Source organism: Molothrus aeneus, chromosome 9, assembly GCF_037042795.1.
Source record: "Molothrus aeneus isolate 106 chromosome 9, BPBGC_Maene_1.0, whole genome shotgun sequence".
Lineage (NCBI taxonomy): Eukaryota > Metazoa > Chordata > Aves > Passeriformes > Icteridae > Molothrus > Molothrus aeneus.
The window spans coordinates 27,414,556-27,663,206 of record NC_089654.1 but is presented as its reverse complement, the minus strand read 5'-3'; the positions used below and the strand labels follow the sequence as shown (position 1 = coordinate 27,663,206).

At 42.6% G+C, this 248,651-nt stretch overlaps 5 protein-coding genes and 1 long non-coding RNA gene across 10 annotated transcripts; 2 read left to right on the top strand and 4 right to left on the bottom strand.

The window, feature by feature from the left end:
• The first annotated feature begins 14,699 nt into the window (after nucleotides 1-14,699).
• ABL2 (ABL proto-oncogene 2, non-receptor tyrosine kinase) lies at nucleotides 14,700-60,016 on the top strand. The gene is made up of 11 exons (XM_066556130.1): nucleotides 14,700-14,874; nucleotides 44,330-44,500; nucleotides 45,264-45,559; nucleotides 46,811-47,083; nucleotides 47,800-47,884; nucleotides 49,479-49,656; nucleotides 50,243-50,427; nucleotides 50,717-50,869; nucleotides 51,690-51,779; nucleotides 52,968-53,141; nucleotides 53,677-60,016. Exons 1-11 carry the CDS (start codon nucleotides 14,700-14,702, stop codon nucleotides 55,371-55,373), a joined length of 3,477 nt encoding a protein of 1,158 aa, XP_066412227.1. The 3' UTR covers nucleotides 55,374-60,016.
• A 126-nt stretch (nucleotides 60,017-60,142) lies between these two features.
• On the bottom strand, nucleotides 60,143-68,405 carry TOR3A (torsin family 3 member A). The gene is made up of 6 exons (XM_066556131.1): nucleotides 66,776-68,405; nucleotides 66,327-66,440; nucleotides 65,427-65,692; nucleotides 64,716-64,885; nucleotides 62,690-62,814; nucleotides 60,143-62,282 (listed from the first exon to the last, which is right to left on the bottom strand). The coding sequence occupies exons 1-6, from the start codon at nucleotides 67,074-67,076 to the stop codon at nucleotides 62,032-62,034; spliced, it is 1,227 nt and encodes a 408-aa protein (XP_066412228.1). The 5' UTR covers nucleotides 67,077-68,405; the 3' UTR covers nucleotides 60,143-62,031.
• Nucleotides 68,406-70,558: 2,153 nt separating this feature from the next.
• Nucleotides 70,559-96,879, bottom strand: FAM20B (FAM20B glycosaminoglycan xylosylkinase). Of its 2 annotated transcripts, none has more exons than XM_066555804.1 (8): nucleotides 96,822-96,879; nucleotides 89,907-90,336; nucleotides 86,529-86,615; nucleotides 84,546-84,655; nucleotides 82,289-82,460; nucleotides 78,481-78,672; nucleotides 76,081-76,140; nucleotides 70,559-74,011 (listed from the first exon to the last, which is right to left on the bottom strand). In XM_066555804.1, exons 2-8 carry the CDS (start codon nucleotides 90,281-90,283, stop codon nucleotides 73,780-73,782), a joined length of 1,230 nt encoding a protein of 409 aa, XP_066411901.1. In that variant the 5' UTR covers nucleotides 90,284-90,336; nucleotides 96,822-96,879; the 3' UTR covers nucleotides 70,559-73,779. The 2 variants fall into 2 exon arrangements, with proteins under 2 accessions (XP_066411901.1, XP_066411900.1); XM_066555803.1 differs by having other exon boundaries at nucleotides 89,907-90,437; nucleotides 96,822-96,869.
• Nucleotides 96,880-121,924: 25,045 nt separating this feature from the next.
• RALGPS2 (Ral GEF with PH domain and SH3 binding motif 2) lies at nucleotides 121,925-238,712 on the bottom strand. Of its 4 annotated transcripts, XM_066556151.1 has the most exons (20): nucleotides 238,547-238,712; nucleotides 215,163-215,294; nucleotides 212,501-212,608; nucleotides 203,430-203,480; nucleotides 197,498-197,581; nucleotides 191,638-191,727; nucleotides 188,399-188,491; nucleotides 184,328-184,454; nucleotides 159,705-159,842; nucleotides 158,815-158,905; nucleotides 156,395-156,462; nucleotides 155,607-155,742; nucleotides 154,562-154,713; nucleotides 144,807-144,861; nucleotides 141,506-141,583; nucleotides 139,841-139,946; nucleotides 139,022-139,114; nucleotides 131,782-131,887; nucleotides 130,527-130,618; nucleotides 121,925-128,650 (listed from the first exon to the last, which is right to left on the bottom strand). In XM_066556151.1, the coding sequence occupies exons 2-20, from the start codon at nucleotides 215,217-215,219 to the stop codon at nucleotides 128,621-128,623; spliced, it is 1,755 nt and encodes a 584-aa protein (XP_066412248.1). In that variant the 5' UTR covers nucleotides 215,220-215,294; nucleotides 238,547-238,712; the 3' UTR covers nucleotides 121,925-128,620. The 4 variants fall into 4 exon arrangements, with proteins under 4 accessions (XP_066412248.1, XP_066412249.1, XP_066412251.1 ...); XM_066556152.1 differs by lacking the exon at nucleotides 141,506-141,583 and having other exon boundaries at nucleotides 238,547-238,710; XM_066556154.1 differs by lacking the exons at nucleotides 212,501-212,608; nucleotides 215,163-215,294; nucleotides 238,547-238,712 and adding an exon at nucleotides 203,811-203,829.
• On the top strand, nucleotides 162,083-178,949 carry ANGPTL1 (angiopoietin like 1). Its single transcript, XM_066555865.1, has 5 exons — nucleotides 162,083-162,476; nucleotides 168,955-169,810; nucleotides 175,771-175,964; nucleotides 177,447-177,717; nucleotides 178,678-178,949. Exons 2-5 carry the CDS (start codon nucleotides 168,985-168,987, stop codon nucleotides 178,863-178,865), a joined length of 1,479 nt encoding a protein of 492 aa, XP_066411962.1. The 5' UTR covers nucleotides 162,083-162,476; nucleotides 168,955-168,984; the 3' UTR covers nucleotides 178,866-178,949.
• LOC136560304 (uncharacterized) lies at nucleotides 235,379-237,377 on the bottom strand. Its single transcript, XR_010784113.1, has 2 exons — nucleotides 237,021-237,377; nucleotides 235,379-236,172 (listed from the first exon to the last, which is right to left on the bottom strand). It is a non-coding gene; the product is annotated as an uncharacterized lncRNA (long non-coding RNA).
• Nucleotides 238,713-248,651: the final 9,939 nt, after the last annotated feature.

Genomic DNA, 248,651 nt, shown 5'->3' with positions numbered 1-248,651 from the left:
CCCCCAGGTGCACCTTAAAAGGTCACCTCAAAACAAGGTACAAAGTTACAATGGGGTAAGAAAACATTTCTGTCACTTTTGACAGAAAGTGTGTCAGACCTGTTACTAAAATTTATTTTGATTAACACACACCTCAGACACACATTTTAATTGTAGCTGCTGGAACTTTCAGAAATTGTTTTAAATATTTGTGGGGACTCTTGAGCAGAGCCACTGAGTGAAAAAGTCTGAAACTGATTTATTTTGCAATGTGTGTTCACACTATTATCCCATCACTCATCTTTCATGCTGCTTAATAAGAAAACTTGTAAAACTGAAAAGAAAAAACTAAAAGCCTTATCATTGCTTAAATGCAGTGGGTGAGAGTAGCAGGAATTTTCACATAAACTCATCCCTGTTCGTAAGAAGTCGACTTTAACACAGTGGTGCTTAGAGATACTTTCAGGTCAGGCTGTATGTGATCTGTGGTGCCCTCACTCCAAAAATGCTGTGCCAGCTATTTACAATGAAGTTGTGGGCCAGCATTGGCTGGGCAAGCAAGTGTAAACAAAATAAAAATCAAAACCCAACAAAATACTCAATGCACAATGTACAAAAATATCCTAAGGTTCAACAACTTCTTGTTGAAACTGTTTCATCCAATTAGTAAAAGCCTGACTCTGGGTGGTAGGAAAAGGAGGTTACTTTAATAGAAAGAAAAGTGCAGCTAACCTTCAGAATAAATTAGCTTTGCTTATTTTGCCCTAAAGAGGCTGTACAGAGGTGCCACCAGATTTTATTGGCACTCTTGACAAATCTCTCAGGCCAAAGCAGTGCAGTGTGACAAGCACTGAGCTCCCTCCCCAGTCTCTGGGTTTTTCCCTGGAAAAGCTTTTTCACAGCCTTCCTTCCCTTCTCTTCAGAGGCTATTTACCTGCAGCTCACCGAAAAACAAAGTGGCTGCTGTCCTTACCTTCCTTCCCACTATTTACAAGCAGCTGGGAGAAAGCTCTGCCTCCTCTGCTTCCTGCCACTCACACCCATCATCTCCTATTGTCTTTCCCACTCTAAATTGCTGCATTGTTTCATCAGCAGCATCATTTACCCCGCTTGTCACCACGGTGCTTGTAATCCTGATTTTCTGGAGTGTTGTACATTAATCCTCTGCTTGCATTGCTCAATGATTGCCCAAGCACGGCTCTTCTGAGCACTCCTGCCTGAATCACCGCGTGGTCGTTCCCATTGTTGACACGGGAACCTTGACCCTGATACCCCAATTTCCTCCCTCAGCTCCACTGGCTTTCACCTTCCCAGCTCCAGGCAGCAACTTGACTTTAGCAGCACTGCTTGTTTCCTTCTTTTTCTTCTCTTTTATCTTTTCTCTTTTCTTTCCTCCTTCCTTTCCTTCCTTTCCTTCTTTCCTTCCTTTCCTCAATGCTCTCATGCACAAGGTGTGATTTTTGGGGATCTCCTGTGCAGGGCCAGGAGATGGACTCAATGATGCTTGAGGGTCCCTTCTAACTCAGGACATTCTCTTTCCTTCTCTTTATTTCTGTCCTGGGTCCTCCTGTCATTTTTTGGCACTACTGTAACATAGATGTGATTAATACTGCCTACTTTTAATTCTGAGTCACTCTAATTTATTTTCTATTTTAAGAATTTTGGTATCAGTCAGCCTAGGGAGTGAGCAGCTGTGGCTCTTTCTGATGCCCACATTTATTGACCAGGATGATGAATTCCTTTAAAACTTCTATCTTAGCTTTAAAGTCAGTCACTTGAGATCCTCAATGGCTTTCACATATGTCAGCAGATCCTACAATGAACTGTTGCAAAGTGTGGTTTAAAATTTCCCCATGTGCAGAGGCAATGGGAACATCCTGATAGATAAATGACGGAGCTCCCTCAAGTGGTGAAAAATATTGTTACCTGTTCCACTTAAATGTTTTCCTTTTAAAAACATTAAGAAAAAGACAGCAATGTCAGATTTAGAATGCAAAGCCAGTTATAAATGAGGCATTGAATGAGCTTCCATTTTTACATAACCAGAAATAATGGTGTGCATGTAAGACTGAGGCCAGAACTCAGTCAGGCAAGTGCTACAGTTAAAAAGGAAATAATTCAAGAACCTGTAGAGGACTTCAGCCTGATCTGATAATGCATGACTGAATTTTGGCAGGAAAGCCAAAAAGTAGCTCCAGCAGATATCACATTTTTGAGGATGCCTGAAGTGTTTATAAATCATAAAGTTTGCTTTTTAAAAACTCCGGCTCAAGCTTTCACAGTTTCTGCTATCATGTCAAGATTTTGTGCATAAATAGCCTTGCTCCTTTTTACTCTGTGCGAGTCATGGAGTTTTCAAAATATTTGGTGGGAGAGATTTAGAGCAGTAAACTTTGGAGAAAAGGCAGAAGCAGCAGCAGTAGTTACACTCACTTTCCAAGCCACAAAGGTGCTGATTTTGCTGGCAGACGAGTTAGAAAGAAATGCCCCCATCTCTCTCAGCAGAGGGCAGTGGTAACCTTACTCAGGATCACATTGCTTTTTGCTACTGAACTGAAATCATCCTTGGGAAAAAAAAAAAAAAAAGAAAAGAAAAAAAAAGTGAAGCCCTACTGCAAACCCTCGTGGCTTCCTCTCCCAGCTCAGAAATTCAAGTGGTGAACTTGCCATGACCAAACAGGAGGTGCAACAGCCAATTTAATTGCTGCAATTCCATTGCTGAAAGGGAAACCTGCATTGTTTTTTTGAGGAGTAATTAATTTTGCCTTTCCCTACCATTTTAGGTAATAGAATGAATCTTGCCAGCTGGGATGGTGTAATAGCTGGGGTTATATTTGTTTAAGTTGAGGAGGTTATTTCTCCAGTATGTTTAGAAAGGAGGTGATCCTTCTAGTCTGGCTAAACATCAAACTAGGAGAGGCATTGAACCTGTATAAATAATGTCTCACCCCACTAAGCTGAACTGTGTTCTCTGAAGCTGTTCTTTACCCTCTCTGCCACACCAGCTGGGCTCAGAAACAACTTCACCTGGGTCCCAACCACATTATATAAAACCATTGTTCTCCTTGTGTCACCAGCTCAAACCAACCTCAGATTTATTCTGCAGCATACTCTGCTGCTTATTAAAAATGCATGAAAATATTGAACTGCTTCAATGAGAGGGTCTCTGAAGTTGTTTCAGCAGGAATACATGGAATTAAATGTGGAGTCAACCCTGGAAGGGTGACTTCAGAGAGATGCATTCCAGAACAAACAGATCTAGTTACCAGTACTGACTCTCCTGCATATAATGACTTTCTAAATCTTTTTGTGGAAACAGGGCACTGAACTTGGCCAGCATCTCCTTCCCACTCCTACAGCAGCAACTGTACTGTTCCTTGTGACCCCACAGACTGCCAGCTGTGTTACACACCTGGGACCCTTCCTTCCTTGTGAAGGCCAGACATTTTATACCTAATGTAATGATGGCTTACTGCTCTTGTGATAATCTCTGCCTCTCCATTTTTCATAAGCATGTGCATCCTTTCTCTTTTTCCTAAATAAATACAAACCAGTTTGCTATTGCTCTCCCCACAGCTGCTGAGGTGGAGAAAACAGTGTATGCCAGTATTTTGTATCAATTCCTTGTCTCCCATTTATTTGCTACAGTACAAATGTGCTGACTGCTGATGGACATGGAAGAGAATCCTTATGGAATGAGAGATCCAGGATGATTCCCAAGACAGCTCTTTGCAGGTAATCATGCAGTTCTAGCTGTTCTGTACTTTGCAAAGTGCAGATTCTGGGGACAAATAAGTTTCTGTTTGCAGTAATCAAGTGGGAAAGATGTGAGACAAAAACCACTGATTTGCTATGGTGAGACTGCATCAGCCTTTTTGGGTATGAGATCCTCGGGGTCATCAAGGAGAGACCTTGCAGAGAAATGTCAAGTAGGGAATGTCACATGGGGAACACCATTCCAAGAGCATTGAAATGGCAGGTAGAATCAGAATGCCAAAAGTGATTGATGAAAAAAGTATAAGGACAGGGGGAAAAAAATAATCCCCATCAAAACCATGATATATTTCTCAGAGGAGGACAAATATCTCCATTAAGCCACAAAAGATTGACTCTCTGCTGTAAACTACGAAAGAAAACAGGTTTTTACTCTCAGTGTCAGACATTTCCTCTTATCCACTTTGTTTTAATCTCTGCAAAAATAGATGACATGTACCAAAAGTTGTCCCAAGCAGGACACATTTCTAAATCTGCCCAGCCAGCTCTTTGGTTGTCTCCATGGCAATGAGGCAGCACATCCTGCTGCTCTCCCTTCTGTGAGTGCCTTTCCCAAGTTTGACACGGACTGACAACACTGTGCCATTGTAGCTCCCCTGCCAAAAACCTCCCTTTTCTCTGCTCAAGGCCTGTCCCATCTGTTCCTTTCTGCTTCTCCCTGATTTTAGAAACACCTGGCTAAAGGGGGAACCCATCCATTGCTTCTCTGTTGCAATGATTCAGGCCAAGGAGGGACTGGAGAGGGCAGTGCTTTTCCTGCTTGGGAAGAAGTTTTGGATGATGGTAAGGGAGAGCACTGCAGGGGCCAGGAGCATAAACAAAGCAGAAGGAAGGAAAATCCAGAATAGTCTCCCAAAAGAATCTCACTGAAACTTGGCACCACAGGCCATAGCAACAAATAGAGCAGTAAAGAATGTACAGACTTGGTACAAGGCAGTGCTTATTGAAGGAGATGACAAGCGTGAAGGAACACTTCCAAACCTCTGAATTCAGATAGATCTGTGTCACAGCTGAGTCTCTGGCAACTCTCAACAGCATTTTGCTGAAAGTGGAGAAAATAGGAGTTACAAAGCTGAAAGAGGCATTTTTGCTATCAGCTGAGGACTGGCAGATATGGGAGGTTCTAACAGAACTATACCAGGAGGTGAAGCAATCTGCAGGGTTTGCTGCAGTTGATCTGCCTTGGGCTGAGTTGATGTGGTTACAAAAACATCTTTGTGCTCAGCACTATTCCGTTGTTGGCCTAGTGCCTTGAGGCTTACAAGCTTTGGAAATATGGATGAGGAGATGAAAACTTGAGCTTGTTTAAAGGATTTAAATCTGAAGATGGCAGGCCCAGGAGAGGGATTCTGAGTTCAGGCATGTAGGTCATGCAAGAGAGGTCTTGTCTTCACCAGAAAGTTAATGTGAAATATAGTAAAAGTGTTCCTGTTAGTTCAACCCTTGCCCACACAAAAAAATCCCTCATTGCAAAAAGTGGCTGGAGAGACATAAATTGACAAAGCAACCAGAGAACAAGGTAAACCCTGAGTGAATTCACTTTGTCCTTTACCACTGCTGTTTCTCTACAGTAGGGACCCACACTAAGGACCACCATCAAAACATCCAGCAGTGCTCACTCCCCACAGTTTTTCCACTTGTGCTTTCCTTAGGAGCTGCTGACTCTGCTTTCTATTTGTGAGGTGCAAAAGGCTTCCAGTGTCCCCAGTACAAGTCACCCATCTTCAGCACAGAAATCTTGGGTTTATTATTCTGCAACTGTGTCTAGCAAGACCTCAGTTTCCTGTTGCCTGCTGATCAGACAGCAAGTTATGGAAGAATCTCTGGCATGATGCTACTGTAGTCTATGATTTTCAGAGCAAGGATCCAGGCTGAAAGCTTTCTGGTGACATTCCAAGTAAGCTGTCATGAGAAGAGAATCCAACACCCAAGACCTCAGTGCTTAGGGAAAATCAGAGGGTTTCATCTACTCTGAAGAAAAGATTAGAACTATAAATGCTAACTCAGTAACTCCCCAGGAATGAGCATGTGCCATGCTGAGACTGAGTGCATCATTAGCAATTCCCTGGGGCCGGATGTCTATTTCAGACTGCACAGTATAACAGCTCCAGGGAACATACAACCAGAGGATGCTGATAATTTCACAGTTTCTGCTTCCCTGTGAGGCAGAAAATAGAAGTGCTCTGAAGCTCTTTCCCAGGAACACAGAAGTAACGATTTCCAAAGCCATCAAAAGCAGAGGAAGATAGGTGTGTTCTCTGCAATCTGGGAGAGAGGGAAACAGAATAATCTGCTGCTCTGGCTGCTAAAGGAGGCTCTTGGCTGATCAAGCTGTGTGGACTGAAGCTATGGAACCTGGCCCTTGCAGAAAAGATTTTGGGGAGGCATGTAATGTTGGCTCCAGTAGATGGATATCTCAGAAGCACATAAGGTCCACAGTGGATTCACACCACACCAGTGCCTCCCCTCACAGCACAGATTAAAATGCTTCTAGGACATTCATTTCAGGATGACAGTGGAGGCACAACCAACACCAAAAAAGGCTTCAAGCATCTGCAACTCTTAATTGTTCTACAGTACAACCTTTTACACTCTGCATCTTACATGCATTACACCTGTGTGCCTCTGTACACCTGGCACTCCATGTCTCATTACCTGTAATGCTGTTCACCTGTCTGGCACAGCTGTAGCCCATCAGGGATGAGGCTCAGCCACAGCCCCACTCCCAGTTACCACAAACTGTGTACCTACAGCATATTCACACTTTATCACGAGCAACCCATGGGAAAAACTTCCAGGACAGTTGACTCAAGGTAATTTGGTAGTGTGACTGCATCCTCAGAAAGAGCAGACAAAAAGGGAAAGGCAGACAGCCAGGCGGTCTCTGCATGCTGAGGTCAAATTCCCCTTTCTGTCACTCTCGGCTATGGGAAAGCTGAGGACAACTGAGAGGTACCAGACACACTCTGGTGTCTGCTGGCAGAGATGGGCGAGGCCCCAGGCAGACTGAAACACAGCTCCTGTGAGCACAGCCATGCAATCTCTGCCATCAGAAAGATGATGCCCTGCTTTTAGGGATGCTCCTGAATGTCTCAACTTCTCTGCATAGTTTGGATTGCACAGTAAATGCCTCGGCTGCATGAGATGTGCTGTTGGCTCTGGGGAGGCATTATTTCAGGTTGGCTGCAGCTGGGAGTATGTAGCATGACTTCAGGCCTCATTAGATGCACACTTGACAAGTTTTCTGCACTAACATAAAGGGAAGAAAGGTTTCCTTAACAAAACAAGGCTTGTACAGTTGTCCTATGTGTATGAGGAAGGGTGTGTCTTTCTCTCTGCCCCAGCTGTCTTTTTTCTCCCAGTAACTTTTGAACTTCTTGGCCAGTTTTATGCAAATTGGATGGAGAGATGGAGGTTCAAGAAATATTCAGTTCCAATGGCTTTTGTAAAGAATCCAGCCTAGTTAGAGGACAGTCTTAATTAATGCCCCGAATGGAGGAAACTTTTTTTGGAACAGGAATTTCAGTTGGCAGCAATCACTAGTCCAGTCTCATGCTGAAAGCACAGCCAGCTTCAAAGTCAGATGAGGCTGCTCAGGACATCCTTTTGAAAACCTCTGAGGTGTCAGGAATCTACTCTGGACCTCAGCTTCACAAAACAAATATACTGAGAGCAACACCTTTGGCTCTGCCAATCAGAGAATTCATTTCCCCCGCTTTTAAAGGAGGTATAGAAGTGGCAGCCCATGGTAAAGCCTGTGACAATCCCCACACCAGGCAGTCCATAAGGCTCTGCTTATGTTAAATATATTTAAGCAGCAGCTACTTACTTTATTTTGGCATTCTGTGGTAGTTAATGATTCCAAGTACAAAGGTCAGACTCAGAGACACAAGGCTTTGTGTATCCCATTGTTTGATTTACCAGAAGCTACAAGGGAAGGAGTGCTGCTCTGTATGAGTGGGAACTGCAAGCTACACATCCAGCCTGACAAGCTAATGAGAACAAGTCATTCATTAACAGGAGACTTGCTGCTAGGCAAACACACACAGCTGGTATGGGAGAAGAATTTGGATGTGAAATGAGACAGTGTAGTTGGTTTTTTTATAAGACATTTCCTATTTCAGCAAGTTTACAGTCTAAATAAAGACCACACAGAACACATTAAGAGCCTGATCAGAGGAAAATTTGGGCTTATGCCTTTTCTGAAAGGTTTGGTAATGAGCAGAGAGGAAGAATTTGCAAGGAAAATGGAAATATTTGCATGTTTAACAGAAGGAATAAGTTTTAGATTTAAGTGAGATTTGATTATAAATGTAAATCCTGCTCTCTTGAGTACCAGTCTATTCTGTACACACACACACAAATGCATTCACAGAAACATCTTACAAAACTCTGGTGCTTTCTCCTGCTTCAGTGGCTACTATTATTATTTTTAGAGCTTCACACTAGTAAGCATTTTTTACAGGATTAACATTAAAGTTGGAAGCTGCAAAGCATGGCTATGTAATAACTGTTTGAGGAAGGAACACAGTGTCATTTGAAAGATAAAGTAAGCATTTACAATTCTTGCATGATCAAATGAAAAAGCCTGTCAAGGAAGAATCTCTCCAGACTTTGGAATGGAACAATAACAATATTTTAAAACATACTCTAACTCTCAATGTGATTTAACTGGTTAGGAACATTGCACAGAGCATGACACCATCCACGGCCAGGGCACAAGTGGTCCAGAGCAAGGCTGGATCCATACCATCCTAAATGTGTAACACAGAGCAGCAATCCTGCAAAAAGCTGTATCCTCAGGCTTCCTTATGAGATCAAAGGTTATATTCACGAGTGTCTACAACTGAAAACAATACCAGGAGTGCAGTCACTGTGGGATTCCTTATTGTAACAAAGGCATCTTCTGAAGATGTGGTTTTCAGCACAACTTAGAAAAGGGAAGTGAAGGTGCTGGGCAAGATGAAGAGGAAGGACATATTAAGGGAGACACAAGAAGCAAAGAACATGGAGAGGAAGCACTGCTGACTCCAGAGTCTAAGGATCTTTTCCAGCCTAAATGGCTCTATGTTTCTAATTCCATCTTATTTTAGCTTCACATCTTGTTTTTAATGTTTATTTTGTTTTGGACTGCCACAGAGGTTATGCTAATTGAAACCCAGCACAGCAGTCATCAGAGGAATCTATGCTGGGACAAGGCTGCTCTCCAAGGCACTGGTGGAGGAACTGCAGTACAGCACTGTGCTCTGAAGCATTTGCTATCACTTAACTAAATGTCAGCTCTCTGGATACAAACCTCTCAGTGAGAGGAAACACAAAACACATGAAGGAAAGCTTTCATCTGCAGATCGAGAGAACCCCCCCACTGTCCAATGAGCTACTAAGATTTTAAATTAGGAATCATAAAAAAATTGGCTCCTAAACATAAATTAAGGCAGCGCTAGAACTCTGGTGGCAAAACATTCCTATTGACCCACCTGCAGCTGAATGCCTAAAAGCCTGAATCATCATCAGCACAGTTGAGGGACCTCACATTACCTCAGCAAATGTACTTTATCAGTGATCATTGTGCAAGCTTAGTACTAATTTGCAATTCCCAGCAGATGCAGAGACTTGTCATCATTTTTGTTTGGTAGAGGCAACATGTTCCACAGAAAAAGGCAAACAAACAACATTCTTAATGTTCTTATTAGCATACTCTTCTACAGCCTTTGGTGCCTGGAACAGATGTTTGGGAAGGGTGGTGCAGCTGTAGTACTTAGAAAAATATATTGGACAGGAAAGAAATTCCCAAAGAAGTCTCATAATCTCCTTAATTCCATCTCTCCCCACCTCTGGCTCCACTCTGCTGGAGGCTGTGTGAGGTTATGTGTTATACCCTGATGGGTACAGCTCCTGCAAAACCTCAGCAGGGGTAATGTGCTGCTGTTGACAGCTGACAGATACATGCACAAGCCACACAGTTCTGATCCGTGAGGGTGCTTAGTTACCCAGCATACCTAACCCCAAAACACAGGGCCAAATAAAAGAAGAATGGGGATGCCTGAGATGCTGTGGTGAGCTGGCTGTCTCAACACACTCATCTTTTCCACTACAACACTGTGTGCCCAGTCCCTTTCCCCCCTATGCATGGAGCCCCTCCTTTGTTGGCTCTCCTGGCTGGCATCAATGTTTAGACTTGTGGCAGTGTCAGAAGAATGGTTTGAATGAAGACAATGCTGAAGCAGCAGAAAAGACAGAACAAAAGGCTGCTTCCACAGAGGAGGAAGATGATTTGGGTGGTGGGATACACATTTGTGGGAGTGTGTATGTGTAGGTTTTTTTATCTAGGGTGGAAGAGGGTTATTGACAGAGGAAATTTCAGCTGCCAAGGGCTGCATGTGAACCCTTCTGTACTGTTGGGCAAAAACTGCTACTTCCCCAGAAAGCTTTTATCTTCATAGACTCACTGAACAGGCATGAGAGTACCCCAAGCTATCCTGCATGCACTGTACATAAATGCTAATTTAAATCATAGTGGTGATTCAAAATAACTTTAAAGACAACACTGAAACACTACCTATTGTGCCAGGACAGATCTGTGCAGACATTTTAAGAGCTGTCAGTCAGAGATGAAAGGGTGAGTGTTTGAACAAGTTACACCAAGAAACAACATCCTCCTTTGATACAACTCAGCACTTACAAGCTTTCAACATTTACTGCAGAGTAACTAACCTTGTGTCACAGAGCCTTTATCAGATTCTTAAATGTCTCTTTTTAAAGCCTTTCCCCAGAACCCCATGGTGGCTGAACCCCAGAAGCCAGGAGGCTGCCTGGAGTCAGGTGGGTGCAGCCTGGAGTGGTAGAGGGACACAGAGCAGCACTGCCCTGGGCTGTGTGGTGGGCAGTACCCATTGCCTTGCAGACACCCCAGGGGAGCTGCAGCTGTCCTGAGCTCCACAACTTGTTCTGGCACTGAATAAAGGCACAAAAATCTCGACATGCTGTACACAGGTATCCCTCAATCAGGCCTCTGCTGTTCTACTCACTTAGCAAATACCTTAACTAATACATCTGCATCCTAAATACCAGTCCAATATTTCACACACATCTGTACAGCTTTGGTATACAGAAGGTATATGATCTGGAAGAAGAACAAAGATTACTGCTAGAATTAAATTTTAAGCTGCCACCAGCATCCTTCTATCTAATTTTTCCTAAGTTCCAAGTAGAAGCTGCCCAGTTAATTCAACGCTCAGGCTCAGGAGTCTCCAGTTTGTTCACAGGCTCCTTCTGGCACAGAACCCACACTTCAGGCAGATGACAGCTAGACTGTCATGCACAGTATGATGTAAGACTGCTCAGCCAGCAATTTTTTTGAGTGTGTGATTTTTGGAGCACGCTGTGGATGAGGAGCAAATGCATCATCAGTGCTTATAAGAAGCTTTAAGAAATGGATATACCATTAATATTTAAAGTCAGTTCAGAAGCGTTTCTAGAAATACCACATTTCTTGTCAGGCACATGACTATAACCTCAGTGCTGTCTTGGTCCTTTTTACCCCTTACTTGAACAGCTCATGAATGGCAGATTGACTGGAAACCCAAAATCACCAGGACAGTAACTGTTACTGATGCCTCATTAACACATGGTGCCAGACCTCTTCACAAGAAATTACCCTTGAAAAACAACCTGTTCCTGATGCTTCATGAGGCTGATAACATCACAGCTGATAAAAATAGATAGCATTGGTGCAGGTTTTACCTCTTGGCTTTGTATGCTTAATAACCATGACACTCTGTGAAGTAAATACTTATTTTAGCCTCCATTTTAACAACGAGGAATGGTGTGGCTCAGTGTCATCAGTAACTCAGCAGCACAGAGTCCTTTTCAGTTTGGGGAGTTTCTTGTTTATATCCCCACTGCTCTTCTAGCAGGGACCAGAAGAGCTGTCACCAACCAGGGCATCCCCTGTTTATATGACACCATAAAAACAAAGTTGATGAGGGGATCAGTGGACCAAGGGGACCAAGTGGGGCACAGTCTGAGGGTCTAGCTTGTTTAGCACACATCAAAAATTGGCTGGAGCTCTGGGTTTGCTCTTTCTACAGGGTAGAGCATGATCTTTAAAAACTATTATACAACAGCAAAACCCCCATGCTGCTGCCCTATTCTCCTTGCAACAGGCCTTCTTAAAAAGGCCCTGCCTGACCCCATCCCCAGGGAAGATGGTTTTGTGTGTCAGACAAGTTTCCTGCAGCTGGACATTAATGTAACCCACAGCAAGCTGTTCTATGGGCAGAAGGTGCTGGGAGAGAAAATGAGAGATTTCATGAGATCTGAGGAATAAGAACACTGCTTAAATCCAATTCTCCTTGGCGCACTTGCATATAACAGTCTCTTGACACTTGTATCTTCTTTTAAAATACTAATAGCCTTCCTCTGGATAGTTCTTCATGATCAGCAAGTAAAAAGCATTAAGAAAGAAAAACAGTATTTCTGTTGATTTTTAAAGAGTGGCTCTATGCTACGTGGCAACTGCAAATGGCACGAGGGAGTTCTGTGTTTGTTGTCTCTACAGTCTCCAGAGAACATATATTTTGTTTACAAGGCAAACCATTTATAAATGCCAAATCCTGCAAATTCTAGCTGGAATGAGACCAGGAAATAGCTCCACTGCAGAGTTTACCATGGGCTGGTTGTGCCCGAGACTGCCCATTCTGTAGGAACACCCTCTGCTCACATCCACATAACTATGTCTGTACAAGGTCCTGGACTTGGCACCATGTGCCCCATGCTGCACCCTGGATGTTCCCAGCACTATTTTAAGAACTGTTTTGTTGTGTGTTATTAGCAGGTCTGTTTGGAAGTCCTGATCTCCCAAATGTTCTTAGTCCATTAATTTAGTGAGTTAAGGCATTTCTGGCTCCTCGTGCTCCTCATTCCCATTTACTCCATCCAGCCTGTCAGAGTACACATCAATCCAGTGGAATGAGCCACCCCTATTTTAGGCAGAATTATTATTGCAGCAGGGCTCAGTTTGAGTACATACACCAGTATGAACTCCCTGGAAGGTAGAACATGAGTTTAGATTCCTGTCACTGAAAGCTGGCTTTCACAAAGCTCTGAGAGAAATGTCTCCTCGCCTTCCCACCATAGGACAGCGACAGAGGTTGGAAGCTGGTTGGCTCTGAGTGTTACCAAGCCAATTTGGCACTGTCACATCAGTTCTCAGCAGTAAAGGCATCTGAGGGGAGCGGCACTGTGGCTCATCCAGGATGAAGCAACATTACCAAGACATTGCTGAAATAGTTGCTAGCATGGAGAGAGAAATACTTCCAACTGCCCAGCTCCTCTGAACTGTGACGAGCACCATTATCTTTCAGTACAAAACCTCCTGCCTTCTGCTTTGATTGGAGCACCTCCTGCTAATATTACAGAAGGTGAAAGAAGTTGGTTTACTAATTAGTTACAGAATTGTATGTTCACTCAACAACAAGATGCTGCTGCTGCCAACCACTCCAGATGTTACTCACACAGCAGTGTGTGAATAACATCACATCTCCTCCTTCTCCATGCCCTTGGCCAGGACAAGTCTAGATGGGAGCCCAAGGAATCAACCCGGAGCCTGGCAACCCATGGAGATTACAGAATCAATTAGGTGGAAAAAGACCCCTGAGCTCATCGAGTTCGACCTGTGACCTGACAACACCACGTCAACCAGTGAGTGGTGAGTGCCACATCCAGTCTTTCCATAAACACCTCCTGACACTGACTCCACCACCTCCTTGGGCAGTCCATTCCAATGTCTAATCATCCTTTCTGTCAAGAAATTCATCCTAATGTCCAACCTGACCTCCCCTGGCACAGCTTAAATTCTTGCCCTGTCCCTGGTTGCTGGGGAGAAGAGGCTGACCCTCACTTGGCTACAAAAACCTCCTTGTGCACAAGGATGACAAGCCCATCGTGGCTCCCTTCCACAGCTGGGCACACAGCCCTGGCTTTACCCTCACGCCTGCTCAGTTTTGTAGGCAAACCAGCCTGGCTGTAGCCTAAAGGGACAGTGTTGCTCGGGCTGGGGCAGCCTTAAGGCCGCAGCCATTGCTTGACAAATCAAGAAGTATTTTGGACAACAGTGTCAGGTTTTGGTTCCTGGGGCAGTCCTGTGCAGGACCAAGAGAGGGACTTGATGGGTCCCTTCCATCTCAGGAGATTCCGTGATTCTCCTGGTCTGCCCTCACGGCCGAGATAGGGGGCCTCTCCTGAGGTGTGACCTGGCGAGTCACCCGGGTGGCTCTTGCCCCTCAGCCCGTGCCCATCTGCATTCCCTCGTGTGCCCGTCCCCACTGATGTGCCTGCCCGTGGCAGTGCCAAGAGGATGGTGCCAGACTCTTCAGTGGTGCCCAGAGACAGGAGAAGGAGCAATGGCCATAAACTAAAGCACAAGAAATTCCACCTCAGCATGAGTAAGAACTCCTTTACGTTGAGGGTGGCAGAGCATTGGAACAGACTACCCAGGGAGAGCATGGAGTCTCTCTGCGGAGAAATTCAAAACCCTCCTGGACGCCTTCCTGTCACCTGCTCCAGGTGACCCTGCCTTGGGCCTGGGTGATCCGCAGAGGTCCCTTCCAACCCAAACAATCCTGGGATTCTGCGTGCCACGGGAGGGCGGTCTGGGCTGGGGGGGGGCAGCCGCCCTCCCTCTATCCCAGCTTCCCTTCCTCCCTCCCTCCTTTCCTCCCTCGCTCCCTCCCCTCCCTGGGCGGACCGGAGGCGGCTGTGGGAGCCGCTCTGTCCCCGCTCCGCCGGCGCTCTGTGGTTTAAGATGGCGGCGGGGGCTGCGGGGGCGAGCCCGTGAGCCCCAGCCCGGAGCTCCGCGGGAGCCGCCGGGACCGGCCTCGGGAGAACCGGGACGCGCCTGCCGGGCCGGCAGCGGCGGGAGCGGCGGGATGTGAGCGCGGCCCGCCATGGGGCAGCAGGTGGGCCGCGTCGGGGAGCCGGGCGCGGGGCTCCAGCACCAGCCGCCGCCGCAGCAGCAGCCGCGGGGTCTGCGGGGGAGCAGCGCGGCCAGGCCGGCGGGCCGCCGGCGGGAGGCGGCCGGGCGCTCCGCAGAGGGAGGATTCAATGTCTTCACCCAGCACGGTGAGCGGCCGGGGCGAGGGGGAAAGGGGCGCGATCGGCCTTCCTCCCCTCCCTCTTTTGTTGTGGTGGGTTTACTGGGGGAGGGGAGAGGCAGGCGGGGGGAGCGGGGCAGCCACGTCCCGGGGGATGCTCGCCCCGGCCGCCACGTCCCGGGGGATGCTCGCCTTCGGAGGAGCTTCCCCCCCAGCCGCTGGAGTTGGGGATCGGGACTGCCCGCCAGCCCCAGCGGGAGTGAGGTGGCGCCGCCGGGAATCGGGACCTGCGGGGTTCCGTCGCTGTCACCGCGGCGATTCCGAGCTCTGGTTTTGTTTACAAAGGTAAAGGTAACATGTGCCTTGTCCGACTGTTTGCCGAGGCGTTTGTGACTTGCCGTTGTAGATGTGTGCGACTGTCTCGGTCCTGACAGAGCGAACAATTTCGTTTTGACTGGGGTATTACAGCTGCCATCTGATTCTAGGTTGAAGTTTTTGCCTGTCCACTTCTATTCTTATTGCTGTAAATCGAGACCGGAAATGTTTCATGTATACGTCTCTGTAACCTCTCCTAGACGGACCCGCACACCTTCAAATCTCCTTTGTAACCATGTTTCTTTTTTTTTTTTTTTAATATATACTTATTTGTGCATTATGTTAAGATGTTGCCAAGTTTTGGAATGTAAGATAACTGAAACCTGTCTGCCTTGACAAGCATATTGAGAGTAGATATGTGGATGCATCTCAAATTTTAAAGACCTGAATCAGCTCTGGAGAGCTTGGCTGGCTTGGCTTTAAGTGGAGAGAGAGTTGTCAGTGTTTATAAAGCAAGGCTGCTTCTGACAATACACGTTTTCTTTTGCTCAATAGAATGAGCTCAAGCAAAAAGATTAAGGAACGTGCAACCAGCAGTCTAAAAGTAAATATCATCTTCTGTGACTGCTGACATGTAAGTATCTATCAAAACAAGAGCACTGCACTAAATCTGGTTCTTAAAAATCTCAGTGTTATCACAGCTTTTGAGTTCAGGGAGCAGTATCAGCTTTAAAACCAAAACAGCACATGCTTGCTGAGTGCCTGACCCACAGTTAAACTAAGAGTTGTTATTTTATTGCTACTTCACGTTTTACTCTTTGTAAAAGAGACCTGTTTTAGTACGTTAAAAGGCACTTTGGCTAAAACATTGCAGTCACAGACTGCACACTCACAGTGTTAAGGACATCTCAGAAGTTATGCACGTACCCCACTTCTTTCAGTGGGGTGTGTCTAAGTTTTTAGTAGTAGGGCAAGAATGCTGTAGAGACTGCTGTGTACACTCCTGCTGATGTCAAACTGTCTCCCCATGCTTTGGTACCAGGATGACTCTTTGGTTCCCGCTCTTACAAGGCAAGGACAGAAAGGGCGTTTGGGGAAGTGCATTACAGCATATGGGGATGTGTAGTGACTTCCCAATAACACATTTGACACTGACTCAAGCACTTCTTTTTGTTATTGCTGCATGTTTTAGTAGAAATTTACTTCAGCGTCCTGAACAATTCCTTCTAACTCCTCCCCACACCCTACTAAATTTCAAAGGTAGATGGTAGGGAGAATTACTTACATGTAGTGGCAGGGAAATGGAGAGGAAAAGCTTTCTGAAGCATGCATGCACACCAAGAAGACAAATTATGTGCCCTGCCAGCCCTTCTGCTCTGTCTTCCATAGAATGAGAAACAAGAATGAGCCTGGAAGGCCAACAGACTGAATAAAACTGTTCAGTACCACATGAAAAGAACATTGCTCTTGGATAAGAATGATGGTATCTATCAAAATAATTTCTCTACTATTTATATTGCTTTGGTTATCTGCTTCAGTGGTAAGGTAATGGATGTAGTTTTACTTATGGTCTTTACTTAGGATTGTTTTTGTTATTTTCCTTGTAGACTGTAAAGGAAGGTGTGCCTTAAAAACAAGAAACAGCTTTTTATTCTGTTAGATTATGAAGAAGGGGTGGGACTTTTTGGCAACCCAGCTTTTGAGAGTTTCAGAGCAGGTTTCAAACTTCTCTTCCATCTTGGTGAATGCCTCAGCTATGTTAAATTGTTCCCTGATTCCATTCACATTTTACTAGGAATGAGTTAACAAGTCAGTATTAATAATCTGTAGCAAATGCTAGTAAAGTTGGGTACCTTTCTAAATACTTGTCTTGGGCAAAACCTAAAATGCATGTAGTGTTCCTAAATCTGGAGTTCACTTCCTTTGTCAGAGAAACTCTTTCCTGTGATCCTGACTCTCCTTGTCCAAGGGAATTTTTTATCATCAACTTGTGTTCTTATTTTTCATTTAATGACCTTGCTCTCCGTTTTTACTTAGCCAGCAGCAAGCCAGGTTTTCTTTAAGTGAGTCATATGCTTCTGCTGCTGAGATGCTCTGGTTGCTGGTGGTGTTACTTGATCCAGATGCCTCTATTCTAGTAATTTCCTTCTGAACTCCACCTTCCATCCTGTTTCTGGGACATGTATTCACAGGGTGTGGAAAGTGATGGCAAAAGCACAGGATTGTGGGTTAGCGCTCTTGGACCAGTGGCTAAAGCAGCCAGTCCCAGGATGGGGCTGGATTATCTCCCTTCCTTGGCTTTCCTTGATGCAGTCATGGATGTGAAAAAGACAACCTGTTTGTAAATCCCTACCTGGTGTTGGCAGCTTTCTTACCACATTGTGCCAGCAGCAAACCTTGCTGAGTACTCCTGCCAAGGTTCATTTTGAGGGGTTGCTTCTTCTGGATTGTTTATGAAAAGAGTGGAAATGAACAATGTTTTCAGCCTCAGACTTGTTTTGCTACAGGATTTTGAAGAGCAGTTTGACTCAAATGAATGAAGTGTAAAACCCTTTTTGCTAAGCTACTGGAAATCTGAGATAAACATTTTCACCCAGCTGACTTGAACCATAGATGTCCTTGAAAATCAAGAGATTGAGTAGAGCCAGTCTGTCCCATGATTATTTGCTGGGTTATAGTTTGTGTGGCACAAGCTCTACAGGAGAGGCACTTGGAACAAAGAATTTGAAGATGTTTTATGGAAAGAGCAAGGGATCTGCAATGTTGCACCCCACTATTCCATCATGAGAACACACACCTGGACTGCTGGGGCTTTCAGCTCACTGTGGTATTGAGTTCTGTGTGTGACATTGAGCAGAAAAGTCCTAAACAAGCTGATACCCTCGTGTGATTCCATTAGTTATGGAGCAGAGTTCTCCAGGATGCAAGGAGATAATAATGAATTTGCAGCCTTCTGCAATTAGCCCTTCAGAGCACCCCTTTGGGAGCGTTGCTGCCATGTTGTCAGTGACTAACAGAGGCAGGCTATGGATTGTTAGCAGGCTGGTTGCTCTTGGTGTAGTAGAAAGGACGAGTGTGAACATGAGGACTGTTCAAACAGTGGTGTTCCCACGTGCACTCCACTGGAATTCATGAGTACCACAGCTCAAGAGGGAAGAGCTGCACTGAGCAGTACTTACAACCAAATTCTTACAGATCACTGCTACCAGCAAAGACAAGAAGTGCTTGCATTACAGGATGAGCTTTCCCTTCCAGAGAAGGAACAGGAGAGTGAGGAGGGAAGTCAGTTATCTCCTTATCCTTTCAGAAATTTGTCTGAGGAAAGGGGAACAAGCAACAACAACCAACAACTTCCAAGCTGCACGGACTCTACTGAGCTGGTTTGACCTTTGAACAGTGACACTTGTAATTTTCTTTCAGAAGAGCACTGATAACAGCCTACTGTACCAAGATACTCTTTGGAATGGTGTTAGCATGCTTTTCATCTCCAAAAAGACTTGCTGAGTGTTGTAGAGCACATACTGCAGGAAAATCAGATTATTTAAATCCTGGCTGGGAAGCCTTTGCAATACCTGTTTGCAATACTGCCACAGTTGCCTTGGTGATATATTTTGGGGTAGTGGAAGGCTCTGCCACACTTGAGCTTTTGATCCAGCAGGCACAGGACATTTGTTCCCTGTTTTGTTTTCTAGAGGAGGAGTTTAGCAACCTTTTATTATGTGCATCAAGGTCAGGCTAGATAAGCCTATACTTTTAAAAATAAAATTATCATTAAAGCTCCCCTAAGGCAGTCAGAGTGCTATGACACATGATAAAAACATTCTAAAATAGGAAGAAGCATAAATAACACTGTCCCTTTGAAATTCTGAAACTGAAAAGCTGGATGCAGGAAAATGGAAAGAAGGAGAGAAAATAGGGTCAGTTTAACAACTGCACTTTGTGGGCTGCCTAAAATGTTCTTTATTCTTCATCCCAGTGAAATGCAGCAAGCTCAGGCCAGAGCTACTTGCCCACAGACTTTCCTGTCAGTAAATGCCCTGTGCAGATGGAATATAATCACTGTATTCAGTGCCTGGCTTTTTGTACTGTAAATCAGAAATCTTGTGGGACCACAATATATAAATAACTCATAACTAATTATTTGGGGAATAAAGGACTGTTCAGCTGAGTGTCTAGGGGAACATCCCTTGTAGAACATGAATTTGTAGGCGTGTTCTCTATTGCATCCTTCTCCATGATATCTAAATTATTCCTGCAGATCCATTGCATTAAATATTGATTTTTATACCTTGTGTTAAGAGGGGATTTTTGTATAATGAATTTTGCAAAAGAGAGGAGGCTACCAACTCTATGGAAGGGACAATATAATACTGACTACTGATCTAATTCTTTTCACATAGATAGTGAACACAGTCTGAAGAAGGTAAGACTGAAATGAAGTTACCTCAAAAGGTTTTTACTCAGAACCAACTTAAAAATCAAATTTCAAAGCCCAGACATATCTCTAACTTCTCAGTTCTCCCCATGTAGCAGATGGTGTGGTACAAGTTGTTCTAGCAATATTTCACAAACTTGCTATTGCTTGCAAGTGAAATGTTTTGCAAAAAAAATTTGTGGGATTTTTTTTGGAATTGAGGACATGGCCAAGTGAACAAATCGATAGGAAATGAACAGGGACACTACAAGCAAATTACTGCAAGTGTCTTAAACCATCCTTTTTTAATCTAGTGGCATCACCAGCTCACATAATGAGGGTGGGGAGAGTTGGACTGTCTCCTGGAGATGCTCTAGCAGGCTTGGCTTCAGGAATATTTCATGGCTGGTACTTATTACAGATTCTGGCACAGTAAGCCTGAAACCATGTTTTCTCTGGTGTTCAGGAGGAGTGACCTGCTCTGTGACCCACTTCAGCATAGATCATGTTTGTTTGTTCCTAAAGCAGGCCAGTCCTCGCCCAAGTCAAACTGTACTTCGTAGATCTTTGTTTTACAGCTAAAGCCAGAGGATCCTTAGCATGATTTATTCTAGCTCATTTCTCTTAGTTGTCACAACTTAATGTTTCCAGGATACTTACTATCCATAAACTGCCTTCTAAGTACTGCTGACAGCTGGCTAATTTACAGCCATAAGCAACTATCACAATCCAGCTAATACAAACGAGGAACCAGCACTTTGTACTCACTCCAGTAGGGAGGAGTGGGGAAGTTGTTAAAAGTAACACAGCTGGGTGGTGGCTTTGTGTGGTGGCTTGCAGAGCTCGTTTTCACCTGGTTGTGTTTCAGAAAGCCAGGGAGGGATGGATGGATGGGTGACCACAGGCCAAAGCCTCAGGTACATCCTGTTTTCAGCCTGATCTCCCAAATCCCCAATCCGTTAGCAGTGCTTTCAGCAGCCTGTAATTACAGGTGACACAAGGCTTGCAGGGCAAATGGCCCCAGGACTGGCTCTGCAGGTGAATCTGCAATGTAGGCATGAGTTTCCTCCTTAACAGCCTTCAGCACAGTATGGACTGGTAAAGAAATACTTCTCTCAGTTGTTTGGGCCACTGGCAGCCTCTTTCCCTCCCCACAGCAGGAAAGAAAACTTGTACTGAGGGGCAGCAGCATTGACTTGCTGGGTCTGAGGTCGTGGTTTTCTCACCTTACTGCATCATCCTTCACATTTCTCTGGCTTTGTGGTTATGAAATACTTTATTTTAAAGTATTTCTTGGTATTACCCATAGAGATTGTTCTCTCTGGAGTAAGTGACACTTACAAAACCATTGAGGCTTCCTGTTGGTAATGCTGCAAACCACAACAACAAAGCTTTTTTCTATTACCCATATCTGCTTAGGAAGTTGCCTGTGCTTTGTGGGCTCTCTATAGAGACATGAGCATCTCTCACTATGATTACTTGTCTGCAGCTGGGTGTAAATTAACTTCTTAATAGGTGGCTTTCAGTACCAGTTAATTCACCAGAACAATTAAAAAAAAAAAACAGCCCTGAAATAACTTTGCCTTTTTTGCAGAGGAGGCAAAGATATACAGAAGTATTTCACAAAAAAATTAAATTAGTTTTGTTTCAATCTTCTGGTGCTCTTTAGAGGTCTGTTAAACATACTTCTTTACTTCTTTTTCAAGAATTTCCCTTCCTCTTCTACCATTAACCTTATAATCTTAATCTTACTAAGAGACTTCAATTAAAAATAACTACACCTATTAATAAACTTGGAGCTCCACTTATATTAATTTGAAAGTTTTCTGTGACAATAGTGATGCAAGAATTGGGACTACAGTTATGTAAGAAAAGTAGCTCTTAAATGAAGGAACACTCATTTTTCTATAGGACAGCATGCCTCATCCTTTAATTTATAATGCTGCTGGGGTTGGATCTTGGCCTCTTTCCTGGTTTATTTGATGTTTTCTTGGTTTTATTATTTATTATAAGTGAAATGGAAGTAGCTGCTTCTTGTTATAAGCTATAAATGGCAAAGGCATAGGAACCATCTCCTGCTGCTTTTGGGTCAAGTTAGCAATTGAATTATAGGATAAGAGGATGAGAACATTCTGGATTTGTGACCCTGTGCACCTCCGTGTCCATTTCTCCTTTGTTTCTCTAGTGATAATCCCAACAACAAAGCATCAAGCATGTCTTGGCTATTCCTATTTGTTGTCATCTCAGCTGAGATCAGCAACGTGGCTAATTTTGAAACAGGTTTCAGGCTTGCCTCTGGTTGAAAGAAATTGTGGGAATATTGGCTAAATTATATGAATATTATACATTTTGGAGCATGTAGCATAGATCATGAAGTGCTCCTGTTTTTCAGATTGTGTTTTCAGTTGGACTAATTTGTTTTCAGAAAGTTAACTGCAGAGAGTGGTGTTCCTCAGCAAACACACCAAAACCTACAGGAACTGCAAAGTGAAGGGACATTCCCCATCCAAAATCTGTGTACACTCCAGCATGGCCTGGGGCAGGAGCTTGTTTAAATATTACCATATCCAAGTAGATTGGTATTACCTCCTATATTAACCCTAAATATCAGAGATCTAAAAGGTGTTTACAGAGCACAGATCTGTTTTCTAGACAAAACCCCAAAATATTTGTACATTTGAATTTCATATCCCCTGGACTGTGAAGATAACCCTTCAAACCCAAGCTGGAGTGTAAATTAATATAATGAGGCCTTCCTTAGCCTGCAAGGTCAGCTCAGTTTCTCAAGCTGATTTGCAAGCCTTTGCTGCTCAGGGTTGGTTTTGCTAACCAGCAGTGTCACAGAGTTAACAGGACTGTTCAGTTTTACTGCTGCTATTCAAAAACCCGTGGGAGGCTGCACGACTGATGAGAATATCAATTTTGGGCTGCTGCTTAGGAAAGCCAAGAGCAGAAGTTGAGCTAAGGTACAGCTGTAATGGTATTTCTGAAAATTGCTTAATAATAGAAGGAAACCGGAGAGATTATTTAGATTACCCTTAAAGGGTTTTTTAAAAAAAGAAATTTTCAAGTGTTATTTCCCACCCAGCAATCTGTCAAAACTGGCCAATTAATGAAAGTGTACTGCTGTTTAGCAGTAAAAAAAGCCTTTTTACACCAGTCTTTTAAAAATTGGTACAAATTGGGTCATCTAGGAAGAAGGAAATGCACTCTAAGAAATCTGAATGACCTTGAAGATGTTTTGAATAGTGACCTAGCTTCCTTCTTCCATTAGGTCACTGGGTGCAGCAGAACTCAAGGTTATACAGGCCTGACTGATGTGCATAAACATGGACTTAATGCTTGTGTTTAATGCAATTTTTTGTTAAAAGACAAGTTTGAATTACAAGGCTTTTTCTATGTTCACCATTCCCTTCAGTACAAGTGAAAAAGAAACAGCATCCATTGTCTGACAGCTGATTTGTGGTTCATTTTCTCTTGTAAATTTAGTTTTTTCATCTATAAACTGACAAATAAAAATTTCAGTCTAATAAGTGGCAGCTCTCAGGCTCAGTTCCTAGATACTAAAGTTAAAATAGGGAGTTTTTACAACTTGAACTGTGAATTGCTGAGTGTCCTTTGTGTGCTCTTTGGAATATTGTTGTTTTTAATAAGCAGAGTGTTGGTAAAGTTGCTCTCCCAGTGGCACCTTGATCAAGGCAGAAAGGCTGGGGTGGAGGTGGGACCTTGAACAGGTGCTCTGAAAGTGCTTTCTTTGATCATTTTGTGATGATATCACTCAATTCTGGTTTGTTTTCAAACCTGCTTTTCACTGACATGGATGGCATCAAGCAAGCCTGATGAGCTTTATCATTTGTGGCAGTAAATTATAAATTAAAAATAAAATAGCGAGAGCCACCTCTCTGCAGGCTTCCTGTGCTCTCCTCTCCTGCCTGGGAAGATGAGTAGGGTTTGGGGAGGTTTTGGCATCTCTTTCTGAGGCAGGGAGATGAGCAGAGCTTGTGTGATCAATACACTGTGAAACCTGTGCTCTGGCCTGGTTACTCACTGAAGCACAGCAAAATACTTTTTCACTGGTCATCAATTGTACGCTCATTATTCAGGGTTATGTTTGTTGGCTTTACATAATTTTATGTTAAATAAATAGAGAAAGCAGAGGTACTTCATGAGATTAAAAAGGCTTTATCTACAGAAGATCTTAGAATAAATAGGAAAATGGTAAGGTTTTGTAGTGTTAGTGTTTCGAGTTGTATTTAGCCTTTTTTTTAAATTCAGGATCTTAACCCTGTGGATATAAGGTTTGCAACATAGATGTTGGGAAGAAGCTGGTTTTTCATGTTAGAAGAAAACTATAATTAATTTTTTTTTTACTAATCTAATAAAATTGAGTCTGATATGAACTACAGAAGAACAACAAGCCCATTTTTCATATTTTTTTTTTCTTCCAGAGGTGCTGTAGATGCCTTAGGATTGCTTTGCTTACTCAGTAGGTGCCCAAATGCTGATTGGAGTGGCTTGGCCTGCCATAGCTATCCTAGGAGATAAAAGTCCAGCAGGTTGAACCCTTACTACATCTGCTTTCTTAGAAAATGTTTTCACTTTTAGGTCATCATAAAGAAATATATTTGAGTTTTTTAGGGGTAAAATGTACTTAAGGAAGGCACTGTCCTGTCAGACTAATTGTTTATGTGGTAATTATTGCACTTAGTTAGAAATATAATAGAAATATAGATGTGCTTAAAAAAAATGGAATTAGACCACAGGGCTTATGTCTGTCAAAGCTGAGGTTGGCTGTAGTTTTGTGCAGAAATTCAAATTCTTATTTTGAATATGCCTGTATAGCTTCCATCCACTTTGTTGTCAAAGGGTTGAGCTAAATTTGGATCAGACACTTGGCATGTGTCTTGCTTTCCATCCACACACAAGCTTGCACTGTGACAGCAGCACAGGGACATTTTCTGTGTGCCATGGCAGCATTTCTGCCCAATAAAACACCTTGGTTCTCATTTCCTGCTCGATGGCAAAGCCTGGAACTGCTCCTAGGTGCAGCCTGACTCTGGAATAAAGCTCAGCTGGGCTCCCAGTGCCTGCTCTGCCCCAGGTGGGGACTCAGTTTCAGCTTGGAAATTTTCAACTTACATGGGAAAAGGATTGATCACAGCTGCTCATGCCAAACGCTATTTCCAGCCTGCCACGAGAGGGTGCTCCAATGCCTTCATTTATCCTTTACTAAACGGTCTTTTCCAGTAAGAAAAGTAGGGTGTGTTATTTAACATGACTGTGTTACAGTGCAGTGCTTTAAGTAAGTGTTGGGTTATGAAAGCAGGCAGGATCCCCACGGCAAAAGGCAGATGTGGCCGTATTAAGATGTAACAATACATGTTTATTTTGGTTTTGCCATTAAGAGCTGGGCTGTTTCCCTTTCAGTTGTTTTTGTTTCTGTTGGGCTTTATCCTAAGTTAACTTCATCTGCCAGCAAGGGAAGTTTCCCAACTTGTTTATGTGCAAGTATGCAGACAGCATTTTGTGCATGGAAGGACATTAAATCTGATACTTTTGCTAGGTAATCTGAGCACTCAAATTAAGAATCACTTCTCATTGCTTCTGTGCACTTCTCATCTGTAAAATCACAATTATGCTTGCTTGGTTTATGGAGCTGTTTAGACTTAATTTTGGCACAAACAAACCCAGGAAAGCTGTCTGCAGGCTAAATTAAATGTTCAGTCATACACTCTTGTCTCATCCTGTAGGCTTTGGAGAAATGTGTTTGTTGTGGCTCTAGCCTGTATTTCAAAACATTTGTGGCGTGGTAATAGGTCCAAGGGAAGGGTAATGTTTGTGTTAATTGTTGGACTTGAAAAGGAATCCCAAAGCACTGCACTTTGCTCAATGTTATCTCTCAAATATCCATAAAGAAACTGAAGCTCCAGTGAATTAAAACAGAGACAGAACTGTAGAGTAATGGCTTAGGCTGCCCAGCAGTAGGGAAATGCAAAGGGAATTGCAGTAAAGCATTCATGCACTTGGGCTGGTGTGGGAAACAGGATCTCTGCAAGGACATCCCAAACCTGGTGCTAAGGGCAGGTAATTACCAAAAATTAAAATCTCCTGACACAGCCGTGGTGTTAGCATAGCTAACACCATTGACTGCTGTGTTGTTACACTAAACTGGGATGCATTTGTGTTTTTCTAAAAGTCATGTATTAATAGAAGCCAGTGAAAGGCCGTGCTGAAAGAAACACATTAATGAGTCCTAAACCAACTCCTACCAAGGAGATATGAAAACCTGTTTAAAATACAACCAAGGGAGACTTCCTGTCTGCATACTGTCATGCAAAGGCATGACTTCTGGCATGCTGGAGATGCCCTTTTATTCTCCCACAAACTCTCCTAATTTGCTACTAAGTTGAGATCTTAGGTGCATTTCAGGCCTTGGCATCTGGTTTGTTGCTTCCTCCCATCAATTCTTCCTCTCACAGAAAAATACTCTTCATCACACAGTTACCCCCTGAGCTTCAGGGAGGTGGGCTTGTAATTTTTGAAACCCAATTAAAGCCATTAGGCAAAGAACAGCTCTGTTCACAGTTAGTAGAGAAGTAGACTTTAGTACATAGAATTTACTGTTTTCATACAGCAAAGTGAAGGCTGCGACTCCAAGGATTGCTCTTGTGCTTTTAGAAATGAGATGGTGGCCCTGTGTTGGGAACAAGTGTCATTCCATGGACAATACTGTGTGAAATGAGGATGTTTGAGGTTTAAGGGGAAACAGAATTGAATGTCCAGGAATTGATGCTGGTGACTAAGTAGGAAGAAAAATTCCCTTTCCTCAGAGCATTTAGCATTCTTACTCAGCTGGTGTCTTATTTGGAGCCATATCTATTCTGAAAATGAGACAGGTGATGCACAGTGTCTTTCTCTCTGACTCTGTGCTCCTAGTTTGTTCCCAAATTCTTTGGCTTTGCTGACAAAGGATGTCAGCTCTAGAACCAGGAATACAGATGTGCAGGAGCTGGAGAAAATAGCTTCTCCCTATGAAGGTACCATCTCTCTCTCTCCCTCTCTGTATATATATATATATAAAATATACATATATAAAGATACTAGCATGAGTAAAAATCTCTGCAGTTAGGAAAACTATTTTTTCCATAGTAGTTATTTAATTTTTTTTTTTCTGCTCTGACAGGGTAGTCAGTTTATAAAAGGAAGACTGTTTTGTCACACAGATAAAGTGAGGCATGAGCACACAAGATGGTTTATGCAGCACATCTCTAGCAAGACTATGGATGCAATACCCTTTCCACAAGCCTTTTTTCCAAGTTTGACTGTAGAGGTTTTCTATTATGCTTTGCCCCATGGCAGGTTTTTTAACCTTTTTTGATGCTTGAACTCAAAGCTGTTTATTTTAATCCTACTTCATGAGTGTAAGAGTAGGAGTTTTTGTTTAGACAACATCAGGAGTTGGGACAGTAACTGTTTTCAGAGTCTTTTATGACTTTGAAAGTGTTAGTTATTAATTACATAGTGTGAAGGTTTTGTAATAAAAACTCTGAGTATTGCACTTTAGGAAGGATCACTGATCAACACCAACTTGAGTCCTGCTCTGCCACAGCTTCCAGATATTTAGGAAATTACTTGTGCTTTGCTTTAGACCTCCTTCATAGTATAAATTTATCCTACTACTCTGTAGGGCTGTCAAAAGAATAAAATACCAAAACTGCAAGACACTCGATATATCGAGTGCTACAAAAATATCCTGTATAGTATCAAGCCACAATATTAGCATGCCCTGACTGAGAATGTTGTGTAGGCTGTGAATTTAATGTGTCTGAGAATAGGCATTTACTGCTGGGTAGAGCATGGTTAGCAGCAGTGAGAGGAGTCACCCACAAAGCAGGTACAGCCCCAGCAGAAGTCTGGGATTTAATACATCCTCTTGCTCTTCCATCCTTTAACTGCTCATAAAACATTTCAGCAACAATTGTGGATCTTACTGTTTAGTTACCTGAGCAGGGGAGATGGTTACCTACTAGGAGGTTTAGAAATAAATCTTACTAGAATTCATATCCTCAGTGGAAAAACATCATTGCCTCTTGTGACAAATCTAGAAAGCAATGATCCAGATTTAGAAAAACCTCACAGTTTGGGATGAAATACTCATGCTGCTGTTTCCTGACTGCCTCTTGACTAAAAGAAAATCAGTGGGTGGCAGGTGAGCCCTCTCACCTTAACTTTGTATGGTAGCCCTTATGCAACTTTAAATCTGAAAAAAATGTGCCTGCACACCTCATTGCAAGGAGGAATGCCTGGTCCTTGCTTCCAGAGACAGCTGCACAGCTAGCACATGTGTCTACATCATGATCCCCACCCCAAAGCTCCAGACAAAACCAGGAGAAGAATCTCAACAGCTGCAGAAGGTTCGGTTTATGAATCTTAATTAGGCTTAGGAGTTGGTGGAGGTGTTTCTTTTCATAATTGTCTAGTGATGGTTGGAAGGGCTCCATATCCCAGTTCAGGTTGTCTGGGTAATGCTGTGTCTTCACAGGGGAGGGAGGAGTTCTGAGCCTGTGTGAGTGCCACATCCCTCTAAAAATACAGAATGCTTTTATGGACCATAGGGTTTTCCTGTGCCCTACCAGGGTGCTCTTAGTTCTCCTTCCTCTTTTCCCCTGCCCAAGTTACACATGTTTTTTGCACAGCCTCATTTTTCCAGTTGTGTTTTTTCTTTGAGAGGAGGGTACCACCCTTGCAGCTCTTATGACATTGGCAAAGCTCCCACAAAAACTGGTTTGAGTCCTCCACACCCAGAGATGGTTATTTTTTCTCATCAGTTTAAAGGAAAAACCTGTACTTTATGTATTTGTCTTAGATTACAGCAGCCACCTTCATGCACTAAAAACAAAGCAAAGACTGGCAGTTTCCCTGTTTTTCTATTTTACCTGTTATCATGGAGGATGCCCTACCCTTGCTTTAGAAACAGAATCATTAGACTCCATATATTTTGAGTAACTTAGTTTCAACCTGCTTCTACAGCATGTATGTCTTGTATGAAGTCTGTTATAAATAATCTGCCTGTAATATTCACCACATATAATTTCTAAAAGATTGACTAGGAATTTTCAAAATAAGAGGAGTAGTTTGGGGTTTTTTGAGATTTTTTTTTTGGTTGGTTGGTTAGGTTTTTTTCCCCTGTGATAGGGAGGAGTTATAAGTTGATCTAGGGAGTACCTAATCTCAAAGTAAAGTTTTACAGGATATAGCCTACTTGTATCCTGGTCATCTGAATGACAATGTGATAAGGCTGAATGGGTGGAAACTTGTCAGAAGAGACCAATATTTGTGCCCAAAGAGTCTGGTTCTGCCAAGGAATCTGTTAGTCTAGTTTTGTAGTAATTAGGAATGAAGTTCTTACCCTGGTAATCTTTCACTGCATTTTCATCAGACCCAATTCAGATGTGGAAGTTTTACTGAGCAGGCACGTTTGATGATGTGGCTGGGAAGAGGAGACACCATCCCAGATTAGTCAGTCCTTCTGAGGGCTGATTCCACTTGCTGGATTTGCTCACAACTATTTGATGTTTGCCATTACTCAGTCTCTGGCGTCAGAGCACAAGGTGTGACCCTGTGTGTTTAAGTCACTGATCTTTCTAGAGGAAAAAAAAATTCAAATCTTGCTCTATGCAGGTCCCTGCTGGATATTCTCCAGGCTCTCATTTTTTGTCTATCAGTCATTGATTTGGGTGCTGTTCAGAGGCTTTCCCTTTTTGGGGCACCATTCATGATGAAAGCATGACCTTAAGGGGTGTTGGTGCCACAGCCTCTGCTGATGCATCGTGCTGGAACTTCAGCATCCTTCTTGGAGGAACTTAGTGTGCTGGGTGCTTCCAATTTACAGCTCTTGGCTCAGTTTTTCAGGGACTGATCATACAGGCTTTTAAAGAATTTAACATGGTTCTGCATGTGTGGTTTATTTTAGACTTAGAGACTTCACTCCCAAAGCAATAGTAAGTCCATATTTCCTTGCCTCACTGTTTTTGACAGTTTTGGCACTTGCTCAGCTCTATTACCTATCCAGATTACTTCTAAGCAGCAGCAGCAGCTCTGTTATATTGACTTTTAAGTGCTTCAAGTAGCTTGAAAATAGTGAGAAGACAGTTTCTGGCAGTGATGTAGATGAACAGGAAACATGTCATTAATTCTAAAGACCCTTCAAATAACTTTCAGATATTAATTAGCTCCTGATTCTTCTAAGCAAAGTCCTTCTAAGCTGAAAACCCATTTTAAACCTGAAGCACCCCAGCTTTCAGTCAGGAGTTAATGGGATCTGCCTCTGGATACCCCATGGCTTGCCAAGGAGCAGCTCCTGGGCTGAGGCATGACTTGGAGTTTGCCTCAAGGGTACTTTTTCCAAAGAAATTTGCAAATTAAGTAACAGTCACAGCAGCTTGGAATTGCAAAAGAGAGCGGCCCTGAAGGGCAGGTTTAGTGGCATCTCCAGAAGCTGGCAGTGACTGACTGGCTTGTAGTAAATAAGGGGTGTCCATAAGGGTGGGGTAGAGAAGCCCTTGGCTGCAAACAGGATCTGCATGGGATGGTAAATGTTCTGCTTCCTAACTACTGTACTGAGGAGAGCTGTGGTCATTTAAATAGCTTCAAAATCCAGCATTGTCATAGGTAACTGCTGTAAACAGTAGAAACGAAACTGAAAGATCTCCCAAGCTGCCAAAAGCTTTGGAGTGGCTTTAATTTCCAGTACCTGGACAAAAGACGGAAGACAGGATCCCTTTGCTCTAAGAGGCTGAGTCAGAGTGAGTACAAGTTCACCATGAGTTTTGGTAGCTTGAGTAGCTGATTTGGAGTAGGTTTGTACTTGGAGAGGCTCAAGAGAGAATGCTTTGAGAGGAGCATATGGAGGACTGCCTGTTGTCTTGGGATTTCCAACTTCAAGACAGCACCTGGTGTGCTGGTAGAGCCCAGCAGTGAGCCCTGATCCCACTTTGTGTGGCTGGGTCCTGCAGGGATACAATACAGCCCTGTGTAATCCAAGCAGTCAGCTGTCTGACAGCCAATACAGGCCAGCAACAACTGGGAATGTTTTTCTGTGGAGTGGGAGGAAGAAGGAATGAGGTGGAACTCTGTCGAATTAGAAAAAAGAAAATATCTCAATTGAGCAAGAGAAAGGGACTGACCTTGGCCTTTCAGACCAGAAGATGTGGGGATGCTGCAAGTTAGCACAGCCAGACTTTGGTCTCAATTTCAGTTTTAAATGGACATTTCATAAAACAACCATCCCAAATGAAGCAGCTCCCTGGAGCCAGCTGTATGGCACAACTGGCAAAAGTCTGGGCATGAATTATGTCCTTCTGTCAGAGCCTTTTATTGGCTCTGTGGAAAAGCATCTTGCTATGCCCAGTAAAATCCACCCAAGCTGCTGTTGTGGATGGATGCAGTTTAGGAGCTAACCAGTGCTTTCCAGAGCAAGAGGAAACCAACTGCTGAGTGAGCCACCATGTTACACCTCCCACTGGGAATTTCCAGCCCTTTCCCTCTTCCTTCCTCCCTCAGAATATATATAGTAAATACACTAAATGAAGCACTGGGGGAGGTGGCACCCAAAGGCAGGAGCTGTAGCAGAGGCTGAGTGGCCCCAGTTAAAAGTAGCTGACAATACCATGGCCAATCCTGAGAGCATCCCAGTCATACCACCCGCCCTGGCAGCAGGGGAGATGTCTCAGACAGCTATGCTGGTATTGAGTGGGAGGAAAGCTCCTTAAATAACCACCAGTGGCTCCTGTTCCCTCAGTGTGTCAACACTAAGTTGTTGTTTTATTCTCTGAACAGGAAAAATTAGTCAAGTCATTGTGTGGCAAGCAAGTGACAGAAATGAAATCATGGTTTTTTTTGCTTTTTTCTAGCTGCTGGATCTGTTTTAGCACACAGCAGATACTTTCCTTGTCATTTTGCATTTCTATTCAAAACCCTCCAAACAGTGGATGAAAACCAGAACAGAAGAGGAATAGATTTGGGTAAAATCAGGAGAGTAGCATTCTATTGGACCTTATCACTGACTGCTCCAAAAGAACACTTATCTAGGTTTTGGGTTTGGAATGTTTGCATTTTGAGGGGGTAAGGCAGCATTGGTGCATTCCCCATCATTGTTCATCTTTGCACGTGGTTAGATTACAGTTCAAAATCCATTTTTGAAAAGCCTTACTCTTAATATACCTTACACTGTCTGCTGCTTCTTATTCCAGGTGAATAGCAAGTGTTGTTGTGGTGCCAAATCAATAAAATAGGATTTCATTTAATTAGTATTGTCTCACAGCCCGTTACAATCCTAGATAATGCCAAACAACTCTTTTCCTCTTTCATATTTGCCCAGCACCAGGAGGGGATGTTGGCAGAGGTATAGAAAAACAAACCATTAGTATTCAGGTTAGCATTGTAAATTGGCAACAGATCTCAGCTCTTTAGGGGATTTGTCTTTTGACAAATTGTTAGATAAATCTGAAATTGTAACTAGCTCCCTTGTGATGTTTGTTTGTCTGTAGACCAGATTCTGTCCTTGCTAGCCAAATTGAAGGTTAATCTAAGCATTTGCCATGCAATTTCTGCTTTTTGAAATGGCAGTCATGAACCCAGGCAAAAGATGTGGCTAATGTGTCTGGGGAATTAAGTCACTCATTTCCACACTGTTGTACTTTGTTTGCTTTTCTTTACTGCTCTGAAAACAAATTAATAGAAAAAACATCATCTGCAGGATGGTTTTGCTCTGTTGGCATCTAGGGACAGCCAAGTTTTCCTCCTCCTGGGTTATTTCTCCCTAGAGTAAATCATGCTTTCTTTGACCAGTCTTCTAGTTCAGCAGTCTTCTAGTTTCCTCTGCAAGGTAATTTTTATCTTTTTTTTAAAGTGCTCCTCACCTTAGGATAGCAATATCTGCTGACTTAACCAGACCATACACTACTAACCACTGCTTGGAGTATATTACTTGTTAGAAGACCTCAATTTTTTTTAGTGAATAGGGTCTAGAAACGAAGAAACTCTCAAACAGAAATAAAGTCTTTTACTCAGCTTTCTAACTTCCCTTAAAATCAACTCTTTGTTGGGCTTTTTTAATTAAAAGCAGACAAATGATGTGAAGAAGAAAGCAAATGGCAAGTGCTAAACTTATTTGCAGGAGGTTGAAGAAGCAGAACAAGATTCAGTGTGATCATGTAGAAGGTGGGACCCAGAGGAAAATGATTCTGCCTTTGCATGTGAGGTGTTAAGTGCTGAGCTGCCCCTGTAACAACAGGCATCCCTTTCTGAGCTGTAATTACACATATCATGACAACATTTATAGGCTGTCTTCAGCCTGGAGGAGAGGTGGCTGAGGTAGAATGAGATAAGGGCTTTTAAAAATCATGAGTAGCAGAGAAAGTACCTATGGGTACTGTTATTTGGGATTTGCCTTGTAGAGACTGAGGATCATCAAATGAAATGAGATGTCCTGAACAGTCAGAGCCTGTTCTTTGTTCTACACGGTGCTGTGAGCTCTTGCTACTGTGGCAGCAGAATTTTGTTTATGTGTGAGGTTAGTTTGCAATACTTCAGACAGCAACTGGACAAAATAAGGCCTGTCAGGAAGTTGAACTGCAACAACACAAACTCTGGCTCAGAAACACCTCGAGTACAACATGTTGGAGGCTTGGAAAGTATTCTGGAATAATATGATTACCCTTTTGCCAGGCAGGATGCTGGGCTGTAAGTGACCCAGGACAGTGGTTGTTGTGTGCTTGAAGAATCCCAGTTGTCAGCTGGCTGACTTGCTTTTGACATTTTTAAGTGTTCTGCTAAAAATGAGGGGCAGGACTTGTTTTTCCTATCATAACTTCCTTTAAATGTTTGATAGTTTTGATGTTAACAGTCAAGAAGTGCTGTACTCCCTAAAAGATAATCCACAACTTATAAAGCATCTTTAGTAGCAGACAGATAAAATGTGTTTGTATCTTAACTGAATAAAATTCCATCAAGTTTAATACATTGGCTAGTCTTACCTCTCTTGAATTAATTTTAAAAAAATATTGTTTCTTCCATTATTCTGTCTTAAAATATCTGACCTACTTTATAATATCCATTACAAACATACTAAATTATATCAACATTTTCAACCCAGCTCCACTTAACTTACACACAATTTTGTCTATTCACTTGCTGTTATCTTTCTTTGTAATAAAACTTTCATTTTTATGAACTTTCACTTTCATGATTTCATTTCTACATCAGCAAGTCAAACCTTTTGTAGTTTTAAATACTTTTAGGAGTACTGAACCTGCTCAGTCTTACAGTGACTTCTTTTCCTTCAAAGCTGTAATAATTCTTCCATAACCCAGGAAAGATTTTCCAAAGACATTATTTCAGTGAGTACATTCTTGACTTAATACTGAATTCAGATACATGGGGGTCAAACACTGCAGTTAGAGTTGGAAAAGCAAATGTGGGGACATAGTCTGAAACTACAAAGCTGTGGCAGCGCTGGGCTCGGAATTCTCCCTCTGGAGAGGCTGGGGCTCGTGTTACCCTGGTCCCTGAGCAGCTGCTGGGCTGGTGCTGGTCAATGGAGCCCCTTGTCTCCTTGGTGGAGCCAATGACAAGTGTCTGGCTTTCACCAAGGGGAAGCGGTTCCGCAGCCTGAGCTAAGTTTAGTGCCATGGATTTGTTCCTCTGACTTCACATTCCCGCTGCTCCCCCCTCAAAGGAAGTCAGCCCAGAGGGCTGAGGAGGAGCAGGACACCTAAACCTCCCTCAGCCAGGGCTCAGCTGGATGTCAGGGGCTTTCCAACTTAGGAGTTTTCCCTGGTTCTGAAGTTCACAACACGGCATGCAATTTTTGGGCAAGTATTCACGCTAAAGCTCAGCTTTTCTGGGAGGAAAGGAAACACTTGTCTGTTTTCTAAAATGTATTTCAAAGGAAGCAAGATCACAAGGGTATTTTAGTCAAATGAAGTAAATATTCTAAAAAGGAACCCCCTTCTTTGTTGAAGAGAAGAAAATGGCTATGGACGATGGTTTGAACAGCATATTGGTTGCTGACAAATGAGGTTGAGAGTTCTGTGATTTATTTTTAGCTGGAGAATTTTTTTTTAAAACAGAAGCACTGTGTAGCCTTGGCAGTTGCTGCATATTCGGTGTGGGTGGATGGAACTGAGAGATCGCATCTGTGCTAAACAAGCGTTTTGGGATTCCATTAAAATATTAAACTCATGTACTGGAAACTGAAGCTGTACCAGCTCACCTGGGGAGCTCTGCCCTCCGAATATCCTCCACAAGGTAAGCAGTGCTGCCTGCCCAAGGCACTTGCAAAAATACTTGGGCCTCAAGATGTGACATCAACTCAGATTTGGGCTATTAGATTGACATTTTCTTTCTCTCCTGAGATTTCAGGTCAATGAGTTAATCTCTACCCTTTCCTTCCAAGTTTTCCTTCTAACTAAAAAGGCTAAAAATAAATTTCAAAAAGGCAGCTGAGAAACAGTTTAAAGTGGTTGTTGATCCAAGTGCTGAGTCTAAGGAGAGTACCTAATACTGTAAGGTATCTAATAAGATGTAATTATGTCACTGGGAAAGCAGCTTGGACATTTATATCATGTTAGCTCCAAGGTCTGATCAGTTAGTGCTTTACAGCTGCAAAATAAACCTCTCTCCAGCTAGACTTTGTGAGTGTGGGTATTTCTGGTTTATTCAGGGATCAGCTGAACTGTGATTTCTCAAGTAGCCTTTTTGCAGAAGAGCTCCTACTTAAAGTGTTTGTGTTACACTGCGAGTAAATAAGTACCCATTTGATTTGCTTAGAAGTAGATAATATCTGGCTTTGATGTGGCCAGTAGTAGCAACTCCCCAGGAATTCTGTTGCAGTGAAGTATAATCCCCATTAAGCAACTTCTCTCTCAAGGTAGTGATTTAAAGGAGTGCTAATGACTTGCTGTAAACTGTCGTGTATTTGGCCATCCCACCTTTCCTGGAGCAGGACTGGGTGACCTAATCCTCCTCACCCTTCACACTGGAGAGGTTTACTGGAACTTGCCAGGACAGAGGAAGAATGTCAGACACACTTTTGATCTACAATTTCCCAGTTACCTTTGAAATCTGCGTCCCTTCATAGCACTCCTTTCCCTAAATCTGACATTGTGGCAGTAGTTGCTGTCTGCTGTGGGCAGCATTGAGAGGAAGAGAGACTGGAGCTTCAGTACTCAATGGAAGGAGGTATGTGATACAGAGCATTTGCACTGGCTGCTCTCTGCTTGTTTCTAGACTCTTGCAGTAGCAAAGCTGACTGCCTCTATAGAAGCTGAGCAAATCCTTGGGAGTTAAGGGAACAAACACTTGGATACAGTATTCACAATTTTGCAAAAGGGTTACATTTGTAGTTTATTGTTCTAAGAACCTCTTTAGATTTCATTTTAATTACATTAAAATATCTCTTCAGGAAAGGAAAAAGTTCTTTCCTTATCTGCTGTGCTGTTGGGTTTTGATTCCTCACCCAGAGACCCATTTAAAGAAGTCAGGCTTGAACTGTGTCTGGTCTGGTGCTTCTGACCATTCCCAGTACCTCTGCCAAGATACATCTGTTCTACCTTCTAACATCTGTTAGGTCCAGCTCTCTTGTGCTCACATGGGTACCTCACCCTAAAGTGCTTTGTAAATGCTTCTAAACCCCTGCATCATTTTGCTGGCTACACCTACCAGAATTGCTTTCCTGACAGAGTTCTGTGAAAATCTTAGAGGTGATGAGAGCCAGACTATTTGGTTAACAGTATTGTACTGAACATGATCAATACTTCATCTACTTCAAAATTCTCTCTTAAAACAGCAGAGCTACCAAATGCTGCTGTAGATGGTTCAGTCACAGCCTTTACTTGGATCTATGAAGAAATTGATGCATCTTGGTTTCAAGGAATAAAGATTTTCAACTGAAGGCTTGGGAGTTTAAGCTTGATTTATTTCATACTGGATTCTGCAACAAAAAGCTACTTCACCAGAAATTAGCTGGGGAAGAAATTGGGAAGCACTGCATTATGTTGGCAATGGGAGAAATGTGTCACTGACATCTAAGCAAAGAAATGGGCTGAGGGACACCTCTGATTGCATTAATAACAAAGGGAGGGGATAACTAGGACCAGGGAAACAAAAGACAGGCAGTTTTTCTAAAATCTTAACACAGCTAACCCCTTGTAATGTTCAGGTAGACAATGTCTTGAATTCTTCATACATTGGTGGAACTAAATCAATTGAGATCAATATCTCTCCTTTTACTAATTAGATTCAGTAACACCAAATGCCAAAACCTTGTCTTCCCTTGGATTTTTGTATTAAGCCAAGCAGCCCCTCTCCTAGGCTAAGACCCACCACTTTAACCCCTGTTTCATATCAGCACTTCATCATGTTGCAAAATTAATCTGTTTGCAAGGGATGAAGCATATAGAGAACTCTTTCTCCATGTATTTTTCACCTGAAACCAAAGATCACTTTTATCCATGTCAGATATATTTTGATAATTGAGGCATGACAGTGTTGCCAACTTGAAATATTTCCTTTTATATGATGTGAGCTGTTCATGATGCAATTTTGTCACTGATTCTAAATTCTCCTCCCTTTCTGTCTCTCCCAGCCTGGTACCATAAATAGAAACCTACTCCTTGCCCATCCCAAGTTCTTGGCTTGGAGCTGTATTTCTTGGCTTTCCTCAGTGGGTTGTTTACAACACTTAAACCTTGGCCCACTCTGTGGGAGGCCCAAGGACTAACTATGGGTCTGTGCTTGGCTCTAGCAAACCACATTATTAAGAGTCTGGTTGCTTGCAGGAGAGGAACACCTAGGAATGGCATTTAGGTAGTGCCTGCATTTTACCAAGGCCATATGTGAGCTGTCTGACCCCTTCAAACCAGTGTTTTGCCTGGCCACATGGATGTCAGCAGAAAGTCTAGGTGGTCCATTTAGGTAAAGGCTGCAGTCTGTTACAGGGTAAAGGAAGTTCACAGGTCTGCTTCAATAGTACCACATTATTAGACAGCAGAAACTTGGCCTGTTCAGCACTGGTTGCTTTTCAGTGTGTAACTTGTCTTGAGTATTTTTGGTTAGCAGGAAGCACTGAGACTTGGCTTCAGAAACAAAGCTGCTGTAGAACTTGATACTGTTCCAATCATGTCAGCAAAATAGGAAACCCACTTGCTGCTGTGTTATCAGTTTTGTTTCCTTGTATTCATTAAGGCAGAAATCCTCCCACTAAGAAGCCAGTTAAAGATCTGAAGGTCCAGTGGTGCAATGTTTTGTATGTGATGTATGTTTTGAAGGTGCAGTGGAAAATAACAATTATACCAGCCCTTATTAGGTACTTGATGGTCTACTTTCCATGAGTTGATGACCAGTGCCTGTTCTTTGGTGGTCTTAAAAGCAAGCAAATAAAATGAGTCTGTCTGTAAAACTGCATCCTACATAATTTATCGGTGTTTAGTTTAAGGACTCAAGAGTGAAAATAAAATGAGATATGTGGCATATGCAGGGATCTTGGTGGCTTTGTGTTTGAGTTGTCCCTGAGTGGAGAAATACAAGTCTACACCCTGTGGGTTTTGTTGGATAGTATATCAGATTAAGACTGTATGCAATAACCAGTATTTACCCTATAAACCTTGTCTCTTTCCTTCCATTGACAAACCAGTCACTTTGGCCTATGGCAAACAACACCAAATCAAGTTTGGGGCTGTATTTTCATTAACACATTCTTTTCTTTGATTAAGAGACGATGAAATTCAGAGTATAGCAGGTTTTTTAGAAGCTCCCTGAACTATACATTACCAAGTAGCATAGTCAGCAAGATTTCCTTTTATTCAACTTTTCCCCACTGCTGGAAGAACTAGAAAAATGCTTTAAATGGATGACTTAAGTTGTACAGGAAGGGTAACCACTCTCAGGAAACAGCTTTGAAGGGCACCACAGGGAATAGGGTAAAGAGCTGGGAGGAACTGCTGTGCCTGAAAGGTGGATTCTTCCACTGAGGAAGTTGAGTGTACCAGAATTAAGATTTTATGTCATGCACTTACTGTGAAGAGCACAGGAAAAGGATGCAGATGTGGTGGATGCAGGTGTCAAAGTGATGGCCTGTTGTGTAAAATATCTATCTAGGAAAATCAGTTTTAAGAGAGAGAGAATGCCCATCTAGAAGCCAGAAAGATGCTTGATTTTATTCTGTCTGGGTTCATTTGACAGGACCTTATGAACTGCTGTGTACTCTGTGTCCTTTCTACTGGAAAGCACCTTCAGGAGGGTGCCTGGAAAGAGTGTAGGCTCAAAATTACTCTGCTGCAGGAGACTTACAGGCAAAATGTTTCTCACCAATAATGCCACTGCTGGCAACTACATGGTTCCCATCAGGAGCTCTTAACACACCAGCCAGCCATTAGGCTTTGGCTCCAGCCTCTTCTGACAGGGGCTAAAATTGATGGGGTAAGTAGGGATATGTGCAAAATACATTATTAATCCAATTTAACTTCCTGCTAATCCTCCTTTGTTTGAAATACCAATTACTCATCCCTTGTACTTTAACTAAGAAGTAAATGTGTTATTTTAGCTAAGGCTAGCAACTGCTACAGCTGAGGCTAATCTAGCCACAAATCCATACATAGCTTGCCCTTTCCTGGTACCATTTTAGGTAAGGGCGATTGTCACAAAGCTCATCCATGTCTTTCTGAAACTCTGCTGGCTTTCTCCACAAATTCTGATTATTCTTTGTGTGTTAACAGATATGCTAAGCTTAGTATAAATGCCAGTGTAATTCAGAGTACTTAGAGCAAATGCAAACTGAGAAAACAATAAACTGCAAGAAGCAAAACAAAGAGGAAAAGAGAGAAAGCCTAGTAGCTCTCAAGTAAAGGTGTCTCAACCTCTGACCACTGGGTAGAACGCTGCAGGATTCACTGAGCTTGGTTTTGGAAGAGGAAGAAAAGAGCTCAACCCTTCCTAAAGTCAGAACTTTAGGAACAGCAGTATTCAGGTGTCCTAAGTTAATTCTTTGCCTAGTAAGTTTCCCACAAATGTCAGGTATTGGTTGCAGGGGAAATGACTCTTGTCAGAAGCAATATGGGAAAGGCACCTCCTCATCATCACAGCATCTCCACAGTTCTATATACACCTTTTCTACATTCACAGCCTTACAGAACACAGACATTTGGAATAAGCCTGTTTGCTTACCTTTAGTCTGGTTTGAATCATCATCACACGGTGCAGCTGCCCCATCACAGAAGGTGAAGCTCACAGATCACAGAAGTGCTGCTTTCTTGCCTCTGGACTGCAGTAACTCCTCTCCCCCTACCAAAGCCCAAAGCACAGACTGCCCTCTCCCTGCTCCCTTTTATACCCCTCTGCAGGCCCACCACCCTCCCAGGTGTGAGGCTGCCATGGTGAGTGCTGGTTTGTTAACCCTTCCATGACCAGGAAGGAGCCTGTTGTGCCACAAGGCAGCTCTACTGGAAAACCAGGGCTTTTAAAGAATTTATCAACAAATCTGGGGGTTTTGAGAGGTAATTTGATGGAGCCCTTGTGGAAACTGTCCCATATTATTAAATCAGCAAATGTGCAGCTCAGACTGGATGCACTGTGCTGGCCTTGCTTTCTGTATCTTTCTGAATTCCTGACACGTCCAAAAGCATTCATGTGCTCAGTGTTTGTACCTCTCCAAGATGTGGATTTTCACCAACATCCTTTGCTGTTGATTCCTGTAAGTAGTGCTCCAGCAGCGGTATGTGGAGTGGAAAAGTGAATCAATCTGGGCGGTCCCCTTAATGGGTGATCTGTTTTGTAATTTGTGCAAAGGAATTTCTCCAAGGAAACTGTTTGCTTTCTTCCCAAACACTTTGTTACCTAACTCGTAGTGGAACAAAACTGTCTCTCCAGCTCATCTCAAAGTTGTTTCAACTTGCAGTCCATTCCCCACATCCTCTGTGTGTTCAGCAGTCCCTGGAAAGCTCCACCCTCCCATCCAGTTAATAACCAGTTAGCCCAGGGTCTGATATTTCCAGTCTCTGCTCTGCCTGCCCGGCAGCGCTTCCTTTCCCCTTGGCCCCCAGCCTCACAGGCAGTGACTGCTGTGTGTGGAGCCCCTGTGCTCAGCCTCGTGGTGCCAAGCAGCCTCTTTGCTCTCTGGGAAGCACAGCAAATGAGTGTGGGGACAGTCCTCTTCCAGTCCAGCAGCTATGGCAAGGAGGGCAGGCTGCTCTGCTGCCTCAGCGAGGGCACCTCTGAACCCGCTGTGAGCTTCACAGGTAGGATGCTTGGGGTGGAATCCTGTCCTGTCCCTTTCCTGTGTTTTTCCAAGTGCTTCAAGGAGGATGAGGTCCTTTCAAGTTTGTGTTTGTCTTGTAGTATGAGGCCAGCCACAGGCATGTGTGAGATTGCCTGCTTTTATAGGGATTTTAGGATTAGTGAAATGCTTATTTTCTACAAGCAGTTACACAATATTTCAGAAATAGAGACCGCTTCAGCACTTAATATGACTCTGAAATTTAAAATTTAGCATATTCTACCTCCTGCTCTGAGACCAAAGAGATTGGTAATTATAATGTTTGAGACCAAAGAGATTGGTAATTGGAGTGTTTGCAGCAAAGGTGGGGGACAAAGCACCCCTTACATGGTGGCTGGATAGGAAAGCTTTCATATCCGGAGAGAAGCAAATTGTATTGTGGGAATAAAGAAAAGGAAGGAGATGGATGAAGCATAACCTCCTTGTGTGACTGTGTATTACTTGTTCACTAGGTGATGATGTCAGTTTTCCATTGCATAGGAAATGAAAGTGATAATGTAAGATTTATGGTAGGCCTTGAAAAGGAGCTGATATAAAACGGAATTTCCCAGCTCATTTCCTGACTTTTGGTGTGGACTGAGCTCACAAACTGTTCAGCTGGAGGGGCAGCATTGGTGACATGCTTTGGTTATCTCTGTGGTGATCATATTTCTATTTTGTGATGGATGGTGTAGATACCACACTGTATGGAACAGGGTGGGCTGGTATGGAGTTATAACCTGCAAGAAATACTTTTGTGTCCTGGTAAAAACCCCTTTAGGTGTTTGGGTAACCTTTCCAGTTATTTAAGCATTCAGGTCACTTTAACAAGTAAAGGAAGTTAGTGAGACGTGAACTCTTAAAAGCATTTGATTTTTAGGTAATAAGATTTTTAGGTAAGCACTGTAGCTAAGTGATTGAAGCTTCTCATCAAACATTAACTTCTGCTGGCTTTTTTGTCCATCAAGTGGGTGTTAAGAACCTGTGCCAGCCTCCCAGGCATTCCCAAGAAAATGCTAAGAGTCCCACATCTGCTTTGACTTCCCACTTCCAGTCCAGCACAGCCCCACAGGTTTCCATGTGGGCAGAACTCTTGGTGCTGAGCAGGTGGCATTTCTGCTGGCTTCACCTTGCCTGCAGTGGGCTCAGCTGGGCACTGGGCTTGCTGCAGCACCTCTGGAGCTGGGCTGGAGCTGGGCTGGCCCTGGGCTGCTTCAGGCTATCCATGGGTGCATGGATGAACACCTAACTTTGTGTCTGTGAGCAGGGCTTGGCTGCTCAGTGTGTGAGCTTGTCTGGCTGGAGAAAGAAACTTAAAGGATGCTTTGACTTAGAATAAATGCTATGTTTTTTGTTTAAAGCCTTTCACTGGCTGGCAGGTACATAATTGAAAGTAAGAAGGTAATTAACACCATTAAGGGGTTTTGGAGCTGAAAGGTTGGGTAATTTTTGGAAACTGCCTACTTTTGTGTTTGCTCTCTAGCAGAGATGTATAAGTCTCATACAGCACATTTGACTTTGCTTAAAGCATTGAAACACTCAGAACACAAGTCACTGTAGGAGCATAAAGAATGTATTATTTAATTAAATAGTATTTTTACTCCATAAAGGGAGCTGGATTTAGGAGCTGGTGTTCTTTCATGGAGCTGAGTATGCACACATCCAGCCCCAAGAAAATACAGTGGGGTGTTGGCAGCCATGCTGTAATGTAGGTGGCTGAGCATTGGGATTTCTTATTTTCCATGATAGCTTCCAGCCTGATGGGTTAACATCTTGTAAAACTAATTGCAGTTGAAAGTTAGGAATAAGAAGGGTATGTAAATATTGCATCTGCAGGCAGTGCAATCAAGGAACTGACATTTTGGTGCCTTAGTCTGTAGGCTCTTCTTTTTGTGCTAGGAGAACCTTGACAGAAGGCTACTTTTAGGTTATTAAGTAATTGCAAGATGAGTAGGTTATGCAAGAAATAGAACTCTGAATAATTGCCAGAAATGCAGTCAAAAGCCACTTAGCTAAGTTAAAAATGGAAACAGAGCAAAGCTCAACCACTTACTTTCTCATATACCTACAATACAGTTAAAAAATTACATTATAGGCTGGAAGCCCCCCATAGAGTCCTCATTTTCCAGGCTTGAGCTCTGCCCTGTGACACAGATTTGGCATATTACTGTTCTTTTTACATGGCACAGGCTTCTTCCTGTTTTGTGTCTCACTGACTTCCCAGTTTTCCTATCCTGTGCTGCATTTGCACTCTTTGTTCCTTTTTCAAGTGCCTTACAGAGCAGCTCTTGCTCATGAGTGTAAATCTCAGAGGCTTGTGGAGAAGGGGGTAGGTGTAGCCACACACATTCTCTGGCAGTGTCTGTTTAAAAACATCCCAAGCCTGACTTCTCAGCCCATCAGAAATGGGCCAAACCAATGAGTGTAGAGCAAAGAAAGCCTCAGATTATTTTAGAGAGAACTTTTTATGTTTAGTGCATTTAATGAAATCTCTTTGCAGTATACATTTATCTAAGTAAGTTTCAACTAGAGAATTCAGAAATAGATATTGGGACAGGGACTTAGATCTTTGCTGTCAGAGAAAAAATATATAACTTTAATAAATATGTACCTTTACACCTCCATATGTTGTTCTCTTGAGCAGCCCTCATGTATGAAACCACACCATCGCTCTTTCTTTTCTTAATATTGACATTTACGCTACTACATGTTCCTGGAAAACCTCTCCATGAGTTGAAAAGCCAGGGATGGTCTTGACATAGCATTAGCATGAAGTGTTCACAGTTTTGCTTCTTACTACAGTTCTTCCTAAACCCCTGTGGATTTAGATTCGTTTTAATCATCACAAGAACTGTAGGGACTTTTTTCTTTTGTTGCTAAAACATGTCTGATTCCTCCCCCCACTCCCTTGTAGGGACAAGTTTACATCAGTTGTCCATTGAAACAGCAAAACAGAAATGCTGCTGCTAAATACCCAGCATCACCTGTACTGCTTTCTGTCCCTGCTCCTGTCAGTTTTCCACCTCTGTTTGCACAGTCTTGAAATGTATTACAAATCACTGTCATTCCTCTTAATATTGAACCAGTTACTGTCCCAGCTTATACATCTCATTTGTGCCATAATTCACTCTTACTTGTATTTGTAATGTTGGTTTCAGATCCAGGCTGTGTCCACCACAGAAACAATAACATTTTGTGATTGAAAGATTTCTTCACTACTTCATGTAATTTTAGAAAGTGCTTTTAGTTGTGCACCTACAGGTGTAGATATATAATAAATATTAAATAGAAATTTTATTTACATAGCTTGCTATTTGGCTTATAGCAGTTAAAGCACCTTCTCCAGGAGTTGGACTGGATGATCCCTGTGGGTCCCTTCCAGCTCAGGAAGGGAAATGATTAGAGCTGTACACAAAGTGATTGCCCCTCCTGTCCTTTCCTCAGAGGCCCTGCACCGCCCCTACGGCTGCGACGTCGAGCCCCAGGCACTGAACGAAGCCATCAGGTGGAGCTCCAAGGAGAACCTGCTTGGAGCCACTGAGAGCGACCCCAATCTCTTTGTTGCACTTTACGATTTTGTAGCAAGTGGTGACAACACACTCAGCATCACCAAAGGTAACACTGGGAGTGTGGAGCACCTGTGGGCTTGAAAACTTAGCAACAGAAATCAGGAAATGGAATCCCTGCCTGGATAGGAATGGGAATAGTGCACTTAGAGACTGGGAATAGTGCACTTAGAGACTGGGAATAGTGCATTTAGAGAATGGGAATAGTGCACTTAGAGAAGGTGATTCCCGACAGCAATGGTGGGAAGCAGACAGCCCATGTCTCATGGTGCTGGAGGGACACCTGCTGGGCAGTTCTGCTGGGACAGGCACAGTCCAGCCCTCTCCTGTGCCAGGCTCCCCACATCACTGGCCCTGTGAGGTACCTGCTGTAGGGAGGGCAGGGGGAAATGGGTACATTATAGATGGTAACAGAACTCGGCAATTTCAACTGGGGGCAGAATCAAGAATTGAGCTTGCACAGACACCTTCTGATTCTGGTCAGTACGTGTGTTAGAACTGTTAAATCATATGGCATTTAAAGCTTCAAGAAAACAAACCTGAGCCCTCCAAGAAAATAAAGTCTTCCTATTCTAATAAGCTGGATACAAGAAGCTTTTTGAGTTCATCTCACTGCACTAAACCAGTGAACAGTATCCTAGGTATGCTGTCTGAGCCTTTGCTTCATAAATACCTTGTATGTAGCAGTTTATTTAGAAGATGATTTCTTTTGTTAAGCTATAAACCCAGGCTCAACTTGTGTTGAGTTCCTCCCTCAAGAAGGCCCAGTAGCTTGCACTGTGCTTATTTTGGTTTTTCCTTTCTGGTCCCAGGTGAGAAGTTGCGAGTCCTGGGTTACAACCAGAATGGCGAATGGAGTGAGGTACGTTCAAAGAATGGGCAGGGCTGGGTACCAAGCAATTACATCACCCCAGTGAACAGCCTGGAGAAGCACTCGTGGTACCACGGGCCCGTGTCCCGCAGCGCAGCCGAGTATCTGCTCAGCAGCCTCATCAATGGCAGCTTCCTGGTCCGGGAGAGCGAGAGCAGCCCGGGGCAGCTGTCCATCTCGCTCAGGTACGAAGGACGTGTTTACCACTACAGGATCAACACCACCTCAGATGGCAAGGTAAGCACCTCTGCACAGTGCTGTGGGGAGAGGAGATGGAGATAGCATCTTGCAGAATCTCAAGTTGGAGATCCAGTATTAATATAAAAGAGCACACGTGCCAAGGGTTTGGTAGTGACTTCCCAAAAATAACTTTAGAAGAAGTGCAGACAGTTCTTGTCTCGGCTGAAAGTAGCTGGGTAGCAAGGCAGCTGTGGTTGGAGGTGGGGGTAGCCTTCCACTGATCCCCTTAGAAGCAGCAAAGCTTTGGTAAGTGTTCTGGTTTAGGGCACATTTGGGAGAAAACCGCCAAAAGGGGCCCCCTCCAGAAAGCAAACCCACATGGCCCCTCCTCCCATCCGGTTCGGGAAGGATTCCTTGGAGAGAAGTGGAAAGAACCTGTTTATTTAACAGGCACAGCACCCCCAGCACACAGAATGAACAATACCAGGTGACACCACTCTGTCACTGCTCTGAAAAAGATGACAAATCCAGAAAGTCTCTCCTGGGACTGGTCACTCTGTTACCAGTCCCTCGGGTGCTGGGGCAGCTGCTGCAGCCACAAGGTGCAAACTCTCAGTGTTCCCAGGTCCCAGTCCAGAGCAGGTTCGAGTAAGTCCAAAAAAAAGGAAAGGAGAAACAGTCCAGGGAAAATTTGGACTGTTTAGCTAAACTAACTAATGAGCAGGAAGCAAAAAGCAAGAGCAAAGCAGGAGCAAAGCAGAGGCAAGAGCAAAGTGAAAAGCAAAGCAAAAAGCAAAAGCTGCACCATGTACTGCCCTGTCTATGTCCCACCAGCCGTGGGGGAGAGGCTGATAGCAAAACCAAAACTAAACTTTCACTCTTCAGAGCCAGTCTTGAAGGCACAGAACATAATATCCAACATAAACAGAACACATGAATGGGGACACAAGCATCATAAGATCACCCTAGGACAGTAAGTCAGGATTTTTAACCAAAATGAAGTAGTGGCATGTTGTGTTCAGAGACCTAAGAATCCCAGCTTCTAGTCCTGTAAAGCACAAGGCAGGAGACATTTAATTGTCACAAGAACTGACACAGCTCTTTAGTGATGGCTTACATGTAGTTGCCTTCTGCAGGTAAAAATCCCATATATTAATAGTTATTTGCCCAACAGGAAGAGAAGAAATATTTTAAAGTCCTGGTTTTCTGATTAAAAAAAAAAATTAGAACGTTTGTACCTGTTTTCCAACATTACTGAAAACTTGCAGCTGCCTTTATTTAAGCAGATTCCTCTTTGTTGCTTTGCAGGTCTATGTGACAGCAGAAAGCCGTTTCAGCACCCTGGCAGAGCTGGTGCACCATCACTCCACGGTGGCAGATGGCCTGGTGACAACCCTGCATTACCCAGCCCCCAAGTGCAATAAGCCCACCGTGTACGGAGTGTCCCCCATCCACGACAAGTGGGAGATGGAGCGCACCGACATCACCATGAAGCACAAGCTCGGGGGAGGGCAGTATGGAGAGGTCTACGTGGGGGTCTGGAAGAAATACAATCTCACAGTGGCTGTGAAAACATTAAAGGTGAGTTTTCAGATTTTGGGCACTGGTCATTTGGTCACTGTTTATGACATGAGTAAGGAAATTGTAATGTTCTCAACTACACCTCGTGATACCAACATCAGAGAATAGAGTGTGCTGCTCTGCATTAAATCCCTGCTTGGGAGTAGCTTTGCAAATCAAAGTGACCTCATCAAACTTACACCAGTGCACGTGGCTTAGAAACAAATTGGAATTTTGGCCCAGCAGGAGCTGCATGTCCAAGTCAGACCAATAAAATGGTTACAAACCCAACTTCCCTTCCTCCAGAGGAGCTATGGAGGCTTTAAGAAATCAGAGATGTAGAAAATACCTTCTACAAGCTGTCCTCCACTACTGAAAAAATTCAGCTTCTCCATATCTCTTCCTTTACAAAACCTTTGTTTCAACATTAACAACTGCAATTCTAAGTGGCCCCTGAATAAGTTAATTTTTATAGCTATACAGGGAAACAAAGTCAGTGATCCTGAGAGTCTTCCTCTCACCAACCACAACACCAAATGGGCAAGCCTGGCCCTGCCAGGGTACTGCAGATCAGCCAGGCAGCTGTTCAGGGATGGTACAGTTTGCTTTGGTAAAAGCCAAAACAGCAGAATGGAGACAAAGATGCCATCATTTATATTCAGCCAGGATGTGTGGTGTTAACCAGACCTTGGTCATGAAAATAAATGTTCCCTTCTTTTGCCTCTCTGTCTATCTAGGAAGATACCATGGAGGTGGAAGAGTTCTTGAAAGAAGCTGCTGTGATGAAGGAGATCAAGCACCCAAATCTAGTGCAGTTGTTAGGTGAGTGAAATGCCTTGCTCTTTGTGTTCTTACTTAGTCTTCATTTGGGCAGAAACTTGCCTGGTTTAAATGCAGTGGCAGCTTTTCTGTATTTATATAACTTTATGAATCAGGTCAGGTTATAGGGTGGTATTTTTGACAGCTTTATGTAATACTGGAGCTAAGAGACACTAATTTTAAATAAAACATCAAATACAGTCACTTACATTAGTAGACAACTTTGCTGTTGAGGCACAACTGTTACATAAAAGTTTGTAATATCAGCCTCCTGCTGGTTTGTGTCCTTGCCCTTAACATGCTCCAGGGTTCAGTGATCAGGTACAGATTCCTTCTCTGCTGTGTTAAATCAGATTTACAGAATAATTTTCTGTGGCTTATTTTTCTGAGAGAACAGGAAAAAATTGCAAGAAAATTCAAAGTGAAAGGAAAAATTCCGTTGGAAGCACAACAAATACTATTCTCCATACTTCTTAAATCAGAGGCATTTACAGAAAAAGCTGCATTGAAAAGAACAAATTAGTCCATAATTAGGCAGAAGACACCAGATTCCTGCTGCTGTGAGGAACTCTGTGTATCACCAAATAAGTACATGAGATCAAACAACTTAGGACTGGAAAAAATCCACAGGCTTTACATGGTGACTGTGCCCTGTTGTGTCACTGGCAGATGCATGATATGATGATCATTATTAAATAGTTTGCATAGCTGTTAAATCCACATGCACAAAGATTCTTAAGGAGACACCCTAAACCTTTACTAGTGTTTAATTGCCTCTGGATTTCTGGCACTTTCAGAAGTAGAGCTGTCAAGCCAAGCCTAGGATGAAAGGAGAAATGTGAAGAATGTGAAGGCTTTTACAAATGGCAACTGTTCTGTACCTACTTTAAAAAAAGGGCACAGATGAAGTGTGTGCCAGCCCTGTCTGGTTCCAGGAGCAGCAATTCAGAGATTTGTCATCAGAGAGGTGCACTTTTGCTCTTTCTGGTGCACAGTGCTTTAGTCCTGAATGTGTAAAGAGCTGCAGGGGGATCCCAGAGCTGTGACAAGAGTATCCTGTTGCCCTCCTCCTCCGCCTTGACATGCTTTGTACAGTGACTGTAGCAAGGAGTCATCCCAGGAATGTGTGAGAATGCTGCTCTAGGAGCAGGTCCCGCCGTGCTGATTCCCTGCCCAGCACATGGGAGTGCCTCACATTACTCTGCAGTGACATTTCAGTCTGGAAATCTTGCCAGCTGACAGGTACCTGCTTCCAGTTGGCCACTCTTCAGCTTTATGAAGGCAGAGAAGGGAAGAAAAGCAAACTGTGTGTTCATAATTCCTCTTTTTTCATGCTGTAATCTTTCAAAGAACAGAACTACTGCTTCATGAATATTAGATAGGAATAATGGTGCTTTCATAGACATGTTTCTCTCTATCCATAAAGTGGATGGAGAGAAAAACAGACAGAAGCCCTGAGTTTGGGCTGCACTGACCTGGGTGTCGTACATGGAAGTCTTCACTTTCCCAGAGGAGCACTCAGTGGTACAAAATGCAGTGTTAAATCAGGAGCAGAGGTGAGGAAGGGAAGCTTTATTCACCTGCTGCTCCCTGGCAGGTGTGTGCACCCTGGAGCCCCCGTTCTACATCGTGACAGAGTACATGCCCTACGGGAACCTGCTGGACTACCTGCGCGAGTGCAACCGCGAGGAGGTCAGCGCTGTCGTGCTGCTCTACATGGCCACCCAGATCTCCTCTGCCATGGAGTACCTGGAGAAGAAGAACTTCATCCACAGGTGGGGGAGGTCATGTTGAGCTGGTACAGTTTCAGATTGCAGTGGTAAACAGGCCACCAGAATGATGGGCCAGGAATTCCAGCTTTTGGGAAGGTTTCTTCCACAGCTGGGATTCACACTGGCTTATCCATTGGCTCTGGTGGCTTCAGTACTGTCTTGCAATAGCTTTCCCCCAGGACTTCCACAGCAATCTTGTGCCCAACTGCCTGGTAACACCTGTGTTGCAGACAGTGCCCACCCAAAGTCCTGTTGAAATGCAGATAAAGCCCTGCCATAAACCTGTTACCACTGTGTGATGAGCTCCTGATCCCATCCTGTCCCATCCTATCCCATCCTATCCTTGACACCCTAACAGCCACCATTGCTGAAAACTTAATAGAATTTAAAAAGTTAATCCTAATCCAGGTTTACCTCATTGCACCTAAGAATAAATCCACTCAGTTTCTGACACTGTTCAGGGCAAAGCTCACCTTGCCTCTGCCTGCTGCATACAGAGAGCACTTCCTGATCCAGGGGAGCAGGGCCCCAAAACTGCATTCAAAAGCCCTGCTCCTGCTGCAGTGGTGTCTTTTGTTCCTTTGTGCAGGGACCTGGCAGCACGGAACTGCTTAGTTGGAGAAAATCACGTGGTGAAGGTGGCTGACTTTGGCTTGAGTCGACTCATGACTGGTGATACCTACACAGCCCATGCTGGGGCCAAGTTCCCCATCAAATGGACAGCTCCTGAGAGCCTGGCCTACAACACCTTTTCAATCAAATCAGATGTGTGGGGTAAGAAAACTCACCTTCAGTGTCCTTTTCTTGTTCATTTTGCTTTTTTCTGCCAGCCCAGACAATAACTTGCTTTCTGGCCTGGGCAGAAACCCTTGTGAAGACAGTCACAGGCCAGGCCAGAACTTCATGAATTAATCATATTTTTAGCATATGATGTCTCCACATAGACTGGCCTGAAATACCTGCAAGGAAACAATGCTGCCTCAAGCTGCAATGAAGGCCACAGAGTAATGAACAACAAAAGGGCAGACTTATGACAAGGAATTTTGTTTTCCTCCTTTTGCAGCCTTTGGGGTGCTGTTATGGGAAATTGCTACCTATGGGATGTCACCATACCCAGGCATTGACCTGTCTCAGGTGTATGATCTGCTGGAAAAGGGCTATCGGATGGAGCAGCCAGAGGGGTGCCCTCCCAAGGTGTATGAGCTGATGAGGGCATGTGAGTATCTTCTTCCAGTTGTGGGGACAAAGCCTGGGAAGGTGGGAGGAATCTGGAATTAACAGCAGTACCTGATCCTCAGCATGTCAGAGTTAGGGTGGGCTTCAGTTATGAAACAAAGAAGGTGGGGAATGATGAAGGATATTACTGCTTCAAAAACCTTAAGGAAGCTGACAAAATCCCAAAAGCTGGGAATTCATATGATCGTAATGCAAAACAAGCAGAATGCCAGTCACTTTCCAGACCTTATGGTGATACCAGCAGACAGTGCTTCCAGAAAACATCCTTCTAGTGCAGATTTCTAACTGCAGAAATTACACTTTTCATCATGATACTCTTCTGTAACTTCCCAAGCTCCATCTAGGATCAAGGCACTCTTCTCCTCTTTCCCCCAGAGGGTCCACAAATCCTTCTTTTGGAAGGGTCTGCCTGAAATATTAAGAGCATGGGAGCAGGATGGTGCCTGAAGCTTTACACACTCAGTTACCAGCGACTGGGCTAGATGTGTTCTGTCCAAGCAGCCAGGGTAGCAAATACAGAATTGTCCTTTGCCCATACAATTCAGAAAGGGGGATAGGGAGATCAGAAAAACCTGCAGAGGTGGCAGAGAGCTGGGATTTCTGGACTTGGTTCTTCCTTCTCCTGATTTGTTTGTGAGGATTCAGTAGGGTGCTAACTGCTGCCAGGAGTCAGCACCTGTGAATGACTCTAAAGCCTGTTTAACAGTGGGTCAGAGTGTGACTACTTTCTGTCTGCTTGGACAGAAGAAAAATTCATCTCCCTGTTTCAGGCTCTGAGACTTTGCTTTGTGGCATTGCAGGCTGGAAGTGGAACCCACCAGACCGACCTTCCTTTGCTGAGACCCACCAGGCTTTTGAAACCATGTTCCATGACTCGAGCATCTCAGAGGGTGAGAGCTGCTGTTGTTTTCTTCCTGAAACAGCACTGGAGGTTATCCCCAGAGTGCTGTGTCTCATGGATGGGCCCTTAAGGCTCATCTGCTGGCAGTGGGGGTAAAATGGATCTACATCCCTTATTCTTTTAGTCATAATTGGGATAAATAACTTGTTTCACAAATATTGAATAAAGTTCAGACACATTCCATCTGTGCAGGGAAGAGTGTAATTTCATTTGAGCAGTAAATGCCAAAGAGCTGATTTAAAGATATTGTCTCCTCTAGCAGAGGAAATCTCTTGTTTTTCAGGCTGAAGAGTGAGGAATAAGTAAGTGATGGAGAGAGAGAAAGATGTATGCATATCACAGTCCCTTGCTGACTGCAGCAATTAGGTCACAAAATATTATTCTACCAGCCTCCACTTTTAACAAAGTGTGCTTTAATCTCTGGATTTTCTGCTTAGCTACTTCTAGGAGCAAATCTCTGCAGCTCAAGTCTGAAATATAATCTACCAGGAAGTAAATACTGGTGAGGAATGTGATACTATTCAGCAGCCAAGCAGAAATGTCAGAGCATTCTTCTCAATTTTTAAATTAAATATGCAACTGATCCATCAACTTCCCTACTACAGAAAAAAGACACCAGATGGAATTTTACCAGTGAGGATCTATAATAGACACATCCAGTGGCCACACAAATGCCAAGCTGGCTGTGGCCAGGAGGTTGTGGGGTTTTTTCTGTGTTCGTTTTCTTTTTGTTGACCTGTTGTTGACATGCAATCTTCATTTCTTCACCTAGGGGCATGCAGTGATTTGCCACAAGCAAAGCAACTTAGGTCCAGATCCAGGGAGGACACAGCTTTGGGGCTCCATCAGTAGGAGGCACCTTGATTAAAGACAGGCAAATGCATCCAGTGCTGCCTTTAGCTCTTGAGCAGCTTTTAATAGATCCCTTGTACAGATCCTACCACTGTTGGGGTTTTTTTTCCTGAATTTATAAAGGTGTAAATGAGTTTGAAATCATTAGGAAAAACATCTGACCCTAAATACTTCTAGACTTGAACAAAGACTAAATCCATAAATTATGTATTTCTCAGTCATGGATCTCTTCCTGCCAGTCTGTGTTTGCAGGAAAGACCCAGGTTGTTCTTTTTCCTCTTTCTTTGCTGGTCTCTGTTTTGACTATTCCCTTTTTTCCTTACAGAGGTAGCAGAGGAGCTTGGAAGAACAGCCTCATCCTCATCCATAGTTCCTTACCTGCCCCGCTTACCCATGCTTCCCTCCAAGACAAGAACCCTGAAGAAGCAGGCAGAGAACAAGGAGAACATTGAGGGAACACAGGACACTGTGGAGCATTCAGCATCCAGCTCAGCACCAGGTGTGGGCACAGGGTGTAAATTCCCAGAGAAGCAAAGAACAACCTGACATGGGCATGTTTTGTGCTGCTGTGTCAATTATTTACTAGCAAATAGAAAACACTGTGGTTTTTTCAATGTCCTTTTAGTAAATCCCATTGTATTTTTTCTTTCAAATTCAGTTTTGCTGCTCTTTGTTAAGTGACAGCTTCAAAACTGAAGTTAACAATGCAGCAAGAGATTTTCTCCTATACTTAGCGTGTTTGGAAAGGAGCAGAAAATTATGGGAAGGGAGTAATAAACTGAAAGAAAAGAGCAACTCTTTTCTGATCTCTCCCCAAAGTGGCCTTCTCAGTATAGACAACAGACAAGTCACATACAGAAATGAAAAAAAGTGAAGAAAAAATAAAATACAAGTGCTTGCTTCTTCCCTCACTCTATCTCTGCAGCACCTGGGCAGGTAAATACACCAGGCCTATAAAACCCAGTGCAGGACAGGGAGGTGGAAATAGAAATAGAAATAGATTGTCCAGATTGACACGTGTCTCTCCTGGCCAGGTTTCATCAGAAGCACACAGCCAACGGGCGGGTCCCCCGCGCTGCCCCGCAAGCAGAGGGACAAGTCCCCCAGCAGCCTCCTGGAGGATGCCAAAGAGACCACGTTCACCAGGGACAGGAAAGGGGGCTTCTTCAGCTCCTTCATGAAGAAGAGGAACGCTCCCACGCCTCCCAAGCGCAGCAGCTCCTTCCGGGAGATGGAGAACCAGCCCCACAAGAAATACGAGCTGACGGGTAACTTCTCCTCTGTGGCTTCCCTGCAGCACGTGGACGGGTTCTCCTTTGCTCCCGCGCAGCAGGACACCAGCCTGGCACCCCCCAAGTGCTACGGAGGGGGCTTTGTGCAGAGGACCTTCTACAGCGAGGAGGGCACTGGGCCCAGCAGTGCTGGGGGTGTGAGCACTGGTGGAGGGTGGTCGGGCATCACTGGCTTCTTCACGCCACGCTTGATTAAAAAGACGCTGGGTTTACGAGCAGGAAAACCCACTGGCAATGAAGAAGCTTCAAAGCCTTTTCCAAGGTCAAACTCTACATCTTCCATGTCCTCAGGGCTTCCAGAGCAGGATAGGATGGCAATGACCCTTCCCAGAAATTCCCAGAGGTCAAAAATTCAGCTGGAACGGACTGTGTCCACCTCCTCCCAGCCCGATGAGAGCACAGAGAGGGCCAGTGAGCTGATTCCCAAAAGGTTTGAAGAAGGCCCTGCTTTGACCAGAGAGAGACCAAAAGCAAAACTCTTGCCAAGGGGTGCCACAGCACTGCCTTTTCGAACTCCCTCCGCGGCGGAAGAAAAGGAGGGTCCGGGGCTAGTGGCAGCTCCTAAGGGCAAGGAGAAAAACAGCGGCCCACGACAAGGGGCCCTTGAGGATGGCGAGAGGCCGGGGTGGTTATCTCCGGTAAAGGCTGCAGCAATACTTCCAACCACTCATAACCACAAAGTGCCAGTCCTAATCTCACCCACTCTAAAACACACTCCAGCAGACGTGCAGCTCATTGGCACAGACTCTCAGGGTAATAAATTTAAGCTCTTATCTGAGCATCAGGTCACTTCTTCCAGCGACAGGGACCGGCCCAGACGGGTAAAACCAAAGTGTGCTCCACCTCCACCACCGGTGATGCGGCTCCTCCAGCAGCCGGCTGCCTGCTCGGACGCAGCAGAAGAGCTGAGCAGCGCGGCGGGAGCGCAGCACGGACTGGAACCCAACGAAGGGAGTAAGAAGGCAGCAGCAGCAGCAGCACCTGTTGGTGGAAAATCCGGGAGGCCCGCGATGCCTCCGCCCCAAGTGCCTCTGTCAACGTCTTCCACCTCCCCAGTGAAAATGGCCAACGGCACGGCCGGCGCCAAGGTGGCGCTGAGAAAGACCAAACAGGCAGCTGAGAAAATCCCCGCAGACAAGATCAGCAAGGAGGCGCTGCTGGAGTGCGCGGATCTCCTCTCCAGCGCCATCGCCGAGCCCACGCCCAACAGCCAGCTGGTGGACACGGGGCACCAGCTGCTGGATTACTGCTCAGGCTACGTGGACTGCATCCCCCACACGCGCAACAAATTCGCCTTCCGGGAAGCCGTGAGCAAACTGGAACTCAGCCTGCAGGAGCTGCAGGTGTCCTCGACAGCTGCTGGCGTCCACGGGGCAAACCCCGTCCTTAATAACTTATTGTCATGTGTCCAAGAAATCAGTGATGTGGTGCAAAGGTAGCTACTGTCAATCTGGGTAAGAGAAACACACACGGGGAGGGCGGGACTGTTTTTCTGTACTGATGCTTTCAAAAGGAAAGACTGATACTTGAGTATGTGAAGTACCTCAGATCACTGAGTTCTCCTCACGTTTACAGGTTCATCTCAAAAATTGGGGATGGAGAGGGTAGATTAAAGCTGTAAGGGGCAGAACATCAAGGATCTGTCCCTACCTAATCAGGCTGATCTGCTTGGTATGGCGAGGAAAGAAAGTTCCTTCTCCTCCCCTGGAGAGGCAGGAGAACCTATGGCAGGTTCTCCCTCTGGGCAGGACGGTGGTGACAGCCGGAGCCCTGGGCTGGCTGCAGCTGCCTGGCTGCACAGATCCCACCCTGGCTGCTCTCACCTGTGCTTTGCTGTCCTGACAAGGCCAAGGAAAGGCACTGGGGCTCTGCTGGTACCAAGGGCAGAGCAGCCCCGGAGGGGGGTCATGTACAGCTGGGGGAAAGGTCTAATGCACTGACAGTATTCAGAGCTGCTGGAGGTGGATGCACTGGTCTGGATGGCTTAACTTCCACAGCACTGTTGCTGCTGTAATGAGAACTGCAAGATTAGTTAATATATGAAACTGTCCCTTTTCCCTCCTGTCCACCTCATCCACCACCTTCTCATCATCATTGTATTGGAAGTGTCAGGGATGCTGGGCAGACTTACCACTGGAATTCCCCCTTCCCACCACACAGCCTTCACTCAGCTGATACCTATTTCTAGTGGTCTAGCACAGGTGCTGCTTGATGGTCATTTTTGAGTAGTTTGGGGCTCTTGCACAACTTGCCAGTGTTGTTGTTGGGGTGGGTGGGTTGTTCCTTTTTTGAAGTTCTAGATTGTTTTTAACTTGTTCCCACGTTTACCCCCCAGTTCAGTGTGATCACCGTGAGGACCCATGGTAGGTAAGGCAGAGCCTCTGCCTCCCTGGCTGTTGTCCACATTCCTTTAGCAGTCACAGCACTGCAGGGCCAGCTGGAGAACCAGAAAGTACAGCCCAGCCTGCCCACCACGTGTCCTTACTGCTGCAGGATTCCCTGCACCTGTCCCTTACCCTTCACACTGCCAGATTCCTGGGATTTGTTCTGCTGTTTACCTGTCTCACAAGCTTCTCAGCATCCCAAGGTGATAAAGTATGGCAGCACACAGGAAACCCCACAGGTATCTCCATGGATTTGTTCCCATATTTTAAAGGCTAGACCAGAATCCTACACTGTGGTGTAGGGAATGTGCACAGAACCTGTGCACTGCTGTGCCTGAGGCGTGGCAACAAAAGCTGTGGCTCTGCCTTGAAGGGCTCCCAGTGGGTCTCTGATGCCTTCTACCAACCCCAGAATGAGAGCAGCTGAATGGTTGGTGTTGTCATCCTTGGTCGTGGTGCTGTTTGCAGACTTGTGGCCTCAAAAAGCTGGTCTATGTCTATGCACAGCTCCCCAAGGTGTGAATGTACTGGCAAGTAGGAAGAGCTCAGTTGCTGGTTTGTGAGAGGAAAGGAAACAGGCCTGAAACCTGGCTCCAAATACACCTTACCTGCATGCTGCTGCTCACTGCACACTGCTGGTGATAGAGGATCTTGCTTGCTTTGCACCTTAAGCCTTTATTTTTTTGGCTAAAACGCTTTCTAAACTTGTTTTTGAAGTGTGGCTGTGCTGCTTTTAGTCTGAGCATTTAGAATGGAGCTGTGGCACAGGTGTGACTTTAGAAGATGGGCACTTTGTTTCTGTCTAGAAGCACATGGTGGTGCTTGGAAGCAGGCTGGGTGTCTCAGCAAGTGTCCCTGTTTTTTCCACAGAGCATAGTGAGACAGGCCTGGAAAAATCTTTAGAAATGGGCTGAGAATCCTCATTTCATTTCTGGTCTGAGCTAAGCAAAGTTGTTCCAGGGTGTGTGGAGGCACAGCAGAGGAGCAGCATGTGAGGTACAATGGACCAGTGAGCTTCTGGCCCAGTAAGTGAAGTGCTGGGGGGGAAAAGAACCAGGCAACCCCTGGGGATGTCCCAAGGCCCTCCACAGGCAGAGAACCAACCCCTTATCTCCCAGACTTTACTGAGGGCTTTTGTGGTTTACCTTATCTCTTTCAGTCATCTTCATGGAAGGTGTGCATCCAAACTGACTGCCTTTGGAAAGGTGACCTGCAAAGGGAAGGTGGCTTGTGGCATTGCTTCACAGGGCCTGTCAAACAATCAGAAGGATTTAGAAGTGGGGGGGACTCTCTTTTCTTGGGGGCAGAAGGGCAGGTCTTGCTTACTCTGGCAGACCATCACATGGTTCCATGATTGTACTGCTGGGACAAAAGGGCTGGAACTGAAGGGATTCCAGGGGAAAGGAATTTTAACCAGAACATTTTAAAGTTTAGCCCAATTCTGATGAGCATTTTGAAGAAGTGGTTTCGGTTTTTTTTTCTTTTTTTTTTTTCCCTAAATGCCAGTCTTCCAGAAAAGCTACAGTAAAAGTGGTAGAATAGCAATATGGAATTTCTAACTACTAGAACTCCCCTCTTGCTGAAGAAAGCAGCTGTGTCCCAATGAACACTGTGGGCCATCCCCACTTCCTTTCAGGTGCCCCATTTTCTCCTTGCCCCTGCAGCAGAGATGGGCAGTGGGACAGGGCAGCATCCAGCTGCTTTTCCAGAGTCACAGAATGGCTGAGGTTGGAGGGAACTTTGGAGATCACCTGGTCCAAACACTCTCCCCAAGCAGGGCCACCAAGAGTCACCTGTGAGGACCATGTCCAAGCAGCTTTTGGGCATCTCCAAGCACAGAGACTCTACAAGCCCTGTGCCCAACACAGGAGTGTTTAGTTCTCACCCCTCCTCTGGGTCAAAATCAAAAGCTGGTGGAATTTGGGGATCGTCACTCTCATGGGAAGTGTTTTCCCTGCCCTTACCTATTATCTAACATCAGGTAGGCAGATTGTGGCAGAGGTAGTGCTGATTTGACAGGTTTTTTCCCCCCTAAACTGAAGGCTGTGGAATTGCTGGGACTTCTGCTGCCCTAGAGTGTTTTATTCCCAAACTGCAATGCTCCCCTGTCCTCTGGCAGGATAGCAAAAGGAATCTGGGAAAGCTGCTTCTGCTGTAAATTACCATCCAGTTGTCTTTCCTTCCACTGCTGCTTCTAAAACTTGTACCATTCCCTCTCCCTTTAGCTAGGTCTGCCTTTCTCTTCAGCCTTAAAGGTCTCCACTGTGGCCAATTCTCTGTTTTCAGCCTGGCACCAGATGTGCAAAGGAACAAATATGGGTGCTGACACCCCATTGTTTATCCCAGTGACTTCCTGCTCCATGGTTTGGGGCAGGGGACAAGGCAGAAGCGCTGTTGTTTCTCCTCAGCACTGTCAGACAGCTGTGGGGGCACAGCTGGAGCTGGGCTCTCTTGCACTACTGTGGGCCAGAATTTAAATTTGTCTTTGCCATGGGGAAGGCACCCACGGGCCTGGTCCTGCCAAGCACAAAGCAGAGAGTGAGCTCAGGGGGGCACTTTCTTTTCCTGCCACTGTGGGAATAGCTGACTCACAGGTGCAATTCTCTCTTCTTCCTGCACCCCACACCCTTCTTACCCCAAAGTGGTGCACTTGATTTAGTCATGTTCTTCATTACTGTGGGCAGGGCTGAGGCTGAGCTAGGAGTCTGGGTCTTGGGACTGCACCAAATTCAGCCAGTGGGAAAGGGGAATTGAGGGGAGCAGTGTTGCTGATGACACAGCAGGGAGGGAGAGAGGAGGGCTGTGCTTGTCCTCCTCAGGACTTTCTCCTGGGTGCCACTGGCCTTGTGTCTGTGAGACACAGCCAAACAAGAGGGCTGACATCTGTCAGGGTGCTTTGGGGGAGCTGTGGGGCACAGGGAGCCAAACCCCACAGTGGAGACAGAGCAGCCCCTCCCCACCAGGCTGAGGTGTGGGTGGGTCACACTGCAGCCACAGAGCAATCCCTACCCTCGTGTCCTACCACTTACCCGAGGCAGGCTTTTCCACAGTGGAAAGGGTGACTGGAGGCACCAGTGACTCCACAGGATGGTGGTTCCAAAGCCATCAGGCTGCTGCCTTCTGTGGGACACACTCAGCTCAGCCCTGCTGCTCACCAGGAGCTGGCAGGGAGACTTAAAGGGAACTGCAGCATGTGTGGAGGCTGCTGGGGTGGTGCTGCACATCCCTGGAGAGTGGAACAAAGCCCTCAGCCCATTCTCTGGTAGCAGGTCCCAGGAGGTTCTGGGACAGACTTGTTTCTCCCAGCTCCAGGCTAAGCAATGTCTGTACCAAAGGAGGTCGTTCTTCCCCATGTGTCTGTTGTGCACGGGAGGTGGAGCCTGCTGGGCTCACATGGCACTGTTTGTATTGGTAGTGAACTCCTTGAGGGCAGGAATGGATTGAAATGAATCACGTTAATCACCAATCACTCTTAGCAGTGTTGTCAACTGTTTTTGTTTTTTAATTGTTATTGTAATATATTTTGGTTGTTTTTCTAATTTAATTCTCTCACTATCGTCTGACTGTGAACTGCGAACAGTGTTAAACTTGATGTAAATAAGGCCTTGGAAGGGCCTCTTTGCCTGTCGTTCCACAAAGTTTTGCCAATTTGCATTTTGTTTTAAATAAAGGTTGCAATATTTTATTGGCAAAAACCACTCAAGTAGATGCTGAGGGTTTTTTTTTCCCTCAGTGACTATTTGAAACTGCTCAGTCCTAACCAGAAGCTCTTTCTTTGGGTAGAAAAAATTGTTAAAAGGAGAAATAATTTAATTCCACCAGGCTGCAGGAAAAGCAGTATCTTTATTTATGTGGTATCTATGTAGAACCAAACTGTTGCCCTGGCGTGGTCAGAGAGCAGCTGTTGCTGTTGTGGGGCTGATCAGAGCTCACCCGGGTGTGACACACACACTGGTGACCCAGCAGAGCGCAGCTCTGGCCTCGCCCTTGTCAGTGTCACCACCACCTCCCTCAGCAGCCACAGCCAGAGCTGCTCCATGCCCACCTCAAACCAGTCCCCCACTGACCTCCTGCCACCCAGCCTGAGGCAGCCTAACCCAGCTGAACACTTGCTGACATTCAGGAAAAATCCTGGGTTATCCTGGCTTGCACACACAACCTTTAGGCTGCTGACCTTCAGCACACAGCTTGCTAAACTTCCTGCCCAGGTGACCAAACACAAGCTGAGCTGTGTCCTGTGAGGCAGCAGCCTCCCTGCCCCAGCTGGAGCATCACCCCAATGGTTCCCAGGTTTCTGACACCTGAGATTAACCCTAAACCCAGTCTCAGAAATGCCTGATCACCCCCACTGGCACAGCCCCAAGGTCTGTTCCACACAGCTGGTTTAAGGCACCTGCACTGGCTGAGCAGTGGGAGAGCAGCTGGCTCATCTCTGCCTGGGACTGTGACACCTCCTCAGGTAACAGAGCCAGTGCACCCAAGGGAAGCAGGGACTCCAAGTCTGCAGGGCCTGGACGTGTCTGTCTGGTCAGTCTCCCCCAGAGGCCACACTGCTCATCACTGGCACCACAAAATGGGTCAGAGCTTAAAATAGACCAAAGGTCCCCCGTGGGGGTGGCTGGGAAGCCAAGCCCTGTCCTTGGCAGGGGCTGTGTCACTCCTGGCCAGCACAGCCCTGTTGGAAGGGAGTTTTGACCCAGAGGTCACAGAGTGATTCCCGTAACACTGATGAAATGTTTTGGAGCTGCTGCAACACACTTATCACCTGGCCAGTACCCAGACAGCAAACAGCCCCTTGTAGTAGTATTAATAATCATCATCATAATAATAATAATTAGCAGCCAAAAAGCCACAGCATGAAATGTACTGAAGACAAAAATAAAAAAAAAGGAAGGAAAAAAACCCAAGCTTTTACTGCATCCATGAAAACTCACATTCAGCTGCAGCCTGATGCTTCAGCCACCATCCTCCTCACCTGCCCTTTGCCCTTGGGCAGAGGAGTTCTCTCCCCTTTTTGGTTCTGCAGTGAAGGAAATGGGCTCTTCACCAACCTGCTTAGTAAAGGAATTGCAGCACAAGTTCCCCTCACCCCGGCAGCTGCTTCCATACAACGGAAGGCTCCCGTGAGAGGTGGACACTCCAAGGTGAGAGCTATGGATTTGGCATCTCCAGAGGAGATTATTCAGTCCTTTCTTCCCTGCACAGACTACAATCCTGGCACATGTCCCTGAGCACCAGACACCTTAGAAAGGCATGAGAGCAACAGAAGGGAAAAACTCTTCTCCAGCAAAGCAGTTCTGTGTGATGTTGGAAAATGACAGAGAAAATTGGGGACAGGGACGTGGCTTTGGCTACACTATCTCAACAGGACCAGCCTGTCCAAGTCCTCAAAACAAGGACTTGGACAGTCCCAGTCCCCACTCACGTGGAACAGCATCCGTCAGCAGAACCACATCACCCCTCCAGCTAAAAGAAGGGACTTAGAACACCAGACAGGCTCCAAAAGCAGCCAAGCACACTCCCCACATCCCAGGAGTAAGGGATGCACCTCCTTGCCTGCAACAGCTCTGGGGGGCTTAAGTCTCTGTTAAGTCTCTGTGCAAGTGCCTGGCTGGGTCATCTGCCTCTGACCCTGTGCAAAGAGAGCAGCAGCTCCCGGAGTGCAGAACCACCTTCAGCACAAGAACCTCGGCCGCTCTGGTCCCCCTGGTGTTCAAGGAAGGAAGTAATTGATGCGCTGGGGCACGGATTTGCAGCCCTGTGCAGAGAAAAGCTTCTCCTCTTTGGGGACAAACACCATCATCTGGGCCACTTGGTCGAGCATCGCCTCGGTGTAGGGAAGGCCCCGGGCCAGGAAGGCGTCCCGTGCACAGAGCTTCACGTGCTGGTACTCCAGGGGCAGGAACGGCACCACGAAATCAATCAGGTTCTCCCTGAGGAGCTGGCTGTGGGCATAACTGTTCTCTGGAGCACAGCACAAGAAAGGCAAACTCAGAAACTTCACCTGAGAGCATCATCCCTCTGCGAGGCCAGGCTGGGCTCTGAGGGGCTCATCCAGGGGGACCCACTTGTGCACAGCTGCTCAGCACTGTGAGCACAGAGCATCTCTAGGAGCCACCAAGAGATGCCTGGAGCCCCAGAGAAGCCTCAGCACTGCCCTGTGAGGTACAGCTGCCTCTTGCCCCAGCCATTTTCAGGGCTGAAGGTGCCTGAAGGCCTCTTGGATCACAGGGACCAAGGATGGGGCTTTCATTGTCAACAACCCCCAGAGTGAGGGCCTGTTCCCCCAGCACAGCCCTGTGTGGCACACACTGGATGGACACTGCAGAGGGGCAGCCTGCCCACAGCCCCCAGGCAAGGCCAGCCCTTACCTGCAGCCTCCTGCAGCTCCAGCCGCAGCCGCTGCTCCAGCAGCTCCAGGGGGATCTCCTCCCGTGCCCGGCCGGCGCGCCAGAAGTCCAGGGCCACCTCATTGATGGTGTTGCCACCAAGATTGCTGTGGACACAGAGAGAGGTCACTCAAGATTTGCCCCAGAGAGCTGCCAGCACCTTCCCTGCAGACAGACCCCAGCAGTTCTGTTGGCAACAGAGGATTTGCTGTCTAGGATCAGCACATGGCGAGCCAGCCTTCTTCCCAAAGAGCCCCTTTGCACAGGCATCCCTGCAGCTGTCTGCCATCCTGCCAGCTCAGACCAGGGGCAGCAGGATCCTCCATCTCCCTCAGTCCCCTGTCCGGGCTTGGGAAGCCACCAACCTTGCAGGTGACATTTGGCTCCACACCAAACGCTGAACAAGCCACCACAAAGTCCAGGTTAAAGGGCAGAGCACGTGGCAGGAGTCCCACTGGAAGTAAAGGTCCAGGGCAGGGATTCAAGAGGCAGCCCAGGACTTGGCACAGCATCCTCTGCCCATGGGACAAAGCAGCAACACAGCTCCCACCAAAGGGCTCCTCTGGACACCCATGGGGGCAGCTCTGGGGTGGGGTTTGCAAGGTCCTGCAGCTCTTGAGGGTGCCAGGACAGCCCTTCAGCCTGGAAAGCAGGTCCAGGAAAGGTGTCCCCCCTCCCCAGGTGCTGGTGAGGGGCTTGTCCCCAGCCCTGAACGCCCCAGTGAACTGGGAACCAGCTGGGTGCAGAACTTGTGTGGGTGGGAGGCAGAGAGGCAGTGGGAGGCACAGATCTTGCACCCCACCCTCATGTCAGAGGCTCTGGACCCCAGACTGGAGGCAGAGAAAATTGAAAAGCCACCACTGTTTCTCACCATGCCCCCACCCACTGTCAGGGAGAAAACAGCTTGTACTGCTCCTGCTCCCAACCCAGAGCCCCTTTAGGCTGGACAGGCAGGCAGCCCAGCCCATCTGCAGCACCCTGCCAGTGTCCACAGGAGCCCTGGGGAAGAGCCATCCCTCCTAAAGCAGGTCAGTGTCACACTGCCACCAGGAGTGATGAAACCCCTGGGGTGACACACTGCTGCAGTTCAAGGCACCCTGCTCCCCTCTGCCTGCTGACACTGTGTCCATTCCTGAGCTGCATGGCTGCCAAGCAGGACACCAGGCCCTGTGCAGCTGGCAGCACGTCCACCCTGCTGAGCAACAGGGCAGGACCTGCCCCTTCCACCACAGCCCCCTGCACACAGGTGGGAACAGAGTGAGGGGAGTTCCACAGGCACTGGGCACTCACACAGGGAAACCTCTCTGAGGGAAACAACCAAGCTTGGAGGTTGGAACCCTTGCCTGGATGGTGGAAGTGGAGGAGGAATGCTCTGCTCACCTCCAACCACAAGGAACAGCTCCTGCCAGAGCCAAGCCCAAAGCTGCAATTCCCAAACTGAAGGGAGCCCAAGATGCTGATCTCTGACTCTTTAGGGGCACTTCAGTCAGGTGCCTGCCTCACATCCTGGTTCTGAGATGTCCCATTTCTCCCTCCAGCTGCATCCCACACAGAGACAGTGCTGGGGTACACTTCCTGGGAAAGGAACCAACTAAACCAAGCTCTGCTGATGCCAGGATCAGCCTCACAGCACCTCAGTCTGCAGCCACAGCCAGGCAGTGGGAACTCCCCAGCTCCTAACGATGCATGGGAACTTCCCACCAAGACCTTCAGCCCCAGCTCTGCTCCCTGGAGTGTGACATCTGCCCAGCTGGGCAGGGTGACCCTATGTTAACTGACTGTGCTTCCTTGCCTCCAAATCTAGACTCAGGCTCAGGTGTCCCAGCCTGGCTGGACCTCAGCTCCTCCTGCAGATGTTCCCAGGGAGGATGCCCAGCATCCACAGGTAAAACCGAACATGGAGGCAACCACCACGAGGGAACAAGGTACCTGTGCCCTCCCCTGCTGCCTCAGCCCCTTGTATCACACCTCTAGGGACAAACACCATTACTTGGGGACCAGAAATCACCTGAGGAAGAGGAAGATGGATCTCTGCTGATCTGCCTTGTTGGTGTGTTGAGCCATGAAGGGTGTGATGGCATCCAGGAGGTTGGAGTGCAGCTTCTCGGCCTCGTCGAAGATGAGCAGGGCCTGCCTGCAGCGCTGCAGGGTCTCGCTGATCTGCCTCTGCAGCTGGGCCTGCAGCAGGGAGGGCAGTCAGGAGCCCCTGGGACCACCCAGCTAAGCACCACAGCTGCTCCATCCCCTCCCACCCAGCAGGACAGGGCAGACAACGGGAAGGGCAAAGGCAGGAAAACCAGTGAGGTGAGATACATTAGTTTAATAAGTGAAGGAAAGAGGAAAGAAAGACAAGTGGTGCAAAGGCAGCTGCCCACGCTGCCACAAACAAATGCCCAGCCCATCTCTGAGCAATGGCTTCCTGCCCCCAAACCCCCTCCCTGCAGCTTTTATTCCTGAGCATGGCAGTAAATGACATGGAATATGCCTTTGGCACTAGGACTCACCTCTTTGGTGTGTCCCAAACTTCTTGTACTGACCTCAGGGGCTGAGTGGGAGAGGGGGGAAGCCTGAGGCTGTGCAGGCACTGCTCAGCAGTAACCAGCCAGTGCTGTGGACCCAGTTTCCCTCACAAACCCAAGGCACAGCCCCACAGGGGCTGCTGGGAAGGACATGAACTCCAGCCCAGCCCACGGGACCATCCCCTGTTGTTGGCTCTCACCTTGTAGGAGTCCACGTAGTTGTGGTGTGGGAAGTGGAGCAGGGACACGAACACCCTGACACAGTCACTCCTCAGCCCGTCCCGGTACAGGTGAGTGGCCACCATCCGAGCCACAAAGTTCTTCCCCGTGCCAGACCAGCCATGGAAGGACAGCACCAGAGCCTTGGGGGGCCATGGGCTCTGCAGGAAGCCCTGCACCGCCCGCAGCACCACGTCCTTGGCCAGGTGCTGCCCGTGCAGCTGCCCATTGAGCTCTGCCTCCAGCCCTGCACAGAGAGCACGAGCTCAGCTCCACCTGCCAGCACAGCTACTGCACGTGGGGGTAAGGGGAAAATGTGCAGGGCTGCCTGGCCAAGAGGACTGTGAAGTGGCATTAAAGCCACAGGTTGCCTGTGCCTGCCTACATCAGCCTCTGGCCTCAGAAGGACACAAAATCTTCCACTGACTCCTTTTTTCCTTTAGGAAAAGGCAGATATGCTTGGCAGCTGCAGAGAGCACCGGTGCCCCAAGGCCCTCTCAAGCTCCCAGCACAGGGTTTGCATACCAGGAGTCTCAGGGACAGCAAACACAAAGACACCTGCTCATGGCTTACACACAGGTCTCAGTGTGCCCTCCTGACCTAGGGCAGGGTCGTGGGCCAGTTTGGGTCCTGCTATATGTGCCTGGAAGCTATGGGATGCAGGCAGGGCTCGTGGCAAGCTGGAGCAGATACACCTATGCAGTAAGGAACAAACTCTTTGGTCTCAGAACTTCAAATGGGACACAGGACTGAGCTCAGCCGCTCACCCTCCCACAGCTCAGCACCCCACTCAGAAAAGCCCTTTACTAACAGCACTTTCTAAAATACACTTTAACAGGAAAAAAGCCTCAAAACAAGCCACAAAGCAGCACAGCCCCTACCTGTGATGTTGTTGATGATCCTGCAGTCTCCCGTCTCACAGCACTTGCCGAAGCTGCAGTACCAGGCAGAGAGGATCTCCAGGTAATCCTGGCCCACCAGAGGAAAGCCCCAGCCTGGAAACGGGAGCAGAATGAGCAGAGAAGTTACAGGAAAGGCTTTTTTACACTTTGGGCTCACGCAATCCTCTCCCAGGTGCATGGGCTCAGCCATGTGCCTGCGGGCAACCCTGGCTGCAAGGAGGGACAGTGAGTTCGGAATTGGCAGCAGCCCGAGATGGCTCCGAGTGCCCAAGAAGCGCAAGAGCCTCATCCCGGGGTGTGCCAAGGAGGGAGATGCCCGGGGCAGCCACCTCGGGAAGGAAGGGCAGCGCCCCAGAGCCGGGGCCACAGCAGGGTCCGGACCTGCTGCTCCCTCCTGGGCACGGGAGGGAACAGAGCAAGGCGCTTACCTGGGATGGGACCGGCCTCTCGTTCTCCTTGCTGCTTCTCCTCCTCCTCGCAGCCCTCCTGCCACACCTTGCACGCCAAGTACTGCCAGTAGTGCTTGGACAGAGCTCCCAAATGCTTCTTCACGGCTTCGTACCTCACCCTGCCCCACGGTGCCCCCTCCGGGACGGCTCCCTGCTCGTCTGCCCAGGGCGCCCGGGGCGGTGGCGTTGTCCCGGGGCTGCCCGAGCCGCCCAGGAGCAGCAGCAGCACCAGCACAAAGCAGCCGAGCCCGCCGGGGCCCGGGAGCCTGGCCGGGCCCATGGCAGCGATGCGGGATCGGGAACGGAGCGGGCCCGGCCCGGGAACGGAGCGGGCCCGGCCCAGCCCCGCTGGGCCCCGCGGCCGGCCCGGCCCGAGCCGCTCTCACTTCCTGAGGCGTTGCTGGGAGCAGCCGCGGGCAGTGCCGGCCCCGGCCAGACGTGGCTCCCTGTCGCCGTCGCAGCCACGGGGACGCGACAAAAGCCGAGCCCGGGGCCAGCGGCGGCTGCGGCCCCGCCCCGGGCCCGGCCAGCCCCGGCTGGGAGGGGAAGGGCTGGGGAGGGGCCCGGGGAGGCTCCCGGCCACCGCCTCCCACAGAGCTGCGGCAGCGGCAACGAGCGCCGGGGGAAAGCAAATAACCTGGATTTTAAGTAGCCCACAGGCTCGGCTGAGGTTTTACAGCCGCAGGCACAAGAGCAAATGGCAGCTGTTCCTCAGTGTCCTTTCAAAGGGGACACAAAAATAACAGGTGAGGAAATAAAAACAAGGGAGCAGCGGGGGAGCGGCAGGGCTGTCCAGGCTGCGTTGGCTGCCTGCTGTCCTGATATCCTGACTGAGCCCAAGGAAAAAATATTTTGGAATTGGAAAGGATTTCAAGGTTATCTCGCACGCTCAGAAAAATAAAAGTAAGTAGGACCATAAATAGAATTAATCCAGCCTGGTAGTTGCCTGGTCCAGGTGGATGGGAGGGGGGATGCAGGCGTGGAGCAGAGTGCATCACCATCTACAGGTGCCTGCAAATATTACACAGCAACATTTCACTTACTGGGACCAACAAAACGACCCCTTCAGCTACAAAAACAGTGAGGGCGAAACCTGAACACCACTTGCAACAACTTAAACAGAGCTAAAAATAGTGCATTAAAGAAATAAATTAAAATCAAACTTGCTGTAGCCATAGCAAAAAAACCCTGCTATCAGCCTTTCCAAAAACTAGTTGAGGTATCTCAAGCATTTATACAGATTTATAAAAAAATTCATAGCCGGAACATTCAAACTTTGCCCACCCAGGATAACTGCTCTAGCTGAAAAGGGCTTATTAAAAGGGACAGATACTGTAAAAAATAGATGGTTGTTGTTATTCAATGATATTATCAGACTTCTAGAGTCCATACCTCTCTGGTGTATTCTCATGGCTGCAGCTCTTCACAGACTCCTTCTGCTGCATGCTGTTCTCTCTCAGGGCAGGGCTCCTCCAATGCTCTCCCTGACTGGCTAACCCACCCCCTTTTATCCCAGTCATCTTCATTGGTCACAGCTGCAGCCCAATTAAGGACATGGCAGCTGCAGCCCCTCAAGGGCAACCGGGACCTCTGGGGCAAAGCCTCCATACAGATATTCAAATACATTTCCTCTACTATAGATGGTTTTGTGTTCCAAAGGAAAACAGAAAATTTTGAAGGATAAACTGACTGTCCAACATTGCACCAGCTCAGGGTATAATTCCCGGGATGTCAGCCCTGCCCAAGTGCAGCACACAGTCAGAGCCAGAAGGACAAACAGCTCTTTAGGAGGCCCTGGCACAGGGTGCCCAGAGAAGCTGTGGCTGCAGCAGCCCTGGAAGTGTCCAAGACCAGGCTGGATGGGGCTTGGAGCAGCCTGGTCTGGTGGAAGATGTCCCTGCCCATGGCAGGGGCTTGGAACAGAGGGATCTTTAAGGTCCCTTCCAGCCCCAGTCATTCTGGGAATCTCTGAAGGGACATAGGATGCCCATGGTTTTTCCCTTGCTCTGCTGAAACCCCAAGTGCAGTTTGCTGATCCTGAGGTGAGGCTGGAGGCAGAGGCAGCTGCAGGAACCTGCACAGCCCTAGAGCTGATGGGAGGATGCTCAGCTTGTCACTCACAGCTGGTTATTCCAGGCAGTCAGTCCTGGTGAGCAGCAAGCTCCTGATTAAGGCTGCACCACCTTGGCTCGGCTCAGCTCAGCTGCCATCTGAAGAGAAAACAGCACCACAAGAAATGGTTATGCCTGGCTTATTCCACACCCCAATGCAGCCTGGGACAAGCAAACACTCAGAGGGAACCTCACAGTCCAGAATTTCATTTACAGGCTCTCCAGGGAAATGCCATGCACCCATCTTTTAGGTTTTTCCCCATTTCCATACAGCAATTTCTTCTGCACACCCATCTCTGCACTCTGACAGAAGGCAGGAGGAGAAGAGCCTCTCTCCAGAGCTCAGTATAACACGGTTATGGATTAGATTACTAAATAAAAGAAAGATCTAGAATAAAGGGTATGAGAGGAGTCCTTTTCCCTCCTTCATTTTCCCCCCACAAAGTCCTACCTATCCCCAGTCTCTTAAAAATACTGAGATTCTACAAAAAACAAATCACCAGTTCCACACTTGGGATATATGAACTAAGGACTTCTTTTCCTATTTTTTAGATTCAATTAAAAAAATTGTAGGGAAAGGATTTGAGGACTTCAGGGAAAGTGCTTATTTTCAAGACCCTTTGGTTCTCCATTGGCTCAAAGTTGTTTGTATTCATTCTTTTGTAAAAGTACATTCATTACATAATCAGAAACACTAAAATCTCTCAGTTATACAAATTCTCACTCTGTTACTATGGCAAACCACTGCAAAAATTCAGAGCAGCAGCACAACAAAGTGCTTGGAACAACAGCTCTCAACTGCCAGTTTCTGCCTGTCAGAACTTAAAAGCATCTGTAGCTGTTGAACTGTTCATACACAAGCAAGAATCCTGTCCTGCTCCCTGAGCAAATTGGCACCTCAAAAATAGAGATGGAGGAAAGGAAAAGTTACTGGCAGCACACAATGCTAGGAAACAAACAAAAAAAAACCAACCCCAGAACATCCTCCCCCACAAAACCCTCAAAATAAACCCCAGAAGACAGTTCTTACAGAATGCAACAATGCTGAAATCTGAAGTTTCAGTGAGAAACTCTAGTTTAAAGCAAAACAGGTTTCACACTGCCAGTTGATGCTACAGAGCAGGTGAAAGATGCCTGAATTCAGAGGTACCTCCTCTCCTGCCTCTGAAACACTCCCTGTTGGGGCACTAAGAAAAACTCCTCTGCAGCCTGAGTACAGCCCTGCTCCTGGGGGAGCACTGACCTGCCCATCCCAATAAAAGCTCAGCAGAGGCAGCCACGAGCACCTGCCAGCTCTCCAGACACCCCTGACAACCCAGCATTCATCCCTGGCTCCAGGAACCAGCTCCTGGTTCCATGCCCAGCAGATGCAGGGCCATGGGATGCATAGGCAGAACCACACCTCAGTCTAGGTGTGTTTTATTTCTGTATCCCTTTGGGATCCCTCTTCTTCCTTACTAACAAGGCTCTGGCAAACAAGCTGCATTTTTTGGATATACATGACTGGAGTAAATGCCATTGACAGAAATCAGCAGAGGAGGAACTGGGAGTCAGCAGCAGCAAAACACTTCACACATTCAGCCCACCACATGTTGGAACTCCAGACAGACAGACAGACAGGGGAGGGAGAGAGACACTTAGGCAATCCATCAACGTTGCTTTATTAAAATCTTTATTCACACAATGTTGCTTTATGTGGGATCTGACCCCGGGGGATAAGTAGAAAGTCATAATTGCATTCTGTTTGCTTATTAGCAACTCCATTTGTGCAGCAGCTCCCAGGGGCCTCCTCTGGCACATCCAAGAGGGGGGTCTGTTTCCAGCATCCTGCTCCAGCTGCTGCACTAAATAAATTACCTTCTTAATAAATTAGTACTTTTGAGTTGAAGTTTGTTTGGCAAGACACACTCCAGTTCATCAGCTGCTGAAGGAGAGCTGACGCAAGTGTCTCCTCCCCCCGATGGCTGACTTGGGAAGGAGGAGGAGGAGGAGGGAAATAGCAGATGGCTGATGAGACTCTTTAATTAGTTCTTGATTTCTGTGCTTCCAGTGCTCTGATATCATTGATAGCCATGACACAACCAGTGTGTAACATCTGGGGCCAGTGGGTGACACGTGCCCAGTGAACAAGCATCAGAAGGTGTCTGGAAAACCTCCTCCCCAGAGCACCTGCCTTGCAAACAATGCTATTTTTCAGAGATTCAAGCAGACCCTGTTGGCACGTGGATGCTGCTCCTCATTTCCTTTGCAATGGTTACAATTTAAAATCTCCCAGGGTTCTGTATTTGAGCAAAACGACCATCACTGCCAAAAGGGCAGAAATTGTCACAAGGCCAAAACCAGATCTTCCTGATTTTGGTTTAAGAGAGGAATTTATTTTTCTTTCCTGCTGCAGAACACCAACCTCCAGTAGTGTTTACAGCAACAAGAAGCATCACTATCACAAATAAAAAACCAATCCAAAAAACAACCATTTCTTGCTTCCTTCTACTGATATTGCTGGACTTCATGCCCTTTGTCCACAAGTAAACCAAAACAAACCAATACCCTGCTTTAAATCTTTGACATTTATACTGGGAAAAAACTCATCCCCAGGTTCCATCTGACAGCAAAAGCTTTAGCTTAGAGCAATATGTAAATCCTCAACATTAATTTAATTTCAACGACTGAAAGGCTTTTTTTTAGCCCATTATTAAATAAAATGTAAATATCAAGAGTGATCATATAGAAATCAAAAATTAAATTTTGGTAGATCCCTCCCAAAATATTAAGAGCTCAAAAAGAAGAATATGCTTTTAGAAATACTACAAGCCACCAATCATGTGCTTCACTATCTCCCCTTTGGGTAAATCATCTGAAATTTCCTGGGAGACAGCTTAAACCAGCACTTGCTCCTGCCACACAGGCACCACCCAAAGTGTGTTCTGTTATCAGGTGATAGAGGCAAGAGCTTCACAGTGTCCTCAGAGCTGGCTGTGTGTCACCATCCTGACTAAGAACTCCAGTAAATAACTCCAGATCCCATCCCATCACCTCATTGCTCTATGGCATCTATGAGTGTGGCCAAGTCCAGAAGAGAGCAAAAATAACAGAGAATTCAATCCCAGGTAAACAGTCACATTCTACTTTCAAGATACTCTGCTCATGCAATGAGAAAAAGACTTCAACAAAACAAACCAATGCCTGCATTGTTCAGATAAACTCTCTCCCTGACACCTCCTGGATCAGGTGTGGCCAAGGGGCAAGAACAAAACAGCTCTTTACCTGCCTGCCACACTGCACTTAGAGAAGAAGTTAGATTTTCCTGACAAGAAAATCAAGGAAAAGGGCTCAAACTGACATTTTGGTGCTCTTGCTCTCAAGTTCAGTAATCTGTAATCACTTGGGGAAGGAGCTCCTTCCTTACACTAAGGACCATGCTGGCTGAACACTGATGCAAAGCTGTTCAATTTGGAAACAGTGATGAAGCTGCTTCTCTTCTGGAGACACAAACTGAGACCTGTGCCAAGGTGATCAGCTTTATGACACAAACTCAGCACAGTGCTGAAGGACAACAGGACTAGCACAAGGTGAGTGTTGCAGGCCTGTCCTGAAAAGCCAACTTTTCTCTATCTATGGCCATAGTCCATTAGTGAGGACTCCTGGATGACCATCCCAGGCAGAACATTGCAGTGGGAGTTGCAGGAAGCAACTGGGGAAGGCAGAAAACCTCCTGGAAGTAGTCACAGCTTCTGAGCTCAGCCACAGCCAAAGCAGGTGAACGTGGGACCCCAACACTGGTGTGCCCAGAACAGAAGTGCTGAGCTGTGCTCACAGGGAGCAGCAGAAAGCTCTCTCAGGAGAGAAGAAGACAGACCACAGCTCAGGGGTGTCTGCACACCTCAGGTGACTGCTGGTGACTGGGAAGTCCAGCAAACACCTCTTCCCCCAGTCCCACATGCCCAGAGGCTCCACAGCACTCAGGGCTCACAGTAAAGCAGCCTAACCCTGCTACACAGAACTGCTGCCAAGGACAGATTCTGTCCTCCTCAGCTACAAGAAAATGAACATTTGTTTATAATGGACACAGGACTGAAGGATAATTTCTCTACTCAGACCTTGCCAGATTATTTAAAAAAAAAAGAGGGACAAGACAAATGGAAACTTACTATAACCCCTTAATTATCAAGTGCTGTATAACCACCCTGTCCTCTCCTAAATCTCCAACCTTGTGGATAAACCTTTGATAGGACTTCAGCAAAAACACTGAAGCATTACACATATGAGGCAGCCCCCTTTCCCAGCCTTTTATCAAGGAAAAGCCAAGTGAGCAGCAGAGGTCCCCTCTCCCACCCCTCAGACAACCAGAAGAACATCCCACCCCGGGGGGTGGCACAACTCTCCAGTCCAACAGTTATTTTATTCACCCCTGCTCGTTCTCTAGAGAAGCAGTAAAATGCCCAACCAGCTCAGAGCTGATTGTGTACAACCCTGAATGAACAAACTCGCCAGAGTAAAGGGGGAAGAGAAGGGGAGGGGACTGTTCTGTTCATCTCTGAGGGTCCCCTGCAATCCAGTCCACAGAGGAGTTCAGTATCCAGACTCTGCACAGCACCCAGAGCCGTGTTCATCCAGCGTGGTGCCCACTGCCGGCAATGGCCACGGCACAGTGGCCACCACGGGGCTGAGCCATCCCAGGCTCCTTCCCACCTCTCACTGCTGCCAGCCCAAGGAAACAGCCAGTGTCACCTCCCTTCCTCTGGCTCGGGAGCTGTCCTGTTCATGTCAGTCCATCGTGGCCACAGCCCTTCTGAACTGATTGTGCTGTTTTTCTATCGCTTGTTTGTTTGCTTGTTTTTTAAAAAAGGAGTTTCATCTCGTGTTCTGCTGGGATTACAAGTGAGACAGAGTCATCCTGTCTTCCACCAGCACAACATCTGGCCCAAACTGGTCTGTGCACTGCTTCACTGTAGCCAGGATGCTGAGGAGCCGCTGGTCCAGGGCGTCCAGGTGAGGGGTGGAGAGCACAGGTGAGATGGGGTCATGAGACATGGCAGTTTTTAAGGCAGACTTCAGGACTCCGTTCTTCAGGTAATTCAGCCTGTTCCAGGTAGAAACCCGGATACTGCAAAAGAAACAAACACACATCACCACACCAGGCTCCTGCTGCATCCCACGGGAATACCGGCTCACCAAGAATGGAGACTCCGTGCAGAAGTGGGTTTGGGATGGCAGGGTCCAGGTGGAACTGCATCTCAGACAAGATCTAATCTAATGAAATTTGAAAATTCAAGGTGATGAAGAATCAATCTGGTGTGACAAAACTCTGATGTTACACAGGAACACTTCCAGCTGAGAGCACAGAAAGTCTTCAGTCCTGCGGCCTCGCAGACACAGTTTGGAAAGGAAAGAAAAGGAAGGAAAATCAACAAATTCAATAAAGGTCACCTCAGGAAGAGCACCACTGACCAATGATGAATCACAAAGGACAAAAGGCAGTTGGCCAAACTTCAAGAAAGAGAACACAGCAGTGACTTTTCCTCTTCACTGACCACTGAGCTTGTTTGTGTCAGCCCATCCCAACTCTCATGTTCTGTGAAGTCTCTTGGGATTCTCCCCCAAACCTTTAGTATGCAAATCTTTAGCATCCCTGGTCTAAACTCTTGGGTTTGATGGCTTCCAATAAAACCAGCAAAATAAGAAAGTGTTGTAACAAACCTATAGTTAAAACAATTATGCAAATTAATTATTATATGGCATTTGCCCAGTACCAAAAAGAAGGAAAATCTGAAAAGCAGGAAATTGCCAAGTCTCTTACAGAGATAAACTTCTTCTCTGGTTGCATTTGGGGGAATCAAGATGACAAAGACTCCAGAAGAATCTCAATAAGGCACAAAATTTAACATACATCTAAAACTAATGCAGGAAAACTAAAGAATTTAAAAGTTCTTTAACTGTTCTGCATGTGACTTTTACAAGGATCCTGCAGAACATGGGCCAGGTGTACTGCAGGGAGCTGTGCTTAGTGCGAGCAAGATGAGAGCTCAGGCTTTCTGCAAAGGTCCCAGAGAATTTGGAAGACAGAACCTTTCAAGGACAAGCTTCACAGACAAGCTCCATTTGGAAGGCTTGAAGGAGTTCATGCTGAAGTATCAGAGTTGGGAAATTGGTATCTCAGTATTTTTCTTCCTGGAAATTTTCACAGAAGCCCAGAATGGCTTGAACTGGAAGGGCCCTTAAAGAACATCTCATTCCACCCCCCTGCCAAGGGCAGGGACACCCTCCACTAGATCAGGTTCTTTCAAGCCCTGTCCTACCTGGCCTTGAACATTTCCAGGGATGGGGCAGCCCCAGCTTCTCTGGGCACCCTGTGCCAGGGCCTCCTCAGAGGCAGAATTCCATCCCAATGTCCCATCTAACTCTGCCCTCTGTCAGTGTGAAGCCATTCCCCCTGGTCCTGTCACTGCAGTCCCTTGTCCCAAGTCCCTCTCCAGCTCTCTTGGAGCCCCTTTAGGCACTGGAAGGAGCTCTGAGGTCTCCTCAGGGCCTTCTCTTCTCCAGGTTGACCATCCCAGCTCTCTCAGGCTGTTCCAGAGGAGAGCTACTCCAGCCCTTGGAGCATCTAATTCCTAATGAGAAACAGCAATGGCCTGGTAAGAGACTGGACACAGAACAGAAATCAGAAAGCCACAGCCTCTGAAAATAAACCCACAGCTCACAAGGCCAAAGCAGAAACAAAACTCTGCAAAGAAACTACACATTTTACTTGAGAGGAGGCCCCTGAGCAAGGCTGCAGGCTTTTTTTGGAAACCATGTTTGAAATTATTACATTGCCTTTATTAAATTGCCATCCTCCCCTACTGTCAGGGAGAACTCAAGCAGGGATGTGAATGTTGATTTGCCAGGAGCTGGGTGGGACAGCTGCAGATGCAAAGTGCCTGTCACACTGAGAGGTGAGGACTGGAGGTGAGAACACGTTCTGCAGCCAACCCTCTGCCCTCATGAAAATGGATTCCTCAGCTTCTTGGGCAGTGCCCATCCATCAAACAGACGATATCTCAAAAAGTACAGCACTGTGGACCCAAGCAAACCTTTTCAGGTTGCCAGAAGGCTCCCAAGTTAATGAAATTGCAAACCTAAGGACAGAATTACATAAGTAAAGTGAAGTGAACAGCACCTCTGTGTTTCACTTACATGCAGCACTGATAGAGAGGAGCCAGGATGCTTCTTTCATCCAGGGCAGGGTTTCCAAAGCTGAAAAGCAAAATGAAAACCAAGTGAACCAGCTGAACTCCTAAGGTTCTCAACATAAAGGGCTTTGTAAAGAATTCAGAGAAATCAATATTAGGCAATTTCATGCTCCAAGAGATCAAATAATTTAAATTAAAATATAAACAGTCCAAGACCAGTCACTGATAAAACTTTCATCAGCATCAGTTAAGCAGGTAAACAGAAGCAACACCAGCATACCCAGTTCTTTATCAGACCAAGGCCCCTTAGGAAAGCATTTCAGAGGAGTTCAGAAATGGTGCAGGGGTAAGGAATAACTGCTATTCTGGGCATGCAGAATGGGAGCTTTGCCTGTCTGACACAGCTGGTCAGGGAAGGAACCCAACAGCAGCAACAGTTCACTGACAAGGTGATTAACTTAAATATTTCAAGCCAAATTCCATAGTATTTCAAGCTTCATCCAAACACATGCTGGATTTATTTTTCATAGTTTCACCTTCCTCATAATACTGTTTTCAACTAAGAACTTTCCCTTCAATAAAGATAAGTTGCTGCAGGGGCCTGGCCTTATGCTGCCCAAATAATTCTGTTATTCATAGCTTTAAAACTCAATAAGCTCCCAGGGAAGTGGTCATGGCACCAAGGAGCATCTGCTCTTGCTCACATAGTTTAGTTTTAGGGAGCCCTGTAAGAAACAAGGAGTTGGGGTCAATGATCCTTATGGGTCACTTCCAAATTGAGATCTACCATGGTTCTACGAAAAACTGTCCCCTACCCATTATTTCAAAGGAGCTGAAAGTAATTTAAAATTTTATTATAAATAAATAACTTAAATTTTCAAGAAAACAATTTAATGTCAGCCTGCAAAGCCCCACCAAAAATATTTTCATAATGCCATAGGAAATGACCATAACAAAAGGACTTGACCTTCAAACCCCATGTTCACTTCCAGTGACTAATCCATCACCTTCCTTCCTCCAGCACATTGTCAGTGAGGAACAGAAAGAGCATTTTTGCCAAATTCTCCTAAAGCAGCAGTAATGAAGCAGTCCCAAGGTGGAATGCATCCTGCTGTCATACTGCAGTATTACTGAGCAGGCTGATGACAGGAAGGATGGATGGAAAGATGGAAGGAATCCACTATACAAAAGATAAATGGGAACAGAAAGGTAACTCCAAGCCTTGCAAGGATCTCCAAGGTCTCAAGTGCTGTGGACACTTGGTACAAGTGGTGTGCAAAGCCAGAACAGAGCCTGCCACAGGAACTGCTGGTCTTTCACAGAAGGGAAACTCACTGCCACTGCACATGGGAGTGCCCACCAGAAAAATAAACCATCCAGAATTGCTGGACTAAATGATGAGAAAGGCAAGTAGATGACCTTTATGTTTTTAAGAAAAATTAATCAAATTGTTATGATTTAAACAAGGCTGTGTCTTCAGTGTGATTTTTAACCTAAACTATAGTGGACAATGTACAAAAAAACTATAGCAAGGACAGAAGAACTCACATTCTAAACATATTTTTAAAACATTTTTGTTCGGGTAAGAGTTAATGTCCACATACAGAACATGATAATTTTTGTGTTTGGTATCACTTCTACCTCCATTCTAAACTTCTAACCTTTCAAAGCCAGAGTAGGCATATCCAGCAGGCAGGGAATGCCAAATTATTCAGAAACACATTTTAGAAAGATCTGCTTTTATTACAGCACTCACTTATACTGACTGGTGATAAATAAAAAAGCCAAAATTTTCAATTTTCCATTAATTAAAAGCCTGAAAGGAAAGGGCATTTCTGGGGATAGGAGGAGAGACTTGAGCAAACCTTTGAAAGTTGCTTTGGGAAATACTGTGTTAACTGGGGAGTTTCTGTAGATTGAGTAGGACTTTGGCAAGACAGAAGGGTCTCTAGAGCACAGAGTAGAATCAGAGAGTCCTAAAATGGTTTGGGTTGGAAGAGTTGGGCTAAAGCTCATCTTGTTCCATCCTCCTGCCATGGGAAGGGACACTTCCCACTAGACCAAGGTGCTCCAAGCCCTGTCCAACCTGGCCTTGAACATTTCCAGGGATGGGGCAACCTGTGCCAGGGCCTCTCCACCCTCAGAGGGAAGAATTTCTTCCTACTATCTGATCTAAATCCACTTTCTTTCAGTTTGGATCCATTCCCCTTTGTCCTGTCAGCACACAGCCTTTGAAGGACCCTAAGATTTAGCGATTAATTTCTGATAAAAAGGAGATAGACTATTACAAACAATACTAAAGAACAAATCAGCGAGAGAGAGAAAACAGAGAGAGAGGCAGAGCAGATCAGTGTGTGCCCTTGCAGGCAGCACTGCCGGCCAGCAGGGGTGAGGGCAGGCTCACCTTTTGGCATTGTCCAGCAGGATGAGCATGCTGGCGCCCTCATCATCCTGGAAGCTCTCGTAGTGGTGCCGGTCGGCGTTGCCGATCAGGTAGTCAAAGATGGCCGTGTCGATGATGTCCAGCAGGCGCGGGCCCGAGTCGTACGGGGACGTTTTCTTCACGGCGTCGCAGTAGCTCTCGTCATACTCCCACCTGCAGCCAGAGGGAACCAAGCAGCTTCAGGGAACCGCCCTGCACAGCAGCAGCGGCTACAGCTGCCCTGGGGCACTGCGAGTGCACCAAGAAAGGGCAGCAGCCCAGGCTGGACCAAGAAGGGAGAGCTGGACAAAAGTGTTTAGGAGAGGAGTAAAGCCTGCAGTGACATCCCAGCCTATGGAGCAAACTTCAGTTCAAAGATACACAAAGATCATCTTCCAATGGAAAACAAAGTCAGGGTTTGCTTCCTCACACCTCCACAGTGACTGGGCTATGTTAGGGGAAGATTACTGCATGCCTTGTCTTCCTCAGCTTCCCAAGGAACACTTCAGTTCTGTGTCACTTTCCATTGCCTTGAGCTGTTTCCATCCTCTTCCTTTTTTCTTTCTAATGGGCCCCTCTGCCCCCAGAAGGGCTTCACAGTGGTCACTGTCCCTCACTCACAGCTGTCTCTTTCCTCCCCTCCTCTCACCTTCTTCTCCACTGACATGATTTCAGGCTTCCCTCTTATCTCCTTCTCCAGGTAATCTCGTAACATGGATGTCATGTCTCAATTCTCCAATGCTAGGATTTTAAATTTCCTCATTTTCTTCTTTACAGCTTTCAAAGCTATTCAACACCACCACCAAAAGAGCCAAATCTCTGGTGTATATCCTTTCCATCTGTCCACCTAAATAACAAGGACATCTTCTATGTAAGGACTAAAACAATCCTTCACAAAATAGCAGTTAAATTGGAAATGCCTTAAACCATCTGTGATTTGGAAACAGAGATGGAAGAAACACAAGCTGGAGAGACTTTCTGACATGCTCAAAACTGCAGATATTCATAAAAGTAGGAAGATCAGAATTTACTGACTACAAAAGCCACATATCCCACTTCATCTTTTAGTGGTCTGGAACCAGAGATCCCAATATCCCACCTTTCTTCCAGGTATCCAAATCAGAGAGCTTAAAAATTTATCTTTTCAATGTGCTTAATAACAGATCACCATGTTCCTCAAACACTGTGCCTAAATCCCCCTAGGAAGAGGGATCTTTGCACCAAGGTCCAGCTCACACTCAAGGTGTAGCACAAATCCACACAACAACAGTCTCAGAACCTCTTCTCCTTGCTGCATCCCACTCTCCCTCAAGTGTTTCTTTTTCTCTCACTTTACTTCAGAGCAGTACTTAATCTCCTTGCCACAATTTTTCAGATATGCTATGCTCTCTCTCATTTGCCATGCAGTCTTTCAAGAGACACTTTCATCCAACACTCATTTCTGATAATTTACATTGTATTAGCACAGGCCTTGGAAGGTCAGGGATTTTGTCTATTACACCTCCATTAAAAATTACATACACTAATGTGCCTGTGTGAATTACGTTCAAAAGGTCAACTCAAAACAGCAGCTAGAGCAGGAAAAAATTCTTAGAGAGTTATTTTTTCACAATTACCAGGCACAGAAAAAGGAGAGCATGACACCAAGAACCTTTAATTCTGATCTCTCAAAGTGAAATGTGCAGCATGACATGGTGAAAAACACCAGAACCTTGTAACCTCATCTGCAGGAGGCAAGTGTGAGTTTAAATACACCAAATATCAAATCAGCACAGGAATCAAGGTAAACCCCTGTGTAAGCAGGCAGGGTGTGATGAAAAGGAGCCTCTCAACAGGAGGAACACCTCCAAGAAATTCATCCTGTTCATCACTGCAATGTATCATGTACTGAACACAGCTGATTTTCACCTGCTGGGAAAGAAAAAACATCTGCTGCTCAAAATTCAATCTGTGCATTTTATACCCTAAAACAATCCAACAGAGCTTTTGGATGAGATTCCTTCTGAGAACAATCACACTGGAAATCAATGGATACTTTAGATAAAGGACTGAAAATCTCTTCTAATCACTTTCAAGTTCAAGACAGAGTCAGAAAAATTTACTAAGCTCAAATTCATTTGTTCAAGTCATGGCAAAAACATCCCCACCTCAGGAACTCAGATGTGTTACATCTATTATAGAATGCTGCTTACAGAAGGACAAATGTGGGATTTAGCATTCTTTACATGCTGAGCATGGTCACCAAATACTGCTGGCATTCAAAGTAAAGGAATTTCCAGGGTGTGTTGATGTGGCACTGCCTGATTTTTGGTAACAGGGAAAGGCCACAGGTTTGGCTTCTGTGAGAAGCTGCTGGAAGCTTCCACCATGTCTGACAGAGCCAATCTGTGATGGCCAGCAGTGGAAGTAAGACAAGTGACTCCCCAGCACAGAACCTGGATGGGATTGACCTCTGGGCACTGTGGGATCTTGCAACAGTCTTTGAATTGGTGCAAGATGACAATGGTACCTACAAGCAGCAGTTTTTCTTCTAGTTGGAGAAGAGGAGGAAGTGAGGACATGTGAGGGAAAACAACATGGAGACACCAAGGTCAGTGGAAAAGAAAGAAGGGGAGGAGGTGCTCCAGGCATCAGAGCTACGATTCCTCTGCAGGCTGTGGTGAGGACTTTGATAAAACAAACTGTTCCCTTGTAATGCATGAAGTCCATGGGGATGCAGAGATCCATGCACAGCCCATGGGAAAAGTGCTCATGGCAGAGTGGGTGGTGCCAGAGAAAGCTGTGGTCCAGTGAGAGACCTGAAGAGAGAAACAGGGCCCCTGCTTCCAGAGAAAGAAAGAGCAAGCTTGCTCTCTCCTTGCTCCCAGACTGGAGCAGCCTACCCTCATGGACAAGTGACCCACGCCACAAGGGTTTTATGACAACTGTTTGGTGGGAGGGATCCCATGGCATAGCAGAGAAAAGACTCCTCTCCCTGAGTGAGCAGGAAAAGATCTCCAATGATGAACTGACCAAACTCCCACACCCTGCCTTCCTGTGCTATTGGTGGGAAGGAAGGAGGGGTTGGGGGAAAAAAGGTGTTTTAAAGGCTTATTCTACTTCTCATTATCCTCCTCTGACTCTGTTAATAACAAATCTACTTTATAAATTTGGACCTGTTTTGCCCTTAGAGTGTTTTTTTTTTTTTGTCCTAGTTGTTATCTCAACTCATGAGCCCTTTGTTAATTTTCTTCCCTCTCCTCTGCCCAACTGTAACAGAAGAGGGTCAATGAACAACTTTTGTGAGTGCCTGGTGTTTGGCCAGTGTCAAACCACAACACAGGGCCTAGCTTAAGTTAAACCAGTTCCACAATTCTGAAAATGAACTACAAGGATCATGAAATTAGGTATGATACAGTGAAATTAGGTATGTGACAGTGCTGCCACATTTCAGGGGCCACAGCATCAACATGAGGTCCAGTGGCACAAGAGAAGAATCTCAGCTTGCCCACAGACAAGATTTTCAGAGCTTGGAGTGACTGCATTGTGGAGTTCTGTTCCAGCCAAGGTACAGGAAAAGGACAGTGCTTAGTATGTGGAAAACAATGAAGATTTTTTTTTCTTCCTCATTTTAATTTAAATTTTATTCTGGACTTCTCGGCTCCTACGGTTGTGCTAAGAAAGCTGTCAACACAATTAGTTTTGTGTTGTGTAGGTTTTGAAACCACTTAGAGCTCTTCAATTAACCAAGGGCCATTTTAGTGCTAATGATCATCTATAAGGAATAACTCTGCCATGTTCTCTCTCATACCTGGCAAGTTTTCCCTCACGGTAGGTCCTGCCCCAGGGGTGCCGGTGCTTCTGGAGGGGCCAAACGTCCGGCAGCCACAGGGTCACTGAGCCCTCCATGATGTCCCCATCTGCACAGGCTGGCTCTGTCTCCCGACAGTAGTAGCACTTCCCATAGAAGCAGGTGTTATTGCCTTAAAAAGAAAAAATTAGAGGTATCAAATGAAGAGGCATTAATCCAAGGAATCCAACTGAAATTCAGGAGCATGTTGTTACAGCAGAGGTTTCCCCATTACAGGATTTTACTGCACTTGTATTTGTGGTTCCTGTCTCTGAGAGGGAGAGGCTCAAAAGAGACTACACAGACATCCATTCATTCAGAGCCATTAAAGAATAATATGAAAAGGAGAGAGCAACTATATTTTCTAATGACTTTATCACTCTGAGAATTAATACATTAGAACCTCAACAAGTTTTTGTGATCCTTTCCTAGTCTTGAGGACCCTGACTTTGCAATGTTAACACTGCTCGTTTTTCACATTTCATACTTCATGTGTCAGATTTCCCACAGAGACACAGCAGAACTCAAAGGGATTTGGTGCCCTGAGACCTGCCACACATCTCAGCTACTTGAGCTGCCTCAGCAGAGGAGACAGAACCAAGTATCATTCTCACATGAGCCAGCAATGCAGATCTGTCAAAGCTTCATCAGTGTCTTCTGACAGGAGAGGAGCAACAAAACACTGCAGCCTTTAGTCCACTAACACTGATGCATCCTGGAGCATCAAGTAATCTGCAGCAGCCTGCATAAATATGTTTATGTAGTTTTAGTTTAACCTTTTCTATCTTCCCCTTCTTAACCCACCTTCGCTTGAACCTCGCCAAGTTAAATCCAGTTCCATGCTCATGGATGTTCTTCCAGAATATTCTTCAGGTATGTCTCACTTGGTTGTCATTACTCTGTCATTTCTTCCTTTGGTTCTACATGCAATATCCTCCCTAGAGCAGGCTCAGCTCTCCAAATGCCATATTCTTCCCCTTCCACCCTCACACATCCCTGCCTCTCAGCCCTCCATCCAGACCCTGTGCTCCCAGTATCCTGTCAGACAACCTGAGGATGTCACAGATCATCACCAACACAGAGCTTGCAGACCAGATCTCTTGTTTGTATGGAAAGCCTGCAAGTCTCTCTTCCCATCCAGGGGCTGCAGCAGGTCTAGCAAGAGACAGAATTCTTTGAGATTCTAGCTGTAACTCCAGTAAACCTGCACTGAGTATGAATGAATTCTCTCTTCTTCAAAACCTCAGGAACTTGGTCAAATTTGGCCTAACAAAAGATCGTAACCTCCTCCATAGATCCACTCATTTCTTTAGTTCCTGCTTTGCAGAACAGCAGTTCCAAGGAATCTAAGGAGCAGCAATGAACATTTCTGGAGCCTGACTTCTCAAGTCAGCACTGCTGCTAGCAAACAGCTTGGTTATCTTGGCTGAAATTGGAAAATGTAAAGCCTGCCTGAGGCAGGAAGCCCATGTGAATGCCAGGAGAGGCTGATGAGGCTGAGCTGAAACTTTCATCTGGAAGTTGTACCTTGTAAGTGGCAGTGTCAGGCAGCAGTTGAGACTGCCAGCAGTACTGCTAATAGGAACATTACCAGCAGCAAGGAACAATCATCTCTGGAGCCTTCTGATTAGGAAATGAAACAAACAAACAAAAGAGTAATAATTGGATGGTTTATGGAAGCCTCAGGGAGTTAAGGCTGCAGCATAAGTAATTTCTTGGTACTTAATGACCACCTGGTAGGAGTTCACATTAATAGCTTCCATTATGTGTCCTTCACAGCATTATTACTGTAAACAACACGGGGAAGTTCTGCCATTGGTTGTAAATGCTCTGCAGGCTCTGATGCAGCACAAACAACATCTAATACCAACCATTGTGTCAGCTCTATAAATTATCCCAAGTCACCACTCTCTTCACATTAAATACAACTTTATTCTTTTCTTTTCAGGTCTAATCACAGACTTTTCTAACCATTTTTGACAGCAGAGAGAAAACTCTTACTCAAAAAATAAAAATCCCATCTGTAGCAGCAGCATGAGGGAACACTATTTGAAGAAAACCAAGTCCTCCTTGGGGTTATCCAAGAGCTCTCCTGGCACAGAAAGAGCTTCCTGTATCATGGTTAACTGCTCTGCAGCTGTGTCAGGCTCCCACAGCTCTTTTCTCCCATGAAGGATTTTCCCTTCCCTGGGCAGCACAGCCCATGGAATGCACTTACCCACAGTCATGAAGGTGCCCAGGAGCTGCTCCGTGGCCACGGGTTTGATCTCGGTGCGCAGATTCACAAACCTGCCGACCACCAGCGGGGCTCGGCGGAAACCCAGGATTCTGATTGCGGGGAAAAAACACAGCCTGAGAATCTGCAACGTAGGCAGCAGTTCAAAAGTAAAGCAAAACATCCTCACAGTCTCTGTCAGAGATGATAGAGACCAAAGAGTAAAGCTGAAGCCCTGCAGCAACCTCCTCTCTTCTCTGAGGCAAAGTAAGGAAACTCATTTTTCTGATGTGCCTGGATGTTAATCTTACTTTATAGGCCATCAGTGACACTCCTTTATTAAAGCATTTGCAGCAGAGCAACAGAGGATGCACCATGCTCCAACTCTCAGAACTCAGACCTCACACCAGAAATATCCATCATGTGTCTGAAGCAGGCTGAAGCAGTAACTGGTCACCTGGAAAGATCATTTCTAATTTGTGGGAACCACTATTAAAATGTTATGCTTAAGCCAAATTCAATTACACTTGAAAGCAACCAATCCAAGAGTTGTTTTGTTTGGCACAAAGAAGGAGAAGGGAAGAGAGAATGGTAGAACAAAAGTGAATGCCTGAGAAGGGCCTGGAAAAGCAGAGGTGGGAAGAACAACCATAAAACTCGCAGTTACAAGATCCAGGTTCCACTCCCATGCCTGCCACAGCCTTTGCTCTGTGACCACAAATGACTTGGGTGTTTGTAATGGAATTTCAAAAGTGCTTAAAGTACAAACATCAAAGGAGTGTCAGCCCCAACTCTCTTAATGCACTTTTGACACCCTCTGGATAGTCTTTGCATCTCAGAAAAAGATTCTGAAAAGGTATTCCTGAAGAATAAAGAGGTGCAGAGCCACAGACAAAGACCAGAGAAAAGAAGCACAAGATCATGACCAAATGGACAGCAAAGAAGAGTTAAGTGAGATTTGGACACTTGAAAGAGGCTTTGATTGAATGTTCAATCATTACCTTTTCAGGGAACCTGAAGCCTGTATGCTCCTTGAAAGCACTAATGGACTGACATCTGGCTCCATTATCTTTTTATCTTCTTAATATACCCTGATTTTGGTCCACCAGCACAAGCTGGCTGTAGCAGCAATGGGTGTTACTCAACTAGTTACCATCCTAGATATTCTAATTCTTCCTAGAATTACTGATTTCTACTGCCTGTGCAATGAGTTCCACAGGTGAATCAGGACTAACAGACATCACTGTCACCACCTGTGACTTCAGTCACAGTGATAAGGCTCTTATCTATGTACTGAGAAACCTCAGTTTCAGTTTTTCTATCCTTTGTTATATTTGTCCCTCCTTATTCCTTTTCTCAAGATTTTATGTGTTTTCACCTCCAAATCTTCCTATGAGGAAACAGAGACTGTGCTCATCTATGTTATGTGAAATTGCAGCTCTAACAGCATTTCATAACTATTGACATTCAGTGTCTGGTGTTTTCTGTCCCATTCTTTGAACATCCTATAATTTTCATTTTTTCCTGTAATTGCACCTCCAGCACAGGTCCACAAAACCACCTGGGTACCCCAAGCACAATTAGGATATGAATAACTGGATTTCCTCTAGGATGCACTGATTCATATTTACTCTAGACTAAATTGTTAGTCTAGACATCACTCTTGACTTTTTACTGAACTGGACATGAACTTAGCACACACATTTAGTATTCCAGACTCTTCTACAGCATTTAGCTAAGCTCTTTCTCCCCTGTAATATTAACTAGAGTGGTTGCAGGGCTCATTCTCCTTCCCAAACTTTTTACAAGTATCTAAAATGTTACACTCTTGACCAGATCTTAAAAATGAAGTTTCACAGAGTAAGCTGATTCTTATTTTGGCTTCAATGTGGTAAACTGGCAGGTTAGAGGTAGCTCCCATAAAGAACCCCTTTTTTCTGGTACTTTACAAAGACAATAAAACCAGAGAAAGCAGTAATTCCATACCTATCCAAGTGAAAGGCTGCCACTTCTGCGTTGTGTCGGTCGTAGCCAGCGTAGGGCTCTCCTTCCACTATATAATCCCTGGCATATCTGGAATTGAAATAAGTCACATGAAGTGAGTCTATGTAGAATCCCTGTCAATTCTGCTGTTCAGAGGAACAATTTAATAGTTAAAGAGTCTCTGGGTCACTTTGCAAGTGACTGCCAATGGGAGAGTGGAAAAACATCAATGATATTAAAGTGTCCAGACTGTTGAAGTGGTAAATAAGGAGGAAAGGTCAGTGATGTACAGTGGTGTCCAGAGCCTGTGAAGCAGCTCACATCCCAACTAATAAATTTTAATCCAACCATATGCCAAGTCACATCTTAGAACAAAGAGCACAGACCCTGCTATGGAACAGGGGGCTATTTATCCTGGAAAGCAGCAATTCCATGGATGATTTTGGGGTTACAAAGAATTGTACATTAACAATTCTCAAATACAATCTTATATTGTGGAAGAGATGTCAAATGCAATCTTTAGTAGACAGAAAATCAGCAAGTGTGAACCTGAGGACAATAATGGATATAAACAGAGAGAGCCTTTAATCTGGCAAAGATATCATGAACAGCAAAAAATAGAAATTACACACTCATTGCAACAACAATGGTGTATTTTGGTGAGTGCAAGGCTTTTTGCTCCCCTTTTTATCTTTTAGTAGATGGTACTTAGTCAAGGCAAACACCAATTTCTCAGCTGCCTGCCATTTGGATCAGTGTAGATACTGCTCTAACACCACACTGCAGTTGAGTGTGAAACACCACAATCAATACCAAGCAAACTGGTGAAATGCAACATGTTTTCAAAGAAAATAAGGCCAAATTAGGTAATCTATTTTCTTACTTCCATCTACGTATCAAATTGTGTAAACTGGATTATTTCCAGCAGAATTTGTGTTCAAGCAGTAGCAACAACAGTGTAAGAGGAGGCACAAGAGCTGGACCTCAGTGTTTTAGCCCTGCTCAGGGAGGAAGTGGGGTGAGAAGACAGCCCACTTCCCCAGCCTGAGCAATGCTCCAGCTTCTCCGCAAGGCAGCTTAAAAGAGAATTCACCAGTGCAGGATTCCTGCCAAATGGGAGCTTTCACCAAACCAGCATCTTCTGCCCCATATACCACCAGATGTGATGACAGCAAGTATTATTTGTTAGTAAATTAGGCTGGATTTCAAATAAATTTGAAGTGAGCTCATCCTCAGAACATGTCCTTCAAGGCAGGTCTTTGGTAGGTACTTACAGCTGGCTTTTGGAAACAGGGTCACATTTTGAAAGCTGCAGAGCTAAAATTTATTAGGAAATCCTGACCAAACTCTTTGTTTCCATGCACAGTAAGCATCCAGTCCATTCCAGAGCAAAAGTAATGATGGAATTCCTTCTTCCCCTGCTGGTAAGTTTGCTCAGAACTGTTTTTAGCAGTAACTTTGGCAGAGCTTTCAGGTCCAAAGCTGGTTAAATAGACTCTCTTGCAGTGCCAGAACAGGACTCTGCTCACCAGCCTGGCTATTCAGCAGTCACAAACAAAACATGGGTCTACCAAGATGGCCAAGGCCACCCTCTCCAGTGCTCCTATAAACATTCCCAGCTGCATGTGTCCTTGCTGGAGCTCAGTGCCTGTGTCTGCCTGCACAGACAGGGCATTACAGAATGCAGTTTAACTCTCAGTTAATGCTTGACTGCACTCCCTGACACAGAAAGCCCTATGGGAATGCTGTGAATCCCCAGTTCTTTCACTGGAGGAGATCCCTCTAGTACCACCAGGAGTTTTTGTGCAAGGCTGACACTGCCTGGGCCTGCAGGGGAGCTCCACCCAGGGCAGGAATTGGCTGTACAGAGATTTTTTTCTCATTTTCTAATCATAGAATCACAGACTGGTTTGGGCTGGAAAAACATTTCATTTCAATCCTGCTGCCATGGGCAGGGACACCTTCCACTAGACCAGGCTGTTCCAAGCCCTGTCCAACCTGGCCTTTGGACACTTCCAGGGATCTTCTTCTGGACAACCCGTGCCAGGGCCTTACCACCCTCAGAGGGAAGAATTTCTTCCCACTATCCTATCTATCCCTGCCCTCTGTCAGTGTGAAGCCATTCCCCTTGGTCTTGTCACTGCAGGCCCCTGTCCCAAGTCCCTCTCCATCTCCCTTGAGTCCCTTCAGGCACAGGAAGGGGCTCTAAAGTCTCCCTGGAGTCTTCTGTTTTGCAGGTGAACAGCTCTAGCTCTCTCAGCCTGATTCCAAGCAGAGGTGCTCCCACCCTCAGAGCATTTTTGTGGCCTCTGCACTCGCTCATTAACAGGACAGGAAACCTTAATGCCTGCTTAGCCTAAAATCTTTTTCTGTGATTACACCTCTCATTTGCAGTGAAATCTCCTAAAACACACCCAGCGCTACTTTTTAACATCTTTCTTCTCTTTTTCCCCAAGGACACACAGTTCAAAAAGCTTTACAGCCAAGACTCTTCAGAAAATTCAACCATATCAGTTTTTTCTGAGGATCACTGTACACTGAGGCTATACCAAGGAAGTATCACTACCCTCCATTCTCCAGTACTCACTGCTGGCAGACAGGAGGCTCAGTGGCTCTCACTCTGACCGACCCAAACCATTTTACAGTCTACATTCAAGTACACCAGACAAAGAGATGTACTTTTGAGACCACTGCCAAGGTTCCTTCGTTCCCTGCTCCTGAACTGCACCCTCTCCTGACCGTCTGACACAACAAGGAGCCAAAGCTTATCTCCAAACTGCCAGAAGCAGCACTTCCAGAGTCAGGAAGATACTGCTCAGAAACACCAAGTGTAACCAACATCCTCTCAGGACCGAACACAGTGATTATTCTTTAATCTAAAGACAGGCTGTATCAAGGCTGTACAATGTTACTAGGGCACCAGCAAGGTTCTATTCTGTGGATGCCACGGGACAGAGAGAGAGAAATGGCAAGCGTTTCTCACAGCAGCTTGTGAGGAATTCTAGGGAGCTGGAAAGATGTGATAACCTGTTGACTATGAAGAATTTGCAGGTGCTGTTTTTCTACTTTATTTTTCTGTTCCTCTCAAGGACAGTGCGTGAGAAAGATGTTTCAGTTAGTCAGCCAATAGAATAGAATCTATCGTACCACTGTATAAAAACCACGCGGTTCTTTTGAATAAAGCCTTCTTTGCCTTTGCTACGATCCTGCCTCTCGCCTGTTCCTGCCCCGACCCTGGCACATGAGTGACACTCTTCTGTCTCAAAAATAACAGGATGGTCTTTCCAAATTCCTAACTTCAACACTAATGTGACAGCATGGAGAAGAATAGTATATGTAAATGAAGCAGTTGTTAATGCAGACATTGAAAGCAGCATTTACCTCTTGGGCTTGAAGACAACCTTCTGTCCTCCTTCAAGTATCAGCAAAGCTTTCAGCTGCGTCCCTTTGTAGCCCACATCAGCTTTGATGATCTTCTTGGTGCTCATGGCGTGCATGACGGCGCCCAGCTCGGGGGTGTCCTCGGGGTACACCTCGCGGGGCACCACCCACTGCGCAGCGATCTCCCAGGGCGACTGCAGCGTGTGCTCCAGGCGCGGCTCCAGCGCCACGCGCAGCCCCGACAGCATGCGCTGGAACGCGCGCTGGTCCTCGCGGTGGGCGGCCGACGTGTCCAGGTTGTCGATGAGGAAAACCTTGGTGAAGATGAAGATGACGAGGAGGATGGCCAAGAGCACGACTCGCTGCTTCAGCTTCATGGTGCCTTTCAGCCCTTCTCCCCTGACTCTTTCTTCCGAGCGCTACGGGAAGTCTGTTGGAGATCAGGGTGAGGAAGGGGGTGTTAGTTGATGAATTTCATGCCTAACTTGCATTGTAAAAGATGTCTCAGCACTGAAGCGTCTCCTGGTACCCCTAAAAATAAACAAAACACAAACTTACAATCCCACAGATCCCACCAAACTCAAAACCAAGTTTATGCTCGGAGCATAAGCCTGCACTGGTGGAAACCTGTATCCTAAAGCCTGAACACCTCTGTTAAAACACACTGGCTTTGCTGCCTTCCTGCAGCCTGTCTGTGATCTGCACAGAAGGGGAAATTGCCAGATAGCATCTCTGCACAGCTGAAATCATAGCAGCTGCAACCACCACAGGCAAGACTTTTGCAGGGAACTGTAGTTTAACATGATTGCTGCAATTTCACATGCACTCTTCTATTAGTGCAAGATCCCATGACTGCTGGTGTCCTAAAGAGCTATCCCTCAGAAAAGCTCCCAGGTAGATTTTAAGACAGCTCACAACAGTGAGAACAGCTGCTCAGCCTTCTTTCTTGAAGGTACAAGACATAAGGACAGAATAGACTCAATTGTTTATTGCCTTTCATTTGCTGCCATTATAATTTACTCAGCTTTTTTTCCATTCTTAAAAAAATATGAGCTGGGGGGGGATGACATCTTTACTTCCTCACAGCTAACCAAGTTCCCTCTGCGCTCAACTGTGAAACCCATAACCACAGAAAATATACAAAGTGTCTGCAATCTCAACCAAATTAACTAGAAAAAATACCCTAGAACACGTGCCTGTTCTCACATCCTCACCTACAACAGTTAAAACCACATCTGTTTCTATATTTACAGTGGGTTCCAAGACACATCTGGCCCCTCAAGAAGCCTTGGCAAGGGCAGTGTTTGCATGTAAGGACCAGAGAATGAACCATCAACAACTGTATTGGGTTATAAAGACAGAATTACCTTCCTAGTATTAGCTGAATGCAGTCAAAAGCCAAAGAGAAAGGGGACATGAGGCACACCTCTGAGGGGCACTGGAGCCAGCAGGAATTTCTCTTCACCAGGCACACTGATCATGTAAACCCCAAAGAGCACCCTGAGCTGGGGGAGGACTGACACAGAAAGCCTTCTCATGCAATTTAACAGTAAGAGTATAAATCAGCCATAAATAATCATGGCACTGGAAAAAATGAGCTGCCACAGGCTCCTTCACCAGCAGCCACCACAGGACAGCCAGGCCATGCCTGGTGAGGCACACACAGGTCACAGCCCTCAGTGCAGAATCAGGCTGGCATGGTGTAAGAGTATAGTATAAAAGTATAAAAGGACATGTATAAAAGGAGATGCAAAGGCACAGAGGACTCCACAGCACCCAGAACAAATTTACATGAGGTCTAGAGCAGAGCCATCCACGGCTCTCCCATAGCCCTGTTAGCACTCACAGCAGGACAGAGACCCCAGCAAGGGCAGGGGGTAGAAGCCTCTGGGATGCTTCAAACTAGAACCACAGTCTCCGTGTAATACTGATTTTAATCTGCTGGAAAATAAGTGCTTGTGCTCATACTGAAAGAGAACAAATCACATGTTTATATGGAAATTAGAGCATATTATTATTCTTCATCTAGTTTTGTTTTGGCAGGCTGTTCTTCTCCAGACAGCACTGCCACCTGCACATTACCCACTGCAAGCACAAGAATGTGAAGCACAGACAAGGAAGATGCACCTGACCCAAAAGCTCTCACTCCTGCAGATACAGACTCACCCAGGAACAGATCCTTAAATAATAATCACATTATTCTTAAATTTAAGCAGACAAGCAAAGCGGATTGGCTGCACCTGCACCCTCTCATTTTAACTCCATAATTCACCTCTTTAAAACTACTAATTCTGAATCACTCTGAGCACTGCTTAAATTCATTTTTAAAATCCATTAGAGTTTGTAAGGAGTTAGGCAGAAGAACAGAGGTCATTTCAGAACAGTAACTGCTGGCTGTGGGATATGTGTATGTGTACACTCACATTTAAAGAAAGCCTCACAGTGCAGTGCTGCCTGACTAAAGCACTAAAGCTCAGGGCAGGATGTTCCACACCTCTGGAGCTCAAGGTGAGCACTCACTTTTCTACATTGATTTCCAGGAGTGCTGAGTTTCTCTAGGGATATTCTTCCTGGGACTTGGAGGGAGAATACAACTACAGTCACTTAAATGAAAGGTAATTTATTTAGTTAATCTTTTGTGATGGCTTTGAAACTAATTCTGGCTGAAACCCTCCAATGAGGTAAACAGAATTTACAAAAATAAATAAAATTCAATATTTAACTATTTGCTGGTGAGTCGGCTCTCACTTTTTAGTGACATCTGAGGACATGAGTCATTGGCTGCTTTCCTCCAAGAAACACCAAAGCACCCCCGAGGTTGCCATGTAATCAATTTCCCAGTGCTCCAAGCACAGCCTGCACTTTGCTCCTTGGTGCCAACATTACACTCTCTGCTCTGCAAGCCAAGGGAATTGAATCCTTTTATGAACAAGTTTACCACGGACAGCAAGAACTTGAGTTTACTGTTCTAAATTGAAGATGGCAAGGGTGACAGCATCAAGGCAATGTAAGAAAATATTTATGCCGTTTTGGAAGAAGGTAATTTGAAAAAGACATGTCTTTGGCAAAGTCTTGGATTGGAAAGGAAGATTATGAGAACTCCAGAAGTGTCAAGCTGGCCCTGGAATGAGGTCAGAGATGAGAAAATTGAAATAACAATACACCACCAAAATTTTAAAAGGGAAAAAATAAGGTGAGCGTGAGCAGAACTCTGGAATGAACAGCAAAAGGGTTTTGGACAATGACAAAAGTAAACCCAGCCAAAAAGAGAAAACAGCCAGAAATAAACAGCCCTAGCAGCTTTTTAATGCTGTAGTCAACGGAAAGGTTTGCATAAGAAATGTTTCTTGTTTTTCACTACCTCTTTGGGAAATTTCCTGATCAATTCCTTCTCTTATTACAACCAGCTCTGTATTCTCAGCAAGTATGAGTCCCCCAACTCAATATACAAATAACAGCATCTCCTCAGTATCATGGTGGGGTCACTGTGCACACAAACACACAAATTAAATCATGTCTGCTGGCATTAAATACCAACATCAGACCACTTCACTCCCAGTTCAAAAAACAACATGCAATTTGCCTGTTACAAAAATTACAGCTACGATAAGCAGGCTGCAAAGTTACCAGAAAAATCCCACAAGACATTTTTTATTGAAGTCACAAAATCAATGGCGTGTCTCATATCACAATCTTATTTTGATATCATAAAGCTTTTTAGCTGCTATGTCAAAAATACTTGTGTGTACAATTTGCCAGGATTTCATTATGCTCCAAGTCACAAATCAGGTCCGGGGGCAGGCAAAGGTTTAGTTTGGCAGCATAAGTACACAAAAAATCATAGCTCAAACAGACACTGATCTGAAATGGATATGGTGAAAGTAGAGTCTAATTCCTGTTTAATGCAAGGGGTTTTTCTTATATACACTATACCTTTTGGGATCACCTATCAAAAGGCCTTTAGAAGTTCTCCAGTAAATCCTGGAAAATGCCTTGAAGAAACATTGTACACAGTAGTGACATTTTCCTCTTCCCAAAACATCCCTCAGTCTCACCAGATCAATCTTCCTTCCCATCCTCCCCTCCCTGGCCAGCTCCTTGGTGGCTCATGCCTCCCTTCTCTGTGTGAGCCTTGTTATTCCAGTTTCCACAGGCAGGCTCCCACAGACCTTTCCTTGGATTTCTCAGACTCATTCTGTCACTTCCACTCTCTGCGTGCTGCCTGCCTTGTGTACAAGTTTAGTCATCTAGTGCTCAAGGCTTCCCACGTATTTACTTCTCTGCTGTTTCTCCATCTCCTTTCCTCTTAAAACCTTCATTATCTACAGGCAAAATCTGTGACAGTCTACACTCAAACTTTCCACAAACACAACTGCACCCCTGGTTGAGAGCTACAATACTGATAAATGTGAAAGACCACGAGCACTTTAACCACTGCAATATCTCTGCCTGCAGCTGCAACAATCAGTAACTGCCTGAAATATTCTCACACAGCTTTGGAAAGAAACAAAATCATTTTGTCCATCTGTCTGCCCACTTTGGCCTGTTATATCCCTTAGTAACTTAAGAATCTGTCACCTGCATTTCTGCCAAATTTGTCAGAGGACTATTTGCATGAGCTTTACAAAAACCACAGGCCAGATAGAGGACAGAAGCCTTGAGAAGCCAAGGACAACTGGGTAAATATCCTGAATCTTTCCCAGCTGCCGGCACAGCAAACAGGAACACCTGACTCAGCTGGCTGCACAAATAAGGACAGGGTGGGGTGGGATCCAGGCAGCTCCTGGGTGCAGCCCTGGGGAAGGAGAAGCCACCAGGCACTGAGGCCCGTGGGAGCCAGGCAGGAGCTGCTGGGGTAGGATGTGGCAAACAACTCCTCAGGAAACCAGGCTGCATGAATCCTCCTTGCAGAATGACTTTCCACCGTTTCCTATGGAAACAAAGTTTATATAATCACACTTTTCACTTAGATCCACCAGCTAATTCCAAACGCATCTGAGAGGACAGTAGATGTTTTGAAGACAGGGTTTATGTGTTTATTGGAAGCTGGCAGCCAGGGGTGCTGCAGGAAGGGCCACAGCGTTGGCTCAACAGTTGTCTGCTTGCCTTGGCCATGTGGGCAACCCAGGGGCAGGGAGCTGGGAATGCCACGTGGGCAGGGAGGGATTGGGAACAGTGAAATGGGGAATGCAACAGACAGGGGCTGGAGCCAAAGGCACTGATACAGAGGGTGCTGGGACCTGGTCCGAAGACGGCCAGAACAACCCTCCCTTGTTCCCATCCCCGTTACTGACATTCCCCCTGACCACTACAGGTCAATCAAGCCAGCTGGAAATGCTTTAGGGAGCCTTGTTCCACTTGGAAACGAAGCCAAGGCAGTAAGAAAATTCTGCAGTTTCCCTTCTCCACTTGACATGTTTATTCATCTCCTACATATGACTGACATTAAAAATTTAGCGAGGGTCCATGTACCCATCTGGATTTTAGCAGTGCTGAGCCTGTCTCTGCTGTAGGATGGTGCCAATCAGCCTCCTCCACTCCTGAAGAGAGGCCGTGGGATTCTGGTGTCAGAACCAAGCTGACAACTTTGTACCATGAAACGAAATAAACTTTTTACCTCAAATGGAGGCAAATCTTGTAGTGACTATGTAGGTCAGACTTAAGGACACGACGGGTGCGTGGAGTCATTTTCAAATTAAAACAAGATACGAGAACATCTGTTCTGTAATAAATACAAGGTGGGATCCACTCACAATGAATCCACTGCAAACCTAGGATCTACATTTTACAGTTTACTCTGCTCAGCCCCTAAAGCACTATGGATGTTGTAGGGCCTCAGAAGGTACAATGAAACAATTGCACTGCTCATGCACATCTGTATCCAGAAAGGATCCAAAGAGAGACATCCTTAAAAAAAGGGTTAAACCCATGCCTTTGACAACCACAGTCAGCACTCTTCTATGGACACACACATTGTATTTTTCCACCAGTGGACAATGACCTTCGCTAAGCTGCGACTGGCACTGGGTGAGAGCCCACGGTGGAGACGGCTGTTCCCAAGGGTTAGCAGATGGCCAGAGAGGCTTCACAGCTGGACGGGGCTCCGTCCCCAGCTCAAAGCGAGCATCCAGAAGAGGAATGAACCTCAGGAGTGCAGATACAAATCCCATCTGCGAGAGCCGCGTCCGTGCAGCCCCCGCCGACCGGGGGTGTCCGGAGCTGCAGCTCAGGCCGGACCTGTCAGGAAGGACGTGGAGGGGCTGGAGCGAGTCCAGAGAAGGGAACAGAGCTGGGGAAGGCTCTGGAGCATCACTCTGGTGCTGAGGGAGCTGGGGGGGCACAGCCTGGAGAAAAGGAGGCTCAGGGGACCTTACTGCTCTCCTCAACTCCCTGACAGGAGGATGCGGCCAGGTGAGGGTGGGCTCTACCCTCAGGTAAAAAGCGATAGAACAAGAGCACGGAGCCTCAAGCTGCGCCAGAGGAGGTTCGGGTTGGACACAGGGAGGAATTTTTTCGCGGTAAGGGTGATTAGACACTGGAATGGGCTGCCCAGGGAGGCGGCGGAGTCACCGTCCCCGGAGGTGGGTAAGGAAAGCCTGGACGTGGCACTTGGTGCCATGGGCTGCTTGACAAGGTGCTGCTGGGTCACCGCCTGGGCTCGACGATCTCGGAGGTCTTTCCCAGCCTCACTGACTCCCGGATCCTGCGATTCTCCCACCGCCGCTCCGGCCGCAGGGGCCCCTCCGGCGCTCCGCGGGGCGCAGCCGCCCCTCCGCCCCCTCCCTCCCGCCGCCAGGCCCGGGAGCCCCTGCGGCACCCGCCCCGGGCCGCAGCAGCGCCGCGTCGCGTCCCGTCTCGCTCCCGTCCCTCAGGCACCGCCGGCCCGGCCCCACCGCCCGCGCCCGCCGCACTCACCGCGCCCGCCGCCCGCCCGCCATGGCCCGGCCACCGCCGGCCCCCGCCAGCCCCACAACATGGTGCCGCCCAGCGCCCCGCTCCCGCCCCCCAGCCAATGGGCGTCCGCCCCGCCCGCCGCGCGCCGCCCGCCCGCCAATCAGCCGCCAGCGCTGCCCTGGCCGGGGAGACGCGGCCGGGCGCCTCCAATGGGAACGGCGGGGGGGGGCGCCCGCCAATGGGGCGGCGGCAGCGGCGGCGGGGTTAACCCCGGTTCGGCCGGTGCCGGTGCTCGGCTGCGGGGAGGATCCCCGGCTTTAGGGGGAAAGCTAGCGAATACACGTTTGTCACACACTTTTGTCTAGTGCATATGGAAAATACTGAGCCGGGGCTGCGCGCAGCAGGAGCAGGATGCTGTGGCAACGGGTCCTGTAACAACGCGCGCCGCCCTCAGAGGGGCTCGGCTCCTCGGACTTTGGAATTAGAGAATTATAGTTTAGAATTACAGCCCTCTTAAACAGTATTATTATACTATATAGCCCTATTATACTACACATTATGACTATGTGCAGTCCTGAGCAATACACCTCCTTTTATAATCTAGCACCAATAAATTGGATGCTATTCAACCATAACATCAATAGAATTTTATCTCTCCCCGTTCAACTACAAATAGCATATTAATTTTAAAATTTCCCCCGTTCAACTACAAATAACATATTAATTTAAATTTCCCCTCTACGCTCACACACTCCCAATATGAAATAACGCTCCAGTGTCAATTCCATCTGGCAGGCAGCGCTGGAAGTTTGGCTGGGAAGGCGCCGCTGGTGCAATGCCAGCCTGGCTCAGCAGGAGCCACCACCCAGCAGCACCGAAATGTGCCCGCAGAAACTCAGGGCAAGGACGGCAGAGCCGAGCAGGGCTCACGGATATTCCAGTCCTGCACATCCCACCACAGCTACAGCCCCTGCATCCCCTTCCTCCACAGCTCCTTACTGTCCAGGACGTTTTCTCCATTCTTTCTGCTCCACTTGCTGTTCCTCATCCTTTTTTGGTCCCCACAGAATCATTTAGGTTGGAAAAGAGCTCTCAGATCATTGCATCCAATGCAGTATCTTCGGCTACTTTAACACTGCAACAAATACCGCACTTGCAGACTGGCCTGAAGTGGAAAATAAATGTATTTCTTTCCAGGAATTTTCCCTTTCCCTCCTCCATTTTTAGGACTGGGAACGAAAACTTTTAATAGGACTTTTAAAAACCCCTTTGAAAAAAAAAATAAAAATCATACCTAGTGCTTTATGACTTCCTGCTGCAAGGTTCCAAGTGCCTCAAGGAAACATCTTTGCAGACATCCACACTCAGGCTACTTCTCTTGTGCAATGCTATTGCTAGAAGGAAAGATATTTAAACATATAGATATAGGTATACATAGATATATATATAGATAGATATAATATCTATCTATCTATCTATCTATAAAACATAGTTTCATTGTTACGGACTGCTCCTCTGCCAGCTCCTCACCCAATTAAAGTTTTAAACCTAACTACAATCTCAGCTTTCATTATTAATTAGCACATTAATATTTAAGTGCCGAGCAATTGCCTACAGCTATAGAAACATTAAGGGCTAAGCAGTGGCCAAGTGTATCAGGTTACAGACAAGGCAAGGGGCTGGGGGTGTTGGATGGCCAGGGGACCAGCAGGACACAGGGTGGTCATGAAGGGCCATCATCTTCCAAAGGTGACAGGCAGAAGAGCTTTGTTATCCCTTGCCAAGAGCAGAGCCCAGGAAGATCAGGAGAAAGAGCTGGAATAAGGCAATAAGGACTGTCTCAGGCTGGAGAACAAGGTCAGGCTGGGGAAGAACAGCAGCCAAAGGGCCATCTCAAAAGCTGGGGCTGGTGTGGGAAGGAAGCCATAGAGGCTATGAAATAATTCTGTCTGCTCCAGGAAAACCTCTCCATGCTCAAAAGAAGAAAGCTTTAAATCAACATACACTCTCACCAGATACTGCACAGATCTTCCTGTTCAAAGAGCTGTGTGATCCTGGCAGCAGGCTGAAATCAGATTAATAGAGTACAAAAGAAATTCCTGAGTCAAGGATGGCACTTAGACCTAGCAAAGCATGTTAAGCGTGGCTGTGCCCCGTACAAAATAAAGCCACGTGTCAATAAACTGAAGGCACAGAAATAATTTGAGGCAGAGTGCCTCTGAGGTCAGGTATCAAGCACTGACTCTTGGATGGAAAATCTTCAGCTGAAAAGGTGCCACCTCCAACTCTCTTCCTTCTGCCAGGAAGTGGAGAGACAAACAGGAGTCACTGCCTTGACTCACCCAGGAGGAGGAGTCCTTGGATCCTGTGAAATGGGAAAGAACATAAGAGACATGAGACAGACAGCAGGGAAGGACAGGGCAGGTGAGCTGAGGAGCATTTAATGTGCACCAAGACTTCTCACACCAGTGTGAGAAGTTCACTCAGCTCAGAACCCAACTCAGTGCCCACCTTCCCCTGCCTTCCCTGCAGTGTGACCTGTGGGGAGAAGGAAGGGCAACAAGGACATTGCTCAGTGGAAAGGTGCCACAGGAAAGCTTTCACTGGGACTACAGAGTGGCAAAGAGGTCCCTGAGCACATTGCCAAAAAGGCCAGATCCTTATCACTGGGGTTAGATGGATGGAACCAGGTTTGGACAATGTGTAAACCCTCAGGAGTGCCCCAAGCACAAAACCCCAAGTGTGGCTGTGCTGTCTGAGTCCAGGTGACCTCAAAATCGGCTGAGAGCAGCTCTGAGGAGCAGACAGGGCACCTTGGGCTGGCTCCTCTCTCCTGGACCTGACCAGAGAGAAGGACAGCAAGAGACTTCCCTCTGCAGATGCAGCTGCTGGAGCTCCATCACTTCATCAGTGAGCAGATGAAGTCCCTAGCACCAAATGTCTGCTGCTCAGCATTTCTGCATCATGACTCCTTAATCTGTTTCAGGGAAAAATCAACAGGGTCCGTTTGTATAGGTGCTTTGAGCCACCTGGGTGATTTTGCCTGGAGCAGATTAGGAAATGCACACCCCAGTTGCTCCCAGACAATGCTGGATACAGGAGTTACAATAAGAAACTACATGTGTCAGTATTTTAACAGAGCACCACACCCTGAACGTGAAGTTAAAGCAGTTATGTGAGGCATTAAAAATCTTTTTAAAACTGTCAGGCTTATTTACACAGTTGTAAGTGTGTAATTAAATATTTGGGAGGTTTTTTCCCTCCAAAACTGTGTTTAACTGGAAAGACAAAAACACACATTTAACATTTATACTTCCTTAATTGCTTTTAAATGTCACCACAAATTAAACAGTGTTTATTCTCAGTTTAATTGACAGCACCACAAGACATCACCTCTCCACCTGAGCACAAAGGCTTTAAGGGAACAGCAATGCACATTTGCATTGCACAAAGCTGATTTTATTCTCCCTCCCTCCCCATCAGCACCTCTGTGTACCTTTGATGGCCCTGTGCCTGTTCTCCTGCATGGGAGCTGACAATCCCAGCTTCATTCACTGGAGGAGCAGCCACCAGCTCACTACAGAGCAAGTCTCCTCATAGAGAGGAGGAAGAGTCCTGGTCCTTTGGGAGAAGAAAACCAAGAGCAGTTAAACAAAGCCCAGATGTTTGTTGGGGTCCCCTGGAGGACAACTAACTCCCCTCTGCATCAGTCCAGAGACTGTGCCAGGAGAAGACAGAGAATTTGGGGATTATTAACATCTCATCACAGCTGCACATACTGCAAACCTGACAAGGGCACTGGAGTGGCCATTTCAAATTGACTGAAATTGGATTAAATAATAAATAAATTAAAAAATATATTTTTAAAATTCAGCCTCATTTTAAGCTAAAATGCAAGACTAGTTTGGCAATTTCATGAAGCATCAGTGCCCAAAATCAAGTTTTGGAAAGTAGAATCCCTGCCCATAGCAAGGAGTTGGAACTAGAGGATCCTTTAAGTCCTTTTCCAACTAAAACCATTCTGGGATTCTATGATTCTAAAAGCAGTGGGCAGTTGTTCTGAGCCTTCTCTAAAAGATTAGGGTTCAGCAAAGCCTGGGAAAAAGAAAGGGAGAAGAGAGACTGCCTTGCTTGGAAACCAACTCCAGAGACAGATGCTGCCAAGGAAAAAGGGCAGTACCCACAGAACCAAGATTTTACCTTTCTTTCTCTCTAGAGAAGTGTTGGAAATACTGGATTAAAGCAATTCTCAAGCTTCTCACAACAAATCAAGCTGGGGGGTTGAAACAAGTCACCGTGCTGTGACAACATGCCAGCCAGGCTGTTGTGCATCTCCTCTTGTACGTGGGTATTAGCCCAAAATAACTCAAGATATTTAAATCACAACTAGCTGACTTCAGAGCAAACCAAGTAAGCTGTGCAGAGACTCTGATGGTTCTTCCTGTCACTTTCTCAGGCTGTCACCAGAACATGGGGATTTATTTTTAATGTATGGCCTTTATTAGATTCCTGGTATGAAAGTCCTTCCTTCTTCTTGTGAGCCTCGTGAAAGAGAGGGGTCACAGCCAGGATCCTGAACACAGCCTTGAGAACTGACCTGGAGAACTTCTAAGTCATTTAACCTGGACCCCAACTTGGCTGCTAATACAACAGCTACAGAATGAGAACTGCTTTCATGAAAAAGGCTTCTAATTCCTCTCCTGGTGATTCAAGACATCACTCAAATTTACCCAACCTTACTAAAGGACTAATTGATGCTGAGTGTCCTCCATGGCTACCCAGCTGACACTTCCTTGCAGATAACCCCCTTGATGGTTTCCCTTCAGGGCTGTAGGCAACTGCTGCAGAATGCAGGGTGAATTTCCCTTTTGTTCAGAAGGTTGTGGTGTTGTTCAGTGGCAGCAAATTCTAGAGACAACTGGAAGGAAATGCTCCTCTGTGAACAGCAGTCCTCAGGACCAAAGGTGGTTTGTGAGAGGGGCAGCCTGTGTGACCCCCATGCACAGCTGTGGATATTGCATCTGGAGCACAACCAGGAGAGCTTTCAGTGGGGTAAGGACAAGGAGAGAGCAAGCCCAGCCTTTTTGGAGCTAAGCTATTCACATGTCAAGTCTAATTCTATTTCCATATCTTGGAAGCTGGATCTTTCTGTAAGAATTTTTTCCGTGTCTATACTTTTAATCTCAAAGGTTTTCTGGATGGACACACTGGCTCTGTGCAGAAATCCCTTCCTTGTTCACTGGGATGGGATCTACAGGGGATACTGCTCCCAGGGCTGCAGCTCTGCTCACTGATCTCAGCAGGATGAGAGCACAGAGCTCAGGGAGGAGTGACATGGCTGGAGGTGAAGGAAAACCATACCACAGTCTGAAACTGCTGTGATTTTGAGATGGGAGATGGTATCACTGATACACTGGAGCTTGAACTTCCTCTAGGATGGAGTGAGGCTCTAGAACTGAGGCTGATCAACCAGCACCATTCCTTCAGTGGGGAAATGGTTCCTGAAGTGTAAGACTAATGATATCCAACCTTGCTCACCCACAAAGATCAACAGCTCCAGCTCCAGCAAACTGAGTTTATGTGACAACCCATTTCTACTGCACATTCTGGCTCTGCTCAGCCCAGTTGGTTTCAGTTTCCCCTTCTGCAGACAATGTAAATATCTGGGAATTAAACATCCTATCACCCTTGGAGGAGACCAATTAGACCAGGCAACTCTCAAGGTGGAGAGGGCACTTGCAGCACTCAGGTGCTCCAGACAGCAGGTGAGGAATGGGACAGCTCCCAGGCTGCCATGCCTTCCCCTGCAGTGCTGGCTGCTCTCACATCACCAGGAGCCTCCTCAAACACCCCCCTCCTCTTCCTGACCTTTAATCCTGTGCTCAATCTGCAGTGAGAAGGGAAACTCACCCCTTTTTAACTGGGATGCTCTCTGCCCAGAGTCAGTCCAGAACACAAGCACAGAAGGCATCCAAGACATGTTCCAAAGAGCCAGACCATCCTGTGAGTGACCTGCAGCAAGAACAAACACAAAGCTGCTGCTCTGCATATTCACAGTGCACATTTACCATCAAACTTTGCAGCTCTTGCATTTTTAAACAAGAGTCCAGACTGGAAAGGAAATGATTACCACCCTGACTTCACCTTGCCATGAAGAGCTCCCTCCAATGCTTCCAGCTGTGCAGAAGAAAGTCCTTCAGGAAACTCAACCCACTGCAGGCACATTCTTCAGATCTTGTTAGAATATTCCTCATCATTCTCTTTTTGGTAAATGAGCTTTTGTGGTTTAGCCACAGGACTAAAGAAATATTTCTAATAGAAAAGATACAAAGGATTTTCACTTTTTAATCTGACTTTGTAGACAACAAAACCTCCACTGGAAAAAAATTAAAGTTTCTCTAAAAGATGACATGAATGAATCTAATCACTGCCCTATAGTATCAGAAACAAAAATCAGCAAGACCTAGAGAAGGTCCCTCCAAACATCTCCACAGGGTGTCAGTGTTATTTCAAATTTGGGTCATTTTATGCTGGAATCACACTAATTTCTCACCACATTATTTTTATGAGTCTGTTCCTCAGAGAGCAGCTGCCAGCACAGAATTTTGCCCATGTTTTTCATTCTATTTAAATTAAATTCATTTAATTAAAACAAAACATCTTAAAACGGGGAGATGGAAACACACACTCACCGTGGTCTGGGGACAGCGGGAGATTTCAGAAGGATCTGCAATGGGATTACCATTGTAAATCTGCTCCCAGTTTGCTGGTGGGATTCTCAATTGCTGCTGGGCAAGGAACTTCCAGCAGCTGATCCAGAGCCCTTCCAGAGGCACCAGCCCAGGATTCCATGTCCTTTTACTGACATGACCACCACAAGAGCCTGCCACGACTCATTCAGCGTTTGAGAGCTGTTTGAGAGCTGACTCTGAGGCAGAACAAAGCTGTTTAAGTTGACCCTTGCCAAAAATTATTTTCCAGACACGTTACTACCATGGCTGTGCTGGAACAAGGTCCCACTGTGCTCTGGCAGCTGTGGCAGATGTGTCTGTGACACACAATGTCCCCCACTGCCGTGGGTGCCCCGAGTGACAGCACAGCCAGCTCCAGTGCCTCTGCAGGGCTCTGCTGGGACACCCTGGGCTCTCACTGATCCTTGGTTCTGATCCAACACTCCTCTTCCCAGCAGCTTTCTTCATCTTCCAGTGGCCCAGCTTTCTACAACATTCCTATAACTGCTCCTCTTCTAATCTGGAATTATGAGAGTTACTGGAAGCACTGCTGGATGTCCAACAGGGATGAATCCCAAATCAGGAAATTTCTACAACTATTTTCTACTCAGCATTTCAGTTCTTTATCATATTTTTCTAAAATTTGCCATTTCTTATCAGTGTAAGGGACATCATCCCAAAGAACTTCTCCTGAAAGCAATGCTCAGGAAGGTGCCTGTAAGAGGCAGCAAACAGGCAGCACATTGTGTTAGCCCTGCACAGAACATGTTCTGCCTCAGATATCAGGCAGCAGTTGGACAAACAGGGGTGTTTTTCAGCAGGAACATCAATTTTAGCTGCTCCTGCCACACTCCTTGCCATTTATCCTCCCAACCCTCTGCCAGCCTTTCAATGTGCCAATACCATGGCCTGTGAGGATGGGCAATAAATTGAATTGCAGAACTGACCTAGATTAAAAATAATCTGGCATCAAAATCAGTATATATTTTTAACCCAGGTTAATGATCCCATCCAATTCATAAACTGCCCAGTAGTTGTGCCACCAGGACCAAGTTTGGGAGGAGCACTGGGTGGGAAGGAGGTGCTGGACCTTTAAATCAGAGCAGTTCAATTTATACTCCTGGAGTCTGACTTGCCTTAAAGTAACAAAGAGATGAAACTCCAGATCTCCAAAAATGCCTAAAAATTCAACTTTCCATAGACTACAAAATGGTTTGGGTTGGAAGGGACCTCAAAGACCCTCTCATTCCATCCCCCTGACATGGGCAGAGATACCTTTCACTGTCCCAGGCTGCACCAAGCCCCATCCAGCCTGGCCTTGAACACTTCCAGGGATGGGGCAGCCACAGCTTCTCTGGGCACCCTGTGCCAGGGCCTCCCCACCCTCACAGGGAATAATTTCCTCCCAGATTTCAGGATTTTCTTGTTCTAACATTTTTTGTGTTTATGTCCTCCATAAGTAAAGAAGGGCAACAAACAGCACCATGTCCAGAGGAGGGGAGCAGAGCTGGGGAAGGAGCTGGAGCATGAGGGAGCTGGGGCTGTTAAGTCTGGAGAAAAGGAGGCTCAGGGGACACCCTGGTACTCTCTACAACCCCCTGACAGGCAGTTATAGCCATGTGGGGGTCAGACTCTTCTCCCAGGTTAACAAGTGATGGGACAAGAGGAAATGTTGCACTAGGGGAGGTTTCCATTGGCTATTAGGAAATATTTCCTCATGGAAACTGTTGTCAAGCCATGGGCCAGGCTGCCCAGGGGAGTGGCAGAATCACCATCCCTGAAACTGTTCAAAAACTGCTCAAAAACCCTGTATGTGGCACTTGAGGACACAGTTCAGAGGTGAGCACTGTGGTGGTGTTGGGGGAACAGTTGGACTTGATGATCTTAGAGGTCTTTTCCAACCTTAGCAATTCCATGACTCTAAGACAGCTGCTTCTTTCTGCTTTCCCCCACCACAGAGAGCAGGGCACCAGGCAGGGGACCAGCCTCACAGCAAGCCCAGCTCCTGCTCAAAGCTACCTGGTGGTCTGCAGAACATAAAAATATTTTGGAACAGCTGCCCTGGATGATGGCAGAGAAGGAATATTGACTGGGACCGCTGCGGCTGTTTCTTAAGTCTTTAAAAACGAAACATCATGGCAGCTATTTAGCATGGCTTTTGAAAATTCAAATATTGACAGAAGGAAGTTTTCCAAAGGATGCCAGCAGCTTTTGCAGGAACCCCAGCAGTCGAAACACTGCGGTGTCAGATGTGGGCAGCAGCACAAGCAAGCTCCACAGAGGCAGGAGAAGTTCCAGCACTCTGCCCTCTGCAAGGCATGCACTGGAGCTGGGGGTGGCAGGGCTGCAGGGTGCAAGGGAGAGGCTAAAATGCCCTGAGGAGCTACAGTCACACATGCCAAACCTGCATTTTACTGGGAGAGAGTGACTTCACTCTTTACCTCCCCTTCCCCACTTCCCCTGCCCCAAATGGACAGATGTGGCTTTGCAAGAAATTAATTACAGATGGAGGCTAAAAAAAAAAAAAAAAAAGGGGGAACCCCCCCCACCCCTCCCCACCACCACAAGGCTTTTTCCTCTGCAGACTTGAGGATGGATGGGGCGACCTGGGAAAACTGGCAGATGGAAAACCCATTACAGATGTGAGGTTTGGAGAATAAGGCTGAGGGACAATTTGAGAGTTGTAAATTTTAACTTTGGGGGTTTAAATGCATTGCTTAGCAACACAAAACAAATAGGAAACAAGAAGCCTCATGAGAGAGATGCTTAAATATTTTAAAATCCCTATTTGAGCTGAAGGCTACATTACCAGAGACCTGAGGGGCTGCTATTCTCCACAGCTACAGTCAAGTCAAAAAGAAAATAAGGACTGTAATCTCATTTTCACACCAAAATGTACATAATTTATTTTGCTCAAGGAAAACAGTTATTTGTTTGTTCCTGCTCCTGTTTTGCATGGTACAAACCTGAATAAGATCAGAATACACAATGAAATTTTAAGCATTTTGCTGCCTAGGAAAGGATATCATAACATGTTCAAATACAGGCAGGGAAGCTGCTTTACTGGGCATGTATATATTGGATATGATCATTGCTACCATATGTCTGACCCTCACTACATGGTCCAATGCCATTTTATGCTGCTGCATAAATAATCTTCTAAAACTCCTGACATCTCAAAGGATGGCAGGGGCCTCCATCTCCAGGGAGAGAAGGAGAGGGATGAAAAAGAACAGATCACCTGGAAACAAATGTTGAACTTTTTACACTATTTCTTCACCATGAAGGAAAAACAACAACAAAAAAGACATTACCAGATTTAAAAGGTCAAATATTAGTTTTGGCCTTTTTTGTTTTTTTCATCTACTGAAACAGTGGAAATACCAAGTGAAGCAAAGTATGAAGCTTCTGAACAAGCCTGTGGCCAAAGCCTCACCTTCTGCAGCAAAACATGAAGGAAAAATTCGTTAAAGATTAAAAAAAGAAATTCCCAAGGAACCAAAACTCCTTTCAAAAATCCTCTTCTTCTCAGAGCCTGTAAAGGCAGTTCCCCTAACACATACATACATTTTTAAATACAAAAAAAAAAAAGCAAACAGCAGGTAGCTCTTTGCCATATTCTGGGGCATCAGCCCATGGTGTTACCTCTGGGGTGTGCTGAGCTGGATGCAGCATGCACTGATCCTCTCCTGAACTGCTGAATGTGACATCTTCCTGCTGCTTTCATGAGGGAGGGCCACATCAGTGGAGTTCAGAAATAACCCAGACATTCCCACTTGGTTTTACTGCTTGAGCAAGAAGGGATAAGGCAGGCCCACAGTTTTGGAGGCTTTTTCCTTTCTTTTTTTTTCTTATCTGAAAAAAGCCAAGAACAGAAGCCCAACCATAAATAACTATGGTTAGTATTAATAAATACTAAATATTTAGTAACTAATATATGAAATAACTAATGCTTGCAAGAGTTAAAATCAGTAGAAAAGCTCCTCAGTGGCTTAGAACTCCAGGCCAATAAAACCAGCTGTTCATAGAAATACTTAAACTTCAAGATCAATGAAAAAACTAGAGGCACAATGGACACATCTTGCTTAATCTAATGGCCAGAGCAAAGAGCACTTAGAGAAAAGGCATTCTGACATAGAATCATGGAATGGTTTGGGTTGGAAGGTACCTTAAAGATCTAATCTAAGCCATCCCAATCCTAGTGGACACCTTCCACTAGACCAGGTTGGTCCAAGCCCTGTCCAGCCTGGCCTTGGACCCTTCCAGGGATGGGGCATCCACAGCTTCTCTGGGCACCCTGTGCCAGGGCCTCCCCACTCTCACAAGGAAGAATTTCTTCCTAATAGCCAGTTAAAATCTACTCGGTTAGTTTGAAACCATTTCCCATTATCCTGTTACTCCACATCCTTGTAAATAGTCTCCCCATCTTTCCTGCAGGTTTCCTTCAGGCACAGAAAGGCCACCATGAGGTCACCCCAAAACCACTTCTCCAGGCTGAACAATCCCAATTCCCTCAGCCTCTCCTCACAGCAGAGCTGCCCCATCCCCCTGATCATCCTGGTGCCTCCTCTGGATACTCCCAACAGGTCCTTGTCCTTCCCCAGGGCTGGAGGCAGCTCTGCAGGTGGGGATGTATTTCTGTACAGACCCTCAGCAGTTTATAATTAGCACTACATCAGTTGAAATTATCAGAGGTAAAGACCATGGAGAAGACTCAAAGATCCAACTGCAACTGTGGTCATCTCCTGGCAGCAAGAGATGTTCCAAATGCAGCTGAACACTGTTTTGTGGGCATGGCACAATGATGGTGTAAATCAGCAGTGTCTGCTGTCTGTACACCTGCCTAAAGCCAGCACTAAGCCATGCCTGCAACAGAGGCTTTTGGGAAACACCTTCATCTTGGGCCAAAAGAGGCATGGATGAAAATCCCCACCAGGAGGGATTTTAGATGGATACTTTTAGCTTGGCCAGGGACAGGAGCAGAGACCACAGGCAGGCTGATGGTAGAAACAGTGTGTGTGGTGGGTGAGTGTTCCCTTTCCTCATGCTCCATTTTCCCATCTCCCTGCCCACACCCATGGCACAGGATTATCAACACTTCTTTCCTCCTCCACTGTCCTTGCAACCTTGCAAGGCTCTTTTTTCCTTTTTTTTTGCTTTGCAATTGAGAAAGTGAAGGAGCATCTTTCCAGTCCCTGAATTATATACTAGGTTATTAAATCACCCACAGGTCTCATTTACCAGACCTAATTTGAGAAAATACCTATTGAAAAAAATCACTTGGTGGACAGCACCAGCAGATGACCTTAAACAAGGCCCCAGCAGCTCCCAAGAGGTTTTTCTACAATCAGTTAAAACTACTTGCCAAGATGGTAAATACATGCCAGAAACTGATGGTCTCATCTAAGCACAGACTCCCTGCTGCTGCTGGTACCACCCCTAACCTGGGGTAACATTGGTTGGAAAGTTCCAAAATTCCCTTGGGCAGCTAAGGGTCTAGTTTGCCAGGATTAAAAAGGCAAGGAAGCCTGGCACCTTATATGGTAAAAAAAGCCCTTATAATTTCCTTTATTCTACTCTCTGCAAAATTCTCATGGGTATTCAATGCACAACATGGAAAGCAAAATGAAACACAAATTCATTATTTCCCCTTTGCCAGCTGCTTTTCCTTGCAATGAAACTTCCTGTCATGTTTCTATCACAGATGTGCTGTGAGACTGGCCTGCTGCAGCACTGTTGCCCAGCTTGGATTGCATTTTTTTTGGAAGCAAGTGGCATAAGAGAAGGCACGGTGAAAAGTGAGCCTTGCTTTGTTGGATTCTTTCCTGGATAAAGGCAGGAGTTCCTAGCAAACCCCAGTGTTTGTGGCCAGAAGGTTCCCCTAGCCAAGGATGTGACACCAGGTCACTTGACACAGGGAGCTTAACAAAGGGAAAAAGCCCTCTGAGTTTACTCCTGCTCTTGGCTGAAAACAGGCTGCTAAAAACCACACTGGAATTAAAGGGCATTGTGGTGTGGAAACTGAAATCTCATCAGATGTTCCAGTGGAAAACAGAAGGAGCAGCTTCTCCAGGCACGAGGCAGCGCTGCTGCTCTTGGAGCGCCCGAGGCAGCCAGAGCCAAGGGGCTGGGCAGGCCCTGCTGAACAAGACTCACTTCTCTGCATGCTGCTGAGACTTTCACTGTTGCTGAAACCCTGGCTTTGACATGAGCTTCAGGCAGAGGAGATAGATGTGGGGCAGGAGAGATGACAGGGAAAAAGAGCACGGAGAGAGATAGGAGGGGAAAGGGGCTGCCTTGTTCCCAGCCCACTGCCTGCCCCATCCCTCGTGAAAAGGCCCCTTCAGGCAGACCTATCTGTCAGCCTCTGACCTGCCTTTCAACATTATGATGCTCTTTGATTTTATTCATTCCTGCTGGAGGTTTTGCTTAAATATAAACAGCAGAGCATTTCAGCCGGAATTAAAAAAATACAAATAAAAGAAATGAGAAATTCCCCAAGCCTCCAGGCACATTTTAAAACACATTAAAAAGGATAGGACAGTACCAGCTTCATACATACCACAGCTGCAGTGACTCGCAGCAAAAGTAAGGAAGGTTGAATGTGCTAGTGTTTTGTTTTAAAATATGGCCTTCACATTCAGAGAGATCTCTACAACACCAAAACCTGAAGGAGAGAGTGAGAAATTCAGTGATTCCCACCTTCCCCACCTTGATATTTCTGCTTCTCCATGTGCAGGGCAGGCCGGACTGCGGGAGAGCAGAAGCTTTTGTGAGGTCCCCAGGACTCCTGGAAACACAGGCAGCTTTACACCAGGATTTACAACCAGGAGGTAAAGAACAACTCCAAAGGTGTTTTATTACTTGTGATGAGGGACTATCAAAGAAGCCACAGGCTACTTGGCCAACTGTTTGGTGTTACTCCTTTAGTTCTTATTGGCAACCCTCTATACTATTGCTCTATTTTTCCTTTCCCCTCCCACTCACTTATCTTTCATCTTCCAGTCTCCAATATTAACTCAATTTCACGTTGGAAATTAATCTGCACAAATGCTAAAGAAGTTCAGCTGCTAAAAAAGAAAAATAGAAAAGAATAAAGGCAGCAGGTCAAGTACCTGACACACACAGAGGCCAGGATGCTACTCCAGCACTTTAGCACAACACTGGTTGTGCAAACAGAAGACAAGTTCTTGAGTTCTTTTAAATGAGTAACCAGTAAAGGCTTTTTTAAGAAGAGCTTTTTTGCACAGATTTTGACATTCCTATTTTCTGGTTTGAAACATGGCCAAAGGATGAACATGGATGATTTTCCTTTGGTAAGCACAGGGCTTTAATGACATGCCCCACCTTGTGATTAACAGTAATGTCTGGGTTTCTTGATTCTTCTGACACCAAGACCAAACAGTGTTGGAAACTGTGTATATTTACCATATCCTTCTGCTTTTAGCAGTTTTCAAATACTGCCCAAAATAGAAGTTTGGACTTGCACTGTGATTGACACTTGTACAATCACTGTGGGAGACAAAAGATGAAGAAATGTAAGCGAGTATTGACTGACACTTGTTTGCCCTGGGTGAAAATAAAGAGGCCCAGGCCAGGGCAGTTATGTGCTGCAGCATCAGTAGAGATGGACTGGCTGCCTGTGTAACTTAAACAAAAATGGGGAGAGAGAGTGGTCTATGCTGTTAATCTATACTGGAGGATTTAGAAGCAAATAAAGCCCTATTAATCTTTTCTAGCTTGTAAGTACAGATGTTTTACTTTTTGTAACACTATTTCAAGTTAAACCCAGATGGTGTAAATCAAGCTGTAATGCTTATTGAAGATATTTTCAAAAAAAGCATTTTTTCCATCCCTTCAGCATTCCAAGCAGTTCAGCAGGGCAGAGCACCCACCCTGAACAAGGATTGCACATGGCATACTTGACTCTGGCAAGGGAACACAGTTCCAGCAGTGGCTCCCTGCAAATGGCTCCTGCAGCCAAGACTGAGCCTTCCAGACCAAGAGTCACTGGTGAGTGTAAAATGCACCCAATTTCTAAGCTGACAACAGCCACAAGTACTTTTGTACACCAGTGTACAAAAGATGTACATTAAGGTATATCTTTTTTGAACCAAATACATTTTTTTCCTCTCAACAGAGCTACAAGGCATTTTGGGAACCAGAATGGAATCTTTAAAGTATTAACAATTTTTCTTCTTTTTTTCTTCTCTTTGTGAATTGTACCTCCACCAAGAATTCTTCATGTTTACAAAACTGCCCATACATCTTTTCCATGGATTACACTGTTTATAGTGACAATTAAATTCTACACAGACCACTATGTAAATGACCAGTTAAGCCTGGATAAACATCCACCTTGTTTTTCCAATCCCACCACTACTTTTGCTTTTACTCTTGTTTATCTGCTGTCTTGCAATGCCCTTTCTTGGCCTTACAACCACGTTAACTTGCTCCTGCAGTCCTTTCTATGAGCAAATTGTTTAAAAGAAATACCTATGTTTTTATGTAATAAAATGTGAAAAAGCAAAACCCCTAAGATGCAGTCCAGCGTAAATCATGATGAAAGACTGATAATAAACGAACCTTATTCATGCCAGATAAAGCAACAAATCCTAATTTAACACACCAAATAATTCATCCTTAGCCAGAAAGACACTCAGACATTCAAACAGCCGTCTTTGTACATATGGAGAAGCTGCCAAGTCTCCATACTTGAATGATCTCATAGACTCTGGAAAAAAAAAAAAAGAAAAACAAAACATTTTGCCATACTACCTGAATACGCAGGGGGAGAAAAGGACCAAAATGAAAGCATTTTAGTGGTCTGGGTCCTAATACAGATCTGCAGAGAAGTGTGGGGAAAAATTACGACCATAAAGTCACAGAGAAAAAACAGAGCTAAGCAAAACCTTCTCTTAAGTTTTCTGGCCTGTAATGGTGCTGTCTACGAAGCAACGATGAATAACCACCCCTAAATATCTACTGCTGTTGTTCTCTCCCCAGCTCACATCAAGCTTAACTCACACTTCTTTCTGAAACAAGGAAAAGAGGGACTGTTTACAAGAGCACAGAGTGACAGGACAAGGGGGAATGCTTCACACTGACAGAGAGCAGGGTTACATGGGATATTGGGACGAAATTCTTCTCTGTGAGGGTGGGGAGACCCTGCCACAGGTTGTCCAGAGAAGCTGTGGCTGCCCCATCCCTGGAAATGTTGGATGGGGCTTGGAGCAAGCTGGGATAGTGGAAGGTGTCTCTGCCCATAGCAGGGGGTTGGAAGGAGATGAGCTCTAAGGTCCCTTCCAACACAAACCTTTCTGGGATTCTGTGAAAAGGTCTGCAGCAAATGATGAGCACTGTTGGAGAAGTTAATGTGTAAAGGCAGTAAAGTTTTCCTCTGAATCATCAGGAAAAGGTGATCAGTTTTCACCAACAATGCCTTTTCCTTTTGGTGTGAGGACTGCTGAGTTAGAAGGGTAAGGAGAGCAGGGGACAACCAGGATACGAGCAAACAAGAGGACATTGATCCATGTGCTGCTGCCTAGGAGAAATATCTGTGTGCAGCCCAGTTGGCTTGGGCTGAGGACTGAGCACAGATAGTTATTGAGCTCAGCTTGGTTCCCAGCTGTGTACACTGGACCTGATCCTCCACTTGGGTAAATTTCCAGCTCAATTAGGCTGTGGATGATGACAATTTTACCAGCTGGAGACTGGCTGCATTTGGGGTTTGCTGCAGTGCCTTTTATCAGACAGCTGCACGTGTAAAAGCAGCTCTGAGAGATCACACACCTTACCCTGCTCAGGTGAGACACAGGCAAGCACAAATCTCAGGTGTAAACAACAACTGAGCAGTTGGGATTTCAGCTTTGTCAATTGTTAGGTCAGCATGGGCCGAAATTCCAAATGTGCCACATACTCAAACTCCCAGCTGACAAGAGAGACCTAAAGAATCCATTACAGAACCGAAAATGTGAATTTTCTTAAAGCTTTACATCCTGTTATCTACCTGTAACTCAGTACCTCCCTACACTGCTGTTCATAAACGAGGAGAACGACCCCAGATTGGAGACCCAACCCTGTCTCAGCATCTCTCACCCCAGCTCAGCCTCTCCAGGCCTCCTGGATCCCACGGCATTCCCCCCATGTGGGATGGCACGGGCAGGGCCGTGTTTGCTGTGTCTGAGCGTGCAGGGCACAAGCCCAGCTCTGTGTCTGTGTGGGATGGAGCAGCCCAGGCCAGGCCATCCCAGCCCACCACACACCTGCAGGGACTCCACACTCAGCCCACAGCTCTGGAATCTCTCTCCTCAGCCCTCTCTGCATAAATCAAGCAGCAGGGAGGCTCAGAAACATGACGAATACGTTGGCTAGAATATCTCCTGCTGTAAAGACACAGGAGGAAGGGGGATACTAAACTAACCTTGCCTTGGATGGAAAAGCAGCTGGAATTTAATGTTCTTGGAAGCCAGCCCTGGCTGTTCAGACATGGATCTGCCAGGGAAGTCCCCAGTGGAGGCATCGCTCATTCTCCAAAACTGAAACGTCAAGAGAAAGCCCTGGAAATCATTAAGCACTCTGTTCAACATTTCTTCAACAATCTCAGGCAGGGGAGGGAGGAAAAAACCCAAAAAGTGTCTCAACCAGACAAATTCTCAGTGTTAATATAAACCAGAGGGGGGATCACCAGCAATCTGAAGTGGAATTTTGCTTAATTGTGTCAATCTGAAATGATTACAACGTTAGACCAGCCTCAAAAAAACCAAAAAAAGAAAAAAAAAGACAAGAAGGAAAAGAGCAGGAAGAAAGCTAGGAAAAGATAACAAAACAGAAATGTGTTTGGCCTGGGCTTTCAGAGTCCTCACTATCACAGCCCACCCTGCCCTGTCCCAGCTGCACCCCCACACGTGGCAAACTGTGCTCGGCCATCAGGAACCCCCAGGGGGACAGAAATGGTGCTCAAACAGGAGGCAAAGAGAAAACCCTCCCTGGAGAAGAGCTAGCACATCCCACAGAAGCTGTGCCTCACTGGCACCAGCCCCACTTGGAAGTACGTCACTGCTTTTTCCTAGGGTTCCAATTAAAAAGAAAGGAGGTAATTTTGCCATCTGCCACAGAAGCACAGCTCTAGAAAAAGAGTGTGTGTGAGTTTTAATCCTACACCAATTTAGACACACACCCCAAGTGGCTTTTATGAAAACGCATTTCTGGAGTCTGTTCTTTCCAGCCCTTCCTTTCTCACAGATGTCCTGCTTCTCCAAACACTTTGCTAAGTGAGGTGCCTCCTAAATCACTGACACAGAGTGAGTGTGGAAACACACCCCAGGCACCACCACCTTCCACTAGAAACACAAATGATTCAGTCATGCCCACTGAAAGAACTAAAAACCCACCTGCCATTTTTGTAGAAGAGAAGCAAACTTGGTAAGCAGCAGGTGGAACTGGATAGGGTCTTTTGTTGATCTTGTCCTAAGAAAATAAGGTTCTGAAATTTATGAGTTGGGTAAACAGGTTGCTTATTGTTGGCTGATCCAGTAGGTGCCAGAAACAATTTCTCTTTTTCTGTGTGATCCAGAAAGCATTTGGGAATCTCTTCTGGATGAAAGCTGTATCAAGGGAAAAAAAAAATCATTCTGTACTCAAGTATCAGACTCAGGAGTCTGAGAGTGCTAAGATCAACTAAGCGCTAAACTTGATTTTGTTTTTTCTTTAAGAACCAGTAACATTTCTTACAATGCTGGAAAACACAGGTAACAATGGTCCTACTGAGGCCTGCTGCAGGCTGATGAAGCTGTTAACTCTGGTGTTTATTCTGTTCCCTGGCTGCTTGGACAGGTTCTGCCTAAAAAGCTGCTATGGAGCAGATGGAAGGGGCAGGTTTTGAAGCAGGCTGGAAGACAAGGAGCAGAAGGATCCCCAAAAGCAGCCCTGAGGGAAGCCTGGTACAGCCAGGCACTTCCTTGAGGGCTGGGGAAAGAAAGAGAGAAGCACAAGTCTAAGGTACTAGTGAGAATTTCCCAAATTTGTTTATGCACATCTATTATTGGACACATTTCAGCAGAAAAGACAGACATTGCTTAAAAAAAAAACCACAATAAAATGAGAAACAGCCTTTGTGCATTGGGATGAGACACCTCTTCCTAAACCAGGCTTCCCAGCAGAAACTAACCACGTTTATTCCAATATCTAGCAGCATACATTGGATTTAAGTTGACAGAAATAAAGAAGTTTTATCCTCCCACAAGTTGACTGCTATAGCAATTTTCATCTAAAGCAGCAGCAGATTACCAGGACAAACATATTCACAGGGATTTCCTTTCAAAAATCACTCTAAGACAAACATATTTTAGTGGCAGAAGGAAAAAAAGCTCACTAGTCACACCAGCAAAATACTATTTCCATTTAAATGAAGAGCATGGCAGCTCCAGTTTAATGGAAATTAAAGTGTGTTGGCACTGTCAACTTACTGTAAACCACTTGAAAGCTTTGTTTAATTTTTAATTTAAAAAATAATACAGGAACAGGACATTCTGTCAATACTTTTCCAGATCCAATCCCACTTTCCATGTGTGCTAATGGAACCCTTATAGTTCTCGATTCACATGACTTCAATTTGAGTTACCACAAGAAATGTGTTATGACTTCAAATCTTCAGCCTGATCTTTTAGGGGAAATTAAAAGAGCATTTTTCTGTGGCTTGTAAGTAATTTACAAAGTTAATAGTACAAAATATCTGTTTTCCATTCATCTTCAATATAATCTTTAATAATCTGTTCTGATTAATCTTTAATACCAACAAAGGAACTGGAGTCCAGCTTTGGAGAAACTGTATCAGTTAAAGTTTATTTTCAGCACAGCTGAGACCCCCATGATTTAAATTAGGATAAACAAAGGCTCAGAGGTCTTAGAAATCTCAGATTCTTTCATGTTCAGATATTGTAATCTGAATTCTTATCTTGCAAACTCAGATTTTGATAGAAGGTGTAACCAAAGGAAACTCTGGGCTACTCTCACTAAGTGGCAGGTTTCACAGTTGCACCATTTTGGCCCTGCAGTACAATTGCACTCAGTATTTTGCACTAATAAATTATTTTAAAAAGAACTTTTAGAAGATTGGTTTTGCTTTTGATATTTAACAGTCTGAGACTGTTCATAAGAACCCAGAGCAGCCTTCTCACATTGCCAGGCTGTGCCTCGTGGCACTGCAGACACCTCACTAAGAGTGGCATTTCTCTCATGACCTGATTAAACCCCACAAAAACCCCCACACTCATGGGTTTGCTGCCCACTGCTCCTTTGAGGAGCTGTAACAGAAACTTGCCCTCCTTACTGGTGTGAAACCTATCTTTAATCTATAGCCAGATTATACAGATTTGCTGCTCATGTGACAATATTCTCTTATTTTAGATGTTTCTTTTCCATTCTTGTGTTCCAGGATATGCGTAAGGAGCAGCTTCGAGTTTCACAATGTGGGAATAATACATTTTTGAAACACTAAAGTGAATTAGGAAGTAGATTTAAAACAGTAACATAACCTTAAAATATGAAGTGTTGTGTTTGCCTAAACTGCTCTTTTAAAGAACCATGAGAAATTAAAATTCATCTAGTTACCAACATTCAAAACAGCATTGACCTAATCCAATTTGTTATTTCCTTGCCAGCAGCAGATTTTTACTTTAATCTTACTGCCTATTACATTTCCATTGCATATCCTTGACACTGAAGGAAAAAATGCTGGGTTGATATTATCAGAGCATTCGATGTCATCATCTAACTAGAAGTGACAGGCAAAACAATATATTAAAGAACTCTTGCTTAACTAAAGCACTGGATGGGCTCAAGGTGAACCAGTCTGATGCATCCCAAAAGCCTCCTTTGGAAGTTCTTGCTTGGCAAGAGGCATGTTCATGCATGGCAGGAGGGAAAAAAACCCCTCTATTTGCTCGTTTACATTCAGTGCTGAAAAAGCAGCACTTCAAGGATCAAATGGCAACACAAAGCACCGAGTTAGAGAAAATAATAAATGTATAAGCCTTGCAGGATTTGTGACCTGCTTTTACTCTTGAAAAGGATCAGAATATGGGGGTGAATTGAGAGTTTTGCATACTTTCCCTTTTAAACTTGGACCTAATAAATTGTTTTTCCTTACTGTTTTATTTGAATAAACTATTTTACTCATATTTTCCCTGGCCACTTTTATGCAGACAGAATGGCAAGAGGAACACAGAGCTACCCCTTCTGAGGCTGGCAGGAGACTGAGCAGGAGCAGTGGGCTCAGTCATCCAAATGCATCATTAACCTTGGGAGCATTACTGATGAGCTATTGGAAACCCTTCAGCTCAGTGAGCTTTGTCTAGAGAATTGTTTTTATTTTTGATACTTTAAGCTTCTTTGAGTGCAAGAGATGGTTTTGTCACAAAATCCCTGAGGTTCCACGTCCACAGACACCCCCCTACAGCCCTGGCACTACCAGGATTTGAATGATTTACCTTGCCCTGAATTTTTCTGGGGCTGACTGTCTGAGACTCACAGCAAGGCCACTGATGGGCTCTACCTCCACACATCATCAGTGTCAGAAAATGATTTAAATCAGGGTAGCTGATGGATTTTGGCTAGAAACACCAGAGCAGACCTGCTCTGACAAATTCTTCCATTATTTTATGCATTTATGACCCATTGGAAAGTGCACTGGATATCATTCTGTTAGTGCTGCACAATGAACACAACATTTACTACTCTGCTCTGCCTCAGTTTCTCCACTGTAGTACAAGGACAGGATGACAGCAGCTCCCTCTCTGGAAGGCACTCAGACTGATGGATGAATCCCATGGAAGAGCAAACATATGAACTGCTTGTTGATGTTCTGAACTAAGGCACCACCACACTCTTGAGGAACAGTTTCCCCTGGAATCTTATAACCAACAAGGTACTGAATTTTTCAGCTTAGATTTGGACAAATGGGACTGGAAGCAGAGCAGCACAACAGAGAGGATTTCAGCAAGATGCTGTTTAGTAAATATTCATTAGATACCAGAGTAGCAAGCATGGTATATCCATGTACAATGGCTAGGAGATAGATAACCAAAATGGCCATCTACCCTGAAACAGTTTCCTCATTCCATTTAAGGTCTCTGAAGGAACCTCACAAATGTCATTCAGAACCTGAAGGGAGCCCACAAGACAGATGGAGAGAGACTGTTCACAAAGGTGTGGAGTGACAGGACAAGGGAGAATGGCTTCAAACTGGCAAGGGGCAGGGTTGGATGGGATATTGGGAGGAAATTCTTCCCTCTGAGGGTGCCCAGAGAAGCTGTGGCTGCCCCTGGATCCCTGGAAGTGCCCAAGGCCAGGCTGGATGAGGCTTGGAACAGCCTGGGCTAGTGGAAGGTGTCCCTGCCCAGGGCAGGGGGGTGGATGAGATGATCTTTAAGGCACCTTCCAATCCAAACCATTCTGTGATTCTATGGAAAGCTAAATGCAAAGTTGTGTGCAAGAACCCTATGTGTCATTGACATTGCATGAACGATTTTAACTCCTAAAAGTAATAAAATCCAGATGTCTCTGTATGACAAGATGTGAACCAAGATTTAACACAAAGTCTGGGGTACATTTCACATTGGCTCTGTGTTGGTGTGTTCATACCACATTCCTTCTGCTCTTTATCATCTTACAGCTTCTTTTCAAAGAAACCAATAGATTTGCAGGAACATTTTCACCATTGAGTCATTATCCTATTGCATGAAATTGAGAAAATGAAACTGTAAAACTTTCAATACACAGAAGTCATTAGAGTCAGAACTTACCTGGCTGAAAATTCACTCACTGTATGTTTATTCCTTCCTCTGAAGCCTCTGATACAGGTGTCAGAGAGAGGGAATGAGAACAAAAGCAGCACTGGTGTAACAGCACAGAATTTAATACTGATGGGGACCTGATTCCTGAGGTGAGAGTGACTCAGGTTTGGTAACTCCTATACACAGTACTTTGGGTATGTAATTCTAATCAGAAAAAAAATGCCAACACCAAATATCCCCAAATCAAGAAATTATAGTAGGTCAGAATTAGCCCATTTTGACTGTCTTGCTTTGAGTAAGTCTCAGATTCATGTTTATACTCATTAAAGAGAATCCTGCTGTTCCAGCACCAAGAACTCAGGGTTTGCATTTGCTTTTCCCAGCTCTACCATGACACATAACTGAGCTACTCCCACCACCATCAGTCTGTCCCTGAGCCACTGCTTTGGGACTGCTCCTGAATGAGGGAATGGCTCCCTCCTCTCATGAGCTGTTTCATATTCCAGTCACTCTGGAACACTGCAGCAGATCTGCAGAGTCAGGCAGTGAGAAACACAGGCCACAGTTTACCCCTGGCTGTCTTGTGCCATCTCCAACAAGCAATGCTTTGGTTACAGGTTTAGCTGCTGCTTTATTTGACCTTAGAACAATTCAGCTCCTTATCCCTTTTCCACAATGAAAGTGACACATTTTCCTACCTGAAAAGAAAATGAAAGAGAGATTAGCACTTTGTTGCTGGCTGGGTTCTTGTATGAGGTTTCTCTTTAGCTTAATAAATGCCTTGGACTCACTTTGTGTTTTCAAACACATAAACCCCACACTTTTTTAACCTGAAAAAATATGCTTTTATTTTGCTGTTTGCAGATCTCCTTTGAGCAGGCCCTTTCCAATGTTTTAGAATTAAAACAACATCATCTTAAACATTGGAATTATTCATCAGGTGCTTGACATGCTCTATCACACTATACACATAATAGAAAAACCACTTCTCTTACAGAGCAAGACAAAGACATTCAGTAAAGGCAAGTTTTGCAGTCTCTTGTACCAGCTCAGGGAGACAAGCAGAAGGTTTTATTTTGGATCTACATTTTGTCCTTAAGCAACAAATTGAACTAAAAATGAGCAACTGAATGAGGCAAAGATAAGTATTACCCATGTAAGGATGTATGCTTCAGTATTAATGCTCAATTAAAGCAAAAACCTAATAAAACTAAGAAAAACATTACTCACAAGTTAGAAGCACGGATTCAATCTTCTGTATTATCTGTTGATATAAAAACCATAACCCTGCTCTGTTCTGTGAAAGCATGTAGGCTATGCCAAAACAGTATCATCTGTTTACATCTGGCTGTCTTCTGCTCACATTTTTGTTACCTAACATTCTCACTTACAAAAACTAATATTAAAAAAGAGGAAAAGATCATCTTCTTCCAGCTGGGTTATTTCATACCTCTGTGGTCTGGTTTCTCTGTTTTTCCCACAGATGTGAATCCCTCCCCCAGCACTGTGGCTTCTTCCCATGCAAAAGGAAAAAAAAAGGGAAACTGAAGATGAAGTTACAAAACCAAGGCAATTTCAATTCTTTCAAATCTTACAGTTTCCCAAAGAACATTCAGTTGGTGGACTCAGCATGGGGAAAGAGCAGAAGTGTATCTGGAAATAAAATCATTCCAGTTGGGAAGCAAGGAAGGGATCAGGTGCCTTTCCCCCACCTCTTTTCTCACTCTGTGGATTTGGAGGCCATCTCCAAATGTACACAGCAGCCTGAGAGGCAAGAACACAAGGAAAGGGGCAAAAGGAGTCCTTGACATGCTCCTTGACTTGGAAAAAAGATAAAAAATACACAGAAGACTGTCACTCCAACTCCAGCCACTTCTATCAGGCTCTGCAGGGCTGCTACAGCCTTTCAGTATCCAAAGGCAAGGGAGAACCTGACTGACAAAGTCAAGGATGAAAACAGAGCCTGACTTGGAATCTTTGCTGTGGACAGAGATGCAGTTCCAACAGGGGAGAGAAAGTCTTTTCCAAGAAGGAACCAAACCAAGAACCTCTTTGCTCTGTGCCTCCTACCTTGCAGAGCATGGAGTCAGCTTTTAAGTTAATAAAGCAGCTTGCTTGAAAATGTTTGCTATGAAATGAGCATCTTTCAAAAGGGGAAGAGAGGAGGGAGAGGAGGGAGAGGAGGGAGAGGAGGGAGAGGAGGGAGAGGAGGGAGAGGAGGGAGAGGAGGGAGAGGAGGGAGAGGAGGGAGAGGAGGGAGAGGAGGGAGAGGAGGGAGAGGAGGGAGAGGAGGGAGAGGAGGGAGAGGAGGGAGAGGAGGGAGAGGAGGGAGAGGAGGGAGAGGAGGGAGAGGAGGGAGAGGAGGGAGAGGAGGGAGAGGAGGGAGAGGAGGGAGAGGAGGGAGAGGAGGGAGAGGAGGGAGAGGAGGGAGAGGAGGGAGAGGAGGGAGAGGAGGGAGAGGAGGGAGAGGAGGGAGAGGAGGGAGAGGAGGGAGAGGAGGGAGAGGAGGTCACCAGCTCATTAATTTTTTTATTTCTTTTCACACTATTGACGAGAAAGCATTTCTCAAACTCAGTAATCTGGAAATAAGAAAAAGGAGGGGGTTACAAAAATCTACTTTATTCCTTCTCTCTTTGTAAATACATTTGAAATGAATGGTTCCATTAAGGAGAAAAGGTGAAGGAGCCCAAGGCTCACATTCTGACAAGCATTTCACAGCATTTTCCCCAGGGCTGTATGATCAGTAAGGCCTCACAGCATTACAAAGGCACAGAGAGTAGGGAAGCAACACCAAACAAAGAGCTAAGGAAATACAAGGCTTTGCATGCTATTCATTCATTCTTCATTTTCAATTTATCTTCCATGTAGTTGCTCCTTAAGAGCCAATCTGCCTGATGACTGCTTTCAGTGAGTTTAAATCTACCACAACTTTAAGTATAGAAACAACAGACAAAAAAAAATCTGATAAACTACCAAGGAGAGAAAAACCACATCATTTAACAGAAAGAACTCTGAGACCAGACATACATCTCTTCAATGAACTGTACTTCCCTGCTAGTCTTTAGATTTCCTTTGCACCAGTGGACAATGGTATCTTTACATGCTTCATTTCAAAGGGTCATTGAAAAATGCCACTAAATTCCAGCTGATCTCAGCACCATTCCAAAAGACAGTCAAATTCCACCAGGCAGGAGTTTCAATGCAGTGTTTAAAATGAGAAATTAAAACTTCAGACACAGGCCATCTTTTAAATCATTTATTTCAGTAGGAAAGATTTTTGAAACCTGTTCTTAAATTCAATTAAACTAGCTTATGCAAACACACAATTTTCACACACACACACACACACACACACAGAGAACAAAGTATTAAAAAAGGTGAAGGAAGAGGTTTGAGGACAGCCAAACTGCACATCACTCAGAGAGATCATAGTGCAATCCCTCCATCCCTGGAATGCCTCACACCAGCAGGGAACATTAAAAATGGCTTGTGTTTACTGCATGACACCTTGACCCCCCTTCCAGTGATGGCTGGTCCTTACAGGATTATTATAAAACACTTCTATGTTTCCTGGTGCTTCTCCCACTCCAGTACAGTCGTTTTTGAATGGATACACTCCTGCACACAAGGAGCCAGAAGTGCCAGTAAACCAGGCACCCTAGAACCCTTTATTTCAACATTGAATTGATTTATACTGCTTGTCTGCTTTGCAGTTTCAGCTGTGAACAGCTTTGGAATGGTAAGAAATTACTTCAGCAAACACACATGAAGGCCAGAACCCACCCAAATAAAGAGAAATAATAATAATCAAACACACAAAGGAAACAGAGTATTTATGGTGGTTTTAGTCACTCAAGAGCAAGACCAGGCTACCAGCCAGAACTGTGCCATGATCTGCAGGAATTTGCATTTCATTACATTTTATACACCTTCTTTTCCTTAGCAACTCAGTAAATTGGAGAAAACTTGTCAGCTCAGCTCTGCAACAGCCAGAGCTACACCAAGTAATTTGTATTTTCTCTTCTGACTTTTCTTCTCTCTTTGAGTATTCTTAGAAAGAGTAAGATTAATTTTCAAACTAGCCTTCCAACATCTGAATTTACAAAAAGACTATAGTAAAACTGCTGTGTTTTTGTAAGGATATATTCCAGGAAAACAAATATTTACTTGCTTAAGAACAACACATTCTTTCTTTCATTTCCCCTTCCAAAGCTTCTGAAGTCTTTGCTGCTAAAACAGTCTCTAGCAGTTGTTTCAGTGAAGGACAGTGCTCCCTACACAGTGTTGGCACTAGAAATACAACATACAAAACTGAGCTTTTGGGATATTAAGATGAAGATTTAGCTAAGCCTCCTCTTTCCCCAAGCAGTTTTTTCCTGTGGTGCTTATTTAGAACAAAAAGCTTGCAAGATAAATTGTCTCCTAAGAATGCTCCTCAGTGTTTACCTCAAAGTGGGACAGACAAAAGCAAGCTCCTTTCTAATAATGTGAGCTCCTGAGCTCATGTGGTCTAGACCATGGCTTGGACTATGCTCTCCATTTCTCCCCCTCACTAAATCTACTCAAGAGACATACCAAAATAAAAATAAGCTAATTTTTAAGAGGTCTGAGCTACTTCTGATAAAAGCCGAACAAGCCCAAGCTACCAAAAACCCCTGCATTTTTTCCTAAAAAGAGGCTATTCAAATACAGAAATAATACTAAAGCAACTCAAGCACAGCTATTTTACACTGACCAAAACAAGTGACTGCTGCAGAAAAGCAATGGCTGTCAGGAATGTCACCTCTTGGAGCACTGAGGACACAGCCTGCAAGTCTGCGATGGTGGGACTCACCATTGAAATAAAGGAATTGGTCTTCAAGTTCATAATAAGGCACTGACAGAAGTCCTGCTCCAATCCAAGCACTCACCCTCCTCATGCACTACAAATCAGAATGATGGTTTGTAAAAGAAGGGATAACCCCTAGCAAAGAATTCCATGTCCACTCGTACAAATCCTTTTGATGGCAACTTTCCCAAGCCAAACCACCTTATGAACAAGCTGCTTTTAGAGAAAAATTAAAGGAAAAGGCTAATATTAAAGAATAATAATAAAACTTTCACAGCTCTCTCCTTGTAGGATGAACAGACAATTCACTGATGTGATTTAGAACCAGTCTTGGGGTTTTGATGCTGCAGCAGGCAGCACTAAGAGCTGGCCATGAATAAGGTTGGAACTACTAGTGTTGGTGAGTTAGAATACCAAACAATTAAAAAGGACAAGTAATGAAGAAAAAGGCCACTGACAGAGCCAGAAAAAAAGCATCCCATGTTTTTTACCTTCATTTGGACAATATTTGTTACAGTTAATTAAAACCGTAATATCAACTTGCCTTTTGTCAAAAGAGACCTCTGCTTCTCATGTGCCTCAGCAGCACAAAAACCTGCAACTGCTTCTGCTGGGAGAGAGAGATTTGCTGTCACCATGTGTTAGGTCTGATACCAATAGAGGAGCACTAGTGTTGAAAATATAGAATGCAAATACGGGGGCTGATGTTGCAAGAAGCATTAAATTTGATTAATTTATTCCTAGTGAGGAGTAGATAACTAATTAAACCCTGCTGTGTTTTTTTATGCTTCCTTTTGTTTCCAGTATGTTTTCCAATGTGCATATTTCTCTAAACATGATTTTAAAGCAGGGTGCTAAAGCTCATTCATTAAGTATTTAGGTGACTCATTTAGTATTTGTAGTTTTAATGCCTATAATGTGCACCTAAATACTTATTGAATCATAGTAGCTTGAGTAATACTCCTCTGGCATAAAACAGACATCTAAAAATGAAAAAGTGTCTGAGCTGAGCTATGTTTATTCAAACTACCAGAATGTTTTAAAAATAAAAGTTATAAAAACTATTTGCTTTAAAGGGCATTGGAATAGAAATCAGGTTTGAAAATCCAAGCCAAAAATAGCAGAGATTAATTAGATAAAGGTTAACGCTAGGCAGTGCAGTGTTACGTATTTTTAATGCAATGCACCCATTTCATAAACCAGACATTCCCTGTTGCTTAATCTTTCCCAAAACTTTTATTTTAGCTAAAAGGCTGGTTCTCAGTCTGCAGATAATTAATATTCACATCTGAAGTCTTGCTAGAAGAGCTACTCTAAATAATTTTTGCTCAAATACAGCCAAAACAAGGAATTGCAAGGGGCATCCTTAGCTTCATAATCAAAACATTAGGGGATAAAGTGACAAATATTAGCTGAAGTGATTCAGCACTTATTAACAAGATAAACAATTAGAGCAAGACATTAAAAAAGAAAATCAAAGAGAAACTGCCAACTGTCTGAAGCAGTCTGGATGACAGCCTTACCTGAACACCATGAGCTCGCTGCTCTCCTTGTTTTCTCAGCAATACTTTCAGTTATTTAACGTTTTAAATGCCTTTTTTTTTAAAGAAAGAGCATTAGTACATTCTTTACAGTGTGTCATTTAACTTGTCTGAGTCTTTCCACAGCTTAGCTGAGGCAGCTTTCCCTGAGGGAGCAAACCCAGCACCTCTTTCTGAGCACCATTTAGCTCAAGCTCTAGAAATGTCAGTGTTTGTGCAGGACTACGTGGCCATAAACAAAGGGAAAGTACTGAACTACTCACTGTGACAAGTGCCAAAAATACTTCCTGTGTTGTCATTACTCACTCCAGTTATTCTGGCTACACATTTAAAGAAACTCCTCCCATAATATTCAATCTCTCCCACAAAAACTCAGCAGATCTGAGGGCAGAAAACAAGGAAGAGTAGGAGGCCCAAGGACAATGAAAGCTGGTAACAGCAATTCATTAAATGATGATTTGTGAATTCTTTTCCCCACCATCCTCCTACCATAAAAACCTAACTGAAAACAGCTGGAAAAATGCAAAAATCCAGTGATAAATGACATGTCCTGACCTGGCTCTGTCCTTAGCAAAGCTGAGGGCTGTCAGGCTGTGGCTCCCAGTTGCATCTTTCCTTTCACTAACAAAAGAACAGACACAGTTATGCTGCAATGAACCTAGAATAGCTTATTTAAAAATTCAAAATCCACAGGCTATTATCCACAATGCTTAAAAAAGGGCACAAATTGTTAATAAAACCCAAACAAACACATAGTCATTGAGGAGAAACACACATTAGGTAAGTTTGAAAACGGAAAAAAACCAAACTCAAGCTGTGCAAAGCCTACTAAAGTAACGCTGCTGGCTGTCAGGATGTTGTCTTTACTATACACCCAAAGTGGGTAAACCTGGGAGATGTGTGAATTGCAGAGGGATTCAGCACAAGAAACCCCTTCCCAAAATTCATGAATTCAGAACAGACTTCATTACCAATATAAAAAACAGCGACAAAAGAACTGCAAGGGGAGCCAAATTCTCATAGTCCTTGTGGTGTAATTCCAACAGAAGCATCCTTCTTACTGTTTTTCTTTCTATCAAGAGCCAATTCAGAACAATTCTTGGAAACATAAACCACCCTATTACCCTTCACATTACCAAGTGGTTGGGGTTTTTGTGTTTTGTTTTGTTTACTGTGAGACTGGATTACCCTTCTTTTTGCCTGCCAGAAATCAAAAATTAATCATTTCCATTACACGATTAATTTGACTCTGGAAAAAAAAAAACCTCAAATGTGAATTTATAGGCTTCTACTCAGATGCAATAAACAAACTATACATTTTCAAAATAACAACTACTAGTAGAAACCTTTATTAGACAGTCAGAGAACTCTGAAACAGACTGGTAGGTAGCTTGTTTCTGTTTAAAAAGGAGAATTCATCGTGGAATCTGCAAGCATATTTACGGTCACTAAACCACAATGTCAATGGAACAGTTACTACTTTTTCACAGACTTCAAAGCTCCAATATCAGAGTCATATTTTGGACAATGTTTCCTTGCTTTACAAAGATCATATTTTTGAAGATTAAAGAAAGACCAATCATCCAGGAAACTAGGTGATGTCAAGGAAACCCCAATAAAGCAAGAATCAAAGTCTTAAGCATCAAACACACACATAAAGCACAGCTCCCTTTTTACAACCATTATGTTTTTCTCTGTGAGTAATTTCAGTGACCAAGAATGATTCCTGTCAAGGATGGAATTTTGATGGCCCCACACCTTTTCTCTCCTTAGGTTATCCTACCTTCTAATAAATTAGTTAATTGCCTGAAGATCAAAAGAGCTTCTGCATGTAAGGTCTGCTTTAGGCCATGTTATCAACACCACACAACGTCAACTACTTTGACCGAGACAGATACTAAAATCAATTATTGCCAAATGAGAACATGAAAGCTTGAAATTGTGCCTCTATCTTTTTAAAATGTCCATCTGAAGTGATATTATGAAACACCACACACTAACAGTGGTCCCTAACTGATAATTAGCAGATACCCAAAGTCAAACATCTCAGTGAGCTGTACCCAGGTGTTGGTGTTTTGTCATTCAGCTTTTCTGTGAAGGAGTCACAGGCATAGAAACACATGGGATGAAAACACTCAGTTCTGACCCAACAGTGCTTTCAGTTTTGTCTCATACACACACCCCCCCCCGACTGCCCCAAACATGTGTTTTTCACCAGGAATTAGGGCTAAACGTACCAAACTGATTTTTGGCTCAGCTCTGTGCCCCTGTTGGAGTCTGGCTCCCATACAGGACCAAGGTTTGCAAGCTCAGTGCTGCTCTGGACTTGCAGTTGTGTTGCATTTCTTACAGGTCTGAGAGAAATAACACTGCTCCAGGCTGTGTGCCTGGGACAAGCTCCCCTCCAGGACTCCTGGGATGGCCTAAACAACATCACCAGAACATGTAGTACCTTTTACCTGGTTCATACACAGCTTTTGATACAACTCTTAAATACCAGTTTACCTGTTTTCTTAAGAATGCCTAAAAATGTGAGTTATTTTCAAAATTAGTATAAAGTTAAAAGAAACTCAAAACTAGCTACAATCTATTTAACTCAAGCACAGCACCGCCAGAAGTTTCACACACACTATTTGGTGTTTCATGTTGTTTTTCCTTTCACTCTTTAAGGCAGTGGTTTCCACAGGTCAGTTCTCAGAACATAATGAAGCATGGTCCATGGCAATTCATGTTGCAACTCCATTTTTAATTTGGGGGACTCCACTCCCCAACCTTTAGTGGTTTTGTTCAGGGCTCCAGAGTTCAGAGATTGAGTTGACAGGTTCTGTTCTGGCACAGAATACAGCTGGCACATTTTTCATTAGGACCTTGTTCTCAATTATGAGATGGTTCAAATTGTCCTCTTTTATTGTTTTGAATTTGCCTGTTATTCAAAGGTCATCAAGTTGGCAGGAACCTGAAAACAAAAATATAAATCATAGAAGAATTTACGTCAGGTAGTAGCTACTTGCATTCAACTGTTTCACAGACTAGACCCCTTGCTGAAATGTACATCATTCTGTCTTCAAAAAAAGGGAGAAGGAATGCAACTGCCATCCAGCAGGAAAAATATACTTAGAGCTGCAGAAACCCCAGGTATAATAAAAACATTAAACTCCTGTGAGGGTTACAATTTTCTTATATGGTTGTAGAACTTCTTAATTTTGATGACATTTAAGATTTGTCATCAAAACAACCTTAACATGATAGATCTCAGCTCTGCTAGACAAGGAGAACCCTCTCACTTGAGCCTCAGCTAGAAAAATCTTGGCACACAGATCAGTGATTGATGTAGGCCCCTTGGTCTTTTTAAAACTAATTTAAAAAAAAAGAGGCATAAACAATTTTTTGGGTTTTCCTATAGCAAACCTGAATGCCTGTTGCAGCTATCACTCACGAAGAAATTAAAGCCAATGTTTGCAATATATTAGTTTATATCCCCATTTTCCGTTCATCAGGAATGTGTCTGACACCAACATCTCTCATTTAGTCAGGTTATTAAAGAGCCACCACATTCCTGACAACTGTCAATAAATAGTCAGTTTGGTCAGATATGAATCAAGCATTCCTTGCTCTGCATTTGCCATTTACCTGTAGATGCAAGAATGCTCAACGGGGCTAAAGCTGCACCATGAAAATCACAAATAGTGTTTATTAAAATAGTTCTTACTATTACTCAGCTATTACTATTAAACAGCCAAGGTGTTTATATTCCATTGAAAACACATTTGAACATCCATTTTTTCTAAGGCAGTTACACTGTTAACAGTAATGAACAGTATTGCCAACCCTTACTGAACCAGAGCTGTCTTTAGAGGACAGTTTTTCACCACTTACTTATAAACTCTTTGCCACTATTTGCTACCATTCCCACTTTCTCCAGCCAGGAACACAATTTCTCTCCTTTGCACTGTCTCAAATACTTTCATAGGAGCTTCTGCAACCCACCTTACTTCTTAAGATCTCTCTCAGAGGCAGAATTGAACAAGAAAGCACAGAAGGAGCAGGAAAAGCCTTTTTGTTTCCCCTTGAAACTCAGTAGGATTTCTGCTCTGGGAACTCCATAAACAAATGTGCAAAGAGAAGGAAGAGTTCAGGGAGACAAAGGAACTTAAAAAGGATTTTGCTGATGAAAAAGGTCAGTAAGAATTTATACAACAACTGCATTTAATAGGGGTTGGAGTCTTATCTTCCTTTTTGATTCATAGAAAATGCTACTTTTGCTTTCCACGACTGGAAAATGTACCAAGGGCTGAACTACTTTCTGTACATTTTAGGAATACAAAATACATACACAGCAGAAAATATGTATGCCCATGACCTGAAAATAGGCACTTCAAGAGAGTTATCTGGAATTGATATTGAATGCTGCAGTTCACAGCTTTTTATATAATTGTGCAATAGCCTTTTTCAAATGGGCAAGACAAAAATACTTCACTCAGGTATTTTAGAGCATTCCTTGCATTTCCTCAATTTCTTTAAATGAGTCTCAAGGTAGCCCCAAATCTTTCCTCATTACTCCAGAAGCTCTGAGGACTTGTTTGCAAAGGGCCAAACAGAAAAGCCAAGGGAAATCCATCAGCACATGAAAGGGGTGGAGAGGCTGCTCAGGGAGCACACAGAGCCCTCAGTGACAGCTTGGTCACCTCAAAAATCCATCAGCTCTGAGCTCCTAAAAGCTCATTTCATTTCATTTCATTTCATTTCATTTCATTTCATTTCATTTCATTTCATTTCATTTCATTTCATTTCATTTCATTTCATTTCATTTCATTTCCCTGCCTTGCTCTCACCTGTTGTCTGTTGCTTTGGCAGGCAGCACTCAGGTGTTTGAACCAGAGCATTGCATTCATTCTGTTTCCAGCTTGAAATTTATATGAATTTCCTAAGAAAGAGAAAAAATTGATGAAGAAACATTAACAGTGCTCCTTTTTAAACACTTAAATCCTCTTGAATACCCATATTCAACCTCTAAATTGAAGTACTATGAGAAGATTTACTAATAGATGGTCCATATAACTTTACACTTTGTCTGGAATAGGTCAATTGCTTGACCAATTGAAGAAAAGTTTCAGCTTTCCTCTCTTCCTTTCCAACATTCTAGATTTCAACTAATGCCTGTCTCAACTAGGAAAGAACAAAATATCCCTTAAAACAGAAGTGGTTTTGTTCACTGCCATTACTGTAACTGGTTTATAATATCAGGATTTTTTTTAACCAAGTGCAAGGCATCACTGAAATGCACCCTGGAAAGCTACATTTGAAAATATCTGAAAATCACTCCTAAATGTATTGATACATTTCAGACCAGTATTTTCAGTGGCTGGAGTTACACAGTGCTTGTTTGGGTTCAGGAAGGTAAAGTGTTACAAAAACATTTCAGATTGCTGTTGCAGAGTTTAAGCTGACAAGCACTCACAATTTATATTTCATATCAGCAGTGCTAGGAGAGATGTTTGGAAATAAAATGTACTAAGACCTGAGGCAGACAAAGCAATAAATAATTTTAAGCTCCTTTATCAGAACTTCTAATAATGTTCTTTCTGCACAATTTGAAGTGCTGTGGAAAAGTAACATTTTCTTCAGAGCTTCAGCTGAAAGCAGCCACTGTGTTGGAGTAATGGACATCCACAGGCTCCTCCACATAACAGTCAAGATCTCTGAGGGCTTTTTCCTGCTAATAGCACCACATTTGAACAGATGGTTTGGGTTTTAGTTTTCACTTGGAGAGAGCTGCTCAAGCAGCTAGTGTTAGCTGAATCTTTTTTTTTAATTGTTACTTAGATTTCACATGAGAAAATGCTTTGAAGTGTTCTAAATATATTTTAAAAGAATACAGATGAATACTTCCAATTAAAATCACATCTGAGGTTGTTAGGAGTTTGGAGAGTTCTCACAACACATGGGCTGTTGCTCCCATGCATTCTAAAGGAGAAGATGACATGTTGGACAGCAGCTGAAACTGGAAGGATGTCACCTTTCACCTGCTGGTTTAGTTGCTGACAAATGACCTCAGCAAAGAAAATGCTGATTCTGTGCACTACTTACCCTTCTCAGAATCAGTCAATAAGAAGAGATCTGGATGCTCAGGGTCATCTGCCATCATCACCATCCAGCCCACCACTGAGACACTCTTGCTTGGTGTGGATTTGAACTGGAAACACAAACAGGGATGAAAATGGAATTAAAACAAGAGGCCAGATCTGCCCAGAACAAGCACCCAGCAGGGCACTTCCTCTCGCTGTTAAAGATTGGGTAACTTCAAATGAAGCAGAGCACTTCACAAGATTAAGAGAATTAACAAATGTTGTATGAAATTAGTGCAAACAGAATTTAAGACAATATATTCAAAACAAATTAAAAGGAAGATCACATTCTGCAAAAGCTTGTTAGACATCTAATCTGCACTGCATGATTACAGCAGCATTCCTCACCACATTAGTTCACATTTCAATGTACAGTATTGTTCTAAAGCATATTAATAAAGGCCAAACTATTCCCTCCACTGTTCACAAACAAGAATTGAATTGCCTGTGCTATAACTATTCACAGTTAGCATGCAGTAATTATTATAGCACTCTGTAATTACACATAACATGAGTCCTGGGGACAAGATAACACAACTGTGTATTTAAATATGATTACCTGATGAAATAAATGGATGAAGTGAGGATGTAAATTCAATAAACAAGGGCCCAGAAATGGGCAGTCACGCTCATTTATCAACAAGATGTTCAAAATGATGGTGTTCTCCTGTTCCAGGTGTTATTTATGGATTGACAGGTAACTAAGCACAACACTTGTCTTTGCTACACCAGTCCCCTTCCTGACAGCTCCTTGCCCCCACTGTTTTTCATTCACCTGGTCACAGTGTAATTTTCTTCTTCTCATGCTTCTCTCAGTACCAAGCTCTACTCACCCGTTCAATCCCACTTATCTCTAGAACATAAGCTTCCTTTCTCCCTGACCTACTTTTTACCTATTCATAGACCCACCCAATTCACTTCTCCTTGCTTGCTCAGGCAGTCCCATCCATGCCCCAGCTCTGGATTAATTCAGTTTCTCTCATGTCTTTGGCTGCCAGGTCTCCTCTTCCCAAGTTCTTGGGTCCAACAGAGACTCCTCCATCAATCCCTGCACTCTCACCCTCTGCAGTGCTTTACCCAACTTCTCTGCCCAGAAAGTCCAATTCTGGTGTTTGCTCATCCTCATCAGATGCATCCTCCTCCTATCCTGTGAATCCCCATTCCAACCTCTTTATTAACACATCAATTTTGATGTCTCTTTAATTGTATTATTAGAAACAATAAAATATTCTTCAGATTGTTGTGGCTTGAAGTCATTAAAATGAATCTATAGCTCTAAAATACTTTTATTTTTCATGCTAATGTGTCGTGTCAACCCACTACATAATGCCACAAGACAGATGCACAACATTAGGCACCAAGTTACTTTTGTTTCTTTTAGAACTATTGCTTTAGTATTACAATCCTGGAACTCTGGTTCAGCCAAGGAAAGAGTTACTGGTAATAAGTTTGAAGGTAACATGAGCAAAGTAAGAGTTTATAAGAATGTTCTCTGCAGGGGAATACAGTTGCTTTATAAATAAAATCCCACTGCAAGTCTAATGTCAGTTATTCTAATCTGTGCCACAGATTAACTGAAGGCCTGGAAGGTCACAGAATCATCACAGAATGTTCTGGGTTGGAAGGGACATTAAGGATCATCTCATTCAATCCCTCTGCTACAGGCAGGGACACCTCCCTCTAGACCAGGGTGCTCCAAGCCCTGTCCAACCTGGCCTTGAACACTTCCAGGGATGGGGCAGCCACAGCTGCTCTGGGTATCCTGTGCCAGGGCTTTACCATCCTCACAGGGAGGAATTTCCCCCTGATACCCCACCTATCCCTGTGAAGCCATTGTCTAGGTAAGATTATCTGTCTGGGACCTGCAGAACTGGCTGCATTTTAAACCCTAGTTTAAAATCCATTAGAACTTGGAATGAACAAATGTTAGAACAGAAGTTAAAAGAAAAATTATTTAAACTAAGTTGAAAATAGTTTAAGAGTCCAGGTTCTTTGTATACACACACTAAAGTAAAGTATCTCAGAGAGGTGGACAGATGTGGTAAAGCTTCAGAAGAGGAGCAGGTAAATTATAAAGCTCTATCAGCTAAGATTTCATTACAGTGAGGGCTGTAACTCTTTCAAACAGAAACTGAAATTTCTTTGAGGAGGCAGTAAGTAATGTCAGCCTGAAGTAAAAATTATGGCATTTTATCTGAAAGAAGTAATAAAGACAAGGAAAGAGAATCAAGTTAAGTATACAACTCATCATTCTTTCAAAAAAATGAAGTGTATATAAAAGATTTGTTATGGACTCACTGACAACACTGCCTCAAAAAGTATGATGACACAATTTAACACTGCAAAATGCAAACTTTCAAGTAGTCCTAAAGCATTAATAGGTCTTTTTCACAGAGGTGGAAATTTGAGTCACAAAGCAGTTTTAATGGATTATAGATCAAAATGTACCTTTTGAACAACACTTATTTCTAGAGTTTCATAGACACAGCACTTTGGACTTTCCTACCTTAGTTGTATATCCCAGCAGGTATCCAGTATGTGACACTGCCATGCAATCCAAACTGCCAGAGCTCCTTCCCTTTACTTTTCACTCCAAACCATCAGTTAATCATGGTGCTTCTCTATAAAATGAAAAGCTCCACACAAGGAAAGTGTTTCCTGCCAGCATCAATCCATCATCTCTAGAAACACATGTCAGCCTTCCATCCCTGTGCTCAGCTGGATTTGTATTCCATGTTTACACAGTCCCCAGGGCAGCTCATTCTCTGCTGATGCACAGAGCCTTGCTAACAGCAAGCCTGCTTTGTTAACATGAAGGGAATGAAAGCTTCATTGTAATTTAATGTTCCTGGTTCCTATTTGCTTTTTGTAATACAGGCCACTGGAATGACTCTTATTATACACATGGAAAACTGCACAGCTCTGGCACTAGGCTTCACATAATTGATTTTTGCTGTTGTTGTAGTTGTTGTTGTTGTTCTGAGCTCAAAGGCTTTTACAAGTAAATCTTTGAATCAAAAACTCTGAATTAATATGTGAACAGACTTTTCACTCCAACATTTTAGCACCTACAAATCTCCTCCTCCACATCTCCTGTTGAGATTCTACAGATTTATAATAATCAAATAATTTTCTTGGTGGCTGAACATCCTTCCCAGAATGACGGCATTCTTCATCAGGGTATTTCAGTGAAAGTGCCTGACCACAAGTACCAGGTTTTCTACCCTGCAAATAAATTGATCTAATTTTGATTATAGCATGCAATAGAAGGCTTAGAACTAACCAGGGTTTGTACTCAAGCATGAAGCATAAAAGGTCTCTGTTGCTTTTCAAGCACCTACAAACACAGAAAAATCTCTCATGCATGTTATGTTGTCACAGAAATTGGCAAGGCTCTCAGTCCAATCACTATAAACAGTTATTTTACAGGTGTAGTCACATTTTTCAAAGTGCTCATTTGAAGTCTAAGTTCAAGTGGCTATTCTTACTGTTGCCCTTTTCTAAACGTGCACAAGTGCTGCAGGTTTTCACAGAGGCTTCTCTGTGAGTTCCATTTCAGCATACAAGATAAAACCATTGTCCACACATTCCTCTCAGACTGTGCTGCACTACATTTCTGGGCTCTCAAGTTCACATGCTTATTTATAGACAATTCTCCATTACTGTAGTAATAACTGAAACCTGTTCACTATTTAAACTCAATGCTGATTTTATGCTGTTACTCTTAGGAGGTGCAGCACACAATGCTGGATGCACTCCTTGGCCTTTGACCACAGGCAGGAGAAGAGCTGGCTTGTCTGTGTCTAAAAGGGAGGGGATTTCTTGCCCCTTTTGCTGAAACTACTCTGGGATTTTTATGAGGTAATTTTCCAAAGAGGCTGGCTATTATAAGCCTGGAAGAGCTTTGAGCGTCGATGCATTCCAAGCTGCCTGGAGCAATTGCAGCAGCAGAATGGTCAAAAGCATGCCTGTAATCAAGACACGTTTACCCCGAGAGCTGCAGCCAGGAAACTTTATATAGCAGACTGAGCCTTTTGTTGCCAGGGTTCCTTTCCATGTCACAGAGGGCTTGAGAAAGGAAGCAGAAAAGACAGATGTTTAAATGGCTCCAGAAGATGCCTGGAATATTTTGCTGAGGTAAATCTCCAATGTATCAATCTCTGAAAAAGAAACCTGCTTCAAAATAGATGGCATCATCCTTTTTATCTGGGAAGTAAAAAACCCCAAAGCCTAAATCTAGCTTTGGATCTCTTCATTTTGCAGAGTGAACCTCTTGGGAATATCACTGGACAGTATCTGGAGCATTTACTCATGCTCTTGCTATCTAGGGATGATTGACCATCTGCAGTTCATTCTCTCCTGATTAGCTTTTCCTGAAAATGCAACCAAACATGAACTGAAGCATGACCCTTGACAAGCCACCTCCACAGACTTCAGAACCAAAGCTGAGGCTCTGACAATAACTCTGCAGTGAAATGGATGGAAACCTAAGCCATCAATAGCCAGGCTCAAAGTACAACACAGGCAGAGCAGCTGAACAAGTTACTGACCACCTATTATTAGCCTGTTTAATGAACTGGAATCCATCACCCAATCCCTCTGTCTCAACAGCAATTACCAGGTTTCCCACTCTAATTTCAACATAAAGGTCCTGCTCTGTGATATAACAACCTCTGAAGCAGAAGCTTTCTGTGACTACTCACTGCAAATTATTTGTTTAAATAAAAGACAACCCAAACTGTAGTAAATAGTTATTACAATAGATAAACCTCAACTGCACCTGGGAAACCAAATCAGAGACTGAGCTCCACAACAGGCTTAGCATCCACAAACAGAACAGAGCCTGTCTGCTGCCCTAAAAAGCTGAAAGCAAGACATGAGCTGTGTACAGGCTGTGCTGGACAGTTCAGCCCAACTTCAGAGAGCCAACTATTGAAAAGAAATTAATGTTCTTCAGCACTCATTGCTTTTGACTACCACCCCTCTTCCTCTTCCTGGGAATTGCCTTGTTCAAACTCCTCTCAGTATCTGCAAGCCACAAGGCTGGTAAGGCTCCTGATGGGGAATCCTGCAAGCACCCTGGACCCCAACACCCCCTCACCTCTCCCTGCAAACTTCCTCAGTGGTTTGCTGGAACAACAAGCCACTTTTTTTCCTCTTGGACAAAGAAACACAAGCACACAAGCAAGTGAGACAGATCTTGGCTTCTTAAGCCTCTGTTCACCAGCAGTTTAGATGCTGTAGGTGCCACAACATATCAGAGACTCAGAGAATATCAGAAGTCAATTCAAGAGGTTTAGAAAATAATCTCTGAAAGAGCACTGAAAATGGATGTGACTGTATTTCCAGGCAAAGTAAAGGCTTTTACAGGAACAGGGACTCAAGAAGTATCAGGTACCAGATTGTTTACCTTTTTCTTTCATTTACTTTTGCTAAAGAAAGGGCAAGACTATTGAAATTATTGAAATTGTTATTCTGAAGGAAACAGGTAAACAATGCAAATTTTATATACTTAATTTCCAATCAATATAATTCCTTGCTAACCAATTTTTTCAAATTCTCTAAACCTGCATGTTATTTAGATTGTTTCAAAATGCTAACACAGAATAGTAAAAAAGCTTCTGAATAAATAGATACAAGTCTGGTAAAGTCCTCCATAATTTTGTAAAGAACAATGAACCAGGGAGACTTACAAATACACATTCTATTCCTAAAAGAAAACAAAATGCAATTTTGGCACAAAGCCCAAAGGAATCACAGCAGTAACAGGAACACAAAGTCTGACATTACCACAAAAATTTCTTTTCCATTTCTCAGTGTTTCCAGAAAAAATAGGCAACTAGCTGCGAGTGACATAATGCCAACAAAAGTTCTCTTCTGGTTCCTTCTTTTTTTTTAATACTTTGCATTTCTACTCATAGGAGCTTACAAGTCTGCTCTTTTCTTTTAATGAGGTGGAATCCTTCCCTAAAGTTTTCACTGAAGCCAGAAACAAATGCATCCAAACACACACACTTCTCTCAAGACACCCAGAAGACAGAAGGATTGGCTGATGAACCTTCAGCCTGAAGGTTCAAATTAAGTAGGATCAGTTTCAATCTTACCTAAGCAAAGCTAGTAGGGGTGGATGGCCAAGAAACCACATAAATAGTTCTGAAAGTAGGGAGTATTAGAATACTGTTTCCTAATGAACTTCCAATAAAAAGTGGGAAATAATCTCTTAGATTAAGGGAAGTTTATACACAAACTTTCCACACAGCAACTTCAAATATCCAGGAGCCTGCAAACCAGAAATGTTGAACTTCAAATCTCCTCCCTCTGCACATAAAAATGTTAGGATAAGAAAACAGCATTTTGTACTAGAGTCCCCTTTACAAGGATTTCAAAAACAGAACTCAGTCTGCAAAATTCCATAAGCTCTATGCAAAGCAAGTGTTCTACAGTGACACTTGGCATAAATTAACCTGAAACACCTACCAAGGCAACCAAGTAATGATACAGAGTAGTGAATGAACTCAAGTATCTCAAATTTTACCCAGTTTCTTAAGAGAATCATTACGATTAACTAGGGACATCAAACAGGAACAATGCACATCTTAACATCCATACAGAAAATCCTCTTGCTCCTTCCCCACACAAGCAAAACATTTTAGCTTCTTTCAGATCAAATTGCAGCAAATAAGAGGAACTCCAGCATCATCTGACATTGCAGCTCTCTGCTGAGCAGATGAAGTGTTTGGTACTCCACTGCAGTTAATGGCTTACAGGATTATACAGAAAAATCAAATGGTCTAATTTTACTACACAGATGAAATCAGTGCATGTTTAATTGTTCTATCTTGTGACTGCTCAATTTTTCCTCATCAGGGCTTGCTTGGATTTCAAACCATGACAAACTGCTGCAAGACTGAAATCATCCAAAGATAGAGCTTTGAAAATGGACAGACCAATGACACAGTTCCCCTCCTAAAAGACCAGCAAAGTCAGAGACACATGGCAGATACAAAGCAGATGTTCTTGGTGTGGCATACAAATGTAAATGATATTTCCCTGGGGTGTATCCATATGAGGTGACTGACTGACTGGGAGACAGGATAGTGCTGACTAGAAATCAGGCAAGGCATGAACTACTCTCAGTGTTTACACCAGGAAATCACATTTCAGTTTTGGCAGGTGATACTGGAACGTGCCTGCATACATACATGTTTTCTCTCTGTAGCCTTCAGGGATTTTGCAGCGTAGTAGAAGAGTTGGGTTCCACACAGTGCTACCCAGTATTTTGTCCAAGATGCTACCTGCAGAGAAAACAAACAAACAAACAAACCCAGAAGTGCAATGGATAAGTGAAATGCTTCATAACACTGAGCTGTGAAAGAGGAGGCACCATCCTGCAAGAACATGAGAGCACTGACTGTCCAGCCAAGCATCAGCCATGTTTCCAAAGCTGCTGTTTGTTATTCGTGCAGGCCTATCAATGCATGAAAACTCCAGAAAGCAGAAGGAACATGTGCCTTTCCTCTCTGATCTGACAAAAATGTTCTGCATCTTGCTCTATACTTCCTGCAATCCCCACAGAACACTTTGTGCAGAGTTCATCTGTCCCTTTCCTTTTCCATCTTAGGTGCTGCCGTAAGGTATCCCCATCATCCTGACTTATAATTTATCATCAAGTATTTGCAATGTAAATGCTAAGGGTTATCATCTATTGATAGATTGCTGGGATTTACCTACTGTTAAGGAAGACAAAACACGATTCTCTCCATTTTATAGTCATCTGTAACTGTAGAAAATTCTATGCAGCATCCTCTTCCCTTCTACTTCTGATTTATATGTATAGCCTTACAAAGTGAATAAATGCACCAAACAAAAGGATTGAAACTCTGGCAATGACCCTAAATCTTAATCAGCAAGGCAGAGAAGATCTCAGACACTTGAACTGGTTGCCCAATGGCCATTTTACTGTGTTTATAACTGGGCAAAGGAAGAAGGTGAGAAAATTAATTTATTAAAAAAAATCTTACTGTAGGTTTTTTGCCTTCTTTCAACAAAGTCTTCCTCCTGAGAACACCTTGAATAGTAACTGCTCCTGGATACAAATGAACAGCCAAATCTTCAGATTCTAGGGAGCTGAAAGGAGCATGTGAAGAGTTGTGTGAAAAAATACTTTTCCTAAAGTAATTTTCCAACCATTATGAAAAACTAAAGCAAATACCTTTATTGTAATTTGAAAACATCAACTTTCTATTTATTTGACTTCATAGTGGAAAAAGACTTTGGCTGTTACAAAGAATTGCTGTTGTGGAATTAACACTTGCAAGCAAAAGTGATCAGAAAAATTAATTAGCCAAGCAGGTAATCCTTAATTTAAAAAATTAAAACTCAAAACACTGAAAGACAAGAAAAATTAATTTTTAAAAGTAAACATTTGAAGTATATTGGTAAAGTTGCTGTACATGTTAAACCTCTCCTTCAGCCCTGGCAGGAAAGATTTGACTGTTTTTTGGTTAGAAACACCAGAACCATTAGCACATCAAAAACAAAGCACAGCTCAAACATGCACAATCCTTAAAATATCTGAAAGCAAGGAGAGTGGGAGGGAGCAGGAATAAAGAGTAGAAACCCAAACCACAGCTTTAAGGTGTTTTAATGCAACTGGTGCTCTACTGATCATCTGCCCTACAAAGGATTGGAGAGCAATGGGCTGAAACAAAGGCCAGGTACAGCACTGAGGAAAGAAAATTGTGCTTGATTAAAATTACAAAGCTGACTGGCTTCAAAAACATTTCCCATCAGAGAAAAGTTACACCAGGAATCATTTCAGTGAATGTCAATCAGAGCATGTAACTAAAGTGCTGAACCCAGCAGCTTTCTAGAAAAGTCAAGAGATTGAACAGCACCCAAAAATCATTGTGAAGGAAGCCAGGATTTGTTGTTTCATCCATCCTATGTCCAAAGTAAACTGGAAATGTGACAAACACTTTCACTGCAGCACCTACTGAGGATGATGATATGAAGACAATTTTGGACACTGACAGATGTGAACATGGGTTTAATTCAGTGAGACAATGCTTGCTTCTTAACATGACAGAGATTTCACAGTTAATGGCAATTTCTTTCCCAACTACAGTGACACAGCTGGAGACAGAATCTGTATCCATAAGAAATCAGAATAATCAGTTATGTTACTCTGTCAGCTTGCAAATATTACATATACTAAATTGGGGGCAATCTGAATGTGTTACTCATTTTAGGCATCTCTCTGATTTCAGGGAAAAGGAGCAAAGAAATTCAAAACAGAACTGCCAGCAAAGAAAACATCTGGAATGCCATCCATTAGCACCAGGAGCAGCTTTGTTTCCCCATGAGAACTATCAGCACTGCTCCACAGTGGCTGGCAGTTCAAAAGCTTCCCTGGCAAAACATATTTAGCCTTGATAGATCCAATGGTTGAAAGATCCAATGGTTCAGAATTTGGATTTGCAGACTGGAATGAACAGTCCTTATGCTGATAAAGAGTAAGTCATTGAAGGGAAAAGTTTAAAGTCTGAAGAAAAAGGTCTCTACCTTTATTTTGACACATAAGTTAGAAAGGGAACATCAGAAAACACCCACTTAATTATTAAACCAAACCAAATCACCAACAGCAGAGGGAAGGTTTGACACCTCTGTGTGCAGTGGGATTGTACCTGCTGGCCTTCATGTGGCCTCGATGGCCATTTCGTGACACTCTTGTCCCCGGGCCGAGAGAATGGTACAACCTGTTCCTGTTGGATTCCATTATAAATTGGATGTGTTACATATACTGTCAGTCACACAAACAGCACCACTGCTACAACAGCACACAACTTGTCTCGTGTGCATATCACAAAGCCACTTCTTCCACGTAAGAAAAAGCAAATAATTTTATTTAGAAAAAGGCATGCAGAAGTAAATAATATGGTTTTTCATTTCATCAGATGTTCTCTTTGTCAGAACTCACAATACTGAAGTGTTTTACTGGCACTGAAGATTAACACATTTTTAGAGCAAAGTCTGCATTTAGCTTAGTCCAAATAAACATAAAGGAGCCATATTGATAAAACTTATATTGAAATCCAACTTGAGATGTTACTACAAAAACAGTTGTTTCACTTCCATGAATACAAAAACACAGAAGCTGCTGGGCTGCAAGGAACCACAAGCTCTGTCAAAATACACCTGACATTGTTTAAAATCCTGTTGTGCTAAGTAACATGGAAATCAGCTCAGCAATATTTCAATTTTCCAGTTCATCTATGGTGTACACTTTACCTGTAAGCTCCACATTTTAAATTCATTTACCTGATCCATACTGTTATCCCTACTCAGTCACTGTGCCCCAGACCTGCCTTTAGAACACTGCTTTGCTTCACTGAACTTTGTTTTTCTGAATCAGATCCTCTTTATTGACTGAATTCCATTTAAGTCAACATAAGCATTGTTGAGGCACTTTGTCCTCTCATCCTTTTTTTTATCCATTTTTCTAGCTGCTTGTATTCTGTTGAAAGACTGAAGATCAGCAATTCTTTGGGAGCAGGCAGTTAAGTACAAACCTTATTATCAAAAAGATATTAATGTATCACCATCTAACTACTAACCCATTCTACAATTTGCCATCATTTGTTTCTCAACATAACAGATATCTCTGAACTTATGAATTACTTTTCAGAACACACTCAAGATATAGGCAAATAAAACAATAAAGAAAAATAAAGTAAAATGAGCTGTTTAATTTTGAATACATATGGCATGCAAATTAAGTATGTTTTCTTCTTACCTTTAAGCTTGTTTTTTATTGCATAACAAGGAGGCTACCACTCTTGCAATCCTGCTATTTCAGGGAAATCTATTCAGAGACACTCAGGATGACAACCAGTGAGACTGAAGTGTCACTTAAAACACTGCCCTTAACAGGATATAACTGTAAGGACTTGAAATTTTAGTCCTTCCAGTAATTTTGATTGGCCTGAAGGGACACTCCAATGCTGAAAACTCTTTCTCAAGTTTCAAACTAAGATTCTGTTGCACTTTAAAAAAAATCAGTGGCTTTAGTTCTCACCCCTTCTGCATTCCTCAGCTACAAGCAGAAAGGCCAGGAAAAACAAGAATACATTTTACATTTCCTTCTGTTACTTGGGGAATCTGTGTGTGGAGGAATTGTTTTCTTCCTCTTAAGGGGTACAATGCAGATTTAAGCCTTCCTACCAAAGATGTTCCTAAAACCCACAGAAGTACTGAATTCCTACTTGCACTGCATAGAAAACATTCATTAACACTGGATGTATCCCAGTTTTGCCAGAGTTGATAATTCCAGCTAACTAATGCCTCTCCCTCACTTAAATATCTTTATAAAGAATGGAAACCATTGTGCTTCACTGTACAGACCAAAACCAGAGAGACATTCTCTGGTTATCTTAAATTTTGACACCTGCACATCAGTGTGTTACCTATTATTAAAACATGCCTCATCATCTTATAAAGCAAGGAACAGACTCAAGGTTGCTGCAGATCTCTAGGAATTTCACACATGGTGTTGGGAATGTTTGTAAGGAACCCTGTCCCTCTCCCTGGAAACAGGCAAGAGAACTCACCCTGAAACACCAGAAACCTCCAACAGGGTTCCCAAAAGCTCTCTCAGGAGAGAGGCAAGTACAGAAGGCAAGTGGAATTTGGAGGAGGAATCTTCAGTTTGACTGAAGCAAACATTTTAACTGGGGGAGCCTGGGGCTGCCAGCTCTCATTAGCACAGGCAGCCCCTGCTTGGTCTCAGAAGTCCACACAACATTTCTGAAGAGTGTTATCCTAAGTTTAAACCTAAATTTCAAAGTTGCTTATGCTGCTCTGGGTAACAACACTCAACTCACAATTTTTTCCAACTTAATAACTTTTTATCTTTGAGAAACAACTTGATACCAATACACAATTCCCTAAGGCAGCAGGGAAGGGAAAGAAAGAAAACCTTTTGAATGTTGTATGTGCTCTGTGATGCAGCCTGCAAGTTATGAGATTGCCTTTCTGACCCCATTTGTGGTCTCTGCTCATGTGGAATGTTACCTGATGAAATTGTTAAGGGGCCTTTCCTCATGCATGCATTCATACTTAAGGCATGAGGCATCCAGGAGTTCACCTTTGGCACAGAGAGATTTTCAAAAACTTCTTCCAAAATTAAGACAGAACTTTTAACTGCTTCAATGAGCTCAATCAGAATGTTTGTGGTAACAGCTCCCAACTAAAAAGACAAAGTTTTTTGACAAAAATTCCTAGGAAAAATGTAAAAGCATGGTAGAAAAAGTCATCCATGGTAACCCTGAAGCTGATGGATTACCTGAAACTGTGTTACAGAAGCAAGCAATGCACTGTACTGTGCATCTTACTCAGCTGTGGGAAGGTGAATATTGCACCTTTTTCTTTGTAAAGTACAGCTGTTTGTCTTTTCCCACATTCTCAAATACAGCATGAGAATGGGCTGAAGTGGTCAATGCCACCTGAGCACTCACAGGTGCTGGAAAAGGAACAACTTGTTAATTCTGGACCACAAAGTCAGACATTAGCAAGGGGCATTGTTGTGTAACAATGAAGGAAAAAGAGGTGCCAATGTCAATGAAAAGAGAGCAAAGGGACTATGAACAGATGAGTGTCTCAGGAAAAGTGAAAATCAGACAAACACAAACAGCACATGTGAGATCCACATATACAAAACCTTTGGGGTCTAATGGTTCTTTGGCTGAGCTCCTTCAAGGATGTGTGCACTGAGTAAGCACCTCATTAGATAAAAGTCCTAATAACCATTAGTGAGCAGAAGGTGTTGCTATGCTGCTTTAACAGATCCAGTGAACTTACTACAGCTTTTTAGTGTTCTTACAGGCAGAAGATCTCTAGTTCAGTGAAAAAGCATCATTTTCAGGACTGAGTGAGAGACTCTAAGTAACAATGTCGACAGAGAAACACAGAAACACAATTTTTTTTTACCTTTCAAATGCTGGCCAGGAAGTCTCTTCACTGAGTTCAGAACCATCACTGCTACCTAGAGAAGTATAACAACAGATTTCTTCATCTACATTATTATTATTTCTTCATCTACAAACCATCTCTGCCAATTGCATCTAAACAAATCAGAATATTTGAGATTCTGAATACCAGAATATTTAAGATGAAATGCAAAAAAATACTTCAGTAAAATACTACAAGGAAAAACACTTTGTGATTTGCTTCAAGAATTTCACATACACTGAGATGGAGATTGAAGGGATGGGGTCTAGTTCCACATTAATAAGTTGAAGAAAAGGAGCACTAATAAATGGGAACCTTATTTTCAAAATATAAAGAACATCCTAAACATGGATTTGTCTGCATTTAGAAAAACAGGTCACTTTTTAAATAATTTCTTATCAAGTCACACACAGTCATGACACAGAGCTGTAAATTCATTGCTAAATCTCCAATACATGATTTGAGAAGCCTTAAACAATTTTTAAAGTTATCTCCCACTTACTCTATCAGATCACAACAGTATTATTTCCTTCTGTGCTTTGTAAACTAATCCACAAACACTTATTTTAAACAATGAAAATAGAGGACAATCCCAAAACTCAGAAGTCTGATGCATCCACTCATGGCAGTCCCATAAATAAGACAGTAATTTTACAATTCCACTAAATCCCATCAGTCTGAAAATGAGCATTTAAATATAGAGACAAGGTGGGTGCTATCTGTAATGTTAAAAAAATCAGTAAATAATTATCAATAGAGATGCTGTTAACAGAAATCAGCAGCTTCTATACACAATTGCAAGCTGTTGTCTTGCTGCTCTGCACCTTTCTGACCACCTCAGCTGCCCACAGGAGCTATTATCCTTTTTCACTACTTCAAACCAACATTTTTGGCTCCAGATAATCCCAAAGCCTAAATATCAGTGCAATTCAATGTCAGTCAACGCTTGAAGCCACCTTTTAGCAAACTAACTTGCCACCTTATTTGCTCTGCTGACTGAACACCCATATAAAAAGGGAAGTAATAAAATAATACAATTATTTTGAAACAAACCAGAAAAAAAAGAAACAAAAAATCTGAATCAATGTTCCTTACTCAAAAGTTCCCTCAGAGAAACAGAGGCTGAAAATGGGAACAAGTTCCCTGTAATTTTACACAGAAAATCAGCAGGGAAAAGCAGTGCCCTGAAAAATCGTGTGTACAAAGTAGGTCTGGATATTCACTGAGTAAACACAGAGTAAAAATGGAGGCAATAAAGATTTACACACAGCAGGGGTAATTCCAGCCAAGAGCCATGAAAATCTCAGCATGGGCTGAAGTTCCCTCTGTGCAAAATTTAAGAGAAAATACAAACCTTTATCTGCCAGCCAATTCAACTGAGATGCCTCTTCTGCAAACATTAGCTCAACATCCACATATTAACACCATCTCTGTGGGATACTAGATCATTTGGTCTCAGCTTATTCTGAATTTTTCCTAAAGGCAAGTCCTAACCTGGTTCACACCAACTCTACAGTAAGAGCCATTTGTGTAGTGGATGGAGCTGTGAAATACAGAATTGATGTTCCAGTGGAGGCATAAAGGGCTGCAAGCAGGGAGGTAAAATATTCAACAGGTAAATTGTGTGTCTTACTCAGCTGTGGGAAGGTGAATATTGCACCTTCCACTCCTTCCAGTGGAGGCATAAAGGGCTGCAAAAGCAGGGAGGTAAAACATTCAGCAGGTAACTTGCTTTACTTTCTAGAAGTGCCTTTAAGTTTTTAGTGCTTCCATTTGCAGATCACTGATCCTTAAGCATTCAGCTGCAGGGAGAGTGACAGCAGATGGTAGCTCTGTGCACAGAAGAGTTCAGCACAGTTACTCCTGCTTGAGTTACACTTCCTCTGAGCTGAGTAAGTGCTGGCACTTCATGTGACCCTCTCAGACTGAATCTATCAGCACACATTCAGGTGCCACAGGGCAGGTGAGCAAAGGAGTGGCCATAACAATAATCAGAAGTTTTGCTCAGCACAATTCACACCTGAGCTGCAACGTGGAAAAGAGAATGTGTGGGTTCAGCTCCACATTATCCCAGGCACTTCTATACAGAAAGACTACCAGGTAAATCATGAACTATCCCAGATAAAAAAGGAGTAACCTGTCCAGGTGGAGCTTGCTCTCACAGAAGAAGTTATTGCAAAGTCTTTATCACTTCCTGGAAGAAATAACTGTCACACAATACTTTCAGCAAATTCTACAATCCACATCACAGTGAAAAGCTCAGTGATTTATTCCATCCTAATAAAACCACAGTTGCATTCTCTGCAAAGGCAAAAGATGAAGTCTCTTCTCATTTATAAGTAGCATGGTTTAGGAATGAGGAGACAGAATCAGATGTAACAATTCAGAGACAACTTTAGGCAGGAATTTTGGGTAAGACCTCCCAGCTGACTGTCTTTGAGGAAGGCTGTTTGTGGTACAATCTCCCACAGTAAGACCTTAAGTGCTGAAATCCTTTTAGCAGTTGGAATGACAATTAGGATGGTAGAGTTCAACCCCAACATGAAAATAGTTTTCCTTGCATATAATTGAAGTTTTCTTTGTGGTTACTTGGAGCAATCTGTCCTGCAAAATGGTGCAGCAATTTCTGTCAAGTCATTCAGCCAGCACTGAAAGCATTAGAGATACTTAGAATCTTACTTATTTTCTTACTACTGCTTAGATTTCACTTAATATTAGCAAGAAGTACAGATTTAATATGACTAAAGCTCTACTTAATTTAGGCCCACGTGATAGATCCACACAATTAAAACCCCCTAATAAGACACTGTTTGCATTGGAAGTAGGTTGATACATTAAAATTCTACCTAAAATGGTATTTTGATGGCAACTGTATCAGCTTTGCAAACAAAGTTATAGTCACCTGCTGTGCTAAGTACACTACAGAAAGATTTTAAAGCTAGTGTTGCTTTGTAAAAATGCAAAGCAATCTAGATTAAGAGCTAAAATGTCACCTATAACAAAGTGACAATCCTTGGTACAGTATCAGTGCAGTGAGAAAACCTACAAGAATTTGGGGGCTTTGTAAACCAAAAGTTTCACTTAAAAAGTTAAATCTATACAGCAATTACCAATTACACTTAAAAGGAACATCAATTTGTATAAAAACTGGACAAAACATCTTAGCAATTGATTTAACATTGACATTGATGCCTTCAGGGGTTGTAAAAATTGTAACAAAAACCTAGAAAAGGTTGAATTTTAGTGTTTGACTATTCCTCTAACATTCACATAAAAACATCTCCAACAGGATTTTTTACATTCTAAAACCCTCTGGGAGATACTTTGCAAGACACAAGTTCTGATACGAAAAAACACCCCTTTTCCTGAAAAGCAAAACAAAATACCTGACATCCCTCCTTCCAAAACAAAACAGAGGTAAAAGGGACTGTTTTTAACTTAATAAAAGTTAGATGTCTAGCCAAGTTCTGTTTAAACATTAAGTGCACTATTTGAGTGTCACCTCAACTGGAAATATTTCATTCATTCAGTACTCTAAAAATATATCACCTTCTTAAATTCTTCTCAAGTATGTACTCAATATTTGAGTTTTTCCAACAACCTCAAGCAAGTTCCTCAGGTTAAACTTAATAACAAATCCTAGGTAGTATAAGCCCTTTCTGTTAGTTAAAGTTCTAAACAAATTTTGGCTTTATGTAAGAAGCCACTTAACACAAAACACTATCTTCCTAGTTTTCTACATTGCTAATAAATTTATGGTGCAGGATTGAAACAAAATTAAATCTTTATGAAGTTTTTTTTTTCGCTATCTTAGGAATAACAGCATTTGGCAAGATGGCTTTTTTGCTAACTGTGCTGGTGATTATCTGAGAAGGCTCAGGATTGTCTGCAGAGCCCCAGCACTGCAGCTGTGTTCAGATGTGAATTTTCTGCTCACATCTGCAGATGTGCACAGGCAGATGGATGTCTGTGAGATGTCTGTGCTCCAGGCACACAAACAGCATGAGGTTCCCAGTTATGGGATAGGGAATGCCTGTGCTATCCCATATCCACTCCCCTGGTCACGGCACCCACTCGCTGCCCCAAGTCTGGGGATATTGAACACTTAACACAGGCTTTCTTTATCCAGAAGTTAGTCCCCAAAGTTAAACAGGTGTTAATATAAACAAACCAACCCCAAAGAGTTTAAAAAGTCTTCAGACTAAAAATTCTTTCCCTTTCCCAAATCTGTCATCGACACTCTCCTGGCTCCAGTTACACCGCGTTTCCAGAGCTGGGGACGGACCCAGCAGAGCTCCAAATCCTACCATGAAAACTGAAAAATTCTACCACACAGAACTGGTCAAGAGGCTGCAGCACAGCCCAGCCCAGCCAGCACCTCAGAGATGGGCTCCATGATCTGAAAGCTCTGCTTTGGTGAGTTCACAACCACACTGCAAATCCTCATATGTACTTCATGACTATTTAACTATTAAAGTTCAGTTTAGGCAGCTCAGTTCTGGCTCCCCAGTTCACCAACTACAGATGGCAGGAACTCTGGCAGTATCATGCCAGAGAACTGATAGAAACTTTTAATGCCATCACTGAGTTTCATGCTGAAAAATCAGCAAAAGCAAATAACCAAATGGATAAAGATGGGGCAGAAACAGGGGGTTTGTGTAACTACATTGATGTAAACACACCCAGAGAGTGAGCCTTGGAGCAAACAGTACCAAGAAAATATCAAGTTCTTCTTGGGGAAGAACTGGAGTGCTAGACTGTATCTTCCCCTCTCAAATCCAAGCACCTACATGTGCATTTTTAACCTCTAATATGATACAGTTTTTTTTATTTATCCTATCACTAAAAAAGCACTAGTTCACAATAGCATGTCTGGGTATCCACATTTAAGGCAAAAGACAGGCATCCATACACTCATATAAAGAAAATATATATATAAACCTGACATATTTCTTCTGCCTGAAACCCTACCTGAAATCTGATCTGATGACTCAGTCCTACCCACCTGAACAGCACAGTACAGGTTAAAGAATCAAACAAACACTGGCTGTGTAAAGGTCTTCCCTACTCTACAGGCTGCCAAGACCCCTGAAAGTAAATGCATACACTGTACACCTACACCTATACTTCATTTATTTAAAGAGAAATATAATCCCTTGTAGAATTCAATAACTTCGAGGTGGTGACTTAATAGAGGAATTCATTAAAAAGCTGATTTCTCATAAGCATTTCATCCAGTTTAGTTTGGAAATGTACTGTTCTTACAAAGGCACTTTCTTACATTAATTCACACTGATTTAGAATTCCTTTCTTTGACTCTAGAGCATTAATTCCTCCAACTGCATTAGAACAAAAAGGCTGAAGTTATCCTCCAGTGATTGCAACACACAAACAAACACAAATGTTCAAGAGTTCTAGTTTTTCCAGAGCTTTCATCCATATCATTGCAGATCAGGAAAATAAGTGGGGAAAAAAATAGCTTAAAAAGAATTTTAACCCAACAGTGCTACAAACACAACCCATTATTGTTTCCTTTGAATTTTTAAACACCTCAAGTTACAATCTCAATTTCAGCAGTGTTCCTGTGCTCATACCTTGACTCTGTTTTGAAGTGGTATACATGAGACAGCACTCCCAAAGAATAACTTCCTTAGTAAAATGACCTTGCATCCTCTAGGTTAGATGCTCTAAGAGGAGAAAAGCCACACAGAAGCAATGTGTGGCTTCTTGTTCACCTTCCTCCACAAAACAGGTTCAAATAATCCACTAGGCATTCCCTCAGACTGTGACAAAATCCCCTTCCACCCTACTACACCATTAAAGACATTCTAGGATTTGTACTAATACTTTCCCTACTTGTCTCACAAAAGAGGGGCCTATTTTACACAGCTCCCTTTACTTCTTAAGAATTATCTGAACAATTTGCTGTTGTAAACAAACCCAGATTAAGAAATTCACTAATGCAGCAGAGCCAAACTGGTGGAAAGAAATGGTGGAAATCCAAAGCTTCTGAGAACATTCTTGCAAAGATACTTAAGAACACAGTTAAGCAATAAATACTTTAAAACTGTAAGAAAATTGGGAATTAATAGAAAACCATATATTCTTTGGAAAAATATCTTATGACTTAAAGGAAGTTTCATGCTCTTTCTGAGTGGAACCAGGATCTAGTAAAATCATCTTAATTTATCCTACTTTTAGGTGAGGAGGTGACAGGAGGCAAATACAGGCATGAGAACAGGTGGTACAAGTGTGCAGGTGGTTCCTTGAAGCCAGCCAAGAGCAATGCTCACACCTCAGGAGGGCAGAGTGTACACAGTGACCTCACCAAAACAGTGACCTCATCCAAACACAGCCCTCCAAGAACAAAACCACCTTGTGGCTGTAGGCCTGGCTGATAGCAGTGAGCAGGGGTTCTCAATGAACTTCCTTTACTGCAAAGTAAAAGCATCTGTCCCAATCTACTGAAAGCACATATTCTGGACTGTCTGCACAAAACAGGCATTTTCAGCACTATTCATCTGTCTGTATTTGCTTGTGCTGTCTCTCAAAAGTGTCTGCAATCAACAGAAATAAAGTGGGGTTTTAAGGACTCAAGCCATATAACCTCTTTTTAGCCACCCACCTAAGAATGAGATGAATCATATCCTTGAGGATTTAAATTCTCTATGTGATTATAAAGAGCTCCAACTGTAACCAGCTCAAATGTAGTCATCTACTTTATAAATACCTAAAACTTAAAGAGACTATTTTCTCTTGTTACACTCCTGAATTCAAGAGAACATTTCTCATCTAACACTGTATATAGGACTGGACAGGTGTTTCTTCCCTCTTATTAAGATAGCCCTGGCACTGCTGGAAAAAGATTTCTCACTTTTTAAAATCTTCTGTCCAGATAACAAGCACCTATTTATAATATAGGAGGATGGCAACAGAACCAGAGATACAGCTCCCTGATTGCAGCATAACACATGACCATCAGCTAAGGAACACCTTCCCACAGCTCTAGGAACAAGAACTGTTTTGACCCAAGCACAAGAAAGCAATGTAAAAGAGGCTGTACCTTTAATATTTTTGAGTTTGTTTGTTTTCAGAATGAGTTGAATGTTGAGGCACACTCAGCCTCCAATAGCTGAAATTAGGAAAATAATCTGATAAAGTTCTCTGACCATGGCTGTCACATCACAGATCAGCCTGTTTTGAGTAAACCCCATACCTGTCTCATTTTCTGCATTGCTGCTGCTTTAGGAATCATTCATTGCAATAAAAACCACCCAGTTAGTATATTCTTCATCTGTGAAAGCTTAATGACATGGATGTAAAAACTGTGACATGCTCTGCACCCTTCCCAGAGCGGACTGTCAGCCTTTCCCAGCAGGGCATAACCAAAATGTCCATCACCACTTCAATGTGTGCTTTAGGTTACAGACTTGCTGATGGATTCCTGTGGACAGTGTTGTTACACTGGTGGTGTTTTGATATTTAACAGAGGCAGATCCTATCAGATCCTCCAATATGAAAGGACTGGAAAGGTCTAAACACCTCTGAGCCCTCAAAACACAGGAGTGATTTAAAGCAGCATTACAGTTGTCTTTAAAGGCACATTCAAGGTGCTGACATAGCAGAAACTCTGTCCATGTTTTGAAGAAGGATCATTTACCCAAAAAGTAAAGACCCATATAGGCTTATATGTAAAAAAGGTAGTCCTGTTTCTAGAGCAACAGGTTTAAATCCACATTTATGGGCAAGGTGAGGAATAACACTCCTTTCAGTACACACATTCAGGAGACATTTTCCTGACAGTCTTTTGAAGCTGTGTTGTAGAATACCATAAACCTCCTCTCTGCTGCAGTGACTGTACTAATTCCAAGTCCTGAGTAAACAGACTACTTCAAACATGATGGAGGAACTCAGCAGCTTCAATCAACTTCCTTAAATCCTGCTGAGGCAGCAGCACAGAATGCCAGACAACTTACATTTCCAAGAATTCTGCAGTAATAGATACTGCAAACCTCCAGAACCTACCCTCTTCTTCCATATATATTTCTAGCACCTCTATCAAACTTTTCTGTCATTGAAATTTTCATCATCAAGGAGCAGCAAAAATAACACCACTGCTGGACTGTCAAAAGAGTGATAAAACTGAGTATGGGGAGGCTGGAGATGAAAGAGAATGGGAGAGGGGAATTTCTAACAACAAATGCTGATCTTGCACAAAATGCCCAAGGTTGCTTTTTTACAAGTCATTTATGCAAGTCTTCTAAAGTGGCAATTTTGTTCCAGCTTGTCAGGTCATGCTTGAGCTAGAGAACAGAATTGAAAAATTCAGAGAGGAGACAAAGTAGGAAAACCCTATATTGTCCAAAATATAAAAATGGTGACTGGGTCTCAATTGTACCTTATGAGAAATTGCCTGTCAGTTCTGGCAAACCTTTCCTGCTAGGCTCTAATGGAAGTTCAGAAATAATTTACTCACGAGAAAAGGGATCGACTGCAGAGAATTTCTTAGCTATTTAGGTAGAAAACACCCATAAAACATTGCCCTGAGAAAAGGGCAATGCTACATTTCAGCAATGGTGACAAAAGCTTGGTTCTCCTGCACCATGCAAACCCTGGGAATGGAAGCTGCCTGGATGCTGAGGAGAAGCACCATTCCTGATGGATGGCTTTGAAATGGAACACTTTGCCACAGCAGAGAGCCTGCAGGGAACAGAGACAGGCAATGCACATTAAATACTGGAAGCTGCCTGATGTGAACAGGTTCACTTAGACCAGCTACTTTGGTCTAATTCCACTGGCCTTCTCCTCAAGAAAATACATGTACAGCTCCTGAAAGCAGCATCATCTGACAATCTGTGACCCTGTTTCCTTCCACAAAGGCTAAAAAACAAAACTGCTTTTAAAATTCAGTTATCCAAAGAAATGTGAAGCACTACAAGGATCTTTCATCATCGTAAATGCATAAAAATTTAACACCATTGAATTCTATCAAACAAATAATTCTGAAGAAAAGGACTGCAGTGAGAGGTTCCATTTGTCAGCCCTGGCTGCAAACAGGTGGATTTGAGAGGCACTTGTGTCCTGTCCTCCCTCCACCTAAAAGATCTGTGTGCAACAGGAAAAAAGAGCACCTCTTCTCACAGAGGAAACCCAGGAAGCAGAACTTCTCAAAAAAAGCACCACCCTAAATATATGAAGATAAATAATTTATCAAAATTTAGTAGATTCTGACATTTTGAGGTACTTGAAAGTTAGATTTCTATCTTCTGTCGAAGTCAGAAGCATTTAGAAATTATGCTCTTAAAACTGTCAGCAATTTACACTGTCAAGTCAATATGGCATTTTAAATAGAAATCCCACTATAAAACTTGAATTGATTTAGGAGTGAAAAAGATAATAGAAAATCATGTCCTGTACTTCCTTTCACCTCCACTGAGGAAGAGGAGTATCCAAAGCTGTTATCACTAACAGGGATAGAGGAAAAAAAAAACAACCAACCAAAAAATCCCAAATAACAACAACAACAACAAAAACCAAAACAAAAGTATTTTTCATAATTTCCCAGTTCGTGGTGTGTAAATGAAGTCACCCTCCTTCCCCTACATTTCTCAGATTTGCTCGACAACAGAAGCAGTAATTTGCAACAGCCCTGCTGCAGGCTCAATCACCAGCTAATTGTGCTAAAACCTTCATTAAAAGCCCAGGCAGTGCCTGGGTGTGTTTGCAGCTCCCACCTATTGAAATCCCACTGGACAGGGTGGAGCTCTCAGCCTGCCCTCGGGAGGGGACGTGGGGCTCCATGACGCTGTCATCCAGCAGGTGCCGCGGTCCCGCGTTGGGGAACGTCGCGCTTTTGAACTCCGCCGTGTTCATCTTGTGGATGAAACTGGAAATCAACGAGGACACAACGTGACAACCTCGCCTTTGGAACCTCCCAGGAGCTGCTCTAACATCCTGAAGGATTGCGTGGCAAACTAAATCATGGCCAAGCCATAAGCAATTGTACGCAAATCGATAAATTAATTTACCTAAATTACTGGTAGGAATTTCCAGTTTTAAAACTGCACAAAACTCGTGTAACAAAGAGGAACTCAGGAGTACATTAACAATTACTTTCAGTATCTTATGCTATTTTTGTTTTCTATAACACTGTATTTTTGTCTTCTATAACACTCTATTTTTGTCTTCTCCAACACTATATTTTTGTCTTCTATAACACTTCTATAATTCAACTGCAGGGCTGCATTCTAGCTCATTAAAGGTAAACAAATAATAGAAGTTATTCCTTACTGAGTAGATGCAACCTTGCATTTTGAAGACATGACAAAGGAAATTATGAGATAATGATCAAGATATTATTATATGGAAAAAGCCTGAAGCCATTACTAAACAGAGTTAGTCTACAAAGAAAGTCCATAAAGGAGGTCTCCCTGTAAAAATACCAATAAAGCAGTGATATAATTTTGAATTTGAAATAATTACAGTGGCATTGAATTACTAAAAAGTGACAGTTTTGTCATTCAGAGACAGCCATTCTGGTTAACTCAGTGACTAGTCTTATCATCAAAACTTCAGCCTTCCTATTTTGATTGGTTCTCTTTGGTTGGGACACCAGCATTATAGTTCTGAGCTTGCTCCCTGGCCACAAATTGCTCTGTGAGTGAAGTACTGTGTACAAGTCATGTTGCTTTTTACAAGCAAAGCTTTTGTATTGAAAGATGATATATCACTTCAAAAAACCAGAAAGCTCAGGATTTTTAGGTTAAGCAAAATGCTGACTTGTATCCCAGACTGTGACATTTCCTATGTCCGTGGGGTATCAGGTTTCGAGGTGAAGGGGGTGTTGGTGGTAGCAAGGCTCCTTCAGCTGCAACAGTTTTCCTTCCACTTTGTGGAGATGCTCCGACTTCAGAGCCTGGGAAGAAAAAAGACATGACTCCCAAGTCATTTCAGAATTATTGTCAGGGTGACTTATCAGAAAATCATGGAAAAATTGCACAAAACTTCCTAAACTCCCTTTCTAACAGATAGCTTCAGTATAACTCATTGATCTAGTGATAATTAAACCCCTCACTTCAGGATTTTTGCACAGGATCAAAACCAAACACACTTAGTTCAAATAGACCATCCAATGGAAGTATTTTGCAAGTCCTAAAGGTGGCTGCATTTACTATACCAGCACTGGGCATGTCCCACTGATTCTACATTTTCAAACTCCTGCCTTCAACCACTTTTGGCATTGACCAAGAAGAATGTTCATTTTTGGAAGCATATTATGCCATGAAAAGTTTAGATGAAGGCCCTTCTGTCTAGACACAACAAAGAATGAATATTTAATAGCTCTTCACCCCAAATGACATCAACAACTTAGTGCCACAATACCTACAAGAACCTAAAAAAATGACTCAATTCCTTCTTTACAGATCACCTTTAGACTTTTTATTACAAACATGCAGTGTTTAAACTTCACACTTCTTTATAGCCTCAGGCAAATATTTTCCACGTCTGCAATTCTAAAATAATGCACATGACAACCTCAAGTCTTCTCACATTTATTAAGCATTTACCTACTAAATCTTCTCTGGAAGCAGCAGAGTGGGGGGTGCTGGTCCCTGGTTCTATCTTTAATGAAAGTCTGCATTAAAGAAACATTAAAAATTACTTTATCAGGAAATAAAAATATAAGTTTATGAAGAAGAATTTTTAAAATTTATGATCGCAAGCTGCCTGATTCTGTGATTGCAAGGAACACTATGAAGGTAATACAAACAGTGCAGAGTTATCTTTAGCACACACTATTTCCAAACTTGATTTTTCCTGCCTATTGCTTTGGTTCACACAGACCACCAGGACCTTCAGTGCCCTGGGATGGCTGGCACACACATGAAACTGCTACTCCAGCTAAAACCTGGGAAAAATAAAACTGAAAATAATACACAACTTCTCCTCCCACCTTGGCTAAAATATTTATTCTTGGAACACTTCATATTTTAAATTTTTTTATGAAGTGCACTAGTGTGCTGAGCACCAAGCCTTTTGTCTTTACTGGTCCAAAAGCCAAAATCCTCTTCTGTGTTTTGGAAAATACATTATCAACTTGATTTCAGCCATAATTCAAGCTTTTTCTGTAGCTTTTTAATGCCATTTCCAGCAGGCCCACAAAGAAGGCAGACTACAGGGGCAGATAACTCCAGGAAGATTAAGTGTATCTTGTCCATACAGTTTGCAGAACTAAAATCTTTGAAACTACTAACACTGAAAAAGCATCTATTTAATTTTGGGGAGAAAGACTTTAAAGTTTGACAGCTCCTCTCCCTCCCATTCCAGACAGTATAGCAATGATTCATTACAATTTTATAATTTAATTTTTTCAAATAAAATCTTTTAGGAAGAAAAAAACATGTATTCAAGTCACAGTTGCTTTTCTCTAACTTCAACCTTTTTGCTGATAGACACCTTAGGGGATGAAAAGAAGAAGAGCCACTTTAAGGAAGAACAATTCTTCAAATAAAAAGAAGAATTTGACCATAAAAACATTCAGTCTGGAGATGAACAAAACCCATCAGTGCAAAACCAGACATTGTGAACAGCAGCCACGCTTCTGATTTATGTGCCATCGTCTCCAGTCATTGCCCTGCTACCAAAACATGGATTGTAGAGGATGAAGAGACTGCAGCTCCTTCATCAATCAAATTCCCACTGTTAGTGAGTCCTAGCCAGTGAAGGTGAAGGAAGGTGGAGAGTGGAATTAATGAATACAGGGTCCTAAGGAGACACTGCAGGTAAGAAGCTTGGGTTTGGGTTAGCTTTTTTTTTTCCTTCCTTCAAATGTTTGACCACAGAGCTTTACTCTCAGTGATAGACAAGTGGCATTTCCCAAATCAGGCTGTAGAACATCCCAGGAAAAAGGTGAAGCTGGATGCTTCCACAGGGACAGGCAGAGAACAACTTACAAAGCTCAGAAGAGAAGCGAGGTCTGAGTCCTCGTTAACTGTTCTCTGACATAAACTGAAGGGTCCCCATTTGCTGCCTTTCAGTAAATCCAAGTCAGGGCTGTTAAATGGCAAAGCACAGCTGCTCCTGAAGTGTGCATCCCCCTTCTGCCATTCCAAGGGAGCTGCACAAGCAACCAATTCAAGCCCTCTGAGGTGACAAACTTCCCGGGCGGGCAGGATGGGAATGGGTGGGGAACCTCCTCGAGCACATCAGCCAATGAACAAAACCCTCCTTCATAGGCAACAGATTTGCCTCAGGGTGTTTCCTATCCTCAGTTCCTGTCTCTTGCCAGAGATTTCCCTCCCCCAGTTTTGCTGGATGCCAAATCATTTATTACAGTAATAATCTTTTAATTAAGGACATGGAAACCTTGGGTGGGAGGCTGGGAGGAACAGGCAGAGAACTTGCCTCTCAAAAACCAAGTGCTTACATTTTACTCACACTTTATAACCTAATCAAGGAGGAAAGTATAAAATGAAGTATTATCTGCAAGTGAAAGCTGTAAGTCACCCTCAGTAAAAACCTGGGACTGGATGCACAGATGGTTTTGTTCTGATAAAGAATGACTTAAACCATCTCCAACCACAGGATTCCTCTTAATGACAGAGCAGTGTTACAGGTGAGCCATGTGTAGAAAGTCTTTCTCAGCAGACCAAACCCACCTGAAGCAAGGGCTTGGTGCAGTCTGGCATAGAAAAGGGAGCAGATGTGCCCTTCAGCATGTGGGAAAGTGCCTTGAGCACAACATCCTGCTGGAACCACAGCTGCTCACAGCTGCTGTGTCTGAGGGGCATCATCACAGAATCACAGAATGGTGTGGGTCAGAAGGAACCCTAAATCTCATCTAGTTCCACCCCCCTTCCATTGGCAGGACACCCACATAATATAATACAATTCTCCAATGCAAGTGCAATCTCACAAGTGACAAGCTTTGAGTTATAGAAGTAATATTGTAATAAGTTATGGTCACTTTATAGCATTTTGTACTTACTTGTAATTGTCATCTTCTACAAACTTTTGTAGTTCTTCTATGTACTGAACTGAGTTTAGGTATTTTTGGACATGAGGCAACATAGGAATATCTGGAAAACAGACAGCATTCATTGACACTGTGCCACTCATTGGTAAGCAAAGTTTTTTTTCCAGAAACTGTTTGAACACATTCAGATTTCTTGCCTTTTTATGTGAGACAGAGGTACAAACTACAGGCCCTAACGATACTGAAATTTTAGAACTTCATAGCAATTCCCATGCATTGAGCTGACACTCCCCCCACACACAAACCCCAGAGCTGCTCATCAGAGCACATGTAAGGGAAAAGTGAAACAACATCCTTGGCCAAACCAAAGACCCAGACCTGGAACATGGAGTCTGAGGACTCCTTCAGAGCCCCCATTGTCTTTACATTGAGCTTTCAGGGAAGCCACAATTCTGTGCTAATTCACATTCCACCATCACAAACACAGCACTAGGACTTTACTAGAATAGGAAGAGGACTGTGAGGGAAACCACCTTTGAAGAAATAAATACATTATCTGATCTATGGACAGAACTATAAATGTCCAATAGACAAGCTGAGTGTATTTTATTATCTCCAGTAAAAGTACTATTCCAAAAGAAATCCTATTTTTAAAATTCAGTCATAAAATTATGAATACAGGGATACAAGCCTATAAATACCAGTAAAAGAGAAAGGCAATTTTATTCTGTCTCCTCACCCTGATAGGTGATTGTCTTAACCAACAATACCAGAGAGGATGAGGGAGGGTATTAATGGCATGCACAGGGGTCCAGCCTTACTTAAACTGAATCACAGCAGACAAAAATGAAAGCTTTTTAAGTTCTTCTCTTTAACACTGCAATATTTACACACTAGCTTACCATATTCACATGACTGCTGCAAATCTGAGATAATTCGAAGAATGTTGTTCATTAAATTTGTTCTTTGCTCACTTTCCAGAATGCTTGCTGTTGAGGGGTAGGCAGAGTCAATATATGTCAAGTCTGACAGATAAATACCTGAAATAAGATTAGAATGAGAAGTTTCTTTGTTTAATGTCTTTCACTGTGCAGGAAAAAACCTGTCATCAAGAATATCATGAAGAATTTTTGCTTGCACTAACATTAAAGCAGGTTGACAAAAGCATTGTCTCAGAATAGGATTTTGCATTTACCTGGAAAATAATTTTAGAAATCTAAAAGTAATTACAAGGACATGCACAGCTACTCATAAACCTCATCTTCTCCACAGCACCAATTTACTACTCTCTTGACAAATATGAAGCACACTAAACACACAATAGTAAAATACACCATCAAAATTAACTGTTTAGGAAGTCTACTACTTCATTCCTCCAAAGCAGCAATTAAAAAACAATAGAAGGATTAATTATACCCAAAACACTTCAAGCTGAAAAAAACTCAAGCTCAGCAACATGGGAAAGATTACTTAGAGAAAATGGGCAGCCAGACTGAAATGAATGAATCCTGCAGTTAGTAATAATCACAACTCCAAAGAGCCAACAGCCTACTAGATAAGTCACTTCATATTCCCTGTCTGCCTTTTTCCCCTTCACTGCTTGCAACCTTACAGCTCCTTCAACCCCCTGATGAAGAGGAAAATCCTCCTTACACACTAATGCTGTAGATAAAATATTTATTTTATTTCCAACCACAACTCAATTTCTTGAACTTCACCTGTTTGTCTCAACTAAGTGAAGCATATCCTGACCAGCTCTGCTGTTCAAAGGAACTGGCCTGCATCCCTTGCATCTTTCACAGACATCCCAATTTAAAAAATGACACAAACTTAAATAATACCATTTAAGAAACTTGTTTCAGTAACAGGGAAATTTTCTAATTATATTTTACTTCACCTCTCAGCCTTGTACAACCAAAATCATAACAAGGACTTTGGCTTTACAGGTGGAAGACTATTAATACAACCTCACAAGAACAGCAGTTGTGTTTGTATAGCACCTAACCAGTACAGTCCTCAAATGTGAGCTGGGAAACTCTGGGCATCCCTCCAAAACCAACACACACTCACACACACACACACGTGTGTGCACACACACAGAAACAAATTAAAATACTTGTGGTTGAAAGGTGACACATAAAAAAGTGAATAAAAAGGTATTATACATGACCTGATATACTACTAAATCTCTCAATTTTCTGTTCTGCTAGAAACAGTTTGCTAAAAAACAGAAAGGATAATCAGAAACATCAGGTAGTGGCATTTAATTGCTATGCTACCTAAAGTGCATAAGCTGTCCTGAATCTGAATTTACTAACCCAGGTCCTAACAAGCCTTAAAAATCCCAAACCCACTCAATCTTCCACAGAAGGAAGTAAATCATAGTTATTAACTATATTTAAGGAAATTCCCTGTAACAGGCACCTGCACTATTATGCAGGATTTTATAAACCACTCTATTTGTAGAATTACCTCTGAATGACTTGTACTGATGTTTTCTTTTAGCCTTCTAAGTCTTCTGTAAAGAGCAGTTCTCTAAACCTATTGGATGCATTTCCATGAAATCTAAAATAATTTTGAAAAGGTAATTCTCTTTCAAATGTACTTGGCACTGCCATTGTGAAGAAACCAGAAAGATCAATGGCAGTAAATTGAACGCACTCACGTGCTGGCTGAGCATGGACAGGACCAATCCCAGATCCTGTACTTCTTGTAGAGCGTAATCTCTGTGGCTTTTGCTACTTCTAACACCAGTCAGATGTTATCAAATATTCTGATACCTACCCAAAACCATCACACACAGAGTTTTAACGTTTTCCACATGTATTGGAGAATTCATGCCTTTAACAACTGGAACTGTTTCTTATTAAGTGAACGTCAAGAATTGAATGCGACATTCTGTTGAACATTCTTCTAGACTACAAATGCTTCATTTTTCCTGTTGTATCCAGCCTGCCCCTTTTATTCCCAGCAACACAAATCGAGTTTTATCAGCCTGAAAGAATCTTTCTTCTAAATGAAGCCCAGTACTGTAATAACTTGAAAGGCATCTTTAGGCAGCATAGTAAAAATGTTTGATTTGTAATTGCCTGCTGAACTCTTGCACAGTCCGTTGCCATATGGTACCTCCCTTCTACTGGCAAACAATCTTTCCTTGTTCCTAACTTCTCAGCCTCCCTACCCCCTCCTTTTCTGGAGGGTATGGATAGGAAATCCGAAGGAGGAGTTTCTTCTGCTCTCTGAGTGCTCGCGGTGACATCATAGGTGGGCTGAACGGCTGAGCCGAGTGTGTGTTTGTTTAAAAAAACACTGTCCAAAAGTGATGTATATGGAATCTGGGTCAGCTGTAGCTGGTTAGAGCACTTCTGCATGTGAGAATTAAACACTGCAGTTTCAAAAAACATCTCTCTCTCTCTCTCTCCTGGAATAACGTATATTGGAGCATTTACTTTTTTTCTTTTTTTTTTAAACTGATTAGTTAGCTTGGTTATCGTATGGAGAAACCCAATTCCTCAATACAGCTTGGATCTAACAGAGAAAGACAAAAGCAGTTTTCAGCTCCAGCTGCAGATTAACACTCCACACCATCGGGTAATATAGGAAGCAAAAGCAATTTGGCCTCTGGATTTTCCATCTGCCACAGAAGCAAACCAGCTGGAAGACTTTATTTCTTGGTAAGTTTTAAAGTTATTCTTACTTACAAATTTAATTTTGAGCTATTTCTGAATGCTACACGCATCTCCCTCAACATACAATTGTGAGGAAACAAATCCCTCTCAGCCTGAGAAACATTTGACAACTAACATTAAGACTCCTTTTTGTGGCATTTGGTAGACTTTGGAAAGAATTAAAAAAGGCACTGCATAAGAGCACAGACTAACTTGTTCCAGTTGTAGGGATGAACAAGTTTCGGTTGTTTAGCTGTATTGTTATCTACAGTTACAGAAAATTAGCACTACCAGATTCTTTGCTAAGCATGTAATTTGGGTACTGTGAACATACTCATGTGAAATTCTGATCCTACCAGAAGGCAAAAGCCAAAAATCCTATCGATTTCAGGGCAGCTGGATTTCACCCAACACCAGAGCATAGACCTAGCATTAGTAGAACTAGAAAATGGATACCTCAATAAAACCACTGTGAAAAGTCCCAAGCAAATCAATGCACATCTGTAAGTAGCAATCATTGTATATCGTTTCAAGTATGTTTTTATTTATGGTACTACTGAGGAGCTGAAGTTGCCCGAGTCCTAGAGCCAACCAAGAAACCAGAGTCAGACACTGATTCAGAACATAATCGAGTTTGGAGTTTGTAGCACAATCAATTGTGCAGCTGAAAATCCAAAGGCATTGCTGCAACAGGCACCAATACCTTCCTTATTTGTACCTCAATTGAACTGCAGTTTGTTTCTAAATAAAGATCCATTTCATAAACATGAAATGCAGTGTACAAGGCAACACTACATTAAGTGGAAAATTGAGGGGTTTGTTACAGTTCACTAGTGGGAGAAAGGGAAAGAATGCTGCTGCTAATCGATGATTAAAACAAGAAAGTTGTTTACAAACAGAAGAGTACAGATGAAAACCAAAAAATACTTGCTTATACATGGGAAAAGCATAGAAAACTTTCTTCATGCTGACTTGAAAATTAAAGTACAGTAAATAATCCAGAACAATGCAAATGAACTTCAGTGATGTATTTGCATTTACAAACTCAGAGCTGCCTGACATGGTAAGAGAGAATGAAGGGGCTGATGCTAAAAGGAGAGACAAAGTGTTACAGAAGACAAACTTAATTAAGATTTAGTAGCTACCAGAGGAAAAAAGTCTGAAGCAGTCTTGATAAACAAGAAAGATGGATCCTTTCCAAGTTCTTGAGCCCTTTTCCTTACTATCCTTTTGTGCTGATTTACATAAGGAGGAGAAAATAATCTAAACAACAACACAACCCCACTTTGAAGCACATAATGTGCTTTGGACACCAGGCTCCATTCATTCATCATCAGCCAAGGGCTTGATCTACACTGCTTAGAACAATTCCTAAACCTTCCACAAATGAAAACAGCTGAGTCAATAATTTTAAAGCAATAAACTGACCGTATACAAGGTTTTAACTCTCTCTCTCTCTCCTTTGCTGCCTTCCAACTTTAGAGTTCAAATTTTGAAATGTTTGTTTTAAAACAAATAATGCAATACTAATATTATGCTGCTGCCAAAAGAATGATCTGAAGTACAGTGAAAAAATATACTATTTGAAGTTTTAAAGGAACTTACTAAAAAGAATGGAAATTCTGAACATTTAAACTTTAGCAGTAACTACATGGCTCTGCTGAGTTTTAGTTATTGTTTTATTGGGCTTTGTGTTTTCTAGCGTGCCCTATTGGTTTGATCCTTAAAATTTATACACCAATGAATGGAGTACAATTTCCTACAGCAAGCATAACTGGATGCTTAATATCTTCAGTATCTGTTCTAAGCAGAACTCTGGAGCCCCAAATCACACATTTCCAACAAAATGCACCACTGCATTGTACCTGCCTGTTCAAACAATGCACACGCAGAGTGGCTGCCAACAAATCAAAGGAACCCCCATGCTAAAAAAACTTCACCAAAAAATCTGGAAATGCCGTGAAATTGTGCTGTGCTTTCAGATTATCTACTGTGACAAGATTAACAAATCTCTTCTGCAGAGAATTTCTAAGAAGTTATCATTTTTAAAAGGGGCACATTTTCAATGACAACCTCAAACCCCCCTGAAGATTTTTAGATTGCCTTTCCTAAAAGGAATCAGATTGATGGCAATCTCTGAAACAGAATTCTGTGACTCAATACATCACATATCTGATGAACAAAACCCAAGAACATATTATTCCTGGATCCCAGTCAATACAATTGAAAGTAATCCTGTTATTTCAGCAGAGGCAGAGGGAAAAGCACTTGTTTATATAGGGAGAAGTAACTTAAATCCAGAGATATACTGAAATCCATGGGAACATTTCCCCTATAGGAAGAGGGTTTTCCCCACCTTAGTATTACTTCTAATGTCATGGACCCTGCTTTAAGCTAAAAAAATCTACAAAAATCCTCACTTAGCCTGTGCAGACATAGGGGAACACAGCTGGGTTTATTGATTTCAGCTGCTAAGGCAAAGCTCAACAGAAAATGAAGTCTGTGTAACATCAATAACTGAGCTCCCTGATTAGCTGCTATCATGGGCAGAGCATCTTCAGTCTCAGCATTGTAATTTACTTTCCTAAAGAACCCAGTCTGTTTCTCTTCCTGCTACACGTAAGAGGGCACTGCTGGCATTTATCACTTGACCATATTCTCTTAATAAATATTTGGAATACAGATAAGTACTGATACTGCATTTTCCATGCAAAAGGAATCCTATATTCTCATTTATCTGCAACAGCTTTGTTACATTCACCCGTATCACCCTACACTGCCCAGGGAGAACGAGCCTCTGTCAGCTCTGGAAGAACAGATTCCAATTTGTGTTGTGGGTTTCCAAATTTTACATCCTGCTGAACATGACTCACAGCAGTACAACAAAGAACAAATAGTTTGTTGGGCAGAAAGCTAAAAAATGCCAAATATATACCAGCTTCCCCACATCCTGATTTATGCAATTCTGTACTTGTGATTACAATATTTCTAGGGGGGGTAATACAGTCTGTGTCACAGCAGTTAAAAATAGAACTTACTGGCTTGTTTTGCTCTTTTAAATTGGAATTTTGGACCTTTAAACACTTTTTAAAGTAATAAATCAAAAACTAATTTTGAAAGCAAGTTGGGGTTTTTTTGCACAGGGATCACTCTGGAAAAAGAAAGAAATCGAAAGAAATGGCATTAAATATAAAATAGTATTGAAGCCCTGTCTACAGCTCTGAGTGTTTCTGACAAGCTGATGAAGAAGCTTGTGTTGCTGTGAATAACTGCACATTTTCTTCTGCAGAAGCTATAAAACATCAGCAGGCCAGAACATACATAAGGAAACTTCTCCATATATTTCTATATAAGAAATCTGAGGCCCAAAACTGGGTGGCACAGAAACACGACAGAACCAGCTGAAATGACAGTTTGTTCTCATCTAAAAAACATGACATGTAATAATAAAGAGTTAGATAACGTGTTTCAAAGCAATGGTATCTGTAATGACAAGATATTTGCTGCATTTCCAAGGTCTGCACCAGCAGCTCCACTCAGCAGAGGTGACTCCAAACCTTCAGGGACTGTTGGAATTGGCTCTGCCCGAGCTGATCCCTGAGCTCAGCTATCCCCTAACAGTTCTGCCACTACCTAAACACCTAAACCTGGGGATCCAGCACAAAATGTGTCTGATCTAAAAACTCTAAAACTATTTCCCAACCCTAATTTTAATTTGTCATTTAGGTCTTACATATTAGGCTATCATTCTGGGATACTTTGGATAAACAGCTCCTATTTTTTTAAGCTGCTTGCCCAGAACATCAGGAAATTTCTGAAACAGTATTTTAATTTCCTTCTAAGCTGATTAAAACTCCAGGTAAATATCTTGCTCAGAACCTATTATTGTAGAACAAGTTAGGCATTAAGCTGCTCAAACTTGACAAGCAATATTTTAAAACACTTAATTTTTTCAACATCAGCATTTCCATGGAAGCATATACATTCCTACCAGGTAGATTCTCAGAAGGAATTCATCCCTGCTTATCTGAATGTCTCAGTTTACTACAAGATATTTCTGAATTTCAAATTCTAGGGCATAATCTTATGCAGCTGCTGGATTTGGCTATGTTGTATTAGACCCCTTAATTCATTTAATGGTCTGACAGAACATGTATAGACACAGAGCTTGAAACTTTAATACATAAGGGTAAAAGTTCAAAATGAACACATTTAATATAAAAAGAAATGCAGAAAGCAGACTGCAGCAGAATACATGGCTAGAATGTGGACTGTGTTGCAAAGTGATTTGTCTTGAAAGATTAATTTAAGTTCTATGTATTTCAGGAGGAAAATGTGCTGCTGTGGGGAAAAATCCCCAGCCATTCATTATTTCAGTAACTCTGTTGGGTCTTCAAAAGTTCCCAAGAACTAAAATCTTATTCATTTTCTTAGACTATGAGGTACCTATTACACCCTGTGAAATGAAAACAGCAAAATACTGGACTTGTACTATGGTTTCATCCTCAAGCATAAGCCACAAAGTCTCTTTCCCTCAATCTGCAAATAGTAAATGCAAAAGTATCAAAAAATTAGTTAGGAGATGTAAAGGGGTTTTAAACTTCAGACAATTAATTCAGCTCATCTTTGTCAAATTGGAAACCACACAGAGACCAGTTTGCCATGTGCTTCCCATGATGCATGTGAACATTTAACCTAATGAACTACCAAATCTGAGCACTGTCCAAGTGATTAATATTTTAAATGCCTGAAATTACCAAAGAAAAACACACAACCAGCTCTGGAGAAAAGTGATACTTTTTCCTAACTTTTTTTCCTTTAAACAGAAGTTACAGTTTCAGCAGAGAAATATTAACAAAATTATTAAGTTTTGTTTCTGATAGTAGACACAAAAATACCTATTACTGCAAACTAGATAAGTATTTTAAAATAAACTCCTAAAACTTATGGTGCTCCCTCCATTTATGCAGGGTAAGAAAGGATTTTTAGTACATGTTAAATGTGTTTTCTTCCCTTTATAGAAGCAGGGCTTGCAATACTACCATCAGACAAACAAAAAGTTACCAAACATTTAAGCAGAATTCCTAGCTCTAACTCCTGATTGCATGTACATCATGGTTTAAAGCTTGCAACCACTGCTCTTAGTGAAGCCAAAAAACAAAGACTTGACAGGTTTGCTGAGGCTGAGCAGACACCATTTCTTACAATAATATTAAAGCCAGTAACAGAACTGGGAAAAGGGACCTGACCCAAAAGTCACCTTCTCATTTGTAATGTGAATGTAAAGGAAGCAGCAGAGCTCTGCTCTCCTCTGGGATCACTGTGTCAGGATTGCCAAATGCACTTCAACTTGGACCCAGCAGGAACAGAAGGATAATTAACTTTGCCTGCTCTTACTGTATTACTCTTTGTAATTATCCAAAGGCCACTGTAGAAAGGCTATCCAAAGGCTGGCAAAAGGGGACTGGAAAGGAAAGCCAGATCAACAGTTGAGAAAAGAAGAGTGATTTGCTTCACAAAGCAAACAAATAATAAAAAATGACTTTTTTTTCTTTATTTAAGTGCTACCTTTGTTTATCATCTTAAATATCTAAAAGCTAAAGAACAGGTCTCAGAAAATATTCCCAGATCTTTATCGCTGCACTTTAACTCTTTAGAGTTAAAAGAAATTCCAAGTTTTCTTTAAAAGAGGAATGAAACCCTTCAGTATGGTTTTTATAATGACAACATACCTGATACTTCAGCATTATTTGGATAAAGATGTTCTGAAAGATACAAAAATAGTGTAACAACGATTCTAAGTGTTCATCTCAAGGCAACTAAATAGGGACTCGATATGCAGAGCAAACAGCTTTCCTTACAAATTCAAGTCACTTGAATAAGTAATTTTTGATGTTTGCAACAATATCTAATCTCCTGCCTAACATTCATGTCCAAAAATAGTCTCAAAGATGCATTTTTCAAGTCTACTAAAACTCTGTATAAACTTGAAAAATGGGTGTATATATGAATCAGTATGTACATACTATTTAACAAATTATACATATATATCAATATATAAAGCAAAAGGAGGAGCAGAAAAAGCTTATATAATCCAAATTCCAACATTTATACAAATAATTTCATCTCCCTAATTCCCTTCCAGGAAGGTATTTTGCAAGCACTCCATGCTCCATAACCTTGAGCAGGTAATTGCAGTGAGCACAGATCTGAGTGATCTGGTAAGGGAGGATCTAAGCACAACAATGTTTCTGAAAAGTTACCCATTGCAACAACTCCTTTACTAAACCCTCTATCTAAATTATAGTGTTTCCTGCTCAAAACAGCCAGCCAATGTAATGGAATCTAACTCCAAGGAAGAGATGCCAAAGGCTTGGCTACATACAAACAAGCAAGGCAAACCCATCAGTTTAGGCAGTTTAAAAATCCAGGAGCTTTAGTAACACCTCTGGTTTGATGACTTTATCTTTAATCTGCTCAACAGGCTCCTGGCAGTGGTCACACCTGCTTTACAATGAAGATCCTGAAGTGGGCTTTGGGTGTCCTGCTGTTCCTGCTGCTGTCTATCGGGCGCTGTGCGGAACAATCCACGCCGAGCAAGACACCCCAGCAGAGGCAGCCTCGCTCAGCAGACGGACCAGAGGAAGGGAAGAAATGTGGTTACACCTTCCTGGTCCCAGAACAAAAAATCACAGGGCCAATCTGTGTGAACACGAATGACCCGGGCACTGGGAACAGGAAAGATGAAGTCACCAGGATGGACATTGAGAACCTGAAGGATGTGCTGTCCAAGCAGAAGAGGGAGATCGACATTTTGCAGCTGGTGGTGGATGTGGACGGAAACATTGTGAACGAAGTGAAATTACTGAGGAAAGAAAGTCGGAACATGAACTCTCGTGTGACCCAACTGTACATGCAACTCCTGCACGAGATCATTCGCAAGCGCGACAACTCGCTCGAGCTTTCCCAGCTGGAAAACAAAGTCCTTAATGTTACCACAGAAATGCTGAAGATGGCAACAAAATACAAGGAGCTGGAAGTAAAATACGCGGCGCTAACTGACCTGGTGAACAACCAGTCTGTGACTATCTCGCTGCTGGAGGAGCAGTGCCTGAGGATCTTCTCGCGCCAGGACCCCCACGGGTCCCCGCCCCTGGTGCAGGTGGTGCCCCAGCACATCCCCAACAGCCAGCCCTACACTCCTGTCCTGCTGGGGGGCAACGAGATCCAGAGAGACCCCGGCTACCCCCGGGACAGGGACGCACGGCCAGCGCCCGACCCCGCCACTGCTCCCACAAAGAGTCCTTTCAGAGTGCCCCCTCTGGCTCTGATCAACGAGGGTGAGTTACCTGTCACTGTTTGTCTAACCTGAGATCTCTCCACGTCTGGAGGGAAACTGTCCCGACTGCTGAGTCTTTGCCTCTTTTTTGCCAGGGTTGGGATTAAAAGTGTGAGATGGTATTTCTTGTTTGGACTCAGATGTTTATTAGTCCTTGTAGCCGCATTTCTCTTCACAGAGAAAAGCAAGGCACAACTTCCCAAGGATATTTTCTGGGATTCACATTCTCTGAACCTCAGAGAGAGAAAAAACAATTCTTATCTCAATTGCTGCTCTTCTTGTTGTTCACAAGTGGAATGCACTGTGGAAGATTGTTCACCTGAAGGGAATTGGTAATTGGATTCTGGTGGTGGTGTTTTGAATCATTGACCAATTGAATCCACATGTGTGTGTCAGGACTGTTGGCTGACAGCCACGAGATTCTGGGCAGTTGAGAACAGTTGAGTTGAGTGCTTGGCAGATTCAGTGTAATATAGTATAATATAATATAGACTAATACAGTATAATAAAGTAATTAATTAACCTTCTGATAAGATGGAGTCCTCCTCATCACTCCCCCATTGTCAGGGTTGCCCTGGTTTTACTGTAAGTTCTTGTCTATATTCTATTATTAAGTGTCAGTTCTACATCACTCTAACAAATGAAAAATGGAGCTGTGTTTCTCTCTCTACAAGGCTTTTTAAGGATCAACTGTCCAATTAAGAAATGACACCTAAATTATTTTTACTTTTAACCCAATAACCAACCACCTGTGGCCTGCAATGTGGACTTTTTTATCCAATTACACCCAAATACCACCCAAACCCATGGAGAAGGTGAAGAGGAAGGACCAGCCTCTGCCCTAAATCCTCCATCTTGCTTTATATATATTACTATAGTCTAAAAACTTAAACTCTTAAGTTTCCTACCATGATAATACACACTTCTATTCCAACTCCACACCCACAATCCCAGTTCTATCATTCCATTTTGGAAGCCTTCTCCAGGGCCTCAGGTCAAATGCAGTGAGTGTTCTCTTGGGGGTCAGTGCCTGTCAGCACAGAAAGTCTAAAACTCCCAGTAACCAGGGTTCTAGCACCTGACCATAGAAACAGAAGAAAGAATTTAAAGTACTGTTACAGCTTGCTCTTGCTCCTGATTTTCTCTCCCCCTTCTACATCCCAGGGAAAGCTTTAGTTTGCCAATTGGCCTAAACCTCCCTAAGATGAATTTGTTGAAATGGCCAATACTCAGAAATTCAATCTGAACAATACTCACCTTCAAGTCACAATGTGTTGGGGTTTCTCTCTGCAGCAGGATTTGAGTTATGAAAATATGAAAATTCAGTATTAGCATAAACTTTCTAATACCCATTTCTTTGATGATGCCTGCTATCTACATGTTACAGAAGTTAGCAAGAGTGAATAAGACGAACTAATTAATCATAAACAAATTAAATAATTTCAAGTTTTTGTCTTTTATACTTACATTTGAAGAAAATTCTATTAGAAGAATTTTCATCCTTCTATTCTGCCCTGCTTTAAAATGAACATCTAAATCCACCAACACAGTAATGCAATGAGTCTCTAAGTGTTCAGCTGAAATATTCAAGAGTGGTAAGTTCAAAAGGATAATTGAATTGAGGCTGGATCCAATCAGAGGCACTCAGCTTTGAAAATTTAAAATCAGTAACTACATTCCCAGTAACCTGCTGTCAGTGGGGGATGGCAAGTTAAACTAAAACCATAAATATTATGAAAACACATTCAGGACACTGTATCCCATCTTCACATGTTACACTCTTTAGGTCATTAGATAAATTCCTGCATCACTAGGAATCAAAATTAGTGACAAGACAATTAGTGACAAGACAATTAGTGACAAGACAATTAGTGACAAGACAATTAGTGACAAGACCTCTGAGCTGCCCTGAACTCTATCAGGTTTTTCACTTTATTGAAATTTAGACAGAATTGCTATTTTAAAAAAATTCAGGATTCAGAAAAACAAGTTTTTCTCAGACTGCCCTTTGAATGCTTGCTCTTGGTTTCTGCTAGCACAGCAAAAGGGTTTGGTGGGGGGTTTTGGGTTTAGGTGGCTGTTTTGTTTTTGTTTCTTTCAAATTGCCTTTAGTCACAGCTGAAGGTTGAACTTGGTTCCTAAGATGAAGCCAAACCTTCATTTGTGACTGCTCTGCAGCATTACACCCAACCAGCTGCTGATGTAAAGAACAACTATTTTTATTCAAGGTCTGCAGAAAATTCAGGCATGAGCCCAAGCAAAATGCCAGATGTCATGTGAATTTCAGTGGCACATCATGACAGAAAGGAAACAGTCCATATCAAAGCATTGGCTGATGTCTGGTCAGACAGCACAAGCAGAATTCTAAAAAAAGCCACGACTTCCTGCTTCCCAGCAAAGCCTCCTTTCCAGGTTCTGCTCTCAACACATCTTTTTCTCAATTCACGCCTGCTGCACATACAAAAAGAGGCAACAGCACTAAGTATTATCCTCTGAATTATCTACCCTGGTGTTCACTGACCCTTCCATCCCTAGGAGTTCAGAGTTTGAATCCGTTTTTGGAAGAGAACACATAGAAATTTTAGGACGCTTGTTGTAACATTATTCACCTTCCTTTAACACTAGATTCTTGAGCTGGAAGTTTAAGTGTTTCTTGCAGTGCTTGGGAAAAGGAGGGTTGAGAATTGCTACAGCTAGAGCATCAGTCATCACAACCAAAACTGGGACATTCCAACACAATGCCCAGTTACTATCCTTGATTTTTAAAATTCAGGTAAACAGATTTCATGTTGCACAGAATCAAAACCACATCATAGAATAAACATCTTTATGGTTAAAAGATAAAGATTTTTTAGAATGTATAAAGATGTCAAAAAAGACCAATGAAAACCAGACAGTCCCAATTAGAAACAGGCCTGTTAAAGATTGATGTCAGAATAAATACCCGCACCTCCTCACAAATACTTGCATGCAGCAAATGGGTCAGAAAGGTCAATGTGCATCTGAATATTGTGAGTGGAGAGTAAAAGGCAAAATATATGAGGAACAAAAGGATGAAGTTCTGTTTTCTGAGTAGAGTGGTTCTTTTGTACAAAAATTGCTCTAAAAATGGAGGAAGGTCAACGTACCTGTGAATTGTAGTTGTCACAATTACCTTATTTGGAACAATAACCACTCATCCCCAGAATTAGTGCCACTATTTTTGCAAAAAGTAGTTTCAAGTTAGTTAAGTACTTGAAAATTAGACACTGCCACATACAATAATTTCTAATACCTCTTGGTTAACAACATACCTTATTTTTTTAATATATGTCCAATTTTATTTTTGACTTTTCTTCTACTAATGTCCCCAAAATCCTCTCTTATGAAGCTTATACAAGCACAAGTTCTGTATCATCTGCTCAAGATAACATTTGGCATCTCAAAATGGGATTCAGCCATCAAGTTATCAAGCTTTCAACTTTAAATATTTAATCTCTTTCCTTCTCTACTTCATTTAATTTAGCACAGAATATGATCTGCACTAAATCATACATCTAAGCCACAACTTTAGAAGTGAAATATTTAACAGATATCTTCTCAGAGTATTTCTGACTTATCACTGTCTCAGTGACTTACATACACAGACTGTTACAAAAGACTAGATGTGCAAGAGATACTTAGTCCTGACATAAACTATAAAACCTGTAAGATTTTAAACAGAAATTCATGCTTTTTTCATCAATCAGACCTCCACCCACACCAGCACTATGGAGAATCTCTCACTTTCACAAACCTCAGTATTTCCTGAACAAGATCAGTTCTTATAACGTGAACATGAAATAATTATACCTAACAAAGAATTTACTTCAGTAAAAAGATTCAAGGCTATACACCAAAAATTATGGGATATGTTGGATTTCCTTACATTCAGAGCAGAAGTCTCTTACCTCTACCACAACATTAATTTATGTTAATACATGCAGACAAAGCTGAGCATCAAAGCACATGAGCTGTATCCTGTGAACTTAAAGCCAGCTGAACTCCAAAAGTGATCCAAGTACTACATAAACAGACTGGTACAATTCTGTCTGCCTTAAAAACTGCTTAAAATGACCCCAAACATCTGCTTGGGTCTCTCATGGGAAAAAACAAATGCTCAAGTCCTCCTCCACCAATAAACATGTGGGATAACACACAGGTAACAGCAGATTGAATTAAACCATTCTTAGTGTTCAATTAACACTACAAAATATGAGCTTTATTTGTTTATACTTTTCCTAAAGCAGTAATTGTTTGACAAAAATACTTCTGGAACAACATGCCTGTTCAGTTATAGAGAATTCAAATTTACTTCAGAGAGATCAAGGAATGAGAATGAGACCCAGCTTAGTCCAGGAAATTACCTATCCCCTGGACAAACTCTGGGAATTTTAATTGTGAACAAGAGGGGCAAAAAGCACATGTATACCAAAGCTGCAGGATTTCTTTCCTGAGGTGCCACAGCTTGCACTGGAAGAACGACAAAGCCATCCCAATGCTGACAGTGCACAATACCTGGAGCAATGGCTCAGTGTCTGTGACATTCCTGTCACAGCCACAAGCTCTGAGTACTCCTCATTAGACACATGAGCTTCATGCACTCTCATTATGCTGTACAGATTTTTTGCTAATTACATAGTTGTCCAACTGACAACTACTATCTGAAAATCTTAAAAAAATGCAATTTTCAGCTTGCTTTTGTCACACAAGCTTAATCTGTAGTGAAGTGCCTTTCCCTCAGCCTCTATTTTTGATTAAAGAATTACCTCAACAGATTTTTTCTATGCTGTTTTGCACATGAGCTGTTTCTGTGACTGATGGGTTCTCTCTGAATTTCCAAGAAGATTTGAGAAAATAAACCCTCTGGAAGGAGAGGAAAGCTGTAGCTAATTTATTTTCAGATATGCTGAGTTTTCAAATACATTTAGGGCATCCACCACTAACTAGTCATCAGAACACACTTTGCTTTTCATTAGTAAATTACCAGTTTCTCTAAACCAACTGAAGCAATGACACACAAACAAAATTTTTTCTAAAAAGCAGAAAATAAAAACATTACCAAAAATTGAAAGGCAAACTAGGCAAGGTTTTCAGAGACATGTAAGCTGCATCCTTCTCAGAGAATTACCAGATGGTCTTCCCTAAGTATTATTTGTAAAACCACCATTCACATGGACTAAAACAGAGCTTTCAAGCAGCACTCACAACAGCGATGGGAATTTTGTGCAACCACAGCCTTGAGAACAAATATGTGAATCCTTTTAGCTGCTCAAAAAATCCTTCTCCAGTGTTTGCTTATTCCCTTCATCAGTATCCATCTACACACATCACACCAGGATGACACAGGAAACTTCAGAAGAGTCCTATCCACAGTTAACAGCCTAATCCTCAAACTGCCCAAGTACATAACAACAGAAAATAATGCAGCATAAGAATTCTCTCTAAATTCCATGTCTGTAGTCTCTGGCAGTAGATATTTCTTATAGCAGCTCTCAAACTATGTATATATTCAAAAATAGGTAGGGTTGGTTGGGTATCCTGGGTTTGTTTCGGTTTTTACTTCCACCAGTTTCAAACTGGTGCGCCAGAAAATGAAGGAAATTGATGTCTGCCTTTTGCACCAGAGAAGAAAAAAATTAATGACAAAAAAATCATATTGTTTCTCAGTATCAATCTTTGCCATAGCAGACAAAAAAAATCAGGTGCTGGTAACCAAAGTCCACTATTTATTTAGCAAAATGAGATTTTTGTTACAAAGCATGGAGAGAGGATACTGACATGTTTATTTATATATCCAATTAATCTCAGAGAGGAACTTTTTGCACTGTTTTCTGTGGTTTATACCTTAACTGAATTCCTGACTTTCCATTACAAAATATTCCTGGACAATGGGCACTGCACAGCCAATCTTGGAGGCTTACAGTATTTCTTTTCCAAAAGGTCCATTCAAAGACTGCCAACAAGCCAGGGAAGCTGGGCATGCCAACAGTGGGATTTACATGATCAAACCCAAAAACAGCAACGAACCAATGCAACTCTGGTGTGAGAACAGCCTGGACCCTGGAGGATGGGCAGTTATCCAGAAGAGGACAGACGGATCTGTGAACTTTTTCAGGAACTGGGACAGTTACAAGGTAAATTCTAGAACGTAGAACATCAGTGGGCAAAGAAAGATAATTGAAAAGAGTGATCATCCCTCAGAGGCAAACACATTTCAGTGAGAATGTCCCATTTCCCTCCATGCACAGTTAACTTTGTATGAACCAACCTGGCTGAGACAGCCTGGGCTTGTAATGCACAACACAACTGGGAGACATGTTATTCTAGACAGTGCCTGGGAAGTCATTAATTACAAAGTTCTAACTGAACACATGATTTTTATTAACACACTGAGAACTACAGTGAGTATTTGTAAAGCTTCATTTGTCTCCCTTATGAATAAGCAACTCAGCCAGCAAAATTATTCATTTAAACACACTAAGAGATTTGCTGGACTGAGGGCTTAGCTTAAAAATAGTTCTAATAATGAATTAAAGGAAGTAATTTCCACCCATTAATTTAGGTTAGAAACTTAAAGATGTCAGGCTGGTGAAAGGAAGCACATTGCTGTGTGTTGCTGTGATATTGGGCACTAGCAGGCAGAATCTCTAGGATGACAAGAGGATGCTGCCCTGGAGGAATTATATGCTAAATGGGAAATTTGAAAAATCATTTGTTTGGGCTAATAATAATGATAGTAATAATATTAATAATAATAATTACATATAGGACACAAATTAACATGAGGATTTTAGCTTCTTGCATTTTTGGAATTTTGTGATCCAAATATTAATCCCTAAATCAATAATATCTAAAACCATTATTCAATAATCAGTCAAACAAATAATTATGCAAAGCCTTTACTTCTCAGAGCAGTCCATGGTTGATTTTGGAGTTGTTAAGTGTTCTAAAGTGTTTAAAGGCAGTTATGGAGTGCCTTATAAAGCAGTCACAAACATTCTGAACCTAATGCAACACCAAACATTAACAATACTGGTTTACTTGGGGAAAGCAGACAGCAAATAGGAACTATCACTTCACAGCTACTGTGCTGGTAGTGATTTGAAAGAAAATACATCTTTATATTTAATTTCTAATAAATCCTATAAAGAAGACAGAGGAATAGTGTGATTAAATTCACAGTAAGAAACAACACCAGTTGTTGCAATACAGAAGCAACAAGTTAATTGCCTTGAATGCTGAGACTGTGCAATCAAAAATACCTTTTTCAACCTGGAATTGTAACCTAAAATTCCATTATTCATCCATTATTACAAATCCTCTTAGCTTTGTCAAGAAATATTGCTTCAGTTTCCTTATTCTCCCTCCCTTTTCCTTAAAAAGAGGAGGACAGCAAGAACAGAGATGTTTTGCCACCATTAATGGTGCTGGCAGCATCTCCTGCAGCTTAGCAGTCCCAGTGCAGCAAAATAAAGCACTTAAAAGCATGAGTTGAAGTCAGAAGTTTAGAGGCTTTCAGTACCAAGTTCCCCTGGTTTATCACACTCGTGCTCATGAACGTTTTAACAAACATGGAGAACTAAGCTAACAGCACCTTCCCATCTTCTTTTGTACAGAAAGGATTTGGGAACATTGATGGAGAGTACTGGCTGGGACTGGAAAACATCTACATGCTCACCAATCAGGATAATTACAGACTCTTGATTGAGCTGGAGGACTGGAGCAACAAGAAGGTGTATGCAGAGTACAGCAGCTTCCGCCTGGAGCCCGAGAGCGAATTCTACCGCCTGCGCCTGGGCACCTACCAGGGCAACGCTGGGGACTCCATGATATGGCACAATGGGAAGCAATTCACAACACTGGACAGGGACAGGGACATGTATTCAGGTAAGCAAAGCGGTGTGCCTGTGAAAAGTGAGTTAAGTGTGTTCCACCAGTGACACTGCCTCAAAAAATAGAGCATAGGACCATAAAAGTGTGTAAATTCTGGTAAAATAACCCTATTGGGAGATGCTTCGAATCAATGATGATAAAAGACACATTGGCAGGGCCCCCTTTGAGCCCCTTACACCTGTCAGAAATTCAAAATCTCCCACCCTCACTGACAATACTCTGCAGCAATTTTCTGTTTAGCTCATCACTTGCATGTGACTGCAATCAGAGTATCTGTCCAGGTGATGTCTGAGTAGTCCTGCCGCCACAGAACCACCAGGAAGTAAAGCCTCTGAAGAGCATGAAAGGAACTGCAAGTGTGCAGAGGTTAATACTTAAGAAAGGGGCCCATCATTTGGTTTTTGCACTCCTCAAAGCTCCCTTTCTCTCATTTCCGCCAGTTTTTCCCCTTACAGTAACAAGAAGCTTGGGGAGTGCAATACTTCAACTGCCTTTCCTCAGCTGTCAATAACCATAAAGCTGGACAAATCCTGCAAACTCTTAGACAAGCCTGTAACAGTAAAAACACAAGTTACAAGCAGCTCTTTGTGGAGCCCTGGCCCCGCGTGCTGCTCGGGGCTGTATCAACTCACGTTGCTTCCGCTGGAGTATTTCTAAACAGCACATAACCCGAGTTCCTTGGGTGTTAGCTCATGGACAAGCAGTGCTGGCAGGCTGAGAGGAGCTCTCTCCTTCATTTTCAGCTGTCACATTAAAGACCATGTCAACAACCCCCCCTCCAGCTGCTGTTACACCAGAATTCATAATTTAGCGAGAACAGCAAGCTGCGACCACAACAGGCTATGAAATACTTCCAAGCTGCCTCTGTGAATAAGGCCCAATATGCAAACATTTAGCAAACCTCCATTTGTACTGCTTAAAGCTGAAGCTCACCTATGTCCTTCTGTTCCACAGGAAACTGTGCTCACTTCCACAAGGGTGGCTGGTGGTACAACGCCTGTGCCCACTCCAACCTCAACGGGGTCTGGTACCGAGGGGGCCACTACAGGAGCAAGTACCAGGATGGAATCTTTTGGGCTGAGTACAGGGGAGGTTCCTACTCCTTGAAAGCAGTTCAGATGATGATCAGACCTATAGACTGAGGAGGAAAATCCCACAGTGCTCCCATATAAAATTCTCAGTGTTTGAGCTCCAGAAAAAAATAAAATGTTACTTTTTAATCATTATTTTGCACAATCTGCCCCTGCAAAAAGCAGGCCTACAGTTTTCCTGTCTTCTTTCCCCTGTCATGTTCCCCTCTCCTTTATTAGGACCCTTCTCTACTGTGACAGTGTTTTTTTTAAACACACATTCACAAAAGCAGATGTTTGTGCTTGCAAAGCATATTTATCTTTTTTTTGAAGATCAACATGCTTGATGTAAACAGTCAAAACTGGTAAAAAATTCCAGGTCTTTGACATAATATAAGCTTTTCCAGTTCAAAAAGCTTATGCTTTTTCAGGTTAGCTCAACCCTTAAATGTAAATATGTGAAATGACATTGTCTTGCTTTAATGTGAAAATTGATTAGTTATTTAACAATTTATTTAAAAATGTTGGTATTCCTTTCAATGAAAAATATGACTTCACATTACTGTTTGATATTTACTGCAAGAACCTACATAAAAAATGTTAGCTTTGCCAGCAGAGAAAGATTTTTTGCAACAAATAATTATTTCAAAATGAAGAGGCAAATTTAACACAAACCACAAAATTTCTTAGAGCATTCTCTACACCGCTAAGATGTGCAAGTTCTACCTTCTGTAAAAAATTTAGGCAAAATGTTCCTTGTGTAAGAAAATTAATTGTATGAAATTTTAGATAAACCTGAGACAATCAAATTACTTGGTACTTTTTAAACTTCCATCTCCATATCCAAGCTTTCTAATTAAACTTTGAACTTAAATGGCAAAACCTAAAGTCCTGGTATTAAAATCATGACTTGACACTTCCCTGCTCCAATTAGGAGTGATGAGGGTTGACCAAGCCTTCACACATAGTCATTGAGATGTGAGATATTAATCCCTGAATATCAGAAGTTTTCCTTCAACACAGCTTTTGGCTCCCACAGTAAAACGAAGCTTAGAAATCAGCTCTGAGTGTGTTCTCCCTGACATCCCAAACTTGGGCTGCTCTTATGACACACACATTTCCCTTCCCTTATCCCTATACAAACTTTGATACTGTTTAGACTAAATTTTAGCTTTCAATATCAGATTTATATGGCATTAATATGTAATTTAGGAAATTAAATAGAAAATACTTTCCCTAAATTTAACAAAAACTATACCACACACTGATTCAAAACAAGATATTTCCAAAATCAGATACAACCAAACATTTGCTTTAGGTACCAAAATCTTTCACCCTGTTATATAAAATTATTTAATAACTGCACTTATAGCCATACAAGTTGCTTAATTTAATTTTATATTATGTAAAACCGAATATGCTGTTCTGAACTGTAATCAATGTGTTTGTTTGAAGGCATCATAGGTGCCTTCAGGATTGTCAGGAACTTTGTCCCTATGAAAAATAAGGAACCATAATAGCAAAAAGAATAATCTAGTATTATTGTTATGTTAAATTAGTCAATATCAATTACCATGCAAAGCCTCAGATGTAATTCAGAGGAGAAAAACCAGCATTTTGCTTTCAGAACACGCCCTCTGGAGCAGAGATAAAGCTTCATTGATAATGTATGGCTGCAAGGCTTGTAGTTAAATCTTTGGGCAGAGATCAAAGCCAACCAGTTCCACCAATATTTAATTGGGGTTGGCAGCGGTGGGGAATCAGTCCCAGCATATTCCATCCCTACATTCCAAGAATTTTAACTGACACAAATGTTTATGATTACAATTCTGAAATTGTTCTTCATATAAGGAATATTTGTTTGTTACAAATATCATACAGACCTCATTGATTGAGTGTCTTGCAAAACATTTTTTAATTGCAAATGCTTAAAATTCTGACTCTCTATAGCCTGTCCTTTTTTCTCTATGGTAGCTGGATAGAAGAGCATTTCAGGTAGACTTAAAAAAGGAAAATGCCATCCAAAACATTCCTTTAATGATCACTTCTGACAGCTTTTAGTTCATTCAACAGGCAGATTTCCTCTCCTTGGCAGAGAGCGTATTTTACCCCATGAATCTCTTGCCTGTTACAAAAACAGTGTTTGTTTATTCAGTGCACTCAGTGAAAGGTGTACTTTGCAGAAACCCCAAAGTAAAATTAGCTTGCACTCAGCCTTTTAATTAAATCTTATATATTAGACATCTAAAAAGCAAGCCTTCCCCAATCTAAAGCTGCAGGATGACATAAATTAGACATTATTACAAAATCCACCCAGAAACTTCAGACTGTGCAAATGCTGTGCTCTGAAAGGAAGGAGTTAATTAAGTTGCCAATTTAAGATTATGAGGAAGGAAAGCATAGCATGTCTTCTTCAGGTTGGTTCATACTCTGTACAATAATTCACTTTCAAGTGCTTGTAACTCTAATAGTTTGCAGCTTTTGGGCTGAATTTTCTAAGCAGGCTGAATGACTTTAGAAGTTCAATGGTTTCTCTCACACCTGTTCTTTTGAAAGATTTTCAGAAGAGCCTGTAGCATCCCTCAGGCTTCTTGCCCTGGGCATTCAGAAACAGTCTGTCTGGGAAGGACAAAGCCTTCACCATTCCACTTCCATCAGTCCAAATTTAACCAGGCAGACCTCAAGAAAGTTCAACTCACACAAAACCTGAAACATGGTTTTCACATCTATTTCCAAAATCTATTGCAAACACTATCAACTGAAGCAGATGAATATTCCTCAGATGAATACTTAAGAACCTGTTTTCAGCTTTTCTCTTTCTGCATATCACTCCTCAAAGACAGCTATAAGAAAAATATCTCACAAGGTAGTACTGCTTAGTGAAATAAAAATCTTACTTCTCAAGATATGGCTCAGCTGTTTCATTGTGCAATCTCAAATGGATCAGAACTCTGGAATGAGACTCCCTTGGGGAACAGGGTTTTACTCTAAGGTGAAATATAACATCACATACACAGCTCCCATTTGTTCCAGCTGCTTCAGCTGTCTGGGTGATGCAACACTGATGGCATATCCCACACTGCGTATCAAGGCCTGCTGCTGAACATATTTATTGTATTTATTGGTGTTGCACAGCTTTTCACACTCACATTTAAGTAGGTGAGTGCACACTGATGATGTGCTGCCCCCACCTGCATTTCTAGAATTCTGGAAACCACATCACAATCATTGCTGCAAGGAGCTGAGAAACATTTTTATTTCCTCCCCCCAGCTAAATGTGGAAGCACATCATTATCTTGTCCACAGAGGGTGAGCTGTGGAAATAACACAACAATCTGTACTTCTGTGGCTCCACTCCTATTGGCAAAACCCACACCAAGAAAGCATTTCAGTTTTTTCTTATAATGCCAAGATGGACATAAAAAAAATCTATACCCACATCTGGTATTTGGCTACATAAGGGTGAAACATTCATCCTTGAAATTGCAGCTGAAATTCCTTTATATTCTCACTTTCCCTGTGACCTTACAAACAGAGGTGTCCATGACCAGTGTTTCTCTAGAGGGGATTTGCAATTGCAAATTTTATTTTATGGCAAGTCTGATGCCCTACACTCTTCCAAAGAGCATTTGAAGGAGAGTGGCAGCTGCTGGCTCTCCCCACCAGGAGTGAAGAAGCCCCCACTCCTCCTTTTACCATGAGAGGGAATGGTTCTCCTCAGGAATCCCTGCCCTGCACATGCCATGATCACCATTTCAATCTGCAGGCTTTCCTACATGTTTTACACCAGGAGCAGCACTACTCCCTCACAGAATCTTACAGCAGAAGTATTCCTTTTAGGATTTGTAACCTGGAACTGGTAAGTTTAAAACAGTAAGTTAAACAAGCAATTTAAGTCACTTCTGTTCCAAATGACTCTAATATTAGTAAAAATGCCTTGGGAAGAAAATGGAAGAAATAACAAATCTACTCAGGTCTTAGCAGAGATTAAAGCTTTTATCAAATGAGAAAACTTGGACTCAGCTATCAATCCTCCAAAGTGGATCCAGATTTAGTGTGACTGTATGTTCAGGGCAAGGTTTTTCTTTTTGCCACTTTTTGAAACTGCACAAAATTAATTTTAGAGGATGTGCACCAGTGGGGATTCACCATTCCTTTGGAGAGTTAAAAAAGGCTTGGGGACATTTCTTATGTCACTAAAAAGAACTGGTATCACAGGAAACCAGGTCACAACACATGCTTTAACTACAGCAGGTCACAGTAAAGAGCATTTCTTTCTAAATAAAGAAGAATTACATATTTCACTTCAAACTATCAAGTCAAGCCCAAAGGTTTTTCTAATGCAAAAGTTACACAAGAAGCTGCAACTTATTAGGGTAAACATCTGTAACTGAATAAATCTTAAAAACTGTTTCCCAATATTTGGCTTGGGATTTTTACAACCAGCAACAAAACAATTTGATGCTGGCTTCATGTTTCAAAAATCATGGCATACAGGTAAAAAGCATCAGAATAAGAAGCATTTCAGAACTATATATCAAGTCTCTATATTGTCCATGTACACAAGATGGGAAAGCTCCATGGTTCATCACATTACATAATGCTTGGTTTCCTTTTTGTGCTTTAGTGTTTGTGCCAAACAGTACAAGGCATTAAAATCTGGTCCCCCACAGTGAAGTATTTTTTTCTATTTCTGTAGCAAGCATGTAAAAGTCAACCAATATATCCTGGAAAAGTTAACAGCCCAGCAGAGTAAAGGAAGTATCAAAATTCAGGAACAGAAATTGCAGTTTAATAGGCCTTAATGACCACAAGAGCTCATCTTGAATTCAGGTATAAGAGCAACTTATCATCTGCAAAAATACAAAGAATTGGATACACAGTGCCTTAATTCTGTGTGATTACCAACATCTCATGGAACAAAAGCTACCTTAAAAACAGCACACTTATCATTTTAATGCCTGTTTAGCACTAAATTAGCTTGACAACAAAACCAACACATATTAAATGCATTTATCTAGTTTTTAGATACATAGAATTATAATTTACTAATAATTATTCCAGAAGGCTGACTCAGTCATAACAGCCTAGTTTCTCTTGTCACGTTGGTGTATATTAAATGCAGCAATATCTCCACATTTTACCATGTTCCAAACTCTAAGATCTATATTTATTTCTCTCAGAGGCTTGTGATTTATAGCTTCTCATAAATTAAAAGCCATTGTTACTAGAACAGTCAAGTAGTCAGTATTTAGGAGGGTTACCAGGCATAACAAGGGAAGTACTTCTCCAGAAGCCATTGTATCTCTACAACACGTGGCAAAATAGTTTCCTAGAAAACTGATACTGGATGTAAAACCTGCAGTGTTTGTGAGCTTTAAGAGGAATTTTCTTTTTGAGGTTCTGTCCTGCCACATACAGAGTGCTCAGAATCACTTTGGGTTGTAGACTCTCCCCTGAAGTCCTCAGAGTTTCCTGAATGCTTAAAAGATGGTGTTTAGCTTGTGTAATTACTGGAGAAAGAGGCTGCTTACCTAAGTAGGGAATACAAGGAGTCATCTTCAAGCTGCTGATATAGTCTCTGAGCCTTTTGTAATTATCTTCTTTACTCATCACATATTCCAGCTTGTCAAAGGTGGCTTTATCCTTCCGACTCAGTAACTAGCCAAAGGAAAAAGAAGGAAAACCAGATGAGTTTAAGTTTGATCATTAGGATTTCCTCTTTTACCCTTACAAGCACAGATTTCCATGTCTCCATTGTTGTTGCTGTTATTGTTGGTTTTTTTTTTAACTCAGCTGCTTCAAAATTACATCATTTACTTCTTAAAGAGGAGCACTTAGAAAGTTTACAAAGAAAAGCAACAATTCTGGGGGTTAAATTTAAAAATACTTCTAAAAGTTAGGCAGGTAAAAATGCTGGTGTCCTGGAGGATCCTTCTGAAACAATGTTAGTTATCAAAAAAACAAATCTAGCTAACACACATCAAACTTCATGTGCAGTCCACTTCAGCAGTATTCATGCCAGTAACATTTTCACTCTGATTATCCATAAGTGTGCTGGCTTGGAATGGGATGGAGTCAATTCTCTTCACAGTGGCTAGTATGGGCTATTATCCTGGATATGAGTAAGGATTTTATCCATGTTTTTTACAGAAAGCTCATGGGGTTGTATTTGTCTGCCACCTGGCAATTTTACTGCCTCTTAATATCACAGAACACAAAACTTAAAAGTCATGGTTCTCCTTCATTATCCATTCCTCCCGCCTCTAATCCCTTCCTTTGACAGAATTAACAGCAACTAGGCTCTCTTTGTAAGATGGGGAGAGTAAGTCAAGATATTTTCCAAACATCTTGCTGAACTGCTGCTGAAAAACTGCATTAAAGTCTTCACTTCAACTCAGAGTCAGAATTTCACAAAGAGTGTAAGATGTTCCCACCAAACATTTTGGCAGGAGATTCAGCATTCCAAGTGCCAGTCACAATTTTTCCCCTGCAATGCAATGACAAGGGCCAGATCACTGAATTTCTACATATATTCCCTTTTCACTTCAGTTAAAGATCAACCTAGGTGAGCCTGACAGAAGTGAAATCTTCCTTCTGTAAATTCACTGTTGGAAGTAAAAATAAATTATTTCATTTCCTACATCCAACTCTTTATGAGGACACACAAACTGAACACTGGATCTCAGGAGAAAGCCACTAGTGGAAAGTGAATTGTCTCCCAAGACATACTCATCATTGACATTGCAGCAATTAATTTGCATCTTTAATTTAGGTTTGGTTCCAATAGTCAAATGAGAACTGCAGACTCTTCCAGGAGAAGGAAGGAGCAGACTGACATGACTCCAACCACCCAAATGTGGTGGTGGACATTTTACTTGTGAAGTTCATCTTAAAGCTGGTTCCAGTTTTATCAGCCTGGACTAGGCTTGCTTCTAATATCCTAAAACATTCTGACATCATTTAATGTCTGAAAGGTTTTTGTAGTTTTGCAGACTGAAAGGTGAGACAAGACTAACATATAACAATTTTCAAACTGGAATGAAATGAACTGTATTTTCCTCAAACCATGCTGATTTGCACACTCTTATTCAAGTCTGATGTATCTTTTCAGGCCCTTTGGACCATCTCATAACAAGCTGATCCTGCATGACTTCCCCTAGGCCAATCCATGCCATACCTCCACCTCCTGCACTCAGGGAGAAAAGTCCAGAGAAGCCAGGAACATTAGAAGTGTTTCTGTGAGGGCCAAGTAAGGGCCTATTTCTTAGTCCTTCAGTTTTGGAGCTGCTTCTTTTTTAAATAATGTTTCTTCTTCTGTCTCTTGGATGAAAAGAACAGTACAGAGCTGTACATATGCAGAGACAATAAAAGCTAAGGCTGACAGTTTATAGCAGCAGGGAAGGATTTGAAGCCTTCTAAATTGCTCTTGGCTTTCTAGCTGTAGTGTGCCAGCACTGAATACAACTTTTGGAAATGCCAGCAAGAAAAGATGAGGTCTCAGGATGCTGGCTCACCCCACTTCACATATTTAATGATTATTTGCTTTATTGCCCAAACCCTCACTGGTCATCGAGAATTCCTTTACATTAAATGGAGAGAAGCTGAATATTCTATTCTGTGAACTTTCTTGGAAAGGCTCACAAATCTTCTCAAGTTTTGAATGGGGCAAATCACACATTAAAAGTAGCACTTATTATTCTCTAGAGTTCAGAGTGTGTGCAGGCAATGAGCGAGACAAATTTCAGACAAATGCAGACATACCGTCAGAAGACATGAATTCCATCTTTTTTAGGAACATTAGATTACCAAGCAAGTATTTAATGGCTCCTTTAAACTCTAGATTCCAACCATTTAAGGTGGCTTTTTTTTTTTAGGGAATGAATATACTTGCAGCTATTTTCCTGACTTTGTAAATCGAGTTGATTGAGGGTTGCTACAAACCATCTCAGAAATGGAGAAGAAATTCTTCCTTGTTGAAGGTTTTGGAGGGTTCCTGTGCAACTTACCCAAATCCCTTTGTGATTCAAATGAAGGCTTGGTGTGCCTTTTCTTGCTTTGAATATACAGAAAGCCAAAGGCTTAGAATCATCTTTAGGAATTTTTAAGCTGAACTTTCAAGAGAAGGACAACTAAATCAGTTTGCAGCGCACATTGCTGGGAGCTATCCTGGAACTTGCATTTGCAAAGGCTCCTATAAGATGATGAAAAGCACAGACTCACTTGGGATTGTATGAGGAATCAAACACCTGCAGAAATGTGGGAGAAGTTACCTGGAATTTCAGAGCTTGGAAGAGGGATGAGCTTTAATGACTGATACATATGTCAAGAGCACACAAATAAACCTTGCAAGTGAAAACCACTGCATAAGCAAACATCAAAAACAACTGGGGACTCCCAGTTCTGAATGGCATTATCATGGTAGTAATGAATGTGGTTTTTATTAATATATGGAAAGAGTTACATTTAATTTGAGCTGTGCACAAAAAGATTTAAAAATCGACTCAGCCTCACAGTTACATAAAACTGTTGAAGCATCAATTCTAAAACATAAAGTCTGAAAACCAGAAGTTCCCCTTGAGATAATTTTGAAGTGTTAATTTCACTAAGATTTCCTCAGAGAGATTTTTGGTATTTGGAAGCAATGTCAAACTTAATTGTGCATTTGCAAAATACGACCAGAATTCTAGAGGAGTATCTTGGCCAAAGTGAATTATATTCAATTTTGGGAATATTTATCAACTGAATGACATTTTCATGCAGTTATCAGACAAATAAACTTTTTGCAACATCCAAGGATGCACTAATGTGTGTTCAGGGAAAGCCTTCAGCTTTGTTTAGTGATATGTATCCTGTGCACAGGAGGATCTCAATCACCTCATTTTTTCTGTCACACTGAATGTCACATTTATCTGAAACAGCTGAAAAACTACACAATAGATGGCTGAATAAAGACTGTTTTCTAAGCTCTGAGGCATCAATGAGCAAAAGTAATTCCTAATATTCTTCTTATCGAGGATACAATGATAAACAATATTACTACTAGCCAAAAAAGAGATGACAAATAAAAATTATTCCAAAGAATACTCTCCTTTCACAGCTGTACAAAGGTAGAATTACAAATGCACTGTGTAAAGGAGTTGTAAGTATGGAATGACAATGAAAAGTGCTAGAGTTATCAGTCAGAGAAACAACAAATCTCTTTATGGAAACTGAATCAAGAGTTTCTGAACATCTGCTCTCCATAGCAAAAAAAAGAATTCCAATAGTATAAACCCCTAAATGATTAAAGTATGACCCACTTTGGCATTCAGAATTTTCCAGCAACTAAATACAAAATAGCTTCTGGCCAAATGAGAAGCCTCTGCATTTAGCAGAATCTGCAGGGAACTATTTTTCAGAGGAAAATATTTCTACAGCAGAACGGAAAAAAAAAATTAAGAGGAAACCATAGATTTCAGAGGAACTAGAAGCATTATGTACACAGCAGAACAAAGTTAAAGCTCTCTGTAGTAACTGCTGCATCCTTGAAAAGAAGCTTCAGGATGTTGTGTTTGCCTGAGAAGAAGTGAACCCTCTCCCCTGGGCTGCTGCTCCTCACTTACCGCCCACGTCTTGGTCAGCCTGAAGATGGGAGCGCTCTGGAGGCCTGACACCACTGCCATCAGGGCATGCAGGTTATTCAGCTCATACAGCTTCTGAGGACAAAAAAAAGAGAAAATAAACAACATTCTAAGTGCTGCTAATAGTGAACACAGAATAAATAACAATATAAAGATGGAGAAATCGCGCATGGTCTAAAATGAAGTGTTACAGTGAACTGCTGTGCACACAGACCACTTTTATGGCACCTCCTAATTTTTCATTACTGCATCTCTATGCTTTTGGATTAGACTAACTAGCTGTTTCATAGTCCATAGAGAACCTTTAAAAATATCTACACAGACACAGATCTTGGGGAATATATTAGAAGTGCCAGAAATTTTCTGACATTCAAACCCAACAAATTCCTTTCATAGCATTCGACAGTATTTTAAAACAACACACCAGAAAGGACAACCCAGTGGTGAATGATGTAATCATGTCAGTACCTAGAGTTTATGCAATGACCAAGGCTACATCAAAGCACCCAAAAAATATCTTAGCAGGATGAAATCAAGGAGGTAAATTTCAAAAGCCACATCCCTGGAGTACTCTCCTCACTGAAAGGCCATTTCTGGGGTATGACAACTAACTAGTGGAAAGCAACAACCCAATCAAAATTGAACAGCAAAAACATTAGGGTAAAAGAATTCCCTTAAAAACTCTATACAAAACATTGGGTTTAAGTGCATTTTCTCACACATTTGGAATTTCCCTCCCTTTTCTTTTTCCTTTCCCTCTGTCTCCAAAACTATCCACTGCCTTGGCCAAGTAACTACTGGTACTACTGTCATGAAAGCTTGAAAACAGTCTGGAGGAAAGTGTTCTTCCTGAAGCTCTTCTAAAACATCAACTGTTCTGATAGCTGTGAGCTCTCAGGGATCCAAACTACACTCATTTTTGGTGCACTGCACCCAAATTGAGGTTTTAACCCTAACAGAGAGACTTTGCTAAGGAGAAATGATGCTCAATCACAGTATTGCAAATCTTGTTTAATCCATTTGGAATATTCACCAAGGTAGGTTAGGATTCCAGCAAGGAAAAATAAGAAACCCTTCCTATTCAAAAAATGGTGGAAATTCTTTTTCCTACTTGAAACTCAGCTTACTTCTTGCTTAGGCAATCTTTCATGAGGGAAAAGGACAACAAAACTAGACCAAAGGAATACTGGCTAAATGCTGAACACCAAAGGAGAACCTCTATTTGGAAGGATGAAAGCCAAAACCAAGGATGGTTTTCTGGCTAACAGTTTTGGAACAGGGCAAATGATTCTCTCTCCACTTAACACACTGCCAGGAAACTTGCAGCCTTTTATGGAACAAAGTCCTCACAAGTATTAGTCAGAAATGCCACTTTTAATGGCACCCCAGTAGCATTTCCACTCTGTGTGCTCAGACCTCCATGATTCCAGCATGTCCTGCTGACAGTGGAAGTTTGCCCACACCTTTTGATGAAGTGCTTCCCTCTCCTCATCCTCTTTTGGGAGGATTTTTCAGTAACCAGTGTAAAGGGTAATCAGTATTTTGTGGGGTGAGGTGGAAGGGGGTGGATGTTTGTCACACACCACAGTCCTGTTATCCTTCCAAGCAGTCCTGCTGAAGTTTGTCCCTCCACTTACACAAGAACTCTTCTTCCTCCCACACACATCCCAAGCAAGGTAATAAAGTTCACTGTCCCAAAGGACAGTGGACTTGATGAGAAATGAAAAGAAGGGCTTTCCCAGCTGCTGCCAGCAGTGAAACAGAAGTTATGATCCACCAGGACAGTCTGGGAACTTCAGGGGAACTGTTAGGTCTAATTACCTCATGCATTAAGCAGTGTAGGTGAGATAGCATTTAAGCTATACAGTAGGCTGCCAGCACAAGGAATCACTGTGGAGTGGATTTACAGCTCCTCTAGAGGTAATTAGTGTGACCCCTGGCACCAAGCTGCTTTGATATTAGCTCTGGATAACAGAAACTGCTTCCAAGAGTTTCCACTGAAGTTCCACTGCAGTAACTTCATGTCAGCAGCCATATGTAAGCAAAGCCAAGGTAACAAGCACAGAAATAAATAAACTGATACAAAACCACCCCATACAGAGCTGCTTGCTTTTGTAATTGTGATTTTTACAGTAGACAGGTAAGCAAAGCTCAATGACCTGATTGTTAAGTATTGCTGCCTCCAAGCCAGCAGCATTCCAGCTGCCACTGCACTGCTGAGGTCAGGCATGCTCAGGGTGCTGTGCCCAAAGCTGAGCCTGCAACACCCAGCACTGCCCAGTCCCATCCCAGTATGAACCAGACCTGAGCCCACCTGGCTTCCCACATCTGTTCTGCACTATGGCCACACAGAGCTGGACCTCCCTCTCCTATGCAGGGACATGGATCATGGATTCTTTTATGTTTGTATTTCAAACAAAAACACAAGAACTGACTTTTAAAAATACATGAGGTGAAGATACATTAACTCACCAGATATCAAAGGATGTCTAAGAGAGATCATTAACACTTTATCACCACAGCATGATTACTGAGCAGAGCCTGTGCTATCCTACAAAATTAGCTCTTGCTTTGCCCAAAGTTGAGAGTCAAACCCCACAGGACTAAAATCTTGCTTCATTAAAAAAGGGCTTGTCAAGACAGGGAATGCACTTGAATACAAAATTAATTAATTAACAAATATTTTACATCTTTTTTTTTTTTGCAGGTAACCTGGGGTGGTCACAGCAGTCAGTTATAGTAAAAGGCAGCCACCATCTGACAGCAGAAACTTGAAAAACATCCCCTTTTTCTCACTACTGTGAAGAAGTTTCACTCTGAAGGGCTATATGTTACTCCAGATTTGCTGACCCATTTCTTATGAATGTCAGTCCAAAAGGCTTTAGGAAAGACTGAGAACTCCAAAATGTCTTCTGAATCAAAGTCTATTTTTCAAACCACATTTTTAAAGTTGATATTATTTGAGTAGAGATAAAAGATCCTTTCCTTCAAATGGCAAAAGCAAACAAAACATTTCTCTTCTGACTAAAGCTGTTTAAACTGACTGCACACTTGGTGACAACACAGAAGCCAGTTACAGATGTCAACAGAAACAACCACAGCTAAGTCAGGTATCAGATAGGTATTTCCCAATGTGTATTTCTGAACTGACCAATTCACCATGGGTATAAAACCTCGGATCATGGTGAATTCCACATTCCCGTCACAATACAAATTCTTACCTTCGCAGTTTTGATGTAGTGGCTCAAAACCTCAGCTCGTATTTTTAAAGTCTGTGCATGCAGAATCTCTCTAACAACCCAGAAGCTTACCTAAAATGGAGGAAAAAAAGCCTTTTAAAAATACAGAGTTTCAACACTATGCTTTTAAAAGTTTTATTTATTTTTATGGAAGTATGGTCTATGGAAACAGACTTGAGTTCAATGTAAGACTGAGGGTGAGATCACACACAAAGCAAATGGCAAAACACTCAAACTTTGAAGAGTGCTCTCCCAGGAAAATAAAATCATGAAGAAATGTTATGAAAAGCCTACAAAATGAAGGAATATAAACACCAACACTGAATCATATCCACTGGTTTGCTTTCCCACAACATAAATGCTGCATTACATGAATTGAGCAGCTTCAGCTACAGTTCACTGACACTTCCAACACCTTGAACAAAAATTAACCCTGAACAAAATTAGAATGTAAGGTAGGAAGCTCTGCCATAAGCCAGCTTCTAGTTTATAGTCTTATTTCTGGCTGTGCCAATTACCTGCTGATGTACAGCACAGTATCACACCCTTGGTTAAGCTCTCCAGGACTGACTTCACTGCTGTGGAAGAACCCTGCTAAATTCAGTATAAAGAACAGTTGCATGTCATACTTACATGAATGTCTCATAAAGGCTGTACTCTAAAAGTGTTTGGTAATATGTCTAAACTCCACTGTTTTCTCTTCACTGCTCCCTGCCACCCTCTGCCCTCACAAAGAATGATAAAAATTAAACACTTTTGTAGCTGTAATAAAGCAGTAGTAAAGAATTAGCAAAGGTTAACAAATACTGCAGCTTTTATTCATCTCTTCGCTACGAGTTGGGAAAAAAATTATCATCAAGATACAGCATGACTGGTATTTACAAAACTACTGAAAACAGTGTATGAAGAAATTTACTACAAGTTTACTCATACATGGAAACCTTTCAACATGTCATGATGCTTTGATTTTTAAGCGATGCTAAACTCCTTCTTGTAAACAGGTTCCTGGCCAAAATCTCAATTAGAAAAATGAAATAACCTGTTCCACTTTGTTAGTATGATAGCTCCTAACACAGAAGAGCACAAAGATCCACACCTCCAAAATGATTACATTTGCAGTGAAGCTACAGGGATCTGATGAAAACTGGGATGTTAAATCACAACAGCTCTTTGGAAATGAGAAATGGAAGAATGACAAGAAAACCCACAAAAAATCCCCACAAACATCTTGCATAAGAATCACTTCCCTTTGGTCTATTTGTCTAAGGTTGTATTAGCCAGGAAAGAATTAAGAATGGAGCTCAGGTTTCTATTTCTTTTCATTTTTCTTCATTTTCTTTCCTCTTTTGCTTTTTTGCAAAGCAAAATATCTCTTCACAAACAAAAAGTGGTTCCAATTGATTAAAAAAAAATCTCAATATGTTGCCATGCTCAAAAATAGCAAAGTTTTGAAACCACTGTTTAAAGTTAAAAGGAGAAAATATGGAAAATCGTCTCATTTTTAAGGGTACATCATCAAATTGTAATAATCTGAAAGTCACAGTGACAGTAGCTGTATTTAAATGACAGAGATTGCCATTCCCTTTGTTTAGTTAGAGAATAATTTTCCTTTAAGGACAGGGCACCAAGTGCTGAGACAATCTCAGGGGTAGTGAGAGTACAAAAAGAATTGAAGTTCTTGCACCTTCTTCATTGTTTAGAAAACAAAAATACATGTTGGATTGTTGCCAGGTCTTCTCCAGTATTTTCTTTAATGAAATATTCTGAAGGTGTCCTTACTGAGTCCTGCCAGGAGCAGGGATTTGCACTCAGTGATCCTTATGGGCCCCTTCCAACTTGAGATATTCTATGACCCTATCAAATACAGAAGTACTGAATACATAAAAGATTTGGCAGTACTTCAAAATTTTGTCATAAAAAGCTTGACCTCAGTTTGGTGCTCTGCTGTAGTTACACAGCTTGAGAAAAAGAACTTTTTTCCCTGATTGATCAGTGAGTTTTTAAGGAGATGCTTTCCCACTGAAGATCAAGGGAATTTAAATTTTTAACACAGATTTCTGTATCATAAGGAATCAGGCAAGTACAACACACACAGCACTACACCTTAAGATCCCAAATCTCTTTGATTTGAACTTCAGAGATTGCTGATGTAACAGGAGAAGGCCTGTGATGGGCCAGACTGTGACAGTTGCTCAGAACGCAGAGCAACACTCCAGCATTTTCATCAGGACAAAAATCCCCCGATTTCCTCTGTCTGTCCTGACTTCTGTGGAAGCTCCCTGGCATCACAGAGACACAAACACTCTGGTTTGCCCAAGGAAACTTGGTTTCTGTCCCAGTCCCAGCCAGACCTCAGCTCAACACTCCCAAGCTCTTGCAGGAAAAGAAGAAAACCCAAACAAACCAGAACAAATTTCCTTTGAAGCTTGGAGCCCTCCAGTCCCTTGAGTGACAGAGCAGGCAGGTGATACAGAACCAAACACACTTAATCACTTCCACCTCAACCACTTCCAGTCCTCTCTGATGTGTTTTTACTGACACAAACACTGGGTGTTGGCTGGTCATGTCTATTAACTAGTATCTTTAGACAGCACCATAACCTAATGCATTGCACATATTGAAAAAGCAATAATTTAAATAAATACTTTTTCTTTACACAAATAATGCATATTTGTTCCATATAGTCCTCTCTTGCTGCATTTAAATGTTATTATACCAACATCAATCAGCAACATGACTCCCAGCTTTGGGTGTCAATAGCTCTGATACCAGTTCAAGGCAGCATTTAAAGCCTTGACATATAATTGTACATTTATATTCTTCCCTATTAAGGTCAACTGAGAATAACAGGCTTAACTTTGAACATATGTGTTCTTGAATCATATCTTAAGATTTTTAAATTATCCCATGTTTGCCATATCTAAAATACCAATTCTGTTCTACTGGTGCTATTAAGTTCACAGTCATTGCTTCAAAAACTAATCTTTGCTTTCTGTGCTAATCAAATTAGGAAATTCAAGAATAGGGAAATTCAAGAATATTCCTTTAAAAGTTTCTGGCTTTTCCTTTCAGCTATCTCCCATGCATACTAACCATTCCACTCAATTTCCAACAATCCCAGTTAAATCCACTGCAATTCAGCAACACTACAATATTCAAGAAGTTCTTCATACTATGTTTGCATTTGGGTTAAAAAAGGATGCAAAAAAACGTGAAAAACACCTATAAATACAGTCAGTAAAACATAAAATTTTCCTTTGGCAAGTGGGATCTCTTCCTTTAAAATTCAGTTCCAATATACTGAATCTAGATGACAAGTTTCTCTAATATTTTAAGATCTCTGGCAGCACAGTTCCAACCCCATTTAAACAAAAATCTCAAAAAAGAGGTTTTCAGTTGAGGGACTCATAACCAAGAGACCAATAGTGACCTTTACACTGTTACCTTCAAAAAAATTTTTATTTGAAATAAATGATAAAAGTTTATTTTCAAAATGTAAGACAATGATTTAGTAAGTGGACTTGGCAATTGTGCACTCTGACAGATTTACCAGTAACAGCAAGTCTACAGCTCACTTTCAGAAGAAAGCTGAAAATGAGAGATCAGAGTTTAGGAAAAAAAAAAGATTCTTCCCTCCTCACTAAATATAAAATAATGCAAAACTAGCACATAAAGTTACATATTTAAGAATATATGATATCAGATATGTAGATCTATATGGGGTACCACTCAACAATGAATTCAACAGGAGAGTCCTGGCATGGAAGGATTCCACTGATTTCTGTTGCCTGAACTCAATGTGTTTTCACAGGCACACCCAATGATCCCATAACTAATGCTGCAACTGCCTAACTTCATCCTCAGTGGAATGTAATCAACTGCACAGAATCATCACAGCTTCCAAAATGCTACCTGCACATCACTTTGCTGGGAAGCAGCTGTTAGTAATTTCATATTCTCTTTATTTAAGAAGTGAGAGCTGTTCATGATTTTCCTTTGGCAAGCTGGGGGCAAAAAGAGAAGAGACAGATGCATAATGCTTAATTCAACCCCAGTGAAATTTCAAAGGTTAACAAAATTTTGCTGACATGTATTCCTGCCTGACAAGGCTACAAGTCCCTGTGACTTTGCTGATTATTTATTTTAGGAGCATTAGAACACCCCAGGTAAGTGGAGCAGAAACAATATCTGTCCTTTCCCCTCTCTACTCCTGTACTGAGGGCTTCCTTGCTGCCAGAACAAAGGCTGAGATAAACTTTATGGAAGTCCTTATTTCCCATGATAAGGTTTCTCCCTCTTCCTTCTTGCTACTGAGCATCTTTTACCATTCTTTAGTATGTCTGAAGCTGTTCCTGCAGTTCTTCAGTAGAGCACATAACAACAACTGAGAAGTGAAGTCCTTGATGAGTTAGTTACTCTGCCTCACATGGTTTTTACCACAAAATTCAGCAAAACTAAAATTCCATTGAAGAGTCAACTTCCATGAATAAGCAAGGCAGGAAATGTTGGAATCAGTGAGATTAGTGTCAAAGTCATGAATGTTTTTATAGCAGTCTATGCATTCTAACTGGAGCAACTTCAAAAGCTAGATCAGGAAAATTTCAACTAAATGCAGAACAGCAGCAACAACAACAACAAAACAAAACAAAAAAACCCCACCAAAACAAACAAACAAAATTCCACAAAAACAAAACAAAACCAAACAAACAAAAACAAAACCAAAAAAACCCACGAAAAAATCCCAAATTCTTGACCAAACCCCCCAGGATCTCAATCGATGGTACAGTCATGGAAAGTTTCAGTGTAACATTCTCTTTTCAGTCCAGTGCAGAATCAGGTAAGTGTCCAAAACCCAATGCCAGACAAGCATTTCAGTCAGTAGGTTAAGAAATATTCTAAGTGTTATCAGTGAAATGTAACAGGATTTGATCATATCCTCAGTGAGAGCAACCATGAGAAGTGAGAAAGTACACAAGAACTGATAGGGAAAAAACCCTGAAGAGTTGACAGGTTTGGTCTGAGTTTCAGATGATTAACAAAGATCTCTGTAAGTCTGAGACTGGGTACAGAGGTTAATTCTGCAAGACAGCTTGTAAGTTTGAGACATTATTAAACATTTACAAGATGAGAGAGGACAGTAATAGAATTACTTCATCTGAAAGAGAAAATATAGCATTACTTAAAAAGAGCATCACAGTTTTGAGACATGATTGGGTAACTCCACAGCTGGACTCCTCCAGCTTTATTTGTGGAGAAAGGGAGAATTCTGTTCTTCTTTTAATAGCTGATTTTATACAGAGAAATTGTTGAGTTAAAAAACCCATAAATCTCAAATATACTACCTAAAAATTATGTGAAATAGAGAGTTAAAGAACAAATCTTTTACAGAAAAATTGCTTGGAATTTTTAAAAGTTTGCCTAGAATCACCTTAAAAAGGTACCTATGCTGACAAGAGGCTTCTATTTCTAGGGACAAAAATATCTATGTGAAGCATAAGACACTCAACTAACACAGAAGGAAATTACATCTAATTACAAGTCCAGAAATCCTGTATGGCAAGCCTTTAACCTGTAATTATGATTCTGTCTTCATATAAAAGACAGCCAGCAGTTCTGGGGAAAATGTGCACTTTGCATCGATTGCTGCTATTTAAAACAATATTTCTTCAACACTGGTTTGGTCTTTCTGCATATCCTATAGATAAAGTATTTGCTAAAAGGAGTTCCTTAAGTTGTCAAGCAATCAGCTGTGATCCAAAATAAAAGTGATGTGCCAGAACACTTAATCCCACAGACTTTCTCAAATGTGTACATTTAATAATGCTGGCAAAAAATAACTCACATGATTGAATCTTCTGGTGAAAGCAACAGCATTTGGTGCAGAACTGTATTTCTCTTTTTTATTCCAGCCACAGCTTGCCAGCTCCTGGGAGAACAAGGATGAAAATTCACTTCTTTAATTTAGTGCATAACACATGTTCAGAGACAAAGGCATATAGAGACACAAATCTTGTAAGTTTTAAAATAACAGAGCAACAACACATTGAAGTGATACAGTTACACTTGTTCTGATTCCTTCTGAAAATTGAGATTCCACAAGTGTCATTTCTGTATTGTGTTGAGTTATTGATTATTGCCATTCATCTTTTGCTGAATTAGAGCTTTCCTAATTTTGTTACCACAGAGGATCCTGCTTCAAACGTGAATCTGAGCTAGAGAGCCAAATGTCCTTTTGTTTTTAATCACTTTCTGAAGATATTTATAGAGATGATACACCTAGTTAACTCAGTATAAGACATGTTTTTAACTTGGCACATTGCATTAAAGAAATACCAAAAAAAGTCATAATTTGCAATAACAATAAAAGAAACACTATTTTCAATTTTCCCTTCCAAAGGAGCCTATTTTGGGAAAATGCATCATCTTGTTTTTTACTAGCACTTAATTTCAACAAAGAAGTTTTCATTAAAATCATAAATAACTCCATGTACCAAAATGAGCTCTTCCAGTTGTATACATCAGCACATGAATAGATGCAAAGACATTCAGCACACAACCTGTTCCACAGTGCTACCAAGAAAAATAAAAAGGACACAGCTTAATTATTCAAATGACATAATAGCAAAGTACAGCCCTTCCTTTTTACTTATTCAGGTCTTCCTTCCAGATCATCCACTCTGAAGTGATCTCAGTTTTATTACCATGCTGAAAACTCCTCACTGAAGCCAGATTTGTGAATCTACCACATAACTTAGATAAGATGACTCAACGTGTAACCAATAATTGTGCCATTTAAGACACAGTTTAAAAGAATTTGGTATCTAGTTAGTCTAAGCTCTCATTTTTTTGACTTTTTAAAGTCAGAAACTTCTTAGCATCTTTCTAACCAATGACTCAAAACTACTAAAGAATCTCATGCCAGTTAAGAGCACCCTGAATTCTTCTACTTGAAGTTTGTGTGCTGTTGTTTGTTAGAGAAGACGCAGAGATTCTTGGCCAGGCACGGGAAAGAATGCAGAATTTCTGGCTTTGTACTTAGGGCTATCCCTTCAACTTTCACTAGAAAGTTGTGCCACCTAAATCTGCCCTGGAAGATCCGGCATGTTCAGCACAGGAAAGCACATGTCCCTGTCCTTACACCTCCACTTCAATGAGCATGCATGAGACAACCACACAGGCCTGAATTACTCCTGCTCCAAAGGAGAGCAGGCTCCTGGAGAAGGGAGCCATTCAAGAAACTCTTGATTAAATTCTCTATCCCTCAGCATCTCTGGTTTCCACTGGAATCACAGCTCTGCACTCAGAAGAACACAAGGGAATTCATTCACAGGCATCTGATAACCCTTCCCTAATAGCAGGAAAAAATTAGTTGTCACCTCAGGTTTAGGGAAAATATGTGAATTTCTTACAAATTCAGGCCATGTCCCTCAATTGCAATTCTCACCAGAGTGAAAAACTCCTAATGATTCAGGCAGAAGCTCCCCATTGCCCTGGCCCTGCACATCTAAGGGCCCACAGGGTACAGACATCAATGGCAACAGATCTGAGAATACTGCAGAATAAAAGATCCTGCTCCTGCCTGGGAAGACACACATCCAAAGCTTTTTCCAGAGGTGTTGAGGCACAGTCACACAGGCACTCAGGACCTGTGCCATTCCTTCTGGTTCTTCAACAGCCTAGGGTGACATCCACACCACTGTTCAGGGATAGACACAGGAGAAGCAAAGTTTTGGGAATTCCCAAAGCATTCCCCCCTCCCTTTAGGAAGTGTAGGAAATATTTCATCTCACTTGCAAGACCCCTCTCTCTCCCTTGGGCAGCCAACTTCCTTTTCTCTCATTTTCAAACTAAGAGTGGTTTCCCTTTGCCTGTCAGGTTTCCCAGATGAGCACCTGACCTTTCTGCCTCAGGGGACCCCTGCTCAGAGCACTCCTGCCCCTTGTGTGACCTCACTGCCCTTGGCACTGCCCTTGGCACCTGCAGAAGAGCAGCCACCAAGGTGTTTGCCCTCCCTGGATCTGGCCTGGAGCAGTCCCACACAGTCCCAACAAGGACACATCTGACTGCACTCACAATGGCAATGAAACACTCACACCACACTGCAACTGAGAAACCACTATTATCCTTCTATAAAAATCCTTCTCTGCTAAATAGGCTGTGCTGCCTATTTCTTACTTACTCTATTTCTTGATCTTCCTCTAGGATTCTACTTTTTCCACCAGAATTTTCAAACCTGAAGTATTCCCCAGGATTATTTCCTTAGTCTGCCAGTCAGCTCAGGAACAGGAGCTACATCACTACAACCACCAGTCTCTTACTTAATTTACATTTAAACTGATCTGAAAAACTGAAAGACATAGGATCAAGAATACAAAAACTGAACTTTCTCTGTAACTCATTCTGGTTTTTATTCCCTTTTGAATACATAGCATTTTAATTTCCTTAACAAAATACTGTGGGAACATTTAAATTATAACCTGTACCACACAGCAGAGAGCAAGATCGTGTTTCTCACAAAAACCTTTATTTAGGTCAAAGGGAAACTTTCAAAAAGAGGAGAGAAGAAGCAAGGATTAATAGCAGAACCATTCTATAACTTCAGAGTAAGCAGAGATTAAGAATACTCAGTAAGTGAATTTTTTTTCACTGCCTAGTCTGGTGAAGCAGAGGGGATGAAGAGGTTAAAGACAATAAGCCAGCAGAGATTTTCAATATGAACACCTGGGCAAATAATTTTGGATGACATATTAAAACATGTAAAGCAAGTGATCAGATTTTCCAAAAAAAAGCAAGCTGATGTGTTCTGCAAGGGGTCATGTGGCTGTTATTTAATGTTAACACAACTACCAGCAGCACAGCCAAGCAAGTCTAAGATTCCCTTCTTTTACAGTAAAACAGAGCTTTACAGTCTCTGCTCTCTAGAAAGCCACAGCCACTACAAGAGAGACAGAACAAAAACCAACACACCACTCACCATTCCCAGGGAAGAGAAGGAAATCTTGTGGCTGACTGGGGGAACTCCGTAATTTTTTTTCCCCCTTAAAATTAAAATGCAAATTGGCTGCATTCATACAGATGTTTATGTCAGAGAGGTGTGTTCTTTATAATCCTTATTTCTTCTACTGCAGCCCATTAACTATTAATTAACAAACAACTAGGAATTCCTTCTCCTTTCTCAGAAGCAACTTGCAGGTGTTTTTACTGAAGAAGGAAGGTGGTTTCCAGAGTCCAGGAGTGACACAGCCTGCACACAGCTCAGGCAGAGGATCATGTCACTAAAGATGATCTAACCATGTTCAAGTCCCTGCTTCTGGCTCACCCCCAATGTAAAGGGATCCACCACTTCCTTTAATCCCAGATTCTGAGGGCAACACTGAGCTTCCAGTCTGTTTTTCCACAAGCATGAAATGGTGAGTTGTAGTGGGCAGTGTGCAGAAACTTGAGCCTATGTGTGAAACCACAATATTGCTAAGAAATTTGAATGTAAACAGAAATAATTCTATTTACTTGCTACAGATAGAGGCAAAAGGCTGCTGAAGTATTTAAGTGTGCTGTGAGCATGTTCATTGATTTGGATACTAAAACAAAAACTACTACATATTGCTTTGGAAAGTGTTATTAGGCTCTGTTTTTTGTTAAGAAAATCAAGATGAAATTCTGGTATTGCTTTTTATTAAAAAAAAACCTACCCGTAATAATTTAATAAATATTTTAACACAATGAGGAAGGTGCAACACAATAATTTAAAAGATGTTAAAAGAACACTGCTCACACAGCCTAAAAATGAAAAGTATCATCTCCAGCAATTAAAAAAATAAAGCATCTCTGAGTACATCTTTCAGAAACCTTACTTGAGAAAATAAATGAACACACATTAAAGGCTAAAAAATTTCATTCAGATACCATTCTGCACTTGGGAAGCAAAGGGAGATTCACAACCCATGTGACAAAGATTTGCTGGGGAATTACAAATTTCAATAAACACGCTGTTTTTAAATCACAGCACACTGGGGAAAAACATTGCACATCATCTCCCACCATGCACACAGATGAGAGCTGTGAAATTCAGTATCAGTATTCAGAATAAAAAAACCCAAGTCAGACTCAGTTTAGGAGCCCTTTCATACAGGTGAAATCAGCTCAATGGTGTTTTGTTTTCTAATTACAAACTCCACAATGCTTGAGTGCACATGCCAAGGGATGGATACAGATCTACAAGTTAAATCAAGACATGGATATTGCACAGGCTGGTAGAAACTTGAAGGAAGCTCAGAAGTCTACACCACTTCATTGACCTACTGTCAAGATGCCTTGAGGTAAACTAAGCCTTCCACATCTGATATTCCCTTCTGCAAATCAAGAGAAAAGCAATTTAAGTGTATTTAGCCTTTTCTGATGTGAGAGCTGATCTTTACAACCCTTCTCCTCAGAGGATGAACACTGTTTAGAGACACATCAGCCACCCTTCCTCATGGGTATTTTCCAGTGAAGGCATCACACCAATTTTTCTTATTAATTTTTTCTTATTCTTATAGAGATTTTTAATAAATAATTACTGTGCAGATATATCTGCCTACACTCCCATATTTTTTCTGAATAGCCTTGGAGTGCCTTTAACTGGCAGAATATGTTTATCCTGATCTTCCAATGGGATCTCTCTTTTTTTAAAGCTCTTCTCCCAAAGCTTTAAAGCATTTGCCCTTTCATCTGAGTCTTTTAAATGTTTTTCTCATATGTATGTCTGTGTACTACTTTTGTTCATGTTAAGTACTGCTGTGATGTAGGTTCAAAACAGATCAAATGGAAAACTCTCTGAAGGACTAAACCAACAAAAAACTCCAAAAACCCAAACCAACAAACTAAGAAATGAACCAAAAATCACACACAGATGCACAAGTGCTGGGAAATATCTTGTGGAAATACTATGAAAGCTGAATCATCTTCAAGTACAGACCAAACAGCAGCCTTCAAAAAAATTCCCAGGGAACACAAATGATGAAATCAATAATCACAGCCAAGAGATTGAGCTGGTTTGTCCACTTGAAGCAAAATATTCTTCAGCAGTCACAAGAGTGACATAACAAACCTGCTGCCAGTGAAATAGCTGGTGATGGACTGAAGTGACTGATGACCTGAGAAAGACTTCCACAGCACTGATAAAATGCACAACAAACTGGAAAATAATCCCTCAAAGTGCAAAACAATGCCCACAGGAAAATGCTGATGGTACAGAAATGAGGAAAAACAAATTCATCATTTGTTATAGTCACTGTGAAGATGCTGAAATGAGCTCAAGTCAGCTAAAATCTGAAAGGAATATGGCATTACATAAAAACAAATGAGAGAACACAAATCATCAATGTATTATCCCAACAGATCACACACATCTTGAATGCCACTACAACCATTTCCATTTTGCCAAAGGAGAAGTGAAGCAGTTATGGAAACAAGGGACAGGATGAAGTATTAAAACACGCATCAGTAGCCGAAACCTAAAACATTATAATCAGAATTATCAAATCAGGATGTTTGTCATTCAGAAACACTAAATCCCACATGCTTCATCTCCAGCACAAGCTGAATTAAATATCACTATCAGTCCCCAAACAGGCTATTAGTTCCAGATATTTTTCTGTTAAAAACCATCTGCTTCAGAATGCATGAATTGGGACAAAAATTAAGATTTATAGACATACACTTGGCAATTCCAGAATTTATACTCTGGCATCACTTTTCTTATTTGAACTGAAAAACAAAGCTAAGGAAATACTCACCTCTGGCTGAATTGCTTTAAATACAGGCACATCCATTAGAGTTATTTGACCCTGGAATAAAAATTTGAAAGAAAATATAAGTTAAGATCAAAATTAACCTTGCATTCCACTTAGGTGCTGTGCTGCTTAAGAGCTGCATTTGTTCTGCTTCCTTTTCTTACTTGGCTTTCATTTGCTATCTAATTTCAGAGGTTTCAGCTTCTACCACAGGGTCATCCTGCAAAACCAAAGAAAAGCGTGCTCCCAGCTTTACATGCACAAATAGTAAACAAATTATGAGAAATTATCCTCAGGAGCATAGTCCTGCAGTTACATGGGCAAGTAAGAGCTTAAACTCAGAAACAGAATATAAGAGCCTCCCCAAAAAGACAAGGAACTGACTGCAGTTGCTCAAGGGTAGCTTCTCCCCAAACTCTGAATGCTATCCCAGCTGCACAGCTCTACTGAAACATCCCTACAACTTTTCAATCAATACTTGAACCATATTTGAGTAACAAAGCAAAGCAATTGTTCAGTTGCTCGGCAACAGTTAAAATTCAACACAGTCATCTCTTTTCCAGCAAGGCAGAGTCAATAAGTGCATTTTCATTCTGGGATGTTTGCTCAGCTTTGAAAAGAGTCAAGTCAAAGACCAGGTTCTGCATTTTGAAATATATTCACAGAGCCTTATTTTAAGTTTATTAATCCTGCACCTTTTAGGACTGCTGACAGCCTATACATCTAGAAAAGAAAAGACCATTTCTTTCAAAGGTAGCCCAGAAAGACCAGTGCCATCTGAGTTAGATATCACAAATTTTCTTTAAATAATGAATCCAGGGACCTTGTTCTGTTCCCTCAGCTGTCAGCTGCACGGCTTTATTCCCAATTCCTTGAAAACAGCAGTGCCCCAGATATACACTCCAAGGTTCACACTGACAGCTTTGTGACTCTCCCAAATTGCAGCTGCCACTGGATGCCACTGTGGATGGGGGAACAGCTCCTCAGAGAAAGCCAACCTCGCAGGAAAATTTTAACTGGGATGCTCTAGGTGAAAGTCAGCAACTACAGAGATGTACCTGCTCTAATGAGGCAAGATTTTGTGTTTTGCAAAGACAACCCAATTTATATTTGGTAGCACATCTTGATCTCTAAATGCCTTTTTAGATAGGAATTCTGACAATCAACGATAAACATAAAAAAATTACATATATAATTTGTCTGTGACCAACACCCTGACACAATCACCTGGTGCTTTGCAGTACAACAGCAGAGAAGTAACAAGTATTGTCTCACTTTTACACACTCTCTTTCCTGGTCTCTGCTCTAGTGCTCTTTCCCCCAGACACCCCCTGGTGGGGCTGCAATGTCACTGTGCTGGAGGGCAGGAAATCTCTGCAGAGGGATCTGGACAGGCTGGATCAATGGCCAACATCCCTCTCTGCAGAGGTTGGATCAATGAGGGTCAATTAAGCCAAGGGCTGGGTCCTGCCCTTGGATCACAACCACCCCAAGCACAGCTACAGCCTGTGAGGAGAGTGGCTGGAAAGTGAGGAACCCAGTCCTGGAACAGCAGCCACAGCACTCCATCTCCAGTCCTCCATTTGTGTGTTCAGTTTATCAAGCTTCCTCAGAAATGTGTTATTTTTGGTCAATATGTGGCTGAGTGGGTGCAGCATTATGCTTCTCAGTAAAGCAAATTAATAGCAAAATCGGTTGGGTTTGGGAAGATGAAAAGAATGGGCAGTTCAATAAAATTCAAACAGAAGGCACATTAAAAGATCCTTACAAAAGACACAGGCATTTCAATAGTTTTTGACATTTCACTGCAAATCCTCCTCACTGAAACAAGACTGCAATAACAGCACAATAAAAAAAAGCCAGGAAACTGATTATTTGTTCACACTGAAGAGAGAAGACTTAAAAATAAATGTTGTCTTTCTTGCTAGCCCTTCAGAATCCATCCTCTTCATCAGCCTGAACTGCCTTAGCTAAAATGACTTGCTTCACTAGTGACTCCTAAACAAATTACTACATTAAGACAGGATCAATACAAAATACTTATGAATTCTGCTGTTAAGTTCTAATAATACTTTTTATTTCATATATAAAAATAAATGCATACATTTTAAACAGGAATATTAAAAAGGACATTTTAACACAAAAAAAAATACACAAGTGTCAGGGTTCAGGATTAGTGGTCAATATTAAAAATATTTGAAATTGCTATTAAGTACATTACAATATTTTTAAAAGCCTGACAATTATAGAAACCTCTGGAAGATTTAACAGAGAAACCTCTTTCTTCTAGGACCATGTTGATATTAGGCTGATGGGTTTTTTTCCTTGCTTGGTTGACACATTTTTGCTTTTATTAAAACCTTAAGTAACACTGCATCACAGAAGCACTAGTTCAAGAAACACCCCTTATTGCAGTTCCTTTCTTAGAGAGCTTGAAATTTCCATTATGAGTTCCCAGGGCTTAGTAAATTGCTCATAATTCAAAGGAACCAAGCCACTGAGAGCTGAATATCTAAGCTGATTGCTAAAAAGCCATTTGAGTTTGTAGATATGACAGTAACTCACATTAGAGTCTAAAACTACATTTAACAAAACAGATTTTTTGAAACATTAACTTGCTCATATCTATATCTACAAGTCTAATGATTGAATTTTTATTCTTTTAAAACATGCTCACTCACTGCTAAGTAAGAAATAAAGCAGACTGAAAGGCTGGCAGTCTAATTAATAGCACTTGAAATTACGAAGCTTCAAAAATAATTTCTGAGTTTTATGTTATGTACCATTGCTCAACTCTAACAGCAACAAAAAACTTCTGCCTTGACCCTCTCAAGGAGGATTTGAACCCCAATAAACAAAGCCCCTAGTTTGGTTTCTGCAAGTGAGAGGGATACAATGCACTAACTTTTCTCACTCCAGCTCCTTAACCCAGCCAATACAAATTCTTGGAGAGCTTCCCTCTCCCAAATGTGGTTTAATGCTTTAATATTCAAACCAAAAATTGTAAGTGTTCAAATCAACTTGTTACATGAAGCACGCCAACCATAACTTCTCTGGTTTTAGAGCTGCCAGCTGCAGATTTAAAAGAAAGAAAAATAATTACATGTGCAATACAAAATTGTGAACTTGTCCTTACTTATTTAAATAAGCATTCTGATTATGTAGAGATAGGGAAACTTGTTATTTTCTCTCTTTTCAGAAGTGGTATTTCTACCAAGTTCATTTAGATAATAAAGTATTTCATCATTGCACAGGGTGAGCTGAATGGAGGTTTTGTTTCTGTTTGCCCTAGATCCTAGATAACAGCTCTAGAATATAAGTAGAAAAGGTATGCTTTTAATATATCACAATTATATTTCCCAATTCTCAACCACATGAACAGCTGTACAAGGCAAAACCATCTTTTAAAAGTGGTGCATGATCATTTTCCAATTAACACAGTGAAATGGCTGCTGGAAGACACCTCCCCACCCCTTCACAGCCACAGGAGTTCTGCATGTATAGAAAAGACCTTGCCTGGGGAGTCTCCAACAGCCAAGTGTAAAAATATTTTAGCTCTCATGGGTGCTGAGAAGTTGGACTTGTGAACAATTAAGTACTTCAAAATACTAAAATTATTACCAAACAGCTTCATATAAAGAGGTTTTACCCCTCTCTCGGGGAGGTCTGCTGGGTCAGAAATTTTATATTCAAACAGCTCAGAACTACATTTCTGTGTGCTGCTTCTTTGAAGAATATGAAGAAGCCCAATGAAATAAAATTCAAAAAGATTTCCTGGTTCTTTTTCTTTACTATGAGGATACATGGATTACCCTCCTTTCACAAAAACCTCTAAATTAAGAACTTCTAGTTCCAGTTAAGACCTCTGCATTAAGCTCTTCTCCACACTTCTATATGGAAGTTCTCATTGGACCCGGGCTATATTCCCACTTCTTTAGTCCTTCTCAAGCATGAACTCTTTCTATCAGGCCACTTGCTGTATGTACTGTAAGTTTTCCTGCCATGTACCTACCCTAAGGACAGGGCACTTCCCCCACTGCTCCCTCCCAGACAGAAAACCCTCAGTCTAAAAAGAAATTTCTGTTTGAAATTTAGAAAGTCAAACGTCTGCATTCTGGTCATTGAAGAATGCTGCCATCACCTGATTTTACTTGAAGCCATGTTGGTTGAAGCAGCACTTCATAAATTGTTCCTTAATCTGAATTTCTAGAAGGAATTATATTTAAGCCTTCCAACTTGGCTTAGTGTTGTCTCTCTAGGCTGCCAGGATATTTTCTTCACTGAAAAAATAGCTAAGCCTCTGTTAAGCACAGCATCAGTAGGAGAATAATTCTGCTGTCCAGAATGAACACCAGGGGATTCCAGTTCCTGTGCTGAAGCTCTACTTGTTTTCTCACAAAGTCCACTCCAAAACTTTTATCATTAATAGTTCCTCCACATGCTGTAATTAAGTTGCTTCTTCTTGCTCTCATTGGGAACATATTTACTCTAATATTCTTCTGCAAAGTAAAGCTAGCAGGAAGTAGATAACCTGATATTTCACTGTCATAAGAGCTCCTCCTTGTTTCATTGAAACCATTTTAAAATAAACTCTATTTTCACATTGTTTCCAAAATAAGCAGTATTTTCTTCCAACAATCATCTGACAAAGCTTCACAGGAATTAAAAAGAAAGAAATACACATACATTTTAGCATGAGCTTACTCCATAGCACTTCCAGGGACTGGGGCAAAGAATAAAGAATCCTTCTTAGATAACTAGGTGGAAAAAAAAGCAATGGATTTATACAGCTGCGCTTCCCTTAATTCTACCTCAAATATTTACACCACCGTGGCTAAGTCAAAGTATAAAATGGAAAAGTGAGTCAAAAAGTAATAAACAGTCTAATAATTAAACAGTAGCTGTCTAAGGAATAAGAATTTACTGTAAAGCAAAAAATAAATATTTCCTCAACCTGAGGTTGGCCAGCACCTTAATTTGGAGCTCATGTCCCCAAGCATTCTCCTTCTTTCCTTCAGCCTCACCAGCCTCCCCTTCCCACTGCCACTGCACCACTAACAGATCCCTCCCCCACAAATTGTGCCCTGTGTGCTCAAAACCACACTTCTCCCTGGGATGAAAATGGGGAGCATTCACTGCGACCACGCCGACCCCAGGCACACCACGGCCCCCCCAGCAGGGCCAGACACCACGGGGCAAGGCTGGCACCAGCCTGGCTGTGGCTTCCAGCCCAGCAATAAAGAACTGAGCAGTGACCAGCCTAACAGCAGGGCTTTAAATCAGAGATGGTCTCCTTCCTAGTTCCATCTACAAAGCTGGCCATTGAATCCTTAAATGTGTCCTACTTTGTCAGGACCCAGGACATCCCTCTGGCTGTCCTGAGCAGCCAAGACCCCTGCCAGGGGGCTCAGAGACCCTGGCACAGAGCCCAGAAATGCCTGTGGGTTTGATCATGACCCGTGGAGCAAGTTACCAACCTTAGATGAAGATCTGCAAGCCATGACAAATAGAATGATAATGAATTTATCACAAGGTGAAAAAGTAGATTTTGGGGTTTCTAGAATGGAGGTTCAGGGGGGCAAGATGGAGGGATCTGGGTGTGTCCAGCCTTTCTCCTTCTTCTTCTTGGCCTCCATCTTCTGCTGTGATGTTGGCACTCACAGATTGGTTTAGAGTAGAAGCTCACTGTCTAACATAGGTGATGGGTATTGAAAAGTAATTGTAAACATTGTACATATAGTTTTATTATAAAGACATAACACCACCCCTAGGGCACACAGTGTGCCTGGAACTGTCTTGCTGAGAGGACCTCAGCTGGACAGGAGAAAATTTTTTATAGATAAGATACAATAAACAACCTTGAGACTGAGAAATGAGGAGCCCTGACTCCTTCTTCGAGTGCTGGGCTGGGAAAAGAGACTTTCTAATGCATCTTGGGGTCACTCTGACAAGCTAAAGAGCCCGACACTACTTCATACTTATTGAATGGGATTCTTCTTCCCCAAAATCCATGCAACACTCAGGTATTCAGTACATCCCCTGGAAGCTCTCTGTAAGCTGCAAGGTGATAAAGCAAACTATAAATTTGCAACAGCAGCAGCAGGGCCTGAAGATCTCACCCATTTCTGTAACTCAGCCCTTTCTAAAGTAGCCTTCAACCTTAGGAAGAATTAAAACCACCCAGCTGCTAACAAGGTTATAACTGACTCTTACACCTCTATTACAACAAGAATTTCCATTACTGTTCCAACTGGCCCCCTTGAAGGGCTGGAAGACTTTTGCTCATGACACAAAGGACCATTACATGAAACAGCACTCCTCCTGTGTACTCAGGACAGTGTTAGACGGCTGCCAAAGGTGAGAATATGGAAATAAAATCACCAAAAATATCTGCACTCAGATTTCTCTTTGGCTTGGTAGCAGCTACTTGAAAATACAGGATTATAACCTTTTGTTGTCCAACTCATCTCTTACCCACTAAATGACTAAACAGAGAGAGTTTTGAAATGATAATGATGTCTTTGAGACAGTGGGAACTGGAAATACACCTGTGTCTCTCACTGGTACTGAAATCACTAGCATGGATCTTATTTCCAGTGTATCTCAAACTTCATTATCTTTCAGATTTTTGTTCTTCTTGATAATTGTACATCTCCCATGTGTGCACAGGGACCTGTTCTAATCAAAACAGATCACACAAGGTACAGGATGGGACCTCATAATGTCTGTGTTGACTTGATCCTGATCAGTGAACTCTCACCTTTACACCACCTCTGTTCAGGAACTCTCTTCATTGGAGCCAAGGCTTCCTAACCACTATTTAGACAGCTGCCTAACCACCTCTTGTGCAGCAACTTACTTTTATTGCTGTTTTACTGGCTTTTTCATGTTATCTTTCCTCTCAATCAAAAGCTACTTAGGCAGCCCATGAATTATTTCATCAGTTTACCACTTCAAAATAAATTACATTATTTTAAACAGTATTCACTCTGCTGTCACAGAGACGTGCCTGCAGCCTGCACTGCATCCATTTTATAAGAGCTATCAATAAATGAGAAGCTTTCTCATACTTTGAAAAAGCAACTGGCAGCATATCCATGTCCAACCCAAGAGGTACTACCCACCACCAGGAAACCTCACACACTTTTGCATCTTCACATCCACACTGAAACTCAGATGAAGATTTTACACCTCTGTGTTATAGCAGAACTAAACCCAGGAAGAATAAGGAAGTGGCTGAGAAAATAAAAACAAGGGTCAAAGATACTTTTCCTCCACAGTACCTAAGTTTTTGGCAAATTTACTTATTTCTACAACCTTCAGCAAGAATGATCAGAAAAAGACAGTATTCAAAGCAAAAAAGGTGCTACTGGAAAAGCAGATACAGTGCCTGGGGAAACAAACATTAACAAAGAAGTGCAGCTGTGTAAAGAAACACTCAAAAAGAAATGAAATCAATTATTTCCTTGCCAAAGGACTGAATACTGATGATTTTGTTCAATTGTTCAGAATTCTTCATGCAAGATGTTTCATATCAATTTATAGTAAATCAAACCTGCTACAAAGAACCAGATACTTTAAAAGGAAAAAGGTTAAAAGCAAAAATGTTTCTTTTGAGGGACTGAGAAAACAGCAAAATTATACTTAGTAATAGAAACCAAAAATACAAGCACAGCTTCATAACTGTAATGTGAAATGCTTAATTAAAAGATTCCTGTTGGTGAGTAGAACTCTACCCACTTTGAGGCATAACATGAAAACAGGAAAAACACTGGATTTGGATACAGATTTTTTCCTAACCAAGATTTCTTAAGTGGGTAACATTTAGAACACACGGAGTCAAAGGTTGCTGCATTTGAGAGAAGAAGGATTAGATGGTGGAGCACAAGAATTATGAAATGTGATTCTATGACAAGGCACCTCTGTATATTCTGCTGTCCAAGGGAGTGACAGCAGCTCCACAGAGACTGACTGATCTATTCTGCTGCCCAACAGCATCTACCACTGGTAAATAGTAGAGCCATTCAACAAACTCATTCTGGCCTGAATGCACATTCCACTGGAATTCATGTCCCTAGCCCCAGATTCCCCAAGTTACATTTACTTTATGTACAGGAATCATAAGATAAAACTGGAAGGACAGCCAGCCCAAAAAAAATCTTCCCATGGAAAGTGGGTGATGCATTGCCCAGCTGTTCCTGACAACAGAGAAAGGAAGAGGCCCAAACCACATGACTTGAGCCTCAGTCAGGAATAAATCCCATCATTAATTATGATCCTCAGCCAAGAAGAATTTAATGTTTAAGTACCACTTCATAATCCAGCTGCTTTAAATTTTCAGTGTTCTCATTAAAATCAATTGTGCCATTAATAATTAACTGAAATAGTTATTAACAATTACAAACCAGAACAAACTAAATGGGAATATTTTGTGACATGTATTACTCCATATCAATAATCTCCCCAGGACAATTCCTCATCAATCTCATCACTTGAATTGGAAATATATTAAGAGCTTAGCAATCTTTCTAGCAACATACTTGAATTACTTAGAGGGACCATCTGTTGTCCTCACCTCCACAGGGAGTAAAAACAAAACTAAACAATCACCCAACATCTTAACCAATGAGATGTTTAACCAATTAACATTGGTTAAACATCTCATTATTCTGTGCAGCCAAAAGAAGAAAACTAGAAAAGCTTCCTAGAGCAAGAGCTAGCAGAGTTAAGAATTAAAATAGCTCCAGAAAAAAACCCAAGTACAGATCAAATATTGCCTTGCAACTAAAATATGCATGACAGAATTAAACTGTGTCACATAGAATAAAGAATCTTTGGTCTATGCTACGTATAAGAGTATGAAAAATACCTGGACAGCAGAGCCCAAAAAGATAAATTAATTGCAATTCAAATTTCAAACAGAATAGAGACAATGAAGAAGTAAAGAACAGGATCTGTTTTTAAAATCCATGGATGACAGAAATTAGGCGAGAAAAGTGCAGCAATAGAGAAGCAGAGAAAAGCTGCAAAGCAGAGTGACACACAAAGAAGTTGGAATTCCTGGACTTGCTTACCGCATATTCCTCTGGTGTGACCTTTAGAACATCAAATACCACTGCATCAAAGCTCTTCTTCAGTTCAGATGAACCCTTGTCACTCAAGGACTCGGAGCTGCTACTCTTCTGCAGAAACAAAAAACCACAGAAGATGTTTTGGACCTGTCCTTTTTGTCTTCTCTTTTTTACACTCTGTCCAAACGTCATTGTTCACATAATTTTTCAATTCAAATTCAGTCACAGAACAGACTTTTTCCTGATGTGGACTGCAAAAAATCAGACCCTCAAAGTGACAACTGGATTTCCATGGATTTCCTTTTAGCTGAAGGAGGGCAGGGTTAGATTAGATGTTAGGAAGAAATTCTTTGCTGTGAGGGTGGGCAGGCCCTGGCACAGGGTGCCCAGAGAAGCTGTGGCTGCTCCTGGATCCCTGAAGTGTCCAAGGCCAGGCTGGATGAGGCTTGGAGTAACCTGGGACAGTGGAAGGTGTCCAGTGCATGGGCTTTACCATCCCTTCCAATCCCAGTAATTCCATGGTTCCAAAGGAATTCCTCAACACACAACAGTTGTATTTCAATGAATAATTAAATTCCAATTTTATTGACAGGAAAGGTAATAACAGCAACTGTATCAACAAAAGCAATACAGTCACAGTGAAATTCAAGCAGAAAAAATATCACAAAGATAAGGAAAATGGGTCTGTCCCAAGGGAATAGTTATCAATTCTCTTCCTCTTTCTCTTTAAAACAAGGAAGCTTACAAAAATTACACTGAGCTACATGTGTTCCTGTTGAAGACATTTAGCAGAAGGAATTTTAGTGTTGTTTTTAAATTACAGTAATTCACATTTGCAAAAAATACCAGATACTAGGATGTCATTCTATGAGCATTTATCTACAAAATAAAGATTTTGCTTCCTTGAAAAATACAAATGTGGCTCAAAAAATAAACACTTCATACTGGCTTCATATGTTTCATAGACAGTTTTCACATTAAAGCAATACATCTGTGTTATGAGCAATCACTTCCTCTAGCACAGAGATGCAGACCTACATTCTATTCATTCATTGCTGAAGTTGTGTCAGGGCAAGTTAGGCTTGGGTATCAGGGAAAGGCTCTTCCCCAGAGGGTGCTGGCACTGCCCAGGCTGCTCAGGGAATGGGCACAGCCCCAAGGCTGCCAGAGCCCCAGGAGGGGTTGGACACCACTCCCAGGGATGCACAGGCTGGGATTGTTGGGGTGGCCAACACAATCAAGGCCCTTTGTGACAGTCTGTGCCATTTCACTGCTAATGTTGAAAGCTTTCAAGGCTGTGGACATGGGTCCTTGAGAATTCAGCCAGTTAAAATAAACTCATATCCATTTTCAAGCACATTTGATATAAGGACACATTATAAAGAAAATGCTTATTTAATAATGATGTCCACTTTTAATCAGATTCTGATATTACAATCTCTCTGAAAAATATGCCTTTGAAAACACCAACAAAAAGCTCCACACCAGACATGCATTTTCAGTAACCAGTATGCTTACAGAAACATTTCAGTTACAAGTCCTCTTTCCTACTTCTTAGTCAAGATAGGGAAAAAATACCACTTGCTTAAAGTAAATTTATGTAATTTTGCCAAAATATATTTTACTCAATTTTATCAGACATCACATAAACATTCAAGACTATTTTGCTGAGTAAAAAGGTTGCTTTCCTCCAAGAAATTTTTTCAGGTGCATGCCAAAAAACAGTCAATGATTCATGAAGCAATTATAACAGGAGTACAAGAACCTATATAAAAACAAACAACAGTCTTGGAGACCGATGCCAGCTCTCTTGACAATAGTTGTGAAATTGTGGTGGAAATTATTTGGTTCCTTTTGGTAGCACAAAACTCCAATTTTCCTTTGGCCTTGTTTGTGGTACTCCCCATTTCCATATGCAAGTGCACACCATACATAGCTGCTATCAAAACTCATCTGTAAATATGTAAATAAATAAACAAAACATCTTTGCTACATTGTAGAGATTCGTGGAGGAAGCAACTTCAGTCAGGACTTTGTGGTGTTCTAATTTCAGCCCAAGCCTCTTCCTTAACATGCAGATGACAAATGGAAAACTACATTCACTTCAAACTAAGCGGCACCAGCAGATGAGGCCAATCTCCATTGCTTGGCTGATGCACACACTCAGCTCACAAGCTGCTCATTTCTAGAGGGCAGAAGCTTTGATGGGCAGGAGAGATCCCCACCTATGCCAGAAGAGAGTCCAAGAGACAAAGGGAACAACTTTATTCACTGCTGCTGTGTCAGACTGCCCCTCAGTACACACACACAAGTACCTGTCAAAGAAAAGAACATTTCCCACCGGCCTTGCCAAGCCAGCTTAATGTGCTAAGAGTGTCTATTCTTGTTAAAACTTGAAAAGAAAAGCTTCCTTGTCTAGATGTGATGGAAGAGAACATGGAAAAAGTCAGCTTTGGCTATGGTATATGCAAGTTCATGCTCTATTTTGGTATGCCAAGTTCAGGACTTTACATTTTATTCACACTGAACTGGAGTGTATGAAACCAACACATAGAACAAGAATCTGTTGGATGACAGCTGTTAAAAGAAAAACTCACATTTTAGTGCACTTTAAAGTAAAAATGGAGTACACAGTTAGCCAGTAAGTGAGGTTTGCAGTCCTTACCTCTGAAGCAGTAGCTGCAATGTTGACACCACTGGACTGTCCGTTCATTAGCTCCATACTGCCCACACCATTAATCTTCAGCCCTACATTTACAGCAGCAGGATCATCTCCAAGGCAACCCAATAACCATTCCTACAAAGAGCAAAATGTGTCAGAAACCACTTGCTGCAGGGGTTTTCATCAAGATGCAGTGCCTAAAATCCTTAACAAAAATAAATTACTTCCAAAATGGCTACACCACTCTGAGGTCCAGACTTTGGATTCTAACCTGTATTTTAAGATTACCAACAGACAGACTTTAAACCAACATAAACTGAAGGTTCCATTAAGATCCATCAGTCACTGGCAGTATTGACTTACCATATTTTTCCCCCTATTGTCTTCTCTATGCCAGGAATCAATGTGCAAATACATGCAGTATCCCTAACAAATTGAGGTTTGCAACATCAGTTCATATACTCTACTTTTCCTTTTATTACCAGCTTTAAAAGGTATATTCCAGTATATATGTTAACTCTATTAAGTAACTTTAAGGTATTATCTTATCACTTCCTGTCTTATAGGACTCTTCATTAGCTTTAAGCAAAAATTATTACATTGAAAGCAATAAAAAGTAAAAATGGAATTTATACATTTCTCCACAAATGATCCAAACTATTATTTAGTAAAAAAAAAAAAACACCAAAAAACAAACAGAAAAACACACAAAGAAAGGAAAACTCCACACACTGACTTTTAATGCATCCTTGCATGAACACTATGACTTTCATTTCTGCAGAGAAAAGGCTGCAAAGAAATGGAAGCCTTTGGCATCCACTATAAAAACAGTGAGACTACCCAACCACAGTGTTACAGAGTAAAAATTGGTTTGTGCTTAAATTAATGAGCTGTTAGTGCCCTCTAGTGTGAACACTCTTATAAATCAGCTTCCATGGATCTATGTCTAAAGCACAGGTGACTGCTTCCACAGTTGCTGCTGTTTATTAAGTTCACTTTTGGTTTGTAGTTTAATTCAGAGCTATTGCATGGTCTGAAAACAAATAGAGAGTGACAGGTAACTGGGTAATTCCACATGACAAAACAGTTTTACAGCAGCTCATACTTAATGCCTCTAAGGAATGCAATAAAATAATCTGAAAAGCTTTATCTCCAAGTGACCCAAACCAAGTATGTCAGACAGACAAGCTTGGAAGGCAAGAAACTGCAACATTTAAATAAGAAAATATCCCAAAAAAAGAGAGCAATATTTAAGCAGTAAAATACCCTCAAATTTTCAAGTGTCACCATAAGAATGCAATGCAGAAAGGAAAGCAATGAAAGGGAGCAATGTGGCAGATGTCAGTCAAACACAAAAGCTTCCAGGTATTTCTGAGTATGCCAGTCCCATCTGAGCTGTTCAGGACAGCCACCCACATTCCACCCTTGGCTGTTTTGGGAAAACTGACAGAACTCTCTCATTCCCAGGAGAGAGGATGCTACATTGCACTTGAATGTTACACTCCCAGTCCTCGTGCTTTAATTAACACTGATTCCTCCACTGAAAATGCATTCAACTGCACTTAAGCTTTAAATTACAGACCACATAAAAGAAAAAAATCTCATCTCTGGCTTCTGAGTGTCACTGCTGTCCTGTCCTTCCCCATCTCCATTACCCTTCAGATTGTCTTGTGGAATATTGCCAAATGCACAGCTCCCCAATGCCTCTCTCCTGCAGCTTTTTCATTTACAGAAGGGAAAAGCACAGAAATAAAACTCTGATGTGTTACAAGTTTCATTTTTGTAGTGACAGTAGAGGACAGAGGTATCACATCTTCAACACCACTGTCAGGTCCCCCCACATGCTCAAAATGGTACATTTATCCCAAAGTAATCTCCTCTGTTTAAAAAAACCCTACCCTTTAAAAATTTGGGGTTTTTTAACCACTACATTTTTAAGAAAAGTTGGCACATTGGCTTTGTATGATACAGTTATGTAGAGTATGACAAAATTGTGTATTCTTAAATAAAGGTTATATATTTGACCCTTGCCTCACATCAGCTTCAATTGTTCCCCTTCTCCATATCAATGGGAGGTGAAAAGGGAAAGAATTAGGGACGTCCTTCTGTGCAAGGAAAAATAAAAACCTGAGCTCTGAGGGCTTTTTTTCTGGCCATGTTTGGATGGTGTTAATTAAAAGAAATTACAGCTATCATAGAAGGCTACGGAGTTGGCAGCTCAGCCTCACATCAACAAGAGCAAATGAATTCTTCTATCAGCAAATGCTCAAGCCCAGTTTCCTCAATGACTCCTCTCACATAATCTACAGGCACTCACAGGAACTTTCTCCCCATATTCCCTGACAGATTTTCCACCTCACAGGATCTGCCTGGAAGGGACAGCAGTGCTGCACACTGATCCAGGTTCTCCTTTTCTACCTGGTTACTGTGATGGGAGTTGAGAGAACTCTGTCTCAGTTAGGTGTGGGCCACCATGCTGAGAAGTGGCACACAAACATTGGTTTTTTCAATTTATTTTTTTAATAAGCAGAAAATCACTTGGGAAAAAACCCTCCATGCAAAGGAAATGGAGTTGACAAAATATAACATCTGCCATCAAGCTGTATCCTAAAAAAGCTGTCCACACAATGATAATTTTGTGCCCACTGCTACATTACAAGAGTATGTCTGAATATATTTATGCTTTTTCATATTGTGTGAAGATACAGTAAGGAGCTGAATTAGTACTGAGCTGCTGTAAATATATATTTATCAACTTTAAAGTTCCAGAATTGGCAACCTTCACAATGTTCTCACGTCTAGCAGCTTTCAGAAGTACATCACCACTCCCCTAACAGGAACAGTCACAGCAACAGTTTTGGTCAATGCGCTGCCTGAGACAAATATTGAAAAAAACCTCACACTGGAATAACTAAATCATTTGCTTCCTATACTATCCATCTGCTCAACACCCAAATAATCTGTGAACAGCAATATCAGAAAGTGATCAAGAGCAGAGAAGGTCAGAGCAGCACAACTGGGTCTGTGCAATGACTGTCACCACACTGCAATAGAGTCACAGTGTTCACTGCCTACCTTGCATATCCAATTACCAAAACTGAGTTACACTGAGTCATTTCAACTTCCACTCAGTTTCTCCTCTCCAATTCAATAAATGCCTTTGTGCTCAGAAATGAATTACATGTGGAACTGAGAGTGTTTCCTATGATGCACAAACACCTAAGCATTTATGCCAGCCTGAAGCCTTGACACACTGTGTGGCATCTTCCTACCATGCCATTCAGACTGTACAGTAGAAAGCAAACTAAAAGTACTGATACAAATATTCATCACACCCAAACAATGAAAATATCTAGACTGTTGTTGTGGTTTAGCCCCAGCCAGCAATTCAGCCCCATGCAGCCACTGGCTCACTCCCCCACAGTGATGGGGGAGAGAATCAGCAGAACAGAAGTGAAAAATCTCATGGGTTGAGATGGAGACACCTCAGTAGGGAAAGTAAAACGTGTGTGCTTGAGCAAAGCAAGGAATTAATTCACTGCTTCCCATGAGCAGGCAGGTGTTCAGCCAGCCCCAGGAAAGCAGGGCTCCCACCCTGTGTAACAGTGACTTGGAAAAGTCACTCCTAATGTCAGCCCTTCCACCTTCTTCCTCCAGATTTATATTATTATATATATATATGACCTAGAATTACCCTGTTGGGGTCAGCTGTCCTGGCTATACCCCATCCCAATTTGTTGTGCACCCCAGCCTCTTTGCTGGTGGGATGAGGAGCAGAAAAGGCCTTGACTCTGTGTAAGCCCTGCTCAGAGTAACCAAAATATTGCTGTGGTATCAACACTGCTCTCACAAATCCAAAACACAGCCCCACACCAGATACTGTGGAGAAAATGAACTTGATCCCAGCCAAAGCCAGCACAGCTAAGCAAGGTCTGCTGCCTTCAGTGAGTTTTTCTGCCAATTCACCCAAGGCTGTGCTGCTGACCATTCCCACGCAGGCACTGCCCTGCAGATCCCCCCAAGGGAAGGCAGCTCCGAGCAAGGGCAGCAGCAGGGTGTGCCCGAGCCCAGCTGCTGCAGAGCCCACCTGATCTCAGCACAGAGGGGAGCAGAGAGTGCCCTTTGTTCGGACAAACAGCTCTGCCAGACCCACTGACTGCATCCCAGCCGAGTGTGAGTCAATCAGCTGGTGCTGGAAACGCTTCTCCCCGAGTTCTTTGTCACAAGTGACTGTCTCCTGGGGTTAGCTGCAGCACCACGGGGCAGCCGACACTGCCTCTATAAAACCACAGAAGCAAGGAATTTCAGAGAACCTCAGCTGGCTCCAACCCACGTACTCCTTCCTTCCTGGTGTCACCAGCATCGTGACAGTGAGCACACTCCAGATCACACACAGGGATTGTGTTGAAAATTGTATGCTGCAATTGCTGGAGTTTGCTAGGTTGAACTCGCATTTGTATCACACTGCATAATCAGAAATGCTTTGTAACGTCAGCTACATTCAAATGGTTAATCTAGCATTAAGCATTACACCCTCCGTGTGTGGAATATCTGAAAGAACCTGAGCAGAGAGGACTGGACTCTCACAGACATCTAACAGAGCATTGATGCCTGACTCCCTTCCACAGCAGATGTTCTTGGCTCAGTTTGGGTCAAACACTGTTCCCAAAATACTGTATAAACAGCATTTTAAAAGACAACCCTAAAATTAAAGGCAACCCTAAAATTACATTTGAAACTCCCTGGCCAGAACAGTACAAAAGCTTTGAGGAAACAGTGAAATTTTAGGAAGAGCTCAAGAGTCAAGATGACCAATATCCTCTTTATTCTTATGCATAATGTGAGTACAAAGTGTCATTTGTTTTGATCCCCATGAAGAAAACAAAAGTGCCTTGCATGGATCATCATTAACTATAAATGCAGAGTCACTACCCAAGACTGTAGGGACCAAAAAAATCTGTTCCAGACACAATGAACCTGAGCTCCTGATCTTGTGGAAACTAGAGAGTGCAGAAAAACTTCTCTCTAAAAGGTAAAAGCTGAGACAGCTGCTAAGAACCTACACAACCCACAACAAAAAAAAGGAAGAAACCAGACATACTAAAAAAAAAAAAACAAAGCACACACTCCACATCTAAAGAAGAGCCAATGAACATAAAAGCCCCACAATGAAGCAGAGAGTCGCCAAGGAAGAGGCAAATAACAACAAAGAGAAAAGAAACTGCACCTTCCAAACGATATCCTTCAGTTCCACATTCCAGCCACCAAAGCAGAAACCCACCCAAGTTACTGCACTGTATAAGTAAAGACAGCATGGAAATACCCTTAAAGAAGAGAAATGAAAATCACCTAAAGCCACACTTTAATTCCGTTTTCAGTAGGCATGATGATATTAAAATAGTAAAACTGATAAAAATAGTAACTTCCACAAAAGACATAAAAGCTCAAGCAAGTTAATACTACTGCACTCTCCTGAAGGAAATTTATCACTGAAAATAATAAAATCCCAGACCTAAAATCTCACACACTATGAAATCTCCAGATGTGAGTATCTTGGCAAAGCACTGCCTAATTTACCACTAGTGAAGACTGAGATAAAAGAGAGAAGACACACGTTGGGTAGAGGCATGACAAAAGCAGATAGTAATCTGGTTTTTTAATATTATGCTCCCCTAAGAGTTATTAAATGTGCAATACCACTACAAATATTGTAACAAAAACCATTTAGAAATACAGGAAAACAATGTAATACAGGAGAAATAAAACTATCTGATGGACAGAAGAATGAAAAGAAAAAAAGTCAATCATTAAAGGACTCTTGTAGCTGACTCCTGTAAAATTTCTGCTGTGAATTTCAGCTGGAAATGATGCCACTAAAGCTGTAAGCATGAAGTAGCCACGTGAGACCCAGATATTTACATGAGTTATGAACCAACACTACCTGCAAAACATTGCAAAAGGGACACTGATGCTGTACTCTATGCAATTCTGGTCACCTTGTTCCCAAAACGTTTTTCCATGAAATGCATGCACAGAAGGGCTTGCAGGTATTCTGAAGGCAGTGAAACTTCTTTCCTAAGCAGAACCCACGAGACCTCAGCTTGCTTATGGTAGGAAACTGAGATCTGCATGAGGACACAACTGCCATATTTAACTATTAGGAAGATAAACCAGAAGTATATAATGCAGATAAACCAGAAGTATGTAATGCAGATAAACCAGAAGAATAAAATGCAAATTTATGTTCAAAATCTGAGTACCAGCAATTGGGTTCTTGAACAGTTTTCAGACACCACCACTAACAGCAAATATCTCTCAGCTGCTTAAGTTGATGCTGGATTCCTTCCTGACAGAGACTGTCACAGCTGACCCAGTGACACAGACTCCTGCTGCAAACTCAAAGCACTTCTGTGCTCACACAGCTCACTTCTGTCACACACACATTCTTTCCCCAAGCATCTGTTGCACAACAGTCACAGCAGTATCAGCTGGTTAAGCTCCAAGACAGATGAAATTAGAATCCACGGAATAGCAAGAAAGGGAACAAAAAGTTCTTTCATTAGGTTTGACACTGAAGTCTTAAATAAAAATGAAGTTTCATTTAAATTTAGATTCTCTTTTTCTACCTTAGAAAAAGGCTTTAGCTGTCAATTAGGCAAAATTATTATTCTTTAAGACACTATTCACAGAGCACTTTCACTATAATTTGTTCTGAATCAATCCTATTGCTGCTTTTATGCACCTCATTCCCCAACTTAGGGAATGGAAGGAGGCTGGGGGAGAAATAAAGAAAGAGAGAGAGATAACAGCAAGGTAACAGCAAGGCTCTGTCTCATTCATATCTTGGTTTCCAGCTATCTAGGCCTCTTCTCCGTGGTTCTCCAGTACCCATGCCCCCCTTTTTAATCTCAAAAACTGGTACAACTTGTAGCTCCCATGTCCTAGGATGAGATAAAGAAAGAAGAACCAAAACTGAAAGCCAGAATATCTTTCTCCAAGGCACAAGTTACTCATTTACCAAATCCTATTACAAAAATCAAACCATTATCTCAGTCTGTCATCAACTTGCAACAACAATCAAGAGGTTCAGCTCAAAATGGAAATTTTTCCAGGTTAGTTACACACAAATAGGAAGGAGATCCTTACCACTCTGACTTCCACCACTCCAAAGCAGCTTTCCTCAGTGGACTGACTCAGGGCCAAGACTTAAATGGGAGATATTCTAGCAGAAGGCAACAAATTGGAGTACGAGAACTGGTACACAGCTGCAAGCAGTGGCAGATCTGGGCCCTCACAAAGGCACGAATCACGCAGAAGGAAAAGGATCATTGCAGGCAACAAATGGAGTAAGCCAAAAATGTGAACACGTGTATGTGCTATTTAGGCCTAGCATGAGGTCCTAAGAGGTTGGCATTCTGCTACCTAAAGGCCTCTCCAGCAGTGTCTGAGTGTTAAAAGACAAAGTGTGGGCACACTGAGACAATACTGCACAAAACCTGAAGTACTTTCTGCTCTCAAACTGCTTACAAATCATCAGGTCCCTGGTGCTTCTTCTTCAGAGATCACCAAGAAGCCTCTGATTGTAGTTCTTGAGACAAGTGCAGAGAACAAAGCTTTATTTCTTTGGATCTGCAATTTTTTAACTTTGCAATTGTTATCAGAAGAGCGAAACTCTTGAATTTATGAGACATACTTTGGTTTCCCTCCCATATTGCAAAAGAGTAAGCAGTAGGGAATTCTTTTAGCACAGAAAGTGTAAGGTTCTTCCTTCCTGATCTCCCTCCCACAACTAAAACAAACCCAAAGTTTAACCTCTTGGAGCAAAATCTGTTTTCATCCTGAAGAAGAAATCCAGGTTTGCTCAGTAAGGAACCAGAGCAGAATCCCTCCTTGTCCCAAAGACACAACAGGAGAAAACATAACCTAGAGACATTGCTGAAGGAAATACTTATTTTCAAGAATAAGAAGTAAAAAGATTGCAAAGAAAATAAATAGGATTTAAACTAGAGGCAAATAATTTTAATTAATTAGGCAGTTCTATAAGATGATAATCTTTCCCCAATTGGATTTTCAAGACCTCCACCACTTAGCCATACAGTTGTCATTTTTGTTTGCAAACAAGAAGAGAAGTAATTGATTAATGTCCCCTTGATTAAGTGATGCTCAGTTTGCAAAGTGTTATTCTGGCTAAGAAGTGCAGGCACGAGATCACTGGAATTAATAAACAACACATCTGTGGAGACCATTCTGAACAGGGATATCATCCTTCAGAGCATGCACCAGTGGAGCACTGAATGCTGCTAACATGGACTTCAGCATCCAAAAACTCTTTTCAGAGGTAGTTAGATCCAGTTTTGCTTTGTCTGAGGATAACACAAGTAACACACAAATGGGGAAGAATTATTAAAACTCTGCATCAGCAAAAATAACACATCTCACAGTGAACAGTCTCTAGAACTGCCTTCTGTATTCCTAGCTTCTTTATTATTATTTTCAATAAAGCAGCACAACAAATTTCAGCAGAAGGCAGACTTGAAGAAAATCATTGTAATGATCTGCAAATGGATCCATGCAGGTGCCATGCCTTCTCTCAGAAGGAAAAAAATGGGGAAAAATACTTGAATATAATTGTATGTAAGTGGCACACTTTTAAGTTCTGAGACAGGAATGACAACTGACAGCCTGAGTTTTGTTACTGCAAACAGACTCCAGGAACTCTGACACCAGCAAATCACCAGCCTCACATGCCAAAAACACATGGAAGAAAAAACCTGACAAAAACTAAGCCTGAGGATCCACTCTGAATTTCCTGTGTAAACCTACACATCACACAGGGTAAAGAAAATGTAAAGAAAAATGTAAAGAAAATGCCTCCAGGAGTAGGCATGGAAATTTGAGTTAAGTCCTAGAGTCAAAATTGCAAACAGCCAAACGAAAATTAAGATGATCAAACCATCCTGGGACAGTTTTTAACAAGAGAGAAAATCCCAAGTGTTGCTCAGTAACAGCCTCCAAATCCACAGAATTAAGGACTTGGTTCATCCACCAGCCTTGGCTGCCCCGTTGGTTTGTATAGTAAGGCAAAAAAGGAAAAGAAGTCAAAACTCCTCCCCTGTTGAACACCTGAGTTTTTTACTCAGAAGAAAATACTGCTGAGAGAACATTTTAATGTATTTGTTTATTAAGCCACTAATAAACACTAAGGACCTTTCTCAAAGAGGACACACAATATCTTAGTCTGGTTTGAAATTCAGCTTTCAGAGAGATGAGTACAGCCTTTATCAGTAAAACCTGGGACAGCAACATTTCAGCCATGTTCTCTATAATTATTCTGTCCTGAACATCATGCATTGATATGCACTGTTGCTATAGAAATGGTGCTAACAGGGAAAAATCTATCAGCCTATGAATTGCCTGTTTGCTATGATGACTGCTATGGGAAACTACAACAGACATTTGGGGGAGAGAGGGGATCTTCTGTGCCACCTGTGTCACCATCCCTGCATTCATTTATGGAAGTGTGTCAAGCCCAGGGCACACAACTTCAACAAGCAAACAACACACAAACCAGTTATTTATGAATCTGAGCATCCCATTCACCTCTTTTCCATATTTCTGTCTCACTTTGGAAGGGCCTCAGTAAATCAGCCAGCTCAGGAGAGAACAGATAAAGATTCAAATAGCCATCACTTAAATACCTTTCTCCACCCAAGATCAGTCAGCAACCAGTGACCACCAAAGCACCAGCCTAATAAAACACCTGGAAACCAAGTCACAGAAACCTGGAAACCAAGTTAACTCAAGTACAGGACTCCAACAGTCAGATGGCCTGACCATTTATCAGTGACCCACTCAAAGTGCTTGAAACTGTTGACCAAAAATATGTTTGCTTCAACTGAAACAACTCAGAGTGTGTATTTTCATGAAGGAGGAAAATGTATTTCTAAGATGGCATCAGACTTTTTTTCTTGTTATCAAAAGAGAAACTTATAGTAGATCACAGGGCAGGGTGTCTCTGTAGACACTCAAGGTAGACAGGAATTTATTTGAAGGCCTGAAATTCTGGTAAACCCATTCATTGTTTGTTCACAAACAATAACAGTCCAGTCACCAGAAAAATCTCAATGTGATTTCAGGTAAATGGGCATTACAAACAAGAGCCCTGCTGGAGCCATTTCTAAGCCATCTATCTGCATTATTGATGAAAGGATGTGCCCTAAAGAGGGAATGACATCATAAATATCTACAGAACTTGTGTAACTGCTGGAGAACACAATGCTTTCCAGAAGACATCAAAAAGACACTGAGATGTAGCAGCACAAGCATTAATTTGAAGAGCACAGCTGGCAAGGAGTAAGAACCAGCCATATAAAATTATTTGTATACCTCTAAGGGCAGTAAAGGCAAGCCTTAAATTCTTGTTACAAAACCAAGAGAAAGACACTGCAAGGGTAAGATTAATGACATGCCTTCGATACAGACTGTCAGGAAGGATTTTTAAGATTATTCCAGCACTGTGAATTCAGCACAGTATGTTCACAAGTGATATCCTAGCCAGCTACTTGGATATTTGAGCTATTCAGTGGATGACTGGGTAATTATCACTCAAACATATCCTTAAGCTTATGAAACACAGCTGTGTCCATTTCTGCCAAATCAATGAAAGCAGACATTAAAGATTGATTTAAGTGCAGACATGTGCAAGCTGGAAACTTGGGTCCAAGAGTAATGACAGAGGTACTCTGTACACAATAGAGCTGTCATGGATTTGAAGGAAAATGGTGCTTTGAATGTAAACTACTGATTTACAGCAGTTAACACTTTCCTTTTAAGGAAACCATGCCATTTAACATTTCATTGAACTAAAAAGAGAATTATATTCAACTTTTTGTTAATCTTTTAACTGATGAAAAGTCAAACTAGAATGCTATAATGCAATAAAGTGCATGACAGGGCAAGCTATCACAAGTAGGGATATAAAACCCATTGTCATGGGACCACAAGGTGATGGTAACTTTATCTTTAAAAAGCTCACAGATTAGAACCTTCCAAAAGAATCCCCTATCTGCTACTTCACTAATACTAATAGCCAAAATCTCTGATCTTAGCAAAATGATTGGAAATTGCTTTGCTTCCTTTCCAGTTTCACCAAAACCATCACAGCAATGAAGCAGCACAAAGCTCAAGGAAAAAAACACAATTAGAAGAATTAAAGCAAAGATCCTCAGATCCTAAGACATCTACCAGGTAAGGATTCCCTGGCAACTTCTGGCAGGAATCCTGCAGGAATTCTGTCCTAAATTTTGCACAAACATGTTTTTTCCCCCTTCTGCAGAGAGGACATCTTCTGGCTCAGAATAACCAACAACACTGGCTTTTTCTAAAGATTGGTCATTGTGGACAAACCAATGGAAGCTAATTGTTCACCTCATCTAAATGAAAATACAGCACTTCTTTGAGCCCTGCCATGCCCTGGATTGCTGCCTTAAAACAAAAATCCAGTCACACAAATATGTAGCTTAGCCAAGACAAGCATTTTTGCTCTCATGCAAGATTCACCTTGAATAGGAGGAAAAAACATGAAAGAAATGCCCCTAACACAGAGAACTGAAAGGGTCTGAGCAATTGTTTCTAAGTATTGGGAATGAGTAGCCCAAGTTACAGTTTGGACAAGGATTTGATACTGCCTCGTCATTACTATCATTAAACTGTCCTTGTTCTGGAGGTACAAGGAAATCTGTCAACATTAGAAGGATGACTGGATGCTGCACACCAAAGCAGGAGCAGCCTTGCCTGAGCAACAAAAAAGCTGCAGTGAAGAGAAAGTGTGCTGGGAAACAAACTCAGCTGGGAGAGCTCAACAGGGAGCCCAATTAAATACATACGTGTGTGCATGTGTGTATATATATATAAACTAAACTAATTAAGAGCTTTCAGTATTATCTCAAAGTCAAAATCATCCATATCATCAAACTAAAAAACCAAAGCAAAACACAAATTAGTAATGCATTTCCCCATGCTAAACTAGCAAGAAGCAAGTTGCCTCTTACCTGCTGAAAGAATGGCTGAAAAAGTCAATACCTTGGCTGCCCTTTGAAAACACTTTAATCTTTTAGTTTCATGTTCAGCTTGCCAAGTAGGGGAGGTTCATGCTGGTCCTGCTGTTATTTAAACATAAAAGAGAACCAGCCACATCATAAATAGGGTATTAGTACCTTACTGTTGAAATACCCTGAAGTCACCAGCCACAACATGGTTAGTGTGTTTTGGCAGGTGATACTTCTGAAACAGCTTTATCACTTAAAAGCAAAGCTATTTTAATGACCTATACAAATTTATCTTTCACTACCTCCAAGTCAGCCAACAAAAACTACCTAAGCAAAAACAAGCAACCCAACTACTAATTTAAATGCAATATTCATATAAGGATTCATATAAGGGTCTTTCTGACAGAAGAATCTAGTTTGTTCACAAACAACAGAGCAGGGCTTTCCAGGAGAGCTGTGTGTGGCTAATAAACACCATCAATCTGACAGAGCTGGCAAACATCAGACAGCAGGGCTGCTCTACCAGAGACTGCTGCATAAAGCAGCCCCCTCACTGACAAATGGAGCCAATTCAACATCAGCTCACCCTGGGACCCAAGGAAATGCTCAACCCGGCCCCAAAAGCCCCGCACCCAAAAGAGAACACAATTCCTAAGTGGCATCTCCAGCCTAGGCAAGACTCCTGTACCTCTTCCATGACATGTTCTCTGATTTAAAGTATTGTTACATTAAAAATATCAGCCTCCTCATCTTCAGAGAAGATGCTGACTATGAATTCCAAAAGACAGCAATTTTTCTTCCTGTAAGCATTTCTACCAACTTCAGGAGAATCAGAAATACAGAAAAAGCAACAAAGAAACAGTGATCAGCAAGTCTAATGATAAGATCATAGAAACACACCCTACTGCCCTGGGGAAAAAAAGATATCCAATTCCATTAACAGGCTGGAACATAATAGGGAAAGATGACACCAGAGAAAGAGACAAACAACAAAACCTTCAGTTGCTGAAGTCCATCACTTCTCCTCATCTTCCCTCCCTCACTTCAAGTAGAATCAAGAAGATATCCACGACATTCAGTACCAGACACAGAAATCTGACACCTGAAAGCAGCACAGAACTCAGGCAAATCCCAAGGCAGCAAGGGAAGCCTGTCTTTTCCTGGTCCCTGCAGAGATCTCACCTCTGTCCACGTCCTTTAACTCCACTACTGCCTGATTCTGTTTTCCATTTAAGATTATTACCTCATAAAAAGAGATGAAGAAAAAGTAAGTAAAATAATTTCTTAAGTCAGGAAAGTAAGAGCTACCTTTAAAAAAACCTCCCAGGTACAGCTGAAATAAAGGTCTAAATTCTTCTACAATATATCTTTGTTTGCAAATGAGGGATTTAACAGAAGTTTTGTGGGTGCAATAGCTTAGCAAGACATCTCTTACGTTTGTCTGATAAATAATGCAAGGAGCTATCTTCTCTTTTTAGCAGTATCACTTAACAGATGCCAGCTGGATTTCTGTGTGTGTCTAACAGTGCAGCACAAATACAGCACACCTCTGAATTGTATCAACACACAGATCTGCACAACAGATTTCACATCTCCCAAACCTACTCTTCATAAAAGACTTTGGCCTCAACAATGCCCTTTCAATTAATGTCTTTACTGGCTTATAAGTGATACAATTCAGATCAAGAATTATTCTTCAACAAAACCACATCAGCCTCAAATCAATAGTGCATATTGTCAACTCCTTTTAGTCTAAACATGCTTAAAAGTTCATACCTGTTTTACACACTTGCTAAGTTTTGCTATAAGCCCTGACATAATGTCACCTTAAATACTTTCAAACTTTCTATTGTACATACAAAAAAAAATAATATAGCAAAGTGCAACAACAACACATACGTGGATATTTCTTTCCCCTCTCCCTCCCAGTCATATGGCATTGATGACCAAAACCAGAAGAAATTAAAAGAGCTCCAACTGCTGGTCTTGAACAGTTTTAGACCTCTCTTCTTAACAAACCTGTGTCCCTGAATACCAGCTTACACACAGCTATAGAAATACCTCTTTGAAGATAAATTAAATTGCTTTATCTGAAACATGAACTAGCTCCTCATTGAAGAAGCCTCCCCACCAAGAGAGCTTCAGAAAAGAGTCAAGACTGACTTTACAGAAGTATTAAAGGCAAGTCACAGCATGAAATACAGTTCAAGTTCTGTCATCACATAGACCCTATCCACATTAAAAAAAAAGCCAGTGAGTTAATTAGGTCCAAGGGCAAGTCATTACATGCAGGCACTGAGGAAGCTGCTCTCAAGCAGGTCCTAGAGCACTCCATCTGCTTACCTGCCATTCCTCAAAGGTAAAGAAATACTTTAGTACCTCAAAAGTAGCTTTTTTTGCTTCATATTGCTTTAATGTGCCTTCAGCTTTATAAAACACTGTACCTCTGGCACACATCAATAGTGAAAACTTACCAAGCTTGCTTTTTTGTTTCATCTCCTGACTACAATTTGGTTAACATCATTTTCCTCTCTAAATTCCTTTAGAATTATTCCAGGTGGACACTCAGCCACTTTAACAGATATTGGCAGTAGAGCTGAACAACCTCCACAAATAAAATCATCTTTTGCCAGCATACCTACAGCTACCTAAGGGTACAAAAGATAATCAAAGAATCACAGTTTCACACTGTGATTAGATTTGGCACTGCCACCTTCCTTTGTCCAATGTAACACAATATGTGCTTGTTTAAAGCACCATTAAAAACTTAGCAAGGCACATCACTATGAATACCAAACTCTGTTATCAAAGAGCTACCTGGCAAAATCTCTTCAAAATAAATGCAAAATAGGCCCAGCCTAGGAGGGAAAAAAATCCCCAAAGGAGGATTGTAAGAAATTATGTATGATCAACAGAGCAAACAACCAGCAATGAGTGGAGAGCAAAGCCTTTTTCAAACACAAAGTAGCAAAAACATTTCTACCACAGAGGGACATTTGCTCTGATATAAAGAACACAGGAAACAGTTTCCTAAGAAACCACACACCTGACACCATCAGTGAATGACATATTAAAAGGTAATAATAATAAAGCCTCAGAGCTAGGTAATGTTTAACTTCATCTTATCTTGAGGCAGACCTGCAAGGGCCAGATTTTACCCACCCCAACAAATGCCCCGAGTTTCAGGCTGCTCACTGTGCACCACACTCATGTCTCTCAGGAGCAGAGGGTTCACGTGTAGCTAAGCAGAAATCTTGCTAATACTTCAGTAATTTTTCACTTTGAGCTCCAGAAAATACTTGCAAATCACTTCAACTGCATGGAAGGACTGAACTCAATGGATTCTACTCTCACACATTATTCTTTTCCAAAATGCCTGTGGGCATAGTTCTGTAAAAGTCTGATCAATAATTGTATCAAAATTATTTAGAGGCACTTACCAGACAAGCCTGATGACTAATGCCTAAACAAACTGGTCAGTCTAAAAGTACATGACTAATATTCTAAAAATACACGAGATAGCTGCCCCTTCTCAGGTAGGCTTACCAATAAAGCACATGGGAAAAGTGGCTGTCGGCAGAGCGCTCTGGACCTGCCAGCAACAGCAGCACTGTGCAGGTGCCCTTGAACCACCCAGGGAAAGTTAATGACACGACACTGGGAGAGGAAGTACAACAATTGAGAGTCATCCACATAGCTTTATCAATACACTTCATAACATGAAGTTACCAATTAGTGACAGCACAAACCAGTGATGCAGTAATGGGAAAGTGAGCAGCTGGAAACTTTGGACCTTTTTATCTTTTAGTGGTCTGGCACTTAGAATTTGTGCATTTTGAAATCCACAATGAGCACACAGGAAACTATGCAATGCTACCAGCATTCTAACACCTCACATCTGCTAACTGCACATGCTCTTGGAATCCCCAAAATACTTTACAGACTTCTGGACATGATCAGCTGTATGAACAAGTTTCCACCAACATCATCATCACTGCCAACTCACTTCACCAGCCTACTGTAAAAGATGCAACAATGGCAGAGTTTAGCTCTATGCAAAATGGATTTTCAGAAGTGCCACAAGGATCCTAAAATGCCTTAAATTTTCCTGCATAAAATCTGAAACAAAATTTCAACTTTATTTCAAGCTCCCAGACTTGCACACCCAGCTAGGGATTCAAGATAACCACTCCACAAGCTCAACTAATAAACAACTGACATTTGATCCACTTTTGATTTCAGTTGGTTTATGGGAACTTGATTTTATACTCACCATTCATCTCCATCACTAATGCTTTTTCATGTTCCTTTCTGTGCCATGAGCTTGTATAGCTGAAGTGAACAGCTTGGGGGAAAACTATCAAACTGAACCACAAGGCAAGGACCAGGGGGGAAGCTTAATTTCTTAGCTGGGTAAGTTTCCTGCAGCTCTCTCTGCTGCATTATCTCTCTGCCAATACAGGGAGAGGAGTGAGCAGTCAATAAATAAGCTGCACATGGGGTCACAATCTAACTCAATTACAAACCAACTCAGATTAGTTACAGCTGTGGAGGACCCCAAAGTTATCAAGCAAGCAACAGAAATTCAGAGCAATTAGAAGATTACACAAACCTGGCAATAAAACAAGTGAACTAGAAACAACCATTTACAGAGTTTATAGATTTGAGTTTTACACAGAACTCACAAGTCTATCTGTGCTTACACACCTCCTCAGAAAGATTCATATATGAAGCTAATAAAGAAAAACAGTAGAGATGAGACCTTCAGCTTTTCACTGGAGGCTTCTGCCTGCTTACACATTAATCTGAAAATGATGTATCGCAGCAGAAAATGTGTTTTGTACTAGTCCTGTTTATTCACTTATTAGTCTCAGTCTGAGTCCAGTCACTCTGTGACACTATACCACTAATTCTAGATCTAAATGAAAATATAATACTAGAGTCTAGACAATTACCCCCAACCCTGGGCACATAAATAATGTGATAACAGCAATCCAATTTACAAACTGCATTAAGATCACTCTTTTCGGGATCTCTGCCAGTTTTATCTAGCCACTATTATCTAAGAAATACACCTTCAACTTCTGAAAAAGATCAATATCCTTCTTCCCCAGCACAATCAATCTGAGCCCATTTCAATGAGAGCTGATTAGAGAGTCTCCAAGCTGCCCCTTAATGAATAATGAGGGAGGCACAAATCAAACAACTTTTAATGCCACACTACTACAGCAATGGTCAGAGCATGGACAGCCAGACCTAGGTCACTTCAGACTGAATTGATTGCTGCCAATAGCACAGCTCCATTAAAGAGGAAAAGAGGTGACACATACATATCCCAAAGCCCAAGTGCCACTGAGGCAGCTCCAAAGCCAGCAAAGCCTTCTGCATCCAAATCACTTTAAAATGGAATTACAGCCTGAGAGCCAGGGTACCTCAAGCTTCTCCTCCACAAACCTTGTTACCCATTTCTTCTCTGAGCACTTCAGCCCTCAGACAGCTGATGGACACACAGGACAAGCACTGTAAGTCAAGAGATTCATGAGCTTCAAGAAATTAATAAATTGGGCCAACCACTTTTTGGCAGAGGAGCTCATAGCAAGCTCCACAATCAAATTCCCTCGCTGGCAGCTCTGCTTATGCCTTGGCCATGCTAGTTTCAACTCCTTAACTGACCCAGGCTTGTTACAGTTCCTTACTTGCACTAGGAACTACACTACTATCTAAAACCCACGGGAGGAAGGGCAAAGACAATTTCCAGTCAAAACTTTCCAGGTCTAATCAGCTGGTGGGGGGGGGGGTCTCAGTTTCCAGTCAAAGGCTTAAAACAGCCTGATTTTACTGCTTCAGTATGATTGCTAAGAACAAGTAATAAACGTGAGTCACCAGGGGGCACTAACACTTCTACCAAATGGCAAATGCAGCCCTTCAATTAGGGAGGCTGATAATTACATCCACATCATCATGTATATTTTATCTGGATTGAACTTCAGCCAGCTTGTTCTAATCCATGTTCAAATCTCAACTACATACTGATGAGGCACTGAGCTACACTAACTGTTGTGGTCACACTTGGAATACATGGGACAGACTCACAGTCTCCTCAGACAGAGCAGGGAAAATAGGCCAGGCACACGTTCACACGCCAGCTCAGGCTTCCCGTGCCTACAGAATGTATGTGCACATTTAAATACAAATGGAATTCTGAAACAGGCATGGAGAACAGGCCACAAGTCATCATCTCAAAGAAACAGAATAAATAACTATTCTTAGGAGTTTGAATCAAGATCTGTCCTATCCTAGGGGACTGCAAGGAGCATCAGCCTGGAGAAAAGGGAAAGGCTTCCCCTTAACCATCACACAGCAGTGGATGTGGTGTTCTCTTAAGTCTGGCATCAAATCAACTGTCATGTTACAGCCTTAATCTTTAACACAGGAGGCTGCTCTTTACCACTGAGAAATAGGCAGGTTTTTAAACCACAAATATGATGCTCAGGAGGGGCTGATGAAAGAGTTTCTTGATATTCTGACCTAGTAGCTCGAGAGCTTCTCAGTGCCAGCCAAAGCTGTGCCTGCAGCACAGCCAGGGAGTTTCTGGGGAAGGAAACCCTGACTTGTTGATGCAGTTGATACAAAGAGCCAAAACACACCTAAACAGTGCAGACCCTTAGAAATAACAGCAAAGCCTCTAGGTCCTGCAAGGTACACAGCTGCTTCTTTTCCCAGTTTTACCTGAACTGTCATTCTTGTAAGTCAGGACTGTAGGACAACAAAGCCATGGGAAGAGAAAGGGAACCCTATCCTTATGGAAAAGTACACCTCACCACCCAGCTGTGGTTTGTCTGTGCTGAAGTTACTGACATGTAAAAAGTTACAGGGACAATAAGGCTGGGGTAGGAAGCACTCAGTGAGCAAACTCAGGGGATCTGCCAGGGTTCAAGGCAGACACCACTTGTGCCACATGACAGTCCACAACCCATCTGGAAGCCCGTGGGGAGCTCTGAGAACACCAGCTGAGAGTGCACTAAAGCAGCACACCTCAGAGCAGTGAGTCCAGGAGAGTAAAGATCAACCTTAAACGCAGGTCAGGAACACTGCATTTTCAAACTCTTTGTGATGACTCACTAGACTTCCCAGTGTTTTATTTGCCATACTGTAAGATTCACCAAACAGGTCCCTTTCGAGACAAACTCTCCTATAAACTGAAACCCAGACTGGGAACAGCCTCCCTTGGCCACAAGCCACTCCAATGCCCATCACTTATTTATATAATTTATTTCATTTATTTTTATCATTTATATAATTTATTTTATATCATTTGTGCCATTCTAACTCCTGAGTCAAAGCCAACAGCTCCAGTGTTCACAACACACCACGATGCAGGATACAGCCTCCCTGTTTAGGGCTTTGGGCAGCCTCTCCCTACTCCCCACCTTCTCCTGACAGCTCCTCCTGACTGCAGAGCCAGCGCTGGGAGCCCTCCCACCCTTCACCCCCTGCCTTGCTCCAGCTCCCATCTTGGATGGCCCCATCGTGCTGGGCAGAAGCCCCAGTGGGACCAGCTTGCCCAGAGCCAGGACTCCAATGCCATTCTCCCTAGAATCCTACCAGGCTTTTATGGATCTTTGTAAAACAAAAGGAGTTGCAGTCACACATCCACACATTCCAGGGGACTGAGCATACAGAGAACCTACTTAAAACGCCCAACTGCAGCATGAAGACACCCTCACTTCAGCAGTCCTTTAAGGTGATTAATTCATAAACAGACCAAACATGAAGCCCACAAAGCTTCTGTTCATGCACTAACTATGACACATACACTTATATTAAAAGATGATTCCTACTGCAGCAGTTCCAGGTATTTAAATGCAAAGATTTTTAACAGAAATCTTTCATTATTTTGAAAATACATTTCTAAGTCTGTTTTCTAACAAGAGCTGTAAACCAATACTTAGAAGAGAAATATATTATGCCTTTGGTGGCTTATTCTTTGAAAAAAGGCAACCAATTACACTCCCCACCCCTAAAGGATATTTTCAACTCAGCTTTAGTTATTGAATGAAAGGAGGAGCTCAAATGACTCAGCTTCAAGCAAATATAAAGGCAAAGATTAACCCCAAATCTCAATGTAAAAAAAAAAAAAATGAGGAACCAACTGATTAAGATGGAGGTGTGGCTTGTCAATTCAAATCTTTTAATATTCAAAGACATCAAGCAGAACATTAGCACACTATGACTGCATTACGTTTCTGTAAAAAAGTAATTTTGTCAATTTCAGTCAATTTCAAAAACCCCAGTCATCCAAAAATCACAGCTGATTTCAAAAATCAAAGTTTACACAAGTGGTTGTAGTTAAAGTTAGCCTTGTATCTTCATCCTTGTTCCTTAGTGCCGAGCAGCATAAAGATCAATAAAACATCTAAACACTGGCATTTTTAATCTACAGTCACAAGGCAAGATAGAAGTGTAAAAAGGAAAAGACAGCTCCAAAATTCTGCAGGAAAACCCCTACATTTCTACAGGAAAAAACCCCAAAAAATCAAACGAAACCCAATGGTGAGTAAAGAGGATAACCACATGAAGGGTTTTTTTTTCTTGGGGGGGGAAGCATTGTCTCCACTGGACTGAGTTAAACATTTCATATTAAAATGCAGCAAAATAAATTACAAGGTAGAATATTTCACAAGGGCGCTCCCAGACACCAAGGGACTGCTGTACATCCTCCACATGAATTCCCAAGCGCTTGTCCCTCATCTGAGCCAAGCCAGCCCAGCATCTCCGTGCCGAACACACCCGCAGCTGTGCTGGGAGCAATGTTTCATTCCAGACTCGCTGGAGCGCTCCTTTCCATGCAGCCCAAACGCCACACACAGATGTCACCAGAGGGCACCCTCTCAATTCCAGTGACCCAGCTTCGGCCAACTTCTGAGCAGGACTGCAGACAGCCCACGAGCAGGGATGTGCAGAGCCTGTGGAAAGCAGGAATAACTCTGCTTCTGCGAGGAATTTCCTTTAAAAAAAAGGAATTCAATCCTCCATCGAAATTTAAAAAAAAAAAAGGAATTTACTTATGTAGCCCAGAAACATAAAATAATTTCCAGAGTAATCAGAGACATTGCTAGAAAAAAAAATCACTATTATCAACTTCTGTACAACATTATGCTGTGGCACTTGATGGTGCCAACTCAGTTCAGCTGTTTTGGCACCCATGTGGATCATATCAGCTCCCAAAAGCAGGGTCCAAGGCAGTACAGCTCATGCAGAGGTGCCTATGGAAATCCTTTGGCTCTGCTATCAGATAGTACACCTTACAATAATACACAAAAAAACTGCATGAGTCGTTCTCGAGCTTTGATCCATGTATTATTTCTAATGCTCTGTTGAGAGTTAATAATGTTTTGAAACAAACACCTGACAAGTTGAAATTCATTAAATAAAATTATGCACAACCAGTAACACATGCAATAGGTCTATATACCAAAAAGGGTCTCAAACCACCATTTGACATGAAGAGAATGTTATACCCATTTTGTTTACAAATAAACACCACCATAATACAACTAAAACAAAGTCAGCTGCAGAAGCAAGGAGTTATACGAGAAAAATAGGAAATAATCATTGTGCATCCCATATTTTCCAAACCTGAGAAAACCTAAAAAGCTGTAGGCCTATCAAACATTTGATTGCCTGATTATCTTCTGATCCCATTTGAAAAGAAATAGTCTCCACCTCTTCTAGCTATCTGTCATTGCAAAGCTCTTTAATTCAGCAAAGGCACAGAAGGAGGGGTGCAGAAATAAGACCTGTGCAAAAGCACCTTTTTCAGTAGAGGGATCTCTCCAACAGTGTCAGTATAGGAAACCTGCAAATAGAGATACACATCCACAGAATTTCCCCAGGCCTGTAACTCCTATTAAACTCACAGGGCAAGTTACTCAATATTACCTGTCAGCACCACTCATCGTGGTTTGAAATATATCTACAGAACTGCCTTTCCAGCATCTGCTGCCAGGAAAGAAATAATGCTAAACACACCTCATGTCTAATGAACAGCATCTATTTGTCCATCCTCTAGAGCAGATTCCCATCTACTGGAAGGTAACACGCTCTGAAATGACCCTGGTTTACATCAAAGTGGTGCGATGTGGTGTTCATCCCCTTCTTACAGCCACTGTCCATGTTGTCCCTCGTGTCCCCATCCCTGGGCACTGCCCTGTCACTCGTGTCCCCATCCCTGGGCACTGCCCTGTCCCTCGTATCCCCATCCCTGTGCATTGCCCTGTCCCTCGTGTTCTCATCCCTGGGCACTGCCCTGTCCCTCGTGTCCCCATCCCTGGGCACTGCCCTGTCCCTCGTGTCCCCATCCCTGTGCATTGCCCTGTCCCTCGTGTCCCCATCCCTGGGCGCTGCCCTGTCCCTCGTGTCCCCATCCCTGTGCACTGCCCTGTCCCTCGTGTCCCCATCCCTGGGCGCTGCCCTGTCCCTCGTATCCCCATCCCTGTGCATTGCCCTGTCCCTCGTGTCCCCATCCCTGTGCATTGCCCTGTCCCTCGTGTTCTCATCCCTGGGCACTGCCGTGTCCCTCGTGTCCCCATCCCTGGACATTGCCCTGTCACTCGTGTCCCCATCCCTGTGCATTGCCCTGTCTCTCGTGTCCCCATCCCTGTGCACTGCCCTGTCCCTCGTGTCCCCATCCCTGTGCATTGCCCTGTCCCTGTCCTGGTGTCCCGGTGGCGGGGCCCATCCCCGGGGCAGCACCGATGGATAGCGGTATCTCTCCGCCACAGCCTGCGCTCCGCCCCGGCCGCCCTCCGGCCCCGCGGTGCCCCACACGCGGACGCGGCTCTGCCCGTCCCCACGCACCAACCCCCCGGTCCCTGAGGGTTCCACAGACAGCAAGGGTGGGGTGTCCGCGTTATAAACCACACTTCAGCCCCGCAAGCAGGCACCGGGGGGACGAACATCTCTCCCGAAGCCCCGTAACCCTCCGTCCCGCAGCCAGGCTGGAGCCCCGCCGCGTACACACCGGCGAGAGGGGGCTCCGCTCCTCGCCACCCCCGTGTGAGGAGGAGGAGGAGGAGGAGGAAGGGGAGGACGAGAGGGCGGCAGGTGGGCGGCGGAGCCCCGGGGGGGCCGGGACCCTCCCCGGATCTGGGAGGGGACGGAGCGCCTCCAATCCCCGGCCAGCAACAGCACTGCAAGGCCCGGCGTGCGAGCCGGGGCGAAGCCTCCTTTCTTCTCTCCTCCTCCTCCTCTGAGGAGCCGGACAATGAGCCCCACGGAGGCGGGCGCCGGCTCCCTCCTCCTCCTCCTTCTTCTCCCCGCCGCGACAGCGCAGCTCACCTGCGAGAGGGGGGATGGATGACGGCGGGGCGGCCGCTCGGAGGTGCTGCCGGAGGGGCTGCGGTGTCTGCGCGGGTCGCCGCGCGCCGCCGGCTCCGCAGGCGCGGGGCGGCCGCGGCCACAGTGCCCCTCACACACTCACTCACTCACACACACACACTCACACACACACACACGGCGTGGGGGGGGCGCCCGCCCCGCCCGCGCATGCGCGCAGAGACCCCCCCCCCGGCCCGCCTCCTCCCGGCGCCGCGCGCGGGCTGCGCACGCGCCGCCTCAGCGCCGCCCGTGCCGCCCCCAGCCGGCGCTGAGGGCGCTGAGGGCGCGGAGATGCGCGGTCGCTCCCTCACGGCAACACTGGGGTTGGGATAGAGCAGCGGGGCCAAGCTGTGACCGGCACCGCGGTGTCAAACAGAGCAGGGTACCCATGCCACGTCCCGAAACACCCGCAGGGATGGTGGCTCCGCCGCCTCCCGTTCCACTGTCTGATTACAGAATCCTAGTATTGTTGGGGTTGGAAGGGACCTCTGGACATTATCCAGTCCGGCGGAGCAGGTGACACAGGAACGCGTCCAGGCGGGTTTGGAATGTCTCCTAGAAGCGAGGCTCCACGCCCTCCCTGGGCAGCTGTTCAGCGGTCTGCCACCCTCACTGCAAAGTTCATTTACATTTACATCGTCGTCCTTTCTGTGAGGGGAGTCCTGCTGCTGTCCAACCCAAACCTCCCCTGGCGCAGCTCAGCACCATTCGCCCTCGACCTGTCCCTTGTGCCCTGGGAGCAGAGCCCGACCCCACCCTCCTGTCAGGGCCTTTGGAGAGCGAGAAAGTCCCTCCTGAAGCTCCTGTAATCCAGGTTGAGCTCTCCGTGAGGCGTTGCTCCCTAACGAGTCAAAAGACAACGGGGGCAAGGAAAGGAGCTGGCCCCAAAATAAAAGCTATTACATTGCTAAGAGCTCTGTTCTGAAGGGATGCAATGCAATGAATTTTTATGATTTGGAGAGTGAGAAGGTCCCTCCTGAAATTCCTGTAATCCAGGCTGAGCTCTCCATGAGGCGTTGCTCCTCAAAAGGAGAAAGAGAAAAGAAAAGAAAAGAAAAGGAACTGGCCCCAAAATAAAAACTATTACATTGCTAAGAGCTCTGTTCTGAAGGGATGCAGTGCAATGACTTTTACGATTTCCTTGTCAGCTCTCACAGTTGTTAGGGAATAAACAGGTTATGAGGGGAAAGCAAGGCCTTCAAGGTGTTGGCACCATTTCTGGAGTGAAAGCCCTCAGAAAACCACAAGGTTTTGTAAGAGCTGCTCTACAGTCACCAGAGCTGGCAGTGCTACCGTCGTGGGGACAGGAGCTGGCATCACCACCTTCCCATCCACAGCCCCAGCCAGACAGTCTGCAGCCCCAGTGAGTTATTGCAATGATTAATAGCTACCATTTATACATATTCTGAATGCTTTGAAAGCAATGCCTAATCTCATTAAATTGTGAATTGACTTGTTTTCATCCTGTCGTGGAGTTAAGACAGTCACTACTTCCTTCACATCCATGGGAGATGGAGTTGGTAATTTGTTCCTATACTGGAACTGCTGCCATTGGATCTATGGCCACCTGCTATGGGTTTTAATGAAACATAGAGCCACCTGCTATGCAGAATGCCTGATTTTTATTAGACTTGCACACTGGTGAGAATACAGGTACTGTGATCCAGATTGAGCAAGTCCATCAGGCTGGAAAGAGGGCACCAGCTTTTAAATCTGACAGGGAAATAAGGCAGGCAGGATTTGTGAAACTACAGGCACAAATTTGACAACAAGCAAAGAACAGCATTACTTTTAGGTACGGTGCCATTTCCCCAATTTTAATGAAGCTTTGTGCCTAGAAAGAGAACACTGTCTCCTCTTGTTTTAGGTTTTTTTTTCCTTTTCTTTTTTTTTTTTGCCTTGATAATCTAGCACAGTATCCAATTCATTCTGAACCAGAATAAATGAAAGGAAAACAAAATGCCAAACGCCATCCTGCTGCTGCAAGGTTTTCAACAGGTGAGTCAGTGGATGGAAAGAATGTTTCACCATATTTGGAAGCACAACAATTTGTAATATAAAAATAAGAAAATAATAGAAAAATAGAAAAAATATAGAATCATTAAGGTTAAAAAAGAACTCCAAAATTATTGAGGAATAAGAGAAAAGAAAAAGTAGTAAAAACACCTCAGAAGGAGGAAGCAATGGGATTTTTTTTTTTTTAAGCTATTCTCCTTCACTAAAGCGGGAGACAAACTATTTTACCTTGTAGAACAAGTTTAGGGGTGTGTTTATGGATTAGGTGACAAATTCTCAAAGATATTTTACAATCTTCTCACTAAAATGCTTCCAGAAAAACTGCCTAATGCGTTGTGAGGAAAAAAGCAATGTCATAGACCCAAAACTAACAGAGATTGAACATGTAGTCATTCATAATCAAGGTGAAAATCCAAAAGAGGAAGGTGTTTTTAATTTTGTTGTAAATACCCTTAAAATAATCTAGAAAAAAAATGGTACAGAAGGAGACAATATTTGTAGGAGATGTAACATTACTCCTAATTTTGGAGCAGGTGGTGGAGATACTTGGGAGTGACCCAGCTGTGTAGGAAAAAAATATGGTGACATTCAATATTAATAAATAATCATCAGTACAATGCAGAGGATACTGGAGGAAAGAATTCTGAATAGGCATCACAGAGGGGTCCAAACCAAAGGAAATAGTTTAAAAAATGCTCAGGCATCCTGGGCAGTGTTTCAGTAGAAATCTCTCCTCAGTTTATGAACACAGTCATGGACACAACACATCAAGAGATAAAATGAGAAAACAAGAAAATGTTGTCTGTCTTGCCTTCATTTCATATAAAAAAGTTTTACAGAATGACCAGGGAGGAGAATGTACATTAGACTGTGAAACTGAAATGTCCAATTCCACTCAAGTTTTACACCAGAGCCCCACATTTAGCTGCTTTTCACCTACAATTCCAGAATCTTTTCCAAGAAACACTTCCAATACTCACTTGCCAACTCTATACACACAGCTGATGTTCCTTATTATTTTACAGGAACAGATCTTCCCCATTTCCCTAAATAATCCATTTAAAATACATTATTAGTTAAATATATTAGTTAAGTATTCCATTTAGAATACATTATTAGTGGAATGTTGCAGCTGTGCTGTTAGATATTCAAATCACAAGAAGGAGTGAAAAGAGGAAACGACTAGATGAAAATATGTGGCAAAATAGTCAGTTAAAATGAAGAAAGCTGCTGTCAAAAATAACAGGAAACCACTGTCCCTTGTGACTGGCAGCTTGTGATGAGGGGATGGGTGCAGAGGCCAAAGCTGAGCCAACACAGCCACGGGAATTGCTGTGAACACAGCTGGAAATCTTACAGCCCACGGGACACCACACTTGCCATGACCAGCTTTCACCCAAAAGAGCCAATTGAGGGATGGTATTTGTCTGGCCAGCTTGCAGTATTCTTCTAGTAGTAAATAATTATTTACTATGGATCTCATAGGTTCTTTTTTGGACATGTGTATCTTAGATTTTATTAGGAATGATTATTTTTATAATTCACTGCCCAACGAGCTGCATCTCCCTGCAAGACTGTAACCAGCTTCACTGTACCTAACCCTCCCAAATTATAGAGGATATAACATTTCCTTTTGAAAGCAATATCTTGCATCTTCAACATAATCTTCCAATTGAGAGGAGGAAATTTATCTGTCTATTTTTAATTTCACACATGAAAACCATTTATCCATTAGGCAGCACTGAAGGTGCATGCTTCCATACACAAGCTGCAATGTGCCTGCAGGAGTGGCTGTAATGAAATGTTGACATTGCAATCCAGGGCACTTGTTGATGTAAATTTGAAGTCTATAAAAATGCCAGCAGAGTACAGTTTATTATACTTTTTCATTACCAGAAGGTAGCATAAGCAATTTAGAATAGAACATTCCTAATGTAAGTTACTTTAATGTAATCGGCTTTACTTGTGTGGATTATAATGCAGATTATTCTACACCATTTAAGAAAAAAGGAGAAATAGTACTGTATTATGGGTGCACATACCATGCTCTGGGATTAAAACTATATATTCATATAAAATCAAATTATTTTTGCTGCCTTTCGTCCAAGCTTCCTCAGTACTGCAGAAAAGTACTCAGGAAGTACCTTTTTAATTATGTAACAAATGATTTGAAATAGTATATCTTATATTTTGGTTAATTAATTTCTAATTGCTTGGCACTAAGTAAAGTTCTTCTATCATTGCCTGAATCTAGAAACAGTTACTATCATAAAAAAAATCATCAGTTAATTTGATATAAGATGTCCCAATGGATGTCTGCATAGGCATTTAGTTCCCTAAGGAATGGGAATATAGTAGAAAATATCTTATTTATATAACTGGTAAATGTTATTTTCTATTCTTACTCTTTGACTAAGTTATTCCGTGAGTCTGACTGCACTTAATTCACACAAGTACATCAGGGTGAGAAACACTAAAGAAATGCAAAATATTGCTAAATTTACTTGTCAACTTATGAAAAGAAAATGGTATAATTTTTTGTTGAAACTGCATAATCGTTTCTAACAATTGCAGCACAGTTCTGGTATCTGCCACCTTAATTCTGTTATTTCCTGATTTTAGAGTGCTTACCTATACAGGTCTTTTATAAAAGCAGTGCCATTAATATTAATTGTGCAATTAATATTCAGGTTCTAGTAAGGTGCACAATCTGTGACATTTACACCTACATACTCCTACTTTTGGATCTGTGATCCTGTGTGATGTCCTTGCCTTCATGACAGGGAAAATAGGAGTCAGAACTGGATAAATATGACATTGCTGTAACTATCACCTTCTTCCTCTTTCCTTTTGGAGGATGTTTTTGCTTAGTACATAATACAAATATATTAGCTTCTAGCCCTGAATAAGGAGGATGAGCTTCCTGCTTCAATCATAACTAAATGAAATTTTCAGTCCATTCAGTTAAATTTGAAACCAAGCATTAAGAAAATATTTTAATTGATAAAAATGTCTGTACCAGAGAACTCTGGTTCAAATAGACACTAGACAGCCTATGTGTTTAGAGTTTAGAGCTGGAGGAGAGCATTCCTTCCTAGGAATGCTGTGCTGGAGAGTAGATGGATGTTTCAGAGCTCCTCTCACTCACTGTGTTCAGCTGATGTGCTAATATTTGCTCCCCAAGGTGTTGGGATTAACACTAGAACACCTCCTTAGGCTCACACCTCTGCTTGTTTCTCATTTCCCACAACCATGAAGTGAGGAGCTGGAATTAGAACAACACAAGAGCACTCTGAACCAGCTTGGGATTTTTCTTAATATTTTAAAAATCACAACTTTTAAAGAGTGTATCCAGGGAGCAGCTTCTGAACTCGCCCAAGCATACACGTAAATATTTATATTTACATGTAAAGTGAGTATATACACGCACAGCCGCTTTAAGAGGACTTCCTCTACATCTGCAAAACATTGTTTTCCCAAGGTCAGCAAAGGCTCTTCCACCCGCCTCAGCAGCGAGGAAGCTGCCCCCGGATAACACGGATACCGCGTTATTTCCTCGCTGTCTGTCCCACAACCTATGGATTTTTCCACAGAAGGAGGAGGCTGTTCTTTCTGTGCTGCCTTCCCACGCTGCAGATGCAGGAACTCAAACCGCGCTTTCTGTTGGAGCCGTTTGCGGCAGGGCCGCTGCTGGCAGCGCCGGGGAGGGAGCCAGAGGCAAAGCCCGGATTGGCAGCACAGAGGCTGAATGCAGATGTCTTTCTTTTTCTGCTTCCCTGGTCCATCACCAGAGACAGCACAGCACTGCTGCTAAACTGCTTAAAAGGAAGCAAGCACCATTTTTATGTGGTATCAATATCTATCTACACATTTTCCAAAAAGGATGGAGATGCTGGGATGCCTATATGATTTATGCACAGTATGGAAGTAGCACAAACACGATGATTTACAACAGATTTTAATGACCCTCTGAAAGGGGAAAGATACCAAATATGGTCAACAGCAACTGTTAATTGAAACAAGTCATATTTCATCTATGTAAACAAAGTAATGATCACGTCTGCCACAAGATTTCAAGAGATTTATCTTCCAGGCTCCCTAATATGGTTACATCTGTCCCCTCCTTAAATCCTATGTTCTTGCCATCTGCTCCTATGCACTTCTTTTCACCCTAAAGCAGTGATTAAACAACTATCTGGAAAAGAAAAAAAAAGTACTTTTCAATTTTTGAGCAAAATGTTTAACAACTGGAAAAAAACTAGAAAACCAAACCCACAGCCCCTTTGGGTCTCAATGGTTTTCTGTGGTTGGGAATGTTACTAGTGAGATGCTCAGGTGAAGTTTCCAGGAATCTTTACATCTCACTGTACAAAAGGAAACACTGCACCCATAGACTAAGATAGTTTTGTTATGGAGTGTAATACATTTGGAGCAGATTAAACTACCACTCAGTCAAATTGTCACTGAGAGGTAATGTTATATGGGGAGATCAGGAAGCATTTTGCTTTAAAAGGAAGGAAACTTCCTAGAATTCTTTATTTGCGCTGTGGGAAGCCTTGCTAGTTGTGTTCCTTTGAGATGTGCTTTGTACTTACCTCTCCTTGTCCAGACATGGAGCAGCAGGAAGGACAGAGCTGCAGCTCACTCTCCTTTCTGTGTGAGGAGGACCAAAGAGCAATTCCACAGGTGCTGTGCTCCTGCCTTCTGGGCAAGACTGCAGCCTGCTGGTCCTCATGTGGGTCACATTAATTAGGGGAGCACTCTGCTCTGCATCCCTCACCCTCTGTGGCCACAGAATGGGCAGTCATAATCCATCCCTTGGTGTTTATTTGAAATCCTGAAAGGTATTAGAGATGCACTGAGCATCTTTTTACCAGAGAGACTTGATGCAATGACAATACTGTCATGATAAAAAATTGCCTCATCTCTTAAGAGTTTTGTTAAACTTTCTTTTATTTGCTTGGGCTGCTGCTTTCTCCTCTATAGAAGAAATTATGGATATCACCTAATCATTCCCTTGAGCTTCATAGGAAGTACCTGGACTTGGTAGCTCTGCTTTTCAGTCTTTGCTGCTTTGCTGCTTTACTCTGCTGCTTCTACCCCCTACCATTGTAATTGTTACTGCTTGCAAAGATGGGAAACCAGAATTTTTTTGTACTGTTTGTAAAACATTGTGAAGTATTTTCAGAAATAATGCATAAGAAGGCAAATTTACCATGGCTTTTTTATCCACAGGTAGTAATCCTTGTCTGAAAATCTAGGCCTATAATTTTAATTTCTACTGGTATAAATAGGTGCAGCTCCATTAAAGGCCTTGCCATGCACTACTGGAGGGCTTTGCTATGAAGGATGTGGAGAGTTAGGCAGTTCAGTTTTAGATTCAATAAATACCATTGCTTAAATTACTAAGATACACAAACCACATTGTTTTACAGGCAGCATTTTTAAAGCAACTTACACAATTTTCTTGGGAATAACTTTGGGATGAGCAGAGCCCCCAGCCATCATCTGCTGCAGTCTGTGCATCTTGTCTAGAAGTCTGAGCTGCTGGTAATCCCTTTGGTACTGTGCTGCTGTGTGCCCCAGGGCTTTGCTGGCTGCTGGAATTAGCTGAATGTTGTTTTTTTAGGTGGATGGATGATGTTTTGCTCCATACCTGCCTCAGTGAAAGTCAGAAAGCCAAGTTACAGTATACTCACTCATTTTCAAATGAACAAAAAAGGTAATGCCTCAGCTAATCCAAATGCTGTGTTTTTTCCTGTGTATCTCAGGTATTGTCAGGATAATTGGGTTCAGTTAAAGCGTCAGGACATGGAGAAAATGTCAAATGTTTGGATTTTGCAAACACTGTTCTAGACAATTTACATTAAAAGGAAAAGAAAACATTTAGGAAAACACCTGCATAAGGTTTCAGTATTCTCTACCCAAACTAAGAAATCCATGTATAAAATTAATCCAGGTTTCTAGATCAAAATTCTGTCTTAAGGCATGAAAGACTTTTCTTACCAATACAAATACTATAGGAAAAGTAGAGAGTTTTTAAAATTTCATTTTAAATAGGATGATAGGATAACAATGAAAGGATAATAATGACATTTTCACGTTCTTCTAATGTGAAAGGATTATAATGACATTTTCACATTCTTCTAATACCCAAGCTGAACAGTCACTTTAACATTCATCAGAATAGCTTCTGATAGAAGAAAAAACCACACCAATAAATATATTTTTAAAGTAAGTAAGTCAGTGTGTACGGAAACAAGGCTGTTTCTTGAGAAAAATCTGACCTGGAGCACTTGGACAAAGCGGTCCAGTGTTTATAAATGTGACTCAGCTGGAGATGGTTTCTGAACTTCTGAAATTTTCAAGAGATTTTTCCTGTATACTCTGGAAAGGCTTCAAAGTCCACTCAGCCAGCAAATTTCAAAAATACAACAGCTGTACTTTAGCTGGTTTTCACCTTAAGTTTTAGTGCAGTCTGATGGAGTCTGTGGCCAAACCTGACATGTATAGGCTAATTATCATTTGCATATCATCCTTTCCCATTGCAGTCCTTGGGAAGAGGAAAAGATTTATTCAAATACTGAAATCTGAGTCTTACAAACCTAAACAAGACACATGCTGACTCTGAGAGGATGAAATCTCTGTTTCCAGAGTTTTCTTTTACTTTTCAACGGGAACCCATCCATCATGAGGACAAGGAACCTAATCCAATACTGATTTGAAAAGAGAGTTTCTGACAGTTTGTGGTTAATACTTTCTACAAATACATTAGAAGTAAACATTCAACACTGCTGCAATCTAAGTTCATCACTTTAAAATGTCCTCTCCAGCACTTCTGTATGTCATGTCATGTTAGGAAAAAAACATACCTGAGACTCCAAGGAGCATTGTTACACCCTGAAACACTAGACATTCATTATAAATTATTCTTTGAGAGCTGCAGGAGAAAACACTTTCCCACCAATTATCCTGACATAATGTGGGACTGGAGTAGTTTATTCTGTACCACAGTTTATGACATTGCTTTTGCCAACACATGAGGTGAACACTTTTCAGCCCATCATGAACAGCAACTAAAACTGGACCAATTTATTATCTTGTTCTCCCTGGAGGAGAAGGGTAAATAAGCTCCATTGTTTTGCAGTGCTTTGTGTTTTAGATGTTCCTCAACATACTCTTAGTTTTCAGTAGAGAAGATAAGATTGAAGAGGCACATCCTGGACTTGAGTCAGAAATTAGAGTTTTCCAATGGTCCTTCACTAGGACTATTCTTCTGGACACTGTTCAAACAAACTGAATTTGGGAACCTCTGTCTCAATCAACAGCAGCTCAGGTGGGGTTTATGGAGTTACAGGAGTATGATATAATGTAGATCTGGTGTTGGGAGCAGATTTTAGAAGATGAACTTAAAATCAAGCAGTTTGCTTAATTATGGGCATATGACAATAAAAATTGAATAGGATTCAAGTATTATATAATTAAACAGAGCAAAGGGAAAACATGAAAAATATTATCATATTTTTAGCAATAGATCCTTAGCTTAAACACTATTTTGTATTTTGCCTTCTGGCTTAAAATCCATATCAAAAAATAAAAGAGGATTATGAAGAAGAATTTAAAAGAGCTACAAGAGAAGATTGTAAAACAAGAGAAACTAGAAACAGTGTGTTTAAGTGCTTTGTTCTGTTCATGTTACTGAGAATGAGAGACAAATTTCTTCCCTCCATTACCATCATCATCCTCCAGTGACATGAGGAGGCCATGCACTTGTAGGTACACACATCTGCAGGTACTGACAGTTTCTCCTCTCTTTAGTTGCATATTAATGCAACATACTTTGGCTCTGGGACTGTGTGCCAGAGAACAAATAGCTCAGCCAAGGAAACAGAGCTTGGAAGATTTTTATAATGGCTTGACACATGCATGTATAATAACAATGTGCTGACAGTGCCAGCCTTACTGTTGGTGATGCTTCACAGCATAAACTGATCCCTCACTAGAGAAATTTCTCTCCTTTATTTTACATAAAGTTTGGGTTCATTATGCC

Excerpts from the sequence above, each read along its gene's own strand:
- ABL2 (XM_066556130.1), top strand. The coding sequence starts at position 14,700 with ATGGGGCAGCAGGTGGGCCGCGTCGGGGAGCCGGGCGCGGGGCTCCAG. Across the intron at positions 14,875-44,329 it reads CAATGTCTTCACCCAGCACG|AGGCCCTGCACCGCCCCTAC; the intron begins GTGAGCGGCCGG and ends TCCTTTCCTCAG. Across the intron at positions 53,142-53,676 it reads AGCATCCAGCTCAGCACCAG|GTTTCATCAGAAGCACACAG; the intron begins GTGTGGGCACAG and ends TCTCCTGGCCAG.
- TOR3A (XM_066556131.1), bottom strand. The coding sequence starts at position 67,076 with ATGGGCCCGGCCAGGCTCCCGGGCCCCGGCGGGCTCGGCTGCTTTGTG. Across the intron at positions 65,693-66,326 it reads GATCATCAACAACATCACAG|GGCTGGAGGCAGAGCTCAAT; the intron begins GTAGGGGCTGTG and ends CTCTCTGTGCAG. Across the intron at positions 62,815-64,715 it reads TCCATCTTCCTCTTCCTCAG|CAATCTTGGTGGCAACACCA; the intron begins GTGATTTCTGGT and ends CTGTGTCCACAG.
- FAM20B (XM_066555804.1), bottom strand. The coding sequence starts at position 90,283 with ATGAAGCTGAAGCAGCGAGTCGTGCTCTTGGCCATCCTCCTCGTCATC. Across the intron at positions 82,461-84,545 it reads GGGCACCTTCATGACTGTGG|GCAATAACACCTGCTTCTAT; the intron begins GTAAGTGCATTC and ends TTTCTTTTTAAG. Across the intron at positions 74,012-76,080 it reads CCTCTCTATCAGTGCTGCAT|TATCCGGGTTTCTACCTGGA; the intron begins GTAAGTGAAACA and ends TTTCTTTTGCAG.
- ANGPTL1 (XM_066555865.1), top strand. The coding sequence starts at position 168,985 with ATGAAGATCCTGAAGTGGGCTTTGGGTGTCCTGCTGTTCCTGCTGCTG. Across the intron at positions 175,965-177,446 it reads GGAACTGGGACAGTTACAAG|AAAGGATTTGGGAACATTGA; the intron begins GTAAATTCTAGA and ends TCTTTTGTACAG. Across the intron at positions 177,718-178,677 it reads GGACAGGGACATGTATTCAG|GAAACTGTGCTCACTTCCAC; the intron begins GTAAGCAAAGCG and ends TCTGTTCCACAG.
- RALGPS2 (XM_066556151.1), bottom strand. The coding sequence starts at position 215,219 with ATGGAGCTAATGAACGGACAGTCCAGTGGTGTCAACATTGCAGCTACT. Across the intron at positions 212,609-215,162 it reads TTGCAGCTACTGCTTCAGAG|AAGAGTAGCAGCTCCGAGTC; the intron begins GTAAGGACTGCA and ends TTGTTTCTGCAG. Across the intron at positions 156,463-158,814 it reads GTAGAAGATGACAATTACAA|ACTTTCATTAAAGATAGAAC; the intron begins GTAAGTACAAAA and ends TCTTTAATGCAG.